This window comes from Coregonus lavaretus (assembly GCF_964263955.1).
Source record: "Coregonus lavaretus genome assembly, chromosome: 29".
Taxonomy (NCBI): Eukaryota; Metazoa; Chordata; class Actinopteri; order Salmoniformes; family Salmonidae; genus Coregonus; species Coregonus lavaretus.
The window spans coordinates 37911169-38171803 of NC_140016.1; the positions used below are offsets into that span (position 1 = coordinate 37911169).

The following is a 260635-nucleotide window of genomic DNA, read 5'->3' on the forward strand; positions in this document are numbered from 1 at the left end:
CAAACACAACGTGCCATTGGAACATAGGACTGATGGTTGCTGATAATGGGCCTCTTAATGCCTATGTAGATATTCCATTAAAAATCAGCCATTTCCATCTACAATAGCCATTTCCAACATTAACAATGTCTACACTATATTTCTGATCAAGTTTATGTTATTTTAATGGACAAAAAAATTGCCCCCAAACTTTTGAACGGTAGCATATATGCGATCAACAGTACTTGAATTCAGCTGGAACACACCCGTACTGAGTCCCAGAACCTCACATTTTCTACTGCTTGAGGTCCAGCACCTCTTATAGAATGTTGGTTTAAGAATTAGCTAATATATACAATAACAGTCAAATGTTTGGACACACCTACTCATTCTAGGGTTTTTCTTTATTTTTACTATTTTCTACATTGTAGAATAATTGCGAAGACATCAAAACTATGAAATAACACATATGCAATCATGTATTAACTAAAAAAGTGTTAAACAAATCAAAATATATTTTATATAATAGATTCTTCAAAGTAGCCACAGTTTGCCTTGATGACAGCTTTGCACACTCTTGGCATTCTCTCAACCAGCTTCACCTGGAATGCTTTTCTAACAGTCTTGAAGGAGTTCCCACATATATATTTTTTATTTCACCTTTATTTAACCAGGTAAGTAAGTTGAGAACAAGTTCTCATTTAGAACTGCGACCTGGCCAAGATAAAGCAAAGCAGTGCGATTAAAAACAACAACACAGAGTTACATATGGAATAAACAAACCGTACAGTCAATAACACAATAGAAAATCTATATACAGTGTGTGCAAATGTAGTAAGTTATGGAGGTTAGGCAATAAATACGCCATAGTGCAAAATAATTACAATTTAGTATTAACACTGGAGTGATAGATGTGCAGAAGATGATGTGCAAATAGAGATACTGGGGTGCAAATGAGCAAAATAAATAACAATGTAAATAACAATATGGGGGTGAGGTAGTTGGGTGGGCTAATTATAGATGGGCTGTGTACAGGTGCAGTGATCGGTAAGCTGCTCTGACAACTGATGCTTAAAGTTAGTGAGGGCGATAAGTGTCTCCAGCTTCAGAGATTTTTGCAGTTCGTTCCAGTCATTTGCAGCAGAGAACTGGAAGGAATGGCGGCCAAAGGAGGTGTTGGCTTTGGGGATGACCAGTGAGATATACCTGCTGGAACGCATACTACAGGTGGGTGTTGCTATGGTGACCTTTGATCTAAGATAAGGCGGGGATTTGCCCAGAAGTGATTTATAGATGACCTGGAGCCAGTGGGTTTGGCGACTAATATGTAGTGAGGGCCAGCCAACGAGAGCGTACAGGTCACAATGGTAGTATATGGGGCTTTGGTGACAAAACGGATGGCACTGTGATAGACTACACCCAATTTGCTGAGTAGAGTGTTGGAAGCTATTTTGTAAATGACATCGCCGAAGTCAAGGATCGGTAGGATAGTCAGTTTTACGAGGGCATGTTTAGCAGCATGAGTGAAGGAGGCTTTGTTGCGAAATAGGAAGCAGTTTCTAGATTTAACTTTGGATTGGAGATGCTTAATGTGAATCTGGAAGGAGAGTTTACTGTCTAACCAGACACCTAGGTATTTGTAGTTGTCCACATATTCTAAGTTAGACCCGCCGAGAGTAGTGATTCTAGTCGGGCGGGCGGGTGCAAGCAGCGTTCGATTGAAGAGCATGCATATAGTTTTACTAAAGCAGTTGGAGACCACGGAAGGAGTGTCGTATGGCATTGAAGCTCAATTGGAGGTTTGTTAACACAGTGTCCAATGAAGGGCCAGATGTATACAAAATGGTGTTGTCTGCGTAGAGGTGGATCTGAGAGTCACAGCAAGAGCAACATCATTGATATACACAGAGAATAGAGTCAGCCCGAGAATTGAACCCTGTGGCACCCCCATAGAGACTGCCAGAGGTCCAGACAACAGGCCCTCCGATTTGACACATTGAACTCTATCTGAGAAGTAGTTGGTGAACCAGGCGAGGTAATCATTTGAAAATCCTAAGGCTATTTAGTCTGCCAATAAGAATGCGGTGATTGACAGTCAAAAGCCTTGGCCAGGTCGATGAAGACGGCTGCACAGTACTGTCTTTTATCGATCACGGTTATTATATTGTTTAGGACCTTGAGCGTGGCTGAGGTGCACCCATGACCAGCTCGGAAACCAGATTGCATAGCGGAGAAGGTACGGTAGGATTCGAAATGGTCGGTGATCTGTTTGTTAACTTGGCTTTCAAATACTTTCGAAAGGCAGGGCAGGATGGATATAGGTCTGTAACAGTTTGGATCTAGAGTGTCACCCCTTTTGAAGAGGGGGATTACAGCGGCAGCTTTCCAATCTCCGGGGATCTCAGACGATACGAAAGAGAGGTTGAACAGGCTAGTAATAGGGGTTGCGACAATTTCGGCGGCTAATTTTAGAAAGAAAGGGTCCAGATTGTCTAGCCCTGTCACGCCCTGACTCAGAGGACGCTTATATGTTGAGTCAGGGTGTGTATATTCCTTGTTGTGATTTTCTATGTTGTATATTCTATGTTTAGATCTAGTATGTCTAGATCTATGTTGGCCGGTGTGGTTCCCAATCAGAGGCAGCTGTCGCTCGTTCTCTCTGATTGGGGACCATACTTAGGCAGCCTATTGGCACTAGAGGGTTGTGGGATCTTGTTCCGTGTGAGGTATGTTGTTTGTGTACCTTGGACTTCACGTGTCGTTAGTTTGTTGTTTTTGTCGTTGTTTATTCGGTTCAAATAAACATGTATGCATATCACGCTGCGCCTTGGTCTGACCCGTCTATGAACGAACGTGACAGAAGGAAAGGGCCATGGGCGAAGGTAGATGCCCAGGCAGGAGAGGAGAAATGGCGCCAACCGTGCCGACGACGGAGACCCGAGAGGCAACCCCAAGAACATTTTTGGGGGGGGCACACGGGGTGGATGACGAGGCTACAGGAGGCTAAAAGGGAGAAGGAAAGTGTAGAGGCAAGAAAGTGGTGCGTGTCGCCAGTCCGGTCCGGCCCGTTCCTGCTCCCCGCACTAAGGCAGTGGTGCGCGTCGCCAGCCCGGTCCGGCCTGTTCCTGCCCCTCGCACCAAAACAGTGGTGCGCGTCGCCAGCCCGGTCCGGCCTGTTCCTGTCCCTCGCACCAAGCCAGTGATGCGCGTCGCCAGCCCGGCCCGGCCTGTTCCTGCCCCTCGCACCAAGCCAGTGGTGCGCGTCGCCAGCCCGGCCTGTTCCTGCCCCTCGCACCAAGCCAGTGGTGCGCGTCGCCAGCCCGGCCCGGCCTGTTCCTGCCCCTCGCACCAAGCTAGTGGTGCGCGTCGCCAGCCCGGCCCGGCCTGTTCCTGCACCTCACACCAAGCCAGTGTGCGCGTCACCAGCCCGGTCCGGCCTGTCCCTGTTCCTCGCACCAAGCCAGTGGTACACGTCGCCAGTACGGCCCGGCCCGGCCTGTTCCTGCCCCTCTTACTAAGCCAGTGGTGCGCGTCGCCAGCCCTTCCTGTTCCTGCTCCTCGCACCAAGCCAGTGGTGCGCGTCGCCAGCCCAGCCCGGCCTGTACCTGCCCCTCGCACCAAGCCAGTGGTGCGCGTCGCCAGCCCGGCCCGGCCTGTTCCTGCCCCTCGCACCAAGCCAGTGGTGCGCGTCGCCAGCCCGGTCCGGCCTGTCCTGTCCCTCGCAACAAGCCAGTGGTGCGCGTCGCCAGCCCGGCCCGGCCTGTTCCTGCCCCTCGCACCAAGCCAGTGGTGCGCGTCGCCAGCCCGGTCCGGCCTGTTCCTTCCCCTCGCACCAAGTCAGTGGTGCGCGTCGCCAGCCCGGTCCGGCCTGTTCCTGCCCCTCGCACCAAGCCAGTGGTGCGCGTCGCCAGCCCGGTCCGGCCTGTTCCTGCCCCTCGCACCAAGCCAGTGGTGCGCGTCGCCAGCCCGGTCCGGCCTGTTCCTTCCCCTCGCACTGTTCCACCAGTGCCTGGTTCGGCACCGGTCAGCTGCTCTACTCCGGAGCCAGAGCAGTCCGCTTCACCGGGGTCCAGTCCAGCTCCGGTCAGCGGCTCCACTCCGGAGCCAAAGCAGTCCGCTCCACCGGTGCCTGATCCAGCTCCAGTCAGCTGCTCCACTCCAGAGCCAGAGCAGTCCGCTCCACCGGGGTCAAGTCCAGATCCGGTCAGCGGCTCCACTCCGGAGCCAGAGCAGTCCGCTCCACCGGTGCTCAGTCCAGCTCCGGTCAGCGGCTCCAGTCCAGAACCTGACGTCAGCCCCTCTCCAGGTTCGGGGTCTCCCACACCAGGGTCCAGACAGGGCTTGGAGTATAGTGGGAGGAAGGAGAGGTGAAGCAACGCGCCGAGACCAGGAGCGCAACAGGGAGGCGAAGAGTGAGAGGTCGTCACGCCCTGAGCCGGATCCGCCTCCGAGGCGGAATGCCCACCCGGCCCCTACCCTGTTATGTTTATGTTGTGCGGTCGTAGTCCGCACCTTTGGGGGGGGGGGTACTGTCACGTCCTGACTCAGAGGACGCTTATATGTTGAGTCAGGGTGTGTATATTCCTTGTTGTGATTTTCTATGTTATATTTTCTATGTTTAGATCTAGTATGTCTAGATCTATGTTGGCCGGTGTTGTTCCCAATCAGAGGCAGCTGTCGCTCGTTGTCTCTGATTGGGGACCATACTTTTGTGGGTTGTGGGATCTTGTTCCGTGTGAGGTATGTTGTTTGTGTACCTTGGACTTCACGTGGCGTTAGTTTGTTGTTTTCGTCATTGTTTATTCGGTTCAAATAAACATGTATGCATATCACGCTGCGCTTTGGTCTGACCCGTCTATGAACGAACGTGACAAGCCCAGCTGATTTGTAGGGGTCCAGATTTAGCAGCTCTTTCAGGACATCAGCTATCTGAATTTAGGTGAAAGAGAAGCGGGGGGCATGGGAAAGTTGCAGCAGAGGGTGCAGAGCTGGTGGCCGGGGTAAGGGTAGCCAGGTGGAAAGAATGGCCACCTGTAGCAGAATGCTTATTGAAATTATCGATTATCGTAGATTTATCGATGGTTACAGTGTTTCCTAGCCTCAGTGCAGTGGGCAGCTGGGAGGAGGTGCTCTTATTCTCCATGGACTTTACAGTGTCCCAAAACCTTTTGGAGTTAATGCTACTGGATGCAAATTTCTGTTTGAAAAAGCTAGCCGTTGCTTTCCTAACTGCTTGTGTATATTGGTTCCTGACTTCCCTGAAAAGTTGCATATCACGGGGGCTGTTCAATGCTAATGCAGTACGCCACAGGATGTTTTTGTGCTGGTCAAAGGCAGTCAAGGCTGGGGTGAACCAGGGGCTTTATCTGTTCTTAGTTCTGAATTTTTTGAATGAGGCATGCTGATTTAAGATGGAGAGGAAAGCACTTTTAAAGAACATCCAGGCATCCTCTACTGACGGAATGAGGTCAATATCCATCCAGGATACCCGGGCCAGGTCAATTAGAAAGGCCTGCTTGCTGAAGTGTTTTAGGTAGAGTCTGACAGTGATGAGGGGTGGTCGTTTGACCGTGGACCCATTACGGACGCAGGCAATGAGGCAGTGATCGCTGAGATCCTGGTTGAAGACAGCGGAGATGTATTTAGAGGGTAAATTAGTCAGGATGATATGTATGAGGGTGCCCATGTTTATGGATTTAGGGTTGTAACTGGTAGGTTCCTTGATGATTTGTGTGAGATTGAGGGCATCTAGTTTAGATTGTAGGACGGCCGGGATGTTATATCACCAAGCAGTACGAACTCTGAGGATAGATGGGGGGCAAGCAATTCACATATGGTTTCCAGGGCACAACTGGGGGCTGAGGGAGGTCTGTAGCAAGCGGCAACAGTGAGAGACTTATTTCTGGAAAGGTGGATTTTTAGAAGTAGAAGCTCAAACTGTTTGGGCACAGACCTGGATAGTATGATAGAGCTCTGCAGGCTATCTCTACAGTAGATTGCAACTCCGCCCCCTTTGGCAGTTCTATCTAGACGGAAAATGTTGTAGTTCGGGATTTGGACATTTCTGCATTTTTGGTGGCCTTCTTAAGCCAAGATTCAGACACTGCTAGAACATCAGGGTTGGCAGAGTGTGCTAACGCAGTGAATAACTCAAACTTGGGGAGGAGACTTCTGATGTTAACATGCAAGAAACCAAGGCTTTTACGGTTACAGAAGTCAACAAATGATAGCGCCTGGGGGGTAGGAGTCATACTGGGGGCTACAGGGCCTGGGTTAACCTCTTCATCACCAGAGGAACAGAGGAGGAATAGAATAAGTATATGGCTAAAGGCTTTAAGAACTGGTCTTCTAGTGCGTTGGGTACAGAGAACAGGGGCAGATTTCCGGGCGTTGTAGAATAGTTTCAGGGCATTATGTACAGACAAGAATATGGAAGGATATGAGTACAGTGGAGGTACACCTAAGCATTGGGTAACTATGAAAGAGATAGCATCACTGGAGGTACCGATTGAGCCGGTCTCTGCGTGTATGGGGGGTGGGACAAAGGAGCTCTCTGAGGCTGGTTGAGCTGAACTAGGGGCTCTACAGTGAAATTGTATAATAAGAACTAACCCAAACAGCAAATGGCTAGGCATATTGACATGGGAGAGAGGCAAAACACAATCACAGGTGTTATTCGAGAGGGCTAAGACAACAACTGGTAATGGTGACGAAAGTTTGGGCTGAGGCTAAACAGATAAACAGGATGGGGTACCGTGTAAAGGAACAGTCCAGCAGGCATTAGCTGTGTAGCTGAGTGATCAAAAGGTCCAGTGAACAGCACTAAGTAAGTCCGGGAGCATATCGTAGGCTGCTAAAGCACAGGCGAGCAGGAGGCACGGTTGTTTATTGTGTGTGCTAGCAGGCCGGGTTTAGCAGATTGATCTTCGTGGTCGTCGCAACGGGAAGCCTGTTGAAACCACATCAGACAATTATGTCGGCAGCCCAGTCGTGATGGATCAGTGGGGCGCCGTGTCAACACTAGGAGGTCCCGTCCAGTTGACAGAGAGGTAGATAGCCGGGGGAGATGGGCCTGGCTCGAGGCTAGCTCAAGGCTAACTGGGGCTAGCTTCGGACAGTGGTGATTAGCCAACAACAACAACAGCCACTCGGTTGCAGCTAGCTAGTTGCGATGATCCAGAGTTAAGGTCCAGTGATTCCGGCAGAAAATCTGATATGCTCTGGCTCGATAGCACAATGTGCAGACTGTGCAGACTGGCCGATAATTGTCCAGGCTAGAGCTGGCTGGTAGGTAGTGCAGGCCACGGACAATGTTGAAGACCGCTAACGGTGGCTAATAGCAAGTAGCTAGTTAGCTGGCTAGCTGGCTAGTTTCAGCCAGAGGTTCTGAATAAAAATAAATAATAGAATCCGTTCCACATTGGGTGAGAAGGGTTGCAGGAAAGTATATGTAGTTGACGGATGGAAAGTGAGATTGAGAAATATATACGAATATATATATAAAAAATACAAAAAACAGGCTATTTACATGAGGACACTATAGAAAACACGAATGCACTGCTACGCCATCTTGGATATGCTGAGCAGTTGTTGGCTGTTTTTCCTTCACTCTGCGGTCCAACTCATCCCAAACCATCTCAATTTGGTTGAGGTCAGGTGATTGTGGAGGCCAGGTCATCTGATGCAGCACTCCATCACTCTCCTTCTTTGTCAAATAGCCCTTACACAGCCTGGAGGTGTCCTCTTGAAAAACAGACGATAGTCCCACTAAGCGAAAACTAGATTGTATGGCATATCGCCGCAGAATGCTGTGGTAGCCATGCTGGTTAAGTGTGCCTTGAATTCTAAATAAATCACTAACAGTATCACCAGCAAAGCACCTCACACCTCCTCCTCCATGCTTCACAGTGGGAACCACACATGCAGAGCTCATCCGTTCACCTAGTCTGCGTCTCACAAAGACACGGCGGTTGGAACCAAAAATCTCAAATTTGGACTCATCAGACTAAAGGACAGATTTCCACCTGTCTAATGTCCATTGCTCGTGTTTCTTGGCCCAAGCAAGTCTCTTCTTCTTATTGGTATCCTTTAGTAGTTGTTTCTTTGCAGCAATTCGACCATGAAGGCCTGATTCACACAGTCTCCTCTGAGCAGTTGATGTTGAGATGTGTCTGTTACTTGAACTCTGTGAATTTCTGAGGCTGTTAAGTCTAATGAATGTATCCTCTGCAGCAGAGGTAACTCTGGGTCTTCCTTTCCTGTAGTGGTTGATGGTTTTTGCGACTGCACTTGAAGAAACTTTCGAAGTTCTTGAAATGATCCGTATTGACTGACTTTCATGTCTTAAAGTAATGATGGACTGTCGTTTCTCTTTGCTTATTTGAGCTGTTCTTGCCATAATATGGACTTGGTCTTTTACCAAATATGGCTATCATCTGTATACCACCCCTATCTTACGCAACTGATTGGCTCAAATGCCTTAAGAAGGAAAGAAATTCCACAAATTAACCAATTTTTTCAATTTTCGCCTAAAATGACATACCCAAATCTAACTGCCTGTAGCTCAGGACCTGAAGCAAAGAAATGCATATTATTGATACCATTTGAAAGGATACACTGTGGAAATGTGAAATTAATGTAGGAGAATATAACACATTAGATCTGGTAAAAGATAATACATTATTTTCTTTATCATCTTTGAAATGCAAGAGAAAGGCCACAATATTATTTTGCAGTTCAGGCGCAATTTAGATTTTGGCCACTAGTAACCAGCAGTGTGTGTGCAAAGTTTCAGATTGATCCAGTGAAGCATTGCAATATTGGACTATCTTGTATCAAGTCTGCCCAAATGTGCTGAATTGGTCAATTGATACATTTTCAAGTACATAACTATAGAGAACATACAAAAATCATATGGTAATACAAAATGTAAGTTTACACACTCCAAGGAATGTCATACATGATGGATCATTAGATTATACACTAACTTTCACACATCTAGATGGCCGGGCAGGGTGGGTGTGGAGCCAGATACCGCAAGGGTTCAAACTGTAGAACCCAGTTCCTACATTTGAATATAAAAATGGATTTTATCAAACAAACTATGCTACATTTTATCTCTGGGACCCTCAGGATGACAAATCAGAGCATGATTGCTGAATGTAAGTACATTATTTGCCTTCAGAGGTGAATGTATCAAACCAGTTGCCGTGATCATTTTTGTTGTTTTTGTGCACTCTCCTCAATAGCTACTGTAAATTGGACAGTCCAGTTAGATTAACAAGAATTTAAGCTTTCTGCCCATATAAGACATGTCTATGTCCTGGAAAGTTTGCTGTTACTTACAACAGTCATGCTAATCACATTAGCGCACGTTAGCTCAACCGTCCCGTATACAGAACACCGATCCCGTAGAGGTTAACACTTTTTTGGTTACTACATGATTCCATATGTCACGATCGTTAACGGAAGATACGGACCAAGGCGCAGCGTGATAAGCGTACATTTTATTAAGTACTTAACATGACACAAAACAACAAACAAACGATACGTGAAGTCCTAGGTTACACAAAACAAACCTTTACGGAACAAGATCCCACACCGACTAGTGCCAAACAGGCTGCCTAAGTATGGTCCCCAATCAGAGACAACGAGATACAGCTGCCTCTGATTGGGAACCACCCTGGCCAACATAGATCTAAACGATCTAGCACATCAACATAGAAAATATATCACAGAAACTACACACCCTGGCTCAACATTTCAGAGTCCCCAGAGCCAGGGCGTGACACCATATGTGTTATTTAATAGTTTTGATGTCTTCACTATTATTCTACAATATAGAAAATAGTAAAAATAAAGAATGAGTAGGTGTCTAAACTTTTGACTGGTACTGTATATCGTTCCCGCACCTAAATATAAACACTGCAAGCACTGGCGATGGACGAATCGCGGAAAGATTAATTGAGTTTGAGCCACAGCCTTTAAAAAAAAAGCAGGAATAGTTCAAAGTCAACAGATGTAGATTAAGCAATTCATTACTTGAGAAACTTCAGACAAAATAATTTCCCAATGAGGTATTCTAATGGAGGCTGGAAATCTCGACTTCCCACTCGAGAGTAATGTGAAGTCACAGGGTTTCTCAGCTAAGTCAGCCATTAAATGGAAGTCTGGGGCTTTTTCAACTATCAAGCACGGTATTGACATTCTGCGTCTCTATTATTTTGTTCAATTGGATGATACCATGGTACTTTCCAATTAAAATGTGGAAAAAATTATGCAGGAGTGCATATTATCTGGAACAGAGCTCTTCAACACCCATCAAGGGTGTATTGACCCCTACTTTCATCTTCTGTGAGATGAGAATTCCTGCGACATCTCTATTCAGTCTGTTTATTGATTTGTTCACTCTCTTCTTGCTGGTGTTTACTGTGCTAGCATATGTTACCTTGGACCAGCTTAATTTGAGTGCACCTTTTCAGTGACACAGATTTGACTATAATATTGCTATGTGCCTGTAAGCAACTCTTTCGAGGCGGAGCCATAGTGGAGATCTCATACTGTAGATGTACAGTACCAGAATTCAGATAAGACACCTTATTATGTCAAAAGGGGGAATTAAATAATCAAAGGAAGCTGAATGAAGATCCCCTGCTGTGGCACTTCCACATACACGAAGCATGTTCATCCAAAATAGTACTGACACACCTGCTCTGCTTGCTCCGACTACCGTGCCTTTTCGCCATGTCGTCACTCACAGAGCTTTCACAAGTCTGGAAGGAAATGAAGGAAATAGCATCAAAGTAAAAAATAATTGCCATCCTTTTCCAGGTAGCCATACACCAGCTACATAGAAGCCCCATGAATCTGGATTGTGATACTGTATTAACTGTACAGTGTGTCAACAAGGGCACCATGACATAACGTGTCATGATTAATTAATGTACTGTAATTCGAAAGAGCGACAGTTGCCAGCTAAATTGGCCCTCGCAGGCAGCTTCATGTCAGGGGCCAGCCTGGTCGGCCCCCAGGGAGTCTGGGGTCTCAAATGGAGGGCTCGGGGGTAGCGTGAGTGGGGCCCAACAGGGACCCATGGGCTAGTAGAGAGAGTGGGAGAGGGAGTGGGCAGCCAATCCAGTCCAGTTGATCCCCCCCCCCATGACTCCCCATCTGTTCAGGGACATAAGTGCATCTGCCACGCTGCAGCTGCTGGCCGCTGTGATAAGAGCACCCCACACACACACACACAGACACAAACATAGATGTAGTGCACACACATATTATGCACACACATATGTAGCACACTTGCGCATACACACAAACACAGAGAGGGGAGAGAAATTGATAAACACAAGGTACGCACGCGCATGCACACCCACTGCCGGACCTACACACACACACATACAAGCCTGTGCTCACCCTGACCCATTTGCTGAACCCCCACTGAGACCTGTGTGTGACTTTTATAACTTCCCCCAGCAAGCCCGCTGGGAGACAGGAGACCGCCACACATATAGACAAACATGGAGACCAGGTCCGCGAGACATACGCACATACATACATACATATAGCTGTTATTCATGAATGATGGATGTTATTGCCACACAGAAAGTTTGATTATTTCACATACCGTAAATGTCAGGGTCTTCCACTGACATGCACTCTACCGCAAATGCAATCTCTCAAAATACTGCTGTAGAACACCTACATCACTGAAGCATGCCAGACCTGGGTCAGACCTGGCCCTAGGTGAAATACTTCAAAGTATTTGAGGTGCGCTTGATTTATCTTGGAGCTTGCACTTTGGGGACTATTCCATTGTTTCCATTGTATCAGGCAAACCAAATCAAGCTCAGCAGAAATATTTTAACGTGTTTGAAATGCATGTGACACAGGTCTGCTACAGTAGGCTGATGTTAAAAAAAGTTTAGTCAAATGTCATTGTATACTGGTTGAATGTTCCAGACAGTGCAGTGCGGTGACAGGTTTGTGGTAGCCTTGCCTCAGTCAATGTTCAGGACTGGGCTATAGAGCAGTGATGAAGCTCCTGCTTGGGAAACACAGCAATGCCCTTCAGACAGAATATTAATAACACCGAGTTGGACTGATTAAAGCCAAACTGTGCAAACAAGCTCCAGTATGTGGATTATAAAGCTTCAGCCAAATAAAGTTCAAACACAAAGCACAGCACAGCTTCGCTCTGCTCTCTGCATGTCCTTCTTAGACAACTAGGGAAAATAGTGCTCAGAATTTATTATGAAAGCTGTACAAAACACATAAAACTCGCACCTGTCTCAATTAAGTACAATTAGTTGTTTGAGTGTATGATGGAAATGTGAGAAGCTGTGAGAAGCATAAAAAAAACTATCACCCATCTCAATGGATGACAATTGTCACAATTAACAGACCAAGGCGCAGCGTGATGAACGAACATGTTTAACTTTATTATCTTTAGTGATAATAGAACACAATCAACAAAACAAGAAACGATTCGTGAAGTCCACGGTAACAATGACCGAACACGGAACAAGAACCCACAAACACAAAGGGAAAATAGACAGTATAAATATGGCTCCCAATCAGAGACAACCAACGACAGCTGACACTCGTTGCCTCTAATTGGGAGTCACTCTAGCCAACATAGACATAAACACCACAGAATTACCAACATAGAAATAAACACATAGAATGAACACACCCTGGCTCAACATATAGAGTCCCAGAGCCAGGGTGTGACAGTACCCCCCCCTAAAGGCGCGGACTGCGACCGCGCCTCAACCTGAACAAAACAGGGGAGGGCTGGGCGGGCATACCTCCTCGGCGGCGGTTCTGGCACCGGCCTTGACCACCACCCTCCAATAAACCCCCCATAGCGCCCCTGGTCCAGTCTGGCCCCGCAGGCTGGAGCTGAACTGGACTTAGCAGGAGCGGTTAGCTTCAGCTCCATAGTGGAGCAGTTGACCGGTACCTTACCAGGCACCGGTGACCCAGGCACGGGTTGTGCTGGACTGACGACGCGCACCCCTGGCTTGGTGCGTGGAGGAGGAACGGGCCTTACCAGGCTGACGACGCGCACCCCTGGCTTGGTGCGTGGAGGAGGAACGGGCCTTACCAGGCTGACGACTCGCACCCCTGGCTTGGTGCGTGGAGGAGGGACGGGCCTTACCAGGCTGACGTCTCGCACCCCTGGCTTAGTGCGAGTAGCAGGAACAGGCCGGGCCGGGCTGGCGACGCGCACCGTAGACTTGGTGCGAGAGGCAGGAACAGGCCGGGCCGGGCTGGCGACGCGCACCGTAGACTTGGTGCGAGTGGCAGGAACAGGCCGGGCCGGGCTGGCGACGCGCACCGTAGACTTGGTGCGAGTGGCAGGAACAGGCCGGGCCGGGCTGGCGACGCGCACCGTAGACTTGGTGCGAGTGGCAGGAACAGGCCGGGCCGGGCTGGCGACGCGCACCGTAGACTTGGTGCGAGTGGCAGGAACAGGCCGGGCCGGGCTGGCGACGCGCACCGTAGACTTGGTGCGAGTGGCAGGAACAGGCCGGGCCGGGCTGGCGGCGCACACCGTAGGCTTGGTGCGTGGAGCAGGGACAGGCCGGACTGGGCTGGCGACGCACACCGTAGGCTTGGTGCGTAGAGCAGGGACAGGCCGGACTGGGCTGGCGACGCACACCGTAGGCTTGGTGCGTAGAGCAGGGACAGGCCGGGCTGGGCTGGCGACGCACACCGTAGGCTTGGTGCGTAGAGCAGGGACAGGCCGGACTGGGCTGGCGACGCACACCGTAGGCTTGGTGCATGGAGCAGGGACTGGCCGGACTGGGCTGGCGACGCACACCGTAGGCTTGGTGCGTGGAGCAGGGACAGGCCGAACCGGGCTGTGGAGACGGATAGGAGACCTGGAGTGAAGAGCGGCCACAACCCGTCCTGGCTGAATGCCTACCCTCACACACTCTGTGTGAGGCATCCGCACAGGACGTACAGGGCGGTGTATCCGTAACCTGGTGGCCTTCTGAATCCGCCCCTTTTTTTCCTCCGTCAGCCCCGTCGTCCATGCCGTGTGCCCCCCCCTAAAAAATTTCTGGGGTTGCCTCTCGACCGTCCGACGACGACCCTGATCACGCCGTTGCTCCTCTCTCCGTCGCCTCTCCACTGTCTCACTCCATGGCCGGCGATCCATCCCGGCCAGGATTTCCTCCCAAGTCCAGGACCCTTTACCGTCCAATATCTCCTCCCATGTCCAGGCTGCCTGCTCCTCTCTACGGCGCGCCTCCACCGTCTCTTCTCCCGGCGCTTCCTCCCATGTCCAGCCCAAGAGCTGCCCCTGGACACGCTGCTTGGTCGTTGCATGGTGGGTTCTTCTGTCACGATCGTCGTAATTAACAGACCAAGGCGCAGCGTGATGAACGAACATGTTTAACTTTATTATCTTTAGTGATAATCGACACAATAAACAAAACAAGAAACGATTCGTGAAGTCCACGGTAACAATGACCAAACACGGAACAAGAACCCACAAACACAAAGGGAAAATAGACAGTATAAATATGGCTCCCAATCAGAGACAACCAACGACAGCTGACACTCGTTGCCTCTGATTGGGAGTCACTCTAGTCAACATAGACATAAACACCACAGAATTACCAACATAGAAATAAACACATAGAATGAACACACCCTGGCTCAACATATAGAGTCCCAGAGCCAGGGTGTGACAACAATGAAAACAGGCATGCTATTGTAATGTGTTTTATATATACGTACAAGGTCAATATAGTATTACCTTTCCTCAATTTCCAGATTGAGAGTAAATACAAAGTTGATGTGAGCATTTGTCACAGGCTTTAGAGAGTACAGACATATTGGATCAAGGGAATGGCAGAGGGAAAAAAAGTCTGGTAGAAATAATGGCTGTTCCTTTCTTTCACCTAGCTGTTTATGATGTTGATCTTCAATTCACAATCTTATTTGTAGTTCAAGAAAGAGGGTGGCTTGGAACATAAAAGATTGTCACCCCATCTGTTTTTTTATTCTTCAAAATAATTTTCATCCCATCATCCTCCTCAACTTTTTAGGTCACCAGCAGCCATTGAGTTTAATCATTGTTAGACTAAAACAAGTGTGGTGTGGCAATTTTCACTCATCCTGTAGTGTACATAGGTACATGCATTTACATTTTAGTCATTTAGCAGACGCTCTTATCCAGAGCGACTTACAGGAGCAATTAGGGTTAAGTGCCTTGCTCAAGGGCACATTGACAGATTTTTCACCTAGTCGGCTCGGGGACCTTTCGGTTACTGGCACAACGCTCTTAACCACTACTAAGCTACTAAGCTACCTGCCGCACCAGGGGGTAATGTAATCACCATGCAGTACGTAAATCATATAATATCAGACCCAACTTAAAGGGAGGCCATCAAAGCAGTGTCCCTGCATTGTCTGGTAATAAATAATTGAGGGATTCCATGTGTGGCAACATCAATCCATAACTAACGTTATACCGTGAAATGTCCATTAACTGTGCATTCCTTTGGAGCTTTTAAATGGGAGATAGTTCAACCATTTCAATTACTTGTGAAGTTTGGAAACCTCCGGACTGTGACTTTGATTTTGATTTTGCAGCTATCCAATTAATTAAACTCTACTCATACTGTTGTATTTCAGGTAACTTTTTTGCTGTTTGTCCATATTGGGCAAGGGAGATATGATACCATGAATGCTTTTTTCACGTCTACTGTCGCTCCTCCCCTCCGGCGTTCGACGTCGCTTGTGCACTAACCACCGGTCCCGGAAAATATCATTATGCACACCTGGCATTCATCATTACGCGCACCTGCACGTCATCATGAGGCACACCTGGACTCACTTATTACCTCACCTATATCTGGCACTCCCTTTTTTTTATTGATTTCACCTTTATTTAACCAGGTAAGCCAGTTGAGAACAAGTTCTCATTTACAACTGCGACCTGGCCAAGATAAAGCAAAGCAGTGTGATAAAAACAACAACACAGAGTTACATATGGGGTAAACAAAACATACAGTCAAAAATACAACAGAAAATATATATACAGTGTGTGCGAATGTAGTGAGTTATGGAGGTAAGGCAATAAATAGGCCATAGTGCAAAATAGTTACACTTTCGTATTAACAATGGAATGATAGATGTGCAAAAGATGATGTGCAAATAGAGATACTGGGGTGCAAATTAGCAAAATAAATAACAATATGGGGATGAGGTAGTTGGGTGGGCTAATTTCAGAATGGCTGTGTACAGGTGCAGTGATCGGTAAGCTGCTCTGACAACTGACGCTTAAAGTTAGTGAGGGAGATAAGAGTCTCCAGCTTCAGAGATTTTTTCAGTTCGTTCCAGTCATTGGCAGCAGAGAACTGGAAGGAATGGCGGCCAAAGGAGGTGTTGGCTTTGCAGATGACCAGTGAGATATACCTGCTGGAGCGCATACTACGGGTGGGTGTTGCTATGGTGACCAATGAGCTAAGTTAAGACGGGGATTTGCCTAGCAGTGATTTATAGATGACCTGGAGCCAGTGGGTTTGGCGACGAATATGTAGTGAGGGCCAGCCAACAAGAGCGTACAGGTCACAATGGTGGGTAGTATATAGGGCTTTGGTGACAAAACGGATGGCACTGTGATAGACTACATCCAATTTGCTGAGTAGAGTGTTGGAGGCTATTTTGTAAATGACATCGACGAAGTCAAGGATCGGTAGGATAGTCAGTTTTACGAGGGCATGTTTGGCAGAATGAGTGAAGGAGGCTTCGTTGTGAAATAGGAAGCCAATTTAGATCTAACTTTTGATTAGAGATGCTTAATATGAGTCTGGAAGGATGGTTTACAGTCTAACCAGACACCTAGGTATTTTTAGTTGTCCACATACTCTAGGTCAGACCCGCCGAGAGTAGTGAGCGGGTGCAAGCAGCGTTTGGTTGAAGAGCATGCATTTAGTTTTACTAGTGTTTAAGAGCAGTTGGAGGCTACGGAAGGAGTGTTGTATGGCGTTGAAGCTCGTTTGGAGGTTTGTTAACACAGTGTCCAATGAAGGGCCAGATGTATACAAAATGGTATCATCCGCATAGAGGTGGATCCGAGCTTCACCAGCAGCAAGAGCAACATCATTGATATACACAGAGAATAGAGTCGGCCCGAGAATTGAATCCTGTGACACCCCCATAGAGACGGCCAGAGGTCCAGACAACAGGCCCTCCCTTAGGTTCTTGCACCAGTCAGTATTGTTCCTGTGGTTATGCGTAGACACTACTGTTATGTTGTCTCGTTCCATGTTTGTTGTTTTATTAAACGTTTCACCTGCACCTGCTTCTCGACTCACAGTGTCTTCGTTACAGAATACTGACTCCAACAATGGAAGCAGCAGGAAAATAAAATATCTCCCAGACGGTCGACGAGCAGGGATACCTTCTATGTCAACACCATGTCCAGCTGGCACAACTGGGGACGGCTATGGGAGAAGTTCTTCGCAGTGTGCAACGTCTCGAACATACCCAGGAGGCGTTGCCATCAACTGTCAACTAGCGGAGGATCCTCTACAGCCAGTCGGCCCAGCGAGCCAGCACAACAGCCCATTCAGCAACCCATTCAGGTCAGCGATGCCCGTTTGTCCCTCCTGGATAAATATGACGGCACACCATCTAAATGCCGTGGCTTCCTACTTCAGTGCTCCCTCTACTTCACGCACCAGATGGGAGCTCCCACCACAGAGAGGTCCAAGGTTGCCATGGTGATTTCTCTGCTGACTGGGCGGGCGTTGGAAAGGGCCATGGCCGTTTGGGAGAGAGGAGATGAGGAGCTAGATTCATATGAGGGGTTCATGGCACTGTTCAAATGCATCTTGGATCATCCCCCGGAGGGAAGGGGGGGCTGGGGGGGTGAGCGCTTACTCCAATTATGGCAGGAGGAACAGAATGCTGCCAAGTACATGCTCACCTTCCGGACAGTAGCAGCATCCAGCGGCTGGAACGAGCCGGCGCATCGTACGCTATTCAGAAGAGGTCTGCGCGAGGAGATCCAGACGGAATTGGCCTGTTGAGACGACAACCTCTCCTTGGACGCACTCATTGCGATGGCCATCCATCTGTATAACCTACTTCTGTAGCGTCGGTACTCTCATCGCTTCTCTCCCTCCCTCAGTGAAGACTCTGGATCAGAGCCTGAACCCATGGAGGTAGGGGTCACACACCTTCCTGCGGTGGAACGACGCAGACGGAGGCAGCTAGGGCTCTGTTTGTATTGTGGTCAAAGAGAGTACCAGCTCCAGCGGTGTCCGGCACATCCTAATCCGGGATCCACAAGAGCAGAGGGACGGTCACGTGATCTTCCATCTCCTAGGGCAGGGGTGAGGATTCCATCTTCATCACTTTCTGCTAAACTCTTTTTGGTGTCCATCACACCAGTTGACTGTCCCTCATGTACTGTGTCTACAGGGTTAGTGATTCCGGTGCCGCGGGGAACTTTATTGACCAGACCCTTGTCTCCTCTCTTAACATCATCTCATACCCGCTCTCCTCTCCTTTCCCGGTTCAAGTGTCGTGGAGTCCATTCATCAGGAGAACATCCCCTTCTTCATCACCAGTGCACCAGGTCACAAGATCATCCTCGGCCTCCCTTGGCTCAAACGCCATAACCCCACCATCGCATGATAGAGGATAAGAATCACAGACTGGTCACCCGAATGCCGGAGGACCTGCTTCCCCATCCCCTGTGGTTCCACGTCGGTTGAGAGTCCTGTGGTTGCCCTTTAGCCCAACATCCCGGAGGTATTTCAGGACCTACCGGAGGTATTCTCCAAGACCCACACCACCTGTCTTCCTCCTCATTGCCCCTGGGACTGTGCCATCGACCTGCTGGCAGGGTCTGCGCCTCTGCGCAGACGCATCTACCCTCTGTCGGTGGCTGAGACCCAGGCCATGGAGGATTACATGCAACAAGGTTTCATCCGCACGTCCACATCTCCTGCATCCGCTGGTTTCTTCTTCGTGGCCAAGAAGGATGGAGGGTTACGTCCATGTATTGACTACAGAGGACTCAATGAAATCCCCACAAAGTACCGTTACCCTCTCCCGTTGGTGCCGGCAGCCATTGAACAGCTCCGCGGGGCCCGGTTCTTTACCAAACTGGACCTGTGCAGTGCATACAATCTCATCTGCATCCGGGAGGGGGATGAGTGGAAGACCGCGTTTAGCACGATGTCTGGTCAGTACGAGTACTTGGTGATGCCTTTTGGTTTAGCCAATGCTCCGTCAGTGTTCCAGCCATTCATTAACGAGGTGTTCAGGGACATGCTCGGACGTCAAGTGGTCGTGTATATCGATGACATCCTGGTCTACTCAGCTACCCTGGAGGATCACATCACTCACGTTCGAGCAGTCCTGGAACGCCTCCTGGCTAACCACCTGTTCGTCAAGGCTGAGAAGTGCCAATTTCATCAGAAGGCTGTCTCCTTCTTAGGCTACCAAATCAGCCCGCAGGGAGTGAGGATGGACGACAAGAAGGTAGATGCGGTCAGGTCATGGCCAGTCCCGACCACCATAAAGGGGTTACAACAGGTTTTGGGGGTTTGCCAACATCAGGAACTTCAGCTCTGTCGCCGCCCCTCTCACCTCTCTCCTCAAGGGTGGTCCCCGTAGGCTGGTATGGAGCCCAGCAGCCAACGAGGCCTTCCGTCTACTCAAGGGACGTTTCACCTCCGCCCCATTGCTCAAACACCCATATCCCACGATATCCTTTGTGGTGGAGGTGGACGCTTCAGAGGTGGGCGTGGGGGCAGTTCTGTCTCAACGACAGGGTAATCCACATAAATTGTATCCGTGTGCATATTACTCTAAGAAACTGTCCCCTGCAGAGAGGAATTCCGATATTGTGGGGGTCGGCTCCAGTACCTGGTGGACTGGGAGGGTTATGGCCAAGAGGAGCAAGGTTTGGGTTCCGGTGGAGGACATTCTGGATCCCAACATCATCCGTGATTTCCACCTTCGCCCGACCGTCCTCGGGGCCGCCCCGCTGGTCAGCGTCATCCTGCAGCTGGAGTCGCACGTCAAGGGGTGGGGTTCTGTCACGTCTACTCCCGCTACTCCCCTCCGGCGTTCGACGTCGCCGGTATACTAACCACCTGTTAGGCTATGGTTCAACCCAGCACTCAGAGAAACAAACACGACAAAGGGAGTGGAAGAAACAAAATATTTAATAAAAGTAAAAATTGTCTTAGTCCAAAAACCACTGAAGTAAAGGAACAGAGTGGGCTAGTCGGCTCCGGAGGAGGGAGAGGCTGAGGCAGGCAGGCAGGCAGGCAGGCAGGCAGGCAGACCGACAGGCAGGAAGGCAGGCAGGTTGGGAGGTATGTCCGAAACGCTCTGGTAAGAACAACGATCTGGCGCCGGTGGAGAGCCATGCCCCGGAATTAGTAGTGCAGGATGATTAGAGAATAGGATGCAGCTGCGTAGGCAGGAATCACTGGAAACAACCCGCAGCTGCACAGGAGAGGCAGATCCTGAGCCCGCCCCCTGATCCACTCCAGACACACCCACATAAAGGGGACAAACACACATACAGATACAACAGACACAGAGGGGACAAAACAAGGAGGAAGGGAAACAGAAAAGGGAGAGACAAGCTGCCCACATAACAGTACCCCCCCCTCAATGGTCGCCACCTGGCGACCCACCAGGTCTGTCAGGGTTGTCGTGATGGAAGTCCGTGATCAACTGAGGATCCAACACAAAACGCTTAGGGACCCAAGACCTCTCCTCTGGTCCATAACCTTCCCAATCGACTAGGTATTGGAGACCCCTACCCCGCCTCCGAGAGTCCAGTAGCCTACTGACGGTGTAGGCCGGATGGTCGTCAATGAGACGAACAGGTGGAGGTGGAACAGCCGGCGGACACAAAAGGCTGGAGGACACAGGTTTCAGTTGGGAGACGTGGAAAGTAGGGTGTATCTTCATGGCTGAAGGCAACTTCAAACGAACCGCAGCGGGGTTAATGATGGACTCCACCACAAACGGACCCAGGTACCGAGGAGACAGCTTGCGTGATTTGGTACGAAGAGGTACGTTCTTAGACGACAGCCAAACCTCTTGACCAGGATGAAACACAGGTGCGGGAGTCCTGCTCCTATCCGCTGTCCTCTTGTTCCTGTCGGTGGTCCGAAGCAACGCTTCCCGAGCATCGCGCCACACTCTCTGGCAGCGGCGGAGGTTCTCCTGAACCGAAGGAACAGCCAATTCCTTCTCCTGAGCAGGAAACAGAGGGGGTTGATAACCCATGGTAACTTCGAAGGGTGAAAGACCAGTGGCAGAGGTGGTGAGGGAGTTGTGGGCGTACTCTATCCAAGGCAGATGTTTGGCCCAGGATGATGGATGTTGAGCAGCCACACAACGAAGGGTTGCTTCGAGGTCTTGATTGGCTCTTTCTGTTTGACCGTTGGTCTGGGGATGAAACCCTGAGGACAGACTAACGGAAGCACCCAAAGCAGAACAGAAAACCTTCCAAACACGGGAAGTAAACTGTGGGCCTCTATCAGATACGATGTCCACAGGTATTCCATGGGGACGGAATACATGTTGGACTAGGAGGTCCGCTGTCTCACTGGCAGACGGTAATTTTGGTAATGCTATATAGTGAACAGATTTAGAGAATCTGTCCACAATGGTAAGTATAGTATCATTACCTTCAGACTTGGGTAGGCCGGTGACAAAATCCATGGCTATGTGGGACCAGGGACGGCTGGGAACTGGGAGGGGTAGCAGCAGCCCCGAAGGGGACTGATGGGAGGCTTTGCCCCGAGCACAGGTTGAACAGGCTGCCACAAAAGCCCGAACGTCAGTTTCCATTGAAGGCCACCAAAAATGTCTCCTAAGCAGCGTCAACGTGCGTCTCATCCCAGGGTGACCAGCAAAACGGGAGGTGTGAATCCACTGCAACACCTGAGACCGGACCGTCTCGGGAACAAAGAGTAGGTTGGGAGGTCCATCACCCGGTCCTGGGTCCGTGGCAAGTGCAGTCTTCACAAGAGACTCGATCTCCCACTGAACAGCCGCCACGACGCATGAGGAAGGCAGGACTGCCTCAGGCTCGCTGGTCTCCGAAGGGTCAGCAAACTGGCGGGACAAAGCATCTGGTTTAACATTTCTTGACCCCGGTCTGTATGTAAGAATAAAGTTAAACCTACTAAAAAACAGGGCCCATCTGGCTTGGCGTGAGTTGAGTCTCTTAGTGGCTTGGATGTAAGCCAAGTTCTTGTGGTCTGTCCAGACCACAAACGGCAGTTCAGCTCCATCCAGCCAGTGCCGCCATTCTTCCAGTGCTAGCTTGACCGCCAGCAGTTCTCGGTTTCCAACGTCGTAATTCCGTTCTGTGGGTGACAATTTTTTGGAGAAAAAAGCACAGGGGTGAAGCTTTTGGTCAGTGGGGGAGCGCTGGGAGAGGACGGCTCCCACACCTGAGCCCGACGCGTCCACCTCCACAACAAACTGCAGAGAGGTATTGGGGTGTATCAACACAGGGGAGGTGGAAAACAGTTCCTTCAAAATCCCTACCGCCTGCTCCGCCTCAGGGGACCACAGAAAAGGGACCTTTGGGGATGTGAGTCTAGTAAGGGGTGCCACCACTTTACTAAAACCCTTAATGAACCTACGGTAGAAGTTAGCAAAGCCCAAAAATCGTTGAAGTTGCTTACGGGTGGTGGGTATGGGCCATTCCGTCACTGCCCGGATCTTCTCGGGGTCCGCCTTCACCTGCCCGCTCTCAATGATGAAACCAAGGAACGATGTAGACTGTTTGTGGAACTCACACTTCTCTGCTTTGACGTAGAGCTTGTTTTCCAAGAGCCGTTGAAGGACTTGACGGACGTGTGACTCATGCTCCTCGGGTGACTTGGAAAAAACAAGAATATCATCCAGGTATACAAAGACAAAACGGTTCAAAAAATCCCTAAGAACATCGTTCACCATAGCTTGGAAAACAGCAGGGGCGTTTGAGAGCCCAAAGGGCATGACCAAATACTCAAAATGTCCCAGTGGAGTGTTGAAAGCGGTCTTCCACTCGTCCCCGGGTTTGATCCGCACAAGATGGTATGCGTTCCGCAGGTCAAGCTTGGAGAAAACTGTGGCGCCATGCAGAGGTTCAAAAGCAGAGTTGATGAGTGGAAGGGGATACTTGTTTTTAACAGTTATGTTGTTTAAACCCCTGAAATCGATACAGGGGCGTAACGACTTGTCCTTCTTTTCCACGAAAAAGAAACCTGCACCCAAAGGAGACGACGAGGGACGGATTATGCCCGAGACCAGAGAATCACCAATGTACTGCTCCATTGCCTCTCTTTCCGGTCGGGACAGATTGTATAAGCGACTAGAGGGCAAGGGAGCACCAGGAAGCAGTTCAATAGGGCAATCATAAGGCCTATGTGGTGGTAGAGACAGAGCCTTGTCCTTACTGAAAACCTCCGCTAAGTCATGGTATTCTTTGGGGACAGATGACAGATCAAGAGGAGCTGAGGGATGAGTTGGGTTACACTTAGTGGGGGGAACCGCTGACCTAAGGCACTCAGAATGGCAGTTAGTGCTCCAACTGAGAATGGTGTGACGTGTCCAATCAATTTGTGGGTTGTGAAGAGCCAACCAGGGGAAGCCAAGGATTAGGGAGGTAGCTGAGCCAGACATAACTCTTAGCTGAATGCTTTCACAATGATTGCCAGAAATCACTAGGGAAACGGGGGTGGTTTGATGAGTAATCTCCGCGAGGAGGCGCCCATCAAGGGCTGTGACCCGAATGGGGGTAGGTAGTGGCTCCAAGGGGATACGAGCTTGTGTAACGAACTGGTGGCTAATAAAGTTGTCTTCTGCACCTGAGTCTATGAGAGCTGAGAGTGGCAGGGAATGACTCTGGAAACGTAAGGTTACAGGTACTTGTAATCGGGGAATGATGGGTTCAGGATCTAACTCTGGGCTCGCAAGTAGACCCACCGTTACGAGCGAGCCTTGTCTTTTGGCCGCTTAGGGCATGTAGCCAGAATGTGTGTGGCGTCTCCACAGTACAGGCACTCACCCGCCTGGAGGCGCCGTTGCCGCTCTGCTGGAGGTAGTCGAGCTCGACCCACTTGCATAGGTTCCTCCTCTGTGCTCGGGATGGAATCAGGAACAAGAAGCTGCCGGCTCCGGGGAGGCGAGACTCGAGTGGTTGAAGGCTGGGGAACTCGTCCTCCTAGATGCGGCCGACCGCCTCTCTCCCGACGCCTTTCCCGCAACCGGTTGTCTAGCTTAATGGACAGGGAAACGAGAGAATGTAAATCATGTGGCTCGTCACGAGCAGCCAGTTCATCCTTAATGGCTTCATTCAAACCGTTTAGAAATGCTCCTTGAAGTGCCACATTGTTCCACTTGGAGTCCGCTGCCAAAGTCCAGAACTCAATAGAGTACTCAGCCACACTGTTAGAACCCTGCCTCAAATTAAAAAGTATCTTGGAGGAATTACCCACATGGTCAGGATGGTCAAAAACAGTCTTCAATTTAGCAGAAAAATCAGCGAAAGTCAATCCAGTCAAAGTTTGATTTGAGCACACAGCCTCAGCCCAAACCAGAGCTCTCCCTCTTAACAACCCCAGAACATAATGTACCTTAGAGGAATCAGTAGAAAATGACAGTGGTCTCTGCCGAAAAATCAAGTCACACTGAAGCAAAAATCCCCGGCACTTGTCCAATTCTCCATGGAACGGTTCAGGCGACGTGACAGGGGGTTCCCGATGGAACGAAGCCTGCATCATGTCCGAGGAACCAACTTGGGGTGCATCAAACTGGGGGTCAGAGAGAGATGGAGAACTGATAACAGACAAATTAGAGACTTGTGTAGTTAACTGAGTCACCTGGTTCAGCAGTTGATGATTATTTTCCAAAAGAGTCCGAATCAGTTGGTCATGCTGTCCTAGCAACGTTCCTTGAGCCTGGATAGCTTGTTGGAAGCTGTCTTCGTTTGCCCCGTGCTGTCTCTCTGTTGGGTCCATGGCCAGATCGTTCTGTTAGGCTATGGTTCAACCCAGCACTCAGAGAAACAAACACGACAAAGGGAGTGGAAGAAACAAAATATTTAATAAAAGTAAAAATTGTCTTAGTCCAAAAACCACTGAAGTAAAGGAACAGAGTGGGCTAGTCGGCTCCGGAGGAGGGAGAGGCTGAGGCAGGCAGGCAGGCAGGCAGGCAGGCAGGCAGGCAGACCGACAGGCAGGAAGGCAGGCAGGTTGGGAGGTATGTCCGAAACGCTCTGGTAAGAACAACGATCTGGCGCCGGTGGAGAGCCATGCCCCGGAATTAGTAGTGCAGGATGATTAGAGAATAGGATGCAGCTGCGTAGGCAGGAATCACTGGAAACAACCCGCAGCTGCACAGGAGAGGCAGATCCTGAGCCCGCCCCCTGATCCACTCCAGACACACCCACATAAAGGGGACAAACACACATACAGATACAACAGACACAGAGGGGACAAAACAAGGAGGAAGGGAAACAGAAAAGGGAGAGACAAGCTGCCCACATAACACCACCGGTCCTGGGATCCATCATTATGCACACCTGGCATCAATCATTACGCGCACCTGCCTGTCATCATGAGGCACACCTGGACTCCATTACCTCCCCTATATCTGGCACTCCCTTAGGTTCTTTCACCAGTCAGTATTGTTCCTATGGTTATGCATAGACACTACTGTTATGGTGTCTCATTCCATGTTTGTTGTTTTATTAAACGTTTCACCTGCACCTGCTTCTCAACTCACAGCGTCTTCGTTACAGTTTTATAGGATTCTTGTCTACACAAAACTGCATATTCTGGTTTTGGTATGTTAGGATTATGTCCCAAATGACTGCTAAAAGCACCATCAAATAAATTACATACATTACCATCAAATTATAGAAATTATATATATTTTTTAAACAAGCATAGGCCTACATTTGATATGTGTTTACACTTTTGTGTATCCCAATTAAAATAAAGCCAGCTCAATCATGACCATTTAAATAGAAAATTGCAATGTCAACATGAATTTTACAGTACTTTCGATGATTTCCAACCTAGTTTTTATGTTGGTTCTAAGGTTCTATGATAGCTTTTTCAGTAAGATCTCTTGGTTCAAAGAGTACTCTTATTTCCTCCTCCCGTCATTTCCTTGAAATAGCATTTTAAGTTTTTAAGCAAAGTAAGCCGAAAGTAAAACGGACCCACACAAATTAATAGGAAACAAACTGTTTCACTTTTTCAGAGGACGGTTATTACTTCTGTAGTCATTAAATGTCAAGAGCTATTTTCTGCTCAGTAAAAACATTTTGAAAACTAGAATTATTAATGCTCCTTTTATACTCCCTCTGAATTATGATGTTGTGGGTTTTCTTTATTCCTTACGCATGTTTTCTTGGGCTAATCAAAAGCATTGTCAGAGGATAGTGAAAGCAATACCGACGCATACCTGGGATTGCAGCCAGGTCCAGTGGTGTTCAGCACCACAATTCCAATATTACTATCAACCACATTCAGAATCAAATTCACACCATTGTTCTATTTTGTGGTGTGTTATGGATGCGTGGCATGATACACCACAATGAAAGGTCAGTCTAATTATATTTTGGAGAGAGAGGCCTTTTTTCTGTGGTACAAATTCCATTTAATACAATTGTAGCCAGGTACCATTTGAAGTAAGCCATGTGGACCGATTCCATGTTTTTCTCACAGAACGTTGTCTATGAAAATTAAAAGCCATCAGTCATGCGATGTGATGAGTTGTGTATACAGTCGCACCAAGCCAATGTATTCCTCTCACTGGAAATCATCCGAACCACTCCAACTGAGTGTTCATATTGATTGCTGCAATCTGTTCCACATCAACGAAGTAGGCCTACGAATGGAAACAGGTGTTTCCCCCATAGTACTGCCTTTTGAGTGATTTAACCACCGATACCCTTGGCAAAATCTCACATTGACGTAAACACGGTATCCTTGACTTACTTACAGTAGTAATACCCACTCCCTCATTTCCAACTCATTTTTCAAAGAAGAACTAGCCACTAGACTGTTATTTTTGAGAGGGAAACGGTTTGGATTCACCTGACTAATTTTACCCCACAGCTACTTCACTCTGTTTAGTTTATAATCATGGCCCTCTCCAAGGCATCATTCTGTTCCATTATTGAAATGTACAGAATACTTAGAGTTGTCATTAGTGTTCTTTGCATATTCTGTGCCCGATAAGACCTAAACTTTTCTACTTTAATTAATCAAGCCATTAATTGCGTCCAGTCTAGACCCCTATAGTCCAATTAAGATTCGAACAAACGTAAACAAATACACACATTACTGTACTCAGCAAAAGCTCTAAGGGATAGAAATCTGCTTTGAACATCATAATCCAATTACCTGTTTGAAGAACTGATAAGGATGTTTATTGTCCAATCACTGAACAGGATATTTCAATTAGAAAAGACAGAAGCGTTGGATGATCTGACAGCTTTTATTGGCAGCATTTCAAATTATTCTTATGACGTCAGAAACCCATGGTCCTCCCCCATTGAACATAGCATAATTCATGACCATCTTACCATTGAACAGGTCACATATATATTTACATATTTTAGTCATTTAGCAGACGCTCTTATCCAGAGCGACTTACAGTTAGTGAGTGCATACATTTTTTTCCCATACTGGCCCCCCGTGGGAAACAAACCCACAACCCTGGCGTTGCAAGTGCCATGCTCTACCAACTGAGCTACACGGGGCCCTTTGTCCTGTACGAACTGTACTGTACTCTGCTATTGTCTCTGGTATTTTCTTTCCATATTGTGCATTCCAGCATGGTTTCAGCAACTATGGTGGATGCGTAACGAGGGCAGCGCAGTACATGTCGGCTTGTCTTGGCTCAGTAGTGTGAAAAGGGTTACAATTTAGCCCGAAATGTTGAGACACAAACCCTTGTTCCTACCAATTCAGACACCCTTTGAGAAATGTCCATTTACACAATGAGGAACAGGGGGCAGTCCTTCCACACAAACACAGAACTATGGTACTGTACACATAGAGAATATGTTTGCTCATAACTTAATTTTAACAAAGTTCTAAGAGAAGAAAGTGTTTTATAATGAACACTTAGCTAAGCATTAGCGAGAACAAACGAACTGGCGATGACAGCATGACAAAGAGCCCAATCTTCACTGCGGGCATGATAATCATTAGGTCAGAGCTATCCCATGTATTCTGAGGTTCCCACATCTCTTGCAGCTGACAGCACTGGGAATGATCAGAATCAGGGTATTTGTCCAGAATGGCTGAATTTGCCGTAGATCCATTGTCTATCTCTATCATTCCAGTATTGATCAGAAATAATGTTCCTCCTTCAGTCAAGTCGAAGAGAGCGGTATTAAAGGCCTTATATCCTCAAGGGTCTTTTCCAATCAGTTTGTGCAGTTGAGTACAAAATAAAGACAGTTCACTGGAGACGGTTTCTCGTGACAACGTTTCAGGTAAGAGCTTTCCGTTCTTAAAGAATAACCATGTAGTTCCCGATGGCGTTTTTAGAATTCAGTCTTGTGCTTGGATGTGTTTGGATAGCTTGATGGTAGGTTAGTCCACATAAAAGTACTTTCATCTTGACTCAAAGCGATAACAATGTACAAGTATACAGATTGGTTTCAATCATTCTCAGTCTCTCCAAGTCTTACACCTAAGGGACTTGCAAGTGCAACTGAACCACTAAGAAACAAAAATAGAAAAAGGACTATGCTGTACATGTTTAGGAGGAAGAGTAGCCTATATGCTAAAGAGTCAAATTTCTCCAGATCTTTTTTACAAATCCTCCCATCTGCTTTATGGGTGGTCCTTGGCAGTGCTTCCTCATTTAGTGTCCATATAAGAGCAGAGGTAGGACCACAAGGCCAGTAAAGGAAGTTGGAGGCAGTAGGCCAAGTGCGGGGGCAGAGTTTGGGAGCCCATCCGATGGGAGGGTAGAATCTCCCCACAGTCGGTTGTTTCCGCTGGCCTAAGGGTGAGAAAGAGAGATCAATGTTGACAAAAAACATTGTAGCCCTACATGGTTAGCCTGAAACAAAACATAACAAAACTAGGTAGGTATTATTCACTGCCGAGGGCCAAAACTAAGATATTCATTATCATTCTGAAATGTCAAAACAATGTGTCAAAGGTGATCGGGTGGGAGTCCTCTAAATATGCAACTATAACCTCCCTGAACTTAACTGGCAAAGGTATCAACTCCTGGCAACTATTTTTTTGATGGAATACTGTACAAACAACTGAAAAAGTATCTATTTTATTCAATTTTAGCTCTGACCCTGATGAAACAATTAACAAAACAATCACCACACCTGTGTTGGTATAATTGAGTCTGGAATGTTCCATGTGGTCTCCACAGTAGCAGGCAGAGGGGTGGTGGCATGGCTTTCTCTGCCAGTGGCTGGGCTGAGGTGTCCCGATTCGCTGGGCGTGGGCATCACGTCTGTCCCACTCCCAAACGCCTGGAGGGCATTCCCTGGTTCACAAGATGAAAACAGGCACAGTGTGAGAAGAGAAGAGACAATTAACTCGAGGCTCCCGAAATGGACATCCATCTTCATCCATTTCCAATCACGCCCACATTCAATTACTGCACAGGACCCATTCTGCATTCTGCCTGTGTGGCTCGGCTTGGACCAGTTTGGATTTGCTCGGTGGAGAATTAAAAAAATATATATATATTACTCAGTATTCTCTTCAGGTTTCCCTAACTGCACCTGCCTCTCCACATCCTCTCATTAACTCACAGACTAGTGGCATTCGCCAAACAAGTCTGAGACTTCACACTGTGTCCATTTTTGTCATGGAGAGGAGGGGCCACTGAGGAGAGGTTGCTATCTGCACTAGATTTACCTTGCGCTCTCCGGGAGGAAGATAGCCCCTGTCTGTTTAAACAGGCCAGATGAAAAACACTGTAGCAAAGTCAATAATAAGGATGATTCATTATTCAAAAGGGCATGAGCAAAATTGGAATAGAGATGGACGACCATCAGGGTGAGTGAGTCACCTGCACTGACGCATAAATAAAGCAGAAAATGAAGGTCTGGGTCATGTGGTTGAAGGCACTCTTCATCTTCTAAGATGGATCATGAACATATCGCACATATCATTAAACCATCAGAAGGTTAAACTAGATTGTCTCCCAACATGTGAGGTGATATTACACAAGCATTACATGTAATAACACTGTTATTACGTGTAATAATGCTTCTATTACTGTGCTATTATGGGTTAAGTCTGTAGGTTGAGTCTGTAATCGACACAAATGGTCTCCATAAGTAACTCTATACAAGTTGCATATTCTCAGCCAATATTTACATCAACTGTTGAAACGGGAATAAATGCATAAGCCATAAAGACGGAGGGGTGAATTAATAAATATGTGATTACTTTAGAATCACAGGGCTAACCTATTTCCTTTTCACTCAGGAAAGGCACTGTGAACACCCAGGTGGAATTACCAAGGATACAGCATGAAGGGGATGATTAATGAGAGAGAGAGAGAAGGGAGGGAGAGGGGTGAAAGAGAGAGAGGAGCGAGAAAGCGAGAGAGTGAAAAAGAAAGAAAGAAAGAAAGAAAGAAAGAAAGAAAGAAAGAAAGAAAGAAAGAAAGAAAGAAAGAAAAGCGAGAGAGCACAAGAGATCATACTGACTGGTAATTTTCCCAGAGAGGAGATAACTATTTTTTAACACAATCCTTCACTGCTGTTGAGCCTACAGGTAACTAACTGGTGTGGGACATATCTGCCTCATTGTATAACATTTCCCCCCTGTCAAATTCCTTTTCTATAATCTGCTCCTAGTGAGCCCAATTTGCTGTTGTCCCTTGGCACAGGTATTAATTAATGCAAATAGGCTAGGTTGAACAAGGAGTAACATCATCCAATAAATAACATTTGGAAATAAGAGAGAAGCTGCATTCAATCCAAACAGATAATTAGACAAATCAAATTTGCGTGGTTTCAATGGGAGCTCTATGAAGTTTTTTTGTAGAATAATGCAAAAGCATTGTTATGTAGACCAATTATTGTAATGGAAAACCAAAGTGTTGTTTTTGAGATGCTGGATAAATCATTCCTCAAAGGGAGAAAAAAAAATAGATTTACCAGTAAGCATATGAGAGACATGACAAAAAACTAAAGGGCAAAATCCCCAGAACTCATGGAGTAAATGTCAGCTTTATCCCCTGAAACATGCAACAGGTGCCAACAGTCATGTGAATGATTAACATGTTATGATCACTACCTTCCACAAAATCGTCCCATATCATTTACCATTGGAATATACGGAACACTACTTTATAGAAATAGGGCATCTTGAGATACAAGAAGATGTTGCTCTTGTTCTTCTCCCTTATAAACCTGTGTAGTGTAACATGCTCATTAGGGAACACCATAGCAAAAGGTTTCAAAACGTTTCCAGACGTTCTGATAGTACCTTGGGCCGTTTTCCTCCATTTCGTGCCTAGTGAACACAACCCAACATTAATGCTGCATCCCAAATTCCACCATATTCCCTAAATAGTGCATTACTTTTTACCCTTATGGAACCTAGTCAAAAGTAGGCCATTTGGGACGCAGCCTAAGTCACTGGAGACTGTTTTTTGTGATGACTTGCTGGGAGCCACTCACTGAGACAGACGTTGTCGGTGAAGTATTCCAGGAAGTCGGAGCACTCTATTCTCTGGTTTCCACTGGCAGAGCAGGAGCACCATGGGGCCACGCTAGATGTGGAGTTATCCACATAGTTGGGAGTTATCGAACTGCCTGCAGAAACAATGTGTGCTCAGTTTAGTATCAAATATTAATTCCCTCGAAATAACCATTGCTAAGACTGTTATGCAACCTAAAACATTTAAGAACCTTATTTGCAATTCACAGTTCAATTGCACAATGTGAGTGGGGATATTGTTCAAGAAATGAGCAAAAATGCAGATACGAGTTCAAGTGTATTGAGGGTAACTCTTGCCAGCTATCTGTTGCTCGTTTTTATGGAGGCAAAGACACTTTAATTTGCGCTTTCCTTGAAAACGGTTGGAAGTGTTTATTGTGTTCCATTTCTCTCCCAAGTTTTGAAATGGAATGGTGAGTTTAAGTGCTTAATAAATACAGGCCAGGAATGAAAATGCCAAGTGCTTGTTTGTGCTGAAGTGCACCATTAGAAGCTCTTGAAATGCATTAGGTCGCTTTGTGCTCTTTTTTCGAGAGCATGATTGAGAAATTGCCGATCTTTGAGCGATTGCATAAAACAAAGTCTATATTTAATCAAAGGCACTTCTCAAAGTGTAATAACAGCCTTTATGTGTACGGCATATTAGGACATATACAGTATATACACTGACCAAACATTAGGAACACCTTCCTAATATTGAGTTGCACCCCCCCTTTTGCCCTCAGAACAGCCTCAATTTGTTGGGACATGGACTCTTCAAGGTGTCAAAAGCATTCCACAAGGATGCTGGCCCATGTTGACTCCAATGCTTCCCACAGTTGTGTCAAGTTGGCTGGATGTCCTTTGGGTGGTGGACGATTATTGATACAAATGGGAAACTTGAGCGAGAAAAACCCAACAGCGTTGCAGTTCTTGACACAAACTGGTGCGCCTAGCAAATACTGCCATTCCCTGTTCAAAGGCACTTAAATTTATTGTCTTGCCCATTCACCCTCTGAATGGCACACACACAATCCATGTCTCAATTCTCTAAAAAAAATCCTTCTTTAACCTGTCTCCTCCCTTTCATCTACACTGATTGAAGTGGATTTAATAAGTGACATCAATAAGGGATAATAGCTTTCACCTGGATTCACCTGGTCAGTCTATGTCATGGAAATGTAAATGTTTTGTATACTCAGTGTACATACTGCTTTAAACCTCCACAAATAGGATCTACTCAAATCATACTCATTAACTAGGTAATTAATAATAATAATAAATAACTATTAATTTTCTGGTGGAAATTTGTCCTTTGGTCTGGAGTCCAAATTGGAGATTTTTGGTTCCAACCGCTGTGTCTTTGTGAGACGCGGTGTGGGTGAACGGATGATCTCCGCATGTGTAGTTCCCACCGTAAAGCATGGAGGAGGAGGTGTTATTGTGTGGGGGTGCTTTGCTGGTGACACTGTCTGTGATTTATTTAGAATTCAAGGCACACTTAACCAGCATGGCTACCACAGCATTCTGCAGCGATACGCCATCCCATCTGGTTTGGCCTTAGTGGGACTATCATTTGTTTTTCAACAGGACAATGACCCAAAACAACTCCAGGCTGTGTAAGGGCTAGTTTACCAAGAAGGAAAGTGATGGAGTGCTGCATCAGATGACCTGGCCTCCATAATCCCACGACCTCAACCCAATTGAGATGGTTTGGGACGAGTCGGACGGCAGAGTGAAGGAAAAGCAGCCAACAAGTGCTAAGCATATGTGGGAACTCCTTCAAGACTGTTGGAAAAGCATTCCAGGTTAAGCTGGTTGAGAGAATGCCAAGAGTGTGCAAAGCTGTCATCAAGGCAAAGGGTGGCTATTTGAAGAATCTCAAATATAAAATATATTTTGATTTGTTTAACACTTTTTTGGTTACTACATGATTCCATATGTGTTATGTCATCGTTTTGATGTCTTCACTATTATTCTACAATGTAAAAAATACTAAAAATAAAGAAAAACCCTTGAATGAGTAGGTGTGTCCAAACTTTTTACTGGTAGTGTACATGCATCAGCATCTTCCAGTTTCATGATTGGTTCTCGTCCGAGAGTTTGCGAACATAAACAACATAACATTACCTCATGCCCATGCAGCAGATGTTTATTGGGTTATAATAAGGTCAGAACGAAGTGCATAAGCTATTTCTGGTATTTCTAAAATGTACTTTGAAACGACAACGAAATCAGAATTATCGCTAAATTGTTACATGTAGTTCCTTTAAATAGTATCTTTAATTTCCCTCCAAATCAAATATTTCCTGTCACTCTTTCTCTGGTTCTTTATTCATTAGTTTACCTTTTCCATCCTTCTCTCGTTTCCCCTCTAACTGCTTTCTCCTTTTCGTTACACTGTAGGTTACTAAAAACAATCCACTCACATTCTATGTTAAATTCTTCCTTTTCTTTCTTTCTCCTGTTCTTTATTCATTGATTTACCCTCTATCTTTCCTCCACTCGTTTTGCTTTCTCCAATCCGTTCTCATTCTTCATTCGCTCTCTCAGGCTCTGTACCCACCTATCAGGCCTGTGTAGGCGAGTAGACAGGCTCCATAGTTCCCCTGCTTGCAGCCGTTGGCAGACGACTCGGCTGGTTGGCAGTCGTATTGGAACTGAGCCAGACGGGACCTATACAGCGCCAACACAACTAGCACTGTTTAGTAGCGAGCAAGGGCCGGACACCAATTACAATGATGGTAAAATATATATTTTATGTCATGGTTTTCACTGGAGGACGGGTAGAGTTCGGCGCTTCGCTATCTCTATGTGCTATGAATTTGGTGGTACCGCACTAGTATGTGTAAGGCTATGTGGCATACTGAGGGGCATTAGTTTATTTTATTTATTTCATTCAACAACCCAGAATCATTATTTCAGCCACAGAGTAGAAAAAGGGGCAGTAGAAATAATGGTCATGACATGAGATTGCAATGGGCAACAACTCTAATCCATCTTACATTTTATTTGCGTAAAATATTGAATGTGTTATTCCAGCAGACTCTCAGGGGTGTTCTAAACAATGTTGGTGGACAGCTTGGGGGTAGAATATTGAGCCATTTTGTTGATTTTTTTGTTTGGTTCGTCTGAACTGATACAGATGTGGTTCCCAAATAATCCCCTGGTGAGTCACAGCTGGTACTGTCTGGGTCATGAGACTCATGACTAAAGACTGGCTTGAAGCATTGGTTTGTTGAGTTGGTGGGTCACAAGAAAATATGAACAACAGTTTTTTGTTAAATGCAAAAATACTTTTTGGACCCAATGTTATACATTTTACACTGAGTGTACAAGGCTGTGAGAGATGAGATGGCAGATCTCAACCTCTCTTGGAGCGAGCTACAACATGTTGCCAAGAACAGAAAGAAGGGGTAGTAGCTCATTGTGGCCTATGTCCCAAAATATAAAAAAATAGGTACAGTACATTCCACATTTACAGTGTGTTGTGTTATTAGAGCTTCTGACTCACCTGCACACATAGTCGCCCTTGCACATACGCATCTGTATGAGGCAGCTGGGTTTGTCTGAGCCCTCATAGGAGCAGCCGGGAACAATGGTCTGCCTGCGTCGCTCGGCGCACGCCGTGTCTGTGCAGGGGCAGAAGAGCAGCTCATGTGTGTAGTCTGGAGGGACGCGATCAAAGAACCGGCGTAGGGCCTTGTTGCACTTGGCCTTGTTGCAGAGGCCTGACTTGGCCGAGGGTTTGATGCAGGCAGATACGTACTCCGTGCGGAGCTTCTGGCACAGGTCGTCAACGTTACATGCCTTGGCTGCGTCCAGGCAGCGGTTCAACGTCGCCACGTTGGCCTCAGAGTCTGTTGGCACAAGGGGAAGGAAGAACCAGGAATCAGTATCATAGAATAAGAAGAGAATGCCCAAGCAATACATCTTTGGTAAATACTACAGGACCAGTCAAAAGTAGCCATCCTTTGCCTTGATGACAGCTTTGCACACTCTTGGCATTCTCTCAACCAGCTTCATGAGGTAGTCACCTGGAATGCATTTCAATTAACAGGTGTGCCTTGTTAAAAGTTAATTTGTGGAATTTCTTTCCTTCTTAATGCATTTGAGCCAATCAGTTGTGTTGTGACAAGGTAGGGGTGGTATACAGAAGATAGCCGAATTTGGTAAAAGACCAAATCATATTATGGCAATAACAACTCAAATAAGCAAAGAGAAACGACAGTCAATGATGAAACTGGCTCTCATGAGTACCGCCACAGGACTGGAAGAGCCAGAGTTACATCTGCTGCAGAGGATACATTCATTAGAGTTAACTGCATCTCAGATTGCAGCCCAACTAAATGCTTCACAGAGTTCAAGTAACAGTCACATCTCAACATCAACTGTTCAGAGGAGACTGTGTGAATCAGGCCTTCATGATCGAATTGCTGCAAAGAAACCACTACTAAAGGACACCAATAAGAAGAAGAGACTTGCTTGGGCCAAGAAACACTAGCAATGGACATTAGATCAGTGGAAATCTGTCCTTTGGTCTGATGAGTCCAAATTTGAGATTATTGGTTCCAACCGCCGTGTCTTTGTGAGATGCAGAGTAGGTGAACGGATGATCTCCGCATATGTGGTTCCCACCGTGAAGCATGGAGGAGGAGGTGTGATGGTGTGGGGGTGCTTTGCTGGTGACACTGTCAGTAATTTATTTAGAATTCAAGGCACACTTAACCAGCATGGCTACCCCAGCATTCTGCAGCGATAACCCTAACCCTATCATTTGTTTTTCAACAGGACAATGACCCAACAACAACAAGGCTGTGTAAGGGCTATTTGACCAAGAAGGACAGTGATGGAGTGCTGCATCAGATGACCTGGCCTCCACAATCACCCGACCTCAACCCAATTGAGATGGTTTGGGATGAGTTGGACCGCAGAGTGATGGAAAAGCAACCAACAAGTGCTCAGAATATGTGGGAACTCAAGACTGTTGAAAAAAAATGTCAGGTTAAGCTGGTTGAGAGAATGCCAAGAGTGTGCAAAGCTGTCATCAAGGCAAAGGGTGGCTACTTTGAAGAATCTAAAATAAAACATATATTTTGATTTGTTTAACACTTGTTTGGTTACTACATGATTCCATATGTGTATTTCATAGTTTTGATGTCTTCACTATTATTCTACAATGTAGAAAATAGTAAAAAATAAAGAAAAACCCTTGAGTAGGTGTGTCCAAACTTCTGACTGGTACTGTATATCACCTATCAGTGAAATTGGCATTTAAAAGTTGTAAACGTCTTGAGAAACCTAAATAATTATTTACAGATATTCATTGTTCCTCTTTACTTCTCTTCCTGCAAATGAAATGTTAAATCAGATGTAAATGAGGTGCTTGGAAGCAAAATTCAAATTTTTTATTTTGCTAATTTTGTTCAGACTCATTGAAAACACTTTCATTTTTAACTATGCCTCCAGGATACAATGTGGGCTCTTCTATGCCTAAGGCTGCCTTCCAGGAGGACCTAAAAGATACAAGACGGGTTCTTTTCAACATGAAACCTCTGGCTCATCGTCAAAAGGTTGTGGTAAGATCAAAACGAACCGAGGTCCACTTACTTACCAGCCGTGATGGAGGCCAGACGAACGTAGTCGTAGTCTCTCTCCACGGCTTCATAAGGGTAACTCGCTACCAGGTTGAGTCCTGAGAGGATACGGAATGACACATTGTATGACACTGTAATGACATATTATCCCTTTAGAGCTAATGAACAGGACTTGCACATTTTTCATTTCCTGTAGTCATTTACTATGTCTCCTGCAGGTTAATACAGAAAATACTCCCCCTCTCCAAGGACCTTCAGTAATTTGTTACACAGTGACGCCAGGTGTGGTGACTGATGGCTGACTGTTTGCCAGGCATCATGACTAACCTGCATCACCCAGATTGTGTTGTGGGTAAAGAGTTAAATCTGTAACCTGTGTTACATTAATGGACTTGGCCGCCATCCCATCCGATACAAATGACTGAGCAACTTGCAAAGTTGCTCACCGTGTATGACAGACTGATGGAGACTCCAGTAGATGCTGAGGCAGTTCTTCTCCTTCTTCATGCCCCGTTTGCACTGGCAGCTGTGCAGGGGGCTGGAAATCAGGGCTGAGACGGCGTTGGCGCACTGGCTCCGGGCCCCGGGGCCCAGCTTCATGCTGCCGTCCCCCGCCACGCACTGACGCAGGGTCCGCAGACGTGGGCTGCAGGTCTCGTCGCTGGAGCATGAGTCCCCTGCCACCAGACAGTCTCTGCCTGCGGACAGGACCTCATGCAGGGCTACAGGACAGAAAGGGGAGGGTGGAGGAGAGAAGAGGAGAATGGAAGTGGAGCACAATTACGATGTGCTTTATAGATATGGGAAGAATAGGTCTTGACCTGGAACACAAAGACTCATGTAACGTTCAGTGCCAGTTCATAATAATGATACCCATTGCGTATACAGGTTATTTCAGGTGACCGTATCAATTTTGAAAACCTAATTTATCATTATGCAGATCACCCAACCCATCACCTAAACCACAGGTGATTACCTTGTTTAATCCAATGAAATGAAAAGCATGAGGTTTGTGAAAACATCTGATTAAATGTAGAAAACATTTGATAACAGGCTACAGTATCTGTTGGTCTATTACACCGGAACCCGTTCTCTGTCCGAAAAGATGTTTAAGGCTGAATCAAGCAAACCCATTTACGAGTTATTCTTCACCTCTAAGAGATCTGCCAGTACTTTTCATAGTCCTCTGTTCTATTTTCCCATTGAATATCTTTGGCAATGTAGCCCACCTTGATTTAAATGTCTCTGTTAGCAATCTGGACTCAAATCAGCATGATATGTTACGTTTGGTGTGGTATATATTAATTAGTCGATGTCCATCATCCATTTTGTATGATATCTTACGAATTAAAAGTCGTATGAGGGTTAAAGGGTTAGGGGAAGGGTTAGCTAACATGCAAAGTAGTTGCAAAGTAGCTAAAAAGTAGTAAGTAGTTGCTAATTAGCTCAAATGGTAAAGTTGTCCGTGATGAGATTCGAACACGCAACCTTTGGTTTGCTAGATGTTCGCATTATAAGTCCACTCATAAGAGCGTCTGCTAAATGACTAAAATGAAAACGTCTCAACTTACTGTTAAGTAGTACAATACACAAGGTGCAAGTTCGACATTTGGTTGTGCATCAGCAGTTTTTCTCTTGTTTTGTCAGCCACTGACAGTCACTCAATTAGCCATGCCAGCTAACAATTTTTAGATTGGTAAGTTAGTCTAGCCAGTTATCTAAACTTGTAGTAATCATGGCCGAATACCGACCAGGGGCCCTGACCTCCAGGGGGCCCCCATTGTTTTTGTTAGTCACTTTGACTCAGATATCATTATCATTGCATAAGTCATGGCAAAATGTGTAGAATTGCAGTAAATTAGCTTTAAAACAGCAAAACAAATTCTCCACCCATGGCAAAATGGGTAAAATCGCAGGAAATTAGCTTTAAAACTTCTAACATTTGTTCTACCTATTCAGGATACATCACAATGAAGAGAATGACATTCATAATTATGCATTTCTTTATAGTACAGATCAAGGACCCATGAAGCCATTATGTTACTGGGTGTTTATCCACTTCACATCTGTAGTTCAATAACCAAAAGAGATGTTTTCAAACTCAAGTAGTCATATCATAGCTGACACCCCATTCTTTCTGCAGACATCTTTGAATCTTAATTCAGAGTAGATATTTAACAGAGTTTTTGGAAAACGTGCTCACATAAACTGAGGGAGATTTTACTGTCATTCTGTTATCAAACTTTGCATCTGCACCTTTCCTCAAGTAAATGTGTTTTAGGGGCCTCATTTATCAATATTGCGTAGAAACTATTCTAAAATACTACTTAAGAAAGGAATGTATAATGTTGGTAGGCATAGAAAAGGTATGATTTATCAAACAATCCTAAGATCGTCATTCAAACACCAGTAGGAGATACATTGATACATACCAACTGTTCTCAGCCTCAGTGCTCGTGCACAACCTTGGCTATTTGCCTTTCGAAACGCCCCTAATTAACCATATATGGTCAAAATCATCCCTTTAAAGCCTGTGGGGAAAATACAACGCCGTACCATAAAATACAACGGCACAAACAAAAAAAGTGATAAAAAAATAAGAATAATTCTAGACTGAAATAGAGGTGCTAGTGTCAGAGGTTGAGTACAACCAAAAGGTTTTATTTGGCTCACTCAGTTGTGGCTTGACCAGTAAAAATCTAAACATAGCTACAAAGAGGACAATTCAAGTTGCTTAAGTAATGGCAAATATACTTAAAATGAGTAGGCAACACTCACCAATAAGCATATAGGCCAACATTGCTGTTCTGCAGAATGAAGGAGTCGTGCGTTCCACCTGGCCACCACATTCAGCACTGTCTTTTGCGCATCACATAACCTGTCACGTAGTTGAACTCATTTTGGGATGGTGCTTTTATGGCAATGTGGGTGCCGCCTATTGCTTCGTTCGTAAATAATGGCAAAGAAACCCCTCTTGACTTTGTAGTATATGGAGAATTATGACTTTGCTAATGTTTTCAAGTGGAACCTGAGAGGATGTTTATTCAGTTTCAGAGGGAGCCGTTTTAGAGTGACACCCCATAGAACAGAGGGAGTCTGTTTGTTGGAGACAGGTGATTGGACAGTAGAGGGAGCCACCCATATTTTGGGAAAGATTATAAGTATGGGCTAGAGACAAAGAACATTAGAACAGACTTATTCTTTTGGGACTCTGTTCTCCGGATGATCTTGACATCTGTAAACTTATGCTGAAATCTTGTGATATAAATAAAACGTATGATCAAAGCTCAGTATAAGCGGACTCCTTTGTTTCAGAGCATAATTAGCCACATTAACTCGACACTACAACTTAACTCAACCTGTTGTGCGATGGTGCATGGAAATTGTATGTAACTCCATCCAAAACAACGACTCATCGAGGGCTGTGAAATGCGGATCAGCAATCTCCCGCTGAAAAGTGCCCGTTGCCAAAAACCTAAGGCAGTTGGATATGCACCGGAATGGCATGTGTTTGCCTTTCTATAGTAGGTCTTAAATACTTGCAAAGTCCTAAACGATTGGTTTTGGTAAACGATATCTGATGAGCCAATCTGTACTTCATGCAAAAAAGTCCCACCTATCTCTAAAAACGTGCTCTCTGTGAAACGCAGCGTGTGCCAAATCTTCCAACAGATTTATTTCCCATTATCGCAGTCTTTTATAATATTTCAACAATGGTTTCACTTTCACACGTGCCTGTAATTTAACAAAAGATTGACTTTATATGGATTATTATCATAACAAATGCACCGATGTGGTCAAATTATATGATATAGCCTGTCAAGATACAGTTGCATGAATTCATAATGGTTATTAAGCTCATAATTTCACACATTTTCAACATACATTTTCCCGATTCACTAGGCTACTACACACTTCGCATGGTTTATGCACAGATTTGTGCCTACGCATGATTTATAAATGAGGACCCTGGTGTTTACATTTGTTGGATGACATGAAAATAGAGCTCTTTGGCCAAGCACACTAGTGGTGGGTTTTGCGTTGAAAGAAAGATGCACTTGCAGAAAATAACCCCATACCTACTTTAAAATAGGATGGTGAATCTTTAATGTTATGGGGCTATTTTGCTTCTACTGGACCTCCACCAGCATCATGAACTTTACCCAGTACCAGGACATTTTAGCCAAAAACCTGGTTGCCTCTGCCAGGATGCTGAATCTTGGCCGCAAGTGGATCTTCCAACAAGACAATAAACCCAAGCACATATCAAAATCCAAAAAGAAATCAAAATCAGCATTTTGCAATGGCCATCTCAGTCTCCGCACTTGAACACCATTGAAAATATGTGGTTTGAATTGAAGAGGGCAGTCCATCCATATGCGCAGACTAAGGATATCAAGGATCTGGAAATAATCTGTATTGAGGAATGGTCTAAGATCACTCCCAATGTGTTCTCCAATCTCATAAAACATTTTAGAAAAAGGCTCAGTGCCGTTATCCTCGCCAGGTGAGGTATTGAAAGGTATTGAAATCAGGGGTGGTTAATTTTGACCCTTACCTTTTTGAGAGAAACAAATATTACTTGTTAAACAAAATCTATTTCTCTGAGCAATTGCATTAGTTTAAAATTATATGATTTCCAATTTTTTTTGGCACATACAATATAGCTCAGTATTTGAATTATTTATAATTTTATAATTTTTACTAATCTTTCTCTAGGTTGTCAATCATTTTGGACCCCACTCTATGTTTTGTGAGGAGCATTCAGAGGACATAAAGACTGTAGCGTCACTAGATATGTATCTATCTCGGCTGTGTCCCAAGTCCTTCTCCGGCTCTCTATCTGTCTCAATACGGTGACATGACAGCTGGCAAAATGAGACTTCTATCTTCAAGTGTTTTTCTGAATCTGCTCTTTCTGTAGAAAGATTAAGCAGGGATAACCGTACTTGATACAACACTGGCCGGTGGTGCGCTCATCAAATGAAACGCAATGAGACAATACATTATTCATACCCAACTTCCTCATTCCTTCTCTTTTCCACGCTGAAAAATGTGGCACCGGCGAAGATGGCTGCCGTTTTACAGCCCTCTAATTAATTGTACTATGTGTGTTTTTTCGCGTTATTTGTAATTTATTCTGTACATAATGTTTCTGCCACAGTCTCTTATGACCGAAAAGAGCTTCTGGATATCAGGACAGCGATTACTCACCTCGTATTGGATGAAGATTTTTTCTTCAACGAGTCGACGCGAAGGATATCCTACAGACACCCGACAAGGCCCAAATCCCCGTCATTCGCATGAGAAAGAGACAGAGATATCGTTGACGTAGGTCGGGGTGCCTTGTAAGGATCCGACGGCGAGCGAGTAAACTGCCTCTTCCATCAATCCTATTAGCCAATGTTCAATCATTTGAAAACAAATTGGATGACATAAGGTTAAGGTTATCCTACCAACGGGACATTAAAAACTGTAATATCTTTTGTTTCACCAAGTCGTGGCTGAACGACGACATGGACAACATACAGCTGACGGGATATATGCTACATCGGCAGGATAGAACGGCTGACTCCGGTAAGACAAGGGGTGGCGGTCTGTGTATATTTGTAAACAACAGCTGGTGCATAAAATGTAATACTAAGGAAGTCTCAAGGTTTTGATCGCCTGAGGTAGAGTATCTCATAAGCTGTAGACCACACTATTTACCAAGAGACTTTTCATCTATATTTTTCGTAGCTGTCTATCTACCACCACAAACTGATGCTAGCATTAAGATTGCACTCAAATAGCTGTATAAGGCCATAAGTAAACAGGAAAACGCTGATCCAGAGGCAGTGCTCCTAGCGGACGGGGACTTTAATGCAGGGAAACTTAAATCCGTTCTACCTAATTTCTACCAGCATGTTAAATGTGCAACCAGAGGGGAAAAAAACTCTATAATAAAAAAAAACTCTAGACCACCTTTACTCCACACACAGAGATGCATACAAAGCTCTCCCTCGCCCTCCATTTGGCAAATCTGACCATAACTCTATCCTTCTGATTCCTGCTTATAAGCAAAAACTAAAGCAGGAAGCACCAGTGACTCGGTTAATAAAAAAGTGGTCAGATGACGCAGATGCTAAGCTACAGGACTGTTTTGCTAGCACAGACTGGAATATGTTCCGGGATTCTTCAGATAGCATTGAGGAGTACACCATATCAGTCACTGGCTTCGTCAATAAGTGCAGTGATGACGTCGTCCCCACAGTGACCGTACGTACATACCCCAACCAGAAGCCATTGATTAAAGGCAACATCCGCACTGAGCTAAAGGGTAGAGTGCCGCTTTCAAGGAGCGGGACTCTAACCCGGACGCTTATAAAAAATCCCGCTATGCTCTCCGACCAACCATCAAACAGGAAAATAGTCAATACAGGACTAAGATTGAATCGTACTAAACCGGTTCTGATGCTCGTCGGATGTGGCAGGGCTTGAAAACTATTACAGACTACAAAGGGAAGCACAGCCGCGAGCTGCCAAGGTACACAAGCCTACCAGACGAGCTAAATCACTTCTATGCTCGCTTCGAGGCAAGCAACACTGAAGCATGCATGAGAGCACAAGCTGTTCCGGATGACTATGTGATCACGCTCTCCGCAGCCGAGTAAGACTTTCAAGCAGGTCAACATTCACAAGGCAGCAGGGCCAGACGGATTACCAGCACGTGTACTCTGAGCATGTGCTGACCAACTGGCAAGTGTCTTCACTGACATTTTCAACATGTCCCTGACTGAGTATGTAATACCAACATGTTTCAAGCAGACCACCATAGTCCCTATGCCCAAGGACACTAAGAAACCTGCCTAAATGACTACTAGCACTCACATCTGTAGCCATGAAGTGCTTTGAAAGGCTGGTCATGGCTCACATCAACACCATTATCCCAGAAACCCTAGACCCAGTCCAATTTGCATACTAACCCCAACAGATCCACAGATGATGCAATCTCTATTGCACTCCACACTGCCCTTTCCCACCTGGACAAGAGGAACACCTACGTGAGAATGCTATTCATTGACTACAGCTCAGCGTTCAACACCATAGTTCCCTCAAAGCTCATCACTAAGCTAAGGAACCTGGGACTAAACACCTCCCTCTGCAACTGGATCCTGGACTTCCTGACGGGTCGCCCCCAGGTGGTAAGGGTAGGTAACAACACATCTGCCACGCTGATCCTCAACACGGTGGCCCCTCAGGGCACGACTCCAACACCATCATTAAGTTTGCCGACGACACAACAGTGGAAGGCCTGATCACCGACAACGATGAGACAGCCTATAGGGAGGAGGTCAGAGACCTGGCCATGTGGTGCCGGATAACAACCTCTCCCTCAACGTGATCAAGACAAAGGTGATGATTGTGGACTACAGGAAAAAAAAGAGGACTGAGCACGCCCCCATTATCATCGACGGGGTTGTAGTGGAACAGGTTGAGAATTTCAAGTTCCTTGGTGTCCACATCACCAACAAACTATCATGGTCCAAACACACCAAGACAGTCGTGAAGAGGACACGACAAAGCCTATTCCCCCTCAGGAGACTGAAAAGATTTGGCATGGGTTCTCAGATCCTCAAAAAGTTATACAGCTGCACCATTGAGAGCATCCTGACTGGTTGCATCACCACCTGGTAAGGCAACTGCTCGGCCTCCGACCGCAAGGCACTACAGAGGGTAGTGCGTACGGCCCATCCAGGACCTCTATACCAGGTGGTGTCAGAGGAAGGCCCTCAAAATTGTCAAAGATTAAAGCCACCCTAGTCATAGACTGTTCTCTCTGCTACCGCAGGGCAAGCGGTACCGGAGCGCCAAGTCTAGGTCCAAAAGGCTTCTCAACAGCTTCTACCCCCAAGCCATAAGATTCCTGAACAGCTAATCATGGCTACTGACTATTTGCACTGCCCCCCTACCCCCACCCCATCCCCCTCTTTTACGCTGCTGCTACTCTGTTTATTATTTATGCATAGTCACTTTGACTCTACCCACATGTACATATTACCTCAATTACCTCGACTAGCCAGTGCCCACGCACATTGACTCTGCACCGGTACCCCCCTGTACATAGCCTCCCAACTGTTATTTTATTTTACTGCTGCTCTTTAGTTATTTGCTTTTTTAAAATTACTTTTTTATAAATAACAAATGCATTGTTGGTTAAGGGCTTGTAAGTAAGCATTTCACTGTAATGTCTACACCTGTTGTATTCGGCGCATGTGGCAAATAAAATTGGATTTGATTTGGGATTTGCTTTGAAGGATATTAATGATGGATTTTCAAATACAATTCATTAAGCTACTCTTCATACTCTGTCTTTTCATTTGTATTTCTCTGTCTAATTTAAGAGTAGTCTTTGTTTTTTTCAGGGAGCCTTGTGCTGATAGATCAAATCCAAACAATACAAAACGATAATCCCCTAAATAAAATAAAGGAATTAAGAAATATAGAAATATTAGAACAAGCAATGTCAGAGTCTGGAATATAAATATACACTCAGTGGCCGTTCACTAAAATGGTTCGCTCCTACAGACAGTGAGTCAACTGGCCGTGACTTGCTATATAAAGCAGGCAGACAGGCATCAAGGCATTCAGTTACTGTTCGATTGAAAAACAAGTGACCTAAGCGACTTTGAAGGTGGTATGATTGTCGGTGCCAGGCGCTGGTTCCAGTATCTCAGAAATGTCCAGCCAACTGGGCTTTTCACCTGGAATGCATTTCAATTAACAGGTGTGCCTTAATTAAGTTAATTTGTGGAATTAGTTGTGTTGTGACAAGTTAGGGGGGTATACAGAAGATAACCCTATTTGGTAAAAGATCAAGTCCGTATTATGGCAAGAACAGATCAAATAAGCAAAGAGAAACGACAGTCCATCATTACTTTAAGACATGAAGGTCAGTCAATACGGAACATTTCAAGAACTTTTAAAGTTTCTTCAAGTGTAGTCGCAAAAACCATCAAGCGCTATGATAAAACTGGCTTTCATGAGGACCGCCACATAGAAGGGAAGACCCAGAGTTACCTCTGCTGCAGAGGATAAGTTCAAGTCCTCAGAAATTGCAGCCCAAATAAATGCTTCACAGAGCTCAAGTAACAGACACATCTCAACATCAACTGTTCAAAGGAGAATGTGAATCAGGCCTTCATGGTCGAATTGCTGCAAAGAAACCACTACTAAAGGTCACCAATAAGAAGAAGCGACTTGCTTGGGCCAAGAAACATGATCAATGGACATTAGACCGGTGGAAATATGTCCTTTGGTCTGATGAGTCCAAATTTGAGATTTTTGGTTCCAATCGCCGTGGCTTTGTGAGATGCAGTGTGGGATGTGTATTTCCCCCCGTAAAGCATGGAGGAGGAGGTGTTATTGTGTGGGAGTGCTTTGCTGGTGACACTGTCTATGATTTATTTAGAATTCAAGGCACACTTAACCAGCATGGCTACCACAGCATTCTGCACCGATATGCCATCCAATCTGGTTTGGGCTAACTGGGATGATCATATGTTTTTCAACAGGCTGTGTAAGGGCTATTTTGCCAAGAAGGAGAGTGATGAAGTGTTGCATCAGATGACCTGGCCTCCACAATCTACCGATCTCAACCAAATTTAGATGGTTTGGGATGAGTCAGACCGTAGAGTGAAGAAAAAGCAGCCATCAGCATATGTGGGAACTCATTCAAGACTGCTGGAAAAGTATTCCAGGTGAAGCTGGTTGAGAGAATGCCAAAAGTGTGCAAAGCTGTCATCAAGACAAAGGGAGGCTATTTGAAGAATCTCAAATATAAAATATATTTTGATTTGTTTAACACATATCCTTTTTTAAATACATTTTCCTTTATTACTTTCCAACACCACCCCTCCCCTAATTGGAGTAAACTAGTGAACAACAACGCTTATGCCTCTACTTCCATCTTATACATACTATATACATTTTATGGACACAGTCAATTTTAAAATAGTTCTATTTTGGTTGTTTTTACTGAACTTCCTCTACCCTCAACATCTCCGATCATTTTCATGATGTCCATCCGGTTTCCTTCTATATGCCATATCTTTCAAACTGTTCTCTTTCACAAAAGTTCTTAACCTATAACCTATATCCTTATTATGGACACAGCATGTTTTACATTAGTTATCTTGTTGTTATTAGTTGTTATTAGTCCCAACCTTCAGCTCCATTCAACTCCTCCCATCTATCTCTTAACACCATCCATATTGGATTTCTATTTGCCATATATTTTTTAACTGTACTGTGATGTTTCACAAAAGTTCTGAACCCTTCTATTCTCATTGTTTCTACGGATTGTAAATTGAAAATAAACATTTTTGCTAAAAGTATTATTATATTATTGATCGATTGACTATGACTTTTCAGATAACCCAGTAGTGCTATCTGCAGGGTTAGCTCCAGGTAAATATTGCAATCCTTCAGCCATTCCTGGAGCTGTCCCCAAAAGCAAGCTACGAATGGACAGTACCAAAACAAATGATCTAATGATTCTGTCTCTTCGCAGCGAAATCTGCAGAGCTGGGATGTCACGATCGTCGAAGGAGGAGGACCAACGCGCAGCGTTCTTTGCAAACATATTTATTTATTAATAGTGATAACACAAACATAAACGATAACGTGCCGTCCTAGGTTTAACCCAACCAACACAGAACAAGATCCCATAAACACTGTGGGAAAACTGGCTGCTTAAGTATGGCTCCCAATCAGAGACAACAAGCAACAGCTGATACTCGTTGCCTCTGATTGAGAACCACACTGGCCAACATAGAAACACAATACTAGAATAGAACATAGAACCAAAACACACAGACTCTACACACCCTGGCTCAACATATTAGAGTCCCCAGAGCCAGGGTGTGACATGGGAAGATTTTATCCCCCATATAAATAGCATTCTATTGGTAGCAAGAATTTTGTATAATAATCTAAATTGAAAAATTCAAAGTTTTGAATCCGCCGTTATTTTGCGTATTAGTTCATAAACCATTTGCCATGGAATCGGTGCGTCAAAAATCTCTTAATTTAATAAAAATCTACTATTTTGCAATCTATATGGGATGGCTGTCAATCCTTTGGTCCTGAAATGAAACTGGTATACTTTTTTATTTTCTTTAACCAAATATGGTCTTTAATGCAGGGCCGACAGACAAGTTCCTTACTTTTTCCCCCTTTTTTTCCCCACCTCTTCCATTTTTGCGATTATGCTGCAATTATTTGGTTGTAATTTTGGGTACAGCAGACATTTCCATTTGTTTTTGTTAGCTGCATGTGCGACATTACTCCACCAGTCCTACCTATGATATTATTTACGAAGATTATACCTTTTATTTTTTTTATTTTTTTTATAATGTTTTTTTTTTATCAATTAGTATATTTGAGTTTAACCACAATATTTGTTGCATTATTTGTTCTGGAGTTTCTGGAGGAAACACCGCTTAAATGTCTTACTCACATTGGCCATGGAGAACGAGACCTCACAGTCCTCGTGAGCGGTGGTGGCCCGTTACGGCGGCACTGTGTTTTCCTCGAAGCGGGCAAAGGTGTTTAGCTTGTCCGGGAGCAAGGCGTCGGTGTCCACGACATGGCTGGTTTTTCCTTTATAATCAATGATTGTCTGGAGTCCCTGCCACATACATCTCGTGTCTGAGCCGTTGAATTGAGACTCCACTTTGTCTCTGTTGTCACGCCCTGACTCAGGGGACTCTTATACAGTGGGGGAAAAAAGTATTTAGTCAGCCACCAATTGTGCAAGTTCTCCCACTTAAAAAGATGAGAGAGGCCTGTACTTTTCATCATAGGTACACGTCAACTATGACAGACAAATTGAGGAAAACAAAATCCATAAAATCACATTGTAGGATTTTTAATGAATTTATTTGCAAATTATGGTGGAAAATAAGTATTTGGTCACCTACAAACAAGCAAGATTTCTGGCTCTCACAGACCTGTAACTTCTTCTTTAGAGGCTCACCTGTCCTCCACACATTACCTGTATTAATGGCACCTGTTTGAACTTGTTATCAGTATAAAAGACACCTGTCCACAACCTCAAACAGTCACACTCCAAACTCCACTATGGCCAAGACCAAAAAGCTGTCAAAGGACACCAGAAACAAAATTGTAGACCTGCACCAGGCTGGGAAGACTGAATCTGCAATAGGTAAGCAGCTTGGTTTGAAGAAATCAGCTGTGGGAGCAATTATTAGGAAATGGAAGACATACAAGACCACTGATAATCTTCCTCGGTCTGGGGCTCCACGCAAGATCTCACCACGTGGGGTCAAAACGATCACAAGAACGGTGAGCAAAAATCCCAGAACCACATGGGGGGACCTAGTGAATGACCTGCAGAGAGCTGGGACCAAAGTAACAAAGCCTACCATCAGTAACACACTACGCCGCCAGGGACTCAAATCCTGCAGTGCCAGACGTGTCCCCCTGCTTAAGCCAGTACATGTCCAGGCCCATCTGAAGTTTGCTAGAGTGCATTTGGATGATCCAGAAGAGGATTGGGAGAATGTCATATGGTCAGATGAAACCAAAATAGAACTTTTTGGTCAAAACTAAACTCGTCGTGTTTGGAGGACAATGAATGCTGAGTTGCATCCAAAGAACACCATACCTACTGTGAAGCATGGGGGTGGAAACATCATGCTTTGGGGCTGTTTTTCTGCAAAGGGACCAGGACGACTGATCCGTGTAAAGGAAAGAATGAATGGGGCCATGTATCGTGAGATTTTGAGTTAAAACCTCCTTCCATCAGCAAGGGCATTGAAGATGAAATGTGGCTGGGTCTTTCAGCATGACAATGATCCCAAACACACCGCCCGGGCAACGAAGGAGTGGCTTCGTAAGAAGCATTTCAAGGTCCTGGAGTGGCCTAGCCAGTCTCCAGATCTCAACCCCATAGAAAATCTTTGGAGGGAGTTGAAAGTCCGTGTTGCCCAGCGACAGCCCCAAAACATCACTGCTCTAGAGGAGATCTGCATGGAGGAATGGGCCAAAATACCAGCAACAGTGTGTGAAAACCTTGTGAAGACTTACAGAAAACGTTTGACCTGTGTCATTGCCAACAAAGGGTATATAACAAAGCATTGAGAAACTTTTGTTATTGACCAAATACTTATTTTCCACCATAATTTGCAAATAAATGTGATTTTCTGGAGAAATAAAATCTCATTTTGTCTGTCATAGTTGACGTGTACCTATGATGGAAATTACAGGCCTCTCTCATCTTGTGGGAGAACTTGCACAATTGGTGGCTGACTAAATACTTTTTTCCCCCACTGTATGTTGAGTCAGGGTGTGTATATTATTTGTTGTGTATGTTCTATGTTGTATTATCTAGTATGTGTATTTCTATGTTGGCCGGTGTGGTTCCCAATCAGAGGCAGCTGTCGCTCGTTGTCTCTGATTGGGGACCATACTTAGGCAGCCTATTGGCACTGTGTAGTTGTGGGATCTTGTTCCGTGTAAGGTTTGTTTTCTGTACTACCTGGGACTTATTATTTTGTTGTGGTGTTTATTCTGTTAAAATAAACATGTATGCATATCACGCTGCGCCTTGCTCCGTCCCGTCATTAAACGAACGTGACATCTGTACTGACATTTTGCCTGTTTGATTCCCTTACGAAGGGCAGCTGGACTGTTTGTACTCATCCATGTTCCCAGTCACGTTGCCGTGTTTAAATGCAGTGGTTTGTGCTTTCAGTTTTGTGCGTATGCTGCCATCTATCCACTTTTTTTTGTTTGGATAAGTTCTAATCGTCACAGTGGGAACAACATCCACTATGCACTTCCTGATGAACTCAGTCACAGAGTCAGTGTTTACATCAATGTTATTCTGAGGTAACCCGGAACATATCCCATATCCAGTCCACGTGATCAAACAATGAAAAGGGCTGTCATGATTGAACATGGTTGATGTAGATGGGCGCTCATTGCTGAGGCTTTTACAAACAGTAGTGAAGTACAGGGGTATTCACGCTGAGCACGGCAGGTAGCTTAGTGGTTAAGAGCGTTGTGCCAGTAACCGAAAGGTTGCTGGTTCTAATCCCCGAGCAAACTAGGTGAAAAATCTGTCGATGTGCCCTTGAGCAAGGCACTTAACCCTAATTGCTCCTGTAAGTCGCTCTGGATAAGAGCGTCTGCTAAATGACGTAAATGTAAGATAATGATCAAATGGTGGCGCTGGACGGTGTAATTAAATGGGGAAACAACAGTGAGTGGCTAGAGTATCCTGATGCTGCTTTTTGACTGTAACATCAGTGTTACACTAGTGTATACACCCTTATGTTATACTATGGAAAATGTGTTTCCATAGCTAGGACTGACAATGAGGACTTGTGAAGAGCAGAATAAACAACCTCTGCATAATCAAAACAGTTGCTGTGAGAGAAGGTGTTAAAGTTAACGGTTAGCCATTGTCATGTAAATGACAGCTGAAAAATACCAGTGGCCTGGCTTTGGCCCCAAGTGAGAGCAGGTCCGCCGGAGGCATGGCCCAGTGAGACATGGGTGCCGGCCCGCGTAGATGGAAACAGAAAAGTCTGAGCCTCTTGGGTAAAACACTGAGGTAAATCCTGTTTGGAAATGTGCCATGAAATCACGATTAAGCCTTGAACCACATGGACAGCACACTATTTCACATCATTTACGTAATTATCGCAGCACACGAACAGCTACAGTCATCTACAATGTTTTAATTAGGATACATGTGAATTGCTTAACATTGATATAAATAGATGCACTTGCGAGAACTTAACATCAACATTAACATGTTGACCCCCACCTGTTTTAGAAGGTGCTTAATTACTGATAACACATTTTGAGGGCCGATATCTTCTTATAGAGTTCAGGTATAGCTGTAGAGCAGCACTTTAGTGGTATGCAGGGCCTAGTGTTTAATTGGCTATATAGGCTTCGCAATTCAAAAGAGCGTTCAAAAGAGAAACAGTTGTTCACATTGAACGTTTCTTCACTTTCATTGTGCTCTGAAGTGCTACGTCATTCCTGACTACATTCAAATGAAGCAACAAGATATGCCAAAGTGTATCGGAGGTGGTACTGTGAACCACTTTTATGTGATGAGTAGCCTTGACTGAGACCTGAAGACTTATGGTAGCTCCCTGAGCTCATACCTAGGCTTTAGCTCAGCTGGCTAACATAAGACCTGGTGCCGTTACCCAGATGGTTCTCTGGGAAGTGGAGGTCAAAGGGGGGTGAAATGTAACTGAGGTGGTTCTATGTACCCACTGGGCAAAAACGGGTTGAATCAACATTGTTTCCACGTCATTTAAAAAAAAAACACATCTATGTGATGACGTTAAATCAACATGGAAAACTGATTGGATTTGAAAAAAGTCATCAACATAAGGACATTTTGACTTTTTTTCACCCAACTTATAACCTAAATCCAATGATGTTGTGACATTTGTTGATTTCACGTTGAATTCATGTTAGTTGACAACTCACTCAACCAAATGTAAATCAAAACTAAACGTTGAAATTACGTCTGTGCCCAGTGGGTAACCTTGCCTGAGACCTGAAGACTTGGATTAGCTCCCCAAGCCAATATCTAGACATTAATTTAGCTGTCTTACAACGTCTTGTGGCATACAGAATACCCAAGTTCGAACCCAGTCGGTCACGAAAGCACCACTTGCTTCACAACGCTGTGGGAAATTGTGGAGCAAAATTGCACCGCGAGAGTTCTATCAATTTCCGACCAACACACTGTTCAATGAGGGGCACCTAAAACGGTCAGGTATTGTCAACATCTTTCTATCATGTTATTTGTAAGTGCAACAACACTGTTCGTTACCTTAACCCCTATAGGAGTATTGACCCTGTGTCATAGCATGGCACTTGTCCTCTATTCAACCAAAGTCAGCTAAGCTCATTGGATAGATGGATGTTAGCCCATTTTGGAATCTCAAAAGTGAGCCAACCGCTTGGAAGGACAGATGGTCAGTTGCAAATTTGAGGCAGAAATCCCAGCCCTTCTCTATCACAATTTGTGTCCGTTTGTGCTGCCTGGGCAGAAGCTGGAATAGACACCATACATCATGAATGCAAATGAGGCGCTTGATTTGACATTTCCAATAAGCCCCGTCTCAATGTACCAGTGAGTTTAGCCAATTAACCATGTCAGTAATCAATGCCTTCTGAGCCTTAGTTAAGTCCTCAGTTTGCCTGCCACATAAATCATGGGGAGATTAGCCGATCAGTTACACAGACGCACTTAATAGCACACTTCAGTAGAGATCAAACGGAAAATGAAACTTAATGAACTCTGGTGGAATGTTAGACCTTGCCTATCCATCTTTCCAATATACCTACAAGGCAGTATGGCTGTGAGGAAGAGGTAATGTATCGGTGTACTTAATGCCTATCAGAAAGAGTTTTAGAATTCTGAATTTACAATTACCGAGTTTGACATTAAAGCCCTATTCGGACGGGATTAGCTTTACTGGAGGTGGTCGGATAATGTAATTATGTGCACGAGCACAAAACACCATATCCGTCATTTTTGTCCAATGTGAATCGGCCATTTCAGTTATTTTTTACATGGCGGGAGTGTACCAATTCCAGTGAGAAAAAAAAAAAGTTTGTCGGGTAACTCCAAGGTCCTCTGATAATACTAATCCTTTGCGTATGGCCATACCTGTGTTTGACAGGTGCTGCTCGCAGTTTGAGCAAGAAAACAATAACTGCTTTATATAAATTGATGCTTAAAACAAAGTGCTTTGCATATATTTCATATGACTGGCCTACATTTATCAAGTTTCACAGTGAATACTTTTGTTATGTTTTGTGCCAATTATTTGAAGTTGAACCTCGCCAAATGCGTCAGCTCACATCAGCAGGGGGGCATTTTCATTATTAGAGATGTTGCTAAAATAATGATTATGATCACCCTTCGTTTTAAATAATATGGGGACATGGGGACACCAAGCAAGAGTTATCAGTGTAGCTTATTATCATCTAGACATGATGTTGAAATACCTTAATGTCTAGAATGAAAACCTCCAGGCGTACATTTGAATGTAGAAAATAAATTACAGGGGCAGTTTGGAATAACGCACATTCTTGGTAAAAATATAAACAATAATATAAACGCAACATGCAACACTTTCAAAGATTTTACTGAGTTACAGCTCATATAAGGAAATCAGTCAATTTAAATAAATAAATTAGGCTCTAATCTATGGATTTCACATGACTGGCAAATACAGATATGCATCTGTTGGCGTGGATCAGAAAACCAGTCAGTATCTGGTGTGACCACCATTTGCCTCATGCAGCGCGACACATCTCCTTCACATAGAGTTGATCAGGCTGTTGATTGTGGCCTGTGGAATGTTGTCCCACATCCAGAGCATCCCAAACATGCTCAACAGGTGACATGTCTGGTGAGTATGCAGGCCATGGAAGAACTGGGACATGTTCAGCTTCAAGGAATTGTGTACAGATCCTTGCAACATGGGGCCGTGCATTATCATGCTAAAACATGAGGTGATGGTGGCAGATGAATGGCATGACAATGGGCCTCAGGATGTCATCACGCTATCTCTGTGCATTCAAATTGCCATAGATAAAATGCAACTGTGTTCGTTGTCTGTAGCTTATGCCTGCCCATACCATAACCCCACCATGGGGTACTCTGTTCATAACGTTGACTTCAGCAAACTGCTCGCCCACACGACGCCACACGTCTGCCATCTGCCCGGTACAGTTGAAACCGGGATTCGTCCGTGAAGAGCACACTTCTCCAGCGTGCCAGTGGCCATCGAAGGTGAGCATTTGCCCACTGAAGTCGGTAACAACGCCAAACTGCAGTCAGGTCAAGAAACCTGGTGAGGACGAAAAGCACGCAGATGAGCTTCCCTGAGATGGTTTCTGAAATTCTTCGGTTGTGCAAACCAACAATTTTATCAGCTGTCCGGGTGGCTGGTCTCAGACAATCCAACAGGTGAAGAAGCAGGATGTGGATGTCCTGGGCTGGCGTGGTTACACGTGGTCTGCGGTTGTGAGGCCAGTTGGACGTAATGCCAAATTCTCTAAAACGACATTGTTTATAGCTTATGGTAGAGAAATGAACATTAAATGATCTGGCAACAGCTCTGGTGGACATTCTTGAGGTCAGCATGCCAATTGCATGCTCCCTCAAAACTTAAAACATCTGTGTTGTGTGACAAAACCACACATTTTAGAGTGGCCTTTTATTGTCCCCAGCACAAGGTACACCTGTGTAATGTTCAGTATACATAACCAACGTCTATAGTAATACTAAAGTATCAGTGAGAGAAATCTCTCACCACCATCCAAACCCAAATAAACAATGTTGGATCCTTGTTTGTTAGTATTGAATCTAGCCTACTGGTATGTGTCTGAATATCTGATATGTCAGGAAAAGTATGAGTGAGCATTTTACTTTTTTATTATTACTTGTTAAACCTTTATTTATCCAGGAAGTACAATTGAGGTCAGAATACCTCCTTTACAAGTGAGGCCTGGCAAATGCAGTACGATTACAATGGGAAGGGGTGGAAGGAAGTACTTTGAGAGATTTCTTCAATCGAACTTTAGATTTCCTCTCATTTTTATTGATCCCCTGCTGGTCTTATTAAAGTCCTTAATAATAGTAGTACTTAGCCACTGGAAAGACAAATTAAAGGGTTGAGTGAGTAATGATTAATCATACAAAGGTTCTTGAGCTTTCCCAGAATGCTTTGAGCATAAGGCATCTACTCATGGGTACCATTACCTACAATTATACAGTATCCACAAGCACCACTTCAGATTCCTCAGACATTTAGCTATTTTGAGAACTTGAAGCATATGTGAGTGGTCTACCTTATATTAGTTCCTGAATCCATTTGGTGATGCTAACTCACAACTGTGGTCCTCTGTAGCTCAGCTGGTAGAGCACGGCGCTTGTAACGCCAGGGTAGTGGGTTCGATCCCCGGGACCACCCATACACAAAAATGTATGCACGCATGACTGTAAGTCGCTTTGGATAATAGCGTCTGCTAAATGGAATATTATTATTATTATTATTATGGTGCTGCGTGTTTGATTGTATTTATATTTCCTTCATCATAATATGACATTAACCCTTTGTGGCCAAAAAGCCTTCAGGCTTTACTGTATTGTGTTTTTATCCTTGATTTTGAATGGCTGGAGCAGCGTACTACTTTTAATTATCTAATAAATTAAATCAATCAGCATACTTTACAGTAAAGCGGGGCTGCAGGAAATGACTTACTGCATAGAGCTTTCTTCAAGCCCCTCTCTATTTACTGTAAAGTAATATGATGCTGTTTGGCCACAAATGGTTAACATCAGGGGGTGTGGGGTTGTTTCTTATAAATTAAATATTGTGCACAGGATAAGACAATATTTGCATTTCTGGCACAAAAAACATGAATTACAGACATCAAAGGCAAATAGATTGCTGTTGGAGAACTGAGTCTGCAAAACACTGAAGTTCTCGTAAAATGGAGGCAATGTCAGCTCTCCTCAATCTCCATATTAAACATCAAACATATTCTGGTATGCTGGAGAGGTAGCCAAAAGGAAAGACAGATTAACCTGCTTTGTTTTTACAGAGAATAAACTTTTCTCACGCTGACTTTCAGGGGCAAATGTGTCCTCATGCGACATTACACAGCAGATTTGCAAAAAGCTCTTTGTCAACTGTAACATTAGACTCTTGAAAAAATTATGCACTCGTAAACTATAGCCATTCAATAGCACTGTGACTTTCAGCATAGCTACTATGCCTTTGATCTCATACAAAGGCAATCCAGGAATGAAGGATGACTGTGCAATGGGCATGGACAGCCATATGAATCAAAGCAAACTCGGTCCTGGGGACCCCCCTGGGTGCAAGTTTTGGTTTTTGCTCTAGGACTACACAGCTGATTCAAATAACCAACTCATCATCAAGCTTTGATTATTTGAATCAGCTGTGTAGTGCTAGAGCAAAACCCAAAACGTGCACCCAGGGGGGCCCCAGGACTGAGTTTGGGAAACCCTGCAGTAGTGTATGCAGTCTAGAAGTTTGAGATCATGGGCCCATTTGAAAGATTGCAGCTTGAGACATCGTAACAACACGCACACGTACCCACACGCACACTAGCACACAAACCCACACACACATCCCCAACCCCATATCTGATGAAGAGTGAGAGGCAGGAAGATTTAGACATTGAAAGATCTTGATTCCCCTAATTGGCATCTTACACTCCACCTTGATAAAATAATAATGTCAAGAATTAAAACCGTGTAGGTCTGTCACGACTTCCGCCGAGGCTGCCTCCCCTCCTTGTTCAGGCAGGTTTCGGCGTTCGTTGTCACTGGCTTACCAGCTACTGCCGCTCCCATTCTCATCACTCCACTTGTCTTGTCTTGTCAATCCCCTAATTAGTCTGTGTATAAGTGTTCCCTCTGCCCCCTTGTCTTTGTGAGTGATTGTTCTATGTGGGAGGAGAGTAGCTCGGTTGAGATACTCTCTCATTTATTTTGTCAGGGTTGATTGTCCCCTGTGTCATTAAATTTATTGTATTTTCTGAGACTGTGTTTGGTCAGGGAGGATTGTTTCACCTGTACCTGTTTCGATTGCCGTTGTAGGCGTATTGTATGTCTGGAAGGAATAAATCTGCATCCGGTTATTTTACTCCTGCGCCTGACTCCGTCCATCATTCACAACAAGGTCTCTGATAACAATCTCTTTTCCCTATCTCCAGTCGATATCTTTGCTGAGAGGTGCTTTCATTTGAAAGGTGAGGGTTTTGTCCATGGGAAGCGGAACTGAAACACTGATTTCGTATCTCCAAACATCACCTTGAATCTGCAGATGGGCATACTATGGAACAGCAAATAAGCACAAACCCACAGTGAGTGTGCTGTGCAAAATGACCATGGGGTATTCAAATCTGTCCATTATAAACAATATTGTAAGTGCACAATACAGTACATCCATGTAATGATTTGGTAATAAACCAAGTAGCAGTGAATGAACCACCCCCCTTCCCCTTTCCACTCCTTAATTGTGTAGTCTGTGCGTGCTTGTATGCCTTTTCCCCACGGCTTTCTGGCATTGACAAACATGGTCCTAGTTATTAATCATGGCCCGTCACTGGAGGCAGGAGCATGTCGTTGCCATAATCTCACACTACCATTACAGGGACTTGATAAATACACAGACTAGACTCCTCTGGGAATATGAGAAAACATCTGTGCCTCGCAATCTTCCTGTTGATTTCCTACATGGCACTGTTTCCCAGATAAGTTTCAACATATTCCAATTTCCAAGCCCCAGTGCACATTCACAAATGCCTATAAATTGCAGTGTAATGCAGCTGCTTCTTTGAAATCATGGCAAGCGAACGTAAACAAAAGATTATATCAAGAGACACCCTCGAGATATCAGTTATTATTCAGCCTGAATTGGGCGCTTCAAACGAGCATCCATGTCAGCTTGATCCAAAGGCTAGATTATGAATGATTGACACTGTAGCCATGTAGCCGGCTGCATGCAAGGCTTGCTGGAGTGTTTGTGGAGTCTGCCATGTGTGCACACAAGTAACAGCCTGTGTGCCCAAGCCTTAACCCCCAGTTCCCCTTCAGGTGTTTTCCAAACTGCCAGGAAATCACAAATAGCCTTGGTTTCTCAAATGACTGCCTCGCCTGGTTCACCAACTACTTCTCAGATAGAGTTCAATGTGTCAAATCGGAGGGCCTGTTGTCTGGACCTCTGGCAGTCTCTATGGGGGTGCCACAGGGTTCAATTGTCGGGCTGACTCTATTCTCTGTGTATATCAATGATGTCGCTTTTGCTGCTGGTGACTCTCAGATCCACCTCTATGCAGATGACACCATTTTGTATACATCTGGCCCTTCATTGGACACTGTGTTAACAAACCTCCAAACGAGCTTCAATGCCATACAGCACTCCTTCCGTAGCCTCCAACTGCTCTTAAACGCTAGTAAAACTAAATATATGCTCTTCAATTGAACGCTGCTTGCACCTGCCCGCCCGACTAGAATCACTACTCTCGGCGGGTCTGACTTAGAATATGTGGACAACTACAAATACCTAGGTGTCTCTCCTTCCAGACTCACATTAAGCATCTTCAATCCAAAGTTAAATCTAGAATCTGCGTCCTATTTCGCAACAAAGCCTCCTTCACTCATGCTGCCAAACATGCCCTCGTAAAACTGACTATCCTACCGATCCTTGACTTCGGTGATGTCATTTACAAAATAGCTTCCAAAACTCTACTCAGCTAATTGGATGTAGTCTATCACAGTGCCATCCGTTTTGTCACCAAAACCCCATATACTACCCACCATTGTGACCTGTACGCTCTCGTTGGCTGGCCCTAACTACATATTCGTCGCCAAACCCATTGGCTCCAGGTCATCTATAAATCACTGCTAGGCAAATCCCCGCCTTATCTTAGCTCATTGGTCACCATAGCAACACCCACCCGTAGTATGCGCTCCAGCAGGTATATCTCACTGGTCATCTGCAAAGCCAACACCTCCTTTGGCCGCCATTCCTTCCAGTTCTCTGCTGCCAATGACTGGAACGAACTGCAAAAATCTCGGAAGCTGGAGACTCTTATCTCCCTCACTAACTTTAAGCATCAGTTGTCAGAGCAGCTTACCGATCACTGCACCTGTACACAGCCCATCTGTAATTAGCCCACCCAACTACCTCATCCCCATATTGTTATTTATTTTGCTCATTTGCACCCCAGTATCTCTATTTGCACATCATCTTCTGCACATCTATCATTCCAGTGTTAATACTGAATTGTAATTATTTTACACTATGGCCTATTTATTGCCTTACCTCCATAACTTACTACATTTGCACACACTGTATATAGATTTTCTATTGTGTTATTGACTGTACGTTTTGTTTATCCCATATGTAACTCTGTATTGTTGTTGTTTTTATCGCACTGCTTTGCTTTATCTTGGCCAGGTCGCAGTTGTAAATGAGAACTTGTTCTCAACTGGCTTACCTGGTTAAATAAAGGTGCAAAAAAAACAACAACAAAAAACAGCATGGTTGCAGGCTGTTAGCAGTCAGGGTGCACTTTGCTCATTGCCAAACAGAGTCATACACACAGCACAGGACAACACACATAAGGACAACATCAAACCTTCGTTCTGAGGCAATAGGCTAATAACTCTCGAAACCCATGGCATGTTTGGAATAGGCACACTGGACCCTGTATATACAATTAGCGACAGACAATTTGCTACCTCAAAGGGTGACAACACTCTACATTCACAGCCAATTTGCTAAGGCTAATAGGTAAGGGGTTGGACTGTGACAGCAAACATTTATCTCCCCCATCTAAAGGCACACGTAAAGTGATGAAAGGACAAAGCAGAAGAGCACAGTGGCTCGATGGTTTATGTACTGCACTAGAGAAAGGTACAAAAGGGCAGTACGTGGCCTGGCAGAGGCAGTCAATGCAAAGGAAGCGTCTGAATTATCAATGCTAATGCTATCTACAGACACAGAACTGTGTCCTGTGGAGAACAGAGGAAGATGCATGAAACAGTTCATCAAGATACATATTATTTGAGGGACAAAATGGAAGAAAAGAAAACATGAAATAAATGTCAAATAATTATAAAGCAGAGGGTGATTCTTAGGAGATATTTGAGGATGGATTATGTGTGAAGCTAGCATGCTATCTTAGGGCATGGCCCTTGATTAGGTATTCATTCATGCCCAGTTGATTTGTTGAAAGGAACGTATTCCAAGCCCATCTAGAACAACAATAATTGCCACCTGGAAGCCCTTCACATTGTAACTCCCTTTAAAGGAATAAACAGCTGCTGACATTTTATTCACGAGGAGACACAACTAGTCGTTAATGAAAATGTGTAATCGTGGAAGCATTCATTTTTGTATGCAAAACAGAGCCTATTTTCTTCAGACTCTGCCTTGGAGATTTTATTTGATTAATTCTGTCTGATTCATAAAAAAATCTGACTATGATTATGCAAAATGTCTGATGGCATCAAGTGGTGACCAATTCTTATGCTGTGTGTGATGGCTTGTCAAGTCTCAATGTCACGCCACAATGGCGCTTTATCTCAAGAAGGGAACGGTGACATTATAACAGCATAGTCTATTGGTTTGTAATGGTCGCAATTAACTTATTAGCATATCGTCCTACGCTTGGTGAGAGTGAGAGCGTGACTCACCGGATTTCTTCCTTTGAAAGTAATGAATGCCCACCAACACATAGCAGAGGGTCACATGCTGCCCAGAGCACCAGTTGTTTGGACTGCCAAGATGAAGGGTTTCAGAATGTGACGTTCACACTTGGCCTGAATCATCAATAGAGCATTTGCACATATTAACATAAAATAAGAGGGGGGCAATTAACAACCACATTTATAATGAGACCACTATGTTTCCGCACTAAAATATGCCACAAGTTATCTTAGGCTATATCATTAATCATTCCATTAGGAGTAGCTTAATCACTATTCACTTCAGACATTAATGGGATCTCATGCATAGTGCAGAGCAAGTAACACTTTTCTATTCACATCCAAGAAGAACCATGATCTTACATTTACATTTTAGTAGACGCTCTTATCCAGAGCGACTTATAGTTAGTGATTGCATACATTTTTCATACTGGCCCCCCGTGGGAATCGAACCCACAACCCTGGAGTTGTAGTGCAATCGGTCGGTGATGTAGCAGACAGAGCCATTGTGGCTACCAGTTGTGGCTGTCACTCAAGAGCCCTCGCAGTGGGAGGGAGGAGCCAGACATGTTAACTATTCGATCAGTGTGAATAATGATGAGACTCTTAACTACGGCTGCGCCACAGCGCTATGTGGTCCCCTTGCCGCCGAGCATGCTGGGTAAAGTGCCTGCAGGCTATGGAACCGGCAGCAGGTATAATGTGTGTTTGGGGTTATAAAGAGAGAGAGAATTGCGATACTCTTAATTTATGAGGCTTGATGACAATCGGCTTTAATTGAGGTCAGGCGAATAAGGTAGAATCTGGTTTCATCTGGTTCGGTCTTAATCTTCACTCAGACCACCATTGTTTTATAACATTTATTCTATTGGTATTTATTGCCATGACTCATGTTCTCGAGGCAGCTCTGCAGAGTAGTCAGTAGCTGGCACAGCCACAAAGTCATAACATCTTATTTTAAAACTAACCTTGACCACACTGCTAACCCTAATGCCTAACCCTAACCTTAAATGAAGACCAAAAGCACATTTTTGTTTTTATAAATTTTTACAATATAGCCAATTTTGACTTTGCAGCTGGCCCATCTAGTGGAAATCACTCAGTGGCACTATTTTGTGTGTTTTTTTTGCGCTGATCTTTTTTTGTACATAATGTTTCTACCATCCTTTCCTATGACCGAAAATAGCTTTTGGACATCAAAATAGCGATCACTAACCTCGATTTGGATGAAGATTTCTACTTCAATGAGTCGGCAGCGCAGGAAATACTGCTCACCCCGGACCAGCCACTAATCCCAGAGACTCGGTAAAGAAATAGACGGCACAAGAGAGGCCGACGTGCGGGCACCCGGAGAGTAAAATAAACTGCCTCTACCATCCATTCTATTGGCAAACCTACAATCACCGGAGAACAAACTGGACGAGCTTGGTTCGAGACTATCCTATCAAAGGGACCTGAAGAACTGTAATATCCTATGTTCCTTTGAGTCCTGGCTGAGCAAGGACATGGATAATATACAATACTAGCTGGTTTTTCTATTCATCGGCAGGACAGAACAGCAGCTTCGGGTGAGCTTAAGGGGGAAGGTGTGTCTCTTTGTTAACAACAGTTAGTGCGCGATCTCTAATGATAAGGAAGTCTCAGGTTTTACTCACCTAAGTTAGAATACCTCATGATCAATGTTCCCTCTAAGCTGTGTGTGTGCGCCGCGCAGCTCCCCCAGGACTGCCACAGCATAAAAAATATCAGTCCACTGAGAGAAGCACGAGATTGAACTTCACTCGACTTTCTCGACTTTTCCCTGTTAGTTAACACTATCAACGTTTCCCTTTACTGTGGCAACTGTGATCGAATCAATGCAATATTAGCCACTTTCAATGCAACATACCGAAACAAAACAAATGTTGTTGTAGGCAGAATGCATCGGAGTAGGATTCTATTGCACATGACTCAACCTGTACTCTACATAGACCGGTGTGGATAACCAATCAGAGATGCAGTAGGCCTATATGCTTATATTTGGCAAAATCGGACAATAACTGTATCCTCCCGAATCCTGCTTACAAGCAAAAACTCAAACAGGAAGTACCAGTGGTCCGATGAAGGGGAAGCTAAGCTGCATGACTGTTTCGCTAGCACAGACTGGAATATGTTCCGGGATTCATCCGATGTCATTGAGGAGTTTACCACATCAGTCACCAGCTTCATCAATAAGTGCATCGACGACGTCATCCCCACAGTGACCATACGTACATATCCCAACCAGAATCCATGGATTACAAGAAAAATCAGCACTGAACTAAAGGCTAGAACTGTCGCTTTAAAGGAGCGGGACAATAATCCAGACACTTACAGTGGGGAAAAAAAGTATTTAGTCAGCCACCAATTGTGCAAGTTCTCCCACTTAAAAAGATGAGAGAGGCCTTTAATTTTCATCATAGGTACATGTCAACTATGACAGACAAATTGAGAAAAAAAAATCCAGAAAATCACATTGTAGGATTTTTCATGAATTTATTTGCAAATTATGGTGGAAAATAAGTATTTGGTCACCTACAAACAAGCAAGATTTCTGGCTCTCACAGACCTGTAACTTCTTCTTTAAGAGGCTCCTCTGTCCTCCACTCGTTACCTGTATTAATGGCACCTGTTTGAACTTGTTATCAGTATAAAAGACACCTGTCCACAACCTCAAACAGTCACACTCCAAACTCCACTATGCCCAAGACCAAAGAGCTGTCAAAGGACACCAGAAACAAAATTGTAGACCTGCACCAGGCTGGGAAGACTGAATCTGCAATAGGTAAGCAGCTTGGTTTGAAGAAATCAACTGTGGGAGCAATTATTAGGAAATGGAAGACCTACAAGACCACTGATAATCTCCCTCGATCTGGGGCTCCACGCAAGATCTCACCCCGTGGGGTCAAAATGATCACAAGAACGGTGAGCAAAAATCCCAGAACCACACGGGGGGACCTAGTGAATGACCTGCAGAGAGCTGGGACCAAAGTAACAAAGCCTACCATCAGTAACACACTACGCCGCCAGGGACTCAAATCCTGCAGTTTTTTTATTTATTTTATTTCACCTTTATTTAACCAGGTAAGCCAGTTGAGAACAGGTTCTCATTTACAACTGCGACCTGGCCAAGATAAAGCAAAGTAGTGCAATAAAAACAACACAGAGTTACATATGGGGTAAAAAAAACATAAAGTCAGAAATACAACAGAAAATATATATACAGTGTGTGCAAATGTAGCAAGTTATGGAGGTAAGGCAATAAATAGGCTATAGTGCAGAATAATTACAATAGTATTAACACTGGAATGCTAGATGTGCAAGAGATGATGTGCAAATAGAGATACTGGGGTGCAAAAGAGCAAAATAAATAACAATATAGGGATGAGGTAGTTGGGTGGGCTAATTTCAGATGGGCTGTGTACAGGTGCAGTGATCGGTAAGGTGCTCTGACAACTGATGCTTAAAGTTATTGAGGGAGATAAGAGTCTCCAGCTTCAGAGATTTTTGCAATTCGTTCCAGTCATTGGCAGCAGAGAACTGGAAGGAATGGCGGCCAAAGGAGGTGTTGGCTTTGGGAATGACCAGTGAGATATACCTGCTGGAGCGCAGACTACGGGTGGGTGCTGCTATGGTGACCAATGAGCTAAGATAAGGCGGGGATTTGCCTAGCAGTGATTTATAGATGGCCTGGAGCCAGTGGGTTTGACGACGAACATGTAGTGAGGACCAGCCAACAAGAGCGTACAGGTCACAGTGGTGGGTAGTGTATGGGGCTTTGGAGAGCTTTGGAGTGCCAGACGTGTCCCCCTGCTTAAGCCAGTACATGTCCAGGCCCGTCTGAAGTTTGCTAGAATGCATTTGGATGATCCAGAAGAGGATTGGGAGAATGTCATATGTCATATGGTCAGATGAAACCAAAATAGAACTTGTCGTGTTTGGAGGACAAAGAATGCTGAGTTGCATCCAAAGAACACCATACCTACTGTGAAGCATGGGGGTGGAAACATCATGCTTTGGGGCTGATTTTCTGCAAAGGGACCAGGACGACTGATCCGTGTAAAGGAAAGAATGAATGGGGCCATGTATCGTGAGATTTTGAGTGATTACCTCCTTCCATCAGCAAGGGCATTGAAGATGAAACGTGGCTGGGTCTTTCAGCATGACAATGATCCCAAACACACCTCCCGGGCAACGAAAGAGTGGCTTCGTAAGAAGCTTTTCAAGGTCCTGGAGTGGCCTAGCCAGTCTCCAGATCTCAACCCCATAGAAAATCTTTGGAGGGAGTTGAAAGTCCGTGTTGCCCAGCGACAGCCCCAAAACATCACTGCTCTAGAGGAGATCTGCATGGAGGAATGGGCCAAAATACCAGCAACAGTGTGTGAAAACCTTGTGAAGACTTACAGAAAACGTTTGACCTGTGTCATTGCCAACAAAGGGTATATAACAAAGCATTGAGAAACTTTTGTTATTGACCAAATACTTATTTTCCACCATAATTTGCAAATAAATGTGATTTTCTGGAGAAAAAAAATCTCATTATGTCTGTCATAGTTGACGTGTACCTATGATGAAAATTACAGGCCTCTCTCATCTTTTTAAGTGGGAGAACTTGCACAATTGGTGGCTGACTAAATACTTTTTTCCCCCACTGTATAAGAAATCCCGCTACGACCTCCGAGCCATCAAACAGGCAAAGCCTCAATACAGGAATAAGATATAATCCTACTATGCCAAGTCAAATCAAATCACATTTTATTGGCCACATGCGCCGAATACAACAGGTGCAGACATTACAGTGAAATGTTTACTTACAGCCCTTAACCAACAGTGCATTTATTTTTAACAAAAAAGTAAAAATAAAACAACAAAAAAAGTGTTGAGAAAAAAAGAGCAGAAGTAAAATAAAATAACAGTAGGGAGGCTATATATACAGGGGGGTACCAGTGCAGAGTCCTCTGTGGTCCTCTGTAGCTCAGCTGGTAGAGCACGGCGCTTGTAACGCCAAGGTAGTGGGTTCGATCCCCGGGACCACCCATACACAAAAAAAATGTATGCACGCATGACTGTAAGTCGCTTTGGATAAAAGCGTCTGCTAAATGGCATATTATTATTATTATAATGTGCGGGGGCACCGGCTAGTTGAGCTAGACGATCTAAATGCCTTCTATGCTCGTTTCGAGGCAAGCAACACTTAACCATGCTTGAGAGCACCAGCTGTTCCGAACGACTGTGTGATCAAGGTCTCCGTAGCCGATTTGAGGAAGACTTATAAACTAGAGATTAATATATTCAATACCGGGAAAAATTAATATTTATCACGAGATACGGTGAGGGAAAAAAGTATTTGATCCCCTGCTGATTTTGTACATTTGCCCACTGGCAAAGAAATGATCAGTCTATAATTTTAATGGTAGGTTTATTTGAACAGTGAGAGACAGAATAACAACAAAAAAATCCAGAAAAACGCATGTCAAAAATGTTATAAATTGATTTGCATTTTAATGAGGGAAATAAGATTTGACCCCCTCTCAATCAGAAAGATTTCTGGCTCCCAGGTGTCTTTTATACAGGTAACGCTCTGAGATTAGGAGCACACTCTTAAAGGGAGTGCTCCTAATCTCAGCTTGTTACCTGTATAAAAGACACCTGTCCACAGAAGAAATCAATCAATCAGATTCCAAACTCTCCACCATGGCCAAGACCAAAGAGCTCTCCAAGGATGTCAGGGACAAGATTGTAGACATACACAAGGCTGGAATGGGCTACAAGACCATCGCCAAGCAGCTTGGTGAGAAGGTGACAACAGTTGGTGCGATTATTCGCAAATGGAAGAAACACAAAAGAACTGTCAATCTCCCTCGGCCTGGGGCTCCATGCAAGATCTCACCTCATGGAGTTGCAATGATCATGAGAACGGTGAGGAATCAGCCCAGAACTACACGGGAGGATCTTGTCAATGATCTCAAGGCAGCTGGGACCATAGTCACCAAAAAAACTATTGGTAATACACTATGCCGTGAAGGACTGAAATCCTGCAGCGCCCGCAAGGTCCCCCTGCTCAAGAAAGTACATATACATGCCCGTCTGAAGTTTGCCAATGAACATCTGAATGATTCAGAGGAGAACTGGGTGAAAGTGTTGTGGTCAGATGAGACCAAAATGGAGCTGTTTGGCATCAACTCAACTCGCCGTGTTTGGAGGAGGAAAAATTCTGCCTATGACCCCAAGAACACCATCCCCACCGTCAAACATGGAGGTGGAAACATTATTCTTTGGGGGTGTTTTTCTGCTAAGGGGACAGGACAACTTCACCGCATCAAAGGGACGATGGACGGGGCCATGTACCGTCAAATCTTGGGTGAGAACCTCCTTCCCTCAGCCAGGGCATTGAAAATGGGTCGTGGATGGGTATTCCAGCATGACAATGACCCAAAACATACGGCCAAGGCAACAAAGGAGTGGCTCAAGAAGAAGCACATTAAGGTCCTGGAGTGGCCTAGCCAGTCTCCAGACCTTAATCCCATAGAAAATTTGTGGAGGGAGCTGAAGGTTCGAGTTGCCAAGCGTCAGCCTCGAAACCTTAATGACTTGGAGAAGATCTGCAAAGAGGAGTGGGACAAAATCCCTCCTGAGATGTGTGCAAACCTGGTGGCCAACTACAAGAAACGTCTGACCTCTGTGATTGCCAACAAGGGTTTTGCCACCAAGTACTAAGTCATGTTTTGCAGAGGGGTCAAATACTTATTTCCCTCATTAAAATGCAAATGAATTCATAAAATTTTTGACATGTGTTTTTCTGGTTTCTTTTGTTGTTATTCTGTCTCTCACTGTTCAAATAAACCTACCATTAAAATTATAGACTGATCATTTCTTTGTCAGTGGGCAAACGTACAAAATCAGCAGGGGATGAAATACTTTTTTCCCTCACTGTATACCGCAAAAATCGGAAGTGCTCATTTAAAGCGTTTAAAACCAAGATATGGTCACTATGCCAGGGTTCTCCCAAAATAAGATTGTGGTTGCGCCACGTTGCCGGTATGGCTGTGCCACTATGTAAAGATTTCACAGCAAGTTAAACTTCTATTTAGTCATGATAGAGTAACTTTGATCGCCAATTACACTGTTGTGAATTGTGAAACAGGTATTTCATATATTCTGAGCATTATCATGTTCCTCAAATAAGTCAGCGCATTTCAACAGTAGGCCTAGGCTCTCAGTACGCACAGAGCGCACCCCGACTAGGCTATATAACGTTCTAATGGCAGTCAAACAAAAGTAAAATGACCAAAGTAACTAAGCTTGCTAGATAACCTCCAACGAATGACAGAATATCTCCTATTTGGCAAAATGTAGTTGATGATTATACAGATCAGCTCATGAATAACGGGGAGAAGAAGAGAGGAAATTGTTTAAATATCAAGGTATCTTAATGGGAACCAACTCTGTTTAAAAAAATCCATATCTACTCTCATACCGTTTGTTGATCACACATTCTCTACCGAAGCTCTCATATGGGCAGCAATATGACACAGTGCAGAGAAGTGGGGGAAATGTTAGGCCTATAGCGGTATTTGACATACATTGGCGAGACGTGCTTTGATAATGCAACCTATGGATTACAGAATAAAGTTTGGAATCAGGATTTATGGTCAATAGTCAATGCTCTATATAAGGCTATATAAGGCTACTAAATAATACACTTGATTTAGGCTACATTATTGCATGCTAAATGTTTCTGATCAGTGATAGATAAGCAAACAAATAAATGAGCTACCACTTCCACTTGTCCAGCCAGGGATCAATTCAGCAAATATACAGACAGAGATTCACTGAATCACAGGCTTTTGGTGAGGAAGTAGGACAGGCTACTACACGAGTGAAGAGCAGAATCCACTTGTATAACATGCTCGAAAAAATGTCTGATCAGCTAATATGAGCAAACTAGAATAAAGATGATCATTAGCACTCACCTCAATTTAGCTAGCATTTCCCCAGCCTAATTGTTACCAAATATCCAAACAAAGATTCAGTGAAAACAAAAGTCTGACATTGATTGATTTATCTAAACGAGTCCCCCACCCTTGTCTCAAAGCAGCGTGATGAAATGATAAACGAGGTGACCACACACGACTATTGCTTTAAATTAGTATAATGGTTGAATATGACTTTGGGAGATTCAGAATAAGCAAACATTTGATACATGCCTTCAATTGCATTAGCCTACTTTCTTCCAATATTTTTCATCATTCAGTTGATGATAACTAAGGTGAGTTTTCCTCTCTCTGCTGTTTTTCTAGGCCCAATGGCTGTTTCCTAACTCTGCTGCCGCCCGCTTCCGCCGTGTTGTTCTCAATACCAGTTTAAATCAATATAGCCTACTGTTTTCTAGAAATCTGGGGTTTTTTTTCGAGTTCGGGCTCATTTAATTTCTGTGATGTCGGACCAGGCCTGGCCTCTGGCTTCAGCTCACTGGGCTTGGGTCGGACCGGTATCACATTTTTTGTTCTGATGAGAACTCTAAATTGCATTCGGGTCTCATGTGCAGTCCGGCAGTGTCAATTATGCATGTACTTTGAATTTATGGCGACTTGTGTAAAGTAAATACGTTAGGCTAAAGGCTTCCAAGCGACAACCTGTTTGGATAATGTGCTATTACATTTTTTGCTAATCTGCTGCTGGCATGTTGTGTATTTTGTGGAATTGCATTAGCGCGACATTGGGGGTACATTTTCTAATTTTACGGGTCTTAAATATTTTCGGGAAATGTGAAGTGTTCCCGGGAAAGTCCCAGCATCCCGGTTACCGGTGTTAATCCCTACTTTAAACAGGTTAACATTCACAAGGCAGCAGGGCCAGACGGATTACCAGGACGCGTACTCAGAGCATGCGCTGACCAGCTGGCAAGTGTCTTCACTGACATTTTCAACCTCTCCCTGAGCCAATCTGTAATACCTACAAGCAGACCACCATAGTCCCTGTGCACAAGAATGCCAAGGTAACCTGTCTAAATGACTATCGCCCCGTAGCACACATCTGTAGCCATGAAATGCTTTGAATGGCTGATCATGGATCACATAGGGCTCCCGAGTGGCGCAGCGGTCTAAGGCACTGCATCTCAGTGTTAGAGGCGTCACTACAGACCCTGGTTCGATTACAGGCTGTATCACAACTGGTCATGATTGGGAGTCCCATAGGGCGGCGCACAATTGGCCCAGTGTCATCCGGGTTTGGCCGGGGTAGGCCTTCATTGTAAATAATAATTTGTTCTTAACTGACTTGCCTAGTTAAATAAAATAAAAATCAACACCATCATCCCAGACACCCTGGATCCACTCCAATTCGCATACCGCCCCAACAGATCCACAGACAACACAATCTCTATTGCACTCCATACTGCCCTCTCCCACCTGGACAAAAGGAACACCTATGTGAGAATGCTGTTCATTGACTACAGCTCAACGTTCAACACCATAGTGCCCTCCAAGCTCATCACTAAGGAGCCAGGGACCCTGCAACTGGATCCTGGACTTTCTGATGGGCCACCACGCTGATCCTCAACATGGGGGTCCCTCAACGGTGTGTGCTTAGGCCCCTCCCGTACTCCCTGTTCACCAACAACTGCATGACCGAGCACACCTCCAACACCATCATTAAGTTTGCTGACGACACGACTGTGGTAGGCCTGATCACCAACGACGATGAGACAGCCTATAGGGAGGTCAGAGACCTGGCAGTGTGGTGCCAGGACAACAACCTCTCTCTCAACGTCAGCAAGACAAAGGAACTGATCGTGGACTACAGGAAACGGAGGGCCGAGCACACCATTCACAACGTCTGGGATGTAGTGGAGTGGGTTGAGAGTTTCAAGTTCCTTGGTGTCCACATCACTAAGGATCTATCATGGTGCACACACACCAACACAGTCGTGAAGAGGGCACAACAACATCCCTTCCCCTTCAGGAGGCTGAAAAGATTTGGCATGGCCCCTCAGATCCTCAAAAAGTTATACAGCTGCACCATTGAGAGCATCTTAACTGGCTGCATCACTGCTTGGTATGACAACTGCTTGGCATCCGACCACAAGGTGCTACAGAGGGTAGTGTGTACGGCCCAGTACATCATTGGGGCCGAGCTCCCTGCCATCCAGGACCTCAATACAACGCAGTGTCAGAGGACGGCCCTAAACATTGTCAAAGACTCCAGCCACTATGCCTCAAGTCATAGACTGTTCTCTCTGCTACCGCACGGCAAGCTGTAACGATGCACCAAGTCTGGAAACAACAGGACCCTGAACAGCTTCTAACCCCAAGCCATAAGATTGATAAATAGTTAGTTAAATAGTTAACCAAATTGCTACCCGGACTATCTGCATTGACCCTTTTTGCACTAACTTGTTTGATTCACATACGCTGCTGCTACTGTTTATTATCTGTCACTTTATTCCTTCTTATATGTACATATCCACCTCAATTACCTCATACCCCTGCACATCGACTCAGTACTGGTACCCCGTGTATATAGCCAAGTTATCTTTACTCATTGTGTATTTATTATTGCTTTTATTATGATTATGATTATTATGATTATGATTATTATGTGTTATTACTTTTCTATTATGTCTCTTGTTTCTTTCTCTCTGCATTGTTGGGAAGAGCCAGTAACTAAGCATTTCACTGTTAGTCTACACCTGTTGTTTACGAAGCACGTGACAAATAAAATGTGATTTGGTTCCGCCTCCAGGGCACGATTCATGACAATAAACATCAACCTGTATCACAGGGGCCTCTGGGAGCCAATGGTGATTTGCAGTGGTTGAAAGTACTTCTCTGAGTCAATACGAGCTGGAATCAAAGAAGTTGGATGCCGACTTTTTCTAGTCAGAGTAGCTTTCGTACAAGACATTCTAAACTCTTCTTTAAAGTCTGGCCAAGAGGGGGTCAATCAATCGGGCTTTGATGAAACAGATTATTTAATGTGGTGCGGTATCATAAGGTGCAGTTAAGGAATGAATGACAACCGATTTTACTTGATGCTCGTCTAGAATACTAAATAAAGCCTTACTCACCAGAATAATATCATAAATTGATAGAATGATCATTGCATCATCAACAATCTAGTTGACATCGGTAATGTTCTCTTTAATTTGTGCTTCTCTCACGGAGCGAGGATGTTTAAGGACCATTGAGATTTCAAAAAAATATGTTTTTTATTGTATTTTTTTGACATCAGTTGGACTGGTTTAAGGGAAATTAAAAGCTGTGAAAACGATCCAACATGTTTCTGATATTGGATGCATATTTTATGTGGTTTTATGTCGCTGGAAGAAATTGCACGTTTAGGCCATACAACAGGTCACCAAGCGTGCAATCACATTCTCTCAAGATGTTGAAATAAATAAATAATGTTTCTCCACTCCTGTTCCCGAGACAAAATTAACATTTGGTCTATGATTTTACTGGGCGGAACACTTAATTCTGCATGAGTTAATATTATAATAGGCTACATGTGAGGCCTACAGTCAGATTCCAGACTTCAGTTACTATTCAAACTATTAGGCTACTCCACTCTAAAATAATTCCGGCATCCATGCAGTGCCATTTGATAAATACAAAACACCAAAAAGTGTTATGAATGACATTCAGTGATTGTCATTCATTAGGCATACACAAGTCTTGTAACCTGAATTGATGCATACATTGCTGTCCTCGCACGTCTCGGTCTCTGCCACTCATCTCTGCCTTAGCAAAATGTAAGTGTTATCATCGAATCAAGTCTATTCGCTCATTTTTAATGCGTCTGACATGTGGTAATAAGAAATAGTGCAATAGCCTACAGTTTTCTTGAAATCTATGTTTTAATTATTGTGATAAACTCATGTTTTACCGGTATGGAGTACCCCCACTATTTCTTTTGCCAGTACTCCATACGGACTGTTTACTTTCATCCCTGCATAAGACTTTACATACCAGATGATATTACAGGGGGTTATGTAATTTATAGAGTGTGCGCAGACCCCTTAATAAGTAAAATGACATTAATTTGAGGTGTTATAAAACAGTTATGAATGTGCTTATACCACAGGATGAGTTGAGAGTATCACAACATTTTACTATTCAAAGGATTTTAAAAAAACATGGGCAAATGGGAACACATATATTTTTATGTTTTTATATGGACGAGACAGTAAACTGCTCTGAGTTGTACAAATTGGACCACGTCCAGATATGAAAAAGGACACATATTACCAACAACTTCCCCCCCCAAAAAAACAGAAGCTAAAATTATTTTACAACAAAATCAAGGTTGCTGGGCACAACAGGATTTGTGACAGCTGTGAAAAAAGGAAGAAAAATTACAGCTAAAAAGGAAATTGGTAGTTAGTCCGGTAGCTAGCTCACTAGCTAACTAAGTAGTTGATGGTGCAATTGCAACATGTAGCTCTCCAGGAACAGAGTTGGAGAGCCCTGCACTTCACAATCCAAATATATTGCCTCTAGCTAGCTCCCCATTCACACCCGTACTACGGGCCGTAGGGCCACGATATGAGCACGAGCGGCCCCACTGTGCCCCCATTAAGAAATGGAACACTAGTCACTTTAATAATGTTTATATATCTTGCACTACTCATCTCATATGTATATACTGCATTCTATTCTATAATATTCAACTGTATCTTAGTCCATGCCGCTCTGTCATTGCTTGTCCATATATGTATATATTCTTAAATCCCATTCCTTACTAGTTTTGTGTGTTAGGTATATGTTGTGAAATTGTTAGATATTACTTGTTAGATATTACTGCACTGTCGGAGCTAGAAGCACAAGCATTTCGCTACACCTGCTATAACATCTGCTAAACACGTGTATGTGACAAATACAATTTGATTTGATTTGATGCATAGCTAGCTAGAGCTTGTACTAGCTTGCTAGCTACAGGAGGAATTTCGAATTATAAAGCTGACTTTGCAGCACATCACACAATACATTCTCTTTCAGTACACTTTAAATGCAATTACTTTCTCATCTTAATCCACAACTCAATCTAACGAATGTTATCTTTTCCATGTTATTTGCTGTTGGCCATGAGCTGATCATTTAGTTGTTTCTCATGTCTTGTTGTTGTGTTGGTAAATCCCACCCTTCTTCTTCCGATATCAGTGATACGATTCGCTGACACGAACTCTAACTAACTTTTCATTGGATCTGCAAACTGTCCATTTGTTTCAGGGAATTATACAGCTGAAATTGCATGGACAGTTTGGAAATCCAATTAAAAGGTATTTAGAGCATGTGTCAGCAAATCATATCCCTGATGCAAGTGTTAGCAACTTACCGGTGATGAAGTGCTTCGAACACATATAAATGTATCGAGTAACCGGAGCCCACAGCTTTCCATCATCATCACGGTGTATTAGCCTGGAACCATGAGGTTTGTCTAACCTGGTCCTTAGCAGTTGATGAAACTTAATTTGCTGGTCTTTTCTCTTACTATTGTTCAAACAAAACGGTGCGCAACAGGGGTGAATTCATTATGCCGATTCTGTTGCTAAACGTTTCTTAAAACGGAAGCAAACGGAACAAAACGGGGAGGGACGTACCTGAATTTGTCCAATAGAAACTCTTGTTTTCGTAATGAATACACCCCGGCTTTTGGGCTCTTTGGCTGATAATCGTGATGTACATTCCATGCAACAGTCTGTTCATGCTGTCATTTTTATGTTTAGAATGAAAGTGTTTTTAGGTATGATGTAGTTTGTTGATTAAGACGACATGGAAGTATGTTAAAAATCATAAATAAAAGAATACAGCCGTTGTCGGGTTATGAAAAAAAATGTATGCACTCACTAACTGTAAGTCGCTCTGGATAAGAGCGTCTGCTAAATGACTAAAATGTTTTTAAAAAATGAGTAAAGTAGGCAAATTAACATGGGAGTAACGGAAGTATCATACAGCTGTACCCTATAATAATAATAATAATATGCCATTTAGCAGACGCTTTTATCCAAAGCGACTTACAGTCATGCGTGCATACATTTTTTGTGTATGGGTGGTCCCGGAGATCGAACCCACTACCTTAGCGTTACAAGCGCCGTGCTCTACCAGCTGAGCTACAGAGGACCCTACTCGGGGGCGTGATCAAATTAAAGCCGTCCGCATGCTTCCCAGGTGAAACAGTTCGGAACAGCTCATGCATATATTATCACGACATTTAGTGACGTTTTTGTTCGTTTTGGTCTTTGGCAAGGGATTTTTCAGCTGTTCGTGCACACTAAATGTTTTCTCGAGGCAAGCCGAAGTCGGTAGCCAAAGTCGGTAGCCGAAGTCGGTAGCCGAAGTCGGTAGCCGAAGTCGGTAGCCGAAGTCTACGCCCTTTCGTCGGTGATTGGTCAACAGTAGGGATTCTTTGAGCAAATTTTCTCACTTCAGAAATACTGCACCAAATATCTTAGCTAGATGTAAAATTGCGCGACTAAGATCTCCTCTGCAGAAATGTCAAAATTAATGACATATTTCTGAAGTTATGTTAGATTAATTCTGAATATTTTGAGGAAGTGTATCCTGGCTATGGCATCTCAAAATGGACAAACAGTACTATTGCCGCTTTTTTCTTGTTTTTCAAGCGAAGATCTTATAAGGGAATATGCGAGCACACTCGTTCGATTCGTCTAGCCGAGTTCGGCTAGGTGCCTGCCGAACTGAAGCATGCTGATGCCTTAAGCCATGCCGCTCCATGTGTATCTACTGTGCCTTCAGAAAGTATACACACCCCTTGAATTTAAAAAAAGTGGGATTAATTGTCATCTTTTGTCAACAATCTACACAAAATACTCTAATATCAAAGTGGAAGACAAATTCTAACATTTGTAAAAAATATATATATATCACCTTTGCCAGCTATTACAGCTGTGTGTCTTTCTGGGTAAGTCTCTAAGAACTTTGAACACCTGGATTGTACAATATTTGCACATTATTCTTTATAAAATTCTTCAAGCTCTGTAAAGTTGGTTGTTGATCACTGCTATTTTCAAGTCTTGCCATAGATTTTCAATTTTTTAAGTCAAAACTGTAACTAGACCACTTCGGAACATTCAATGTCAACTTGGTAAGCAACTCCAGTGTACTGTATATACACTGTACATTATCTAATTATCTAACTTTGCTGCTGAAAGTGAACCATTCAAGCAAAAAGGAAAGGGTTGGGTTGATTTTCTATTTTAATCTCACAGTTGCTTTATAGTTTGTTGATCCAACTTTGCAGCCATGCATTCTTATGACACGGCCCAATTATATGTTTGGCAAACAGTCTGTAGAATTTGTAAGTCGCTTTGGATAAGAGCGTCTGCTAAATGATGTAAATGTAGAATGACCAATAATACATAAAATTAACCGTTTTTTTTGTGTGTTTTTTTTACTGACTGCAATATACTTCAACATGCAACAAACCATACCTTATAGATGGGTTGGTTGTTTAGCAACCAAACCTGACGGGTGCGCAACTATGGGGCAAAACAGACAGGAATGGCTTCGATTGTTGGCAACATGTTAACTATATTTAGTCTCTAAATGTTTATTGGAAACACATACTTTGGCACAATGAGCACTTGTTGTCTCTCACATACACTGCTCAAAAAAATAAAGGGAACACTAAAATAACACATCCTAGATCTGAATGAATGAAATAATCTTATTAAATACTTTTTTCTTTACATAGTGGAATGTGCTGACAACAGAATTACACAAAAATTATCAATGGAAATCAAATGTATCAACCCATGGAGGTCTGGATTTGGAGTCACCCTCAAAATTAAAGTGGAAAACCACACTACAGGCTGATCCAACTTTGATGTAATGTCCTTAAAACAAGTCAAAATGAGGCTCAGTAGTGTGTGTGGCCTCCAGGTGCCTGTATGACCTCCCTACAATGCCTGGGCATGCTCCTGATGAGGTGGCGGATGGTCTCCTGAGGGATCTCCTCCCAGACCTGGACTAAAGCATCTGCCAACTCCTGGACAGTCTGTGGTGCAACGTGGCGTTGGTGGATGGAGCAAGACATGATGTCCCAGATGTGCTCAATTGGATTCAGGTCTGGGGAACGGGTGGGCCAGTCCATAGCATCAATGCCTTCCTCTTGCAGGAACTGCTGACACACTCCAGCCACATGAGGTCTAGCATTGTCTTGCATTAGGAGGAACCCAGGGCCAACCGCACCAGCATATGGTCTCCTAAGGGGTCTGAGGATCTCATCTCGGTACCTAATGGCAGTCAGGCTACCTCTGGCGAGCACATGGAGGGCTGTGCGGCCCCCCAAAGAAATGCCACCCCACACCATGACTGACCCACCGCCAAACCGGTCATGCTGGAGGATGTTGCAGGCAGCAGAACATTCTCCACGGCGTCTCCAGACTCTGTCACGTCTGCCACGTGCTCAGTGTGAACCTGCTTTCATCTGTGAAGAGCACAGGGCGCCAGTGGCTAATTTGCCAATCTTGGTGTTCTCTGGCAAATGCCAAACGTCCTGCACGGTGTTGGGCTGTAAGCACAACCCCCACCTGTGGACGTCGGGCCCTCATACCACCCTCATGGAGTCTGTTTCTGACCGTTTGAGCAGACACATGCACATTTGTGGCCTGCTGGAGGTCATTTTGCAGGGCTCTGGCAGTGCTCCTCCTGCTCCTCCTTGCACAAAGGCGGAGGTAGCAGTCCTGCTGCTGGGTTGTTGCCCTCCTACAGCCTCCTCCACGTCTCCTGATGTACTGGCCTGTCTCCTGGTAGCGCCTCCATGCTCTGGACACTACGCTGACAGACACAGCAAACCTTCTTGCCACAGCTCGCATTGATGTGCCATCCTGGATGAGCTGCACTACCTGAGCCACTTGTGTGGGTTGTAGACTCCGTCTCATGCTACCACTAGAGTGAAAGCACCGCCAGCATTCAAAAGTGACCAAAACATCAGCCAGGAAGCATAGGAACTGAGAAGTGGTCTGTGGTCACCACCTGCAAAACCAGTCCTTTATTGGGGGTGTCTTGCTAATTGCCTATAATTTCCACCTGTTGTCTATTCCATTTGCACAAGAGCATGTGGAATTTATTGTCAATCAGTGTTGCTTCCTAAGTAGACAGTTTGATTTCACAGAAGTGTGATTGACTTGGAGTTACATTGTGTTGTTTAAGTGTTCCCTTTATTTTTTGGAGCAGTGTACATTGTTACACTTGTTGGTTTGCTAGCTAGTGAATTTTAGCCATATTAGCATTGACATGAAATCAGTCAAAACACCTCAAAACAAGACATGATATCAATAACAAGATACAACGATGAGCTGAAACGAGCCACCTACAATTCCCCACATGGCAGCTTCTTGTCATTTTTGCTAGCCATCTGACATTCAGAATCATAACAAAACGCGCTGCTTCCTGCCACATTGATGCACGCGCATAATTTTTGTGAGTTGTCAGTAAACCGGTCTATAATTCTACTCTCAAACTTGTAGCTTCCCTAGAAAAAAAGGCATGGTTGACGGTTCACATTATCTACATTATAGCTTAACATAACTTAAAGGACAATTCCAACACTTTATAACCAGTTATTATGCTGCTAGTAAATATGCACTACTGTAAGATTTGATACACATTTTTATGTTTTATAGTTTTTGTTAGTCATACTGCATGATTCCTTGTTTTTGTCATTTTGAAGCTTCGGTGTATTGCCCTCTTCTACAGCATACAACGATTCCCAGGTTGCATTTCATCTCCCATGATGCAATGCTCCGCATAGTTAGCCTGCAGTTAGCTTAGCTAGCTGGCTATCAAGCCCAGATGAAGATTAGTCTAAATATATTGCTTATGTCATAAGTTATGAGAGAATAGATTTACTTTATCTAGTTAGAATGCTAGATTTCCCGACTGCTACATCCGAAATAATAGTGTTTGCAACGATAACAGCCGACTTTCAGTTTAGCGACTGTCTTAAACAACAGTCCAAACAACATGTAGGTCTTTTAGAAGAACACAACCTTTATTATCAAATTTAAAGGCAAAGTATTACGTTATCCTAGTTTCTTTGCCTGTGTCTTTGGTGCTAACATTAGTAATGCTAGCTAGCTGCATCTGAAATAGTGTTTTCAACAATAACAGACAAATACAACCTCAGCGGCTGTCTAAGCAACCATCCAACATTGGCCTATTGGAACTAATAAAAAGTATGAAGTTTACAAGTAATTCAATGTGAAAATATTGGCTATTTGGAAAGGACACAATGGCTGCTGGAGCTGCAACTTTCACTGGATCGCATTAGTGGAAACCAATGCAGATCTGCCGGTTTTCACTAGCTGAAGTTAGTTTTCGTAGCAGGTTAGGAGAATAGCGTGGCAGGTTAGGATAATTAATGTGGCAGGTTAGGAGAATTAATGTGACAGGTTAGGAGAATTAGGTTAAGGTTGGGAAAGGTATTAGGGTTAGCTAAAATGCAAAAATTGTCACCAACGCAACTAACATTTCTAGCTACAACCAGGCCTGCCCTGAGAACAGTCTTGGTTTCCACTAATGCAATGCTGCTGCAACTTTGGTTGGTGATGGTGGGAGTGGTTTTGCCGAATGGAATCATGGGAGTTTGAGCCTTGAACAACAGAAAAACATTGGAGTAAGCCAACTATAAATATAATTCTATAGGTTTTTGAGTGTCTATTAAAAATATTTACAGATGTTATTAAATAAATTCAAATCCAATCAAATGTTATTTGTCACATGCGCCGAATACAACAGGTGTAGACCTTACAGTGAAATGCTTACTTACAAGCCTTAACCAACAATGCATTTTTAAGAAAAATAAGTGTTAAGTAAAAAATAGATAAGTTAAAAATTAAAATTAAAAAGAATTAAAGAGCAGCAGTAAAATAACTGTAGTGAGGCTATATACAGGGGGTACCGGTACAGAGTCAACGTGGGGGACACAGGTTACCGGTAGTCGAGGTAATTGAGGTAATACAGTCGTGATCAAAAGTTTTGAGAATGACAAGTATTTGGTCTTCACAAAGTTTGCTGCTTCAGTGTTTTTAGATATTTTTGTCAGATGTTACTATGGTATACTGAAGTATAATTACAAGCATTCCATAACTGTCAAAGGCTTTTATTGACAATTACATTAAGTTTATGCAAAGAGTCAATATTTGCAGTGTTGACCCTTCTTTTTCAAGACCTCGACAATCAGCCCTGGCATGCTGTCAATTAACTTCTGGGCCACATCCTGACTGATGGCAGCCCATTCTAGCATAATCAATGCTTGGAGTTTGTCCGAATTTGTGGGTTATTGTTTGTCCACCCGCCTCTTGAGGATTGACCACAAGTTCTCAATGGGATTAAGGTCTGGGGAGTATCCTGGCCATGGACCCAAAATGTCGATGTTTTGTTCCCCGAGCCACTTAGTTATCACTTTTGCCTTATGGCAAGGTGCTCCATCATGCTGGAAAAGGCATTGTTCGTCACCAAACTGTTCTTGGATGGTTGGAAGAGAAGTTGCTCTCGGAGGATGTGTTGGTACCATTATTTATTCATGGATGTGTTCTTAGGCAAAATTGTGAGTGAGCCCACTTCCTTGGCTGAGAAGCAACCCCACACATGAATGGTCTCAGGATGCTTTACTGTTGGCATGACACAGGACTGATGGTAGCGCTCACCTTGTCTTCTCCGGACAAGCTTTTTTCCGGATGCCCCAAACAATCGGAAAGGGGATTCATCAGAGAAAATGACTTTACCCCAGTCCTCAGCAGTCCAATCCCTGTACCTTTTGCAGAATATCAGTCTGTCCCTGATGTTTTTCCTGGAGAGAAGTGGCTTCCTCGCTGCCCTTCTTGACACCAGGCCATCCTCCAAAAGTCTTCACCTCACTGTGCGTGCAGATGCACTCACACCTGCCTGCTGCCATTCCTGAGCAAGCTCTGCACTGGTGGTGCCCGATCCCATAGCTGAATCAACTTTAGGAGATGGTCCTGGCGCTTGCTGGACTTTCTTGGGCGCCCTGAAGCCTTCTTCACAACAATTTAACCTCTCTCCTTCAAGTTCTTCCTGATCCGATAAGTGGTTGATTTAGGTGCAATCTTACTAGCAGCACTATCCTTGCCTGTGAAGCCCTTTTTTTGCGAAGCAATGATGATGGCACATGTGTCCTTGCAGGTAACCATGGTTAACAGAGGCAGAACAATGATTTCAAGCACCACCCTCCTTTTAAAGCTTTCAGTCTGTTATTCTAACTCAATCAGCATTACAGAGTGATCTCCAGCCTTGTCCTCGTCAACACTCTCACCTGTGTTAACGAGAGAATCACTGACATGATGGCAGCTGGTCCTTTTGTGGCAGGGCTGACATGCAGTGGAAATGTTTTTTGAGGATTAAGTTAATTTTTTTTCATTAAGTCAAGAGGGACGTTGCAATTAATTGCAATTCATCTAATCACTCTTCATAACATTCTGGAGTATATGCAAATTGTCATCATTAAAACTGAGGCAGCAGACTTTGTGAAAATTAATATTTGTGTCATTCTCAAAACTTTTGACCACGACTGTATGTACATTTAGGTAGAGTTAAAGTGACTATGCATAGATAATAAACAGATTACAGCAGCGTAAAAGAGGGGGTGGGGGAAACCAGCAAGCTTTGTGATTGCCCAGAATATGACCGTTAAATGAATATTGCAGAGAAGCATCTGAGAGCACTTTCAAGCCTCAACTTCTCACCGCCCCTTTGTGATCTGGGTGAATTGCCAAGTTAATGTTATAGTCCGTTTTTCTGTTTCAGTTTGAGTGTGTGTATGTGTGTGTGAGAGAGACAGAGAAGAGAGAGAGAGCAAGAGAGAGAATCACTAAAACCAGATGTATATCTGTTAGTCCCACTGAGATTTACATACATTCTGTAAGGTTCTTTATTTATTTTCTTAGTTCACCTTATGTTCTTGAACGTAGCCCTGTTTTTTTGTGTTCCTGAATGTAGCCCTGTCTTTCATTTTCGTTCATTGATTTCACCTGTGTTAGTTACTCACCTGATTTAATCAGCTCCTTATTTAGTTCAGTTCTTTCTGTTTGTGCCTTGTGAGGTATTGTTCGTTTTGACTCTATTAAGCCTTTTCCTAGCTTGTTTGTGAGAACCAGTTTTAGCCTTCAGTCCTAGTTTTTATTCTCCTGCCTATTTGCCTACCTGTATATGACCATTGCCTGCCTCTGACCACTATTCCTGCATTCTGCGAAGGCATAATAAACACCTGGCACCAACCGCTCGGCGTGTGAATCTACATATTTTTCTCTCTGAGTATTCATTACACATTCCCCTACATATTTATTTGGACATTGAAGCTAAAACTTTGAATTTGGCGCAATACTCCATGATTTTAGATTTGGATCAAATACATTTGTCCAAATACTTATGACACTTTCAAATGGGGGGACTAGATACAGTGGGGAAAAAAAGTATTTAGTCAGCCACCAATTGTGCAAGTTCTCCCACTTAAAAAGATGAGAGAGGCCTGTAATTTTCATCATAGGTACACGTCAACTATGACAGACAAAATGAGAATTTTTTTTCCAGAAAATCACATTGTAGGATTTTTTATGAATTTATTTGCAAATTATGGTGGAAAATAAGTATTTGGTCAATAACAAAAGTTTCTCAATACTTTGTTATATACCCTTTGTTGGCAATGACACAGGTCAAACGATTTCTGTAAGTCTTCACAAGGTTTTCACACACTGTTGCTGGTATTCTGGCCCATTCCTCCATGCAGATCTCCTCTAGAGCAGTGATGTTTTGGGGCTGTCGCTGGGCAACACGGACTTTCAACTCCCTCCAAAGATTTTCTATGGGGTTGAGATCTGGAGACTGGCTAGGCCACTCCAGGACCTTGAAATGCTTCTTACGAAGCCACTCCTTCGTTGCCCGGGCGGTGTGTTTGGGATCATTGTCATGCTGAAAGACCCAGCCACGTTTCATCTTCAATGCCCTTGCTGATGGAAGAAGGTTTTCACTCAAAATCTCACGATACATGGCCCCATTCATTCTTTCCTTTACACGGATCAGTCGTCCTGGTCCCTTTGCAGAAAAACAGCCCCAAAGCATGATGTTTCCACCCCCATGCTTCACAGTAGGTATGGTGTTCTTTGGATGCAACTCAGCATTCTTTGTCCTCCAAACACGACGAGTTGAGTTTTTACCAAAAAGTTCTATTTTGGTTTCATCTGACCATATGACATTCTCCCAATCCTCTTCTGGATCATCCGAATGCACTCTAGCAAACTTCAGACGGGCCTGGACATGTACTGGCTTAAGCAGGGGGACACGTCTGGCACTGCAGGATCTGAGTCCCTGGCGGCGTAGTGTGTTACTGATGGTAGGCTTTGTTACTTTGGTCCCAGCTCTCTGCAGGTCATTCACTAGGTCCCCCCGTGTGGTTCTGGGATTTTTGCTCACCGTTCTTGTGATCATTTTGACCCCACGGGGTGAGATCTTGCGTGGAGCCCCAGATCGAGGGAGATTATCAGTGGTCTTGTATGTCTTCCATTTCCTAATAATTGCTCCCACAGTTGATTTCTTCAAACCAAGCTGCTTACCTATTGCAGATTCAGTCTTCCCAGCCTGGTGCAGGTCTACAATTTTGTTTCTGGTGTCCTTTGACAGCTCTTTGGTCTTGGCCATAGTGGAGTTTGGAGTGTGACTGTTTGAGGTTGTGGACAGGTGTCTTTTATACTGATACCAAGTTCAAACAGGTGCCATTAATACACGTAACGAGTGGAGGACAGAGGAGCCTCTTAAAGAAGAAGTTACAGGTCTGTGAGAGCCAGAAATCTTGCTTGTTTGAAGGTGACCAAATACTTATTTTCCACCATAATTTGCAAATAAATTCATTAAAAATCCTACAATGTGATTTTCAGGATTTTTTTTCTCATTTTGTCTGTCATAGTTGACGTGTACCTATGATGAAAATTACAGGCCTCTCTCATCTTTTTAAGTGGGAGAACATGCACAATTGGTGGCTGACTAAATACTTTTTTCCCCCACTGTACATACATTCTTAACAGTAAAACAGATATGTCTGAAATTACCATCAAATAAAAGGTGACATTCTGTACTGTTGCCTCATATAAAACATTTGATCTCAAATCCAAGATGCTGGAGTATAGAGCCAAAAGTTTTAGCTTCACTGTCCAAATACATACATAGGGGAGTGTACACGAAAACATTAAGATTACATAATAAATACCTGAAGTCCCAAGTGACCAGATAAGAGTTGAAAGTAGATACAATGAAAATCAATGCAAATGAGGTCTTATATTCAAATGATATCTATAAAATAGTTTTCTGTACTGTAGCCAACAGGTTAGTTGGTTTAATTCCAATGGCCTCGATATTAAAATGTTTATGATAATCACATAGATTGCTTAATGCTTTCCCGCATGGGTCCTTTGCCCATGAATACAAGGCTTGTCAAGGCTATAGCTCATATGTATTTGAGGCCTCTGCAGCCTTTCAAGGATTCAGGGTATTCAAACTTGAATGTATATGAGAGTTCAAAGTTCTCTGTATGTATAATAATCCTTAATATGGTCCTCCTTCATTCAGTACTTTTTAATGACGCACAGGATGTGTTGTCAATAAAAATTCATTCAGATAATCCTATTCCTATGTGAAACCTTTTGAAACCTTTAACTCTTCTTGATGTACTGTAGACTCTTCATCCGTGGGCATGTGGATAAATCATTAAAAAAACAATGTAGCCTCCAGTACATTTTGACCTGCACAATATTACAGTTTTATTATAACTTATAACACTTCACTATAAATAATAACCCTTTACTATAAGACAGCGAGATGGGCAGTGAAATTATAAAACGGGTAGTTTCGGTCCTGGATGCTGATTGTCTGAAAGCCATGGTATACGTAAGGGATAAATGCCGACGTCCTGTATATTACCTTGGAAATAATGGATGAGGCGTAGCCATGTCCCTTTGTGGAGTTCATTTTTCCAAGGTCATGTAAAGAACAGAGGCGTTTATCCCGCTTATACCACAGTTGCCAAAGAATACAATACTCAAGCACAAATTTACCGGTTGCTAGAGATGCAACCCAGTCGTTCGTTCATTGTTCATTCTATACAGTGCATTCGGAAAGTATTCAGACCCCTTCACTTTTTCGACATTTTGTTACGTTACAGCCTTATTATAAAATTATAAAAAATAAATTAAAATCCCTCATCAATCTACACACAATACCCCATAATGACAAAAGCGAAAACAGGTGTTTTTTTGTGTGCAGATTTATATAAAATAAAAACAGAAATAACTTATTTACATAAGTATTCAGACCCTTTCCTATGAGACTCGAAATTGAGCTCAGGTGCATCCTGTTTCCATTGATCATCCTTGAGATGTTTCTACAACTTGATTGGAGACCACCTGTGGTAAATTCAATTGATTGGACATGATTTGGAAAGGCACACACCTGTCTATATAAGGTCCCACAGTTGACAGTGCATGTCAGAGCAAAAACCAAGCCATGATTTCAAAGTAATTGTCTGTAGAGTTCTGAGACAGGATTGTGTCGAGGCACAGATCTGGGGAAGGGTATCCAAAAATGTCTGCAGCATTGAAGGTCCCCAAAAACACAGTGGCCTCAATCAATCTTAAATGGAAGAAGTTTGGAACCACCAAGACTCTTCCTAGAGCTGGCCGCCCGGCCAAACTTAGTAATCGGGGGAGAAGGGCCTTGGTCAGGGAGGTGACCAAGAACCCGATGGTCACTCTGACAGAGCTCCAGAGTTCCTCTGTGGAGATGGGAGAACCTTCCAGAAGGACAACCATCTCTGCAGCACTCCACCAATCAGGCCTTTATGCTACAATGGCCAGACGGAAGCCACTCCTCAGTAAAAGGCTTTGAGTTTGCCAAAAGGCATTTAAAGGACTCTCAGACCATGAAAAACAATATTCTCTGGTCTGATGAAACCAAGATTGAACACTTTGGCCTAAATGCCAAGCCTCATGTTGGAGGAAACCTGGCACCAACCCTACGCTGAAGCTTGGTGGTGGCAGCATCATGCTGTGGGGATGATTTTCAGCGGCATGGACTGGGAGACTAGTCAGTATCGAGGGAAAGATAAACGGAGCAAAGTACAGAGAGATCCTTGATGAAAACCTGCTCCAGAGCACACCTGCTCCAGACCTCAGACTGGTGCGAAGGTTCACCTTCCAACAGGACAACGACCCTAAGCACCCAGCCAAGACAACGCAGGAGTGGTTTTGGGACAAGTCTCTGAATATCCTTGAGTGGCCCAGCCAGAGCCCGGACGTGAACCCGATTGAACACCTCTGGAGAGACCTGAAAATAGCTGTGCGGCGACACTCCCCATTCAACCTGACAGAGCTTGAGGATTTGCAGAGAAGAATGGGAGAAACTCCCCAAATACAGGTGTGCCACGCTTGTAGCGTCATACCCAAGAAGACTCAAGGCTGTAATCGCTGCTAAATGTGCTTCAACAAAGTACTGAGTAAAGGGTCTGAACACTTATGTAAATGTCATATTTCCATTTGTTATTTTGTATACTTTTGCAAACATTTCTACAAACTTGTTTTTGCTTTGTCATTATGGGGTTTTGTATGTAGATTGATGAGGAAAAAATCTATGTAATACATTTTAGAATAAAGCTGTAACGTAACAAAATGTGGAAAAAGTCAAGGAGTCTGAATACTTTCCGAATGCACTATATGTTCCATTGCCATGCTCACTAGTAAAATTATTATCCCTTGCTTGCTAGCTATCCAACTAGCTACGGCTAACACAGTCAAAACCTCTGCAGCCAGAATAACAGCAAAGTAGCTGCATTTGCGTTTGTTTAAGCTGTTTTCTATTGACATTAATTTGGATGTATCCAAATGAATGATGATGCCCGATTTTGCCTGCCATAGCTAGAAAAGTATGCCTTCTCGCCAGGACACTGTTCAAAATGAGGAGATTGCTTGCATATCAAACACTAGGCTAGGCGCTAGCTAAATAGTTTGTTGCTAGCAAACCTGCCAATATGACAACCAAATAAAAAATTATCTGTTGCTGAAAACAGCTGGTCAAACTAGAAACACATGGGAGGATTTGACAGCATGTAGATTGATGAGGAGCAACTGATCACCTAACGTGGTCAGTGATGAAAATGAATTTCTCCAGTCCCTACTGTGCCACTTGCCACAGTAGGGACTGGAGAAATTCAAGTTCATTTTTTTATGTTATTTTTTATTTTACGTTTATTTAACCAGGTAAGCCAGTTGAGAACAAGTTCTCATTTACAACCGCGACCTGGCCAAGACAAAGCAAAGCAGTGCGATAAAAACAACAACAACACAGAGTTACATATGGAATAAACAAAACGTACAGTCAATAACACAATAGAAAATCTATATACAGTGTTTGCAAATGTAGTAAGTTATGGAGGTAAGGCAATAAATAGGCCATAGTGCAAAATAATTACAATTTAGTATTAACACTGGAGTGATAGATGTGCAGAAGATGATGTGCAAATAGAGATACTGGGTTGCAAATGAGCAAAATAAATAACAATGTAAATAACAATATGGGGATGAGGTAGTTGGGTGGGCTAATTACAGATGGGCTGTGTACAGGTGCAGTGATTGGTAAGCTGCTCTGACAACTGATGCTTAAAGTTAGTGAGGGAGATAAGTGTCTCCAGCTTCAGAGATTTTTGCAGTACATTCCAGTCATTTGCAGCAGAGAACTGGAAGGAATGGCGGCCAAAGGAGGTGTTGGCTTTGGGTATGACCAGTGAGATATACCTACTGGAACGCATACTACGGGTGGGTGTTGCTATGGTGACCAATGATCTAAGATAAGGCGGGGATTTGCCTAGAAGTGATTTATAGATGACCTGGAGGCAGTGGGTTTGGCGACGAATATGTAGTGAGGGCCAGCCAACGAGAGCGTACAGGTCACAATGGTGTGTAGTATATGGGGCTTTGGTGACAAAACGGATGGCACTGTGATAGACTACATCCAATTTGCTGAGTAGAGTGTTGGAAGCTATTTTGTAAATTACATCGCCGAAGTCAAGGATCGGAAGGATAGTCAGTTTTACAAGGGCATGTTTAGCAGCATGAGTGAAGGGGGCTTTGTTGCGAAATAGGAAGCCGATTCTAGATTTAACTTTGGATTGGAGATGCTTAATGTCAGTCTGGAAGGAGAGTTTACGGTCTAACCAGACACCTAGGTATTTGTAGTTGTCCACATATTCTAAGTCAGACCCGCTGAGAGTAGTGATTCTAGTCGGGCGGGCGGGTGCAAGCAGCGTTCGATTGAAGAGCATGTATTTAGTTTTACTAGCGTTTAAGAGCAGTTGGAGGCCACGGAAGGAGTGTTGTATGGCATTGAAGCTCGTTTGGAGGTTTGTTAACACAGTGTCCAATGAAGGGCCAGATGTATACAAAATGGTGTCGTCTGCGTAGAGGTGGATCCAGCAGCAAGAGTGACATCATTGATATACACAGAGAATAGAGTCTGCCCGAGAATTGAACCCTGTGGCACCCCCATAGAGACTGCCAGAGGTCCAGACAACAGGCCCTTCGATTTGACACATTGAACTCTATCTGAGGAGTAGTTGGTGAACCAGGCAAGGCAGTCATTTGAGAAACCAAGGCTATTTAGTCTGCCAATAAGAATGTGGTGATTGACAGAGTCAAAAGCCTTGGCCAGGTTGATGAAGACGGCTGCACAGTACTGTCTTTTATCGATCGCGGTTATTATATTGTTTAGGACCTTGAGCGTGGCTGAGGTGCACCCATGACCAGCTCGGAAACCAGATTGCATAGCGGAGAAGGTACGGTAGGATTCGAAATGGTCGGTGATCTGTTTGTTAACTTGGCTTTCAAATACTTTCAAAAGGCAGGGCAGGATGGATATAGGTCTGTAACAGTTTGGATCTAGAGTGTCACCCCCTTTGAAGAGGGGGATGACCGTGGCAGCTTTCGAATCTCTGGGGATCTCAGATGATATGAAAGAGAGGTTGAACAGGCTAGTAATAGGGGTTGCGACAATTTCGGCGGCTAAATTGAGAAAGAATGGGTCCAGATTGTCTAGCCCAGCTGATTTGTAGGGGTCCAGATTTAGCAGCTCTTTCAGGACATCAGCTATCTGAATTTGGGTGAAGGAGAAGCGGGGGGGACATAGGCAAGTTGCAGCGGAGGGTGCAGAGCTGGTGGCCGGGGTAGGGTTAGCCAGGTGGAAAGCATGGCCAGCCGTAGAAAAATGCTTATTGATATTCTCGATTATCATAGATTTATCGTTGGTGACAGTGTTTCCTAGCCTCAGTGCAGTGGGTAGCTGGGAGGAGGTGCTCTTATTCTCCATGGACTTTACAGTGTCCCAAAACATTTTGGAGTTATTGCTACAGGATGCACATTTCTGTTTGAAAAGGCTAGCCTTTGCTTTCCTAACTGATTGTGTATATTGGTTCCTGACTTCCCTGAAAAGTTGCATATCGCGGGGGCTGTTCGATGTTAATGCAGTACGCCACAGGATGTATTTGTGCTGGTCAAGGGCAGTCAAGTCTGGGGTGAACCAGGGGCTATATCTGTTCTTAGTTCTGAATTTTTTGAATGGGGCATGCTTATTTAAGATGGAGAGGAAAGCACTTTTGAAGAACATCCAGGTATCCTCTACTGACGGAATGAGGTCAATATCCATCCAGGACACCCGGGCCAGGTAAATTAGAAAGGCATGCTAGCTGAAATGTTTTGGGGAGCGTTTGACAGTGATGAGGGGTGGTCGTTTGACCGCGGACCCATTACGGACACAGGCAATGAGGCAGTGATCGCTGAGATCCTGGTTGAAGACAGCAGAGGTAAATTAGTCAGGATGATATCTATGAGGGTGCCCATGTTTACGGATTTAGGGTTGTAGCTGGTAGGTTCCTTGATAATTTGTGTGAGATTGAGGGCATCAAGTGATAGCATCACTGGAGGTACCGATTGAGCCGGTCTCCGCGTGTATGGGGGGTGGGACAAAGGAGCTCTGTGAGGCTGGTTGAGCTGAACTTGGGGCTCTACAGTGAAATTGTATAATAAGAACTAACTGGAACAGCAATAGGCTAGGCATATTGACATGGGAGAGAGGCATAACGCAATCACAGCTGTTATTCGAGAGGGCTAAAACAACAACTGGTAATGGCGACGAAAGTTTGGGCTGAGGCTAAACAGATAAACAGGATGGGGTACCGTGTAAAGGAACAGTCCAGCAGGCATTAGCTGTGTAGCTGATTGATCATAAGGTCCAGTGAATAGCACTAAGTAAGTCCGGGAGCAGATCGTAGGCTGCTAAAGCACAAGCGAGCAGGAGGCACGGCTGTTGATTGCGCGTGCTAGTAGGCCGGGGCTAGCAGATGGATCTTCGTGGTCATCGCAACGGGAAGCCTGTTGAAATTGTCGCGTTATCTGGCTTTAATGCCCATTCTATACTGAACAAAACAATTAACGCAACATGCAACAATTTCTACGATTTTCCTAAGTTACAGTTCATTCAAAGAAATGAGTCAATTTAAATAAATTAGTCACTAATCTATGGATTTCACGATTGGGAATACAGATATGCATCTGTTGGTCACAGATAGCTTTAAAAAATGTACCTCACAATTGGCCTCAGGATCTCGTCACGGTATATATGTGCATTCAAATTGCCATCGATAAAATGCAATTGTGTTCATTGTCCATAGCTTATGCTTGCCCATACCATAACCCCACCGTCACCATGGGGTACTCTGTTCACAACGTTTACATCAGCAAACCGCTCGCCCACACGACGCCATACACGTGGTCTGCGGTTGTGGGGCCAATTGGACATACTGCCAAGTTCTCTAAAACGACGGCTTATGGTAGAGAAATTAACATTCAATTCTCTGGTAACAGCTCTGTTGGACATTCTTGCAGTCAGCATGCCAATTGCACACTCCCTCAAAACTTGAGACATCTGTGGCATTGTGTTGTGTGACAAAACTGCACATTTTAGAGTGGCCTTTTATTGTCCCAAGCACAAGGTGCACCTGTGTAATGATCATGCTGTTTAATCAGCTTCTTGATATGCCAAACCTGTCATTTGGATGGATTATCTTGGAAAGAAGTGCTCACTGACAAGGATGTCAACAAATTTGTGCACAACATTTGAGAGAAATAAGCTTTTTGTGCCTTTCCGCAATCTTTTATTTCAGCTCATGAAACATGGGACAAACTCTTTACCCATACCCCCTCGGGCCTTATTGCTTAGAGTGAGGGAAACAAGTATTTGATCCCCTGCTGATTTTGTACGTTTGCCCACTGACAAAGAAATGATCAGTCTATAATTTTAATGGTAGGTTTATTTGAACAGTGAGAGACAGAATAACAACAAAAAAATCCATGTCAAAAATGTTATAAATTGATTTGCATTTTAATTAGGAAAATAAGTATTTGACCCCCTCTCAATCATAAAGATTTCTGGCTCCCAGGTGTCTTTTATACAGGTAACAAGCTGAGATTAGGAGCACACTCTTTAAAGGAGTGCTCCTAATCTCAGTTTGTCACCTGTATAAAAGACACCTGTCCACAGAAGCAATCAATCAATCAGATTCCAAACTCTCCACCATGGCCAAGACCAAAGAGCTCTCCAAGGATTTCAGGGACAAGATTGTAGACATACACAAGGCTGGAATGGGCTACAAGACCATCGCCAAGCAGCTTGGTGAGAAGGTGACAACAGTTGGTGCGATTATTCGCAAATGGAAGAAACACAAAATAACTGTCAATCTCCCTCGGCCTGGGGCTCCAAGCAAGATCTCACCTCGTGGAGTTGCAATGATCATGAGAACGGTGAGGAATCAGCCCAGAACTACACGGGAGTATCTTGTCAATGATCTCAAGGCAGCTGGGATCATAGTCACCAAGAAAACAATTGGTAACACACTATGCCGTGAAGGACTGAAATCCTGCAGCCCCCCTGCTCAAGAAAGCACATACAGTGGGGAAAAAAAGTATTTAGTCAGAAACCAATTGTGCAAGTTCTCCCACTTAAAAAGATGAGAGAGGCCTGTAATTTTCATCATAGGTACACGTCAACTGTGACAGACAAATTGAGAATTTTTTTTCCAGAAAATCACATTGTAGGATTTTTAATGAATTTATTTGCAAATTATGGTGGAAAATAAGTATTTGGTCACCTAGAAACAAGCAAGATTTCTGGCTCTCACAGACCTGTAACTTCTTCTTTAAGAGGCTCCACTGTCCTCCACTCGTTACCTGTATTAATGGCACCTGTTTGAACTTGTTATCAGTATAAAAGACACCTGTCCACAACCTCAAACAGTCACACTCCAAACTCCACTATGGCCAAGACCAAAGAGCTGTCAAAGGACACCAGAAACAAAATTGTAGACCTGCACCAGGCTGGGAAGACTGAATCTGCAATAGGTAAGCAGCTTGGTTTGAAGAAATCAACTGTGGGAGCAATTATTAGGAAATGGAAGACATACAAGACCACTGATAATCTCCCTCGATCTGGGGCTCCACGCAAGATCTCACCCCGTGGGGTCAAAATGATCACAAGAACGGTGAGCAAAAATCCCAGAACCACACGGGGGGACCTAGTGAATGACCTGCAGAGAGCTGGGACCAAAGTAACAAAGCCTACCATCAGTAACACACTACGCCGCCAGGGACTCAAATCCTGCAGTGCAAGACGTGTCCCCCTGCTTAAGCCAGTACATGTCCAGGCCCGTCTGAAGTTTGCTAGAGTGCATTTGGATGATCCAGAAGAGGATTGGGAGAATGTCATATGGTCAGATGAAACCAAAATATAACTTTTTGGTAAAAACTCAACTCGTCGTGTTTGGAGGACAAAGAATGCTGAGTTGCATCCAAAGAACACCATACCTACTGTGAAGCATGGGGGTGGAAACATCATGCTTTGGGGCTGTTTTTCTGCAAAGGGACCAGGACGACTGATCCGTGTAAAGGAAAGAATGAATGGGGCCATGTATCGTGAGATTTTGAGTGAAAACCTCCTTCCATCAGCAAGGGCATTGAAGATGAAACGTGGCTGGGTCTTTCAGCATGACAATGATCCCAAACACACCGCCCGGGCAACGAAGGAGTGGCTTCGTAAGAAGCATTTCAAGGTCCTGGAGTGGCCTAGCCAGTCTCCAGATCTCAACCCCATAGAAAATCTTTGGAGGGAGTTGAAAGTCCGTGTTGCCCAGCGACAGCCCCAAAACATCACTGCTCTAGAGGAGATCTGCATGGAGGAATGGGCCAAAATACCAGCAACAGTGTGTGAAAACCTTGTGAAGACTTACAGAAAACGTTTGACCTGTGTCATTGCCAACAAAGGGTATATAACAAAGTATTGACAAAACTTTTGTTATTGACCAAATACTTATTTTCCACCATAATTTGCAAATAAATTCATTAAAAATCCTATAATGCGATTTTCTGGATTTTTTTTCTCATTTTGTCTGTCATAGTTGACGTGTACCTATGATGAAAATTACAGGCCTCTCTCATCTTTTTAAGTGGGAGAACTTGCACAATTGGTGGCTGACTAAATAATTTTTTTCCCCACTGTATACAGGGCCATCTGAAGTTTGCCAATGAACATGTGAATGATTCAGAGGAGAACTGGGTGAAAGTGTTGTGGTCAGATGAAACCAAAATCGAGCACTTTGGCATCAACTCAACTCGCCGTGTTTGGAGGAAGAGGAATGCTGCCTATGACCCCAAGAACACCATCCCCACCGTCAAACATGGAGGTGGAAATATTATGCTTTGGGAGTATTTTTCTGCTAAGGGGACAGGACAACTTCACTGCATCAAAGGGACGATGGAGGGGGCCATGTACCGTCAATTCTTGGGTGAGAACCTCCTTCCCTCAGCCAGGGCATTGAAAATGGGTTGTGGATGGGTATTCCAGCATGACAATGACCCAAAACACACGGCCAAGGCAACAAAGGAGTGGCTCAAGAAGAAGCACATTAAGGTCCTGGAGTGGCCTAGCCAGTTTCCAGACCTTAATCCCATAGAAAATTTGTGGAGGGAGCTGAAGGTTCGAGTTGCCAAACGTCAGCCTCGAAACCTTAATGCCTTGGAGAAGATCTGCAAGAGGAGTGGAACAAAATCCCTCCTGAGATGTGCAAACCTGCTGGCCAACTACAAGCAACGTCTGACCTCTGTGATTGCCAACAAGGGTTTTGCCACCAAGTACTAAGTCATGTTTTGCAGAGGGGTCAAATACTTATTTCCCTCATTAAAATGCAAATCAATATATAACATTTTTGACATGCGTTTTTCTGGATTTTTTTGTTGTTATTCTGTCTCTCACTGTTCAAATAAACCTACCATTAAAATTATAGACTGATCATTTCTTTGTCAGTGGGCAAACGTACAAAATCAGCAGGGGATCAAATACTTTTTTCCCTCACTGTATATATACAAAGTATTCAGACCCCTTGATATTTTCCACATTTTGTTACGTTACAGCTTTATTCTAAAATGGAATAAATAGTTTTTTTCCTCATCAATCTACACACAATACCCCATAATAACAAAGCAAAAACATTTTTTTAGATTTAGATTTTGCAAATGTATTAAAAGAAAAAAACGGAAATATTACTTTTACTCAGTACTTTGTTGAAGCACCTTTGGCAGCGATTCCAGCCTCGAGTCTTCTTGGGTATGACGCTACAAGCTTGGCACACCAGTATTTGGGGAGTTTCTCCCATTCTTCTCTGCAGACCCTCTCAAGCTCTGTCAGGTTGGATGGGGAGCGTCGCTGCACAGCTATTTTCAAGTCTCTCCAGAGATGTTAGACCGGGTTCAAGTCCGGGCTCTGGCTGGGCCACTCAAGGGCATTCAGAGACTTGTCCCGAAGCCACTCCTGCGTTGTCTTGGCTATGTGTTTAGGGTCGTTGTCCTGTTGGAAGGTGAACCTTCGCCCCAGTCTGAGGTCCTGAGTGCTCTGGAGCAGGTTTTCATCAAGGATCTCTCTATACTTTGCACTGTTCATCTTTCCCTCGATCCTGACAAGTCTCCCAGTCCCTGCCACTGAAAAACATCCCCACAGCATGATGCTGCCACCACCATGCTTCACCGTAGGGATGGTGCCAGGTTTCCTCCAAATGTGACGCTTTGCATTCATGCCAAAAAATTCAATCTTGGTTTCATCTGACCAGAGAATATTGTTTCTCATAGTCTGAGGGTCTTTAGGTAACTTTTGGCAAACTCCAAGCGGGCTGTCATATGCCTTTTACTGAGGAGTTGCTTCCGTCTGGCCACTCTACCATTAAGACCTGATTGGTGGAGTGCTGCAGAGATGGTTATCCTTCTGGAAGGTTCCCCATTCTCCACAGAGGAACTCTAGAGCTCTGTCAGAGTGACCATCGGGTTCTTGGTCACCTCCCTGACCAAGGCCCTTCTCCCCTGATTGCTCAGTTTGGCCGGGCGGCCAGCTCTAGGAAGAGTCTTGGTGGTTCCAAACTTCTTGTTTGTTTGTTTTCTCACATCGACCAACACTGCTGAACTTTCTCTCAGTCTCAGTAGCAGGAACACCAGTATGGAAGGTTTGCTGCTTCACCAATGGCCTTACAGAGACGGGAGAAAGCTACAACAGTTTCAACATTACCTTTTGTTTCGCACAGCACCGCCATATGTTGTCTCTAACCTCAAACAGCCGTTTCTCAGGTTCTAAGGGCATGTACAAGACTACTGAGGCAGGTAATCTCAAGCAGCAGCCGGTTTTCCGCATCTACACTGCTGCCTCCCTCCAACATGGCTCAGGCACTGTCCTCCTTTTTTCCTCTGAGTGTGATGCTGCAAGAAATATCAGGCGCAGGCTTATTACGATGCAGGCCATAGGATCTGCAGGGCAATGGATAAACCGCAAAGAGATAACAAAGCTGCAAAAAACTTGGGACTGAGATTCGGGCTCTTGTAATGTTATCGAATCTAACTCAGTGGGTGACCCAGGCTGGCACGAGGGCCTCCCAAACTTCCTCAGCTACTGCCTTATATGGATGGAAGCCATGCACAGTATTTGGACCATAGGATTGGGCAGGCATGGCTTACTCCCTATCTGTGAAATGTCATTCCTCCTCACACCTCTAATAAATAATAATAATAAATACCTTTAGAGAATATCAGAAGCACTGACTTTACAGTGCAATTAAAGTTTCAATTTGTGAGAAATGACACCAAATCTGTTGAACTTTTATCAACAAACTTTGTTCTTGCATGAAGAAAGCATACAGTATCTGCATCAACTCGTGCTCTGAAAAATAGGCTTCTAATATTACCATCATTATGACCGTCATCCAGACCATAATTGTCGATACCTATATTGCAAACGCTTCACGAAAATCATTAGCAAACAAAGGACGGCCGGTGCTGCTTCATTTGGCTGGTTAACACAAAATCTGTGTTAAATCCCGTGCCTCTGAGAAAGAGAGAGAGAGTCAATGGGCCTAATATGGAGCGGTTCTTCTCCAGGGGCAGATCCCTGGCAGTGGGCCTGTGTTAGCCGCCACTCACACAGACCTGTCAAATGCTTACTGACATTCTTTCGATCCAATTAATTAGGGCCTAACAAGCTATGGGAATGGGTGGGATTGAGTCCGGAGTGATGAGAGGCAGAACCCTTTTACAGATCCACCCGACAGCATGTCAGAGACTGCACAATAATAAGGTGGCTGAAGGAATTTGGTGGCTCGTGTCATGTACCTTTGCTGACCTAGAGGGTACATGTACTGGTGACGTCTGGGGTCAATTTGTAACACTTTAGTAGAGTGCTTACATTTCAAATCCTGGTCACAGTCAGTCACAATTATACTAACGCTTTGAATGCACTGCATGGCTTTGTGAAACTTCACCAAACTGAAAGAAAGAGCATAGCTGCAATTTAATATTTTGTGACATAGACCAAATTGGACATATCACAATGTTGAACAAGGGGAAGTCTTGTTCTGTGCATATAGGATTTGCAATAACCATTTGTCTCCTCTTCCCTCAGACTTAAATAATGAATCAAGTAGCGGTGAGCGGAGGTGGCAGCCTATCCTGCATAGATCAGCTGTTGTAAATCCACTGAATCTTCCAGAGACAGATGCCCTCCAGCCGGTAATGGTTTGCTTCCTTTCCTGGAACACTGGCGAAATCAGGCAGCACCACTCCAACCTTTATCATTACAAGGTTATACAGCATTTCCAATGCCAGCTTTGGTGTCCTATGACTTTGTAATAGATACAATTACTGAGTGGCCAGAGTGAAGACAGTTGGGCCTGTTGGGTCAAAGGATTGACTGTATCTTGTTGCCATTAAGCCATTTCCTATATTTGGGCTGCTGTCTATCAAAGATATCAGATTTCTTGGTATAGGCCAGACAGTACTGATCCGATTTGTTATTTGGAGACAAACATTTCCAGTTAGACTTTTATATCAACAACCACAATGAGTCCACTAGACTGGTTTAATTGATTTGATTAACTGAAGAGCCCCTCATGAAAATAAACGTCACTGGATTAATTTAGGTGAAAAACTATTTGGTGCCATGGCATGACTGGTATATATACTTTGGGCTGTGCCTACTGATAAGACTGTATTTTATTGGGTTGCTAAATTGCAGTGTAATTCACTTCACTGTGCTTGTAGGAAAACATTGTAATGGCCCCATAGTAATTAAATGCCATGGAGATTGAGGCCACATTAATGTTTAATAAAATAATAATGAAGCAAATAATACATGCATAGCAGTGAACATAAAACTTGTTCAGTTAGTGGAGCCCATTCATCCTGCCTGTCATAAAATCTGTATTGCAACCACAATGAAATTAGACAGCTGCATTCATCATAGCTTTGCCAGTGACGTCTTCTTCCAGCTCACTTCAAGGCTCTGTCTCCCGTTTTCAATTATGCATTTCGTGTACTCTTCTCCCTGCTTTCCTGAGTTTCTTTGGCTCACATCTACAAAACTTCAGGCACTAAAAAGGGATGAAAAAGGGATGAATCCTGTCAGCAATCGTTTTAAATTTGTTTTTAAATAAAGATTAGAGGGATACCTAGTGGACACAAACATTTAATCCTAAAGATACCAACTGTACACAGTACCTCGTCATGTTTACTGATGCAAGAGAAGTTGAAAGAAACGCGAAACCAAAATAACTCTATTAAAACAACACTATGACAGAAGTTATTTTTAAAAATGTATCCCAGAAGGGACAGAAAGAGGTCCATGGTTTCCACCTCCAATCTCAACTTTTTCAAAACCAACAGGTTGCAATTTCAAGTCTGACATCTAATTCAAGGAATTATTTCACTTAGGATCTTACGAAACTATAGTGGACCACCGGTCCACAGCCCTGTTTCTAATTGACGCAGGTAAACTGACTGCTGATGTCAGTCTCGAGGTTTTGCTCGCCTAAGGTAGAGTATCTCATGATAAGCTGTAGACCTGTCACGGTTTCGGCCGAGGCTGCTCCTCCTCCTGGTTCGGGCAGGCTTCGGCGTTCGCCGTCCCCGGAATACTAGCTGCCACCGTTGTATGTTTCGTGTGTTGATTGCTTTTGTCTGTCTGGTACACCTGTGTCTGTTTGTGTCCTAATTACGTGTCCTATAAGTTCCGTGTTTTGTGTTAGTTAGATTGTGTGTTGTTGCCCGCGTGTCGTTTGGAGCTGCGTGTTTTGCGCTCTACATGTTTTGTTTAGTTTTACGCATGTTGCGTATTTCTCTCGCCTCTGTTTTTCGAGGTCGTGTCTTGGCTATTTTTCACTTGGTACAAGTAAAGTTTTGTTGGACTAACCTCTGTGTCCTGCACCTGACTCCTCATCACATCCACATCGGTTCCATACTGACAAGACCACACTATTTACCAAGAGAGTTTTCATTTAATTTTTTGTAGCTGTCTACCTACCCCCACAAACCGATGCTGGCACTAAGATTGCACTCAATGAGCTGTATAAGGCCATAAGCAGACAGGAAAACGCTCATCCAGAGGCAGCGCTCCTAGTGGCCGGGGACTTTAATGCAGGGAAACTTAAATCCGTTCTACCTAATTTCTATCAGCATGCTAAATGTGCAACCAGAGGAAAAAAACTCTAGACCACCTTTACTCCACACACAGAGACGCATACAAAGCTCTCCCTCACACTCAATTTGGCAAATCTGACCATAACTCTATCCTCCTGATTCCTGCTTATAAGTAAAAACTAAACCAGGAAGCACCAGTGACTTGGTTAATAAAAAAGTGGTCAGATGACGCAGATGCTAAGCTATAGGACTGTTTTGCTAGCACAGACTGGAATATGTTCTGGGATTCTTCAGATAGCATTGAGGAGTACACCACATCAGTCACCGGCTTCATCAATAAGTGCATCGATGATGTCGTCCCCACAGTGACCGTACGTACATACCCCAACCAGAAGCCATGGATTACAGGCAACATCCGCACTGAGCTAAAGGGTAGAGCTGCCGCTTTCAAGGAGCTTAAAATAAATCCCGCTATGCCCTCTGACGAACCATCAAACAGGCTAAGAGTCAATACAGGACTAAGATTGAATCGTACTACACCGGCTCTGACGCTCGTCGGATGTGGCAGGGCTTGAAAACTATTACAGACTACAAAGGGAAGCACAGCCGCGAACTGCCCAGTGACACAAGCCTACCAGACGAGCTAAATCACTTCTATGCTCGCTTCGAGGCAAGCAACACTGAAGCATGCATGAGAGCATCAGCTGTTCCGGATGACTATGTGATCACGCTCTCCGTAGCCGATGTGAGTAAGACTTTTAAGCAGGTCAACATTCACAAGGCTGCAGGGCCAGACGGATTACCAGGACGTGTACTCCGAGCATGTGCTGACCAACTGGCAAGTGTCTTCACTGACATTTTCAACATGTCCCTGACTGAGTCTGTAATACCAACATGTTTCAAGCAGACCACCATAGTCCCTATGCCCAAGGACACTAAGATAACCTGCCTAAATGACTACCAACCCGTAGCACTCACGTCTGTAGCCATGAAGTGCTTTGAAAGGCTGGTCATGGCTCACATCAACACCATTATCCCAGAAACCCTAGACCCACTCTAATTTGCATACCGCCCCAACAGATCCACAGATGATGCAATCTCTATTGCACTCCACACTGCCCTTTCCCACCTGGACAAGAGGAACACCTACGTGAGAACGCTATTCATTGACTACAGCTCAGCGTTCAACACCATAGTGCCCTCCAAACTCATCACTAAGTAAGAATCCTGGGAGTAAACACCTCCCTCTGCAACTGGATCCTGGACTTCCCAACGGGCCGCCCCCAGGTGGTAAGGGTAGTTAACAACACGTTTGCCACGCTTATCTTCAACACGGGGGCCCCTCAGGGGTGCGTGCTCAGTCCCCTCCTGTACTCCCTGTTCACCCATAACTGCATGGCCAGGCACGACTCCAACACCATCATTAAGTTTGCCGACGACACAACAGTGGTAGGACTGATCACCGCCAACAATGAGACAGCCTATAAGGAGGAGGTCAGAGACCTGGCCGTGTGGTGCCTGGATAACAACCTCTCCCTCAACGTGATCAAGACAAAGGAGATGATTGTGGACTACAGGGAGAAAAAAGTGGACAGAGCACGCCCCCATTCTCATCGACAGGGCTGTAGTGGAACAGGTTGAGAGCTTCAAGTTCCTTGGTGTCCACATCACCAACGAACTATCATGGTCCAATCACACCAAGATAGTTGTGAAGAGGGCACGACAAAACCTATTCCCCCTCAGGAGACTGAAAAGATTTAGCATGGGTCCTCAGATCCTCAAAAAGTTATACAGCTGCACCATCGAGAGCATCCTGACTGGTTGCATCACCGCCTGGTATGGCAACTGCTCGACCTCCGACCACAAGGCACTACAGAGGGTAGTGCGTACGGCCCAGTACATCACTGGGATGAAGCTTCCTGCCATCCAGGACCTCTATACCAGGCGGTGTCAGGGGAAGGCCCTAAAAATTGTCAAAGACTCAAGCCACCCTAGTCATAGACTGTTCTCTCTGCTACCGCACGGCAAGCGGTACTGGAGCGCCAAGTCTAGGTCCAAAAGGCTTCTAAACAGCTTCTACCCCGAAGCCATAAGACTCCTGAACAGCTAATCATGGCTACCCGGACTACCCGCCCCCCCCCATCCCCCTCTTTTACGCTGCTGCTACTCTGTTGACTATTTATGCATAGTCACTTTAACTCTACCCACATGTACATATGACCTCAATTACCTCGACTAGCCGGTGCCCCCACACATTGACTCTGTACCGGTACCCCTCTGTATATAGCCTCCCTACTGCTATTTTATTTTACTGCTGCTCTTTAGCTATTTGCTTTTATTGATTTATTTTTCTTAATTAACACTTTATTTTACTTTCTTTAAAAAACGGCATTGTTGGTTAAGGACTTGTAAGTAAGCATTTCACTGTAATGTCTACACATTTACATTACATTTTAGTCATTTAGCAGACGCTCTTATCCAGAGCGACTTACAGTTAGTGAATACATATTTTTTTATACTGGCCCCCCGTGGGAATCGAACCCACAACCCTGGCATTGCAAACGCCATGCTCTATCAACGCTACATCCCTGCCGGCCATTCCCTCCCCTACCCTGGACGACGCTGGGCCAATTGTGCGCCGCCCCATTGGTCTCCCGGTTGCGGCCGGCTACAGCAGAGCCTGGATGTATTCGGCACATGTTGTATTCGGCACATGTGGCAAATAAAATGTGATTTGATTTTAAATCTGAGGGGGAGTCGGTCAGCATTGAAACACTTAATCACATTCCCTCTCCATCACAGATGGAATATTAAGTAAACATACTCACTCTAAGACGATATTGTCTGCATTAGGTGCAATCTAAATATATATTTCGCAGCTTGCTTCAGGAACTTTGAAATATAAGTCCTTGGACGTTTGTCGGCCATTCTCTTTCCAACAAACCTATCTACAGGGCCAGCTCTAGCCTTTGGGGGCCCTAAGTGAGTGTGCACTGCGTGCCTGGTCAGTATTCGGCCATGATTACTACAAGTTTAGATAGCTGGCTAGACTAATTTACCAATATAAAAATTGTTAGCTGACATGGCTAATTGAGTCACTGTCAGTAGCTAGGTTTCTATCCAATTTGTGACCGGTTTTCATGCGAATATTCTAAAATCTGCATAAAACGATATGCTAATTTTCCCACCAGAGATGTGTTTCCATCAAACTGACTTTTTGAGGTTAAAAGGGTGTGCGTAGTGACATAGGCCACATAAAAAACGTTTGCCATTCAATTCCCATGTACCGAATGAAAAATACAAGTTAAATGGGTTTCCATCGCATTTTCAACTCTACTGATGGTTTTGTTACAAAAACTGTTGCGTTATTTAGCAAATGTGCCCACTCTGGTCTTGGCACATGTGATCTATCCAACAGCTCGCAGATACAGTGCATTATGATATTGTTATGGATAAGAGCGATATTATTTGTATTTGTCAAATGGTAGCCAAGATCATCATGTCACCAGAATAAGACCCTTGATATTTATTGGAAAGGAGCATCAAGATCCCCGTGCACATTCACCACCCTGTGAAATTCATCATAACTTATTTCATCTGTAGCCTAATAAACTGCATGCTTTCCCGAGTCATAGTAGGAGGACCATACAACATGTCATTGCATCACTCCAAGTTTACTTCGATACGATGGTTATTATATCAATATTTGTGCATAAAGGCGTTTCCACCGCCATTTCTCACATTATTAATTTTACCGACACAAGGCGGCTTGTAGCCCTAAGCAACCGCTTCTGTCGCTTATGCCTGGAGCCAGCCTTACCTATCTACCTAAATAAAACTTCAGTCAGTCATCCAAAGATATCTCTGTCCCAGAAACACTGTGTGAGACTACGTAGCTATTTGGTACCCGAGCTTAAGCTCGGGGGTTATAGACATACGGTGGCCTCTGGGGGCCAAACAGAGCCTCATTAGTCTATCAGCGGTTATCCAGAGAGCAAACCTGTTCCAGACAGGTAGACGCAGCTCCTTTGTGACACAACTTCAAATGAAGATTTGAAGTTGTGTCACAAAGGAGCTGTGTCTACCTGTCTGGAATAGGTTTGCTCTCTGGATAACCGCTGATAGACTAATGAGGCTCTGTTTGGCCCCCAGAGGCCACCGTATGTCTATAACCCCAGAGCCATCTGCTAAATTTCTTAACAGGCCTGGTGAGGGGGGAGGCACAGCATTTAGCCTGATCAAGAGCCCTACTTCTAACATGTACGATTTCAGTCAAACTTCTCATTTTCAGCTCCGGGATCAACAGTAATTTCTAATTGACCACAAAGATTAATCCTGAGTCAAGGACCTTGGGAGTTTTCCAACTGTGAATAGCTTCTAACTCCTTACATTATGTGCTGTTTAGAGCTATTAGGTTTTAATATTGTAGGCAGATGATTATGTGGAATATTGAATAATGTCAAGAGGAAAGTTCAAAGCCATCAAACTGACTGACACTAGATGAATGGAAAAGTGTTTGGCTCAACAGCGAGGTTTAAAGCATCTATAATTAAATATGAAGACAGTTTTAAAGTCCCAGACAATGGCAAGGGAACAGAGGCAGCCAACAGGTAGCGAGAATGTTACAGCCATCCTGTCTCCGTAGCTTTTAACGTCAGGTTCTACCAGCAAGAACATCATGATGATCGGATCTCAAGCAATAATGTCAGGGTCTGAATGGATAACTGGATGCTCAATATTCAATTATTTTATAATCTCTGAAGCTGGAGACTCCCTCACTAACTTTAAGCATCAGTTGTCAGAGCACCTTACCGATCACTGCACCTGTACACAGCCCATCTGAAATTAGCCCACCCAACTACCTCATCCCCATATTGTTATTTATTTTGCTCATTTGCACCACAGTATCTCTATTTGCACATCATCTCATTCCAGTGTTAATACTAATTGTAATTATTTTGCACTATGGCCTATTTATTGCCTTACCTTCATAACTTACTACATTTGCACACACTGTATATAGATTTTCTATTGTGTTATTGACGGTACGTTTTGTTTATCCCATATGTAACTCTGTATTGTTGTTGTTTTTATCGCACTGCTTTGCTTTATCTTGGCCAGGTCGCAGTTGTAAATGAGAACTTGTTCTCAACTGGCTTACCTGGTTAAATAAAGGGTAAAAAAAAAAAAGTATGTTTAACATGCTTTTTACATTTGTATCACAAACCATTTGTGAGAAAATCATGATGAAAGTGGCCATTTTAGGACCTTTTTCGACCTATACACTGTAAAAATAAAAATAAAATAAAAATAAAAAGATGTTGAGATTCTGTTTTATCTAGTCAAGTCAACTAAATTTGGTACATTTGTTGAGTTGACAAAAAATATTAAGTTGAGTAGACTTCAACTCACTCAAAATGTCAAAACATATTCAATCAAGTTGAATCAGCTAAGAACTACATGCTTACTCCACTTAGAAATGCACAACTAAAAAGTAAAATCAACTGAAACAACATAACAGCTGTATTGACAAAAAATGTCAAGTTCAGACACAGAGGGAAAGGGTCCATATCAGGGGATATCTTTACATGACACGTTTTTGATATTCTAGTTTTGTGGATATGCACCATATCCTGACAAATTCTGAATCCAGATGTGTCTATTAGACATATATGATATAGGGATTACTCCGAATATCACACATGGACATTTCTTATGGCCGGATATGGACTCAATCAATATCCTGAGAAATGTGACATCCTATTTTCTCTCTTCATGTTGACAAATACTGAGTGTATACATCGAATATATCTACATTTTCTCAGCACATTCAATATATTAAGCTATATTGATTCAAGATATGCTTCTCTTGGCTGAGGTTCAAATCCGGATCTTGATATGCTTTTTGAAATGCTCAAAATAAGGACGATTTCTAATGCATTTCTAATGCATGTCTCCTGAGTGGCGCAGTGGTCTAAGGCGCTGCATCGCAGTGCTAACTGTGCCACTAGAGATCCTGGTTCGAATCCAGGCTCTGCCGCGACCGGGAGACTCATGGGCGGCGCACAATTGGCCCAGCGTCGTCCAGGGTAGGGGAGGGAATGGCCGGCAGGGATGTAGCTCAGTTGATAGAGCGTGGCGTTTGCAACGCCAGGGTTGTGGGTTCGTTTCCCACGGGGGGCCAGTATAAAAAAAAAAAATATATATATATATACAGTGGGGAAAAAAAGTATTTAGTCAGCCACCAATTGTGCAAGTTCTCCCACTTAAAAAGATGAGAGAGGCCTGTAATTCTCATCATAGGTACACGTCAACTATGACAGACAAAATGAGAAAAAAAAATCCAGAAAATCACATTGTAGGATTTTTAATGAATTTATTGGCATATGATGGTGGAAAATAAGTATTTGGTCAATAACAAAAGTTTCTCAATACTTTGTTATATACCCTTTGTTGGCAATGACACAGGTCAAACGTTTTCTGTAAGTCTTCACAAGGTTTTCACACACTGTTGCTGGTATTTTGGCCCATTCCTCCATGCAGATCTCCTCTAGAGCAGTGATGTTTTGGGGCTGTCGCTGGGCAACACAGACTTTCAACTCCCTCCAAAGATTTTCTATGGGGTTGAGATCTGGAGACTGGCTAGGCCACTCCAGGATCTTGAAATGCTTCTTACGAAGCCACTCCTTCGTTGCCCGGGCGGTGTGTTTGGGATCATTGTCATGCTGAAAGACCCAGCCACGTTTCATCTTCAATGCCCTTGCTGATGGAAGGAGGGTTTCACTCAAAATCTCACGATACATGGCCCCATTCATTCTTTCCTTTACACGGATCAGTCGTCCTGGTCCCTTTGCAGAAAAACAGCCCCAAAGCATGATGTTTCCAACCCCATGCTTCACAGTAGGTATGGTGTTCTTTGGATGCAACTCAGCATTCTTTGTCCTCCAAACATGACGAGTTGAGTTTTTACCAAAAAGTTATATTTTGGTTTCATCTGACCATATGACATTCTCCCAATCCTCTTCTGGATCATCCAAATGAACTTCAGACGGGCCTGGACATGTACTGGCTTAAGCAGGGGGACACGTCTCGCACTGCAGGATTTGAGTCCCTGGCGGCGTAGTGTGTTACTGATGGTAGGCTTTGTTACTTTGGTCCCAGCTCTCTGCAGGTCATTCACTAGGTCCCCCCGTGTGGTTCTGGGATTTTTGCTCACCGTTCTTGTGATCATTTTGACCCCACGGGGTGAGATCTTGCGTGGAGCCCCAGATCGAGGGAGATTATCAGTGGTCTTGTATGTCTTCCATTTCCTAATAATTGCTCCCACAGTTGATTTCTTCAAACCAAGCTGCTTACCTATTGCAGATTCAGTCTTCCCAGCCTGGTGCAGGTCTACAATTTTGTTTTTGGTGTCCTTTGACAGCTCTTTGGTCTTGGCCATTGTGGAGTTTGGAGTGTGACTGTTTGAGGTTGTGGACAGGTGTCTTTTATACTGATAACAAGTTCAAACAGGTGCCATTAATACAGGTAACGAGTGGAGGACAGAGGAGCCTCTTAAAGAAGAAGTTACAGGTCTGTGAGAGCCAGAAATCTTGCTTGTTTGTAGGTGACCAAATACTTATTTTCCACCATAATTTGCAAATAAATTCATTAAAAATCCTACAATGGGATTTTCTGGATTTTTTTCTCTCAATTTGTCTGTCATAGTTGACGTGTACCTATGATGAAAATTACAGGCCTCTCTCATCTTTTTAAGTGGGAGAACTTGCACAATTGGTGGCTGACTAAATACTTTTTTTCCCCACTGTATATGTATTCACTAACTGTAAGTCGCTCTGGATAAGAGCGTCTGCTAAATGACGTAAATGTAATGTAAATGCATTTTGGGGTTTTCAGCACATGCTCAAAAATTTGACAAATATGAAATCCATATTTTTCTTTCATGCACAAATCATGTTTGGATTCCCTCCAGATATCATACATGGTATGGCTGGATATTGACTCATTAGATATCTGTGACACTCTGGCTCCATGGACTTTATTATTGAGCCAGGGTTGTTCATTTTCATTGTTTGGGTGTATTTCTATGTTGGGGATTTCTGGTTGTGCATTTCTATGTTTGGGTTAATTGTTCTTTATTAGTCATATGACTCCCAATCGGAGGTAACGAGTGTCAGCTGTCGGCTCGTTATCTCTGATTGGGAGCCATATTTATACTGTGTGGTTTCACCTGGGTTTTGGTGGGTTTTTGTTTCCTTGATCCTGTTTAGTCAGTGTCAGATTTGGACTTCACTTTCGTCATTTTGGTTTGTTGTTTTTATCGTGGTTTCTTTAATTAAATAAAGTCTACGATGTTCGCTCAACACGCTGCGCTTTGGTCTCCTCCTTTCGACGATCGTGACAGAAAAACCCACCATAAAAGGACCAAGCAGCGCGTCCAGGAGCAAAGGGTCTGGACATGGAAGGAACTGTTGGACGGTAAAGGGTCCTGGACTTGGGAGGAGATCCTGGAGGGTATGGATCGCCGTCCATGGAGCGAGACGGTGGAGAGGCGACGGCGAGAGGAGCAACGGCGTCGGCAGAGCCAACGTCGGAAGGACGAGAGGCAACCCCAAGAAATTTTTTGGGGGGGGCACATGGCTTGGGCGACTGAGCAGCAGGAGGCTGCCACAAGGCAGATGCAGAAGGCTACCAGGTTAAGGGGGCTGACGGAGGCAGAGAAGGGACGGATTCAGGAGGCTACCAGGTTAAGGGGGCTACTGGGTAAAGCAGGGAAGGAAGGTGTAGAGGCTCGGCGAGAGGTACTGGGGTGTGTAACCAGTCCGGTCCGGCCCGTTCCTAATCCCGAGGTACAGCCAGTAGTGTGTGTTCCCCGTACGGTACGGCCTGTTCCGGCCCCTCGCACTAAGTGTACGGTGCGCGTCGCCAGCCCGGTTCGGCCTGTTCCTGCCACCCGCACCAAGTGTACGGTGCGCGTCGCCAGCCCAGCCCGGCCTGTTCCTGAGCCTCATACGAAGCCTACGGTGCGCGTCGCCAGCCCAGCCCGGCCTGTTCCTACTCCCCGCACCAGGGATACGGTGCGCTTCGTCAGCCCAGCCCGGCCTGTTCCGGCCACTCGCACCAGGGATACGGTGCGCGTCGCCAGCCCAGCCCGGCCTGTTCCTACTCCACGCACCAGGGATACGGTGCGCGTCGCCAGCCCAGCCCGGCCTGTTCCTACTCCACGCACCAGGGATACGGTGCGCTTCGCCAGCCCGGCCCGGCCTGTTCCGGCCTCTCGCACCAGAGATACGGTGCGCGTCGCCAGCCCAGCCCGGCCTGTTCCTGCTCTCCGCACTAGGCCTCATGTGCGTCCCCAGGGTCCAGCATGCCCTGTTGCTGCTCTCCGCACTAGGCCTTATGTGCGTCCCCAGGGCCAAGCAGGCCCTGTTGCTGCTTCCCGCACTAGCCCTGAGATGCGTGTCCTCAGCCCGGTACCTCCAGTTCCGGCACCACGCATCAGGCCTACGGTGCGTCCCCAGGGCCAAGCATGCCCTGTTGCTTCTCCCCGCACTAGCCCTGAGATGCGTGTCCTCAGCCCGGTACCTCCTGTTCCGGCACCACGCACCAGGCCTACGATGCGCCTCAGACGGCCAGAGTCTGCCGTCTGCCCAACGGGGCCTGAACTGTCCGTCTGCCCAACGCCGTCTGAACTGCCCGTCTGCCCAACGGCGCCTGAACTGCCCGTCTGCCCAACGCCGTCTGAACTGTCCGTCTGCCAAGCGCCGCAGGAGCTGCCCGTCGGTACTGAGCCTGCAAAGCCGCCCGTCTGCCATGAGCCTTCAGAGCCGTCCGCCAGACCGGAGCCGCTAGAGCTCTCCGCCAGACAGGAGCAGCCAGAGCCTTCCGCCAGACAGGATCAGCCAGAGCCTTCCGCCAGACAGGAGCAGCCAGAGCCTTCCGCCAGACAGGATCAGCCAGAGCCTTCCGCCAGACAGGATCAGCCAGAGCCTTCCGCCAGACAGGATCAGCCAGATCCTTCTGCCAGACAGGATCAGCCAGAGCCTTCTGCCAGACAGGATCAGCCAGAGCCTTCTGCCAGCCAGGATCCGCCAGAGCCGTCCAGCCAGGATCCGCCAGAGCCGTCCAGCCGGATCCGCCAGAGCCAGCCAGCCAGGATCCGCCATTCAGTCCGGTGCTGCCCCTCAGTCAGGTACTGTCCCTTAGCCCGGTGCTGCTCCTTAGTCCGGTGCTGCCCCTTAGTCCGGTGCTGCCCCTTAGTCCGGTGCTGCCCCTTAGTCCGGTGCTGCCCCTTAGTCCGGTGCTGCCCCTTAGTCCTGTGCCGCCCCTTAATCCAGTGGGGTTTAGTGGGGGGGTGGTCATGTGGAAGGGGCTACGGAAGCGGAAAGTGACTAAGGTGGGGTGGGGACCACGACCTGGACCAGAACCGCCACCATGGACAGACGCCCACCCAGACCCTCCCCTAGACTGTATGCTGGTGCGCCCGGAGTGCGCACCTTTAGGGGGGGGGTACTGTGACACTCTGGCTCCATGGACTTTATTATTGAGCCAGGGTTGTTCATTTTCATTGTTTGGGTGTATTTCTATGTTGGGGATTTCTGGTTGTGCATTTCTATGTTTGGGTTAATTGTTCTTTATTAGTCATATGACTCCCAATCGGAGGTAACGAGTGTCAGCTGTCGGCTCGTTATCTCTGATTGGGAGCCATATTTATACTGTGTGGTTTCACCTGGGTTTTGGTGGGTTTTTGTTTCCTTGATCCTGTTTAGTCAGTGTCAGATTTGGACTTCACTTTCGTCATTTTGGTTTGTTGTTTTTATCGTGGTTTCTTTAATTAAATAAAGTCTACGATGTTCGCTCAACACGCTGCGCTTTGGTCTCCTCCTTTCGACGATCGTGACAATATCCTGAGATAGGCCTATGCGGACATCTTATTTTCTCTATATGATGACAAATACTGACAGAAGGCCTACATAGTATATTTTCTCAGCACATACAATGCATATGCTCTTGACTGAGGTCCATATCAGGATCTTGGTATGCTTTTGATATGCTAAATATGGACCATTTCTGATACTTATTTGAGTTATGAGGACATGCTCAATAATTTGACAAATATCAAATCCATATCATTCTTTCAGACACTAGCTATAATTTTGGTATTCCCACTGAATAAAGGTGCATGCAAACTAAAAGCACTGCAACTGGTAGCCTAGCAACAAGAACCACGTATTTTCTGCTGTGGAGTTCCTCCAACTGTAATTTATTTATTTGGGTGCCACACATGAGTGTGTAAACTGTGTGTGGTCTAACTCAGTGGTTCCCAAACTGTGGGGCGCTACTCCTAGGGGGGAACTCAGTCCGGCTTCAACTTACTCATGATGTCCTTCTGGAGAGGTGGGTTGGCCTCTTTAACCGGTCGAGAGTTTTTTGTCACCCTTCGTGAACATAACTCAGAGAAAACACATATCACATGTATTTGTATTAGTATTTATTATGGATCCCCATTAGCTGCTGCTTGGCCTCTTCCTGGGGTCCAGCAAAATTAAGGCAGTTCATACAATTTTAAAAACATTACAATACATTCACATATTTCACAACACACTGTGTGCCCTCAGGCCCCTACTCCACCACTACCACATATCTACAGTACAAAAATTCATGTGTACGTGTGTGTATAGTGCGTATGTTATCGTGTGTATGCATGTGTCGGCGCCTATGTTTGTGTTGCTTCACAGTCCCCGCTGTTCCATGTGGCGTCAACAAGGTTCGATTTTGGGTCCGGTAGGTACTGTTCAGTTTATACAGTATATGTTACCCCTTGGCAGCGTTATCAGAAGGCACAGCATAGATTTTCACTGCTACACAGACGATACACAACTTTACATTTCTGTGTCACCAGAGGATTTTAGCTCCACCGATAAATTATTAGACTGTATTCGTGATTTAAATACTTGGATGGCTCACTAAAGCAAGACAAGACCAAGGTACTTATTGTTGGAGCCAAAGCACAGAGAGAATCTAGCCGCACATTTTAATTCATGGGCAATAAAGATAAAACACCAGGTAAAAAACCTAGGTGTTATTTTAGATTCTGAACTAAATTTCGAATCACACATTAGGAATGTGACCAAAATACCTTTTCACCACCTGAGGAACATTACCAAGGTGTGGCCGTTTCTCTCTCAGACTGATACAGAGAGACTCATCCATGCTTTTATTACAGGCAGGCTTGACTACTGTAATGCTCTCCTGTCTGGTCTACCCAATAAAGCCCCATTGGTAAACTGCAAAAACATACAGAATGCTGCAGCACGGGTACTGACCAAGACATTACACCGGTTTTAAGGTCTCTGCACTGGCTGCTTGTGAGTTTGATCATTAATTTTAAGATGATTCTATTGGTTTTTAAATCAATCCACGATTGTACACCCCAATACATGTCAGACATGCTTTTAAGTTATGTACCCAGTAGTTCCCTCAGGTCCTCTGGCACTGGCCTTTTAACTATCCCAAAGCCTAAGACCAAGAGTAATGGAAAGGCAGGAATAGCCTGCCAGAGAACCTGAGGGGGGCCAAAACTGTGGACACATCTTTTTAGCTTTACTTTTCCTTAGGGTGCTTTTTAGTCATTCAGTTTGTCGTTCTTTTGTTTTTTACATAATGTTTGTTGTGTAGTAAATATTTCAGCTTTTATTTCCATTGTTTTTTATTTGTTTTTTCCTGTAAAGTACATTGCAGGCCCCCTGTAGCTCAGTTGGTAGAGCATGGCGCTTGCAACGCCAGGGTTGTGGGTTCGTTTCCCACGGGGGGCCAGTATGAAAAATCTATGCACTCACAAACTGTATGTCGCTCTGGATAAGAGCCTCTGCTAAATTACTAAAAATGTTTTTTTTTTTTTAAGAAATCCATGTCTGGTTTATAAATAAAGCTTCATTTGATTTGATACTCTTGAAAGTTGTAATGCACAAGGTGCAATTTCGAAATTGGGTAGTGCATCAACAGTTTTCCTCTTGTCATGTCAGTCATTGCATACCTTAGAGCTATTTATAACTTGTCAGAAATGTCCAGATCAACTAGACCATGTCAGCGAACATTTTTTTAAGTAGGTTTTTAAAAATTTACAATTTTCTTTGCACCCCATGACAAAATGTGTAAAATTGCAGGAAATATGCTTTAAACCTGCAAAATGTTGTCTACGGCTGTGAACAGTTTGTGTCATGAACAGTGCTTGTGCCCATAGAAATAGACATGGTGCGCATGCAGAGGGGGGCGCAGGATTTTCCCCATTGCTGGAAGGGGGCCTGAGTGATAAAGTTTGCAAACACCTGGTCTAACTGACAACTAGAGAAACAAAGAAGTGAGAAGCTGTTCAGAAAATACCTCAAAGAAGTTAACGCTAACGTGAGTAGCTCATTTGAGATGTTTTATTTATCTTAGTAACTAGAATCAAGAACGTTAGCTAATGTGGCCAGCAGCCAGTACAGGGCTAGCTAGGTTTGATAGAGGGATAAAAGCTAACTGGTAGCCTAGCTAGCTAACAAATAAGAAAATTGCCTTCCCTTCAGGGAAAAACATTTTTACCCCCTATCAGGCCTCAAGGTGACAGCTACGTTTTAAACGTTTAGGCCTATTTTGTATTACTGGTTAATATAAGCTAGCTAACTAACTTAGCTAGCTAACTAACAACTTGGCTAGCTAGCTCCCTTGTTCCAGTTAGTTTTCTCATCTTGAATGAAGCAGATAGAGTAGTTACCTTGTGGTATGGTTATGTGAAATTCCAATATTTTCTTGCAATATCGACACAATTTTGATTAATGATTTATGCATTGGACAGTTTGGAGTGGATCCAGGCTCTGTTGTAGCCGGCCGCGACCGGGAGACCCATGGGGCGGCGCGCACAATTGGCCCAGCGTCGTCCAGGGTTGGGGAGGGATTTGGCCGGCAGGGGATGTAGCTCAGTTGGTAGAGCATGGCGTTTGCAACGCCAGGGTTGTGGGTTCGATAAAATAATGTATGCACTAACTGTAAGTCGCTCTGGATAAGAGCGTCTGCTAAATGACTAAAATGTAAATGTAAAATCACAAACCAACACTACCACTACGATGGGTCTGGACTGCGAGGGACCGTAGCTGACGGCCCAATCTGCTCCAATCGCATCCATCGTCCATAATAAAAAGGGCAGGCAGGGGTATTGAGGATTCAACTTTTACTTTCCATTATATAAATAAAATACATTTTTGGCAAAGATTGGCCTAATTTGCATCTTTACAGAAAACGTGTTGTGATTGGAGCTCTGGATTTCCTATGCTGCAGAAATAGCAGAGATGTGCTTTGGAAATAGCAACTTGGATTAAATATGACGATGTTTGCCTTTCCGTGCCTTGTAGCTGTCACGATCGTCAAAAGGAGCGGACCAAGGCGCAGCGTGATATGAGTACATACTTTATTATAATTCACCACACGAACAAAAACAACAAAACGATACGTGAAGTCCTCGGTAACATACACAAACCTACACGGAACAAGATCCCACAAAAGACAATTGCACAATAGGCTGCCTAAGTATGGTTCCCAATCAGAGACAACAAGCAACAGCTGATTCACGTTGCCTCTGATTGAGAACCACCCCGGCCAACATAGAAACACATAAACTAGATCGTGAACATAGAACACAACACATAGACACTACACACCCTGGCTCAACATAAAAGAGTCCCTAGAGCCAGGGCGTGACAGTACCCACCCCCCCCCCCCCCCCCCCCAAAGGCGCGGACTGCGACCGCGCCCACATAAACCCAACAGGGGAGGGGCCGGGTGGGCATTCCTCCTCGGAGGCGGATCCGGCTCCGGGCGTGACCACCACCCTCTAACAACCACCCCGTAGCGCCCCTGGTCTGGTCCCGCTGGCTGGAGCTGGACTGGACATCGGTGGAGCGGATTGCTTAGGCTCCGGTGTGGCTACCTGACCAGGCACCGGTGAAACGGGCACGGGCTGTGCCGGACTGACGACGCGCACCACAGGCTTGGTGCGGGGAGCACGAATGGGCCGGACCGGGCTGACGACGCGCACCCCTGGCTTGGTGCGGGGAGCAGGAACGGGCCGGACCGGGCTGACGATGCGCACCACAGGCTTGGTGCGGGGAGCAGGAACAGGCCGGGCCGGGCTGGCGACGCGCACTATTGGCTTGGTGCGAGGGGCAGGAACAGGCCGGGCCGGGCTGGCGTCGCGCACCATTGGCTTGGTGCGAGGGGAAGGAACAGGCCGGGCCGGGCTGACGACGCGCACCATTGGCTTGGTGCGAGGGGCAGGAACAGGCCGGGCCGGGCTGGGCGATGTGCATCACAGGCTTGGTGCGAGGGACAGGAACAGGCCGGACCGCACTGGGAACACACACCACTGGACTTATACGGGGATCAGGAACAGGCCGGACCGGACTGGTAACACACTTCAGTACCTCTCGCCGTGCCTCTACACTTTCCTTCCCTCTAATGACCAATGGCCCCCGTAACCTGGTGGCCTTCTCTCCATGTCCACAAACTCTCCCTTTATCTGCCTCCAGCAGCCCCGTCGTCCATGCCCTGTGCCCCCCCCCAAAAAATGTATTGGGGGTGCCTCTCGCCTGTCCGACGACGACCCGGTTGGCACCGCTTCTCCTCTCCTGCCTGGGTCTCCCCTTTCATCGCCCTCCGGTAACGGACGGCCTCCTCCTCCGTAATCTGCCCCCAACCGAGGAGGACATCCACTAACGTTACCTCCTGCGTGTGCTCCTGGACACGATGCTTGGTCCAGTATTGGTGGGATCTTCTGTCATGATCGTCAAAAGGAGCGGACCAAGGCACAGCGTGATATGAGTACATACTTTATTATAATTCACCACACGAACAAAAACAACAAAACGATACGTGAAGTCCTCAGTAACATACACAAACCTACACGGAACAAGATCCCACAAAAGACAATTGCACAATAGGCTGCCTAAGTATGGTTCCCAATCAGAGACAACAAGCAACAGCTGATTCACGTTGCCTCTGATTGAGAACCACCCTGGCCAACATAGAAACACATAAACTAGATCGTGAACATAGAACACAACACATAGACACTACACACCCTGGCTCAACATAAAAGAGTCCCTAGAGCCAGGGCGTGACAGTAGCCTACTACTGAATATGGTAAAATAATTTGGGCACTGGACTTTGATCATGAGTTGGATTTGGATTTAGCCCATTTTCGATCAGACATGTGAGGATGAATATTACATATCATGTAAGTGCCATATCTACTCCCGCTCCCTCGCTCTGGCGCTCGACGTCGCCGGTCTACTAACCACCGGTCCTGGCAACCCATCATTACGCACACCTGGCAACCATCATTACGCACACCTGCGCCCCATTATTAGGCACACCTAGACTTCATCACTACCCTGATTACTTCCCCTTTATCTAGCACTCTGTTGTATCACCCATCAGGCAGTACTGTTTCTGTTTTCATGTTCAGACGCTACTTTTTGTATTCACTCTATGTTCGTTCCTATTAAACTCACCGACTGCACCTGCTTCCTGAATCCTTGTGTCTTCGTCACAGAATAATGCTTCACAAAATGGAAGCAGAAGCCAACCGAGACATCTCCCAGATGGTCGACGAACAGGAAGACCTACTTCACCAACACCACGACCAGCTGGCGCAGCTAGGGACGGCGATGGATGAGGTTCTCCGCGTTCTTCAACGTCTAGATCTTCTTCAAGGGGCGTCACCCCCTACGAGCAGAGGATCCTCTAACATGAGTCGACCCAGCGAGCTAGCACCTCAGCCCATTCCGCAGTCCGCCCAGGTCAGTGATGCCCTTTTGTCCCTCCCGGACAAATATGACAGGACTCCATCCAAATGCCGTGGCGTCCTCCTCCTGTGCTCCCTCTATATTGCTCATCAGATGGGAGCCCCCACCACCGAGAGGTCCAAGGTTGCCACGGTTATTTCCCTGCTGACTGGGCGGGCGTTAGAGTGGGCTACGGCCGTCTGGGAGAGAGGAAAGGAGGAGCTGGGTTCCTATGAGGGGTTCATGGCACTGTTCAGAGGAGTCTTCGATCATCCACCGGACGGCAGAGGGGGGGGTGAGCGCCTACTCCAACTACGGCAGGATGGCCAGACCGCTGAGGAATACGCCCTCACCTTCCATACAGTGGCAGCATCCAGTGGATGGAATGAGCCGGAGCTCCGCGCCTTACTCAGAAGGGGATTACGCAAAGAGACAACATCCCCTCCTTGGACGCACTCATCGCGATGGCAATCCATCTGGATAACCTAAGCTTTCGATAGGCTAGGCATAATACACTACCAGTCAAAAGTTTGGACACACCTACTCATTCAAGGGTTTTTCTTTATTTTTACTATTTTTTACATTGTAGAATAATAGTGAAGACATCAAAACTATGAAATAATAAATATGGAATCATGTAGTAACCAAAAAAGTGTTAAACAAATAAAAATATATTTGTGATTCTTCAAATAGCCATATGTAAATAAAAGATTAAATCAAAAATAGTCTGATAGGTTTCAATATTAGCCTATCACTTGTGAATTATATATTATCACTTGAGAATGATGCCCAGCATAAGGCCAGAAACAATGCCTTTTTTTTGCGACTTTTTCTAATCATAGTCGCACACCTCATGTAGCCTAGCTCATAGGCCTATATGTTTTGAACTAGTGACCAAATAACTTCTTAAAATTAAGCACATGAATCCGCTTTACAAGCCTAACTGGCATACATCGTTAGGCCTATTCACCTTGTTGGCTGACGAAAAGTAAATGTGGACAGGTCTTCCAATATCTTCAATATGCACCTCGGAATTGGATAAGGACGCACGCAGTTGCGTCCCTGATGTGTCTGTCTTCACTTATAGCCTGTGAGAAAGACCCGATCACTGATGGAGAGCCATGTGAGTGAGAGGTGCTTCGGAGCGCGCAGCACTCAGGGAGTAGGGCACAACGCAGCAGTCCAGGCCAAAGGCACATCGGTCACTGCACGCAAAAGGCATGGATTTTTTTAGGGTGCATTACGGCCACACAAAGGGGATGCTGCCTTGAAATTCGAGGCATTATCAAGTGCTTGTCAAATTGTGAATGCAAAACTGATGAAGTGTGCAGAGCCTGCGCAAAAAAACAAAGCAGAGCTCATGCCTTTCAAGCAACTTTTTTCAAATCATCATTAGAGTCGCATCATGCAGCCTTACAATGTATTAAAAATCAAAACATATAGCCCACCGTTTGTAGAACTACTAATGTTACATTACTAACTCTAAATTAAGCATATAGGAGTACCTATTTCTTTGTTAACCGCTCAACACAGAATAGCCGCATGTGCGCACTCCCTCAAATAGTTTTTTTATTCAGCAATTGTATTTGTCATACTATAAAATAATATAAAATAATGCCATGGAATTCTAAGCAAATCTGCTAAATGAACTAGTGTAGCCCACAGCCCACAGCCAGATCAGGACCTAACATAAGGACAACTCAGAGTATGTTATTCTGTTCTTCTGAAATAGACTACATTTTCTTCACAACATGCTTCTTTAGACCTGTCTAAAATAAATAATGGAGTTATTGTGAAGGTATAGGCTATATTACATGGATTTATTAAAATGTAGATGTTCCAAAAGTCTGCATCAGTGGCTTGTAGGATATGTGTGGAAGCCAGGAGATGCTAAATGTATTTATGTTAATAAAGGTCAATTACCGTGAGACGGACAATTATTTGCTTGACAATCACCGGCTGACTACATTTCGTAACTTTTTACTAAACCGGACCTGCAGAGTGCCTACAATTTGATCCGCATCCGGGAGGGGGATGAATAGAAAAAAGCACGGCGAGTACTTGGTGATGCCTTATGGTTTAGCCAATGCTCCGTCGGTGTTCCAGGCATTCATGAACGAGGTGTTCCGGGACATGCTTGGGCGTCAGGTGGTCATGTATTTCTACGACATCCTGATCTACTCAGCCACTTTGGAGGATCACATCGTCCTCATCCGGGTAGTCCTGGGATGCCTCTGGAGAACCATCTGTATGTCAAAGCGAGAAGTGCCAGTTCCATCAGGCCGCTGTCTCCTTCTTGGGATACCGGATCAGCCCACAGAGAGTGGTTATGGAGGAAAGGAAGGTCGAGGCAGTCTGGTCATGGCCAGTCCCAGCCACCATAAAAGGACTACAACGATTTTTGGGGTTTGCCAACTTCTACCGCCGCTTCATTAAAAACTTCAGCTCCATTGCCTCTCCTCTCACCTCTCTCCTCAAGGGTGGCCCCCGTAAGTTGGTGTGGAGTCCTGCAGCCAATGAGGCCTTCCGCCTACTGAAGAGTTGTTTCACCTCCACCCCATTGCTGAAACACCCAGATCCTACGCTGCCCTTTGTAGTGGAGGTGGATGCCTCAGAAGTGGGCATGGGGGCTGTCCTGTCACAACGCCAAGGTAACCCACAAAAATTGTATCCATGTGCATACGACTCAAAAATACTGTCTCCTGCAGAGAGGAACTACACTGCTCAAAACACATCCTAGATCTGAATGAATTAAATAATCTTATTAAATACTTTTTTTCTTTACATAGTTGAATGTGCTGACAACGAAATCACACAAAAATTATCAATGGAAATCAAATTTATCAACCCATGGAGGTCTGGATTTGGAGTCACCCTCAAAATTAAAGTGGCAAACCACACTACAGGCTGATCCAACTTTGATGTAATGTCCTTAAAACAAGTCAAAATGAGGCTCAGTAGTGTGTGTGGCCTCCACGTGCCTGTATGACCTCCCTACAATGCCTGGGCATGCTCCTGATGAGGTGGCGGATGGTCTCCTGAGGGATCTCCTCCCAGACCTGGACTAAAGCATCCGCCAACTCCTGGACAGTCTGTGGTGCAACGTGGCGTTGGTGGATGGAGCGAGACATGATGTCCAAGATGTGCTCAATTGGATTCAGGCCTGGGGAACAGGCGGACCAGTCCATAGCATCAATGCCTTCCTCTTGCAGGAACTGCTGACACACTCCAGCCACATGAGGTCTAGCATTGTCTTGCATTAGGAGGAACCCAGGGCCAACCACACCAGCATATGGTCTCACAAGGGCTCTGAGGATCTCATCTCGGTACCTAATGACAGTCAGGCTACCTCTGGCGAGCACATGGAGGGCTGTGCGGCCCCCCAAAGAAATGCCACCCCACACCATGACTGACCCACCGCCAAACCGGTCATGCTGGAGGATGTTGCAGGCAGCAGAACATTCTCCACGGCGTCTCCAGACTCTGTCACGTCTGTCACATGTGCTCAGTGTGAACCTGCTTTCATCTGTGAAGAGCACAGGGCGCCAGTGGCGAATTTGCCAATCTTGGTGTTCTCTGGCAAATGCCAAACGTCCTGCACGGTGTTGGGCTGTAAGCACAACCCCCACCTGTGGACATCGGGCCCTCATACCACCCCTCATGGAGTCTGTTTCTGACCGTTTGAGCAGACACATGCACATTTGTGGCCTGCTGGGGGTCATTTTGCAGGGCTCTGGCAGTGCTCCTCCTGCTCCTCCTTGCACAAAGGCGGAGGTAGCAGTCCTGCTGCTGGGTTGTTGCCCTCCTACGGCCTCCTCCACGTGTACTGGCCTGTCTCCTGGTAGCGCCTCCATGCTCTGAACACTACGCTGACAGACACAGCAAACCTTCTTGCCACAGCTCGCATTGATGTGCCATCCTGGATGAGCTGCACTACCTGAGCCACTTGTGTGGGTTGTAGACTCTGTCTCATGCTACCACTAGAGTGAAAGCACCGCCAGCATTCAAAAGTGACCAAAACAACGGCTGGAGGGAGCCAAGGACACATCCTCACCGACCATCGGAACCTGGAGTACATACGGACAGCGAGGGGACTGAACCTGTGCCAAGCGAGGTGGGCCCTTTTCTTCGCTAGATTCAATTTCACCCTGTCATACCGCCCAGGTTCAAAGAACATCAAAGCCGATGCCCTGTCCCGTATCCACGATTCGGGAGAGGTTCCTGTCCTGAGTGCGCCCATCATACCGCCCTCCCGAATCGTTGCCCCCATGCTTTGGGACGTAGACGTGCACATCCGCCAGGCTCTGGAGAGGGAACCCGCGCCTACTACCTTCCCTCCAGAGCGACCTTACTTTTCCACAGAGGTAAGGGATCGGCTGTTGACCTGGGCGCACACATCCCTTGCTGCTGGACAACCAAGTATCACCCTCACCACTCAATCCATCTCCGTTAAGTACTGGTGGCCCACCTTGGCGCAGGATGTCGTTCGCTACGTCAACTCCTGCTCCATATGTGCCCAAACCAAATCTCCCTGGCACGCTCCAGCAGGGAAACTACTTTCCCTTCCCGTGCCTCAGCGGCCTTGGTCCCATCTTTCCATATATTTTGTTACTGATCTTCCCCCGTCTGATGGTTTCACTATGTTGTTGTTGTGGACATATTCTCAAAATTCTGACGTTTTGGAGAAGCTGGGGGTCACGGTCAGCCTCACATCCAGGTACCGGCCTCAGTCCAACGGGCAGGTAGAGAGGACTAACCAGGAGCTGGGGAGGTTCCTTAGGAGTCACTGTCAGGACCGGCAGGGGGAGTCGGCCCAGTTCCTTCCCTGGGTGGAGTAAGCCCAGAACTCACTTCGTCACTCCTCCACCAGGCTGTCTCCCTTCCAGTGCGTCCTGGGGTACCAGCCGGCCCTGGCTCCGTGGACACCGATGCTCCTGTGGTGGACGAATGGTTCCGGCGCACAGAGGAGGTTTGGAACGCTGCCAACATGTGGCTCCAACGAGCCTTCCACCACCAGAAGGAGCAGACGGACCGCCACCGTAGTGAGGATCCCATGTTCCATCCTGGTCATCGCGTCTGGCTCTTCAGGCCGGTGGTTCCTGGTCCCCTGGCCGATGCTGTCCCCCATGACAACCCTCCCCTGGAGATCGAGGAAAGCCCCGCCTATGCCGTCAGATCCCACCTGGACTCCCTACGTGGTGGGGGTCAGCTCCAATACCTGGTGGCCTGGGAGGGGTACAGTCCAGAGGAGCAGTGTTGGGTTCCGGTGGATGACATTCTAGATCCCAACATAATCCGAGATTTCCATCTTCGCCGTCCAGACCGGCCCGCTCCTCGCCCTCGGGGCCGTCCCCCTGGCCGGCTGAAGCCGTGCGTCGAGGGGGGGGGGGGGACTGTCACGTCTACTCCCGCTCCCCCACTCCGGCGTTCAACGTCAACGGTCAACTAACCACCGGTCCTGGCATCCCATCATTATGCACACCTGGCAACCATCATTACGCACACCTGCACCCCATTATTAGGCACACCTAGATTTCATCACTACCCTGATTACGTCCCCTTTATCTAGCAATCCGTTGTATCACCCATCAGGCAGTATTGCTTCTGTTTTCATGTTCAGACGCTACTCCTGTTTTTGTATTCACTCTATGTTGGTTCCTATTAAACTCACCGACTGCACATGCTTCCTGAATCCTTGTGTCTTCATCACAGAATAATGCTTCACAAAATGGAAGCAGAAGCCAACCGAAACATCTCCCAGATGGTCGACGAACAGGAAGACCTATTTCACCAACACCACGACCAGCTGGCGCAGCTAGGAACGGCGATGGATGAGGTTCTCCGCGTTCTTCAATGTCTAGATCTTCTTCAAGGGGCGTCACCCCCTACGAGCGGAGGATCCTCTAACATGAGTCGACCCAGCGAGCTAGCACCTCAGTCCATTCAGCAGTCCGCCCAGGTCAGTGATGCCCTTTTGTTCGTCACAGTAAGGATATCTATAGATATTATGCATTTTTTTAGAAATATGGATACATAAATGATCAGGTATTGATTACAGATATGATACATGTCTGAAAATATGTGGATTCGTTCATACCTAAGTAATACCTAAGGCTTTGTGTATATAGTGTAGGAGAGATTGACATGCATGTTAGTGACATTCGCCATCTGTGTACATCTAAGTGCAATACGTGCTGCTCTGTTCTGGACCAACTACAATTTACCTATATCCGTCTTTGCTGCACATGACCACACAACTGGACAGTTGCCCAGGTGTGACAAAACTAGGGCCTGTAGGATCTGTTTGGTCAACTAAGATTTCAAGAAAGCAGAGCTTTGAAAGGCTGGTCATGGCTCACATCAGCACCATCATCCCAGACAACCTGGACCCACTCCAATTCGCATACCAACAGATCCACAGATGACGCAATCTACATTGCATTCCACACTACTCTTTCCCATCTAGACAAAAGGAATACCTACTGTATGTGAGAATGCTGTTAATTGACTACAGCTCAGTGTTCAACACCATAGTGCCCTCCAAGCTCATCACTAAGCTGAGGACCCTGGGACTGAACACCACCCTCTACAACTGGATCCTGGACTTTGACGGGCCGACACCAGGTGGTGAGGGTAGGCAACAACACATCTGCTACGCTGACCTTCAACATGGAGGCCCCTCAGGGGTGTGTGCTTAGTCCCCTCCTGTTCACCCACGACTGCATGGCTGTGCACGACTCCAACACCATCATTAAGTTTGCCGATGACACAACGGGGGTAGACCTGATCACTGACGACGATGAGACAGCATATAGGGAAAGAGGTCAGAGACCTGGAAGTGTGGTGCCAGGACAACAACTTTTCCCTCAATGTGATCAAGACAAAGGAGATGGTTGTGGAATACAGGAAAAAGAAGAGGACCGAGCACGCCCACATTCTCATCGACGGGGCTGTAGTGGAGCAGGTTGAGAGCTTCAAGTTCCTTGGTGTCCACATTACCAACAAACTAACATGGTCCAAGCACACCAAGACAGTCGTGAAGAGGGCACGACAAAACCTATTCCCCCTAAGGAGACCGAAAAGATTTGGCATGGGTCCTCATATCCTCAAAAGGTTATACAGCTGCACCATCGAGAGCATCCTGACCGGTTGCATCACTGCCTGGTATGGCAACTGCTCGGCCTCCGACCACAAGGCACTACAGAAGGTAGTGTGTATGGCCCAGTACATCACTGGGGTCAAGCTTCCTGCCATCCAGGACCTCTATACCAGGCGGTGTCAGAGGAAGGCCCTAAAATTTGTCAAAGACTCCAGCCATACTAGTCATAGACTGTTCTCTCTGCTACCGCACGGCAAGCGGTACCGGAGCGCCAAGTCTAGGTCCAAGAGGCTTCTAAACAGCTTCTACCCCAAGCCATAAGACTCCTGAACATCTAATCAAATGGCTACCCAGACTATTTGCATTGCCCCCCCCCCCCCCCCCCCTTTTACGCTGCTGCTACTCTTTGTTTATTATCTACGCATAGTCACTTTAATAACTCTACCTACATGTACATATTACCTCAATTACCTCGACTAACCGGTGCCCCCGCACATTGACACCCCTGTATATATCCTGTCTATTGTTATTTTTACTGCTGCTCTTTAATTATTTGTTACTTCTATTTCGTATTATTTTATAATGTACGTTTTTTGTGATTTTTTTGATATTCTTTCTTAAAACTGCATTGTTGGTTAAGGTTAAGTAAGCATTTCACTGTAAGGTTGTATTCGGCGCATGTGACAAATACAATTTGATTTGATTTGATCGTTTTGGCCCTTTTTGGATCTGTCAAATGCAACCCTTGTGCACATTCATCATGCAGATACTATCAATGCTTGGACTGTCTCTTCTTGGTTTTCTGGATAAGAGCGTCTGCTAAATGACTAAAATGTAAATGTAAAAATGTTTCCTGTCAATTTGCAAGTTTTTCATGTGGCTATGCAGTAATGTTAAATAATGATGTAATAGACTATCGTTTTCTTTGGGCATGTTGTATTAATTGTGATAGGCTAACGTTTTACAGGTACAGCGTACCCCCACTTTTTATTTTGCCGGGACGCTGTACCGGACCGTACTGCCTTACTTTCACCCCTGGCCTTAATGAGTAATCACTGAGGTTTACAGCAACCTAAGATAAAGTATGCACTCTAGTGTGGTTTGGCATTATATTTTCTATCGGTGCATGGTAAACTGAGCCAATTTCAGCTCTAGGATATTGTTCTATTTTTAACCATCAACCTATATGCACACAATGCTCTCCATGGAATTGGAAATATCTGAATATCTGTAGGCCGATTTCTTACAGATGGTCACCCCAAGACCCAGTGTTTCCTTTAGTACAGTATGTACCCGTTTACTGCACCCCCATGTGCAGACCTGGAAATTGCCATCATTTTGAATCCCCAGTGTTAGTGATGTGCAATGGGAGCAGTTTGCAGTGGTGTAAAGTACTTAAGTAAAAATACTTGAAAGTATTACTTAAGTCGTTTTTTGGGGTATCTGTACTTTTTACTCCATACATTATCCCTGACACACAAAAGTACTCATTACATTTTGAATGCTTAGCAGGACAGGAAAATGGTCTAATTCACACACTTATCAGGATAATATCCCTGGTCATCCGTACTGCCTCTGATCTGGCGGACTCACTGAACACATGCTTTGTTTGTAAAGGATGTCTGAGTGTTGGAGCGTGCCCCTAGCTATCTGTAAATTTAAAAGAACAAGAAAATGGTGCCATATGGTTTGCTTAATATAAGGAATTTTAAATTATTTTTACTTCGATACTTAAGTATATTTTAGCAATTACATTTACTTTTGATACTTAAGTATATTTAAAACCAAATACTTTTAGACTTTTACTCAAGTAGTATTGTACTGGGCAACTTCACTTTTACTTCAGGCATTTTCTTTTAAGGTATCTTTACTTTTACTCAAGTATGACAATTGGGTACTTTTTCTACCACTGCCAGTTTGATCAAATAGGCTGTTCTATAAAAATTGAGATGGTTGTGCGAGTTGAACCTCAATCTACATCAACCACACTGATGCCTCGTCAGTAGGCCATATAAATGCATAATGTCGTCTACAGAGGAGGTGATCTATCTACACTGTGCCTTCGTTGTTCTGGAGTATTGAATTGTTGCCTTTGCTCAATTAGGTAGGACAGATGGCTCAACAACACAGACTGAAATTACTTCAGAAATTAGCCATTGTAACACCTAAAATACTGCAAACTAATGTGAAAACGAAAGACAATGATTGAATACGTAAGCTGGAACATTGCACCATAATGCTTCTGTTGAGGTAAAGCTACAGTTATGGATGCATAGTGGTCCTCTGTAGCTAAATTGGTAGAGCATGGTGCTTGTAACGCCAGGGTAGTGGGTTCGATCCCCGGGACCACCCATACGTAAAAATGTATGCGCACATGACTGTATGTCGCTTTCGATAAAAGCGTCTGCTAAATGGCATATATTTTTTTTATACCAGCAAGATCCAACTGTTATCGACAAAAGCCCCAAACCCCTTAATCATACATCAATTCTACCCTACCCTGGATTCAAATTCAAAGGCTAGTATGCACTAACCCCAATGAAACTAACTAGGCGATTGCGCATAATTACTGTACATGACGTGGTTGGTTTCAAGGATTTTAAGACCATTGACCTTGCGTTTTCAGAGAAGAAAATGGCAAACGATCCAATTGACTTAAACAGACATCATCTCTACCTTATGTCAATTGAATGGACATTAAATCATATTATGTTATGATTCTCAATGCATAACTGTATTAATTTCCCTTTGGCATTCCTCACCTCCAACCCCTAAATTTCTCTAATGGAGACAGTCCTCGAGTTACTGAAGATAATATCAATACTGAGGCAGGCTATAGTGCAAATGTCTGTTCTCATGTTAGCCCACTGTTGATGAGCTGGGAATGCCAGGGCCCGAATTCAAATGGGAATGATCAACTCTTAGATTGTAATTTACTCAAGTAAAAGTAGCCCTCTTAAGAAACTACTAAAGTAAGAGAGAACAAGTATCCGGTCAGAAAACTACTTAAGTACGAGTTACAAATGTCCTGTAGTTTGTAACTAGGTAATTCTTTACACCGTATGGTAAACTGTGAAAGCAAATAAAAAGAACAACAACTTAGTGAAATTGATAGTCCCGTGTAGCTCAGTTGGTAGAGCATGGCGCTTGCAACGCCAGGGTTGTGGGTTCAATTCCCACAGGGGACCAGTATGAAAAAAAATATATATATGCACTCACTAACTGTTAGTTGCTCTGGATAAGAGCTTCTGCTAAATGACTAAAATGTAAATTTGACATTCATTTATTATTTAAGCCTGCTAGCACCATCTTGCAGATGTCCTCCAGCACAAGTAGTCTCCAATGAAGACTGACATAAACCAAGTCCGTAGGCTGTACCGTTTCAATTACTCTCGTATTCAAAGTTAATATCTATCAATGTGCTCAATTTCATAAAAAGATAAATGGTACTCGAGACATTAGAATAATTGCACAATTTCAATAGCATTAGTGAAAATGTATTCACAATATCATTTCAAGGTGTGAATGAGTACTAAAAACATTTACACCAACTGATGTTAAATGTTTTACTCAGAATACTATATCAAGGAGGATTAGGTAAGTGTTACAACAATCAATATCAACAATTCACTATCTGTCACGTTCGTTCATAGACGGGACGGACCAAGGCGCAGCGTGATATGCATACATGTTTATTTAAACTTAATAAACACTCGACAAAACAATAAACGAAACGTGAAGTCCAAGGTAGACACAAACAACATACCTTATACGGAACAAAATCCCACAACCCACTAGTGCCAATAGGCTGCCTAAGTATGATCCCCAATCAGAGACAACGAGCTACAGCTGCCTCTGATTGGGAACCACACCGGCCAACATAGATCTACACATAATAGAACTACAACCTAGAATATATACAACAAAGAATATACACACCCTGACTCAACATTTAAGCGTCCCCTGAGTCAGGGCGTTACAGTACCCCCCCCCCCAAAGGTGCGGACTCCGACCGCACAACATAAACATAACAGGGTAGGGACCGGGTGGGCATCAGGCGGATCCGGCTCGGGGTGTGACGACCTCACACTCTCCGCCTCCCTGTTGCGCCCCTGGTCTGGTCAGGACCTCGGCGCGCTACTTCCCGTCTCCATCCTCCCATGATACGCCAGGCCCTGTCTGGACCCTGGTGTGGGAGACCACGAACCTGGAGAGGGGCTGACGTCTTGGTCTGGACTGGAGCCGCTGACCAGAGCTGGACTAGGCACCGGTGGAGAGGACTGCTCTGGCTTCGGAGTGGAGCAGCTGACCGGAGCTGGATCAGGAACCGGTGGAGTGGACTGCTCTGGCTCCGGAGTGGAGCAGCTGACCAGTGCCGGACCAGGCACCGGTGGAACGGGCCGTGCCGGACTGGACAAACGCACCACTGGTCTGGTGCGAGGAGCAGGCACTGGCCGGACCTGACTAGGAACACGCACCACTGGCTTGGTGCGAGGGGCAGGAACGGGCCGGGCCAGACTGGCGACGCGCACCACTGGCTTGGTGCGAGGAGCAGGAACAGGCCGGGCCGGGCTGGCGACGCGCACCACTGTCTTGGTGCGAGGAGCAGGAACAGGCCGGGCCGGGCTGGCGACGCACACCACTGGCTTGGTGCGAGGAGCAGGAACAGGCCGGGCCGGGCTGGCGACGCGCACCACTGGTTTGGTGCGAGGAGCAGGAACAGGCCGGGCCGGGCCGGCGACGTGCACCACTGGCTTGGTGCGGGGAGCAGGAACGGGCCGGACCGGACTGGCGACACGCACCACTTGCTTGGTGCGAGGAGCAGGACTGGGTTCCTTTATTTACCCCGGCTCCTTCTGCTGCCTAACCAGCTCCTCTCGCCGTGCCTCTACACCTTCCTTCTCCCTTCTAGCCTCCTGTAGTGCCTCCCTCTGACCGAATACCTCCTGCTCCCTCTGAACCAATAGCCCCCGTAATCTGGTGGCCTCCTCTCCTAACCAGCAGATCCGCCCTATCGCGGCCTCCTGCTGCCTCGTCAACCACACCGTGTGCCCCCCCAAATGTTTTTATTGGGGTTGCCTCTCCACCCTGATCCCTTTCAGGGCCTCCATCTTTCTTGCCAGATCCTCTCTTATCTCCTGCCAAGTCCATCCTCTCTGCTCCTCCTCGGCACACTGCTTGGTCCAGGTCTGATGGGATCTTCTGTCACGTTCGTTCATAGACGGGACGGACCAAGGCGCAGCGTGATATGCATACATGTTTATTTAAACTTAATAAACACTCGACAAAACAATAAACGAAACGAAACGTGAAGTCCAAGGTAGACACAAACAACATACCTTATACGGAACAAGATGCCACAACCCACTAGTGCCAATAGGCTGCCTAAGTATGATCCCCAATCAGAGACAACGAGCTACAGCTGCCTCTGATTGGGAACCACACCGGCCAACATAGATCTACACATAATAGAACTACAACCTAGAATATATACAACAAAGAATATACACACCCTGACTCAACATTTAAGCGTCCCCTGAGTCAGGGCGTGACACTATCAATGTTACAAGTATGCAAATCATCAAGACACATTTCAGCATGGAATGAAACATCAAGGAGGGTATTCCAGTAAGAATCATGTAAGTCATTAATAATCAAAGTGCTGATATCAATTGTGCTGAAAGTGCTGATATCAATTGCCGGCCAAGGTAGGATTTACCTTCCATCCACCTTCTCTCCTTTCCACTTTGAAGGGTATTTTATTTTCTTGGCTGACCCATTTTCCTCCCTCTCGGTTGTAAAAAAATACAAATAAAAAGTAAAAAAAATTGATTTATAGTATATGGCACAAAAAGCTTACTGAGATGATCATGCACTGTAGAATGACATTTACACACACACACACACACACACACACACACACACACACACACATACACACACACACACACATACACACACACAAACACACAAGAGTGAGAATAAGCAATGGAGTGGGAGGATGCTGCGCTGGGCTGACCGGTTGATTTAGATAACGTTAGGTAGCTAGCTAGCTTAGCCAGCTTATCTAATGGCACCCTAATGTGACAGTTAGTTAGCTATCGCCACACTCATCTGATTAATTTGTTCACTCATTATGCCAATGACAAGGTGGCTAGCTAGTTAACCAAAAAGCAGAGATCATATGGGTAGCTAAAAACAGAAGATTAAACTTTGTCTGTCAGATTCTGGGTTAGCCACCTAGCCATTTCATTTACACTTGCCCTCAAAACACAATTTCAACAGCAGAATTATATCTGAGAAATACTTATCTTACTCCAGAAATATCTAATATTACAAAGGGAGAAGGTAATTAAAGTGCAACTTACCTCTGATTGCATCTGGCTAAGAAACCAAAAACAAACATCTCGTCAGGAGTGAAGACCACTTCACTTCATGAGCCATGGTGGAGATAAAGGGTTTGACGGACAACTTTGAGAGCCAACAGACTTTTGATGACAAGCTATTTTGAATGACATTGGTCAAGGGGTCGTGAAGGGTAAAACCAATAGTATCAATTAATGTAAAACAAATGAAAATCACAAAATGTTGAGATAAGAAACCTAACAAAGCAGGCGTAAAAGAAACTCCTGAAACTAGATCCCCTACATACTGGTCTTCTGCACTGTTCAACTAATCCAGTAAATGTGCAGGAGGAATTGTTAAGGTGTCATAAATATATATGTTTCAAGTTTAAATGTCACATGCACAAGTACAGTGAAATGCCTTTCTTGCAAACTCAAAGCCCAACCATGCAATAATCAATAACAATGTATTACAAAAAAAAACTAAAACACAAAATTAAGTAGGCATACTATATACAGGAAATATTTAAAAAGTCAGTTCCAATACCATATCTTCATGTGCAGGGATACTGGAGTGATGGAGGTAGATATGTATAGGGGTAAGGGGACTAGGCAACAGGATATAAGATAAACAGAGTAGCAGCAGTTTGCATGTGAGTGGCTGTGCGGGTATGTAGAGTCAGTATAAATGTATGTGCATATTATATGTGAGTGAGAAAATGGTGGAGTGAGTGTTTGTGTGTGTGTTGGAGTGACAGTGTGTGTGAGTGTGTAGGGCTCTGTGAGTGTACATAGAGACAGTGCAAATACTGAAATAAAAGGTCAATAAAGGTACAAGGTAAACTCGGTCCACGTAGATATTGTGTTAGCTATTTATCAGTCGTATTGCTTGAGGATAGAAGCTGTTCAAGAGCCTGTTGGTGTCAGACTTGATGCACCGGTACCTCTTGCCGTACGGAAGCAGAAAAAATAGTCTATGGCTTGGGTGGTTGGGGTCTTTGATGATTTTCCAGGCCTTCTTTTCACACCGCCTTATATAGAGGTCCTGGATGGCAGGGGTCTCGGCCACAGTAATGTACTGGGCTGTCCGCATAACCCTCTGTAGCGCCATGCGATCGAGGGTGGTGCTATTGCCATTCCAAGCAGTGATGCAGCCAGTCAATATGCTCTCAATGGTAAAGCTGTAGAACCTTTTCAGGATTTGAGGGCCCATGCCAAACTTTTTCAACATCATGAGGGGGAAGAGGCACTGTCGCGCCTTCGTCACGACTGTGTGTGTGTGTTTGGACCATTTTAAGTCTTTAGTGATTTGAACACAGAGGAACTTGAAGCTGTCTACCTGCTTGACTGCCGCCCGTCAATGTGGATGGGGGCATGCTCGCCCCCCCATTTCCTGTAGTCCACGATCAGCTCCTTGGTCTTGCTGACATTGAGGGAGAGGTTGTTGCTCCGGCACCACACTGTCAGGTCACTGACTTCCTCCCTGTAGGCTGACTCATCGTCGGCGGTGATCAGGCCTACCACCGTTGTGTCGTCAGCGAACTTGATAATGGTGTTGGAGTCATGCGTGGCCACACAGTCGTGGGTGAACAGGGAGTACAGGAGGGGCCTAAGCACACACCCCTGTGGGGCCCCTGTGTTAAGGGTCAGCATGGTGGAGGTGATGTTGCCTACCCTCACCACCTGGGGTCGGCCCGTCAGAAAGTCCAGGATCCAGTTGCAGAGGGAGGTGTTCAGACCCATAGTCCTAAGCTTGGTGACGAGCTTAGAGGGGCCAATGGTGTTGAACCCTGAGCTGTAGTCAATGAACATTATTCTCACATAGGTATTCCTCTTATCTAGGTGGGTGAGGGCAGTGTGGAGAGCAATTGAGATTGCGTCATCTATGGATCTGCTGGGGTGGTATGCAAATTGGAGTGTGTCTAGGGGGGCTGGGATGGTGGAGTTAATGTGTTCCATAACCAGCCTCTCAAAGCACTTCATGATTACAGAAGTGAGTGCTACAGGACGGTAATCATTGTGGCATGAAGCCAGAGTTCTTAGGAACAGGGATGATTGTGGTCACCTTAAAACATGTGGGGATTACAGACTGGGACAAGCAGAGGTTGAAAATTACCGTGAATGGTTGAAAATTACTGTGAATATGCCTGCCAGCTGTTCTGCACATGTTCTGAGAACGCGCCCTGGAATACCGTTGGGGCCCGCGGCCTTGCGGATGTTGACCTGATTAAAGAACCTTCTCACGTCGGTCTCAGAGAGCGAGATCACCCAGCCCTCTGGGTTGGTGATGGCCCTCACACCTGGCTCAAAGTTGTCAAAGTGTTCGTCTGGTAGAGAGGCGTCGTTGGGCAGATCACGGTTGGGTCTTCCTTTGTAATCCGTAATAGAAAGTAGCCCCTGCCACATGCGGCGGGCGGCGGGGCCTGTGTTATATGATTCCACCTTATTCCTAAATTGTCCTTTTGCTCGTTTGATGACACTGCAGAGGTCATAGTGGGCCTTCTTGTACTTATTCCTGTCTTCGGCCGTAGCATCAGGGTTGTCTATATACCTCTGTGTGCGGTAGCCTTGCTCTTTAGTTTAGCACCAACCTCTGTGTTAATACAGGGCTTTTGATTGGGGAAGCAGCGAACCCTCACCGTGGGTACAACGTCGCCGATGCATTTTCGAATGAAGCCGGTGAGGGAGGTGGTCTCGGAACATATTTCAATCAGCACTACCAAAGCAGTCCTGTAGCATACCCTCTGATTCTGGTGACCATTTCTCAACAGAGTGAATCGCAGGTACTTCCTGTTTCAGCTTCTGCTTGTAAACAGGAAGCAAGAGTACGGAGTCATGATCTAATTTGCCGAATGGCGGACAAGGGAGGGCCTTGTATGCTTTCTTGTGGGTAGAATAGCAGTGGTCTAGGACTTTATCGCCCCGAGTGGCATTGGAGACATGTTAATGGAAGTTGGGCATCAAGTGTCTTAGTAATGCCAAATTAAAATCATTGGCAACCAGAAGGGCAGCCTCTGGGTGTAGGGTTTCCTGCTTGTTTATAGCCTAGTCCAGTTCGTTAAGCACCAGTTTATTATTTGTATTGTCCTGAGGTGGAATGTATACAGCAGTCACGATAACAGCTGAAAACTCCCTCGGGAGGTAGAAGGGTAGGCATTTGACCATAAGGTATTCCAAGACGGGTGAACAGTGGGTCGACACTTTCACAGCGCTGGAATTAGCACACCAGTTGGAGTTGATGTAGAGGCAAACCCCTCCTCCCCTCGATTTCCCGGACTCCACTGTACTGACCACCCGGTGAATTGAGAATCCATCGAGTTGGATAGCCGTGGGGGTATCTTGTCTGAGAGCCATGTTTCTGAAAAACAAAGAATATTGCAATTCCGAGAGTCCCGTTGGTAACGAATCCAAGATCAGCGGTCATCCATCTTATTATCAAGTGACTTAGGGTGTCTACAGGTGTCCATCCAATGGGCAACAGATTTTCATGCGAATATTCTAAAATCTGCAAAAAAAACAATATGCACATTTCAGGGTTTCCTTTATTAAAATTTGGAGCGGGACAATGTCACTGGGAAGATTTTAATTTACCGGATAACATATGCATTCAGATCCGACTTGGCGCAGCCAGTGCCGTCAATAAAAAATTAATATATGGTCAAATGAGCCACATTTACGTGTCCTTAAAAACAGCCTATACCAAATTACAAAAACATTCTTCCTTGTGCTTCGATGTGTAGCATATGCAAAACTTTATTGCCAATTTTTTATTGGTTTTTGGGTACTTTCCTAAAACAATAATTGTTCACCTCATGGTTCAGCTGTCAGAGATTTGAGCACAAAATGTGTCAAGGCATTGCATGCATAGGCCTTTAGGCTTAGGTGTCCACTTTATGATATTAATATTACAGTTGATGTTGAGATGTGTCTGTTACTTGAACTCTGTGAAGTATTTATTTGGGTTGCAATCTGAAGGTGCAGTTAATGAACTTCTCCTCTGCAGCAGAGGTAACTCTGGGTCTTCCATTCCTGTGGCGGTCCTCATGAGAGCCAGTGTCATAGTGCTTGATGGTTAAAGTAATGACGGACTGTCTAGGGACTAGGGCTATCTTCTGTATACCCCCCCCCCCCCCCCCCCCCCCCCCATCAACACAACTGATTGGCTCAAATGCATTAAGAAGGAAAGACATTCCACAAATTAACTTTTAAGAAGGCACACCTGTTAATTGAAATGTATTCCAGGTGACTACCTCACGAAGCTGGTTGAGAGAATGCCAAGAGTGTGCAAAGATGTCATCAAGGCAAAGGATGGCTATTTGAAGAATCTCAAATATAAAATATATTTTGATTTGTTTAACACTTTTTTTGGTTACTTCATGATTCCATATGTGTTATTTCATAGTTTTGATGTCTTCACTATTATTATACAATGTAGAAAATAGTAAAAATAAAGAAAATCCCTTGAATGAGTAGGTGTTCTTTGACCGGTAGTGTGTATATATATATATAGCCTATTCAAAGGAAAATAAGCTTAGGCCTAGCCCCCGAAAGATAGAGAGAACGATAGAGATATGCTGACATGTATTTCTTTATTTCAGATGGCTATTGCATCTGCTATACAGATATAGAGGGGGAGGCTAATTCATTAATTGTCTATCATAATATTTTGTTTAAAGATAAGCATTATATTGTTAGATTATAGGAGTAACTCTGATAGGCCTGAAACATTCTTCCTAACCTCAAGTTCAACTGTTGGAGTCAGTTGGAGCACCGATGCACACTGCCTTCATATCATAGGCCTGCAGTAGCTAAAGCTTAATAATAGCCACACTAAACCTTCACAAAGGTTTCTAAACTTTATTAGTGTAATAGCAAAAGTAAGTCAAGCCATTGCTTATGATACAATACAAGCAGGCTATTATACAGTATTGCAGCAAACACAGCATTACATTTGGAACTCAATTTGTCCAAAGAAACTGGCTCAACAGAATAAAACAAAACACTTGGTTTAACCTTCAAAAAAGTTTTGAACAGGCAATATTGCAGTAATTACCAACAAAGGAAAGTGCCTACCATACCCAACAAATGACAGAAATAGGCTAATGTTATTTATTTTACAACAGACCTACTGATAACTTATCTTAAACTAAATATGGAGCACACAATTAAAAAGACAGATCAAATTTAATTTAGCCAATGAAAATGTCTCAACAGAATTAAACCACACAGGTTTTCCATATTTAAAGAACTGGTTTCGATTAATAAATAGACTTCGGCCGAGGCTGCCTCCCCTCCTTGTTCGGGCAGGCTTCGGCGTTCATCGTCACCGGCTTACTAACCACTGCCACCCCAATCATCATCACATTTGTCTTGTCGTGTCAATCACACACAGATGGTTCTAATCCCCTCATTAGTCCGTGTATAAGTGTTCCCTCTGCCCCCTTGTCCTTGTGGGTGATTGTTAGTTGTGAGAGTAGTATAGCTCGGTGGAGCTACTCGTACATTTTGTTGCCAGGGTAGATTTTCCCCTGTGCCTATTTATTAGTGGATTCTACCGTTACAGTGTATTTGCCAGGGATGATAGTTTCCCCTGTGCTTGTTTCGTTGATCGCTATTTGAGCGCATTTGTGTGTCAACAAAGGAATAAACTCTGTATTCGGTGATTACACTCCTGCGCCTGACTCCTTTCATCACACTTATTTTTTTAATTATATTTTAAATGAACGTGTGCATACGTACTTTTGAAGTGGCCTAATCAGATTAAAACATTGTGACTGGTTGTGTTTATGCCATATATAAAATGTAATACATTAAAAAAGTTACCCACTCGGATTGGAGAGGAGGCAGAGCGTGTTAAGCTTTCCTGAATAACTGGGCCTGCCAGGAGCATACAGTGCATTCTGAATGTATTCAGACCCCTTCCCTTTTTCCACATTTTGTTATGTTACAGCCTTATTCTAAATTGGATTAAATAAAAATTGTCCCTCATCAATCTGCACACAATACCCCATAATGACAAAGCGAAAACAGGTTTTTAGAAATGTTTGCAAATGTAATAAAAAATCAAAAACTGAAATACATGTTTTTGCTTTGTCATTATGGGGTATTGTGTGCAGATTGATGAGAGAAAAAAACGATTTAATCAATTTTAGAACAAGGCTGTAACGTAACAAAATGTGGAAAAGTCAAGGGGTCTGAATACTTTCCGAATGCACTTTATGTGGCCACATTATTATAGGACGACTTGGGAGAATGATGATTTGCAAAATCAGTATCAGAAGTAAAAATACAGCCAGACTGACCTGCTACTGTGCCTTTCTAGACCTTATAAACTGTCGAGAGTAGACCCACAACTGATCCAAATCGAATGAAACATTCAAATCACAGTACCTTTGCTCCGTTATTCAAATTACATTTCCACTGCAGCCTAGAGTAGAATGTTGTACTCACTTGAAAACAATAATGCAATTATTCATTGCATTGTGGTGTTGTAGGTTAATTGTATTTTTCATTAACAAGATCAATAGTGGAGATTTTTAAGCTATGTGTCTCATGTCTTCACTGTTCCTTCATGTGCAATGATGCACCTGGCCTCTTCGCTGCCTATCAGCTATTCCTATTTGTTCTATCAGCTATTCCTATTTGTTCTTGTCTATTCATATAAAAATGTATGCAGCTTTGAATGTTTTTATGTGTGGTATGATTGCTAGTTAGCCTATTGCAGATCTGGACAAATTATCAACCTACCACTATTGGCACTATAAATGACTCCCGAGTGGCGCAGTGGTCTAAGGCACTGCATCGTAGTGCTAGCTGTGCCACTAGAGATCCTGGTTAGAGTCCAGGCTCTGTCACAGCCGGCCGCGACCGTGAGAGCCATGGGCGGCGCACAATTGGTCCAGCGTCGTCCAAGGTAGGGGAGGGTTTGGCCGACAGGGATTTGGGTTCGTTTCCCACGGGGGGCCAGTATGAAAAATAAAATAAAACATGTATGCATTCACTAACTGTAAGTCGCTCTGGATAAGAGTGTCTGCTAAATGACGAAAATGTAAATGTATAAAATGGTGGATAGAGGGCAGATTATACTGACCTGCGGTATAATAGAAGTTAGCACACGGAAAAGCATAGTGCATAAGGGAAGTACCAAAACTCCTTGATATAGAGGTGGCGAATGCACGCACATGAAGAAATTTGGCTAGGATGGAAGAAATTATATAGTAAAACCAGCAAAAGAGTGAATGTCAACCAGGGGAAAACCTCACTACCCTCCCCTGTGCCCAATAAAAAATACACTACCCTCCCCAAAGCAAAAAAGTTTGACAAAGTTTGAAAGCCCTCCCTATTTTGGACCACACCTCACAGGATGTTCCCCCATGATTGAAGTTTGGGAAGCACTGATTTTGCTAATGATTAGCACAAATACAGATGAGCTTCAGCCTATTTATTTATAGCCACTATGCTGCATCAGTTGGGCTACAGGTGATAATGCTTATTGCTAAATAACACAGTGTCACGTTGTATAATGATTAGAAGACAGGTGCAGGAATATGTATTAGGGGTTTTATTTACTCCACCCAACCCAAGGTACGTCATAAAAAACAATGTGGACGAAGCCCAAAACAAACACGTATATATATATATGTCACGATCGTCTAATGTAGAGGAGGACCAAGGCGCAGCGTTGAAGGTGAACATATCTTTTATTTACTGATCACACGATCAAAATAATAAACGATAACGTGACGTCTACAGTTTCACACAAACCGAAATGAACAAGAAACCACAAACACAACGTGAAAGACAGATAGTTAAATATGGCTCCCAATCAGAGACAACGAGCCAACAGCTGACACTCGTTACCTCTGATTGGGAGTCACTCAAACAAAGAAATACAATAACCTAGACCCACAACAAAACATAGAAACTAACACCCTGGCTCAACATACGAGAGTCCCCCGAGCCAGGGCGTGACAGTACCCCCCCCTAAAGGCGCGGACTCCGACCGCGCCAACGAAACACAACAGGGGAGGGACTGGGTGGGCACTCCGCCTAGGCGGCGGATCCGGCTCCAGTGGAACAGGCACGTGCCGTGCCGGACCGACGACGCACACCACTGGCTTGGTGTGGGGAACAGGCACGGGCCGTGCTGCACTGACGACGCACACCACTGGCTTGGTGTGGGGAGCAGGAGCGGGCCGGACAGGGCTGACGAAACGCCCCACAGACTTGGTGCTGGGAGCAGGAATGGGCCGGACCGGGCTGGCGACGCGCACCACAGCCCTGGTGCGGAGAGCAGGAACGGGCAGAGCCGGGCTGACGAGACGCACCACAGACTTGACGCGGGGAGCAGGAATGGGCCGGACCGGGCTGGCGACGCGCACCACCGACCTGGCGCGGAGAGCAGGAACGGGCAGAGCCGGGCTGACGAGACGCACCACAGGCTTGATGCGGGGAGCAGGAATGGGCCGGACTGGGCTGGCGACGCGCACCACAGACCTGGTGCGGGGAGCAGGAACGGGCAGAGCCGGGCTGACGAGACGCACCACAGGCTTGATGCGGGGAGCAGGAATGGGCCGGACTGGGCTGGCGACGCGCACCACAGACCTGGTGCGGGGAGCAGGAACGGGCAGAGCCGGGCTGACGAGACGCACCACAGACTTGATGCGGGGAGCAGGAATGGGCCGGACTGGGCTGGCGACGCGCACCGCAGGTTCGGTGCGGGGAGCAGGAATAGACCGGACCGTACTGGGGACACACACCACTGGCTCTACACCGGGATCTGGAACGGGCCGGACCGGACTGGCAACACACGCCAGTACCTCTCGCCGTGCCTCTACTTCCTCCATCCCCTCTTCGACCAGTGGCCCCCGTAACCCGGCGGCCTTCTCCGGCAACCCACTGGGCCGCTCTATCGCGGCCTCCTGCTGGTCCGACGTCGTGAGCCCCCCCCTAAAAATTTTCGGGGCGTCTCTCCTACCCGTGGACCAGGTCTCCATATCCCTCGCCAGCCTCTCGCCCTTCTGCCATAATGTCAAGCCCTTGTCTTCCTCCCTCGGCTTGACCCAGTCCAGGAGGCGAAGGAGATCTGTGAGGGATCTCCCTGGCGATGGCTCCTGGACACGCTGCTTGGTCCCATCTTGGTGGTTTCTTCTGTCACGATCGTCTAATGTAGAGGAGGACCAAGGCGCAGCGTTGAAGGTGAACATATCTTTTATTTACTGATCACACGATCAAAATAATAAACGATAACGTGACGTCTACAGTTTCACACAAACCGAAATGAACAAGAAACCACAAACACAACGTGAAAGACAGATAGTTAAATATGGCTCCCAATCAGAGACAACGAGCCAACAGCTGACACTCGTTACCTCTGATTGGGAGTCACTCAAACAAAGAAATACAATAACCTAGACCCACAACAAAACATAGAAACTAACACCCTGGCTCAACATACGAGAGTCCCCCGAGCCAGGGCGTGACAATATATATATATATATATATATAACACAGGGCTGTAACCCTAACAAAAGAACGAGGTGTAAACCTCTAAATACATACACGGGACAAGACCCGTTATAACAAGAGCACAATACACGGTACTCACGAGACCAACGGACATGGGACAATAATCGACAAGGACAATGGGGAACAGAGGGCACATACAGTCGTGGTCAAAAGTTATGAGAATGACACAAATATTAATTTTCACAAAGTCTGCTGCCTCAGTTTTTATGATGGCAATTTGCATATACTCCAGAATGTTATGAAGAGTGATCAGATGAATTGCAATTCATTGCAAAGTCCCTCATTGCCATGAAAATGAACTTAATCCCAAAAAAACATTTCCACTGCATTTCAGCCCTGCCACAAAAGGACCAGCTGACATCATGTCAGTGTTTCTCTCGTTAACACAGGTGAGAGTGTTGACGAGGTCAAGGCTGGAGATCACTCTGTCATGCTGATTGAGTTGGAATAACAGACTGGAAGCTATAAAAGGAGGGTGGTGCTTGAAATCATTGTTCTTCCTCTGTTAACCATGGTTACCTGCAAGTAAACACGTGCCATCATCATTGCTTTGCACAAAAAGGGCTTCACAGGCAAGGATATTGCTGCTAGTAAGATTGCACCTAAATCAACCATTTATCGGATCATCAAGAACTTCAAGGAGAGAGGTTCAATTGTTGTGAAGAAGGCTTCAGGGCGCCCAAGAAAGTCCAGCAAGTGCCAGGACCGTCTCCTAAAGTTGGTCCTCTGTAGCTCAATTGGTAGAGCATGGCGCTTGTAACGCCAGGGTAATGGGTTCGATCCCCGGGACCACCCATACGTAAAAATGTATGCACACATGACTGTAAGTCGCTTTGGATAAAAGCGTCTGCTAAATGGCATATTATTGATTCAGCTGCGGGATCGGGGGACCACCAGTGCAGAGCTTGCTCAGGAATGGCAGCAGGCAGGTGTGAGTGCATCTGCTTGCACAGTGAGGTGAAGACTTTTGGAGGATGGCCTGGTGTCAAGAAGGGCAGCGAGGAAGCCACTTCTTTCCAGGAAAAACCATCAGGGACAGACTGATATTCTGCAAAAGGTGCAGGGATTGGACTGCTGAGGACTGGGATAAAGTCATTTTCTCTGATGAATCCCCTTTCCGATTGTTTGGGGCATCCGGAAAAATGCTTGTCCGGAGAAGACAAGGTGAGCGCTACCATCAGTCCTGTGTCATGCCAACAGTAAAGCATCCAGAGACCATTCATGTGTGGGGTTGCTTCTCAGCCAAGGGAGTGGGCTCACTCACAATTTTGCCTAAGAACACACCCATGAATAAAGAATGGTACCAACACATCCTCCGAGAGCAACTTCTCCCAACCATCCAAGAACAGTTTGGTGACGAACAATGCCTTTTCCAGAATGATGGAGAACCTTGCCATAAGGCAAAAGTGATAACTAAGTGGCTCGGGGAACAAAACATCAAAATGTTGGGTCCATGGCCAGGAAACTCCCCAGACCTTAATCCCATTGAGAACTTGTGGTCAATCCTCAAGAGGCGGGTGGACAAACAAAAACCCACCAATTCGGACAAACTCCAAGCATTGATAATGCTAGAATGGGCTGCCATCAGTCAGGATGTGGCCCAGAAGTTAATTGACAGCATGCCATGGCGGATTGCAGAGGTCTTGAAAAAGAAGGGTCAACACTGCAAATATTGACTCTTTGCATAAACTTAATGTAATTGTCAATAAAAGCCTTTGACACTTATGGAATGCTTGTAATTATACTTCAGTATACCATAGTAACGTCTGACAAAAATATCTAAAAACACTGAAGCAGCAAACTTTGTGAAGACCAATACTTGTGTCATTCTCAAAACTTTTGACCACGACTGTATATACACATAATAATCAGGGGGAATGGGAACCAGGTGTGCGTAATGAGACAAGACAGTCCCGGGTTGGTGCTAATGAACCAGGTCAGTGATGCCTAGAAGGCCAGTGATTTAGACCTCCACGGCTAGTGAACGGAATGAGCAGCAGTACCGGGGGTTTCCATGACACACAGCAGCATTATAATATGGACCAATATGTTGTTAGGTTCATTTCTGGAGGGAATTATAATTAGATAGTGCAGCACAATCTTATTTTCATTCAATTTGGAGTAGAAAGGTCACCAGAACTGACTTTCTCATTGACATTCTCCAAAACAATTACATGCCAAGCATGGTTCTGACAGGAAACACCACGTATTTGTTGAACCTTTGATTAGAAAAGATTACAATACATGCAATACGTTAGTCTTGGCGCTAAGCTCTGCTCCTTCGGGGAAGCTCACTGTCAGAGCATGCATCATGTTAAGATAATAATAATAATAATAATAATAATAATAATAATAATAATAAGAATAATAATAATAATAATAATAATAATAATAATAATAATAACAATAATAATAATAATAATACAGGCAGTGATAAATGTACACTATAACAATCCCCCTGACTGAAACAAAAGCAGAGCCCAAACAGCTGGATGCTAGGGTGAGTCGTGGGAAAGCAAAAAACAGACATGCATGGCGAGTAACGCATGTTACAGCAATAGCATGTCACCAAGAACCCCAGCGCATAGCTTGCGTGCAGCAGACATCCGAGAATGTGTGTGCAGAACCTGGTAGATGAAAAAGTATGCCATATTAACGTAGAGTGCTTAATCTAATTGGTGCAATATCAGCTGATGCTATCAGTTGATGCAACACTCAGGTTTCCTGTCTGAACCCGCTGCGCTTGATTGAGGGGTACACAAATAAGCAAAATGGGTTATGACATTTACATTTAGTCAAAGCAGGGGTTTGGTTGCGACTTTCTAAACTGTTAGAGTTAGACCAACAGTTTAAAGTAATACAGAAATTATTGGTATTTCAGTTGTGGTTGAGATATATTGACCAAATTATCAGGAAAGTTTGGGATGTATTTTCCCTTTAAAAAAAAACATTGCTGTTTCTGGGGGGGAATACCCTCGGACCCCCCTAGAAGGGTATTGACCCCAGAACCCATTGACCCTGACCCCCCCCCCCCCAATATGCAACACGAAATTAAACCCTTGCATTGAAGTCTATGTCAAAGTAGGATTAGATTAAATCCTAGTAGGATACAATCCATTGGAGTCCTGTGTATGCTACAGCTAGATTGGACAAGACTGATTGTCTTGTTTCATGTTCTAACAACTTTCCTGTGGGGAAAGGCAGCAGTTCATCCTACATAGTGTACTGCATAAAACTAATATAAGTAAACACTTTACTTATAGCGGACAGGTATAATGCATTCTTACACTTGTCATAAGCATGTATGAACACCTTCAAGGAGATAGAAAATGTATTATTATCATCTTTAATTATCCCGACTAAATTAGGCGTAGGCCTAACAGCCATTTTGTGTCAGTAGAAAATGTGCAACATAGAGAGACGTTTACAACACACATCGTAAAGGCTCATACATGTGTATAACAAGTCATAAAGCATTATACCTGTTGGTTTTAAGCAAAGTGTTGTCATAAGGTTCTTCATCAGTGTATAGGGGTTAGCCTAATACTGATGTTGTCAGACACAAGTTGATTTACACACGCACACACACACAATTTCGATGAGTTCCTATAATAGCCTACATGTTGAAATTGACCCATCATAATGGGTGTATGTGGATTATTGGGTCATATAAAAATGTTCTGTAGGTATTAGAACACTTATTAAGTGCTAGTGAGCCACTTAATTTCGACTTCATATTGATATTCAATGTGGCATACATTGCAATTGCAATCACGTTCTCGCATAACCATCATCTCCTCCAACTAAAATGTAGGCTATTGCCAGCCCAAGATGTACTCAAGGAGCCTAGCGTTACTCCTTAAGGTCCAAGGACTTTATATGTTATTTTCTGAGTTAGACTGGCTCTGGCAGCCAAAACACACAAATACTCCATCTAAACGTGAATTGATTCTCAATTGTGATACGGTTCTAGAAACATAAAGCCCTTTACGTTCATATCACATCAAAATAATTTCATAAATGTAAAATATACACTTACTGTACACCAGTGGCGGTCAGTTCCGTTTAAGATGTGGTAGCATGGCCTTATTTCTATTACAGCATATTGGATGACTCTCATTCATATTCCATTCACCCAGTTCAATGTAAGAACAATAGTTTTAGGCTACTACATGATACTCAAATTTCCCTATACTCATCATGAGGTTGCTACAACCTAGCCTATGAATGAAAGTTACAATGTAGGTGCACACAGGTCAAGAGATAAATTTGAGGTGAAAGACAGTGACATTCAGTACCACCTTGCACCCTCTTGCCTGCATCTAGCTGATATAGGGTGTAATCATTAGTCCAACAGTTGCAAACAAGAGTTTCTGTTGGACAAATTCAGGTATGTTTATCCCCGTTTTGTTCCGTTTGCTTCTGTTTAAGAAACGTTTTTTCAACAGAATCGGCGGAATAAATACACCCCTGATCACGCGTAAATAGCCACTTTGTATTCCTTCTCTTCCCTTCGCTTGTGGACTTCAATGCACAACACATCAGCTGTATGTGACCAGGCGAAAAAATATTTCCAAGCCAAACCGCTACACACAGCCTACATTGTTTTCACCATATTAGCTAAAGTAACATCATAGTCAGCATAGCTAATAGAACTAACGCATTAGTAAACCCGCTACATTCATGCAGCAACGTTAGTGTACAGTCAGTAAGCAGTTACACCGGCGGGCCCCGATGGCAATAAATTAATAATACCAAAAGCTTACCTTGACTTGGAAGAGTTCCAGTGTTGTGTTGGAAAGTCATAGCCAGCTAGCTAACATAGCATCCCTCTGTTTGAGCAGGGTGTTTCAGTGGGCTAAACTAGATAGCTGCATTTGCTAGCTAAGTAAGTGAAAAAAAAATGATGAAATCTCTCTCTCTCTATTTCTCTCTTCATTTTGGAAGATATTAATTTGTTCAAAACTGTTCAACTATTTTCTTTCTCTTTGAGTCAACTACTCACCACATTGTATACAATGCAGTGCTAGCTAGCTGTAGCTTATGCTTTCAGTACTAGATTAATTATCTGATCCCTTGATTGGGTGGACAACATGTCAGTTCATCCTGCAAGAGCTCTGATAGGCTGGAGGATGTCCCCCAGAAGTTGTCATAATTACTGTGTAAGTCTATGGAAGGGGGTGAGAACCATGAGCCTCCTACGTTTTGTATTGAAGTCAATGTACCCAGAGGAGGATGGAAGCTAGCTGTCCTCCGGCTACACCGTGGTGCTACCCTACAGACTGCTGTTGAGGCTACTGTAGACTTTCTTAGCAAAATAGTGTGTTATTAGTTATTTGGTGACATGTGGTTATATTTAGTAGTTTTATCTAAAATGTATAACTTTTTTAATGTTTTAACATTTTTATTTTTATGAAATTCACTGAGGATGGTCCTCCCCTTCCTCCTCTGAGGAGCCTCCACTGCTGTACACTGTTTTAACCAGCATTATTGGTTATCCCACTGGCTATAGGGTGAATGCACCAATTTGTAAGTCGCTCTGGATAAGAGCGTCTGCTAAATGACGTAAATGTAAATGTAATTATCACAGTTGCAGCCAACAGTATTTTTCAGTGACAACAAGTTTCTGGCGGCCTTCTTCAATTACACACAGGTGTTCTGAAGCATGCTAGATAGACCGAAGACAGAAGGACTACCTGTACTAATTAGCAGTCTTCCTCAAACATGCAATGTTACATGGAGATATGGCTGTGTGGGAACACTAACCCTAACCCTATAAAGGTGTGCATCAATTTAACCTCTTGTTTTTAGAAAATAATGTATTGCTGATATGAAAGATAAGGTCCTAATGCTTCCAAAACAGTAGCGCAAGCGATGCATGTTAATGTTCAGGCCAAGCATCAGGGCTCTTAACAAAACTCCCCCATACAGAGGACACCTTCATCAAATGACTCTTATATGTAATGTAATGGAACTGAGAGTCATGATCAAGGGCTATTGACTGCGAACAACTCAATCACACCTCATAATTTCTACCAAAAATCCACTTCCCTCAGAGTTAAACTGTGCTAGTTAACACTTTTTTTTATTTATCTACAAAGGTCAATATAAAAAAAAATAGTAGCATACTTTATTTGCCTAAGTTTACTTTAATAGTATCCTAGTTTACCCTTACTGAAAGAACTATCCAAATAGCTTCGGGCTTGCTGCAGATTGTGAACAGGTTGCAAAACTGAAAATCTCCTTGTTTTTTTCTGTACATATACCATGACATCCTTATCACGGTTGTTACAGGTTCATCAATATTAATTCATTGTAACATATCTTAGGGCAGTACTCACCAATGAAAACGAGATGAAATAGGTAAACTCCCCAAAGATCCATTTTGATTTCCGATGTAAGATTCTGTTAAAATAATTCCAGGTAAACCACCACCTACATATTGGAAATTACACTCAAATACATTCTCATGTAGCTTAGGCCTGCCTACATGTGGACTGAATTGTTAGAAAAGGAATTGATGAAATCCTTGTTCACTAAAATTTTCCGAATTCCATACATTTCCCGAAAAGTGGATAGATTAATCAAATGTCATGGACATAAATCAAATAATTACGGGGGTAATCGTTATGTAAAACGAACATAAAACCTGCTATTCCCACTGAAAGTTATTTATCTGTAGGGTCCGGTGTGTGAGAGTTAGTGTTTGCCCGCTGCTATTCTTTCTCTGCCGAAAGCAAGTCCTCTCGGAACGTATTTGCTGTTGGTAAGTGGAAGAGAGAGTGGCTCGGATGGACGAACTGCTGAGAGCGACGTAGGTGAGCATGAGTGAATAGGTTAGGATGGGGGAGCACAGCGGGTTACGTAGAGTGGAATGGTTCAAGGGACAGTGGCACATCCAATGTTCGAGTAAAAAATCACGCAGCATACCATTGCCTCTACAAGCCTACAGTCATGTAGGTCAAGTTATATTGTACTATTTCCCAATCGTTCTCAGTTCCAGCAGGAAAAGAAGATTCAATGCAATGATGGCTGAACACCACAAGAATAGATGGTCTGACTCAATTCAACAAGATACCTCACATTTTTCCTGCACTTTATAATAGGTTTAGAATTTAAATCAATTTAAAACAGTGTTTGTCCCAGCTTTGTGTGGCAACAGTGGCAGCATTGCTTATTCAGATTTAAGTCAATTGTAAATATAAACAATAAACCCTGAAATTACACTGAGACAGAATGTTTTAAAAAATGCAATAGGGAAAATAAATGAGAGTAATAAAAAGGGGTGCTAAAACAAAACCATGTTTTGGCTGGATAAAATTGATATCAAATTTATAATAGGACCAACAGATAAGCTCCTGGGGGGAAACCAATACTTGTCTTTGAGTGCTAAAATAAAATAATTTGCTTCTGTCTACTTCCATATCTGTTCATTATTTCAGTCTCGTTTATAGAGCACTTTTCTCAGTCCTAGTTTTGTTTTCCATTCTTGGCTCTTGTTGTGTGCTATCTTGGTGGAGACTACCAGATTCCATGACAGCTGGTCAATTTCTATGTTGTTTTGTGAGAAACACCCAAGTCAGTAATTATGACTTTGTCATTAAGACCAGCCTAAAAATGACTGGGGAGGGATGAGGGATGGAGAAAGGATCTGGGAGGGGGTTGGATTGATAGGTGTCCTCCTGCACTGCAGAATATCTAGAATATGTGGCTTGTTGCGCATACAAAAACATCTCTATATAATATATAAAATAGAAGAGTGGAAATGAAGCTGTGGACAGCCTTCTAATACAATGCCATTGCTTCTTGAATGGTTTGAAATTTTACTGTTGTCTCAAGTCTATGTTTGATGTGAGACTCACAGCATCTTCTAGAGAGCAGGGGTGGGCAACTCTGGTCCTGGAGAGCTGCATTGGTTCCACACTGGATTCAAATGTTCAAATAATCATAGTCTTCAATTTGGACCATGATTATTTGTATCAGGTGTGTTTGCACTGAGCTGGAGCAAAAGTGTGCAACCAATGCAACCCGCCGATACTGGAAAAGCCCACCTGTGCTCCACCAGAGGCTAGAGGCTATTGCAAGGATTGGCTATTGATGCTGATGGCACTGCACCATATTTCAAATAGCTTTTCATTATGTAGTTATACTGTTATTGAAAGTTAAGTGCTGGAAAGTTAATATGTGCATTTTATGGCCCAGCCCCTAATGAAATGACAGCAGTCATCCAGGAAGTGCATTTGGGCTTTGTTGATCCAACTTTTGGCTCAGCTCCAAAATGGTGACAGCAGCCAATGAAGTTTCCAGATGATCCATCCAAACAGAGCTGGCAGGGGGCAGATAACCACTGGTCGGTCAACCATGTTGGATCATGGTATAAGGCTACCCACAGGTCCAGGAGGATCATCCAGCTGTTTGCTAAAGACTGAAAGGAGACCACTGGAGAACGGTTGTAGCTACTACATGTCTCGTTGATTGCCATTCATGGTATTCCTCAACTATACTGAACTAAAATATAAATGAAACATGCAACAATTTCAAAGATTTGACTGAGTTACAGTTCATATAAGGAAATCAGTCAATTTAAATAAATTCATTAGGCACTAATCTATGGATTTCACATGACTTGGAATACAGATATGCATCTGTTGGTCACAGATACCTTAAAAAATAGGTAGGGGCATGGATCAGAAAACCAGTCAGTACACATCTCCTTCGCATAGAGTTAATCAGGCTGTTGATTATGGCCTGTGGAATGTTGTCCCACTCCTCTTCAATGGCTGTGCGAAGTTGCTGGATATTGGCAGGAACTGAAACACGCTGTCGTACACGTCGATCCAGAGCATCCCAAACATGCTCAATGGATGACATGTCTGCTGAGTATGCAGGTCTTGGAAGAACTGGGCCATTTTCAGCTTCCAGGAATTGTGTACAGATCCTTGCAACATGGGGCTGTGCATTATCATGCTGAAACACGAGGTGATGGCGGCAGATGAATGGCTTGACAATTGGCCTCAGGATCTCGTCACAGAATCTCTGTGCATTCAAATTGCCATTGATAAAATGCAATTGTGTTCGTCGTCCGTAGCATATGCCTGCCCATACCATAACTCCACCGCCACCATGGGGCACTCTGTTCACAACGTTGTCATCAGCAAACCGCTCGCCCACATGATGCCATGCACGTGGTCTACGGTTCAGAGGCCAGTTGGACAGACTGCCGGTTTCTCTAAAATGACGTTGGAGGCGGCTTATGGTAGAGAAATGAGCATGAAATTATCTGGAAACAGCTCTGGTGGACATTCCTGCAGTGAGCATGCCAATTGCACGTTCCCTCAAAACATGAGACATCTGTGGCATTGTGTTGTGTGACAACACTGCATATTTTAGAGTGGCCTTTTATTGTTCACACCACCTGTTTAATGATCATGCTGTTTAATCAGCTTCTTTATATGCCACACTTGTCAGGTGGATAGATTATCTTGGCAAAGGAGAAATGCTCACTAACAGGAATGTAAAAAAATGTGTGCACAACATTTGAGAGAAATAAGCTTTTTGTGCAAATGGTACATTTCTGGGATATTTTATATCAGCTCATGGAACATGGGACCAACACTTTACATGTTGCGTTTATATTTTTGTTCAGTGTATGTTTGAGTGTACAATAATAACAATTAATGTGGGTTCCATTTTTACCATACCGGCATGGATGATAAACGGGGGCAATTATATTGATGGCTTATTTCATTTTGAGTGCTGAAATTGGAGTCCTAAACGTGTCCGTGCAGGGCAATAAATTAATTACTGAAGATTATATTTTGGAGTGCTGTCCATTTCATTTTACAATTTCTATAGACATGCAGCCCAGCCAGAGGAATCACTCATTGTAATGTACAACAACCTAATACACTTTACGTTTTTCCTATACAAGTTTACTTCCTAATAACCGTACCATTTTACAATTTGAAACAATACATAACCATCTCAGTTGGGAAGTGAGTACTACTTAGACTAGGGGTAGAATGAGCTCTGAGCATGTTTGATAAACAAATTTACAGACACAATTTGCCTTTGGGATCTTTCGGTAAATCACATTTTTGCACTGTGCATTTGGAATGTGTTATTCACATCAACACTTAATGTTGCAAGAAAAGCAGAAAGCTCTCTCTGAGGGAAAGGGAGCTTAAAAAGGAGTAGAGCTTGTTTTTATTTTCTTCTTAAACCATGAGGTCTCCCTGACATTCTCTGAGGGACATTGTAGGTGCTGAGGGCTTTGTCAGTCTTTTTCTCACATTAAGAAGGGGTGACCTAACCTGACCGGAACCCCCTCCACTGAGGATACTCCAGTCCAAAGGAAACCATAGAGGAGATTAATGCTTTGTCAAGGCAAGCGCTCCTCATAATACATAAGGGCTTTACTCTCCCGGGTTCCCAATTAATCCAAGCTCTTCTCATTCCTCTGGACTGCTTAGCTTTCAGAAGGGATGGTGGGTCAGGTTTGAAGGCAAAGGAGATGGACAGGCATCACTTTCTAGCCGCCGGCGAGGGTACATTGATTTCCTATCGTTCAGAGCTGAGTCGGTGTGGACATTTCATAATGAGAGATTACATAATGTATCTGTGATCATTGCTAGTTTAAAAGGTCTGCCATACGTGTAAGTCTCAGGACAGTGATATCATGGCTAGGCTCCATTGCACACAGAGTGGTGCTTGTTCTGCATGAACTGTGAGATAGATTTCCCTCTTTTTGTTTGTACCCAACAGCTCAGCAAGGCTACGGCTGATACTTGAAACAACATACAAGGAGAGTACTTGCCTCATTCGAAATGGCAGTGTCTATTTCTCAAATATGATAAATACATTACCACTGGGATTACCAGTCTGCAAACGAGTTATATACTTTCCCCCCTCTGTGACCACTATTGTTAAAGAACACTTTCTAAAGGATGGAGACATTTCTCCTTGTCTTCTATCTCACAAAATGGAAAAGGGGTATTTCACAGTTGCACTCAAACAGAACATTGTTTAAATGCACTGAGATTGCATGGTGGGCATTCACACATCCAGTGCCTCGTTATCCTCTCGCAATAACAGATGGTGTGTCTCATGCCTACTGAGTGGGAAGGTTAGGTTACAGTGCTGTGGATGCCTAGTTCTGTCTTTAAACCTAATTTGGGCCACACACACACAGGAAGAAAGAGGAGGGGGAAAGACACCGCTGAATTAATCAAGCAGTAGGTATTGATAAAAACACTACATTTGTACTACAACAGGAAGCACATTGAAGTTTGGCCCCATTGTGCAGCACAAGCACAACCTGTGAGGTGCTAGACTCTCCTTGCCTCCTTGCTACTTTAAGGCGACAATGTCCCCATCCCATCTTGTCTTATGACAAGCAGAATGGAAAACATAAGATCTCCCTGTCATATCTCAGCATTTCATATTTTCTGTATGGGGCTTCTCTTGCAGGGCTCCTTTAATGCTTTGTTTTCGATGGCACTTCAGGTTTCAGCCATTATCGCCCGTTTAATGAGAGAGGAGTAGAGACTCAGGAAAAGAGCATAAAGATCAAGTTCCCCTGGCAATATCAGATGCTAGATTCATAAAATCTTTGTGTGCAGCAGGGCCCCTCACTGTCTCTGGGCTTCTTACACTGGGTGAAGAGGTGAGCGGGGAACATCCATCACTGATTTCCAGACACTCCTGGTGGCCAAAAATAATCAGATGGCACCTGAATCAACAGCTCTGTGTTTTCAGATCCATAACTCATCATCTGCTGAATGTGTGTGAGGGTCAGTGTGGGTCAGTGTGTGTGAGACTTTGATATCCTCATATGAATCTATTCATGTAATGCCTGTTTCAAAATTAAAATAGAGACATTGGGTTGTTTTAACAAATGTACAGTATATTGCAGCCTCATCTTGGTCCTTGTGGGATTATTTGTCCTGACCAGGGACAGAGTTCACTGGCTGTGTCCATACTGATGGTGCGTTTCACCCCTGGGAAATGCATAATTAACTAAAATAAAAGGAAAAACCTTGTGAGGGCAAAGGTCAAAAAGAGAACTGCTGTACTGGACATCCTTGGTTGTAAAGCAAACAGACAGGCCCTGTTTTTATTTTAAGGAGTCTAAAGTGAAATTGAAACTAATTACTCTATACAAGCTATCGTTTTTTTTAATAATCTGAGGTTTTTCTCTCTTCTCTATCCCTCTTTCTCAGTCTCGCTCACACACACTTCCCCTCACCCATCTCACATTGAGGCATTTTTTCACAGAATCTTCATATGTGTGCCATCTCAAACTCTTTGAAGTTATCACAGACATTAACACTCCTCATAAAATCTAGTAATTTGCCCTTTGTTTTCATAGCACTGTGTCTTTATTAGGCTTGAAATTAAATGTTTGAAATGTCTTCTTCATCTTAAGTAGAAAAATAAATGAGCATTTAATGGTGTCACGAAACCGGTCGTTCGGCGGCTTGTTTGACAATTTGAAATATGTTTAACTCCGAACCACTTAGAAAGATTATTCCAGAGTTTTATCCGGATTTGAAATTCTTTTTTTTTTTCATAGACGATGTCCAGCATACATGTTCCATTGTACTTCTACACACTACAGCGATCAGCTGTTGGGCTGGCATGTCACTTCTGCCCTAAAGGAAAGAAAGGAGACCACAACTGAATTATTGCATTAGGAGTGCCTTTCAAAACTTACCAGTGCCACAAAGACCTAAAATATATAATTTATGCGATATTACAACAAAGAAGTTACTGCAAACTATTTTTCCCCCCCTCTGACATCATTGCATGCGTAATAGAAGAGCAGTATATGTTGTGCACATTTTTACTACAATGCACAACGCTCTGCTTAGTCAACAAAACAAAAACAATAAAGGCCGTGGGGCAGACAGTGGCACCATTTCCCCATACTGCTTATGTCATCTATAAGGACAGGTCAAATCAACATATGGTTCTAGTGGATCCAGATGGCTATCCACACTATAATGGCCATTTTTGGAACATGGGTCATAAATAAGTATGTACAGGAAGAAATGTAGCTAGATCACTACCCGTGGTGTGATATCTTTATATAATAGAGGTCGATAAGTGGTTTCTCTAACACTTTTCTCAACGCAAACAGGTATAATCCATTATAATAGTTATAATGCATTGTAACAGTTGTCGTTAGCACCTAGGACCCCTTTATAATGAATTTCTATAATGATCATGACTAACAGCTCTATTTGGTGAATTGCTGCATAAATACATAACATATTAAGAGCCTTATGATAACACATAATAAGGGCTCATACATGCTTATAAGTAATAATAAAGCATTATAACTGTCTGCATTACGTAAAGTGTTAATGGTGTCTCAACTGCTGGAGGATAAAAAGACTCAGTAGAGAACCAGTAGACCACTTGAGCAAAATAGCCCTCTTTACTTTCTCTTGAAAGAGAGAGTTAAGACCTAGAACCGAGGTTTTTGTGTGGTATAGGCTCGCAACTTCATCCTCTCTGCAGCAGCAAAATACGTTATTTTAAAACTTCTCACAGCGAGCGAGGGAGCATTATAAATAATAAGGCAATTTGCTGGAGGTGTCATCCTCCTCCCACTTTAATAAATAACCTGCTACAACTACTAGTCCCCAGATCTCACAGAGCATACACCTACTACTTAAAAGATGCACTCTCAAACTTTAGGATATTTCTGCCAGTAGTTTGGAAAGTGGTGCTCACAAGCAAAAAGTGGTACCCGTTTTTTGTGTACTACTTCATCCAAATATGTACTATGTCATCCATTTCATGTGCTATGCTACGAATTTAGCAATTTGTATGTATTCATTTGTGCAATGTGTTACGAATGTGTTGTGCTTAAAAGGGAAATTTCACTTTGGCTCTGCCACGGCATATAGTCATAATAGTCATATAGTCATTTGTCATAAACATAAAAATGATCCAAATCACAAGCTAGAACGAGCGCATTTTAATTTCACTGCTAGAATCTGGAAGTTTCGACTTCCTGTGTATTCGTCTGCTCAATGTGAACCACAAAGTCCAGCATTCATAGCGAATGCAGATACCGCCCCGCTAGGTAGATGGGGAATGGCCAATAAACTTGGTTGATGGTGTTGTTTACTTCGATCGAATGAGTTATCTTGCACCGTTCTACTTACCAGAGATTTACCCTGATGCTGCCAGTGGCTTGCAGCTATCATGAATTATGCTTACAGTGACCAAAGATTATCAGAGGGATTTTCAGGCTACACTGATGGGGAATCTATTTTGACCACAGCCAAGAACTGATGTGATACTATCAATTTTTTTCCTTCACAACAAAACAGAAGATTCTCGATTAGAGAGCTGGACTGGGAAATTAGCTAGCTAGCTAACGTTACAGTCCTGTATTGAACTCTGAAAGCCATCAGCTAAATCATATAGCTATCTTTTGGATAAACACTGTCAATCGATTTCGCCTATGCCCTGGAAGTCACTGCTAGACTGGAAGCTAGCTACCTTCAGCAGAGTAAACATGTTTGTTTGTTCATTCTATCTTTGACTAACGTTAGCTAACGTAAGCAATATAATTGTCGATATAGCTCTGTGTGTTGGTAGCAATGATGAATGTGTATAAATCGTCTATGGCTGGTTAGTTGGTTCTCAAATATGGTCGTCTATGGTGCTTCAATTGTGTATTGTTGTGTATTTTGTTGTAGGTGGTACGTAATCTGATTCCACCAGCATGTGCTTCCAACCCCTAGCTTTGCACAAGGTGAAGGTAAGTTGGCAAACACATTTACAAGCTGACAGCTAAAATAGCTCAATTTACAGTAAGTATAGCAGAAACATGAATTAGGTAGTGTTTGTATAGGATTGTGTTACAGGTGGTTAGAGGTAGCCTGAGGATCACAGAGTACCTTCCAGACCATGTAATCAATTTAGTCTACCCATTTTCTCTTTTTACCCTTTCTCTTTGTAAAACTCAGGTTATCTGAAGTCCTTCCACAGTGCCCTGCTCAAAAATACACCAAAGCAGCTGCATCTTGGTTACACAAGCATGAGGGAGCAGGCACACCTTGCGGTTATGGAGCACAACAAGATTGTAGGACAGAAACCAGCAAGGGACACTGAAAGGTATAAAATCAAGACTACAACAGGAATGACACAACCACCTCATTCTCCTCTCTGCAGATTCTCAAAACACAATACAAAGACATGCCTACAAAAATCCCCTGCCAAGGGCTCCTATTGACAAGAATTGTCTGTCAAAGTCAATCGGCTGAGTTGTGCTTAGAGGGTTGTGCTTAGAGACAATAAATGTATTGTGTACGAGAGCGATTGAGAGGTGCCATTTCTTCGCAATCTCCCCTACCCAACAATACATACTGAGTAAGAACTGCCCTCCTAAGACTTTTCAGACCTTCTACAGCCCCCAGCCCATTCACTTTGTTGACTGATCTTTCCTCTCAAAAGCAGCTCACAATGTCACTCATTGTCCCTAAACATTACACTAGTCTGTCTTTAAACACTTAGGTCACATTCGTTTGACACCTTTACCAACAAACGTCCCTTCCACAAAAAGTATAAAATGCTAACACCACAACCATGTATTTCCAGTACCAGCCAATCTTCTGCAAGAGGTCCAAACAGCTGGTGGTTAAGAAGGTCTACGAGCCCTACACCACTTCCAGCAGAGTCTTATCCAGCTGGCCATACACTGCAGACAGGACAAGACCATTTGCCAAATGCAAAGAGTCTCAGCTTCCCCAGCCCACCATGCCAAACATCATTGCCAGTGTACCGAAACCAGATAAAGGACAGTGTGGCTCAAAGTAAGACCACGTAGAACCATCATAAAATAAATATGGATATTTTCTATCAATCTTTCATAGAATGGATTCATAGAAGATATTTATATAAGCTGTACAGGCCTCTGTAGCATCAAAACATATGTTAGACATTCAGATACATTGCATTCGGAAAGTATTCAGACCCCTTGACTTTTTCCACATTTTGTTACGTTACAGCCTTATTCTAAAATGGATTAAATAAAACATTTTCCTCATCAATCTACACACAATACCCCATAATGACAAAGCGAAACAGGATGGGAAGAAAAGAGTATGGAGAAGGGAAGGAACTGCTCATGATCCAAAGCATACCACCTCATCTGTGAAGCATGGTGGAGGTAGTTATGGCGTGGGCATGTATGGCTGCCAATGGAACAGGTTCCCTTGTATTTATTGATGATGTGACTGCTGACAAAAGAAGCAGGATGAATTCTGAAGAGTTTAGGGCTATATTATCTGCTCAGATTCAGCAAAATGCGTCAAAACCCATTGGACGGCGCTTCACAGTGCAGATGGACAATGACCCGAAGCATACTGCGAAAGCAACCCAATACTTTTTAAGGCAAAGAAGTGGAATGTTCTGCAATGGCCAAGTCAATCACCTGACCTGAATCCAATTGAGCATGCATTTCACTTGCTGAAGGCAAAATGCCCCAAGAACAAGCAGGAACTGAAGACAGCTGCAGTAAAGGCAGAGCATCACCAGGGAAGAAACCCAGCATCCGGTGATGTCTATGGGTTCCAGACTTCAGGCAGTCATTGACTGCAAAGGATTTGCAACCAAGTATGAAAACTTAGCATTTTAGCTAATTAGCAACTTTGCAAATAGGCTACTTACTACTTTTTATCTACTTTGCAACTACTGAACATGTTAGCTAACCCTAACATTAACAATTTTAGCTAACCATTCCCCAACCCTAACCCTTTAACATAACCTTAACCCTAACCCTAGCTAAAGTTAGCGTTATCCACCTAGCCACCTAACTAATGTGGAATTTGTAACATATCATATGTTTTGCAAATTCTTAACATTTTGTACGAATTGCAATTTGTAATATATTGTACGAATTGCAATTCGTAACATATCATACGAAATGGATGATGGACATCCACAAATTAATACATACCATACGAACTTAACATATCATACTAAATAGAGTTTCTCGGATTTACATACAGAATAATATGAAATGCCCTGAGACCACATTGATTACTGGGAGTTAGAGGATAGGTACTGTTTGGTGTAGCACAGAGAAGTTTGGCGATACTGTATTAGTCCTCAATTCAGGAGTCTCATGAAATGTCCATGTCCAGTTGCAGGAGGTCCGTTTGAATTTAGAAAATGCTCAGTTTTTTTAATAAAAGTTTTTTTGTTTTGCTCCATGAATTAATCTGACAATTTGTATGCTGCCATCTTGTCTATTCCAAGTCTTCTCTCATTGATCGAGATATGTGGGTGTCCACCCCAAAGTGCCGGTGGCAGCATACACATTGTTGGATTACTTAATGGAGCAAAACAATTATTTATTTTAATAACTGACCCCCTGCAACTGGACATTTTATGAGACTCCTGTTTCCCATGAGTTGAGGACGAAGACACCATTGCCAATCTAAGGTTGGTCAAAAATGATCTGCTACACCAAACAGTACCTATCCTGTAACTCCCAGTAATGGATACCAAAAATATTTGGTTAAATCACATTATCTGGTGTAACAATCTGTAGCTAAGAGAACTGGTGCTCGACCGATGATAGGGGAGATGGTCATGATGAAATTGCCATTCACAAAGAAACATACAGTAAGATCAGTGTAGTAAAGTTCAGCGAATACTTGTACAGCTGTGTGACTTAACAGCAGCTGCTGTGTTGTGAGTATGTCTGAGGTGTAAAGTGCAGACATCTGTTGATCAGCAAATTATGGGAGGGATGTTGTCATGATAAAACTGCCATTCAGCTCCTCTTGAGTCATCTACTGCTTGAAATCCAGCATAATGTCCAATCCATCGAGAGGGATACAGTTCTGCTACAATGACACACGCAGACAAAGGAATTCTGTTTCTCTCCATCTCGAATCCACTCCAGGATAAAGACCAGGCACCACACTGTATTGTCTGTAAGACAAAAGAAAAGATACAAAATGATATACTCTGTTGTACAGTTTAAACTACAGTTGAACTGTGCCAGCATAACATCAACATTAGGGTAGGCTAGTTGAACGTGCATATACAGTGGGGGAAAAAAGTATTTAGTCAGCCACCAATTGTGCAAGTTCTCCCACTTAAAAAGATGAGAGAGGCCTGTAATTTTCATCATAGGTACACGTCAACTATGACAGACAAAATGAGAAAAATAAATCCAGAAAATCACATTGTAGGATTTTTAATGAATTTATTTGCAAATTATGGTGGAAAATAAGTATTTGGTCAATAACAAAAGTTATCTCAATACTTTGTTATATACCCTTTGTTGGCAATGACACAGGTCAAACGTTTTCTGTAAGTCTTCACAAGGTTTTCACACACTGTTGCTGGTATTTTGGCCCATTCCTCCATGCAGATCTCCTCTAGAGCAGTGATGTTTTGGGGCTGTCGCTGGGCAAAATGGACTTTCAACTCCATCCAAAGATTTTCTATGGGGTTGAGATCTGGAGACTGGCTAGGCCACTCCAGGACCTTGAAATGCTTCTTACGAAGCCACTCCTTCGTTGCCCGGGCGGTGTGTTTGGGATCATTGTCATGCTGAAAGACCCAGCCATGTTTCATCTTCAATGCCCTTGCTGATGGAAGGAGGTTTTCACTCAAAATCTCACGATACATGGCCCCATTCATTCTTTCCTTTACACGGATCTGTCGTCCTGGTCCCTTTGCAGAAAAACAGTCCCAAAACATGATGTTTCCACCCCCATGCTTCACAGTAGGTATGGTGTTCTTTGGATGCAACTCAGCATTCTTTGTCCTCCAAACACGACGAGTTGAGTTTTTACCAAAAAGTTCTATTTTGGTTTCATCTGACCATATGACATTCTCCCAATCCTCTTCTGGATCATCCAAATGCACTCTAGCAAACTTCAGACGGGCCTGGACATGTACTGGTTTAAGCAGGGGGACACGTCTTGCACTGCAGGATTTGAGTCCCTGGCGGCGTAGTGTGTTACTCATGGTAGGCTTTGTTACTTTGGTCCCAGCTCTCTGCAGGTCATTCACTAGGTCCCCCCGTGTGGTTCTGGTATATTTGCTCACGGTTCTTGTGATCATTTTGACCCCACGGGGTGAGATCTTGCGTGGAGCCCCAGATCGAGGGAGATTATCAGTGGTCTTGTATGTCTTCCATTTCCTAATAATTGCTCCCACAGTTGATTTCTTCAAACCAAGCTGCTTACCTATTGCAGATGCAGTCTTCCCAGCCTGGTGCAGGTCTACAATTTTGTTTCTGGTGTCCTTTGACAGCTCTTTGGTCTTGGCCATAGTGGAGTTTGGAGTGTGACTGTTTGAGGTTGTGGACAGGTGTCTTTTATACTGATAACAAGTTCAAACAGGTCAGAGGACAGAGGAGCCTCTTAAAGAAGAAGTTACAGGTCTGTGAGAGCCAGAAATCTTGCTTGTTTGTAGGTGACCAAATACTTATTTTCCACCATAATTTGCAAATAAATTCATTAAAAATCCTACAATGTGATTTTCTGGAGAAAAAAATTCTCAATTTTTCTGTCATAGTTGACGTGTACCTATGATGAAAATTACAGGCCTCTCTCATCTTTTTAAGTGGGAGAACTTGCACAATTGGTGGCTGACTAAATACTTTTTTCCCCACTGTATTTAGCATTGAATTCGGCAATAGGAACATGTCTGAAAGATGTCACAAAGCAGGACTACATTTATTTTCAGATCTCGGGCTACACATCCATTTAATATGGTTTGTTTTTCACTGGGAGAAGGGATTTGATATGTATCTGTACACCTTATATACAGTATCAAAGGGATTTTCTGTTTGTATACCAATTCCCCCAAGAGCACGTTTGCCTATACTGTATGGTTCGTTAATTTTGAGAGTCGTTACTGCTCCAATCGACATTTCCTATTAGCTCATTCTTCCCTTCATGTGGACGTATAATTGATAGATGTGAGGTCTTAAATGTTATTGTCGAAAACACAGAGCAACAGTATTGTGCATAGTAATTTTACTACCTAGTAAAATCTCATGAACTTAAAATAAAATGTTATTTTGTTTGAATTGTTTACTCTAACTTTTTTTTGAATGATATGGCGTAAAACTGTGAATATGGTCAGCTTCCATTTACTGACAATGAGTCCACAGCAGCACACGAAAGCAAGTCGTCAATCAATGAGATACTCTCTCATTTCCTTGGAAATGAGACCAAGTTTTTCCCTCCTTGTGTTACACACTCAAAAGGTGCGCAAGTACTGTCAAGTGCTCAAAGATGTCAAAGCTTTTCTAAGCAATGTCTAATGTTAGAGGCCATAAGTGGAGAGTAACCAACTTAACTATTGAATTCCTCCAATTAACTTTTCAGGGGTTTTCTGCGCCTTAAAGGGACACTTTGGGATTTTGGCAATGGGGCCATTTATCTACTACCCCAGAGTCAGATGAACTCGTGGATACCATTTATATGTCTTTGTCCAGTATGAAGGCAGTTAAGAGGTAGTTTCGCGAGCCAATGCTAACTAGCGTTTGTGCAATGACTGAAAGTCTATGGGTATCTGCTAGCATACTATCATATTAAAAATAGCAAACATTTATCTCCACCCTATTGCAAAATTTGTAGAATTATAGGAAATTTGCTGAAAAACTGCAACATTTTCTCTACACCCCATGGCAAAATGAATGGAATTGCACGGATTTTGCAAAAAATAATAATATTATCTCCGCTGTCAAGAGGGGGGCCAATAAAATATTTGGCTCGCAATGTGTGTGTGTGTGTGTGTGTGGGGGGGGGGGGCAGTGGCGGGTGGATGTATGTGGGTGTGCTGACCCACGAGTAACTGCAGCCCCTCATGATGAGTTCAGATGTTTTGTGTCCCCCACCCCCATCAAAGTTGCCAATCCCTAGACAGTATTGACTTCTGTAGTGGCAGTCATGTAAAATTCACATGGACTGACTCATTGTTATTTACTGTACATGTTAGTGAGTGAAATATGAGTCAGGAACACCAGTGAATAATGTGTGGTGTGTAGGCACTCCCTGGTACACCAACCTGGTCTCAGAGCATTTCGTATTATTCTGTAAGTAAATCCGAAATACTCTATTTAGTATTATGTGTTATGAATTGCCAGTCGGACAATATGTTACGATTTGCAATTAGTACCAAGTTACGAATTTGCTATAGTACAATATGTTACAAATTCCAATTTGTTGTGCTAAGGCTAACGTTAGCTAGGGTTAGGGGTTAGGTTAAATGATTAAGGTTAGGGTTAGGGGAAGGGTTAGCTAAAAGGGTTAAGGTTAGGGTTAGCTAATGTGTTAAGTTTTTGCAAAGTAGCTAGAAAGTAGTAAGCAGCCTATTAGCAAAGTTGCTAATTAGCTAAAATTTTCCGTGAGAAGATTGGAACATGCAACCTTTGGGTTGCTAGACTTTCGCATTATACGCTCACCCATCCACCCCGACCAACCACACTTCTTTCGTTCTTGCCTTAAGTAACTTTCTATCTTATGTAACAATACTAAACGTAACATATCATACTAATTTGAGTGTCCCGGATGTACATGTACTATGTTATGTCTAGTCTATGAGACCAGTCTGCAGTAATGGATACCAAAAATCTTTGTTTAAATCACATTATCGGATGTAACAATCTGTAGTTACAGTTCTCTGCAGTTTACTACACCTGAAACATTGCAATTCGTACAATTTGTTCCGAAATACAATTCGTATACTATGTTACGAATTACAATTCGTATTATATGTTATGAATTTGCAAAACGTATGATAGGTTACGAATTCTATCGGGTGGCTATGTGGCTAACGTTAGCTAGCTGGCTAAAGTTAGCTAGGCTAGGGGTTAGGGTTAAGTTTAGGAGTTAGGTTAAAGGGTTAAGATTAGGGTAGTTGCAAAGTAGCTAAAAAGTAGTAAGTAGTTGAAAAGTTGCTAATTAGCTAAAATGCTATAGTTGTCCATGATGAGATTCAAGCTCGCAACCTTTGGGGTTACAGGAGGGAGTCGCAGTTCCAGAGCGACCCACTAGGTGTCATCCTCCAACAACCTTAGGCACCTCCTTACTCACAGTCTGGACTAATCATTATCCTATTGGTGTCACCTGTGTCTACCTGTTCACCTGTGTATTTATGCCCTCACTTCCCTTGCTCAGTTTTCTCTGCTAGTTTCTCTATGCTCAACAGTACTACTCAGTGTCTGATCGGAGAAGTATGTACAGGTACTCGAGAAGTGTTCTCCCTGTTTCTTTATTATTTCAGTCGTAGTTACTATTTCGTATTTCGGCTCTCGGCACCGCTATGGAACGAGTAGTGAATACTATGGGGCGATGGGAGAGAGTAGGTATCCCTATACCTCCTCCGATTACACCACCACCTACACTGATGTCCATCGCTTCACCCTCTGGGTCCAGTGGGATTCGGCTCTCGCTCCCGTGGGCTTATGACGGTACAGCTGCCAGGTGTCAGGGTTTTCTGCTCCAGGTAAAACTCTACCTGGCAACCATCCACCCGGCTCCCTCGGGATACGAGAGCGTGTCCGCCCTCATCTCCTGTCTGTCCGGTAAAGCGCTGGAGTGGGCCAACGCCGAGTGGGGGGGAATAGACGCCGCAACTGTAAGCTATGCGGAGTTTACCCGCCGCTTTAGGGCGGTATTCGATCATCCACCAGAGGGGAGAGCGGCGGGTGAGCGTCTATTCCACCTCAGACAGGGGAAGAGGAGCGCGCAGGAATTTGCACTGGACTTTCGGACTCTGGCTGCCAGCGCAGGATGGAATGAGAGGGCCCTCATCGACCACTACCGTTGCAGTTTAAGGGAGGACGTTGGTCGGGAATTGGCCTGCAGGGACACCAACCTAAACCTGGACCAACTGGTGGATATGTCAATTCGACTGTATAACCTGTTGGCCACCCGCGGACGTCCGGATCAGGGGCCGTCCATTCCATCCCCCAGCACCTCCGACCCTACCCTTATGGAGCTCGGAGGTGCTGCTATGAGGGAGACCGGTAGAGGGGCCGTCCCCTGCACCAACTGTGGCCGCAGAGGACACACTGCTGGTCGGTGCTGGGGAGGGCCTTCAAGGAGTCGAGGCAGTAGGCAGCGCACTGGTGAACCGTTTCAGGTGAGTAGGCACCCAACTCACCCAGAGCTCCCTGTTGCGCATATGTGTATTAATGTTGTATTTCCCGAGTTTTCTTCTCATTCCCAGTATAAGGCGCTAGTAGATTCAGGCGCAGCTGTGAACTTTATTGATTGTCAGTTTACCCGTAGGTTAGGGATTCCTATTGTGCCAGTCGATGTGCCCTTCCCTATACATGCCCTAGATAGTCACCCTTTAGGGTCTGATTAGGGAGGTCACAGCGCCACTCTGGATGAAGACGCAGGAGGGGCATGAGGAAATAATTAGTCTATATCTGATTGATTCTCCTGCGTTTCCAGTGGTGTTGGGGCTTCCCTGGTTAACTTCTCATGACCCCACTATTTCATGGCAACAGAGGGCTCTCAAGGGATGGTCAAGTCAGTGCTTTTTTGTGAAGAAGAAGGATGGTGGCTTACGCCCGTGCATTGACTACCATGGTCTAAATCAGATCACTGTAAAATACAGCTATCCTTTACCTCTGATTGCGAGTATGACGGAGTCATTGCACGGGGCGCGCTTCTTCACGAAATTGGATCTCAGGAGCGCGTACAACCTGGTGCGTATCCGGGAGGGAGATGAGGGGAAGACAGCATTTAGTACCACCTCAGGGCACTATGAGTACCTCGTAATGCCATACGGTTTGATGAATGCTCCTTCAGTCTTCCAATCTTTTGTTGATGAGATTTTCAGGGACCTGCATGGACAGGGTGTAGTGGTGTATATTGATGACATTCTCATATACTCCGCTACACGGGCCGAGCATGTGTCCCTGGTGCGTCAGGTGCTTGGTAGACTGTTGGAGCATGACCTGTATGTGAAGGCGGAGAAATGTCTGTTCTTCCAAGAGTCTATCTCCTTCCTAGGAAACCGCCTGTCCGTGTCAGGTGTGGAGATGGAGATTGACCGCATTTCGGCCGTGCGTAATTGGCCGACTCCAACCACGGTGAAGGAAGTGCAGCGATTCTTGGATTTTGCCAATTACTACCGGAGGTTTATCCGGGGCTTTGGTCAGGTAGCGGCTCCCATTACCTCCTTGCTAAAGGGAGGACCGGTGCGTCTACAGTGGTCAGCTGAGGTGGACAGGGCTTTTGGGCATCTGAAGGACCTATTTACTTCGGCTCTGGTGCTCGCTCATCTGGATCCTTCCTTGGCATTCCATGTTGAGGTGGATGCATCCGAGGCTGGGATTGGAGCTGTACTGTCTCAGCGCTCGGGTATGCCACCAAAACTCTGCCCCTGTGCTTTCTTTTCTAAGAAGCTCAGTCCGGCGGAGCGCAATTATGATGTGGGGGACCGGGAGCTGTTAGCTGTGGTTCAAGCTCTGAAAGTGTGGAGGCATTGGCTTGAGGGGGCTAAACACCCTTTTCTCATTTTGACTGACCATCGTAATCTGGAGTACATCCGGGCGGCGAGGAGGCTAAACCCTCGTCAGGCAAGGTGGGCCATGTTCTTTGTGTTTACTCTCACTTACAGACCAGGTTCCCAGAACGCTAAGGCAGACGCCCTGTCCCGACTGTATGACACAGAGGAGAGGTCCATTGAGCCCACTCCCATACTTCCGGCGTCGTGTCTGGTGCCACTGGTGGTGGGGGAGGTTGACGCAGACATCGAGCGGGCGTTACATACCAAGCCCACTCCCCCCAGTGTCCAGAGGGTCGGATGTAAGTGCCGCTCGAGGTTCGTGATCGATTGATCTATTGGGCTCACACGTCACCCTCCTCTGGTCATCCTGGCATCGGTCGGACAGTGCACTGTCTTAGTGGGAAGTACTGGTGGCCCACTTTAGCCAAGGATGTGAGAGTTTATGTTTCCTCCTGCTCGGTGTGCACCCAGTGTAAGGCACCTAGACACCTGCCCAGAGGGAAATTATAACCCCTATCCGTTCCATAACGGCCGTGGTCCCACCGATTTTGTGACGGACCTTTCCCCTCACAAGGGAACACCACAATCCTGGTCGTTGTGGATCGGTTTTCGAAGTCCTGCCGTCTCATTCCTATGCCAGGTCTCCCTACAGCCCTACAAACTGCTGAGGCCCTGTTTACACACGTCTTCCGGCACTACAGGGTACCTGAGGATATTGTGTCGGATCGGGGTCCCCAGTTCACCTCAAGGGTCTGGAGGGCGTTCATGGAACGTCTTGGGGTCTCGATTAGCCTTACCTCAGGTTTTCACCCCGAGAGTAATGGGCAGGTGGAGAGAGTTAACCAGGATGTGGGTAGGTTTCTGAGGTCCTATTGCCAGGACCAGCAGGGGGAGTGGTCAGGTTATATCCCCTGGGCAGAGCTAGCCCAAAACTCACTCCGCCACTACTCTACTAACCTTACGCCTTTCCAGTGTGTGTTAGGTTATCAGCCGGTCCTGGCACCTTGGCATCAGAGCCAGATCGAGGCTCCTGTGGTGGATGAGTGGTTTCGGCGCTCGGAAGAGACCTGGAACGCTGCTCATGTACACCTGCAGCGGGCAATCAGGCGACAAAAGGCAAGCGCCAATCGACAACGCAGTGAGGCCCCGGTGTATGCACCGGGGGACCGGGTCTGGCTCTCGACCTGAAACCTACCCCTGAAACCTGCCCTGCCGGAAGCTGGGTCGGCGGTTTGTGGGGCCATTTAAAGTCCTGAGGAGAACAAGGTTTGTTATAGGTTACAACTTCCTACTAATTACTGTATTAACCCCTCGTTCCATGTGTCTCTCCTCAGGCCGGTAGTAGCTGGTCCATTCCAGGAGTCTGAGGTACGGGAGGGTCCTCCGCCCCCACTGGACATCGAGGGGGCTCCGGCGTACTCGGTCCGTTCCATCTTGGATTCGAGGTGTATCTCGTGGAGTACGGTCCGGAGGCACGGTGCTGGGTCACTAGGAGGGACATCCTCGAAACCTCCATGTTGAGGGATTTCCACCAGAGTCATCCGACCCGCCCTGCTCCGTTTCCTCCTGGCCGTCCCCGAGGCCAGGGTCGGCCCACGGCTGGAGCCGCGCGTCAAGGGGGCGGGGGGGGGTACTGTCACGGATTCAGCCGAGGCTGCCCCTCCTCCTTGCTCGGGCAGGCTTCGGCGTTCGTCGTCACCGGAGTACTAGCTGCTACCGATCCATGTATCTATGTTCGACTTGTTTTGTCTTAATTGGTCACACCTGTTTCCCATTATGTAGTTATGTCTTCCCTATTTAACCCTCTGTCTCACACTGTGAGTTGTGCGTGTTTGTTCATGTTTTGGTTGTCGTTAGTGTGCAGGTTTGTTCCCTCCCTGCGTGGAGGTTGTTGTTCATTCTTTTACCTACGAGTAAAGTACGCCTTTTGATTAGCTCTGTGTCCTGCGCCTGACTTCGCCGACCGCATTACACTGACGCCTTGACAGCAGTACTAATCAGTGTCTGATCGGAGAAGTATGTACAGGTACTCGAGTATTCTCCCTGTTTCTTTATTATTTCAGTTGTAGTTACTATTTCGTATTTCGGAGACTCATTTGCTCCAACTTTCTTTTATCGTGTTAAGTCCGTTGTTTTGTTTCCTGGCTTTGGGACCACCAGTAAAGATCCTTGTTTCACCATCTCTGCCTACTGCCTACTGTCTATCCTGCACCGCACCTGGGTCACACCTCACACCAACCCTTACACTTTGGGTTGCTAGACATTTGCGTTATACTACCACCCATCCAACCTGACCAACCACCCCATCCTACTTTTGTCTTATGTAACCATACAAATGTAACATATCAAACAAATTTACATTTACTATGTTACGTCTAGTCTATGAGATCAACCTGGGTAAACGAAGGCAACCACAACACTGTTTTATCTATTATGTGCTTGGATGTTTGTCCCCTAGTGTGTGACACACCTAGCCCAGTTTGAAAAGGAGCAAGGGATGTCACTGCGACTAGTGACCTAGTACTAGCAACTTTCCACATACAATTTCTATGTCAAAGGTTGCTCTGTCAAAAATGTGCATTAGATTTCGGGAAGGAATTCCAGAATGCAACGGGAAGGAATTCCGTAATGAGACATGGTCATTAGAACATATTTGTTCATATAAGGAGGGGCAAAACACTTCTGGTTTTCATCCTCTCCTTCTAAAAAGGGACTAATTCCAGAGATGAAGAGGCGAAACCAGAGGTTTTACTCCGCCCAAAATCTATCCACGAAAATAAGCCCACGACGTGAGGAATTTTTGTATGGAGGTCAATAGCTACAATAGGTTTCCATCCAATTGCCGACAGATTTTCATGCGAATATTCTAAAATCTGCATAAAAACAGAAATGTGTTTCCATCCTGTTGCAGATAAGGCTGTGCGTGATGACGTAGTGCACATAAAAATACCTTTTGTGGTTAAATTCCCATATTCGGTACCGAATAATACAGATACCGAAGAATAAATACAAGTTAAGTGGGTTTCCATCGCATTTTCAAATCTACTGACAAATGTATTTTGCGCTATTTAGTGTGCACACTCTGGTATTGGCACATGCACTCTAGCCAACAGCACCTAGGGTGCAGATACAGATACTGTTGCTCTGGCACCCCAATGGTGGAACAAGCTCCCTCACGACGCCAGGACAGCGGAGTCACTCACCACCTTCCGGAGACATTTGAAACCCCACCTCTTTAAGGAACACCTGGGATAGGATAAAGTAATCCTTCTACCCCCCCCCCCAAAAAAAAAAAAGTATAATTGTAAAGTGGTTATCCCACTGGCTATAGGGTGAATGCACCAATTTGTAGTCGCTCTGGATAAGAGCGTCTGCTAAATGACGTAAATGTGCCCTTGAGCAAGGCACTTAACCCTAATTGCTCCTGTAAGTCGCTCTGGATAAGAGCGTCTGCTAAATGACTAAAATGTAAAATGTAAATGATGAGATTATTATGGGCAAAAGAGCGAGATTATTTTTATTTGTCAAATGACAGCCAATCATTGATGATCATGTCACCAGAATAAGACCCTTGATATTTATTGGAAAGGAGCATCACGCTCATCACCTTGCATTTTCACTACCCTGTGAAGTTCATAATACCTTACTTCATCTGTAGCTTAATAAATAAAATGCATCTTTCCCGACAAATTGTAGCGGAAGTACCAGACAACATGTCATTGCGTGACTCCAAGTTTACTTTCGAAATGATGGTTATTATATCAATATTTGATCATAAGAGCATTTCCACCAACATTTCTTGCATAATTCATTTTACCTAAACAAAAAGATCCCACCTTCTCTAGCCTATTTTGTTTTGTCAACATTTGGAAAGTTTACCGAAAATGTATTTCCTGCAACTTTTGAACAAAAAACTAAACTTTATCGGAGTTGTGCCTGTTGTCATAGAGAGATAGAGGACTCATCATGGATATAACCCATTTTAGCATGGACATTGTCATTGAGGGCTTCCACCATTTTAAAGAGGTCAACTGGTGGGGATTCATAGAAGTTCGGGGGCAATCAGCCAATACAGAAGAAAACTGACTTCTTTAAAATTGAGGTAGCCTCAATGGCACTGCCCATGCTGTCACAGATACTATAATGGCACAGATACAAAGAGGAGTTCTCTATCTATCTCTATGGCCTATTGTTCATGCGTATCTGCCCTTTTATTTATTATTTTGTATTTCACCTTTATTTAACCAGGTAAGCCAGTTGAGAACAAGTTCTCATTTACAACTGCGACCTGGCCAAGATAAAGCAAAGCAGCGCGATAAAAACAACAAACACAGAGTTACATATGGAATAAACAAAACGTACAGTCAATAACACAATAGAACATCTATATACAGTGTGTGTAAATGTAGTACGTTATGGAGGTAAGGCAATAAACAGGCCATAGTGCAAAATAATTACAATTTAGTATTAACACTGGAGTGATAGATGTGCAGAAGATGATGTGCAAATAGAGATACTGGGGTGCAAATGAGCAAAATAAAGAACAATGTAAATAACAATATGGGGATGAGGTAATTGGGTGGGCTAATTACAGATGGGCTGTGTACAGGTGCAGTGATCGGTAAGCTGCTCTGACAACTGATGTTTAAAGATAGTGAGGGATATAAGTGTCTCCAGCTTCAGAGATTTTTGCAGTTCGTTCCAGTCATTTGCAGCAGAGAACAGGAAGGAATGGTGGCCAAAGGAGGTGTTGGATTTGGGGATGACCAGTGAGATATACCTGCTGGAATGCATAATATGGGTGGGTGTTGCTATGGTGACCAATGAGCTAAGATAAGGCGGGAATTTGCCTAGAAGATATTTATAGATGACCTGGAGCCAGTGGGTTTGGCGACGAATATGTAGTGAGGGCCAGCCAACGAGAGCGTACAGGTCACAATGGTGGGTAGCATATGGGGCTTTGGTGACAAAACGGATGGCACTGTGATAGACTACACCCAATTTGCTGAGTAGAGTGTTGGAAGCTATTTTGTAAATGACATCGCCGAAGTCAAGGATCGGTAGGATAGTCAGTTTTACGAGGGCATGTTTAGCAGCATGAGTGAAGGAGGCTTTGTTGCGAAATAGGAAGCCGATTCTAGACTCAACTTTGGATTGGAGATGCTTAATGTGAGTCTGGAAGGAGAGTTTACGGTCTAACCAGACACCTAGGTATTTGTAGTTGTCCACATATTCTAAGTCAGACCCGCCGAGAGTAGTGATTCTAGTCGGGCAGGCGGGTGCAAGCAGCGTTCGATTGAAGAGCATGTATTTAGTTTTACTAGCATTTAAGAGCAGTTGGAGGCCACGGAAGGAGTGTTGTATGGCATTGAAGCTCGTTTGGAGGTTTGTTAACACAGTGTCCAGTGAAGGGCCAGATGTATACAAAATTGTGTCGTCTGCGTAGAGGTGGATCTGAGAGTCACCAGCAGCAAGAGCGACATCATTGATATACACAGAGAATAGAGTCAGCCCGAGAATTGAACCCTGTGGCACCCCCATAGAGACTGCCAAAGGTCCAGACAACAGGCCCTCCGATTTGACACATTGAACTCTATCTGAGAAGTAGTTGGTGAACCAGGCAAGGCAGTCATTTGAGAAACCAAGGCTATTTAGTCTGCCAATAAGAATGCGGAGTCAAAAGCCTTGGCCAGGTCGATAAAGACGGCTGCACAGTACTGTCTTTTATCGATCGCAGTTATTATATCGTTTAGGACCTTGAGCGTGGCTGAGGTGCACCCATGACCAGCTTGGGCAAGCCCTCTCATTGACTAGAATGGTCCCACCTGATTAGAGTGGTCACTTGACTATCGTGTCAATATAATAGACAATATATGCTAATTCAGACCTGGGACACCAGGTGAGTGCAATTAACTATGGGCTCCCGAGTGGCGCAGAGGTCTAAGGCACTGCATCTCAGTGCTTGAGGCGTCACTACAGACGCCCTGGTTCGATTCCAGGCTGTATCACAACCAGTTGTGATTGGGAGTCCCATAGGGCGGCGCACAATTGGACCAGCCTCGTCCAGGTTTGGCCGGTGTAGGCCGTCATTGTAAATAAGAATTTGTTCTTATCTGACTTGCCTAGTTAAATAAAAAATAAAATAAAAAAAACTACCAGGTAGAATTAAAAAACATATGTTTTTCGGCCCTTCAGGACAGGAATTGAATAGCCCTGGTATAGGGGTAATAGGAGCAGTCTTACACTAAATCCCATGTTTGATGGCATTTGTACCTCATTCAATTCCATGGGAAATACAGTACCAGTCAAAAGTTTGGACACACCTACTCATTCCAGGGTTTTTCTTTATTTTTACTATTTTCTACATTGTAGAATAATAATGAAGACATCAAAACTATGAAATAATACATATGGAATCGTGTAGTAACCAAAAAATTGTTAAACAAATCAAAATATATTTTAGATTTTAGATTCTTCAAAGTAGCCATCCTTTGCCTTGATGACAGCTTTGCACACTCTTGGCATTCTCTCAACCAGCTTCATGAGGTAGTCACCTGGAATGCATTTCAATTAACAGGTGTTAATTAATGTATTTCCTTCTTAATGCATTTGCGCTAATCAGTTGTGTAGGCTATACAGAAGATAGCCCTATTTGGTAAAAGACCAAGTCCATATTATGGCAAGAACAGCTCAAATAAGCAAAGAGAAACGACAGTCCATCATTACTTTAAGACATGAGGGTCAGTCAATACAGAAAATGTCAAGAACTTTGAAAGTTTCTTCAAGTGCAGTCGCAAAAACCATCAAGCGCAATGATGAAACTGGCTCTCATGAGTTCCGCCACAGGACTGGAAGACCCAGAGTTACCTCTGCTGCAGAGGATACATTCATTAGAGTTAACTGCACCTCAGATTGCAGCCCAACTAAATGCTTCACAGAGTTCAAGTAACAGACACATCTCAACATCAACTGTTCAGAGGAGACTGCATGAATCAGGCCTTCATGGTTGAATTGCTGCAAAGAAACCACTACTAAAGGACACCAATAATAAGAAGATACTTGCTTGGGCCAAGAAACACGAGCAATAGACTGGTGGAAATCTGTCCTTTGGTCTGATGAGACCAAATTTGAGATTTTTGGTTCCAACCGCCGTGTCTTTGTGAGATGGTTTGGGATGAGTTGGACTGCAGAGTGAAGGAAAAGCAGCCAACAAGTGCTCAGCATATTTACATAATTTAGCAGACGCTCTTATCCAGAGCGACTTACAAATTGGTGCATTCAACTTATGATAGCAAGTGGGACAACCACTTTTTTTTATGGGGGGTGGGGTAGGACGTAATCCAAGAGTGAGCAGCGCCGGAGATGCCCAACTCGGAGAGGGTGGAGAGGAGGATCTGATGGTTCACAGTATCAAAGGCAGCAGATAGGTCTAGAAGGATAAGAGCAGAGGAGAGAGAGTTATCTTTAGCAGTGCGGAGAGCCTCCGTGACACAGAGAAGAGCAGTCTCAGTTGAATGACCAGTCTTGAAACCTGACTGGTTTGGATCAAGAAGGTCATTCTGAGAGAGATAGCAGGAGAGTTGGCTAGAGACAGCACGCTCACGAGTTTTGGAGAGAATAGAAAGAAGGGATACTGGTCTGTAGTTGTTGACATCGGAGGGATCGAGTGTAGGTTTTTTGAGGAGGGGTGCAACTCTCGCTCTCTTGAAGATAGAATGGACATGGCCAGCGGTCAAGGATGAGTTGATGAGCGAGGTGAGGTAAGGGAGAAGGTCTCCGTAAATGGTCTGGAGAAGAGAGGAGGGGATAGGGTCAAGCGGGCAGGTTGTTGGGCGGCCGGCCGTCACAAGTCGCAAGATTTCATCTGGAGAGAAAGGGGAGAAAGAAATCAAAGCATAGGGTAGGGCAGTGTGAGCAGGACCAGCGGTGTCATTTTACTTAATAAATGAGGATCGGATGTCGTCAACCTTCTTTTCAAAATGGTTGACGAAGTCATCCACAGAGAGGGAGGAGGGAGGGGGGAAGGAGGAGGAGGATTCAGCAGGGAGTAGAAGGTGGCAAAGAGCTTCCTAGGGTTAGAGGCAGAGGCTTGAAATTTAGAGTGGTAGAAAGTGGCTTTAGCAGCGGAAACAGAGGAAGAAAATGTAGAGAGGAGGGAGTGAAAAGATGACAGGTCCGCAGGGAGTCTAGTTTTCCTCCATTTCCGCTCGGCTGCCCGGAGCCCTCTTCTGTGAGCTCGCAATGAGTCATCAACCCACGGAGCAGGAGGGGAGGACCGAGCCGGCCGGGAGGATAGGGGACATAGAGAGTCAAAGGATGCAGAAAGGGAGGAGAGGAGGGTTGAGGAGGCAGAATCAGGAGATCGGAGGGAGAAGGATTTAGCAGAGGGAAGAGATGATAGGATGGAAGAGGAGAGAGGAGCAGGAGAGAGAGAGCGAAGGTTGCGACGGCACATTACCATCTGAGTAGGGGCAGAGTGAGCAGTGTTGGAGGAGAGCGAGAGAGAAAAGGATACAAAGTAGTGGTCGGAGACTTGAAGGGGAGTTGCAGTGAGATTAGTAGAAGAACAGCATCTAGTAAAGATGAGGTCAAGCGTATTGCCTGCCTTGTGAGTAGGGGGGACGGTGAGAGGGTGAGGTCAAAAGAGGAAAGGAGTGGAAAGAAGGAGGCAGAGAGAAATGAGTCAAAGGCAGACGTAGGGAGGTTAAAGTCACCCAGAACTGTGAGGGGTGAGCCATCCTCAGGAAAGGAACTTATCAAGGCGTCAAGCTCATTGATGAACTCTCCAAGGGAACCTGGAGGGCGATAAATGACAAGGATGTTAAGCTTGAATGGGCTAGTGACTGTGACAGCATGGAATTCAAATGAGGAGATAGACAGATGGTTCAGGGGAAAAAGAGAGAATGTCCACTTTGGAGAGATGAGGATTCCTGTGCCACCGCCGCGCTGACCAGATGCTCTCGGGGTATGCGAGAACACATGGTTAGACGAGGAAAGAGCAGTAGGAGTAGCAGTGTTTTCTGTGGTAATCCATGTTTCCGTCAGCGCCAAGAAGTCGAGGGACTGGAGGGTAGCATATGTGGGAACTCCTTCAAGACTGTTGGAAAAACATTCCTCATGAAGCTGGTTGAGAGAATGCCAAGAGTGTGCAAAGCTGTCATCAAGGCAAAGGGTGGCTACTTTGAAGAATCAAAAATATAAAATATATTTTGATTTGTTTAACACTTTTTTTGTTACTACATGATTCCATATGTGTTATTTCAGTTTTGATGTCTTCAGTATTATTCTACAATGCAGAAAATAGAAAAAATAAAGAAAAAACTTGAATGAGTAGGTGTGTCCAAACTTTTGACTGCTACTGTATGTTTCGCATATCCTCTTGGGAGAGAGTGGATAGGAAGATTCCCGATCCGCTGGCTACTCAGAGGAACAGGGATTAATTACATCCTAGAGAGCCTCCTGGGGAGATACAGCATTGATGGGGCTGATACACGCTCAATGGCTGGATACGAGGACCGGTGTCAGGTTTCCCAAACGGAAACACAGAGACGGCTCAGGATGGGGCTTTAGACACTATATGGAGAATTTGGAGATACATGCAAGATTGGCGAAACCCCTAGACCATTTCTCAAAAAATCAGTCTGCAGTTACATTGGCTTCTTCCACATACATTGGCTTCGTTTACAATGGACTGAATTTGTACAGATAGAAATGCTCTTGATTTGCGCAACATGCAATGACTGTACCCTTGGAAACAGTGGCCATCCGCTAGGTTGGAACTCTATCGAACTATACAGTGTTGTGGGTTTCGACAGGCCCTCATAAATTAGAGATATGTCACCGGTGAGGCCTGCTGATTGCCTTTTGCTTTGCTAATTGATTAGGTACAAGGTCAGAGCCTGAGTGACAGAGGGTAAGGGGGAAGAATGTCCTATTTCTGTATCTACCTGTGTGTGTTTGTTTGTTTGTTTGTGTGTGTGTGTGTGTGTGTGTGTGTGTGTGTGTGTGTGTGTGTGTGTGTGTGTGTGTGTGTGTATGAATACACTAACTAAGTGTCTCTGGATAAGAGCATCTGCTAAATGACTAAAATCTAAATGTAATGTGAAATGTGTGTGTCGATTTGTCTGTCTGTAATGTAAATGTGTGTGTGTCTGTGTGTCGGTTTGCCTGTCTGTACATGTTCATAACGTGTGTGCTTATGGACTCCTGTATGTTTGTGGTGCATGCATGTGTGTGCCTGTATATATGTGTGTGTGTGTGTGTGTTTGTTATATGTTCATAACATGTGTGGTGCATGTGTACGTACTGCTTGTTTAATAGGGGAGTGAGGGGGGTTCCAAACCACAAGTCTGCCTACACTCCCCACAGAACTGTCCCTTTGATGCTCTGGTGGATTTCCCTCTCCCGTCCCAAGACTCCCTGAACCAGTCAAACATTCCAGTGGGTTCTGTGAGAGCGAGCTTTGTGTCCATTTACTCTGGGATAGTTGAGTTGTCGCATTGCCATTGAAAAAATAGCAAACACAACCTCCATTACAATTCTGTGGGTTACCGAACAGGGATTAACCGTATCGCTGCAGAGAGATGTAGAGAAGAGATTTCTTTTGACTCTTTGAAGCAATTTGTCATTAACTTCACATCATAAAGGGTCAATTGTCATTAAGGAAGCTCACAAATCTAGACTTCCTCTTGTAATTAAACGTCAACCGGGGGCATTCCTTTATGAACCTTTACGAACATCCTACAGCCTGTTGTAATGTATACGGTCCATTTTAAGTCACCGTTGGGAGACAATAGAGACCTCTTACTCATCTGTCTAGGCATTTAATTCTGGGAAAGTACGTTGTTTGAGGGCACAACAGCCACTCCCCTCTCATGGGATTTGAAACAGCCGCCCTCTGGTCACCATTTCCTCAACTACTGGACCATGCCACCGCTGATGAACCACTGCTTACTAAATGAGAGGGGGAGGTGTGTGTGTGCGCACGCACATGCACCCGTGACTTTTCTGTGGTCCTCTGTAGCTCAGCTGGTAGAGCACGGCGCTTGTAACGCCAAGGTAGTGGGTTCGATCCCCGGGACCACCCATATACAAAAATGTATGCACGCATGACTGTAAGTCGCTTTGGATAAAAGCGTCTGCTAAATGGCATATTATTATTATTATTATTATTATTACTTTTTGTATCCTCTCAGGAAAGCGAGAAAGTGTATTTCCCCAGTAGCACCCAGGAGTTTCAGTGAGTATGTTGGACGGCCTGGCTCAGCTATGGATATCAAACAGCCCACAGCAACAGCAGAAACTCTCGCCCATTCCCAACCCATAAAGTGTTCAAGAACTCCCATCGCTTTAAACAGAAGCATCTGTCACTTAAGGGGGCTTTATCCCATGTCACAGTAAACAGGTTTATAATAAATAAATGCTAAGTGTTTCCTGAGGAAACATGGCAGAATTAGTGTTGGGTTAAAGGATTTGCTCTGTGGATCCTTCTCTTCCACTGCAGGTTCAAGTTCTAATCACATTTCCGCTCGTCAACTTTGTGTCCCGACGGATTTGCATCTTGAAACTTACTCTTGAAACTTTTTGGAATGCTTCAAGTCAGAGTGCGGACATGTGGTGCCATAGGAATTTGGAGAGTAACATTTAACGGAGACAGCGATAACCAACTTGATAGACTGTCGATTGGCTAATGACTTATTACCCATCTGCAGATAGGACTGGCCTTCAGACTACCTTCCTCCCCAACACTGTCATTAAATACTGAACAAAAATATAAACGCAAAATGTAGAGTGTTGGTCCCATGTTTCATGAGCTGAAATACAAAATCCCAGACATTTTACATATGCACAAAAAGCGTATTTCTAAAAAAGATTGTGGCCAAATTATTTTTAGATCCCTATTAGTGAGCATTTCTCCTTTGCCAAGATAATCCATTCACCTGACAGGTGTGGCATATCAAGAAGCTGATTAAATAGCATGATCATTACACAGGTGCACCTTGTGCTGGGGACAATAAAAGGCCACTCTAAAATGTGCTGTTTTGTCACACAACACAATGCCTCAAGTTTTGAGGGAGCGTGCAATTGGCATGCTGACTGCAAGAATGTCCACCAGAGTTGTTGCCAGAGAATTCAATGTTAATTTCTCCACCATAAGTCGCCTCCGACGTCGTTTTAGAGAATTTGGCTGTACATCCAACCGGCCTCACAACCGCAGACCTCGTGTAACCACGCCAGCCCAGAACCTCCACATCCGGCTTCTTCACCTGAGGGATCGTCTGAGACCAGCCACCCGGACAGCTGATGTAACTGTGGGTTTGCACAACTGAAGAATTTCGGCAGAAACTTTGAGAAACCGTCTCAGGGAAGCTCATGTCGTCCTCACCAGGTTCTTGACCTGACTGCAGTTCAGTGTCGTAACTGACTTCAGTGGACAAATGCTCACCTTTGATGGCCACTGGCACGCTGGAGAAGTGTGCTCTTCACGGATGAAAACCCGGTTTCAACCATACCAGGCAGATGGCAGACCGCGTGTAGGATGTTGTGTGGGCGAGCGGTTTGCTGATGTCAACGTTGTGAACAGAGTGCCCCATGGTGGCGGTGGGGTTATGGTATGTGCAGTTATAAGCTACGGACAACGAACATAATTGCATTTTATTGATGGCAATTTGAATTCGCAGAGGTACCACGACGAGATCCTGAGGCCCATTGTCGTGCCATTTATACGCCGCCATCACCTCAAGTTTCAGCATGATAACGCACGCCCCCATGTCGCAAGGATCTGTGCACAATTCCTGGAAGCTGAAAATGTCCCAGTTCTTCAATGGCCTGCATACTCACCAGACATGTCACCCATTGAGCAGGTTTGGGATGCTCTGGATTGACATGTACGCCAGCGTGTTCCAGTTCCCGCCAATATCCAGCAACTTCACATAGCCGTTGAAGAGGAGTGGGACAACATTCCACAGGCCACAATCAACAGCCTGATTAACTCTATGCAAAGGAGATGTGTCGCACTGCATGAGGCAAATGGTGGTTACACCAGATACTGACTGGTTTTCTGATCCCATGCCCCTACCTTTTTTTAAAGGTATCTGTGACCAACAAGATGCATATCTGTATTCCCAGTCATGTGAAATCCAAAGATTAGGGCCTAATGAATTTATTTAAATTAACTGATTTCCTTATATGAACTGTAACTCAGTAAAACCTTTGAAATCATTGCATGTTGCGTTTATATTTTTGTTCAGTGTAGAATATGTAGAGCTTTGAGATTTATGATCATTTATTTATAACGCATATAAAATACATTTGTTTTTATTATTATTTGCAGATTAGGCCATTTATTATAATATTGGTATAATATTGATAAACCCTCCCGTTGCACCTAGCAGGAATCAAGTCGATGTTTCTAATTCTGTCTATGACACAATGGAAGTGGGTGTTAAGAGATGCTGTAGTCATTTTCATTTACATTTTTGTCATTTAGCAGACGCTCTTATCCAGAGCGACCTACAGTAGTGAGTGCATACATTTTCATACTTTTTTCATCATCGAGGTCTGTCCCAACAACTTATCAGATGAAACGGAGAAACCACAAGTGTGTCAAATACGGGATGAGATCACAGGCTGTTTACCACAACAGTGTCCATATAAAAGACATCCTCCTACCGAATAATCCAGAAATCTCATGTCTATTTACTGTATGTCCAGTATCACTCCTCTTTTTTCTGCATAGTAATTAAATTAAAGGAAATCAACTGAACCCACTGACCGCTCCTAATGACTTCAGCTTATACTGTATCAACTGCTTGTTTGTTTGTTGAAACCACCATGTTGCTTAGTACAGTAATTTCCTGAGTAAATTGTGACAATTCTATTAACTAAACTTTAGTTACTAAAGGATATGTGCAGCTGAACGACATGACTGTATCAACAGATTATGCTCGTCTTAATCAAACTGTGAATGTTTGTAGACCCACATTTTCCAAAAGGCCAATCTTCACATCACCAACAGACAGACAAATAAACCCTGTTGTTTTGATTTTGCGGTCAATTGAAAGCAGAGGGGGCCCTGGGAAACCAGCCGCCCTATGTTGTCCTGGATCAATGCAAATTGTGGGACCCACGAATAACTGCTCAAAGCACTGGTATTTGTAATGGTATGACACAGGCTTTTTCATTTGGGACCGGGGACTGAATATTTACAGAAGAAGGGATCGGTTTCTTTTGGATCCAAAAAACGGATGCCATACATCATGAAAGGGTCAGTTCACAGTGGCACTGAAGCCTTTTTAGGACATTTCCATTAGAGACTGACAGTAACAAGAGGTTCCCATGGGAGCAACAAAATTGAGTCCGAGCAGGACTGGGTGATTTGGAAAAGTGTGTGGGGGTACACACAACAAACAGAAGTAGAATTTACACCCCTAGTATTAGAATCAACTCTTGTGGGCCATTGTCTAATCAACTCACTGCTATCGATCAGGGCCCGTAGTCATAAAGCATCTCAGAGTAGAAGTGCTGATTTAGGATAATGTCCCCCCCCCCATCTATATAATCGTATTCATTACGATCCAAAACTGATCCTAGTTCAGCACTCCTAATCTGAGATGCTTTATGAATACGGGCCCAGATTTTCGAATATTCACATATAAATTAAAAAAGAATAAACCATATTGAATCCAAGCGACATCGTACATGCTGTTTGCAGTGTAAAACACCAACTGCATACTATAGAAGTTAATAGAAACCTCCTGAAATCAATAAGACTCCCAAACAGATGGTATTAGTCCATATTGACTATTTCTACACCAATTTGTAAGTCGCTCTCGATAAGAGCGTCTGCTAAATGACGTAAATGTAAATGGAAAATGTAATGGAAAATCGAATGGTAAATCATCAAGTCTTCTGAAGTCAACGGCCTTGACTTCAATCAACACCTGCCTCCATTGTAGCTACTGGCTAATATTCATAGCCAGGAAGGAGCACGCTCACATCATACAAAGTCAGTGAGACATCTGAGGGCCTTTGTCATAAACGTTAGTCAATTTCATGGCAAAAAGCCTGTGGCTTTCAATGCCATGGAAACCTTTTTTAAAGAAATCTCTCAACCACTTTCATGAATGTTGCTCATCGCCACCACCTCTCCACTTTAGCTCTTTGCTATTACTGAGCTCATTTCACAGAACACAAAGCCAAGCTAATTAAGGTGAAAGTTAGAACATTCAGTCAGTGTCATGTCTTTTGATCACTGAAGTGCAATTAAATCAGTGGCAAATCCAGAGCAAATTCAATGGAATCAAGTCTACTTCACTATAATGTTTGAAAGTAAGGTTTAAATTGAGTGGCTATTATTTTTCAGCAAGTCTTTCTCTAATGAGCTCATAAATGGGTATTGAAATTATACTTTTTTATTGTGCAGTACGCGAGGAGGGTGCCACATTGTTTGGGCCCAAGTATTCTGGTCCTGTGAGACCAGCTAATGAACGTTTGATTTTCAAATTCACTTTCTTTTTATTTCAGCCTCTCCTCTTGGTTTCAGTTCCAAGCCTCTGCGGTGAGGTTGTGACCATAGGAGAGAGATGCACAGATCTTATCAAAAGCTAAAAGATAACCCAGTGGGCAAGATTTGGTTGTAAACTGGTTCTGGTTGTAGAGACTTCAGACTTTTTTATTGATGTCAAGGAAAGATGTCATATTTTGGTTGTTACCTTTCAGTTAACCAGTTAAAGCCATCTTTTTCTGGTTGCAAAAAATATGTGCTTTTACAACGAGCGTACAACCTTACCATGTTTCCCACAAAATAAAAAAATTGCCCACTGGGAATTAAGTATCAATAAACTAGCAGACTATAAAAATAATTTCAATCACCAATGATCAGAGCTATGCATTCCCAAATGCCAGAGGTGTTATTGGCTCATCTGCTCTAATACTGTACTGTAATTGAATGAAATCATATATCTCAATGGATACAATGGTGTTCATTTCAATCATAGAAACCGTGTGCTGTTAAAATAACAGGATTGTCTTATAGAGTTGTCCAAGTCCCAACAATACTTCTGATACAATTGCTTCATGAATGTGACCTTTGTATGAGGAATAGCCCAATTTTTTATCAATTAGTATATTTGAGTTTAACCACAATATTTGTTGCACTATTTGTTCTGTCGTTTCTGGAGGATTCAATTGAAATTGCAACCAACTTTCTATGGCTTGTTTTAGAAATAGTGATATTTGGGAGATTTTTTTTCCTTTTCAAACAACTGAAAGTGAGAGGTTGTAATCTGAATAAAGGGAAAAAGGCCATTCTTGAACATTGGGTGAAACAATCTTACTAATTTGCTAGAGAACCAATTCGGATTTAAGTATAACTTTTGTATGACTGAAGCTTTTAGTGATAGGTCTAATGCTTTAACATTTAATAATTTCTGTCCTGTTATATAAATAGGCCCGTTTAATATGTCTGGCTTGCCGTTCCAAATAAAATGGAATATTTTTTTCTCATATCATTTAAAAAACTGTTTGCTAGGCGTTGGCAAGACCATAAGCAAATAGGTAAACTGGGATAATACTAAAGAGTTAATCAGGGTGATTTTTCCACAAATTGACCGGTATTTACCTTTCCATGGTAGCAAGATCTTATCTATTTTTGCTAACTTTCTATTAAAATGTATTGGAGTGAGATCATTTATTTCATTTGAGATATGTATTCCGAATATATCGATATCACCATCAGACCATTTTATTGGTAAACTACATGGTAATGTACATTTTTTATTTTTTTGTGATCCAGAGAGGTTAGAACATGTATCTAGATCCTCTATGAGGCTGTGGAGGGACTCAAGTTGTGGATTTAAAAGAAAACATGAATCATCAGCGTACAATGACACCTTTGTTTTTTCTAATCCCTTGATATTATTGTTAGATCTGATTTTAATAGCTAACATTTCGATGACCATAATAAATAGATATGCCGATAGTGGACAACCTTGTTTCACTCCTCTTGACAGTTTAAAACTTTCTGAGAAATAGCCATTATTTACTATTTTACACCTAGGGTTACTATACATGATTTTAACCCATTTTATAAGAGATTCTCCAAAATTGAAATGCTCCAGGCATTTATATATAAACCCCAGTCGCACTTCATCAAATGCCTTTTCGAAGTCTGCTATGAATAGCAGGCCTGGTTTCCCAGATTTTTTATAGTGTTCTATTGTTTCCAGTACTTGCCTTATATTATCTCCAATGTATCTTCCATGTAAGAAACCTGTCTGATTAGAATGACAATCTGACACTTTCCAAACACGTGGAATTAGTGATGGGACGATTGATACCGGAGCTCCGACACTCCAATGCAGTTTTCAAAGCACTACGATTCGACAACGTATCGATGACTGTTTCAAAGTAACAATACCAAGCTCAATGTCTGACAGGCAAAGACTCTGACAGGTGTCGGAACGGTCCATGCTATCTGGGATCTTTGGGATATCCCTATCCCATTGAAGATTAAATGTAAAATAGTTAAGGTAAGGGTTAAGGTTAGGTAAGGGTTATGGTTAGGGGTTAAGGTTAGGGTTTAGTCCCAAGGATCCCAGATTGCACTGACCCTGTCGGAACTCGTAACTGAGAGCGCCGACCTCTGCTGGAAGCTTTTTGTTTTTATGTAGATATTTCACCTTCATAGCAGCAGGTGGAAAGATAGCTTGGGGCGTAGAGCCACAAGGCAGAGGAATCTGACCTGAAACACTAGTATCGAGTCTTGAGAGAGCCTATTTAGATTAGTTTTCTTTCTCAAACAGTGATTATAAATGAAACAGCTTGTTATAGGTATCAAATTTTGGATCCAATGTTTTTTGTTAATATGTAAAAGGCAGTTGACAAGCATTTACCACGTGATAAATTACGTACAAAGCTTCATTTGATCCCTCAGTCAGAGGATCCCGCTGTGGCTTCCAAAACATTGACCTCTGCTGGACACTAATTACAGGCTTAGTCTACATATTCTTCTCCGTTTCTCATTGGACAGATGGCTATGCCTGTAGAGCAGGGGTGAGTGAGTATTGCTTTGCGGAAGCACAGGACCAAATCCCCAAAAATATTACATTTTTTGGTAAAGTTTTCTTTGAAACAATGGCTACATTGTATTTCTAACATTTAAATGATGAGTTTCACGAAGCATAGGCTGTTCAGTTTTTATTTATTTAACATCTTAAATCATGCAATGAAGCCACAGTTAGGGCTGTTGGGGTGACCGTATTACCGCCACACCAGCAGTCACGAGTCATGAAGGCAGTCAAATTACACCTGACCATTTAGTCACGGTAATTAGGCTTCTCCAAGCTCTGATGCTGCTGATGGTCATTAGTAGCCTACCAAACTTGCTAACTGCCTGGTACTCAGCACTCTATTGTCCCTCTAATCACTGACATCAATGAAAATGTTTTTGAAAACCTAATCAAACACTTCATGAGAGCCCATGAGCTCATGTTGCGCAACATTTCTATAGGCTATGCAATTGCGCAAGAAAACAGAGTGATGGCCTCTATTAAAAAGAGAAGGAGCCCATCAGCTTTCTATAGGCTAGGCCTATTATATTTATTTCTCAACTTTCCTAATACTAAGCACATTGCTTATCTTTACAACAGGAGTATAGCCTACCTGGCTGGCATGAAAATGAACCACGGGAAAAGCGTCCTTCATTTGCTATTTAAGTGCATAGATGACATGTTTTTTTCCCCTGCTTCGAGACAGGTGCATGATAATGGTCTTGTGAATGATGCCCAGCATAAGGCAAGAAACAATGCCTTTTTTTGTGTGACTTTTTCGAATCATAGTCGCACACCTTATGTAGCCTAGCCCATAGGCCTATATGTTTTGACAAGGTTTGTATCACAACTAAAGGGGCCAAATAACTTCTTAAAATTAAGCACATTAATCCACTTTACAAGGGGTGTAAAGCCTAACTGGCATACCTAAGCAGTGTGTGAGTTTTACCTCTATAATAAAAGTACCGTGTGAAGAAATAGCCTAATAGTTTATCAACATTTTAAGCTAAACGTTCTGATCTATTGCGTCAGCCACATTGCGTTAAAACATTTTTTTTTTTAATGCTAGTGGTTGTATTAATTTGGGATCTATCGCATCCCACAACTGTCCCAGACTATGTTTGGAATATGTATTTCTCGCACAGAATAGGTCAACTTTTGTACTATGGGGGATAGTAGATTGACATAGGCGAGTTGCTGTTCATTAGGCCTACTCATCTTGTTGGCTGACGAAAAGTAAATGCGGACAGTTCTTCCAATATCTTCGATATGCAGTTGCGTCCCCGATGTGTCTGTCTTCACTTGTAGCCTGTGAGAAAGACCCGATCAAGTGAGCCATGTGAGTGAGACGTGCTTCGGCGCAGGCAGCACTCAGGGAGAAGGGCACAACACAGCACTCCGGGCCAAGGGCACAACAGCCACTGGCCGCAAAGCATGGATTTATTTAGGGTGCATTACGGCCACACAAAGGGGATGCTGCTGGGAAATTCGAGTCATTAGCAAGTGCTTAACAAATTGTGAATGAGAGACTGATGAAGTGTACAGCCTGCGCAAAAAAGGTCCTGTATAAACACAAAGCTTTGCCTATGGTAGGCTGCGTGTGAACAATCCCGATGCTGTGTTTTAACGTTTAGAAACGTCAATAATTATTGCTTGCAAAACGGTTTTCGAAACATATGGCGATGTCTCTTATTTTTCATATCAGCGGGAAAGAAAAAAACTGTAGCAGTTTTGCACAGATCCATACGCTGTGTGTGCCTCCAGTTGACGAACTACACTTCCTCCCCAGTCATGCTTACACCACAGGAGGCTGCTGAGGGGTGGACGGCTCATAATAATGGCTGAAATGAAGTAAATGGAATGGCATCAAACACATGGAAACCATGTGTTTGATAACATTACATTTATTCCGTTCCAGCCATTACTATGAGGCCCGTCCTCCCCAATTAAAGTGCCGCCTGCCGTCTGTGGCTTACACACAGGTGTTCGGTGCCCTAATCTATGAATTTCACATGACTGGCCAGTTGTGCATAGACCCACCCACTTGGGAGCCAGGCCCACCCACTGGGGAGCCAGGCCCAGCCAATCAGAATGAGTTTTTCCCCACAAAAGGGCTTTATTACAGACAGAAATAGCCCTCCTCAGACGATCCCGCAGGTGAAGAAGCCTGATGTGGAGGTCCTGGGCTGGCATGGTTACACGTGGTCTGCAGTTGTGAGGCCGGTCGAATGTACTGCCAAATTCTCTAAAACAATGTTGGAGGCGGCTTATGGTAAAGAACTGAACATCCAATTCTCTGGCAACAGCTCTGTTGGACATTCCTGCAGTCAGCATGCCAATTGCACGCTCCCTCAAAACGTGAGACATCTGTGGCATTGTGTTGTGTGACACAACTGCACATTTTAGAGTGGCCTTTTATTGTGCCCAGCACAAGGTGCATCTGTGTAATGATCATGCTTTTTAATCCGTTTCTTGATATGCCACACCTGTCAGGTGGATGGATTATCTTGGCAAAGGAGAAAAGCTCACTAACAGGGATGTAAACAAAAATTGTGCACAACATTTGAGAGAAAAAAGGGACCAACACATGGGACCAACACTTTACATGTTGCGTTTATATTTTTGTTCAATATAATTAGCAAACGTGGCTGCCTATGACTTCCGTCTGTCTTCCGTAAACAAGCACTGTAACATGGAGATATGGCCGTATGGGAACACTAACCCTTTAAAGGTGTGCAGTAATTTAACCTTTTGTTTTTTGACAATTATTTCTCGCTGATATGAAAACCTTACCGCAAGCGATGCTTTAAATGTTCAGAACGAGCGTCGGGGCTCATAACAAAACTCCCCTGGCCAGAAGATACTATCGGCAATAGGTGCTAAAGGTAGTTAGCGTCTATGAATGGGTTAACATGACCCCTATACAAGTGGAACAAACTAAGGGATAGTGCTGTGTGTTGTGCATGTGTGTGACTGCCTGTACTCGACCCCTTCAGTGGACCAAAGTGGACAGCTCCGCCAAAAGCCCGACCACATTCCAGAGCTGAAGAGGTCCCGTGGGGATACTGGCATGAGCTCACATGATGACGGCCGATGGGTGTTGGACTTGTTCAGAGGTCCAGCCTCCCCCCATGCCTGGTTCCAGCTATGTGCATCCTCTCATGGAAGAAAAAATGTGTTTTCTTTCATCTCTCATGTGAACTTCCAATGGAAATTTGCATTTGACTCCTCTAAACCATTCCCATATGGAAGATAGGCTGACACTGATGAATATTTGTGTCACTGGAAAAAAAAACACAAAATAGGTCACTCAGAGAATTTGGCTATCAATCTGATTTTTTATATATTCTAAATATCTGCTATTTTATCTCTTTCTGGGACAGCATCATAACATCCAAGCAGGGTGCTCCAATAACATGTAGACATATTTTCAAGGCTGTTCTTGACTCACATTAATCTAGTATCAATAGATAATTTGCATGGCTACCCAAACTCTTTGCTCTGGCTTAACACTACGCCCATGGACGTTAGTTTCTTCCCCTCAATGAGTCTGGATCTAAGTACCTCCCTGAAGATTTCTAGAATGGAAATCCACTCTAGACTGTGTGATTGGTCCCAGAAAATGATGGGTTGGGCCAGAGCTATAACACATTTGGGTAAAGCGCCGTTTTGAAAATGTGTCATTGGCTTTGATACTCTGATTGGTTAAAGGTGATACAATCGCTGATTACTTTGTATTTTTGACATCGCCACAAACTTCAATGATGGCAGTCTCAGACTGAAGTATGTAGCAAACGATAGAGCAGCAGAATAATTCCGTTCTGAGTCGTCAGGCAAACAGGCACACAAATGAAACCATCATTAAGAGACCCACTAATGATGTAGAAAATATAACTAGAAAGGAATACTTGTCAAATCTTCATGGTTTCACAGATGTTGGCGATAACTCACAAATAAGATTGAATTACTTCAGAATATCAAGTTATCCACATGGCATCTGTCTGCTTCAAACAATGTTGACTTATGGGTCATATTTGATGAAGATTGAGAAAGTGCCAGTTGCCTTAACTTCTGCATAAAACCAAATTGTACTAAGAAGAATAAAAATACAGCAAATAAGAGACAAGACATTTTAATCGCAACGGTTTATGCCAGTGGTAAAAACTACAATTGCTCAGACTCTCATACAGGCTCTTATACTGCAGCATTTCATTGTGTGACAAAAGCAATTTGTTCTCATGCACCACTGCTCTGAATGCCAACTGAGATAATTGAAGTTAGTCATTCGATGTTAGCCATATTTATCCGGTAACATTGAAAATGTTGGCATTGAAGATTACAGTCATTGCGGTTGTATTGATTCATGTGTGGGCAGTAGCAGCAATTTCATTCGTGGAATAACAGTGAAAAACTGTTCTACTCAATAAAGGGCAAATAGCTAACAGACAAAAGCTTTCTACCGCTCAAGGTCTCAGAGTAATTCCTGGCTGATGGTTACCTCATAGCTTGCAATGATGTTTCTAATCTTCCCTGATAGATCATATGAAATATATGTACTTAATTAGGCCCAGATACTTCTTCTACACTGTCCATACTGTAATGTTATCACTACTAGGTTGGCCAAGTGAAATATCCTTCACAGAACAAACACCATATATTCTGTCTGAATTAATCTACACCTAATGCAAGCAACACCTGAGGAATACATTACATCCTGCCTATTTAAATGGTTTCTACCATTCTAGAGGTACTAAAAACGGTGATAAATGAAAAACATTAGTGAGCTGGATGTCTTCCATGTAAACTTTTCCAATAAGCAGAAGCTACACGAGAGGTGAGAGCCAAAACGGCTGCTACTGTACAGTAATGTGAGCAAACACTTTTCAAGGGGGAGATCCAAAGCGTCGGGCCAGTGAGTGACTTATTTTCCTTGCAATAATATTTAGTTAGACAACTAATTTGATATGTTTGGTGATATGCAAGGTCTTCTTTGAGGTTGGTATTCACTGTGCAGTTAGCTAGCATGGCTGAGAGTGAGAGTGGAATAGGGAGGGAGGGAGCAGAGCGGGTCTTTTTTCCCCATCAGACGTCCGTCATCTCGTCCTCCATCTCATCCCCCTCGGCCTCCCCCTCCTCCTCCTCCTCCTCCTCATCCGACGTCAGATCCAGCTCATCCATCTGAGACACACATTTTGGACACGAGCAGATGAACAGGTAGTTATCCCTGGGAAGAGAATAACGATGTTACATAAGTCACACGGATGCCTGTCTCGTTCTGGACCAAGATTGCCTGAGAGAGCGAGCAAAAGGAAGAAAGAACATAACTGATCAAATGCATTTGCTTCAATCTGTGAGCTCCTCAAAAATAAATACCATGATTCAACACTGTAAACATACTGTTTATGTAAGCGTAATACACGGTGAATCTGAATAGGAAGAGAGACACCCCACTCGCAGTTTTTTTCTGGTTCAATGAACTAAGTAGACCAGACCCAGCTGCTATTGCATTGGTGTCTATGGGAGACACAAACAGTTAAAGGTCTAATGCAGACATAAAGGTCTAATGCAACAATTAAGTAAGTTACTGTGATTGTTTTAAATTAAAACTGTTGACAAACAAAAATAGCTTCTAAGCAAAGAGCAATTTCATAAGCAAGAATTTTGCTACGACTGTCTGGGAGGGTCTGAGTGGGGAGGTGAAAACTGAAAACTAGCTGTTATTGGCAGAGAGGTTTGGAACCCTTTCTTATTGGTCTATGAACTAACCAATGTCACCAGGCAGGCCAAAACTCCATCCCACCAAAACAGGCTGAAATTTCAGGCTGTTTTTTTTAACAGCTCTTAAACTAAAAGGGGCATAATGAACACCTCATTCCATAATCATTGGCATTCATATGGAGTTGGTCCCCCCTTCGCTGCTATAACAGCCTCCACTTTTCTGGGAAGGCTTTCCACTAGTTGTTGGAACATTGCTGCGGGGACATGCTTCCATTCAGCCACGAGCATTAGTAAGGTCGGGCACTGATGTTGGGTGATGAGGCCTGACTCGCAGTCTGTGTTCCAATTCATCCCAAAGGTGTTCGATGGGGTTGAGGTCAAGGCTCTGTGCAGGCCAGTCAAGTTCCTCCACACCCATCTCGACAAACCATTTCTGTATGGACCTCGCTTTGTGCACGGGGGCATTGTCATGCTGAAACAAGAAAGAGCCTTCCCCAAACTGTTGCCACAAAGTTGGAAGCACAGAATCGTCTAGAATGTCATTGTATGCTGTAGCGTTAAGATTTCCCTTCACTGGAACTAAGGGGCCTAGCCCGAACCATGAAAAACAGCCCCAGACGATTATTCCTCCTCCACCAAACTTTACAGTTGGCACTATGCATTCTCCTGGCATCCGCCAAACCCAGATTCATCCATCGGAATGCCAGATGGTGAAGCGTGATTCATCACTCTAGAGAACGCTAGAGAACACTGCTTCAGAGTCCAATGTTGACGAGCTTTACACCACTCCAGCCGACACTTGGCATTGGACATGGTGCTATTTTTACGCGCTACACGCTTCAGCACTCGGTGGTCCCGTTCTGTGAGCTTGTGTGGCCTACCACTTCGCGGCTGAGCCGTTGTTGCTCCTAGACCTTTCTACTTCACAATAACAGCACTTAAGAGTTCACCGGGGCAGCTCTAGCAGTGCAGAAATTTGACGAACTGACTTGTTAGAAAAGGTGGCATCTTATGACGGTGACACGTTGAAAGTCACTAAGCTCTTCAGTAAGGCCATTCTACTGCCAATGTTAGTCTATAGCGATTCCATGGCTGTGTGCTCGGCTTTATACACCTGTCAGCAACGGGTGTGGCTGAAATAGCTGAATCCACTAATTTGAAGGGGTGTCCACATACTTTTGTATATAAAGCACAGGAAATCACGTTTTTGACTGCACTGGGCCTTTAAGTAGACCGGAACATACTTTTTTTTTTTTTTACGGTAAACCATCTCATTTGCTGAGAAAAGAGACAGAGACTAGTCTTTGTTCATGCTTCACTATCTTCAGTTTCTGGGAGTTGCAGCTTTTCAAGGTGAAGTGCCTTTCAACAGGATACAGTGAATATGAATCCAAAAATGGGCTCCCGCAGAACAAACCAGCCCTGGGTTTAAGGGGGTAAAATCGGTAACGGATTGACGGCTAGCTAATCGATAAAGAGCGTAGGTAGGCACCGGAATAACCGCCAGACCCCCTTTGGCTGCGCTGGCCCAGGATTGCCCGTTATTGCCTGGGAGGGTGGCCATTGATCTTGACTGAACTGGGAACAGTTTGAGTCTGTCAAAAGGATTGGTACACAGGGGATTTGAGTTGTTTACCTTAGGATTTTGTGTCTGCTATGACGGCTTCTGTCACGCTGACAGCAGTCCAAGTAACTGATACTGATCTCCTGGAGATGTGAGGAAACAAGAGTTTAACAAGTTAGCAGGTGAGGACATTCACATCAAAAAACCTCCCATTACTGTTACTATATCGGGATTATTTTACATAACAATGAATGACAGTCAGCCACTTCTTGAGTTATTGTTCAAGTTCCGTTACTTTATCTGGTTGTTTCATGTTTATTCAGCAGCAGGCGCCAAATTTTGTCGCTATCCTGCCATGGTCATAAGAACGACACTAAAGTGCTCACATTTTTGGCCAGAATTCAAATCGGCTGGCAAAACATTTCTCTGGCCCCCTCTGACGCTACTGTTACAGGCAGATGCAAGCCTTCTCAATCTCTCTGACAGCCTGACACATCTGCTCTATTCCTTAAAGTCTCAGACCGCTAATTCCAGCTGACAACAGAGCACACAGAGAAAGCAAGTCGGGATGTTCTGTCCAGTCTATCCACGGCCAGAATGTATCACCCCCCCCCCCCCCGACCCAGCATCCTCTTCTGACCTCTCCAGGGCTGATGTCACTTAGGGCACTGAGGTGAAGCAAGAAGTTGTTGTTCGGGAAAGATGCCGCTGCGTTCGGTATGCAGCTGTGGTTACCTAGAGAGTAGACAAAACAATCAAACATTTGACCAGTTCAAAAACGTATTTGTAGTTAAATTTAATTGATTCTGTATGATGTGCGAGTTTGTGGATTCTGGAAGCTGGGGTTAGAAACCTTCTGATAGTGATGACTCACATGCGCTTTGCAGTAGGAAGAGCCCGGAACCCTCGCAGTTCAGAAAGTCACCGGTCTCTGCGGAGACAAATCTAATTCAGCTCTGACCTCCATTGTCAGTAGAAGAGATTCATTCCATATTAGTAACGATTCAGAGGCGCCAAGTATAATTTACAATCTATCATAAAATGTGAGCTGTACAAAGCCTCTGAAGAACTTGCTTGGTAAATGTAGGTTTAGACTCAAATCTATTTAATCAGACAGTTTTCCGCAGTTTTCCTCATAAACGGTACGGATGTCTCAGGAAGCAGCACTGTATTTGAGTGTAGGGAGGGAATTGTGACCTTTCTCAATGTCCTTGTATAGTTGGTCAATGAAGGAATCCAATTGCTCCCTCTGCTGGCTTGTCAGCGCCAAAGCATCACATGCATGAACCCATTGGCTGAGAGAACTAGGTAAACAGATATGAGAAAACAATGTCAGCACTTTAAAAATGAATGATATTCAGACTAATGGCACTTCGTAAGTGCATAATTTATGTCCATAACATCCATAATTTATGAATTGGAAAGATTTAGAGTTTAACCTTACCTGGTACCAATGCCCTGTCCATTGGTCCCCACAAGGGAGAAGAGGGAACGAAATCCCTCAGGTGTAAACCACTGTAACATGCAAGGACACACCTTATAGCATACAGTATCTGTATCATAATCACACATGTTCAGGTCAGAGCTCATTCATAAGAAATTGTTCAATCGAATACATTATTTTACAGTCTTGTCTACTGGGAGCGAAGATGTCAAGTACGTAGCCAAGTATCAGCTCGAAAAACATGTATGCCGATAAATAAATTGGTAATGAATGGGGAAATAGTGCCACACTCACCCGATTGAGATGATCGTCGTAAAGTGCCGTCGTAAACAGGGTTCGTAGTAAGGTCAACTGCCCCTACAAACCCAATACAATATGTAAAAATTAAGGTAAAAGTCTATACAGTGCGGGAAAAAAGTATTTGATCCCCTGCTGATTTTGTACGTTTGCCCACTGACAAATAAATGATCAGTCTATAATTTTAATGGTAGGTTTATTTGAAGAGTGAGAGACAGAATAACAACAAAATAAAACGCATGTCAAAAATGTTATAAATTGATTTGCATTTTAATGAGGGAAATAAGTATTTGACCCCCTCTCAATCAGAAAGATTTCTGGCTCCCAGGTGTCTTTTATACAGGTAACGAACTGAGATTAGGAGCACACTCTTAAAGGGAGTGCTCCTAATCTCAGCTTGTTACCTGTATAAAAAGACACCTGTCCACAGAAGCAATCAATCAATCAGATTCCAAACTCTCCACCATGGCCAAGACCAAAGAGCTCTCCAAGGATGTCAGGGACAAGATTGTAGACCTACACAAGGCTGGAATGGGCTACAAGACCATCGGCAAGCAGCTTGGTGAGAAGGTGACAACAGTTGGTGCGATTATTCGCAAATGGAAGAAACACAAAAGAACTGTCAATCTCCCTCGGCCTGGGGCTCCATGCAAGATCCCACCTCGTGGAGTTGCAATGATCATGAGAACGGTGAGGAATCAGCCCAGAACTACACGGGATGATCTTGTCAATGATCTCAAGGCAGCTGGGACCATAGTCACCAAGAAAACAATTGGTAACACACTACGCCGTGAAGAACTGAAATCCTGCAGCGCCCGCAAGGTCCCCCTGCTCAAGAAAGCATATATACAGGGCCATCTGAAGTTTGCCAATGAACATCTGAATGATTCAGAGGAGAACTGGGTGAAAGTGTTGTGGTCAGATGAGACCAAAATCGAGCTCTTTGGCATCAACTCAACTCGCCGTGTTTGGAGGAGGAGGAATGCTTTCTATGTCTCCTGACCTTAATCCCATAGAAAATTTGTGGAGGGAGCTGAAGGTTCGAGTTGCCAAACGTCAGCCTCGAAACCTTAATGACTTGGAGAAGATCTGCAAAGAGGAGTGGAACAAAATCCCTCCTGAGATGTGTGCAAACCTCGTGGCCAACTACAAGAAATGTCTGACCTCTGTGAAGGGTTTTGCCACCAAATACTAAGTCATGTTTTGCAGAGGGGTCAAATACTTACAGTGGGGAAAAAAAATATTTAGTCAGCCACCAATTGTGCAAGTTCTCCCACTTAAAAAGATGAGAGAGGCCTGTAATTTTCATCATAGGTACACGTCAACTATGACAGACAAAATGAGAAAAAGAAATCCAGAAAATCACATTGTAGGATTTTTTATGAATTTCTTTGCAAATTATGGTGGAAAATAAGTATTTGGTCACCTACAAACAAGCAAGATTTCTGGCTCTCACAGACCTGTAACTTCTTCTTTAAGAGGCTCCTCTGTCCTCCACTCGTTACCTGTATTAATGGCACCTGTTTGAACTTGTTATCAGTATAAAAGACACCTGTCCACAACCTCAAACAGTCACACTCCAAACTCCACTATGGCCAAGACCAAAGAGCTGTCAAAGGACACCAGAAACAAAATTGTAGACCTGCACCAGGCTGGGAAGACTGAATCTGCAATAGGTAAGCAGCTTGGTTTGAAGAAATCAACTGTGGGAGCAATTATTAGGAAATGGAAGACATACAAGACCACTGATAATCTCCCTCGATCTGGGGCTCCACGCAAGATCTCACCCCGGGGGGTCAAAATGATCACAAGAACGGTGAGCAAAAATCCCAGAACCACACGGGGGGACCTAGTGAATGACCTGCAGAGAGCTGGGACCAAAGTAACAAAGCCTACCATCAGTAACACACTACGCCGCCAGGGACTCAAATCCTGCAGTGCCAGACGTGTCCCCCTGCTTAAGCCAGTACATGTCGAGGCCCGTCTGAAGTTTGCTAGAGTGCATTTGGATGATCCAGAAGAGGATTGGGAGAATGTCATATGTCATATGGTCAGATGAAACCAAAATAGAACTTGTCGTGTTTGGAGGACAAAGAATGCTGAGTTGCATCCAAAGAACAACATACCTACTGTGAAGCATGGGGGTGGAAACATCATGCTTTGGGGCTGTTTTTCTGCAAAGGGACCAGGACGACTGATCCGTGTAAAGGAAAGAATGAATGGGGCCATGTATCATGTGATTTTGAGTGAAAACCTCCTTCCATCAGCAAGGGCATTGAAGATGAAACGTGGCTGGGTCTTTCAGCATGACAATGATCCCAAACACACCGCCCGGGCAACGAAGGAGTGGCTTCGTAAGAAGCATTTCAAGGTCCTGGAGTGGCCTAGCCAGTCTCCAGATCTCAACCCCATAGAAAATCTTTGGAGGGAGTTGAAAGTCCGTGTTGCCCAGCGACAGCCCCAAAACATCACTGCTCTAGAGGAGATCTGCATGGAGGAATGGGCCAAAATACCAGCAACAGTGTGTGAAAACCTTGTGAAGACTTACAGAAAACGTTTGACCTGTGTCATTGCCAACAAAGGGTATATAACAAAGTATTGAGAAACTTTTGTTATTGACCAAATACTTATTTTCCACCATAATTTGCAAATAAATTCATAAAAAATCCTACAATGTGATTTTCTGGATTTTTATCCCTCATTTTGTCTGTCATAGTTGACGTGTACCTATGATGAAAATTACAGGCCTCTCTCATCTTTTTAAGTGGGAGAACTTGCACAATTGGTGGCTGACTAAATACTTTTTTCCCCCACTGTATTTCCCTCATTAAAATGCAAATCAATATATAACATTTTTGAGATGCGTTTTTCTGGATTTTATTGTTGTTATTCTGTCTCTCACTGTTCAAATAAACCTACCATTAAAATTATAGGCTGATCATTTCTTTGTCAGTGGGCAAACGTACAAAATCAGCAGGGGATCAAATACTTTTTTCCCTCACTGTAAGTAACACTTTTGAAATCTATTCCAATAACAGTGACTCCAATAACAGTGACCACATATTTTTTTACCAAATTTGAAGCTCAACCCTTGATTTCCTCAATTCTTCTCAAAGCACATTGGAGGAGTGTTCCAACATCCTTTCCTCAGACCTCCTCCTCCAATGAGTCTTAAGGGGAATTGAGGAAACAAGGATGGGGAAGTAAGGATTTAACAGCTTGTAGCTAACATTTTTAGACACAGCCACTATCTCTATGCTTACTTGGAACTTCTCTCCCAGCATCTTATGTGCAATCTCCTCCTCCTCGTTGGCCGCACGGCTGCAGAATTGAGAGAACAACTTCTGCCAGTGCCCTTTGTCTTGGGCCTGCATGACACAAATTCAAACATTGATTATTATTATATGTTTGAGATATACATATTATGCACAGGTATGCACAGAATATAGGATTATTATAGAAAACTGACAGGTTAAATGCTTCTCCAGGCATTGTGAAGCTCTGTTAATCTGCACAGACCTTAATCTCAAACTAACATTCACTACAAAGACAGAATGCAAATACAAAGTGCAAACCACCTTGGAATTGGAGCAGCTCAACAAAAAAAGGCTGAGGCAGAGGAAGCTCACCTGTTTGACAGTGGCCACCATCCTGGCCATGAGCATGATGCTGGAGGTCTCAGGAGGGTAGTGCATGCTCCTAGGGGACAGATAGGGAACAATCTCACCTTATACTGCAGCAATCACAGCCAAAATATTACTGGGGCTGGATCAGAAAACGTTACTAGCTGTCAAATCCTTGCTTTCTCGTCCTCGTTTACTCAAATTCATTTTCTCCCTCTCAAAGCTAATTGAAAGAGGAGTTGCAAGGGAGGGAGCAAGGAAGGAAGGATTTGACAGCTAGTAACATTTTTAGATCCAGTCCAAGAACAACATGGGCCCCATCTAGTGGTATTCAATCCATATCTCACCTCCAGGCGTCCTTTAGTTTGTTGACAGGGTGGTTCGGGTCCTCTTGGGAGGAGCCTAGGCACAGGGCCCGATGGTACTGGTCTGCCGCAGCCTGCCGACACTCGTTGCTACAGTACATCACCTGCAGGGGGAAACAAAGTTTCACTGAAGCCCAAAGCGAGACACTGGACTAGACTGGAGGAAGTAGCTACAGTATATCAACACATCTCCATGTGGAGGTCAGACAGACATTGGGTAGGTGCATCTCATTTAAGTGGCTTCTAATCCTTCATCTTTACTGATCTGAAAACACAGGCTAAGAAAAAGCAAATAGGAATCTTCCATATTGCTTTCACCTACAATGTGTTTATTTGTTTGTATTTTTTAGGGGGTAGATCAGTTTTAATGTTACAGACAGATTGTGGGTTCTATCAATGTATTTGTCTGCATCATTTCCAATCCCCCATATGTTTTATTATTTTCCCCTAACCCCCCTCCCCTAATTGGAGTAAACTAATGGCCAACAATATTTAGGCTTCTACATCAAATATTGGGACACTGTATATTTTACATTAGTTATCTTTTTTGTTTTTAGTCCCATCCTTCAGCTACCCTCAACCCCTCCCATCAATCTCACACCAAATATTTTTCAACTGTGCTGTAATGTTTCACAAAAGTTCTGAACCTTTCTATTCTCATAGTTTCCACAGATTGTAAATTAAAGATGAACATTTTTACAGAGTATTATTAGATTATTGATCGATTGACTATGGCTTTTCAAGTCACCCAGCAGTGCTATTTGCAGTGCTATTTCCAGGTAAATGTTGCAATTCTTCAACCATTTCTGAACCTGCGACCAAAAACAAGCTACATATGGACAGTACCAAAACAAGTGATCTAATAATTCTGTCTCTTCGCAGCAAAATCTACAGAGCTGTGATGGATGTATCCCCCATATACATAAAATTGGAAAAACTCTACGTTTTGAATCCAGCGTTGTTTTGTGTATCAGTTCATAAACCATGTGCCATGGGATCGGCACATTGAAAATCTCTTCAACTATTTTGCAACCTGTATGGCGCAGCTGTCAATTTTTGGGTCCTTAAATTAAACTGGTAAACTTTATTTATCACAATTTTTTTTAAACCAATTTTGGTCTTTAATGTAGGGCCGACAGACAAGTTCCTTACTTTCTCCCCCTTCCCTCTTCCATTTTTGCGGTAATGCTGCAATCAGTTGGTTGTAATTTTGAATAGAGCAGATATTTCCATATATTGTTGTTAGCTGCATGTGTAACAGAACTCCCCCAGTCCTATTTATGATATCATTAACAAAGATTATACCATTTTTTTTTTTTATTCCAAAAATATATAATTAGTATTTTTGAGTTTAACAATAATATTTGTTCTGTCTTTTCTGGTGGATTAAACTGAAATTGCAACCAGCTTTCCATGGCTTGTTTAAAAAAATAGGGATATTCCGGAGATGACTTCATTTTCAAATAACCGAAAGTGAGAGGCTGAATATAGAGGAAAAGGCCATTTTTGAACACGGGATGAGCTATTGTTACTAATCTGCTGGAAAACCAGTTCAGATTTAAGTCAACTTTTGTATGACTGAAGCCTTTAGTGAGAGGTTCAATGCTTTAGTATTAAAAAATGTCAGCCCTCTGAATTCATATTAATTATATAAATTAGGCACATTTAATTGCCGTTCAAAATAAAGTGGAATATTTTTTGCTCATATAATAAAATAAAATAAAGTCATTCGGTGTAGTAAATAGGTAAACTGGGATATGACTAAATAATTAAATCAGGGTGATTTTTCCACAAATAGACAGGTATTTATTTACCTTTCCATGGTAGCAAGATCATATCTAGTTTTGCTAACTTTCTATGATAATGTATTGTAGTGAGATCGTTTCTTTCTTTCGGGATATACACTACCGTTCAAAAGTTTGGGGTGACTTAGAAATGTCCTTGTTTTAAAAGAAAACATACATGAAATGAGTTTGAATAGGAAATATAGCAAAACGCATAGGAAATGTAGTCATTGACAAGGTTAGAAATAATGATTTTTAATTGAAATAATAATTGTGTCCTTCAAACTTTGCTTTTGTCAAATAATCCTCAATTTGCAGCAATTACAGCCTTGCAGACCTTTGGCATTCTAGTTGTCAATTTGTTGAGGTAATCTGAAGGAGATTTCACCCCATGCTTCCTGAAGCACCTCCCACAAATTGGATTGGCTTGATGGGCACTTCTTACGTACCATACGGTCAAGCTGCTCCCACAACAGCTCAATCGGGTTGAGATCCGGTGAATGCGCTGGCCACTCCATTATAGACAGAATACCAGCTGACTGCTTCTTCCCTAAATAGTTATTGCATAGTTTGGAGCTGTGCTTTGGGTCATTGTCCTGTTGTAGGAGGAAATTGGCTCCAATCAAGCGCCGTCCACAGGGTATGGCATGGCGTTGCAAAATGGAGTGAAAGCCTTCCTTCTTCAAGATCCCATTTACCCTGTACAAATCTCCCACTTTCCCACCACCAAAGCACCCCCAGACCATCACATTGCCTCCACCATGCTTGACAGATGGTATCAAGCACTCCTCCAGCATCTTTTCATTTGGTCTGCGTCTCACAAATGTTCTTCTTTGTGATCCGAACACCTCAAACTTCGAATCGTCTGTCCATAACACTTTTTTCCAATCTTCCTCTGTCCAGTGTCTGTGTTCTTTTGCCCATCTTAATCTTTTCTTTTTATTGGCCAGTCTGAGATATGGCTTTTTAATTGCAACTCTGCCTAGAAGGTCAGCATCCCGGAGTCACCTCTTCACTGTTGACGTTGAGACTGGTGTTTTGCAGGTACTATTTAATGAAGCTGCCAGTTGAGGACCTGTGAGGCGTCTGTTTCTCAAACTAGACACTCTAATGTATTTGTCCTCTTGCTCAGTTGTGCACCGGGGCCTCCCACTCTTCCTTCTATTCTGGTTAGAGTCAGTTTGCGCTGTTCTGTGAAGGGAGTAGTACACACCGTTGTACGAGATCTTCAGTTTCTTAACAATTTCTCGCATGGAATAGCCTTCATTTCTCAGAACAAGAATAGACTGACGAGTTTCAGAAGAAAGTTATTTGTTTCTGGCCATTTTGAGCCTGTAATCGAACCCACAGTTGCTGATGCCCCAGATAATCAACTAGTCTCAAAAAGGCCAGTTGTATTGCTTCTTTAAATCAGCACAACAGTTTTCAGCTGTGCTAACATAATTTCAAAATGGTTTTCTAATTATCAATTAGCCTTTTAAAATGATAAACTTGGATTAGCAAACACAACGTGCCATTGGAACACAGGACTGATGGTTGCTGATAATGGGCCTCTGTATGCCTATGTAGATATTCCATTAAAAACCAGCCGTTTCCAGCAACAATGACCATTTACAACATTAACAATGTCTACACTATATTTCTGATCAATTTGATGTTATTTTAATGGACAAACAAATTGCTTTTCTTTCGCAAACAAGGACATTTCTAAGTGACCCCAAACTTTTGAACGGTAGTGTAAATCCCGATTATGTCCACTTCACCATCAGACCATTTTATTGGTAAACTACACAGTAATGTAAAAGTTGTATTTTTTAGCAATCCAATATGTAAAACAGTGCACTTATCAATATTTGGTTGTAATCCAGAGAGGTTAGAGAAATTATCTAGATCCTCTATGAGGCTGTGCAGGGATCCAAATTGTGCATTTAAAAAAAAACATGAGTTGTCAGCATACAAATGACACCATTTTTCTAAGCCCCGGATTTCTAGCCCCTTGATATTATTGTTGGATCCAATTTTAATAGCTAACATTTCGATGGCCATTATAAATAGATATGCTGATAGTGGACAACCTTGTCTCACTCCTCTTGACAGTTTAATACTTTCTGAGAAGTAGCCATTATTTACTATTTTACAACTGGGGTTACTATACATAACTTTAACCCATTGTATAAGAGATTCTCCAAAATTAAAACAGTCCAGGCATTTATATATAAATTCTAGTCATACTTTATCAAAGGCCTTTTCAAAATGAACACTAGGCCCGGTTTCCCAGATCTTTCATAGTTTTCGATTGTTTCCTTGTCTTATATTATCTCCAATGTATCGTCCATGTAAAAAAACTTGTCTGACAATACCTTTTTAATTCTATGCATTTTGCTAGAATTTTTGCATCACAACACTGAAGTGTAAGGGGCCTCCAGTTTTTTAGGTGGGCTTGATCTTTATATTTACCACTTGGGTCCTGTTTCAGTAATAGTGAAATCAGAACTTCTTGTTGAGTATCTGATAGTCTACAATTTTTATAGGAGTGGTTAAAACATGCTAATAACAGACCTCTGAGTACATGGAAAAAGGTTTGATATACCTCAACTGGTATGCCATCCAGCCCTGGAGTTTTCCCGGACTTAAAGGCTTTAATTGCATCAAGAAGTTCCTCCTCTGTAATTTGGCCTTCACATGAGTCTTTCTGTACAGCCGTTAAATTTTACACTATTAATAGAAAAAACATCCTTACAATTAAACTTCAGTTAGTGGACATGGAGGAGACTGAAACGAAAACATATGCTTAAAGTACTTTGCTTCCTCTTTAAAAAATTGGTTACAATGTGTTTTTAGATCAGTACTGTCCAGTCCTTAATTGGCAGTGCAGATGAGGAGGACTTGTGAGAGGCACTCACCTGGCATTGTGGGCAAGCTTGGTGCAGCTCTGGGTGCACTTTGCACAGCTCGGGGTGGGGTAGACTGAGGCAAGGGATGCCACTGAGTCTACGGGCATTTTCCTCAGCTGTCTCCAGAGCATGCAAGCAGAATTCACAGGCTGGAGAAGAGACAGGGATGGATGATTAAATGAGAGCGAACTAAAGGTCATATTATTCACTAAATATGAAAGACCATTCAAAGACTCAAAATGTGAGGTTTTCCCCTTGGCCTATGTTAATCTAAAATATGGCTTACAAAAGCAAAGCATGCTGGAACATTTTACTCCCGATTTTCAGTCATCAATAGGAACATAAAAGGAGGATTTGTTCAGTCTGTCTTTCTACCTAAATCGTGAACCTTTAAATAACACCTCACCTTTGTACTTGTACAGGGAATTCCACAAGAATTGGGCAGAGACAAGAGGGCGCTCAACAAAAATGGTGTCTCCTTTCTTGATGGCCTTCTTGGCAAATAATCATTTGCCCTAAAATAAAACCAAATATTTAGATATAAATATCAATATGTCAATTTCAGTAATATGCACCTACCCATACTTTATCCACACAAAGTGTATCCTATTGATTCAGACCAGGCTGGCCTTTGCACTTTATTAGCCCCCCAAAAGGTCTACCTGAAAGACTATCTGTGCATACCTAGATAGCTAACGTTTCATGATGCTAGTTATTTAGCTAGACAAAAAGCTTAGCTAGCTTTAAAAGGAATCAGATAGCAATCCATGTGGCATGAATGAAGGTGTTGACTAAATGAATGTCATTTGCTAGTTACCATAAGCCATGATAAATCTAAAACATTAACACGGCTAGTAAGTAACCACGTAGTTACAGCCAGCCAGAAAACATAAACAAAATGACAAGAGATCCTGTCATGTGCATAATTTTCTGATTTGCCCAGCCCAGCCAGATTGACAGCATGCGTGGCAATGCATTTTGCATCAAAACGGTGCTCGATCCGATAAACTTGAAAGTAGCCTTTTCAAAAGAATCATTGTCTGCACATTACCTTAATCTTGTCAATAAATCGGACTTCCACACAACTGCTAACTTTAATGGGGTCGACGCAGAGAGAAAAGATGCAATCTTGGGGGGCAGCCATCTTCAAACTAACCTTCGCCCTTTCAACTCTGACGCTTAGATGCATCCACCTGTAGGCATTTGGCGGCCTCTAGCGGTTGATATAGCGAGTAGTTTTCTTATATACAGATTGGCCACAGTTAGTGCCTTGCAAAATTCTATGACATGATTTCATCTTCAATGAGATGTAATGAATCATATCATGAACGACAAACTTTTTCCAATAATATTTTAAAAAGTACACACAGTACCTGATAAATTAATTAATTAATTATGCGGAAGCTGACCCAAATTTTCATGCACAGGTAGATGGCTCACACTGTCACACATACACACATATGACATGAGACAAATAAAAGTGTATATATTTTATTTTATTACTAAACATTTTGATATGCAATAGAATCATCGATAACATTTAGTACATTTTGAGTAGCAGAAAATACATTAAAGCTAGAATCCTTAATTGAAACAATAACAAAGCCGTCACCCCACCTCTGTTTTGGTAAAAAGCTGAGGGATGGGTCTGGGAAAATGTAACCACTCTCATATTCATAGACAGAGCTATGGATGCAAGGACTGACCATCCATGATATAAAAATTACAGTTTTAACCATGTTTTGAGGCTACACTGTGTTTGTTTACATTGTTTACAAACATTGGAGTAAAACAATCTTATATTTTGGGTTCTCATTGGGTGTGACAGTTGACCTAAACTAATGAGGCATTTGTAAGTTATATTCTTCAAGAATTAATGGATTCCAGTTTTAAATACGTACAGGAGGTTATGGATAACACATTGGTTAGTATAATATATTCTGGTAATAATGTTATATACACACACAAAAACATTTTACTGTGCAATGACAAGTTACTCACCAGTTATGTCACTTCTTCAATCAGTCAACACTGTATTGTACCCTTTCTCATACAATTATCATCTTGAATGGAATGTACAAAAATGTAAAACGTAGTATAGAAAACTTTATTTTTAGCAACCATGGTCCACAAACCAACTCTCCTCTAGAATGTCCTAGAAAGGCCCTTGTCAAGAAACAGACTTAGGCTGCATCCCGATTCTCCACAAGTGTGCACTTGCACATTCCCCATCATAGTGGTGGAATCTTCCTTCAGCCAACGCTTACACCAATCCAATACTTTTAAATCCATGATGGCGCACACCTAGGGAGGAGGGTGGAGAACTGGGATTCAGCCATAGCCTGTAGTACAGGGTGTAGTGGCTAGGGGCCGTTTCTGGACAGGGCCCTATTTGTAATCTTTCCATCAGACTCAAGTAGCCTACAGAGTAGTCTAGCCTGCTCTTTCACATTATACAGTTCCTTCAGAAAGTATTCACACCCCTAGACTTTTTCCACATTTTGTTATGTTACAGCCTGAATTTAAAATGGGTTAAATTGAGATTTAGTGTTTATAGACACAATATATTTGCCATGAACACAGAATTAAATAGAACACTAAAATGGACATGATTACAGGGTATCTTTCATTCGTCTAATTTGATATACAGTGACTTCAAAATGTTGTGTCACTGGCCTACACACAAAACCCCATTGAATTTTTTAAAGAATAATGTGTAAATATTGTACAATCCAGGTGTGCAAAGTTCTTAGAGACTTACAGCTGTAAGGTGATTCTAACATGTATTGACTCAGGGGTGTGAATACTTACGTAAACTAGATATTTCTGTATTTCATTTCCAGTAATGTTGCAAACATTTCTAAAAACATGTTTTCACTTTGTCATTATGGGGTATTGTGTGTAGATGGGTGAGATCATTTTTGTTGTTGTTGATCTAATCCATTTAGAATTCAGGCTGTAACAACACAATGTGGAATAAGTCAAGGGGTATGAATACTTTCTGAAGGCACTGTATGGGTCATCATAAGACCTGAACAGTCAATCAGGATCTATCACTCAACACTGATTTATGTGATTGTAAAACGATTTTAGATCTTTTTTTTTTTTTACGTTAAAAAAATCCTAAATATATGTTTGAGGTCAGTACATGTATGTCATCCACCAAACATTCAAACAACTATAGTAGTTCAGGTGAACAATAAAAACATATCTCATATAAAAATTCGAACAAATGTGTTGATCAGCACGACCAATTGTGAAATAGCTGGTATAGGCATAACATTATAAAGTTCCTTCATAACATATTACTACGATATTGTTCCCTTAACCTCCCTCAAGCCTTACTGATTTGCATCATTTTCACATTCCATGGAATGTGTTGTATTAAAACCAATGATTAAGACAGTACATGATAATCTATGCTACACTATATTAATGCAGCAAAAAGTGCCTGGACCTGTTACCATGTTAGGCTATGGGAGACAGAGCTCCAGGGTGAAGTTTCCCCAAGGTACAGATCTGGGATAAGCTTCCCCTCCCCCAATCCATTAGTGTGGAAAATACAAAACTGACCGAAGATCAGCTTCTAGGGGCAACTTCACCCTACACCGGAGAGAGACCTGGAGTGTCTGTTACAGCCAATCAAAAAGGAGGCTAATTTGTGCCGCTGTTCCGTGCCCTGTCCTCTACTCTCTCCTCGGGGGCCAGTCATCACAGTCCCTTGTTGTAGGTCACCACCTTGCAATCGGTTGCCATGGCGATCTCCGGCTCAAGCTGAGACACATCGATCTGTTGAAGTTGAACCAGAGAAAGAGATGTAAGCACACAATCCGCCTACCAACCCTCTGCAACACCTAATAGCCCTTCACAGTACCTCTAAACCCAGAACCTTATCGTTCGTTCTTAATTTTGAGAGAGACAAGTGAAGTGTGTGTGAGGTGAATTCCTCCCAGCTGTCCAGCCAGCCTTCAGGGATAGCAGCTGCAGTAGTACCTGAGACATCTGTGGGAATAGGCTGATGGCCAGGGGCAGGGAGAGGCTGAAGGTAGCCAGACACACCAGGCTGTGGATGGGTAGCAACAGCCTCCGATTCGTCTGCAGCAATGGAAGTCTAACAGGAAGCACACATTTGATATTGGCATTTGTATTAAGTCCAATCTCAACACTAATACAACATTTCTTACACACGACTACAATAGTAATTGTCAACACCTCCACCCTTACAAAAAATGAAATGCACAGAATGTTCATCTGTTGTAAACATGGTCCTATCCGGGACCCTATTTTTCAGGCTTTAGGTATTGGGATGACCATAACTCAACTGATACTATTCTGACATTAATGCAGGGACTTGACAAGGCAGTACACTAAATAGTTCTGACCCATCTCGAAGCATGACATACTTTTCTAGGTAGGACATGACGATGGGAGGAAGGACAAAGATTGGCATCGGGAGGACCACTCTGGTAAAGGCTGTCTCCATAATTGCCTGGGGGGGAAAGAAGAATATTGTGCACATGCTTCAATTCAAAATATTGCAATATGTTGGATTAAATTCCCCTTCCCATGAGATTTGAGGGATAAGGCATATGGACATACGTGGAAAAACGCATAAATATGTTAGACTAATTATAAATTATAAAATAAACCTGTTCTTTCTTTATTGAACCTCATATGAAGAATTGTTCTGACTTCAGTCACAGACAGACTATTCATTTTGCATCAAATATACAATATTAACAGTTTACAGACAAAATATTTTGCCAGGAACAGATAATTCAATAGAACACTAGAATGGACATGATTATAGGATGGCCATCTTGCTCAGGGTATCTCTCATTCTAAAGACTGATCGAATATGATATACAGTGCCTTCGGACAGTATTCACACACCTGGACTTTTCCACATTTTGTGTTACAGCCTGAATTTAAAATAGATTAAATTGAGATTTTGTGTCACTGGCCTACACACAAAACCCCATAATGTCAAAGTGGAATTATGTTTCTAGAATGTTATACAAATTAATTAAAAATGAAAAGCTGAAATGTTATGGCAAGCCTAAATAAGTTCAGGAGTAAATATTTGCTTAACAAGTCACATACGTTGCATGGACTCTGTGTGCTAATAGTGTTTACATGATTTTTGAATGACTACCTCATCTCTGTACCCCAAACATACAGAAAATGTTAAGGTCTACCAATAGGTCCCTCAGTCGAGCAGTGAATTATAAACACTGATTCAACCACAAAGACCAGGGAGGTTTTCCAATCCCTCGCAAAGAAGGGCACCTATTGGTAGATGGGTAAAAATAAAAAAGCAGACATTGAATATCCGTTTGAGCATGGTGAAGTTATTAATTAGACTTTGGATGGTGTATTAATACACCCAGTCACTACAAAGACAGAGGTGTCCTTCATAACTCAGTTGTCGGAGAGGAAGGAAACCGCTCAGTGATTTCACAATGAGGCCAATGGTGACTTTAAAACAGCTACAGTTTAATGGCTGTGATAGGAAACAGGATGGATCAACAACATTGTAGTTACTCCACAATACTAACTTAAATGACAGAGTGAAAAGCAGGTAGCTTAGTGGTTAAGAGCGTTGTGCCAGTAACTGAAAGGTCGCTGGTTCTAATCCCCGAGTCGACTAGGTGAAAAATCTGTCGATGTGCCCTTGAGCAAGGCACTTAACCCTAATTGCTCCTGTAAGTCGCTCTGGATAAGAGCGTCTGCTAAATGACTCAAATGTACTGAATAAAACATATTCCAAAACATGCATCCTGTTTGCAATAAGGTACTAAAGTAAAACTGCAAAAAATGTGGCAAATAAATTAACTTTATGTCCTGAATACAAAGCGTTATTTTTGGGGCAAATCCAACACATCACTGAGTACCACTCTTCACATTTTAAAGCATTGTGGTGGCTGCATCATGTTATGGGTATGCTTGTTATGGTAAGGACTAGGGAGTTTTTTGGGATAAAAAGAAATGGAATAGAGAGCTAAGCACAGGCAGAATTCTAGAGGAAAACCTGTTTCAGTCTGCTTTCCAACAAACACTTGGAGACAAATTTACCTTTCGGCAGGACAATAACCTAAAACACAAGGCCAAATATACAATGGAGTTGCTTACCAAGACGACATTGAATGTTCCTGAGTGGCCTAGTTACAGTTTTGACTTAAATCGGCTTGAAAATCTATGGCAAGACATGGAAATGGCTGTCTAGCAATGATCAACAACCAACTTGACAGATCTTGAAGAATTTTTTAAAGAATAATGTACAAATATTGTCATAGTAGGGGCACCCCCTGAAAACTCTCAATTCAAAAAATATATTATTAAATATATATACAGTACCAGTCAAAAGTTTGGACACACCTACTCATTCAAGGGTTTTTCGTAATTTTTTTACTATTTTCAACATTGTAGAATAATAGTGAAGACATCAAAACTATTAAATAACACATATGGAATCATGTATTAACCCAAAAAGTGTTAAACAAATCAAAATATATTTTAGATTTTACTTCAAAGTAGCCACCCTTTGCCTTGATGACAGCTTTGCATTCTCTCAACCAGCTTCATGAGGTAGTCACCTGGAATGCTTTTCCAACAGTCTTGAAGGAGTTCCCACATATGCTGAGCACTTGCTGGCTGCTTTTCCTTCACTATGCGGTCTAACTCATCTCAAACCATCTCAATTGTCCAAACTTTTGACTGGTACTGTATATTTTAGCGGTATATTTTTTCTGGTGGTAACACAAGAAAAATTGGAATAAGTCAAGGGGTATGCATACTTTCTGAAGGCACTGTATCTGCACAGTATGTTTAGTAGCTAGCTAGCTAGTCAGTTTTTGTTGAATGACTCCATTCATTTTCTCTCTATGGCCAGGAAGGAAACAGTGTTTTTATAAAGGCTTGTGAGAGAGGTATCATTGATGACCAGCCACTCACATGTTTGGCAGCAATCTTTGAGGAGCCCAATACGTTCCCATTTCCGTCCAGCACGTCGACGCCCTCCGACAGCTCAATGTGCCTCATGAGGCCCACGTTGCAAATGTTGGCACTGGCTGAGGAAGCGGAGAAGACTGGTTGTGACAGTGGCGATGCCTGACATTCAGCTGAGATTGAGACCTACCCATTTGAATACTCTAAAAACGCATATTTCCTTCCTCCCGTTCTTGAAGTAATCACTAATCTGACACTACTAGATGACTAGAAAAATACGTTTAACTGTCACATACACTGGATAGGTGCAGTGAAATGTGTTGTTTTACAGGGTCAATCATAGTAGCACGGCGCCCCTGGAGCAAATTAGGGTTAGGTGCCTTGCTCACGGGAACATCGACAGATTTTCACCTTGTCAGCTCCGGTTTTTGAACCAGCGACCTTTCGGTTACTGGCCCAATGCTCTAACCACTAGGCTACCTGCCGCCGACTACTTTAGGGATGGCAGGAAGGAAGGATGCATTTTACGAGTGTTCCAACAGGGCCAATGTATCTATTTCATATTGATTTGTTTGGAGTATTCCACTTCAGCATGTGAGGTCTATAGACCGGCCCTCAGTAAAGACCTAGGTTTCACATTTACAACTGGGGAGAGCTTACAGTACTATCTTGACAACACTGAACAGAGATCTATGTAGTAGGAGGATAGCTATTAGCTACACAATGCTAACCACACAAAGCTAATAGAGTAGAAACCAGCAGCAAAACATAACCAATGACATTGTATAAGCCTGCAAATCTCTGCCTCCTCTGACACCAGTTTATCTTCAGCTCTTGTTAAAGGTGATTTATCCCTTTGAGGGATGCATTTATAGCTCTATGAATAAAAGGAGGAGACCTACATACATGAGAGGACAGAGGGAGAATGAACCCAAAAGTAAAAGCAGTGCAGCCTATTCATTTGCACCTGTAGCTCATAGTACATTGTGATAAACTTATTTTAAAATAGAGTGTAGATTTTCACGTTAATACTATATTAACTAGTTATTAATTCATTATTTATGAATACATACCCACAGCTGGAAAAGGAATGAGTCTCTGTATGATCATTCGGGTTGCTGGACTCAACCTGTTGGCTTTCTGAATCAGTACATTCAGTCCTACCTAAACAACACAGCACAAACTTTAGGATACACTCTAAACCACAGGAGGCTGCTGAGGGGAGGATGGCTCATAATAATGGCTGGAATGGAGTGAATGGAATGGTATCAAACACATGGAATCCATGTATTTGATGTTTTCCATACCATACCATTAATTCCGTTCCAGCCATACTATGAGCCCGTCCTCCCCAATTAAGGTGCCATTGGCCGCCTGTGCTCTAAACCCATTTAACACGTTACATACAGTACCAGTCAAAAGTTTGGACACACCTAGTCATTCAAGGGTTTTTCTTTATTTTTACTATTTTCTACATTGTAGAATAATAGTGAAGACATCAAAACTATGAAATAACACACTTGGAATCATGTAGTAACCAAAAAAGTGTTAAACAAGTCAATATATATGTTATATGAGATTCTTCAAAGTAGCCACCCTTTGCCTTGATGACAGCTTTGCACACTCTTGGCATTCTCTCAACCAGCTTCAATTTCTGAGGCTGGTAACTCTAATGAACTTATCCTCTGCAGCAGAGGGAACTCAGGGTCTTCCTATCCTGTGGCGGTCCTCATGAGAGCCAGTTTCATCATAGCGCTTGATGGTTTTTGCGACTGCACTTAAAGAAACTTTCAAAGTTCTTGACATTTTCCGGATTGACTGACCTTCATGTCTTAAAGTAATTATGGACTGTTGTTTCTCTTTGCTTATTTGAGCTGTTCTTGCCTTAATATGGACTTGGTCTTTTACCAAATAGGGCTATCTTCTGTATACCACTCCTACCTTGTCACAACACAACTGATTGGCTCAAACGCATTAAGGAAAGAAATTCCACAAATTACCTTTTAACAAGGCACACCTGTTAATTGAAATGCATTCCAGGTGACTACCTCATGAAGCTGGTTGAGAGAATGCCAAGAGTGTGCAAAGCTGTCATCAAGGCAAAGGATGGCTACTTTGAAGAATCTCAAATATAAAATATATTAAGATTTGTTTAACACTTTTTTGGTTAATACATGATTCCATATGTGCTATTTCATAGTTTTGATGTCTTCACTATTATTCAACAATCTAGAAAATAGTAAAATAGTAAAGAAAAACCCTGGAATGAGTAGGTGTGTCCAAACTTTTGACTGGTACTGTATAGCAAAATAGACAGGACAGAATCGCTTATTTTTTACACTTACATTTCAGTCATTTAGCAGACGCTCTTATCCAGAGTGACTTACAGTTAGTGAGTGCATAATTTTTTTTTTTTACATACTGGCCCCCCCGCGGGAATCGAACCCACAACCCTGGCATTGCAAGCGCCATGCTCTACCAACTGAGCTACACGGGGCCCCCATAAATGTATAATAATCAACAACTGACCGCAAGGGAGACAGCACTGGTCACAGCTCCGAAGTAACCTTGAAGAAACGTGGATGTCGGTGTAGGCTAATATGAACAACAACATGAATGACTTAGTATCTCACAGCCTCTTACGTAAGACTAACACTGGATAAAATCATTCTCTTGAATACCAAAACCGTGAATGGAAAATTGACACTTTGACATCAGTCATATGTTCAAAACACTTTATATACTGTACATCTGGGTGGTGTTAATTAGGGCAAACCGTAACTAAACGTTTTGCAACGGAAAACCAAAAAGTCCAGGTAGTCCCTCGCTGTTTCAGTCCATTTTCTTCTATTTGGTGCCTAATAGACATGAGCCATTGCTAAATTGAAGGAAATCTACAGTACCAGATGCAGGAGATACAGTGCTAGTTGCTATGGAGCAGCACAGTATGTGGACCAAAAACACTCACACAGAATTGTAATTCAGTAGCTTTTTCTGAGAATCAAGCCGTAAATAATATAAATGATCCTCTCATACACTACCTTAGTAGCATTGCGGTTCGAGTAGTTGACACAGGCATTGTGACTCTGGTTAAGCCACTGAAAGGAGAAAAAACATTAAGTGAAATTCAATTACATCAATTTACCTCACTGGGAAGGAGAGCGTATCCAATGTGGATATTAACAACATGGGACCGTTATTGTTGAAAAGGTTGCTTGTCATGTCTTTACCTGCCAGAAAATGGTGGATACCACAGTCTGATTTGGAAGGAGAAGGCCCACAACCTAGAATAGACCAGATAGAGAGACAATAGTGCAACTGCTCTAGTCTTGCAAGGTGTCCAGAATGACTGCTTCCCTCTACCCCAAAAAGTCAGTAAATCCAACAGTGTTTTATTAAACAAATGACCATACCAGATGTTACACGTATTTACTGTACATACAGTAATCAACTTCAGGACAAAGTTGAATATTGTATCCATAGATACATATGAAATACAGTAATAATTTCATATATGACTTACAATTGGTGTTCCAAATGGGACATAACCTGTTTAGATGCAAAAAAATATAATCAGTGTAAAAATGACCATTAACAAAATAAAAGTCACTCTGGTGAAAGTCTTCACTTGGAAGTCATACCTGACATTCGGAAAGGCATGAAAATCTTCTCTCCTGTGTCAGGATGAATGATGGCCTGCATTCAGATATGAGATATAGAGTGTGACAACATCATCATGCTTCCAAGAGGAGAGGGAAAATGTATGTATGTATGGCAATACATACATGGGGTCAAAATGGGGTCAAACTGCTTTATACGAAGCAGACGTGTGCCACAACCTACCTGCTTGACCTTTTGGGCTTCCCATAGCTAGGAAGTAAAAAAACAGCTGTATCAGTTCAGAGCAGTGAGGGGAAATGTTGGGCAGCTGAATGTAAGGAGTGTGTTACAGCTACATATTGCAAGTGTCATAAACATTATGCTTAAAAGAAAATTGCTATTTGGAACAGTATATATTCTGTAACACTGACAAAGGCATTTCTGATAACAAAAAGCTCACCTGTAGATCAGAAACTCCAGGTGGTAGTGTTCCACGTTTAAAATCATCCAGGAGTTTAATGCATTCTGTCAATCGTCTCTGGAGAGATAAAAGAGTCATTTGAGTCAACAAGATAATTAATAATAGGTAGTTAGGTTTCTAGCTAATGTGTTATCTCAGAAAAGGACATAGGGCATCTTTGGCCAAGTGGGCCTGTCCAAAAATTATTTGGCGCAGAATGATCATTATTGGGCTAATAAATGGGGTCTTTGAGGGAAAAATGGCCTGGTGTGTGAGAAATATGTAGGCCAATTTCTGGTCTCAGTCCGACCCGGTGTTATCTGATTGGATTCCAGATCTACAGTATTGGACGCAATTCTCCTGTTGCCACAGTACCCAAGTCTCTTATTTAATTATATCTCTTACAAAAACCAATTGCTGAAGTAGTAAAACAGTACATGGATTGATGTTTTCAACTGTACCTTACCTCAGACACAAAGAGTGTGCTGGGGTCAATGATCTCCACAAAGTGTTTCAGCCGGCCAAGAAATGAACTCTGGAAAAGACAAAGCGACTAGTTAATTATTGATGAGCTAGCCATAATGTAATACCAAATCTTAACACCCCAACTCTCTGTAAATAATTTAGGTAGCACACTCATACGTGAGGGGGACAGAATGAGGGGGAATCAGGGGAAAGAGGGAGAGATCATCTTAAATGGCTACGTACGTTATCAGTGGTGCACAGTGGGTGGAACATCGCAGGACAAAATTCAAACCACCAGATTCATTCCTTTATTGAATACCATTAACGATAGTAAATAAATTGCTTGTGCACATCTTCAATAATCCGGTACCACTATAAACAAAAGATAACTGTAGCTCAGTTGGTAGAGCATGGCGCTTGCAACGCCAGGGTTGTGGGTTCGTTTCCCACGGGGGGCCAGTATGAAAATGTATGCACTCGCTAATTGTAAGTCGCTCTGGATAAGAGCGTCTGCTAAATGTAAAAAATGTAAATAACTTTTAAGGCTCAATGAAGCCTTCATAAACCCTTCATAAGGCCTATATGGATGCCTCAGAAATCCTCCATAAGCAAATCACATGTTATGTGAAGGGTGACAAAACGGTTATGCCACATTTTCCATAGCACATTTTATATCACCCTTTACATAGTATTACATTACTTACAAATGCTTTGTGAAGCAATGTAGGGCTTATGAAGACTTTATGAATGCCATATATCATTTAGTCATTTAGAAGATGATCTTTAATAACGTGTTGTTTGAGGGACACCGAATTCAACATTGAAATAATTAATCAACGTCTCATTTCAAATGATGTGGATTGAAGCAAATGGATGCAGCACTCCATCACTCTCCTTCTTGGTAAAATAGCCCTTACACAGCCTGGAGGTGTGTTGGGTCATTGTCCTGTTGAAAAACAAATGATAGTCCCACTAAGCCCAAACCAGATGGGATGGAGTATCGCTGCAGAATGCTGTGGTAGCCATGCTGGTTACGTGTGCCTTGAATTCTAAATAAATCACAGACTGTGTCACCAGCAAAGCACCCCCACACCACACACCTCCTCCTCCATGCTTTACGGTGGGAAATACACATGCGGAGATAATTCGTTCACCCACACCGCGTCTCACAAAGCCACGGCGGTTGGAAACAAAAATCTCCAATTTGGACATCAGACCAAAGGACACATTTCCACCGGTCTAATGTCCATTGCTCGTGTTTCTTGGCCCAAACAAGTCTCTTCTTCTTATTGGTCAAACTTATCAAATCAAATTTTATTTGCCACATGCGCCAAATACAACAGGCGTAGACATTACAGTGAAATGCTTACTTAGAAGCCCTTAATTTTTTTTTTTTTTTTTTATAAATGCATTGTTGGTTAAGTGTTAAGTAAAACAAATAAAAGCAAATAACTAAAGAGCAGCAGTAAAATAAAATAACAGTAGTGAGGCTATATACAGTGGGGTACCGGTGCAGAGTCAATGTGCGGGGGCACCGGCTAGTCGAGGTAATATGTACATGTGGGTATAGTTAAACTGACTATGCATAAATAATAGACAGTAGCAGCAGCGTAAAAGAGGGGGGTGGGGTTGGGGGGGCAGTGCAAATAGTCCGGGTAGCAATGATTAGCTGTTCAGGAGTCTTATGCCTTGGGGGTAGAAGCTGTTGAGAAGCCTCTTGGACCTAAACTTGGCGCTCCGGTACCGCTTGACGTGCGGTAGCAGAGAGAACAGTCTATGACTAGGGTGGCTGGAGTCTTTGACAATTTTGAGGGGCCTTCCTCTGACACCGCCTGGTATAGAGGTCCTGGATGGCAGGAAGCATGGCCCCAGTGATGTACTGGGCTGTACGCACTACCCTCTGTAGTGCCTTGCGGTCGGAGACCGAGCAGTTTCCATACCAGACAGTGATGCAACCAGTCAGGATGCTCTTGATGGTGCAGCTGTAGAACTTTTTGAGGATCTGAGGACCCATGCAAATCTTTTCAGTCTCCTGAGGGGGAATAGGCTTTGTCGTGCCCTCTTCACGACTGTCTTGGTGTGTTTGGACCATGTTAGTTTGTTGGTGATGTGGACACCAAGGAACTTGAAGCTGTCAACCTGTTCCACTACAGCCCCGTCAATGAGAATGGGGGCATGCTCAGTCCTCTTTTTTTTCCTGTAGTCCACAATCATCTCCTTTGTCTTGATCACGTTGAGGGAGAGGTTGTTATCCTGGCACCACACGGCCAGGTCTCATCGTTGTCGTTGATCAGGCCTACCACTGTTGTGTCATCAGCAAACTTAATGATGGTGTTGGAGTCGTGCCTGGCCATGCAGTCATGGGTGAAAAGGGAGTACAGGAGGGGACTGAACACGCACCCTTGAGGGGACCCCCATGTTGAGGATCAGCGTGGCAGATGTGTTGTTACCTACCCTTACCACCTGGGGGTGGCCCGTCAGGAAGTGCAGGATCCAGTTGCAGAGGGAGGTGTTTAGTCCCAGGATCCTTAGCTTAGTGATGAGCTTTGAGGGCACTATGGTGATGAACGCTGAGCTGTAGTCAATGAACAGCATCGGCTACGGAGAGCGTGATCACATAGTCATCCGGAACAGCTGGTGCTCTCATGCATGCTTCAGTGTTGCTTGCCTCGAAGCGAGGACAGAAGTGATTTAGCTCGTCTGGTAGGCTTGTGAAACTGGGCAGCTCGCGGCTGTGCTTCCTTTTGTAGTCTGTAATAGTTTTCAAGCCCTGCCACATCTGACGAGCGTCAGAGCCGGTGTAGTACGATTCAATCTTAGTCCGGTATTGACTCTTTGCCTGTTTGATGGTTCGACGGAGGGCATAGCGGGATTTCTTATAAGCGTCCGGGTTAGAGTCCTGCTCCTTGAAAGCGGCAGCTCTACCCTTTAGCTCTGTGCGGATGTTGCCTGTAATCCATGGCTTCTGGTTGGGGTATGTACATACGGTCACTGTGGGGACGACGTCATCGATGCACTTATTGATGAAGCCAGTGACTGATGTGGTGTACTCCTCAATGCTATCTGAAGAATCCCGGAACATATTCCAGTCTGTGCTAGCAAAACAGTCCTGTAGCTTAGCATCTGCATCATCTGACCACTTTTCTATTAACCGAGTCACTGGTGCTTCCTGCTTTAGTTTTTGCTTATAAGCAGGAATCAGGAGGATAGAGTTATGGTCAGATTTGCCAAATGGAGGGCGAGGGAGAGCTTTGTATGTGTCTCTGTGTGTGGAGTAAAGGTGGTCTAGAGTTTTTTTTCCTCTGGTTGCACATTTAACAAGCTGGTAGAAATGAGGTAGAACTGATTTAATTTTCCCTGCATTAAAGTCCCCGGCCACTAGGAGCGCTGCCTCTGGATGAGCGTTTTCCTGTTTACTTATGGCCTTATACAGCTCATTGAGTGCAATCTTAATGCCAGCATCGGTTTGTGGTGGTAAATAGACAGCTACAAAAAATATAGATGAAAAGTCTCTTGGTAAATAGTGTGGTCTACAGCTTATCATGAGATACTCTACCTCAGGCGAGCAAAACCTAGAGACTTCCTTAGTATTAGATTTTGTGCACCTGCTGTTGTTTACAAACATACACAGACCACCACCCCTTGTCATACCGGAGTCAGACCGGAGTTCTATCCTGCCGATGTAGCGTATATCCCGTCAGCTGTATGTTGTCCATGTCGTCATTCAGCCACGCCTCGGTGAAACATAAGATATTACAGTTTTTAATGTCCCGTTGGTAGGATAACCGTAATCTTAGGTCGTCCAATTTGTTCTCAAATGATTGAACATTGGCTAATAGGATTGATGGAAGAGGCAGTTTACCTGCTCGCCGTCGGATCCTTACAAGGCACCACGACCTACGTCCACGATATCTCCGTCTCTTTTTCATGCGAATGACGGGGATTTGGGCCTTGTCGGGTGTCTGTAGAATATCCTTCGCGTCCGGCTCGTTGAAGAAAGAATCTTCGTCCAATACGAGGTGAGCAATCGCTGTCTTGATATCCAGAAGCTCTTTTTGGTCATAAGAGACAGTGGCAGAAACATTATGTACAGAATAAATTACAAATAACGCGAAAAAACACACATAATAGTACAATTGGTTAGAGGGCTGTAAAACGGCAGCCATCTTCTCCGGCGCCACTTCTTCTTTAGTAGTGGTTTCTTTGCAGCAATTCGACCATGAAGGCCTGATTCACACAGCCTCCTCTGAAAAGTTGATGTTGAGATGTGTCAGTTACTTGAACTCTGTGAAGTATTTATTTGGGCTGCAATTTCTGAGGCTGGTAACTCTAATGAACGTATCCTCTGCAGCAGAGGTAACTCTGGTTCTTCCATTCCTGTGGCGGTCCTCATGAGAGCCAGTTTCATCATAGCGCTTGATGGGTTTTGCGACTGCACTTGAAGAAACTTTCAAAGTTCTTTAAATTTGACTGACCTTCATGTCTTAAAGTAATGATGGACTGTCGTTTCTCTTTGTTTATTTGAGCTGTCCTTGCCATAATATGGACTTAGTCTTTTACCAAATAGGGCTATCTTCTGTATGCCAACCCTACCTTAAGGCTCAAACGCATTAAGGAAAGAAAGTTCCACAAATTAACATTTAACAAGGCACACATGTTAATTGAAATGCATTCTAGGTGACTACCTCATGAAGCTGGTTGAGAGAATGCGTAGTGTATAAAGTGTGTAAAGCTGTCATCAAGGCAAAGGGTGGCTACTTTGAAGAATCTCAAATATAAAATATATTTTGATATGTTTAACACTTTTTTGGTTACTACATGATTCCATATGTGTTATTTCATAGTTTTGATGTCTTCACTATTATCCTACAATGTAGAAAATAGTAAAAATAAAGAAAAACCCTGGAATGAGTAGCTGTGTCCAAACTTTTTACTGGCACTATATACAGTGGGGAGAACAAGTATTTGATACACTGCCGATTTTGCAGGTTTTCCTACTTACAAAGCATGTAGAGGTCTGTAATTTTTATCATAGGTACAATTCAACTGTGAGAGACGGAATCTAAAACAGAAATCCAGAAAATCACATTGTATGATTTTTAAGTAATTCATTTGCATTTTATTGCATGACATAAGTATTTGATACATCAGAAAAGCAGAACTTATTTCCTTTATTAAAATGTCAAATACTTATTTCCTTTATTAAAATGCAAATCAATTTATAACATTTTTGACATGCGTTTTTCTGGATTTTTTTGTTGTTGTTATTCTGTCTCTCACTGTTCAAATAAACCTACCATTAAAATTATAGACTGATCATGTCTTTGTCTGTGGGCAAACGTACAAAATCAGCAGGGGATCAAATACTTTTTTCCCTCACTGTACATAGGAGTACAGTCCTGTGTTCCAATGGCATGTTGTGTTTGCTAATCCAAGTTTATCATTTTAAAAGGCTAATTGATCATTAGAAAACCCTTTTGCAATTATGTTAGCACAGCTGAAAACTGTTGTGAAGATTAAAGCAATAAAACTGGCCTTCTTGAGACTAGTTGAGTATCTGGAGCATCAGAAATTGTGGGTTCGATTACAGGATTAAAATGGCCAGAAACAAATAACTTTCTTCTAAAACTCGTCAGTCTATTCTTGTTCTGAGAAATGAAGGCTATACCATGCGAGAAATTGCCAAGAAACTGAAGATCTCGTACAACACTGTGTACTCCTCCCTTCACAGAACAGTGCAAACTGGCTCTAACCAGAATAGAAAGAGAAGTGGGAGGCCCCGGTGCACCACTGAGCAAGAGGACAAATACATTAGTGTCTAGTTTGAGAAACAGACGCCTCACAGGTCCTCAACTGGCAGCTTCATTAAATAGTACCCGCAAAACACCAGTCTCAACGTCAACAGTGAAGAGGCGACTCCGGGATGCTGACCTTCTAGGCAGAGTTGCAAAGAAAAAGCCATATCTCAGACTGGCCAATAAAAAGAAAATATTAAAATGGGCAAAAGGGATCTTGAAGAAGGAAGGCTTTCACTCCATTTTGCAATGCCATGCCATACCCTGTGGACGGCGCTTGATTGGAGCCAATTTTCTCCTACAACAGGACAATGACCCAAAGCACAGCTCCAAACTATGCAATAACTATTTAGGGAAGAAGCAGTCAGCTGGTATTCTGTCTATAATGGAGTGGCCAGCACAGTCACCGGATCTCAACCCCATTGAGCTGTTGTGGGAGCAGCTTGACCGTATGGTACATAAGAAGTGCCCATCGAGCCAATCCAACTTGTGGGAGGTGCTTCAGGAAGCATGGGGTGAAATCTCTTCAGATTACCTCAACAAATTGACAACTAGAATGCCAAAGGTCTGCAAGGCTGTAATTGCTGCAAATGGAGGATTCTTTGACAAAAGCAAAGTTTGAATGACACAATTATTATTTCTATTAAAAATCATTATCAATGACTACATTTCCTATGCATTTTGCTATATTTCCTATTCAAACTCATTTCATGTATGTTTTCATGGAAAACAAGGACATTTCTAAGTGACCCCAAACTTTTGAACGGTAGGATATATATATATACATTTACATTTACATTTTAGACATTTAGCAGACGCTCTTATCCAGAGCAACTTACAGTTAGTGGATGCAAACATGTATTTTAGTTTTAGTTTTTTTTCGCCCATGGTTCTCCCGGTCGCGGCCGGCTGCGACAGAGCCAGGACTCGAACCAGGATCTCTAGTGGCACAGCTAGCACTGCAATGCAGTGCCTTAGACCACTGCGCCACTCCAAAAAGTTGACTCAAGTTTGCCAAAAAGCACCTGGATGATCATCAAGACTCTTGGAAGAACGTTCTATGGACAGATGATTCAAAAGTATAACTTTTTGGACGACATGGTTCCAGTAATGCCTGGCGAAAACCAAACTGCATTCCACAGTAAGAACATCATACCAAAAGGTCAAGCATGGTGGTGGTGGTGTGATGTTTTGGGGATGCTTTGCCTTAATAGAAGGAACCATGAATTCTGCTCTGTATCAGAGAATTCTACAGGAGAATGTCAGACCATCTGTCTGTGAGCTGAATCTGAAGCGCAGCTAGGTCATGCAGCAAGACAATGATCCCAAAAAACACAATCAAGTATACATGAAAATTGCTAAAAAGCAACAAATTTGAAGTTTTGGAATGGCCTAGTCAAAGTCCAGACCTAATCCCAATTGAGATGTTGTGGCAGGACTTGAAACGAGCAGTTCATGCTTGAAAACCCACACGTCACTGAGTTAAAGCAGTTCTGCATGGAAGAGTGGGCCAAAATTCCTCCACAGCGACGTGAGAGACTGATCAACAACTACACAGGAAGCATTTGGTTGGAGTCATTGCAGCTAAAGGTGGCACAACCAGTTATTGAGTGTAAGGGGGCAATTACTTTTTCACACAGGGGAATTGGGTGTTGCATAACTTTGTTTATGAAATAAATGAAATAAAAATATGTAATTGTTGTGTTATTTGTTCACTTATGTTCCCTTTATTTAATATTAGGTTTTGGTTGAAGATCTGATAACATTCAGTATCACAAATATGCAAAAGTAGAGAAAATTAGAAAGGGGGCAAATACTTTTTCATAGCACTGTATATATATTTTTATGTCCTTGTCTATAACTGTTCTGCACTGTAATGTATTTGTATGTTTTATGTGGGCCCCAGGAAGAGTAGCTGCTGCATGTGCAGTAGCTAATGGGGATCCTAATAAACTAAACTAAACTAAACTCGGTGGTGAAGCATTTCTCTTTTCCGCTCCCCTTACTAGATGGGCCCGGCCGCACATTGGGTGCCAACAGTTTGAAAAGGCCTGATGGCAGTGCATGCCAAGATTCTATTTGGCAAACCAGATGGACTGAAACATGGCAGCTTCAAATCAGATGCCTTCTAGCCATTTATCACTTATGAAAGCCAGGCGACGAAAGGCAAAACAGGAGAGTTCGTCTCTCCATCTTCATTATCTTTCCTACATTCGGTTTTAATTGAAAACACGCCACACGCTCCTCCACCTCTCTTGACATGTAATTGTGAAGAATGTAGTAGCTACCGTTCTGTAAATCTGTGTATCCTTTTGTTATTCAGTGTTCTCACAGCCCATATATATAATGTCTTCGCAGCCCATGTGTACAGATGTAGGATCTTAATTTGATCACCCTGTTGCGGATAACTTGTAGTGTATTTGAGGATTAAAAAGGCTTCTGAAGTTAGTAATTTACACTTTGAAATTTCAGACTTGATTTTACCTTATGAAAAATGTATCAACCCATACAAAAATGTCCATCGATTATAACCCACAAAATAATTCACATTTCCTGCTGTAGCAAATTGGCCCAAATTAAGTTCCTACATCTGTAGCTCTGCTGTAGCTCCAGTTTTGTCTGGGAGAAGAGCACAGGCTGCATGTGTGAATACTGCTTTAATTATGCATGTGCTTCAGCTCTCCAGAGAATACACAACACACAGCTAGCAGAGATGTATCACGGGCAGCAGCAATAGGAGACAGTGAGATTCATGCTGATTCAAGACCTGGCCTAATTTTAACTGGTATGATGCAACAAACTGAAAATGTTACTGCATATGCCTTTATTACTGTAAGCGTTGCAACCTGTGCTGAAGATTTTTGGGGCACAAAATATGTGGATGCTCTATTCGTGAAACAATGAAACCGTCCATCACCCATTGATAAATGCAGCATTTGACATCATATGACTGGATGCTTGTAATGGTGAAATTCAAAATTGCTATCACAGGTAGCTTCAATGTTTCACATGAACACAATTATTTTGGTTTTGCAATTGCATCAGAGGTTGCAAAATGGAGGTCTAAATAGACTTAAGCCTCTTGGCGCTGTGAGAAAATAATGTATGCACTCACTAACTAACTGTAAGTCGCTCTGGATAAGAGCGTCTGCTAAATGACTCAAATGTAAATGTAATGTGTAGCATGTGTGTGTCATAGTGCTGAGCGATTAGTGTTTTTTGAGGTCGATTCGGTGTCGGTTGGATTATTTAAAAATAATCACGGTTTTCAATTTCTATACTTTTTCCAACAATAAATGCACTATGCATTATGTGGGTTGAATGCTGTATCAACAGAATAAAACAATTAATAAAAGTCCCATGATGGTAGTGACTACCCATTACTGCTTATCACTTATTAAACTGCAATAACATTTATTCACATGACTTTAATAAAATATTTAAGTTGTTGTGTATATTATATTTGTTTTATTTGATGACTTTATTATTTAATTCCAAGTCATCATCTCTATAGAGCTGCTATCACTATTTTAGTAGTTCTTCAAAGTAAATAAGGCATACATTTATGACTGCTGAATACCATCTATCAATCACTTAGATGTGTTTTCAGGTAAAGCTAACTCATGAAGCAACCACTCTCTATCCCCTTGTTATAGCTCAGTGTCTATCCCTCTCGATCACGCATTCTTCGGTCTCTTTTACGTAGCAGGCGTAAAAGAAACACAGACCATACAAGTAGGCACGCAATGGATTATGGTCATTTTAGTTAATTACCACATTTTCTGTGCATAACAATGTAGAATATAGGCCTGTTGGAATCTACAACACCCTACTACAGTGGGGGAAAAAAGTATTTAGTCAGCCACCAATTGTGCAAGTTCTCCCACTTAAAAAGATGAGAGAGGCCTGTAATTTTCATCATAGGTACACGTCAACTATGACAGACAAATTGAGAAAAAATTTTCCAGAAAATCACATTGTATGATTTTTTATGAATTTATTTGCAAATTATGGTGGAAAATAAGTATTTGGTCACCTACAAACAAGCAAGATTTCTGGCTCTCACAGACCTGTAACTTCTTATTTAAGAGGCTCCTCTGTCCTCCACTCGTTACCTGTATTAATGGCACCTGTTTGAACTTGTTATCAGTATAAAAGACACCTGTCCACAACCTCAAACAGTCACACTCCAAACTCCACTATGGCCAAGACCAAAGAGCTGTCAAAGGACACCAGAAACAGAATTGTAGACCTGCACCAGGCTGGGAAGACTGAATCTGCAATAGGTAAGCAGCTTGGTTTGAAGAAATCAACTGTGGGAGCAATTATTAGGAAATGGAAGACATACAAGACCACTGATAATCTCCCTCGATCTGGGGCTCCACGCAAGATCTCACCCCGTGGGGTCAAAATGATCACAAGAACGGTGAGCAAAAATCCCAGAACCACACGGGAGGACCTAGTGAATGACCGGCAGAGAGCTGGGACCAAAGTAACAAAGCCTACCATCAGTAACACACTACGCCGCCAGGGACTCAAATCCTGCAGTGGAAGACGTGTCCCCCTGCTTAAGCCAGTACATGTCCAGGCCCGTCTGAAGTTTGCTAGAGTGCATTTAGATGATCCAGAAGAGGATTGGGAGAATGTCATATGGTCAGATGAAACCAAAATATAACTTTTTGGTAAAAACTCAACTCGTCGTGTTTGGAGGACAAAGAATGCTGAGTTGCATCCAAAGAACACCATACCTACTGTGAAGCATGGGGGTGGAAACATCATGCTTTGGGGCTGTTTTTCTGCAAAGGGACCAGGACGACTGATCCGTGTAAAGGAAAGAATGAATGGGGCCATGTTTTGTGAGATTTTGAGTGAAAACCTCCTTCCATCAGCAAGGGCATTGATGATGAAACGTGGCTGGGTCTTTCAGCATGACAATGATCCCAAATACACCGCCTGGGCAACGAAGGAGTGGCTTCGTAAGAAGCATTTCAAGGTCCTGGAGTGGCCTAGCCAGTCTCCAGATCTCAACCCCATAGAAAATCTTTGGAGGGAGTTGAAAGTCCGTGTTGCCCAGCGACAGCCCCAAAACATCACTGCTCTAGAGGAGATCTGCATGAAAGAATGGGCCAAAATACCAGCAACAGTGTGTGAAAACCTTGTGAAGAGTTACAGAAAACGTTTGACCTGTGTCATTGCCAACAAAGGGTATATAACAAAGTATTGAGAAACTTTTGTTATTGACCAAATACTTATTTTCCACCATAATTTGCAAATAAATTCATTAAAAATCCTACAATGTGATTTTCTGGATTTTTTTTTCTCATTTTGTCTGTCATAGTTGACGTGTACCTATGATGAAAATTACAGGCCTCTCTCATCTTTTTAAGTGGGAGAACTTGCACAATTGGTGGCTGACTAAATACTTTTTTCCCCCACTGTATATATATATATATATATATATATATATACAGTGCCCTCCACTAATATTGGCACCCTTGGTAACTATGAGCAAAACGGGATGTGAAACAATTTCTTTGCTGTTTATCCTCTTGGTCTTTCATTCAAAATATTCACAAAAATCGAACCTTTAGTTAAAAAATGATTGAAAAAAATAAAATGTGAAATAAATGCAATAAATATTTTTCTCCGAAACATGTGTGCCACAATTATTGGCACCCCTAGAAATGCATGAGTAAAATCTAACTGAAGTATATTCCCATTCATATTTTACATTTTTAAGTTCACCTGAGTGATTAGGAACAATTAAGTAGTAAGCCATGACTTCCTGTTTCACAGGGTATAAATATGAGGTGACACACAGGCCATGTTCCCATAGTCATCCATCACTATGGGAAAGACCCGAGAATACAGTAATGATGTGCGACTAAAGGCTGTTGAGCTGCACAAATCTGGAAATGGCTATAAAAAAATAGCTAAACGGTTGAAAATGCCCATTTCCACTATCAGGGCATTAATTAAGAAGTTTAAAGCAACTGGAGATGTTAACAATTGGCCTGGCTGGAAGAGGATGTGTGTCTATATTGACCCCACGCACAGTGAGGAGGATGGGTCGAGTGGCCAAAAAATCTCCAAGGATCACAGCTGGAGAATTGCAGACGTTAGTTGGGTCTTGGGGTCAGAAAGTCTCCAAAACTACGATCAGACGCCACCTACATAACCACAAGTTGTTTGGGAGGGTTGCCATAAAAAAGCCTTTGCTGTCATCAAACAACAACCTTAAGCGCCTACAGTTTGCCAAACGTTACTGGAACTTTCAATGGGACCGGGTTCTATGGTCAGAAGAGACCAAAATATAGCTTTTTGGAAACAAACACCAGAGGTGGTTTTGACGTAGACAGAACGATAGCCATGCATTAAAGTACCTCATCCCCAATGTGAAGTATGGTGGTGGATCTTTGATGTTGTGGGGCTGTTTTTCTTCCAAAGGCCCTGGACAAATTGTTAGGATACATGGTATCATGGACTCCATCAAGTACCAGCAGATATTACATCAAAACCTGACTGCCTCTGCTAGGAAGCTTAAAGTTGGATCTTCCAGCAGGACAATGATCCAAAGCACACCTCAAAATCAACACATAAATGGTTCACTGACCACAGAATCAAGGTTTTGCCATGACCATCCCAGTTCCCTGACCTAAACCCCATAGAAAACATGTGGGATGAGCTGAAGAGGAGAGTCCACAAGCATTGACCTCGGAATCTGAAGAATCTGGAGAGATTCTGTATGGAGGAATGGTCTCAGATCCCTTGCCATGTGTTCTCTAACCTCATTACACTTTATAGGAGAAGACTCAGAGCTGTTATGTTGGCAAAGGGAGGTTGCACAAAGTATTGAATGAAGGGGTGCCAATAATTGTGGCACACATATATTTGAGAGAAATATTTGTTTTATGATAAGAATAAACATTTTCTTTCAATTTTACTTTATTTAAAAGGTTAGATTTTTGTGAATATTTTAAATGAAAGACCAAGAGGATAAACAATAAAGAAAAACGTCACAGCCCGTTTTGCTCATATTTACCAAGGGTGCCAATATTAGTGGAGGGCACTGTATATATATATATCACATACATACATATATACACATACATACACACATACACATATACATATATATATATATATATATATATATATATATATATATTAGGCAAACATTTCTAAAAACCTGTTTTTGCTTTGTCATTATGGGGTATTGTGTGTGGATTGATGAAGAAAAAATACAATTTAATCAATTTTAGAATAAGGCTGTAACGTAACAAAATGTGGAAAAGTCAAGGGCTCTGCATACTTTCCGAATGCACTGTAAGTGTTCCTCTTGTCCAGATGTGTTACGGCCATGTGAAAAGCGATAGCAATGGCATCTTCTGTGGATCTGTTGGAGCGGTAGGCAAATTGGAGTGGGTCCAGCACGCCTGGCATGCTGGCCTTAATGTGGACCATGACCAGCCTGTCAAAGCACTTCATGATGACCGGGGTGATGTCACCTTGTTTTTCTTGGGCACTGGGACGATGGTGGTCTCCTTGTAGCAGGTGGGGACTACAGCCTGGGACAGGGACAGGTTGAAGATGTCAGAGAAGACGCCCATTAGCTGGTCAGCACACACTCCGAGGCCAGGGATGCCATCTGGGCTGGAGGCTTTGAGTGTTCACTCTAGAGTTTTCCTCATATCAGCCTCGGAGAGCGAAAGCATCTGGTCATCCGGAGCAGCGAGAGTCTTCCTGGATGGCTCGGTATTGTCTGCTTCGAAGCGAGCATAGAATGTGTTAAACACGTCTGGGAGGGAGGCTTAGGTGGGATTTGCCTTTGTAGTCCATGATAGTCTGTAGTCCTTGCCACATGCATTGAGAATTGTTGAACATCAATTCGAGTTTGTATTGTCTTTTTGCATCAAGAAAAGGCAAACAAAATTAAAACCCACACCAAACTTAAAGACGGAAAGCAAACCAAAAGGTGGACAACAAAAAAAACAGGGAACATCAGATAAAGGATTGTTTTTTTAGAAATAAAATCGTGAGAGCCAACTAAAGGTGTTTACCCTCCACATCTCTCATGCCAACTGGAGCACTGGGCCAGCCGCTCTTAAATAGGTGAAATACCTTCTGACTAACGAGATGACAAGCCAGCACAGGTGTAAAACACACTGCCTAACGAGGTGACACCAATTGGTGCGCCCAATGTGTTAACGTCCAACCTCGAAATATAATGAACAAAAATATAAACGCAACATGCAACAATTTCAAAGATTTTACTGAGTTACAGGTCATATAAGGAAATCAGTCAATTGAAATAAATAAATTAGGGCCTAATCTATGGATTTCACATGACTGGGCAGGGGCGCAGCCATGGATGGGCCGGGGAGGGCATAGGCACACCCACTTGGGCGCCAGGCCCTGCCAATCAGAATGAGTTTTTCGCCACAAAAGGGTTTTATTACATACTCCTCAGTTGTATCAGCTGTCCGGGTGGATGGTCTCAGATGATCCCGCAAGTGAAGAAGCTGGATGTGGAGGACATGGTCTGCGGTTGTGAGGCCGGTTGGACATACTTCCAAATTCTCTAAAACGACGTTGGAGGCAGCTTATGGTAGAGAAATTAACATTACATTATTTGGCAACAGCTCTGGTGAACATTCCTGCAGTCAGCAGGCCAATTGTGCGCTCCCTCAAAACATCTGTGGCATTGTGTTCTGTGACAAAACTGCACATTTTAGTGTGGCCTTTTATTGTCTCCAGCACAAGTGCACCTGTGTAATGATCAGCTTCTTGATATGCCACACCTTTCAGGTGGATGGATTATCTTGGCAAAGGAGAAATGCTCACTAACAGGGATGTCAACAAATTTGTGCTCAAAACTTGAGAGAAATAAGCTTTTTGTGGGTTTGGAAAATTTCAGGGATCTTTTATTTCAGCTCATGAAACATGGGACCAACACTTTACATGTTGCGTTTACATTTTTGTTCAGTATTTAAATGGAAGAACCAAAGCCTGTAACAGCACCCCTAATGGATTTACGGAGCTCGTACCTGCTTGCCTTGTACGCCACAGAGTCATCGGGGTTCGTTCTGCTGACATTGAATGCTGCAGTACGGGCTCTCAGCATGGTACGGATATCTCCGTTCATCCAGGGTTTTTGGTTCGGGTATGTCCGGATTGTTATTGTGGGTACAACATCAACACATTTCCTAATGAAGCCTGTGACTGACAATGTATATTCCTCAATGTTGATGGATGAGTCCTGGGTGGATTTATTTTTTAACATATTCCAATTAGTATTCTCAAAACAGTCCTGCAGCATTGAGTCTGCCTCCTCTGTCCAGCACCTCAGTATTCTATGTGTTGGTGGCTCCTTCTTGAGATGCTGCTAATCACTTATCTGTGAGGGATTGGTTTGGTTCCAAGAGCAGGGGCAAGTGTCCCTTATCGATTAGCTTCTTGTTATTCCACCACCATGCATTTTGATGAGACGTGCCTACAGTATAAAACATGTAACAGCAATAAACATGGCCAGACAACAACAAATCAAACTTTAGTGAACTTTGTGCTTTACCATTTCAGCAGGTAAATCATTTCCCTACAACACATTGCATTCAAAACAATTTTAATAAAGGCTTGCCTAGAACACTGAATTGCACTACACAAAAGCCCAATTACATGTGAGGCTTCAGACATTTTAATCTCATTAATTGCCAGGGCAGTCATGAAGGGTTTCCAACAAAAAATTTAGAATTGCAATTTGAGCCAATGTGAAGGTAAAAGTATCGTAGTAGTTGACCGGTGACCACTGCAAGTGCATAATCGCTTCACAGGACAGAATGTTGATGGATATGCTAAAGATAAGGGTAGACAGACCATTAATTTTGCACACATTGCAACGGGATGACCCAGATTCTTAGGAGCTGCACTATCTGATGTTTGCCTGGCTACCTAAACGCCTTGCTCCCGCCAAACGCTACAGCACACCCACGGAGGTTAGTTTCTTCTCCGCAATGAGTCTGGATAGTCCCAGCTGGTATTAGATAGAACATCGCGGCCCCACTCGCCTATGGAGAAAACAACCTGTTGTTACCTAGGTTACCCCATTGGCTAACAACAAAAACAACCTTTTTCAAACAGTTTTCTTGTCTGCTTGTTTTAGTAAATCACAAAACTACAGTTAAGAAAAGTACAACATGTCTAAAGATTACTTTTCAACATTGCCTGCTCCCGAGCATTCTCACTACTTCCCTCATGGCCCTTTTCATGACAGTGCTGGCAGCCACATGAGTGAGTGCTAGTTAGCTTCCAACCAGAACATTAAGATAGCCATTACATTTACATTTTAGTCATTTAGCAGACGCTCTCATCCAGAGCAACTTACAGTTAGTGAATCCATATGTATTTTTATTTTTCATACTGGCCCCCCGTGGGAAGCGAACCCACAACCCTGGCGTTGCAAACGCCATGCTCTATCAACTGAGCTACATCCCTGCCGGCCATTCCCTCCCCTACCCTGGACAACGCAGGGCCAATTGTGCGCCGCCCATGAGTCTCCTGGTCGCGGCCGGCTGCGACAGAGCCTGGATTCGAACCAGCATCTCTAGTGGCACAGCCTTAGACCACTGCGCCACTCAGGAGACTATGACCATGACCAATAACACAAACAAACTATACAGTAAGTAGCCAGTGGAGTTACAAATGGACTATACTAAACAAGTTAAATGTCTTACCTGTGATGAAATGTTTTCCACACACACACACATTGCTAAGTATAGCCTAATTGGACACCAGGTCCCCACATTTCCCACGCAGAATAGCCTGAAGCCACAGGGCTCTTCTTGCAGGCTCTATTTCCCTATGTGGGAGCATTGCGAACCGTAGGTCAGGATGTTTGACCTGGTTGCATGTACATTGAACAACACAGCAGCTTTTCGGCATTTTTTGTTATTTCTGTATAACAAAAAATCTACAACGAAGTTGGCTCTTTTACAATGCGGGTCAATGGGAAAGAATGTTTGTTTTCTGTGGTCGAGGGGAATTCCTTCTTATGACCTGAATATCGACTCAGAATTCCTTCTTATGACCTGAATACCTCCCTGACGATTTCTAGAACGCGAACACATTCTAACAGTTCTGATTGGTCCCAGAAACCGGTGGGTTGGGCCAGAGCCAGAACATGCGCCGTTTTAACATTTCGTCATTAGCTTTGATAATCTGATTGGTTATAGATGATTCAGTCGCTGATGACTTTGTTTTGTACAACACCCCTCATTTTGATGTCACCTCAAACGACTTCAATGATGGCAGTCTCAGACTTAAGTATGTCGTGAACATAGCGCAGTGGAAAAATCCAGTTTGAGTCATATATTTAAATGGTGGGAAGGAACATATTCTTTACAACAAAATAATTAGTCTTCTAATAGGCTTACATAAATTCTTAATTGTCATTTTTTTATCCCTCATGCAAGTTTCAGTTTGTGCCTAGACATAAAATTGCACAAAAATTATGCAGATGTCACATAAGAAGTAAGAATAAAGCTATTCCATTCTATTCTATTCTATTTAGGTTGTTCTATATGCCTATTCAGTGCAGTCTACTCAAGTGTAATAAAGAACCTTAGAAAATGTTAGCAATTTTGCAGTAAGTAAGACTAATGTTGATTACAGATCAGGCGCGCAAAATGTTTAGATCCATTTTTAGGACCATAGGATGTCCGCAAAATATTCTAGCCTCAGCATCTAGCTACAGTGGGACGGTCAACCTTGCTATCAACTCCGAAACACATCCCCTCCCCCTCGTTTTCGCTACTTGGTAATTTCAAGAAAGTAGGATACTTTCTTGCATTTGCACAGAACATAAACAGGATTGCATTACAAAGATTTTAAAAACATGTATAGAGCAGACATCAGGGGCAACTTTCGCTACAAAGTCACAAGCAGTAAGCATAATGATGTGATCGCAGGCAGAGATCGGTTCTCCGAATACATATATATTTTTGCACTCTTATAGATACCAAACAATGGGATTAATGAAAAAAGTCAAATAATATGCTTTACCTGATCATATCGAGGTCTTCCAAGCTGGAACGCAGGACAGGCTGCAGATACCGCCATGAGAGCGAATAAGTATTTGTTTATTAATAAAGTCAATCATGAAACGGGATTTTTAAGTAGTGAACTAGCTATACTCCAGTGAAACAAAAGAAGCAATTTATCGCAATGTTACGTGGGAGGTATAGTTTCTGTCACTCCAGTTACACAGCGAAAGTTATACAAGATGACTACACATCCCAAATAATTTATCAGTTGAAAAGAGGTTGCGTAACTGTTTTTGTGGTATGGCAGAGAGGAAGAGGCGAAGCGAGAGGTTTTACTCCGCCCAAAATCTGTCCACGAAAATAAGGGACACACTCTTTTCACGGCATTTCGCCAGGTGTGCAAGGACTGTCCGGTGTGCATCCACGTTCAACCGTGAACCCTCGATGTGTCATGTCAAGTTTCTAGCAAATCAACAAGATCAATGCTGCTATCAAGCCAATCTACTAGTTTACCTGAATGAAATAGGCCTAAATGAAACTGATCACGACTAGATTGAATCTCATTTCACTGGGATTGGCTAGTTAACATGCAATAATACCTATAGGCTACTGTCAATCACTGACTGAAATTAATTACACTACATGACCAAAACTATGTGGACACCTGCTCGTCGAATATCTCATTCCAAAATCATGGGCATTAATATGGAGGTGGTCCCCACTTTGCTGCTATAACAGCCTTCACTCTTCTGGGAAGGTTTTCCACTAGATGTTGGAATATTGCTGCGGGGACATGCTTTCATTCAGACACATGAGCATTAGTGAGGTCGGGCACTGATGTTGGGCGATTAGGCCTGGCTCGCAGTCGGCGTTCCAATTCATCCCAAAGGTGTTCAATGGGGTTGAAGTCAGGGCTCTGTGCAGGCCAGTCAAGTTCTTACACACCGATCTCGACAAACCATTTCTGTATGGACCTAGCTTTGTGCACGGGGGCCTTGTCATGCTGAAACAGGGAAAGGCCTTCCCCAAACTGTTGCCACAAAGTTGGAAGCACACAATCGTCTAGAATGTCATTGTATGCTGTAGCTTTAAGAACTTCACTGGAACTAAGGGGCCTAGCCCGAACCATGAAAAACATCCCCAGACCATTATTCCTCCTCCATCAAACTTTACAGTTGGCACTATGCATTCTGGCAGGTAGCGTTCTCCTGGCATCCGCCAAACTTAGATTAGTCTGTCGGACTGCCAGATGGTGAAGCGTGATTCATCACTCCAGAGAAGTGTTTCCACTGCTCCAGAGTCCAATGGCGGCGAGCTTTACACCACTCCAGCCGACGCTTGGCATTGCGCATGGTGATCTTAGGCTTGTGTCTGGCTGCTTGGCCATGGAAACCTATTTCATGAAGCTCCAGTTCCTGTTCTTGTGCTGAGGTTGCCTCTGTGCTGACGTTGCTTCCATAGGCAGTTTGGAACTTGGTAGTGAGTGTTGCAACCGAGGACAGACATTTGTTTACTTAATTACATTTACATTTACGTCATTTAGCAGACGCTCTTATCCAGAGCGACTTACAAATTGGTCTTACTGTAGTCGGCAACAGGCAGCCAGCAGGCCAAAACCGGCACACAATAGATTTTTTTTTGGCCCCCAAAAACATTTGTGTGAAAAAAATATAAATTTGGGATTTTCGTTTTTGGTCATAAAAGACTGTAAAATCACCAGAGACTCAGCTAAAAACTAGTTTAATTTAGGAAATCTGTTCCCAAGTATTCCCATGAATAAAAAAGAGAGATATGTGATTGTGTCTCAATGTAATCAAGGTATGAAATGATTGTTATTTATCTCTTTTTGGGCTTAGTTGTGGTCAGTTTGCAGTGTACAAATTATTATAATTATGTTCTGGCCCCCCGACCGTCCGCTCGGACAAAAATTGTCAGCAGCTGAATCTAGTTGCCTACCCCTGTTCTATACTGCTTTAAATATGCACTAAATGACAAACAGAGTGCGCTGTTTTGAAGCCACCACACCTCCATCTTGGCACTCCCCCACCGTTGTAAAATATATTTTGGAAGCTATAGAAATGCATTTATAAATGTCTACATTTGTTTTTGCCACGTTTATTCTATTACAGACAATGCATACTTTTTAATGATATTGTGTAAGCTAAACATAAACATTTCAAATAAAAAAAAGTATTAAAAGAAATCCTTAAAGAATATATTTTTGAAAGTACTAATGTTATTGTCCTCACTATAACAACAAAAATATTTAAATACATGTAATGTTGTCCTTGAAACTTGACTGCTTTTCTGAGGAGTACCAATATGGCCAACCAGTGGCTTCAAATCCTCTCATTGCGTGCTAATATCTACGCCCACGTGATGGACTCGACTTCTGCTTTACTTCCCTACTGCAGCGCGCTGGTGGCAAACTTGCCAGAGTCAATTATTTGAAGGAGTCAATTTATAGAGTATAAAGTCAAGTAAACAAGTGTAAGTGTATGTGTTATTTTATATTTATTTAATTCAATTTCGCTAACGTTAGCTAGACCTAGTAGTAGGCTAGTTTTGTTTTGATAATAACGTTAGTTGTGTTGTGTCAGAGTTAAGGGCCATCCATCAAGCCAATAACTATAACGATAATTATAATGATAAAATATAGCCTACATAACTATAAAACATTGGCGAGCATCCACACTAGAGGAAAGTTTATAGTTTATCATTCTACAGTCCTACACCTGTCAACTGATCAACGCATTCTACTGCATGCTGCCTATTAATAAGGTGGTAACACAAGACCATTCATGAAGTCTCTAACGCACAGATACTGGTTCAGACCATTCAGTGCTTTCAGGGTGTGTTCATTGTCATAGTGACAACTGCAAGTAATATTTCAATGTACAGGACATGTAGGCCTAATGAAAAATAATATATTTAAAAGTAGCAATTCAACAACAAACGCCATTTAGCCTGCGCATCTTTTACAGTATGTCATTGCCTCGTTGCTCAAGTGGTTTGCAAGTGATTTCCATTTTTCTAATGGTTGTCATGTCATGCCCTGGCTCTGGGGACTCTTTAATGTTGAGCCAGGGTGTGTAGTGTCTATGTTGTATTTTTCTATGTTTCGTTCTAGTTCGTGTTTTCTATGTTGGCCAGGGTGGTTCCCAATCAGTGGCAGCTGATTCTCGTTGTCTCTGATTGGGAACCATACTTAGGCAGCCGGTTGGCACTAGTTTATTGTGGGATCTTGTTCTGTATAGGTTTGTTTTGGTGTAGAACCTTTAGACTTCACGTATCGTTTTGTTGTGGATGTATTAAGTACTCATTAAAAGATGTACGCCTATCACGCTGCGCCTTGGTCCGCTTCTTATGACGATCGTGACAGAAGATCCCACCAAAGAAGGACCAAGCAGCGTGTTCAGGAGCAAACGCCGGGTAAGGAACTGGAGAAGTTGGCGATGTCCCAGGTGGGCGAATGGTGGTCTTGGGAGGACATGTTCGCGGGCAGAGGGCCATGGGCAAAAGTTAAGGCCCTGGCGAGAGAGGAGGTTCGGCGCCAACCGTGCCGTCGTCGGACAGGCGAGAGGCAACCCCAATAATTTTTTTTGGGGGGGGCACACGGCATGAACGACGGGGCTGCTGGAAGCAGCTACAGGGCGAGTTTGTGGACTAGCAGAGGAGGCCACCAGGTTACGGGGGCCATTGGTCATGAGGGCGAAGGAGAGTGTAGAGGCACGGCGAGAGGTACTGGGGTGTGTTACCAGTCCGGTCCGGCCCGTTCCTGATCCCCGCACAAGGCCAGTGGTGTGTGTTCCCAGTACGGTCCGGCCTGTTCCTGCTCCCCGCACCAAGCCAGTGGTGCGCGTCGCCAGCCCGGTCCGGCCTGTTCCTGCTCCCCGCACCAAGCCAGTGGTGCGCGTCGTCAGCCCGGTCCGGCCCGTTCCTGCTTCCCGCACCAAGCCAGTGGTGCGCGTCGTCAGTCCGGCACGGCCCGTGCCTGTTCCCCGCACCAGGCCAGTGGTGCGCGTCGTCAGTCCGGCACGACCCGTGCCTGTTCCCCGCACCAGGCCAGTGGTGCGCGTCGTCAGTCCGGCACAGCCCATGCCTGTTCCACAGGCACCGGTCAGCTGCTCCACACCGGAGCCTGAGCAATCCGCTCCACCGGTGTCCAGTCCAGCTCCGGCCAGTGGGGCCAGACCAGACCAGGGGTGCTACGGGGGGGTAGCGAGAGAGTGGTGGTCACGCCCGGAGCCGGATCCGCCTCCGAGGCGGAATGCCCACCCGGCCCCTACCCTCTTGAGTTTGGTTGGCGCGGTCGCAGTCCGCGCCTTTGGGGGGGGGGGGTACTGTCACGCCCTGGCTCTGGGGACTCTTTAATGTTGAGCCAGGGTGTGAAGTGTCTATGTTGTATTTTTCTATGTTTCGTTCTAGTTCGTGTTTTCTATGTTGGCCAGGGTGGTTCCCAATCAGAGGCAGCTGATTCTCGTTGTCTCTGATTGGGAACCATACTTAGGCAGCCGGTTGGCACTAGTTTATTGTGGGATCTTGTTCTGTATAGGTTTCTTTTGGTGTAGAACCTTTAGACTTCACGTATCGTTTTGTTGTGGATGTATTAAGTACTCATTAAAAGATGTACGCCTATCACGCTGCGCCTTGGTCCGCTTCTTATGACGATCGTGACATGTCAATTCCTTTGGGTCTTCTTTTTCACTGTGCTCATCTCTCTGTCTGTCCTGTGCAACTATATGCAATGCATCAGTGCAACAATGTTATCATAACCAGCCAAAAGTGATCACACCAATACACTTTCTCTCCTCAACTTTCCCCAACATGCATTTTCTATGCTGTAGGCCTGTTTTACATTCAGCAATTAGGAAGAGCAATATGAAGGTAACGATAAAAAGCCTTTCTTGCAAACTCAAAACCCAACAACACAATAATAACAATGTATTACTAGAAAAAAACACAAGGAATAAGAAATATGAAATACACAATTAAGTAAATAAGCATATTATATACTGGAAATATTTAAATAGTCAGTTCCAATACCATATCTATATGTGCAGGGATACTGGAGTGATGGAGGTAGATATGTATAGGTGTAAGGGGACTAGGCAACTGGTTATAAGATAAACGGAGTAGCAGCAGTTTGCATGTGTGGGTGTGTAGAGTCAGTATAAATGAATGTGCATATTATGTGTGAGTGAGAAAATGGAGTGAGTCTTTTTGAGTGTGTAAGGCCCTGTGAGTGTGCATAGAGACACTGCAAATATTGAAATAAAAGGTCAATAAAGATACAAGGTAAACTTATTAGCTATTTATCAGTCGTATTGCTGCTCAATAGCCTGTTGGTGTCAGACTTGATGCACCGGTACCTCTTGCTGTGCGGCAGCAGAGAAAATAGTCTATGGCTTGAGTGGTTGGGGTCTTTGACGATTTTCCGGGCCTTCTTTTCACATCGCCTGATATAGAGGTCCTGGATGGCAGGGAGCTCGGCCCCAGTGATGTACAGGGCTGTCCGCATAACCCTCTGTAGCGCCATGCGACTGAGGCCGGTGCTATTGAGATACCAAGCAGTGATGAAACCAGTCAATATGCTCTGAATGGTGCAGCATGCCAAACTTTTTTAACCTCCTGAGGGGGAAGAGGCACTGTTGCGCCTTCACGACTGTAGGTGTGTGTTTGGACCATTTTAAGTCTTTAGTGATTTGGACACAGAGGAACTTGAAGCTGTCTACCTGCTCCACTGTTCCGTCGATGCAGTTGCAGAGGGAGGTGTTCAGACCCGGAGTCCTAAGCTTGGTGATGAGCTTGGAGGGGATAATGGTGTTGAACACTGAGCTGTAGTCAATGAACAGCATTCTCACATAGGTATTCCTCTTATCTAGGTGGGTGAGGGCAGTGTGGAGGACAATTGAGATTGCGTCATCTATGGATCTGTTGGGGCGGTATGCAAATTGGAGTGTGTCTAGGGTGGCTGGGATGGTGGAGTTAATGTGTGCCATAACCAGCTTCTCAAAGCACTTCATGATTACAGAAGTGAGTGCTACAGGGCGGTAATCATTGTGGCATGAAGCCAGAGTTCTTAGGAACAGGGATGATTTTGGTCATCTTAAAACGTGGGGATTACAGACTGGGACAAGGAGAGGTTGAAAATTACTGTGAATATGCCTGCCAGCTGTTCTACGCATGCTCTGAGAACACGCCCTGGAATACCGTCGGGGCCTATGGCCTTGCGGGTGTTGACTTGACTAAAGACCCTTCTCACGTCGGCCTTGGAAAGCGAGCTCACCCAGTCCTCTGGGACGGTGACGGCCCTCACACCCGGTTCGATGTTGTTGTTGTCAAAGCGTGCATAAAATGCATCTGGTAGAGAGGCATCGTTGGGCAGATCACGGTTGGGTCTTCCTTTGTAATCAGTAATGGACTGTAGCCCCTGCCAGATGCGTCGGGCGTCGGAGCCTGTGTAATATGATTCCACCTTATTCCTATATTGTCCTTTTGCTCGTTTGATGATTCTGCGGAGGTCATAGCGGGCCTTCTTGTACTTATTCCTGTCTTCGGCTGTAGCATCAGGGTTGTCTGCAATAGCTCTGTGTGTGGTAGCCCTGCTCTTTAGTTTAGCACCAACCTTAGTGTTAATACAGGGCTTTTAATTGGGAAGGCAGCGAACCCTCATCGTGGGTACAATGTCGGCAATTCATTTTCGAATGAAGCCGGTGACAGAGGTGGTTAGCTCGTTGACATTATCGGCGGAGTCTCAAAACATATTCCAATCAGCGCTAGCAAAGCAGTCCTGTAGCATACCCTCTGATTCTGGTGACCGTTTCTCAACAGAGCGAATCGTGGGTACTTCCTGTTTCAGCTTCTGCTTGTAAACAGAAAGCAAGAGTATGGAGTCATGATCTGATTTGCCGAATGGCGGATAAGGGAGGGCCTTGTAATGCTTGCTTGTGGGTAGAATAGCAGTGGTCTAGAACTTTATCGCCCCTAGTGTTGATGGAAGTTGGGCATCACGTGTCTTAGTGACACCAAATACAAATCGTCAGCCACCAGACAGGCAGCCTTTGGGTGTAGGGTTTCCTGCTTGTTTATAGCCTAGTACAGTTTGTGGAATGTATACAGCAGTCACAATAACTCCACTGTCCTGTCCGCCCAGTGAATGGAGAATCCATCGAGTTGGATAGCCGTGGGGGGTATCTTGTCCGAGAGCCATGTTCCGAAAAGCAAAGAATATTGCAGTTCCGAATGTCCCGTTGGTAGCAAATCCGCGATCGGAGGTCCTCCATCTTAGTATCAAGTGACTGTACATTAGCCAGTTGAATGGAGGGAAGAGGTGGCCGGTTTTCCTTTCGCCTTAATCTCACCAGGATCCCCCCTCTCTTGCCTCTGTAACACCGGCGTTTCCTATTGGGTAGCCCGAAAATTGGGTTGGATTTACAGAGAGAGCCCAAGGCAGATGAGTCGAAGTAGAAGCCGGAATTGTGGTAACTGCCGATCTCATGTTTAAGAGTTCTTGTCGGTTGTAAGAAATAATAGCGGATACATTTTGTGAAAATATAGTAAAAATAAACATAAAAATAATCACAAAATAGCAAAGTTTGGTCGGAGCTTGCAAAACGATGGCCATCCAGTACGGCACCATCTTTGGTGTTATAGGCTGGGTATGTGTAAAGCATTAGGGCTGTCCTGATTTAATGTGAAACAATAGTCATGCATTTGTAACAAGAACAGGGAGTGTGTTGGGGTTGTATATCCTTATTTAGCAAATGTGAACGTTTAGCTGATCTGGGGTGGACTACATTTCAATTTAAATTATTCACTAGGATGACTAACATCCATCATTATCCATGACTACCATCCACATGCAATCTGTAATAGCGAGCCGAGCCAGTTGAAAATATTGATGCCAGGGATATTTTTGGTGTCTGTGTGTTCCTGAAGGGCTGTGGCCCTGTGTGCTCTTTCATTAGTTTTGTGTTTTTATTAATTTATTTCTGGTACCCTCCTACCTGTGGGTAATGAGGCCTGTGTGGTGTCTCACTGTTAAAATTATCCCAGTGTGGAGATTGTACACCTGTGTGTTGCAAAGCCACGTACACTAAAGGCATCAGCATGCTTCAGTTCAGCTGGCGCCTAGCCGGACTTGGCTAGCCGAACCAAATGAGTGTGCTCGCATACTCCCTTAAAAGACATTCGCTTGAAAAACGTGAAAAAAGCGGCAATAGTACTGTATCCATTTTGAGATGCCGTAGCCAGTATACACTTTCTCAAAATAGTCAGAATTAATCTAAGATAACTCAAGAAATCTGTCATTAATTTTTTGTTAAGTTTTTGACAAGGAGATCTTTGTCGCGCAATTATACATGTACATCTAAGATGTTTGGTGCGGTATTTCTCAATGAAATAATGTGAATAAAAACTAATCGTCTCTCGCTGAATGACAACAAAGACTTTATTGAAGAATCCATACTGTTGACCAATCACCGACGAAGGGGCATAGACTTCGACTCCGAACTTCGGCTTGACTCCATAAATGCATGCCCGAACAGCTGAAAAAACCCTCACCGAAGTCCAAAACTAACACAAGTCACAAAATGAGGTCATAATATATGCACAAACTGTTTCGGCTGGGAAGCATGTGAACGTCTTAAGTTCTCAATGCTCTACCTAGGTGTTTTAATGGGCTGATGTGGGTAATAGTAATACAGAAATAACCACTGTAAATGTTTTTTCTCCTCTTTACTGCTTTTTGGCTTTTAATGCCATTATGTTTAACACTTCAATGCCCTTAAATCTGTAGTTTGAAGCCTATATAAAACATTTTGTTTCACTATATTACATATTCAGCAAGAAACGTATCACACAATACTTTACAAGGGTGTCTGTGATGATTCTTGCCATCCAATTATGTTTTTTTGTCAACTATCTCTCCTGGTCAATTAAGTTGTATTTGTATTTTTCAGCACTCGAGTCCACATTACATGCATACTTAATACACATCTGAGGTTGACAAGCGCTAATTTCACAAAACTTTTTTTTTAAAGGGTAGTTGACATTTACAGATCAGTCTAGACCAAAACTAATGACTGTTTCAGCATGTACAAAGTAACAAAACATACATCTTAGCAAACATTTGAAAAAGGCAACATAAAATAATCGAAGTGACTTGACTAACTATACAGTCCATTCAAAGTATTCAGACATCTTGACTTTTTCCACATTTTGTTACGTTACAGCCTTATTCTAAAATTGATTAAATTGTTTTCCCCCCTCATCAATCTGCACACACTACCCCATAATGACAAAGCAAAAACAGGTTTTTATCATTTCTTGGCAAATGTATAAAAATAAAAAACATAAATAGCATATTTACATAAGTATTCAGACCCTTTACTCAGTACTTTGTTTGTCACGCCCTGGCTCTGGGACTCTTATATGTTGAGCCAGGGTGTGTAGATTCTATGTGTTTGTGTTTCTATGTTAGGATGTAGTTCATGTGTATCTATGTTGGCCGGGGTGGTTCTCAATCAGAGGCAACGAGAATCAGCTGTTGCTTGTTGTCTCTGATTGGGAACCATACTTAGGCAGCCTGTTTGGCACAGTGTATTGTGGGATCTTGTTCCGTGTTGGTTTGTGTATGTACCCAAGGACTTCACGTATCGTTTTGTTGTTTTTGTTAGTGTGGTGAATAATAATAAAAGATGTTCGCATTCCACGCTGCGCATTGGTCCACTCCTTTTGACGATCGTGACAGAAGATCCCAACAAAACTGGTCCAAGCAGCGTGTTTTGGAGCAAACGCCGGGTAGGGAGTTGGAGAAGTTGGCGATGGCCCAGGTGGGTCAATGGTGGTCCTGGGAGGACATGTTCGAGGGCAGAAGACCATGGGCAAGGGTTAAAGCCCTGGCGAGAGAGGAGGTACGGCGCCAACAGTGTCGTCGTCGGACAGGCGAGAGGCACCCCCAAGAAATTTTTAGGGGGGAGCACATGGCATGGGCGACGGGGCTGCTGGAGGCAGATAAAGGGCGAGTTTGTGGACGAGGAGAGAAGGCCACCGGGTTACGGGAGCCATTGGTGATTAGAGGGAGGGAAATTGTAGAGGCACGGCGAGAGGTACTGAAGTGTGTTGCCAGTCCGGTCCGGCCCGTTCCTGATCCCCGTATAAGGACAGTGGTGTGTGTTCCCAGTGCGGCTCGGCCTGTTCCTGTCCCTCGCACCAAGTCTCTGATGCGCGTCGCCAGCCCGGCCCGGCCTGTTCCTGCTCCCCGCACCAAGCCAATGGTGCGCATCGCCAGCCCGGCCCGGCCTGTTCCTGCCTCTCGCACCAAGCCAATGGTGCGCGTCGCCAGCCCGACCCGGCCTGTTCCTGCCCCTCGCACCAAGCCAATGGTGCGCGTCGCCAGCCCGGCCCGGCCTGTTCCTGCTCCCCGCACCAAGCCTATGGTGCGCGTCGCCAGCCCGGCCCGGCCTGTTCCTGCTCCCCGCACCAAGCCAATGGTGCGCGTCGCCAGCCCGGCCCGGCCTGTTCCTGCTCCCCGCACCAAGCCTGTGGTGCGCATCGTCAGCCCGGTCCGGCCCGTTCCTGCTCCCCGCACCAAGCCAGGGGTGCGCGTCGTCAGCCCGGTCCGGCCCATTCCTGCTCCCCGCACCAAGCCTGTGGTGCGCATCGTCAGCCCGGTCCGGCCCGTTCCTGCTCCCCGCACCAAGCCAGGGGTGCGCGTCGTCAGCCCGGTCCGGCCCGTTCCTGCTCCCCGCACCAAGCCTGTGGTACGCATCGTCAGCCCGGTCCGGCCCGTTCCTGCTCCCCGCACCAAGCCAGGGGTGCGCGTCGTCAGCCCGGTCCGGCCCATTCCTGCTTCCCGCACCAAGCCTGGGGTGCGTGTCGTCAGTCCGGCACAGCCCGTGCCCGGTTCACCGGTGCCTGGTCAGGTACCGGTCAGCTGCTCCACACCGGAGCCTAAGCAATCCGCTCCACCGATGTCCAGTCCAGCTCCAGCCAGCGGGGCCAGACCAGACCAGGGGCACTACGGGGGGGTTATTAGAGGGTGGTGGTCACGCCCGGAGCCGGATCCGCCTCTGAGGAGGAATGCCCACCCGGCCCTCCCCTGTTCGGTTTATGTTTGCCGCGTTCGCAGTCCGCGCCTTTGGGGGGGGGTACTGTCACGCCCTGGCTCTGGGACTCTTATATGTTGAGCCAGGGTGTGTAGATTCTATGTGTTTGTGTTTCTATGTTTGGATCTAGTTCATGTGTATCTATGTTGGCCGGGGTGGTTCTCAATCAGAGGCAACGAGAATCAGCTGTTGCTTGTTGTCTCTGATTGGGAACCATACTTTGGCAGCCTGTTTGGGATCTTGTTCCGTGTTGGTTTGTGTATGTACCCAAGGACTTCACGCATCGTTTTGTTGTTTTTGTTCGTGTGGTGAATAATAATAAAAGATGTTCGCATTCCACGCTGCGCATTGGTCCACTCCTTTTGACGATCGTGACATTGTTGAAGCACCTTTGTTAGCGATTACAGCCTGGAGTCTTCTTGGGTATGACGCTACAAGCTTTGCATACATGTATTTGGGGAGTTTCATACATTCTTCTCTGCAGATCCTCTCAAGCTCTGTCAGGTTGGATGGGGAGAGTCGCTACACAGCTATTTTCAGGTCTCTCTAAAGATGTTCGATCGGGTTCAAGTCCGGGCTCTGGCTGGGCCACTCAAGGACATTCAGAGAATTGTCCCGAAGCCACTCCTGCGTTGGTCTTGGCTGTGTGCTTAGGGTCGTTGTCCTGTTGGAAGGTGAACCTTCGCCCCAGTCTGAGGTCCTGAGCGCTCCTGGAACAGGTTTTCATCAAGGATCTCTCTGTACTTTGCACCATTCATCTTTCCCTCGACCCTGACTAGTCTCCCAGTCCCTGCGACTGAAAAACATCCCCACAGCATGATGCTGCCACCACCATGCTTCACCGTAGGGATGGTGCCAGGTTTCCTCCAGACCTGACACTTGGCATTCAGGCTAAAGGGTTCAATCCTGGTTTCATCAGACCAGAGAATCTTGTTTCTCATGGTCAGAGTCCTTTAGGTGCCTTTTGGCCAACGCCAAGCGGACTGTCATGTGCCTTTTACTGAGTAGTGGCTTCCATCTGGCCACTCTACCATAAATGCCTGATTGGTGGAGTGCTGCAGAGATGGTTGTCCTTCTGGAAGGTTCTCCCATCTCCACAAATAAACTCTGGTGCTCAGTCAGTGACCATTGGGTTCTTTGTCACCTCCCTGACCAAGGCCATTCTACCCCGATTGCTCAGTTTGGCCAGGAGGCCAGCTCTAGCAAGAGTCTTGAGGATTTCTATTTATTTAATCAATTTTAGAATAAGGCTGTAAAAAGTCAATGGGTCTGAATACTTTCCGAATGCACTGTATATTTAATAAATAGTTAAATACAATACATTATACTATAGACCTGCTAAATTACTCACATCCAGCATAAAAAACAGAAAAAATTAAATTGTTTTATTATATATTTATTTTAGATGCAACAATTGTTAATGAAGCAAACATTGGATGACTTGGTGACGGTGTGTTAGAGAAGCTGTTTTCCGCCCCCTCCTTCATTCATGGTGCTTGTTCAACATAGCATTAAGAGAGTCCTGTGAACATCAACAGTCATGAACTTGTCATTCTGAACAGCACCATCTTCCTAATTGATAACTTGTTTTGTTTTTTTGTTGTACTTTTTATCCCTTTTTCTCCCCAATTTCGTGATATCCAATTTGTAGTTAGTCTTGTCCCATCGCTGCAACTCCCATACGGACTCGGGAAAGGCGAAGGTCAAGAGCCATGCGTCCTCCGAAACACGACACCGCCAAGCAGCACTGCTTCTTGACACACTTCTCGCTTAATCAGGAAGCCAGCTGCACCAATGTGTCGGAGGAAACACCATACAGCTGGCGACCGAAGTCAGCGTGCATGCGCCCGGCCCCTAATTGATAACTTTGACATATTGGAATAATATTTGTATATGTATTTATTATGGATCTCCATTAGCTAGGGTCCAGCAAAATTAAGGCAGTTCATACAATTTTAAAAACATTACAATACATTCACAGATTTCACAACACACTGTATGCCCTCAGGCCCCTACTCCACCACTACCACAAACCTACAGTACAAAATCCATGTGTACGTGTGTGTATAGTGCGTATGCTATCGTGTGTATGCATGTGTCTGCGCCTATGTTTGTGTTGCTTCACAGTCCCCGCTGTTCCATAAGTTGTATTTTTATCTGTTTTTTAAATCTAATGTTACTGTGTACATCCAAGGGTCAGCCATGCTGCCCTGTTCTGAGCCAATTACAATTTTCCTAAGTCCTTCTTTTGTGGCACCTGACCACACGACTGTACAGTAGTCCAGGTGTGACAAAACTAGGGCCTGTAGGACCTGCCTTGTTGATGGTGCTGTTAAGAAGGCATAGCAGCGCTTTATTATGGACATACTTCTCCCCATCTTAGCTACTGTTGTATCAATATGTTTTGACCATGACAATTTACAATCCAGGGTTACTCCAAGCAGTTTAGTTTTAGAAATATTTAGGACCAACTAATTCCTTGCCACCCACTCTGAAACTAACTGCAACAATTTTTTAAGTGTTGCAGTCATTTCAGTCGCTGTAGTAGCTGACATGTATAGAGTTGAGTGATCCGCACACATAGCCACTCTGGCTTTATTCAAAGCCAGTGGCATGGTATTAGTAAAGATTGAAAAAAGTAATGGGCCTAGACAGCTGCCCTGGGGAATTCCTGATTCTACCTGGATTATGTTGGAGAGGCTTCCATTAAAGAACACACTCTGTGTTCTGTTAGACAGGTAACTCTTTATCCACAATATAGCAGGGGGTTTAAGCCATAACACATCCATTTTTCCAGCAGCAAACTATGATCAATGATGTCAAAAGCCGCGCTGAAATCTAACAAAACAGCCCCCACAATCTTTTCATCATCAATTTCTCTTAGACAATCATCAGTCATTTGTGTAAGTGCCGTGCTTCTTGAATGTCTTTCCCTATAAGCATGCTGAAAGTTTGTCAATTTGTTTACTGTAAAATAGCATTACATCTGATCAAACACAATTTTTTCCAGAAGTTTACTAAGGGTTAGAGCCAGTAAAGGGGGCTTTACTATTCTTAGGTAGCGGATTGACTTTTGCTTCCCTCCAAGCATGGGGGCACACATTCTAGTAGGCTTAATTTGAAAATATGGCAAATAGGAGTGGCAATATCGTCTGCTATTATCCTCAGTAATTTTCCATCCAAGTTGTCAGATCCCGGTGGCTTGTCATTGTTGATAGACAACAATACTTTTTTCACCTCTTCCACACTCACTTTACGGAATTCAAAATTACAATGCTTTTCTTTTATAATTTGGTCAGATATACTTGGATGTGTAGTGTCAGCGTTTGTTGCTGGCATGTCATGCCTACATTTGCTAATCTTGCCAATGAAAAAATCATTAAAGTAGTTGGCAATATCAGTTGGTTTTGTGATGAATGAGCCATCTGATTCAATAAATGATGAAGCTGAGTTTGTTTTTTTCCCTAAAATTTCATTTAAGGTGCTCCAAAGCTTTTTACTATATTTTTTATTTTATTTAACCTTTATTTAACCAGGTAAGCCATTTGAGAACAAGTTCTCTGTGACACTCTGGCTCCGGGACGTTTGTATTTGAGCCAGGGTGTATTTTGTGTTGTTGGGTTTTGGTTTGGTTATGTTGGGCATTTGGGTGTATTTCTATGTTGGTAGTTCTGTTGTGTGTATTTCTAGGTTTGGTCATTGACTCCCAATCGGAGGTAACGAGTGTCAGCTGTCGGCTCGTTATCTCTGATTGGGAGCCATATTTATTCTGTATGTTTTCCTGTGGGAATTGTGGGTTTTTGTTCTTAGTTCTGTCAGTGTTGCAGAGGACTTCACGTATCGGTCGTGTTTTGTTGTTTTGTTCCAGACTTGTGAATTAATAAAGTCATGTTTCTTGGACACGCTGCGCCTTGGTCATACTTGGACGACATAGACCCTCGTGACAGAAAAACCCACCATCATAGGACCAAGCAGCGTGTCAAGCGGCAACAGGACCCTGCTCCTAAGGATTCATGGACATGGGAGGAGATATTGGACGGAAAAGGGTCATGGACTTGGGAGGAAATCCTGGATGGGATGGATCGCCGTCCATGGAGCGAGACAGTGGAGAGGCGACGGAGAGAGGAGCAACGGCGTCGGCAGGGCCATCGTCGGAAGGATGAGAGGCAACCCCAAAGAATTTTTTGGGGGGGGCACATGGCTTGGGCGGCTGGGCAGCAGGAGGCTGCCACAGGTAGAGGTGGAGAGAAGGCTTTCGGATTACGGGAGCCATTGGCGAGTAGAGGGAGGGAAGTTGTTGTGGCACGGCGTGAGAGACTGAGGTGTGTTACCAGTCCGGTCCGGCCCGTTCCTGATCCCCAGTTAAGGCCAGTGGTGTGTGTTCCCGGTACGGACCGGCCTGTTCCTACTCCACGCACCAGGTCCACGATGTGCGTCGCCAGCCCAGCTCGGCCTGTTCCTACTCCACGCACCAGGTCCACGATGTGCGTCGCCAGCCCAGCCCGGCCGGTTCCTGCTCTACGCACTACGCCTGTGGTGTGCGTCACCATCCCAGCTCCACGTATCGGCCGGGTTAGAGTGAGCGTTGAGCCAGAAGTCATGAAGCCGGCCCAACGCATCCGGCTACCAGTGCGTCTTCTCGGGCCGGCGTACATGGCACCAGCCTTACGCATGGTGTTCCCGGTTCGCCCACATAGGCCGGTGCGGGTTATTCCACCTCCCCGTACTGGTCGGGCGACGGGGAGCATCAACCCGGGTAAGGTTGGGCAGGCTCAGTGCTCAAGGGGGCCAGTAAGCCTGCACGGTCCGGTATTTCCGGCGCCACCTCCCCGCTCCAGCTCAGTACCACCAGTGCCTACACCACGCACCAAGCCTCCTGTGTGTTCCCCGAGTCCTGTGCGTCCTGTTGCTGCTCTCCGCACTAGGCCTTATGTGCGTCCCCAGGGTCCAGCATGCCCTGTTCCTTCTCCCCGCACTAGGCTTTATGTGCGTTCCCAGGGTCCAGCATACCCTGTTGCTTCTCCCCGCACTAGCCCTGAGATGCGTGTCCTCAGCCCGGTACCTCCAGTTCCGGCACCACGCACCAGGCCTACGGTGCGCCTCAGACGGCCAGAGTCTGCCGTCTGCCCAATGGGGCCTGAACTGCCCGTCTGCCCAAAGGCGCTTAAGCCGCCCATCTGCCATGAGCCTTCAGAGCCGTCCGCCAGACCGGAGCCGCTAGAGCCTTCCGCCAGACAGGATCAGCCAGAGCCTTCCGCCAGACAGGATCAGCCAGAGCCTTCCGCCAGACAGGATCAGCCAGAGCCTTCAGCCAGCCATGAGCAGCCAGATCCGTCAGCCAGCCATGAGCAGCCAGATCCGTCAGCCAGCCATGAGCAGCCAGATCCGTCGGCCAGCCATGAGCAGCCAGATCCGTCAGCCAGCCATGAGCAGCCAGATCCGTCAGCCAGCCATGAGCAGCCAGATCCTTCAGCCAGCCATGAGCCGTCCAGCCAGGATCCGCCAGAGCCGTCCAGCCAGGATCCGCCAGAGCCGTCCAGCCAGGACCCGCCAGAGCCAGCCAGCCAGGATCTGCCATTGAGTCCGGTGCTGTCCCTTAGCCCGGTGCTGCCCCTTAGTCCGGTACTGCCCCTTAGTCCGGTGCTGCCCCTTAGTCCGGTGCTGCCCTTTAATCCAGTGGGGTTTAGTTGGGGGGTGGTCATGTGGAGGAGGCTACGGAAGCGGATAGTGACTAAGGTGGGGTGGGGACCACGACCAGGGCCAGAACCGCCACCGTGGACAGACGCCCACCCAGACCCTCCCCTAGACTGTACGCTGGTGCGCCCGGAGGTCGCACCTTTAGGGGGGGGTACTGTGACACTCTGGCTCCGGGACGTTTGTATTTGAGCCAGGGTGTATTTTGTGTTGTTGGGTTTTGGTTTGGTTATGTTGGGCATTTGGGTGTATTTCTATGTTGGTAGTTCTGTTGTGTGTATTTCTAGGTTTGGTCATTGACTCCCAATCGGAGGTAACGAGTGTCAGCTGTCGGCTCGTTATCTCTGATTGGGAGCCATATTTATTCTGTATGTTTTCCTGTGGGAATTGTGGGTTTTTGTTCTTAGTTCTGTCAGTGTTGCAGAGGACTTCACGTATCGGTCGTGTTTTGTTGTTTTGTTCCAGACTTGTGAATTAATAAAGTCATGTTTCTTGGACACGCTGCGCCTTGGTCATACTTGGACGACATAGACCCTCGTGACATTCTCATTTACAACTGCGACCTGGCCAAGATAAAGCAAAGCAGTGTGATAAAAACAACAACAACACAGAGTTACACATGTGATAAAACAAAACATACAGTCAATAACACAATAGAAAATCTATATACAATGTGTGCAAATGTAGTAAGTTATGGAGGTAAGGCAATAAATAGGCCATAGTGCAAAATAATAACAATTTAGTTAGTGATAGATGTGCAGAAAAAGATGTGCAAATAGAGATACTGGGGTGCAAATGAGCAAAATAAATAACAATATGGGGATGAGGTAGTTGGGTGGGCTAATTACAGATGGGCTATGTACAGGTGCAGTGATCGGTAAGCTGCTCTGACAACTGATACTTAAAGTTAGTGAGGGAGATAAGAGTCTCCAGCTTCAGAGATCTTTGCAGTACGTTCCAGTCATTAGCAGCAGAGAACTGGAAGGAATGGCGGCCAAAGGAGGTGTTGGCTTTGGGGATGACCAGTGAGATATACCTGCTGGAGCGCATACTACGAGTGGGTGTTGCCAAGACAAAGGAGATGATTGTGGACTACAGGAAAAAAAAGAGGACTGAGCACGCCCCCATTCTCATCGACGGGGCTGTAGTGGAACAGGTTGAGAGCTTCAAGTTCCTTGGTGTCCACATCACCAACGAACTATCATGGTCCAAACACACCAAGACAGTCGTGAAGAGGGCACGACAAAGCCTATTCCCCCTCAGGAGACTAAAAAGATTTGGCATGGGTCCTCAGATCCTCAAAAAATTCTACAGCTGCACCATCGAGAGCATCCTGACTGGTTGCATCACCGCCTGGTATGGCAACTGCTTGGCCTCTGACCGCAAGGCACTACAGAGGGTAGTGCGTACGGCCCAGTACATCACTGGGGCAAAGCTCCCTGCCATCCAGGACCTCTATACCAGGCGGTGTCAGAGGAAGGCCCTCAAAATTGTCAAAGACTCCAGTCACCCTAGTCATAGACTGTTCTCTCTGCTACCGCACGGCAAGCGGTACCGGAGTGCCAAGTCTAGGTCCAAAAGACTTCTCAACAGCTTCTACCCCCAAGCCATAAGACTTCTGAACAGCTAATCATGGCTACCCGGACTATTTGCACTGCCCCCCCACCCCATCCTTTTTACGCTGCTGCTACTCTGTTAAGTATTTATGCATAGTCACTTTAACTCTACCCACATGTACATATTACCTCAACTACCTCAACTAGCCGGTGCCCCCGCACATTGACTATGCAACGGTACCCCCCTGTATATATAGCCTCCCTACTGTCACTTTATTCTATTGTATATATAGCCTCCCTACTGTCACTTTATTTTTTACTTCTGCTCTTTTTTTCTCAACACTTTTTTGTTGTTGTTTTATTCTTACTTTTTTGTTTAAAATAAATGCACTGTTGGTTAAGGGCTGTAAGTAAGCATTTCACTGTAATGTCTGCACCTGTTGTATTCGGCGCATGTGACCAATAAAATTTGATTTGATTTGATTTGCTATGGTGACCAATGAGCTAAGATAAGATGGGGATTTGCCTAGCAGTGATATTATAGATGACCTGGAGCCAGTGGGTTTGGCGACGAATATGTAGTGAGGGCCAGCCAACGAGAGCGTACAGGTCACAATGGTGGGTAGTATATGGGGCTTTGGTGACAAAAACGGATGGCACTGTGATATACTACATCCAATTTGCTGAGTAGAGTGTTGGAGGCTATTTTGTAAATGACATCGCCGAAGTCAAGGATCGGTAGGATAGTCAGTTTTACGAGGGCATGTTTGGCAGCATGAGTGAAGGAGGCTTCGTTGCGAAATAGGAAGCCGATTCTAGATTTAACTTTGGATTGGAGATGAATAATGTGAGTCTGGAAGGAGAGTTTATGGTCTAACCAGACACCTAGGTATTTGTAGTTGTCCACATATTCTAAGTCAGACCCGCCGAGAGTAGTGATTCTAGTCGGGCGGGCGGGTGCAAGCAGCGTTCGATTGAAGAGCATGCATTTAACTAGCGTTTAGGAGCAGTTGGAGGCTATGGACGGAGTGTTGTATGGCATTGAAGCTTGTTTGGAGGTTTGTTAGCACAGTGTCCAATGAAGGGCCAGATGTACACAAAATGGTGTCGTCTGCGTAGAGGTGGATCTGAGAGTCACCAGCAGCAAGAGCGACATCATTGATATACACAGAGAATAGAGTCGGCCCGAGAATTGAACACTGTGGCACCCCATAGAGACTGCCAGAGGTCCAGACAACAGGCCCTACGATTTGACACATTGAACTCTATCTGAGAAGTAGTTGGTGAACCAGGCGAGGCAGTCATTTGAGAAACCAAGGCTATTTAGTCTGCCAATAAGAATGCGGTGATTGACAGAGTCGAAAGCCTTGGCCAGGTCGATGAAGATGGCTGCACAGTACTGTCTTTTATCGATCGCAGTTATAATATCATTTAGGACCTTTAGCGTGGCTGAGGTACACCCATGACCAGCTCGGAAACCATATTGCATAGCGGAGAAGGTACGGTGGGATTCAAAATGGTCGGTGATCTGTTTGTTAACTTGGCTTTCAAAAACTTTCGTAAGACATAGGTATAGGTCTGTAACAGTTTGGATCTAGAGTGTCACCCCCTTTGAAGAGGGGGATGACCGCGGCAGCTTTCCAATCTCTGGGGATCTCAGATGATACGAAAGGGCAGAGCTGGTGGCCGGGGTTGGGGTAGCCAGGTGGAAAGCATGGCCAGCCGTAGCAAAATGCTTATTGACATTCTCGATTATTGTAGATTTATTGGTGGTGACAGTGGATGCAAATTTCTGTTTGAAAAAGCTAGCCTTTGCTTCTCTAACTGCTTGTGTATATTGGTTCCTGACTTCCCTGAAAAGTTGCATATCGCGGGGGCTATTCGATGCTAATGCAGTACGCCACAGGATGTTTTTGTGCTGGTCAAGGGCAGTCAAATCTGGGGTGATATAGGGGCTATATCTGTTCTTAGTTCTGCATTTTTTGAATGGGGCATGCTTATTTAAGATGGAGAGGAAAACACTTTTAAAGAACAACCAGGCATCCTCTACTGACGGAATGAGGTCAATATCCATCCAGGATACCCGGGCCAGGTCAATTAGAAAGGCCTGCTCGCCGAAGTGTTTTAGGGAGCGTTTGACAGTGATGAGGGGTGGTCGTTTGACCGTGGACCCATTACAGACGCAGGCAATGAGGCAGTGATCGCTGAGATCCTGGTTGAAGACAGCGGAGGTGTATTTAGAGGGTAAATTAGTCAGGATGATATCTATGAGGGTGCCCATGTTTACGGATTTAGGGTTGTACCTGGTAGGTTCCTTGATAATTTGTGTGAGATTGAGGGCATCTAGTTTAGATTGTAGGATGGCCGGGGTGTTAAGCATATCCCAGTTTAGGTCACCAAGCAGTACGAACTCTGAGGATAGATGGGGGGCAATCATTTCACATATGGTGTCCAGGGCACAGCTGGGGGCTGAGGGGGGTCTGTAGCAAGTGGCAACAGTGAGAGACTTATTTCTGGAAAGGTGGATTTTTAGAAGTAGAAGCTCAAACTGTTAGACCTGGATAGTATGATAGAGCTCTGCAGGCTATCTCTACAGTAGATTGCAACTTCTCCCCCTTTGGCAGTTCTATCTAGACGCAAAATGTTGTAGTTGGGGATGGACATTTCAGAGTTTTTGGTGGTCTTCCTAAGACAGGATTCAGACACTGCTAGAACATCAGGGTTGGCGGTGTTTGCTAACGCAGTGAGTAACTCAAACTTAGGGAGGAGGCTTCTGATGTTAACATGCAAAAAAACAAGGCTTTTACGGTTACAGAAGTCAACAAATGATAGCGCCTGGGGAGTAGGAGTGATTCTGGGGGCTACAGAGCCTGGGTTAACCTCTACATCACAAGAGGATCAGAGGAGGAGTAGAATAAGGATACGGCTAAAGGCTTTAAGAACTGGTCTTCTAGTGCGTTGGGTACAGAGAATAAAAGGGGCAGATTTCCGGGCGTTGTAGAATAGATTCAGGGCATTATGTACAGACAAGGATATGGAAGGATATGAGTACAGTGGAGGTAAACGATGAAAGACATAGCATCACTGGAGGCACTGATTGAGCCGGTCTCCGCGTGAATGGTGAGTTGGATAAAGGAGCTCTCTGAGGCTGGTTGAGCGGGACTAGGGGCTATCCGGAACAGCAATAGGCAAGGCATATTGACATGGGAGAGAGGCATAAAGCAATCACAGGTGTTATTCGAGAGAGCTAAGACAACAACTGGTAATGGCCAGTTTGGGCTGAGGCTAAACAGATAAACAGGACAGATAGACAGGATGGGGGTACCGTGTAAAGGAACAGTCGAGCAGGCATCAACTGTGTAGCTGAGTGATCATAAGGTCCAGTGAACAGCAATAGGTGAGACCGGGAGCAGTTCGAAAGGCTACTACAGCACAGGCGAGCAGAAAGCACGGCTGTTGATTGCGTGTGCTAGCGGGCCGGGGCTAGCAGATGGATCTTCGTGGTCGACGCACCGGGAAGCCTGTTGAAACCACATCAGACGATTACGTCGGCAGACCAGTCGTGATGGATCGGCGGGGCTCCGTGTCGACACTAGGAGGTCCCGTCCGGTTGACAGAGAGGTAGATAGCTGGGAGATGGGCCTGGCTGAAGGCTAGTTCAAGGCTAACTGGTGCTTGCTTCGAGGGCGGTGGTGATTAGCCAACAACATCCATTCGGTTGCAGCTAGCTAGTTGTGATGATCAGGTGTTAAGGTCCAGTGATTCAGTGATTCCGGCAGAAATCCGATATGTTCTTGGTCGATAGCGTGCTGTGCAGACAGTGCAGAATGGCCGATAATAGTCCAGGCTAGAGCTGGCTGGTAGGTAGTGCAGGCCACGGACAATGGTGAAAACCGCTAACGGTGGATAATAGCATTTTTTTTGTCATTTATCTTTTGTTTCATAGTGTATTTTCTTCTTCTTTTTATTCAGTTAAGTCACATGATTTCTCAATTTGTAATATCTTAGCCCTGCATGTTGGATCTCGGAGCCTAAGTGAAATTTAAAAAAGAAAATGATCATGAGGGGGTGTGAGGACCAAGTAAAAAACAAATATATCTATATGTATACACTACCGGTCAAAAGTTTTAGAACACCTACTCATTCAAGGGTTTCTCTTTATTTTTACTATTTTCTACATTATATAATAATAGTTAAGACATCAAAACATATGGAATAATGTAGTAACCAAAAAAGTGTTAAACAAATAAAAATATATTTGACATTTCAGATTCTTCAAATAGCCACCCTTTGCCTTGATGACAGCTTTGCACACTCTTGGCATTACCTCATGAAGCTGATTGAGAGAGTCACCTGGAATGCATTTCAATTAACAGGTGTGTCTTCTTAAAAGTTAATTTGTGGAATTTCTTTCCTTCTTAATGTGTTTGAGCCAATCAGTTGTGTTGTGACAAGGTAGAGGAGTTATACAGAAGATAGCCCTATTTGGTAAGACCAGCTCAAAGAAGCAAAGAGAAACGACAGTCCATCATTACTTTAAGACATGAAGGTCAGTCAATACGGAACATTTCAAGAACTTTGAACGTTTCTTCAAGTGCAGTCACAAAAACCATCAAGAGCTATGATGAAACTGGCTCTCATGAGGACCACCACAGGAATGGAAGCCCCAGAGTTACCTCTGCTGCAAATGGATAAGTTCATTAGAGTTACCAGCCTCAGAAATTGCAGCCCAAATAAATGCTTCACAGAGTTCAAGTAACAGACACATCTCAACATCAACTTTTCAGAGGAGACTGTGTGAATCAGGCCTTCATGGTCGAATTGCTGCAAAGAAACCACTGCTAAAGGACACCAATAAGCAGAAGAGAATTGCTTTGGCCAAGAAACAAAAGCAATGGACATTAGACAGGTTGAAATTTGTCCTTTGGTCTGGAGTCCAAATTGGAGATTTTTGGTTCCAACCGCCGTGTCTTTGTGAGACGCGGTGTGGGTGAACGCATGATCTCCGCATGTGTATTTCCCACCGTAAAGCATGGAGGAGGAGGTGTTATGGTGTGGGAGTTCTTTGCTGGTGACACTGTCTGTGACACTTAACCAGCATGGCTACCACAGCATTCTGTAGCGATACGCCATCCCATCTGGATTGCACTTACTGTTTTTTCAACAGGACAAGGACCCAACACACCTCCTTAGCTGTGTAAGGGCTATTTGACCAAGAAGGAGGGTGATGGAGTGCTGCATCAGATGACCTGGCCTCCACAATCCCACGACCTCAACCAAATTGAGATGGTTTGGGATGAGTCAGACCGCAGAGTGAAGGAAAAGCAGCCAACAGGGATTCAGCATATGTGGGAACTCCTTCAAGACTGTTGGAAAAGCATTCCAGGTGAAGCTGGTTGAGAGAATGCCAAGTTCAAATAATGACCATATGATTAAGCTGACAGCGTCTTCACTTCAGCTAATTTGTATTCATTATTACAGGGAAATAAAATCACAACAATTATTTACAAATTAATTGCGAGCCAATTACAGAAAATAGCTTACTTTGTGAGTGTGACTAAATAAACGCAGGGCATTCTACCGGAGAATTTAGAACTTGGACACTGTCACATTGGTCTTAAGTTATATCGTAATTTGATTTTGGTGTTGATTTGATTTGATAAACATGTTGTTCTTCACATTACCGTCTCTGCTAAACACATACTATATCAAATAAAATCAACATTTATTTGTCACATGCACAGGATACAGAAGGTGTAAACGGTACAGTGAAATGGTTACTTGCATAGTGGAGTCTTTTGTTTCGACGTAGCTAGCTAAACAATGAACCATAATCCCAACTCATTACGTTACTAACCTGCATAAATCTGCAGGTAGCTAACCAACCACGTTCAATGTTAGCTAACTAGCTAACATTAGGCTATAACTAGCAATGCAAATGGCTCTGAGATACGAATAATATTACTACACAGATAGCTAGCTAACAGAACACTTTAACTTGCAATGAAAACAACTTTCTGACAACATTTGAAATGTATAATATCTGAAAATTTAGCTAGCTAGACTCTCTAACCCATATACATGGATGAACTCTTCTTCCTCATCCATATTTGCAACCAAACGGCAGAATTTTCTCCATCTCCTTAGCAGTCATACTCTGCTTCCACTGGGCATTCCACTGATTTCAAAACTCAGTCTTCCAGAAAGTGGAGAGCAACACTTTTGCAGTTCTACGTGATATCTTTAAAAAAAATACTTGTTAGAAAGGATGACCTACACATACTGACCAGCTCATGTTATAGACAGAAGCATGCTTCATGGCAGTCCAATCCGAACTCATCTCTCGGCATGTCCAGCCCAGCCATTATCTCAGCCAATCATGGCTAGAGGGAAGGTTCCTGTCTTTTTCTGTAGCTAAAACAGCTAGGCTCGTAATTTAACCATTCTATTCGTATTTACAGATGGCATACAAGTTTGTTATTAAGGCACATGAAAGTTCACATGTTCCAGAAGGCATTACTGCCAAAACAAAACACATCTTGATAAAAAAAAAACTTTCAAATGCCTCTCCTGTGAAGTAGTGATGCGCGACATATGCCTAGTTTCTTGAAACAAGTCACATATGGTTGAATCATCAGCATAGATGGACACACATGCTTTGTTTTAATGCCAGTGACAGGACATTGGTAAAATTAGAAAAGAGTAGAGGGCCTGGTGAGCTGCCCTGCGGTACACAACACTTTACATGTCTGACATTAGAGAAGCTTCCATTAAAGAAAACCCTCTGAGTTATGTTAGATAGCTCTGAATCCACGATATGGCTGGTTTGATGTCTTCACTATTATTGTACAATGTAGAAAATAGTACAAATAAAGAAAAACCCTTGAATGAGTAGGTGTGTCCAAATGTTTGACTGGTACTGCATGTGTTATGACTTTTCAATGCCAAGAGTGTGCAAAGCTGTCATCAAGGCAAAGGGTGGCTATTTGAAGAATCTTGTATAATAAAATTGTATTTGTCACATGCGCCGAATACAACAGGTGTAGACCTTACCGTGAAATGCTTACTTACAAGCCCTTAACCAACAATGCTGTTTTAAGAAAAATAAGAGTTAAGAAAATATTGACTAAATAAACTAAAGTAAAAAATTAAAGAGCAACAATAAAATAACAATAATGAGGCTATATACATGGTACAGAGTCAATGTGAGGGGGTACAGGTTAGTTGAGGTAATATGTACATGTATATAAGGGTAAAGTGACTATGCATAGATAATAAACAGCGAGTAGCAGCAGCATAAAAAAAAGAGGGGGGGGGGGGTCAATGCAAATAGTCCGGGTAGCCATTTGATTAGCTGTTCAGAAGTCTTATGGCTTAGGGGTAGAATCTGTAAAGAAGCCTTTTGGACCTAGACAAGTGCAGCGTCTGGATGCTCCTTATTAATCACATCAGACCAACAAATATGTTTAACGTCATCCACATAAGAGTCACAGCAAAATATTTTGCATGAGCTCTTATACACTACACAGCTTTTGGAACTTTGGCTTTCCTGGATATGGCCACTATATTGTGATCACTGCATCCAATGGGTACGGATACAGCTTTAGAACAAAGTTCTACAGTATTAATAAAAATTTGATCAATACATGTGGATCTTCTTGTTCCTGTAGTGTTTGTAAACACCCTGGTAGATTGATTAATAACCTGAACCAGATTACAGGCACTGGTTACAGTGAAAAGCTTCCTCTTGAGTGGACAGCTTGATGAAAACCAGTCAATATTCAGGTCCCCAAGAAAGTAGACCTCTGTTTACATCACACACACTATCAAGCATTTCACACATATTATTTAGATACTGACTGCTAGCATTTGGTGGCCTAAAAAAAAATATATACATTCAGCAGTCCATTAATCAGTTTGTGTGTGTGTGTGTGTGCTGTGGGGTTGGCGCTCTCTCATCTCTTCCAGGCTTTTGGGAGGGAGGGTGGAAAATGAGCCTGTCATAGCAGATGTAAGCAATGTCCTCACGCGCTTAATGCAGCTTTCATGGCTGGGATAAGTTCTTTCCTCTTCTGGCGCACAGCTTCAGGATAGTCCTCGTTGAGGAAGATTTACGTTCCTCAAGATCTTGGCTCTTTCCAGAACAGATACCTTGTCCTTGAACCTCAGGAACTTGACCACTATCGGCCTGTGCCTGTCACCTGGGCTGGTGGTGGGTTCTCCAGTCCTGTGGGTGCGCTCCACCTCAATCTTCCTGTGGTCCATCTTCAGTTTCTCCGAGATAATTTCCCTCACTTTGTCCTCAGACTGTCCAGGTCTCATGTGGAGATTCTGCAATTCCGTCCACAACCATGTTGTTCCGCCTTGTTGTTCCGCCTTGATTGTCCCTCGAGATAATCTGATTTCTCCGTCATTGTTATCATGGATTCACAGTCCCCTGTAGCTCAGTTGGTAGAGCATGGCGCTTGCAACGCCAGGGTTGTAGGTTTGTTTCCCACGGGGGACCAGTATGAAAATGTATGCACTCACTAACTGTAAGTCGCTCTGGATAAGAGCGTCTGCTAAATGACTAAAATGTAAATGTTCTCTCTCAATGACTTACAGGTTGCTGTCATCTTGCCGTTCTCCTGTTTAAACTCATCGAGCTGACCCTGGGAGAACAGCAAACTGTTCTTCAGGTCCTCGACTTCTCTGGTCAGGTCGTCCATTATTTTATTAGTTGACTCCACCAGTATTTGGACACAGTGGCGGCTCCTGAAAAAATTCTCAGGAGGGGCAATTTTTCTGATGATTTAGGTGACCTACACACATTTTAAAAAAGATATGTCCAGCAACAACATGAAGACAGGGGCAGCATATAAGTCAATACCAGAAGCATTTATTGACTGATCTGGGGAGATGGATTCCAGTTTCTGTGACAGATTATAAATAATCTCTGATGCCTTTGTTATATTAGCTTTTGGTTGAATGTACTGTCGTAGTAAATATATAATGTTATAGCTTGGTCTGACTAAAATCTTGTGCATGACCCATTTTGTGTTGGGCGTTTGTTTTCAATCAATGCTGTTCCTATCCTATAACAATGGACAAAAGAGTCCTATCTTGTCAGCCTTGTCAGCAGGTGGCCAAGGACAACACCCACGCCATAGGTCTCTCAGTTCTTCCAACTCACGAGTTCTTGCTCTGAGGACACACACACACACACACACACACACACACACACATCATCACTGATAACACACACACACACACACACATCATCACTGTTAAACACACACACACACACACACAAATCCCCTCTCTTTAGGCTGAACATTTGAAGACAGAGAACCCGACTCAGAGCCAATGCAACAGTGGAGGGGACCTCGCCCAACTCATCAGGACCAATCAGAAGATCAGAACTACTAGATTCAACCTACATCATTTATTGTATAAAATGTCTGCACACAATGTTTTCGGGGCTCTCTTCAGATAGCTCCCTAAGAGTTTGACGAACGAGTCCGTGCACGCGATTCCAGATATCTTTACCTCTGAATAAACTGCCTTTATTATACCATATCCACCCTGTCCAAAGTCTCTACTTGGTCTCAGTTCTCCAGTAAACTTGTGATTATCAACAGTACACAACGGTAACAAACAATTGGGGGAACTCACGGGGCAGATAGTAAGGTCGCAGTGACACAGAAAGCAGTGTCACAGACTTCTGGGCGATTTTCAAACTGACTGAAATCGCCCCAAAAACGGGCGGGGCCATTTGAAGCACGACTTTAGCCTGATTTGACATTTAGTGGCAGTCATTTCAGATTACAACACTGATAACTACTGTTGCCGTGATATAATTGATTAGAAAAAAAATCCCTTCCTTTTCCCGTTTGGCAGTGCGTCGCCCATATCGCCCTATTGAACAGGCCGTCCCTGTTTGGACACAACACTTGAAGCTATTTTCTTGTTGTTGTAACAACTGCTTGTAGAACTATTTTTGTTCGTTTTAAAAGATCTGTCACATGTGATAGAGAGACACCATTGTCCTCAACAGTACTCCCGCCGGCTTTGGTCTTTGTCATGGTAGCAATGGAGGGTACGCTGTTATTCCTCGCAGTTCCAGACAGGGCAGGTCGCAGGGAAGATTGGAAACAACAACAACAAACAGCAGGGATCTAGACAGCCACAAGCCCGGGACAATATGTGGTCGAAGACACAATGGCTAACCGGGCTGCGTTCAAGCCCTCAAGAAAACCCCGCTAGCTAGATAGGCAGCTAGCTAGCAGCTAGGTTAGCTGCTATGCCAAGCAGCTCCTCAGTGGTCGGCAGGATCACTGGACAGATAGTAGAGGTCCCAGCAACTGATGCCAAAGTTGCTAAAATGCTAAACTTGTCCGTGATGAGATTTGAACTCACAACCTTTGGGTTGACAGACGTTCGCATTATACGCCCACCCATCAATCCCAACCTAAATAACCATCTGTCTTATGTAACCATACCAAATGTAGCATCATACTAATTTGGTTGTTCTGGATTTACATTTACTATGTTATGTCATCTATGAGACCAGGCTGCAACCATAGATAGCCTACACTGTGCGCGCCCAAGGCTGTGCTGAGTGTGCTCACTCCCAGTCCCTGGGTACTCAGCTCGAAAAGCTCTTGCTATTGTTTCAGTTTTTTAGGGACAAAATATGTATTATTAATTAAGAATTATTGTTTTCAAGTTAGTACAAAACTATATTCTAGGCTGTAAACTGCAGTGAATAGCCTATGTCATTTGAATAACCGGCCAAAAGCCTGGCATTTTAAATGCATATTAATTTCGAAATAAGTGCATCTAGCCTGCCTGATTGGGCAACCATTTGGGTCATTTATGGGTTTTCTCGACAGTTTAGCCCACAAGGTCCAGTCACATTATCAGGTCAGTAATATGGTGTATTTTATCAGGATATATAGGCACAGAAACATGCTAAATTAGGGATTTCTATTGGCGCGCATATTAATTATGATCATGCACGAGCGCAGAGGAAGTTGTATCCATATTTTCCGCGTTTGGCTTCCGTGTTTTAAAAGTGTTTGAAATGTAGGTGGATAGCACCGCCCACAGGGCGAAATGGCGTGAAAAGAGTGTCTCCGAAAAAAAGCCCATGAAGTAAGAGATTTTGTATGGAGGTCAATGAGTTTGTCGGATTTGGTCAACAAAAAAATATAATTGCTGTACGTGAGGCTTATTTGATCGAATATACGTTTCGTAATGGTTAGGTTGTTACAAATGCACGGATATAAGCTGATGCACATGGCATTTAGGCAACTAGAAAAATATCTTGCCATAGAGAGAGGACTCATCATGGATATAGCCCATTTTGGCATGGAGATTGCCACTGAGGGCTTCAAACATTTTAAAGTAGTCAACTGGGTGGGGATACCTATGAGTTGGGAGCAATCAGCCAATTAAGAAAACTAACATGTACTATGCATAAACTGATACTAAACTAATATTAGATCATGTGTAACCTGTTTTATTCTTCAGCAATTCACATCTAAGTGGCTTCTTTTATACTGTGAGACATACAGGTAACTGTCAAAATAAAGGAAACACAAACATAAAGTGTAATAGGGCATTGGGCCACCACGAGACAGAACAGCTTCAATGCACCTTGGCATAGATTCTACAAGTATTTCCATTATTTTGGCAGTTACCTGTACATGTTGTAATTACAGGAGGAAATTAATGATATTGTATCTCAGAGCTTTTCCTGCCTAGTTGTGATGGAAACCAAAATGGAAGTCACAGGGCATGGGGTGAAACAGCATGCATGTTCCTACTGATCATTCATTCTGATAATGTCCTCAAACCAAAATGGAACAAGGGGAATGGAAATCAATACTAAGCAGAGATAGCAGTGCCCTGTAGTGGAGAGAAAGTAATGTTGCCATTAGAAAGAAGACATCTGCAATACTTAATTGTCAGAATAATATTATACTGTCAGTAATCAGCATTCTTTTCATTATATTTGGGCTGTGAATACAAGGGCAGCTTTGAATTTCACAGTATTTAGACTGCTCATGCATAAGGACTAAGTAGAAGTATATTGTACACAAGTTTGAGGATAAAAAAATGATGAATCAATTAATGAATTTGATGAGCAATTGTCTTTATTTTACATGTTACAGTGCTTAGGTCATGAATAGCATTTTAATTATAGTACTGTATTGAGGTACTGTACTAAATAATACCATAATACTGGCAATGTCATACAAAAATAATATGCCAAAACAATATATGTAATTGTATACATTCTCTTTGCAAATGAAACCAAAACGTGAAAATATACCTAACTTAGCATAAATCAAAGCCTTTGAATTCATTGTAGTACCTACCTTATCACATGAACATTTGTGTCACTTTATTCTTTGCACACACTTCATCAATGAATAGTCAATTATATCAAAGCCGAGGATATTTCAACTTGCATACATTCTCAAATTCATGTTGAGAGAAATGTGTTGCATATGTTGCAAAATGAAAATGAGTTTTTCTATTTCTTAAATAGGAGAAAAATCATAAGTGCTTGTTAGTTTTGGCTTTTCATACAGCAGCTTCGTAGAATAAATCATTGTTCTCTTACCAAATGTTTATCTATTTTCACAATGTTTTCTTATATATTCTTTTCAGATATATATAATTTTGTATATTTTTTTAAATAATCATTTACAAAATATGACACTAGCTCAAGTTAATCTTTCTCCATTTTAACAAATTGGAGTTCAGCGGAATTTCCCTCAAAGCAGTCTGTTTCAGACATCGCAGTCTTTTTCATGCATTTTCATTTTTATATATTTGTTTATAATAATTTACACAATATGACACTAGCTCAAGTTAATCTTTCTCCATGTAAACACATTTTAGTTCAGTGGAATTCTCCTTGAGTGTTTTTGAGTCTTTTGCCAAATAATTACAGTATTTACCATGATGAAGATAATTTGGGTCCATATCATACTAATTCAAACTCTTCAATGTTTTCTGAATTTGAGGCAATCATGTAAGTCCAATTTATACCACGGAATATTACATTTACTGTACACTTTATGAACAGGAAGACATTTTCTGTTTTCTTCATCAATGCACATTTATAAGAATTCTAATGCAGTACATTTGACAAAAGCTGTCACTTTCCTTATCCTAAGTAGCGAGTGTAATAATAATAATAATATTTGCTATGACTGCAGTTTCTGATTATTACTTGCGGCCTG

General features: G+C 43.9%; 3 protein-coding genes across 4 annotated transcripts; all 3 read right to left on the reverse strand.

Annotated features, from left to right (window-relative positions):
* Positions 1-28872: 28872 nt before the first annotated feature.
* On the reverse strand, positions 28873-145856 carry LOC311104764 (GDNF family receptor alpha-4-like; the record flags this gene model as incomplete). Its single annotated transcript, XM_084146665.1, has 8 exons — positions 28873-29013; positions 29357-29520; positions 31676-31806; positions 34257-34370; positions 35209-35554; positions 37309-37389; positions 37738-38013; positions 145814-145856. The coding sequence occupies 8 exons, from the start codon at positions 145854-145856 to the stop codon at positions 28873-28875; spliced, it is 1296 nt and encodes a 431-aa protein (XP_084002791.1).
* Positions 145857-186157: 40301 nt separating this feature from the next.
* LOC311104952 (protein-lysine N-trimethyltransferase SMYD5-like) lies at positions 186158-200904 on the reverse strand. 2 transcript variants are annotated; one of them, XM_084146942.1, is made up of 14 exons: positions 200782-200904; positions 200137-200245; positions 199740-199879; positions 199427-199551; positions 195035-195156; positions 194694-194763; positions 194328-194432; positions 191062-191124; positions 190768-190838; positions 190521-190627; positions 190198-190254; positions 189964-190058; positions 189396-189466; positions 186158-187265 (listed from the first exon to the last, which is right to left on the reverse strand). In XM_084146942.1, exons 5-14 carry the CDS (start codon positions 195151-195153, stop codon positions 187124-187126), a joined length of 900 nt encoding a protein of 299 aa, XP_084003068.1. In that variant the 5' UTR covers positions 195154-195156; positions 199427-199551; positions 199740-199879; positions 200137-200245; positions 200782-200904; the 3' UTR covers positions 186158-187123. The 2 variants fall into 2 exon arrangements, with proteins under 2 accessions (XP_084003068.1, XP_084003069.1); XM_084146943.1 differs by lacking the exon at positions 199427-199551 and having other exon boundaries at positions 200782-200898.
* Positions 200905-201824: 920 nt separating this feature from the next.
* On the reverse strand, positions 201825-229198 carry LOC311104746 (sideroflexin-5-like). The gene is made up of 14 exons (XM_084146643.1): positions 229056-229198; positions 211205-211273; positions 210739-210816; positions 210522-210548; positions 210320-210374; positions 210202-210227; positions 209909-209962; positions 209720-209776; positions 209208-209273; positions 207752-207842; positions 206685-206800; positions 204134-204219; positions 203724-203841; positions 201825-203519 (listed from the first exon to the last, which is right to left on the reverse strand). The coding sequence occupies exons 1-14, from the start codon at positions 229110-229112 to the stop codon at positions 203442-203444; spliced, it is 978 nt and encodes a 325-aa protein (XP_084002769.1). The 5' UTR covers positions 229113-229198; the 3' UTR covers positions 201825-203441.
* Positions 229199-260635: the final 31437 nt, after the last annotated feature.

Bases quoted from the DNA above. Each gene is read 5' to 3' on its own strand.
- LOC311104952 (XM_084146942.1), bottom strand. From the start codon at position 195,153: ATGTACTGTAGCAACGAGTGTCGGCAGGCTGCGGCAGACCAGTACCAT. The intron at 191,125-194,327 runs GTAAGCATAGAG...TTGGGTTTGTAG, and splicing joins TGCTGGGAGAGAAGTTCCAA to GGGCAGTTGACCTTACTACG. The intron at 190,628-190,767 runs GTAAGGTTAAAC...CTGTTTACCTAG, and splicing joins GGACAGGGCATTGGTACCAG to TTCTCTCAGCCAATGGGTTC.
- LOC311104746 (XM_084146643.1), bottom strand. From the start codon at position 229,112: ATGGCGGTATCTGCAGCCTGTCCTGCGTTCCAGCTTGGAAGACCTCGA. The intron at 210,375-210,521 runs GTAGGTTGTGGC...ATCTGAATGCAG, and splicing joins AAGCCCAAAAGGTCAAGCAG to GCCATCATTCATCCTGACAC. The intron at 203,842-204,133 runs GTATGTCATGCT...GCTTCCTGTTAG, and splicing joins GTCATGTCCTACCTAGAAAA to ACTTCCATTGCTGCAGACGA.